The sequence below is a fragment of the Natator depressus genome, chromosome 7, assembly GCF_965152275.1.
Source record: "Natator depressus isolate rNatDep1 chromosome 7, rNatDep2.hap1, whole genome shotgun sequence".
NCBI classification, from domain to species: Eukaryota; Metazoa; Chordata; order Testudines; family Cheloniidae; genus Natator; species Natator depressus.
In genome coordinates, this window is record NC_134240.1 from 112848096 (window position 1) to 113091888 (window position 243793).

The window sequence follows — 243793 nt, forward strand, 5'->3', positions numbered from 1 at the left end:
GGTGATACATTTCCTCAGAGTTTTGTGCAGACCCCAAAGCATCCACACTAGGCTCCAAAGGTATCATTTGGCCCTCAGTTTTGAATAGACTTAAAACTTCGGTGGAAACTGTGAAGGACACAAGGGTTCAGCTTATTTCTCTCCCTTACAGTCTGTGTGAAATGCTGGGCGCAGTCACTGAACAAGAACTCACAAAGTTTGAGCTCTTGCCTAACCGAGGCTCACTGAATGTTAAGCACATTAATTCAGAAACTCTAGAGACCCAGCCAAAGACAATACAGCAGGCAACTTGGCTCAAGGATTCCCAAGGGAGGAGATGTGGTTGTAAACACTTGAGCAAGTTTAAACCCAGTGAATGTCCCAGTTATATTCGGTAGGTCTGACAGGACAAATGGCCCTAACAATCCGAATCACTCTGGAAGAAAACATTTGCCAAAGACAATGAAAGCCCCAAGGCTTTTTTCTCCTGTCATCTGCCAAAACGTTGAGTTATCAGAGTCTCTGTGCTCTTGTAGGTGTTCTCACCTTCCAACAGCTCTGACCCAAAAGACACAGCCTCAGTTCTCTACATTACAAGATCACCTGGTAGGTGGCCTCACACAGTTATGTGGAGAGAAAAATATTCTTTTCAATGAAAACCTGTTGAGCAGCTAGGGAGCAACCACCTATGTATCCAAGACACTCTGCTATGAGTTGTGAAAGATTTAGAGGAAAAACTTAGGGGAAAAGCCTTAGACAATGAGGTTCCAGAGTGTTGCTAAGGTAGAAACCACCTCAGATTCCTCAGAGGAAGTGTCAGGTAGTCTGAGTGACTGGGGCAGGCTACTCCTAAATCCTGAAAGTTATGTTCATGGCATACATACGGAGAGAAGTTAGAGTACTTTATGTTTTTATATCTCTATAAGGTTGTACTGTAACACTACTTTATTTCTTAGAATCCAGAACTCTAACACAACAGAACCAAAAACAGAGAGAGAGAAAGCAGGCTGCTCACTAAGGCTCAGTCCACCTCTCAGGTTGACTGTTTGCAGACTGACTGCTGAGGACACAGCTCACACATTTCCCGACAATGCCCCCTAGCATGCAAACAGGACCAGGAAACACCTTCAGATTTAAAGTGACAGCTTGTAATTTTAATACAGTGTTCAATACAACACACTGATACAAAGCCCACTGAAATCAATGCAAAGAGTTTCGCTGACTTCAGTGAGCTTTGGATAAGGCTCCTAAGCAGGATCTGGTTGAAATGGAATACTCTTGTCCCTCCAGGTAGAGAGTCCATCCAAGATGCCATTCCAGTGCAGAATTCCTGTTTGCAAAGGCAGTTGAAGCCACTCTAAGTGTGCTGCTGAGGATTGCCCTGGTGTGGGAAATCCTTGGCAGGTATAGCTGACCTAGCATAGCCAAAGCTATACCATCAACTAACTCATCTAGCATAGGAGGAAGAGGGAGCATGGTCAGATTATTCTGTGCTCCAGTTATTCCTTCCAGTATAATGGTCCCATTTTAAGCAATTAGGAACAAAATCAGTTCAGGCGAAAAGACATCGCCAGTAAGCATGAGCTAAGTGAAGGTAGCATGGTAAGAAATATCTCTGTAGACTGCAGGACTACTAAGGTATTAAATCTGGATCACAATAAAGTTGTACAATGTCACAACACTGAAATATATTTATAGTGAAAACCACTATACGTTTATTACCAAAAGTTCAAGAGCCAAGAGATAATGAGTATGGATAACAGAAACTACAGAGTTCCACATAAAGCAAAATCATAACATGACTTCTAGAGATGAAAGACGCTTGTCTCATCCCAGATGGCCTTTACAACCTTCCAGCCATGGAGGGTGTGATCCCATTTTCATTAATCTAATTGCACTGCCTGATTACTTCCTACATGCATGTCCTTACCTACACCTTATATTCCCCAAATTTCATTGCTTGTACCTCAGAGTCAGGATGACCCTGGTAGCTCATTCTCCAGTGTGCTCCATCCCTGTTGGTTTCACATTCCTTCCCCCCCTTAATTTTGTATATCCATCATGTCCATCGTGTTGGTTTACAATGCTTATTTTACATGGGGACAGAGAGGGACAGGTGAATAAACATCATCTGTCTGGCAGGAAGCTGTTTGTCAACTCTGCCTTGATACAGACTTTAGGAACATATTTTTAGTATATATACATAACATCTGCACACACATTTCACATGATATTAATGACTAGTGTGATCCTGGCTTTCATTTAAGACCTCATGTGATATTCTTTGGTCTACCAGAATGTCCATAGCAGGAAATTCTTGTAACCCCCTTACCAGCTGGCACTGGTGAGCTCATGGGTCACAATAGTACATAGGCCTTTGGACAGATTAGAAACATGGACAGAAAAATCAGAAAAAAATTCAGAGCTGGTCAGAAAATGAGAGACTATTTTGGTGAAAAATGTTTTCCTTCCCTTTTCTTATCCATTGAAATTTGAAATGTCAAAATTTGGATTTTTTTTTTTTTGCTAGTTCGAGAAATTAGATTGAAAGGAAAGAAACAATGTAGAGGAAAACCATCCAAAAGCACAGATATTTCATGGGAGAAAGAAAACAGTAGTGCTGAATGAGATCTAGTGGTAACAGGAAAGAGTAATTACTGGACATTCGTTTGCACAGACAGCAACAAAGGAGCATGAAATCTGGGCTACATATGAAATCTGATCCAAAGCCCATTGAAGTCAATGGAAAGACTCCCATTGACTTCTGTGGGCTTGGATCAGGCCCATACATAGGCATCTTATATCTGAACAAGGAGGTAATAGACCTTGTTTACACAGCTCTCTTAATCCACACCTAGAATATCTCATTCAGCTCTGGGCACCACATTACCAGAAATATATTGAGAGGGAGTTCAGAGAGGAGCAATTAGAATCATCAGGGATCTGGAGGGTCTGATTTAAGACCATAACTTAATACAGCTAAAAATAGGATTGCCAGGCATCTAGTTTTCAACTGGCACGCCCAGTGGAAAGGGACCCTTGTGGCTCCAGTCAACAGTGCCAACCGGGCCGTTAAAAGTCCAGTCGGCGGTGCAGCAGGGGACTGGGACTAAGGCAGGCTCTCTGCCTGCCCTAGCTCCGTGCAGTTCCTGGAAGTAGCCACTGGATCCCTGCGGCCCCAGCTACATGGGCAGGCAGGGAGGCTCCACGCACTGCCTCTGCCCCGAGTGCTGGCTAAGCAGCTCCCATTGGCCAGGAACCGCGACCAATGGAGCTGCAGGGGCGGCATCTGCAGACTCAAGGGTAGCCCACAGAGCCTCACTGGCCACCCAGGCACCTAGGGGATGCAGGGACCTGGCGGCCACTTCCTGGGAGCTGCAGTAAGCACTGCTGGGACCCCACACCCTCTCCTACACCTCAACCCTCTGCCCCAGCCCAGAGTCCCCTCCTGCACCCAAACTCCCTCCCAGAGCCCACACCCCCACAATCCCCCACACCCCAACCCCCTGCACCAACCCAGAGTCCTCTCCTGCACCCCAAAACCCTCATTCCCGGCCCCACCCCATAGCCCACACCCCAAGCCAGAGCCCTCCCGCACTCCAAACCCCCACTCCAGCCCTGTGAAAGTGAGTGAGGGTGGGGGAGAGTGAGCAACGGAGGGAGCGGGGATGGAGTGAGCAGGGGGTGGGGCCTCCAAGAAGCGGTGGGGAAGGAGCGGGCCCTCCAGGAAGGGGCGGGGCAGGGTGTTCGGTTTTGTGCAATCAGAAAGTTGGCAACCCTATCTAAAAATGGGCAGGCAGTGTCAAAAGCAGGCCCTGACCACTGCTATGGCCCAGGGTATTAGTAGCGGCTATGGACATGGTGCATTGGTGCTGTTCACCGTGCCATGAGAATGGGAATGAGGCAGGATTCCTTTCCTTGAAGCCCCATGTGGGTTCTTCACCCAACGCCCATTGTCTCAGGGAATGTGAATTTCATCCATAACACTCAGTCATAGATTTTTTTTTTGAGGTCAGAAGGGAGTTTGTCTATAAGATCAGCTAGTCTGACCTCTTTCAAAACACAGGGCATATAATTTCATCCGAAAAGGTAAGGGACTATCTGTGACAGATTAGACTGAATCTGAACCAGAGACCACTGCAACCATTTGATCCTGTGGCTTATTTTGGGCTTCCAGGTGATTTCTGACACTTCTTAGGCTATGTCTACACTACAGCTTTTGTCGGCAGAATTCATGTTGCTCAGGGATGTGAATAAACCACCCCCTGAGCGACATAAATTACACCAACATAAGAGCAGGTGTGCCCAGCACTATATCGGCAGGAGAGGTTCTCCTGCTTGCAGAGGTGATTTTATTATGCTGATGGGAGAGTTCTCTCTGGTCAGTCGAGAGCGTCTTCACCAGACAGGCTGCAGCAGCGTAGCACTGTATGTGTAGACATGCTCTCAAGAAGATTTTCGAGAGGCATGAGGAGATGGAAAAGCCTGCTTTATAAACAGTTACTTTCCCCCCAAACATTGTTACTTGGAGGGAAAAAAGATGTAAATCACCAATTTTTTCCATTTATATTTCCAAATTTTATCAGGCATTCGATTCTTGCTCTATCCTTTCTTGACTCTTGTCAAAATAACTTGAAGCAAGCATACGGGAAACTAAATGATGGTTTGGTCTCCACAAGAAAACTTACTGCAGTGTGTTTCTATAGTAGATGTTATGCTTTCACCTAGTTTGGTCTAATGTAAGTCAGGCTTGAACAAATATTTTTTTCCTCAACTTGGTTTCAGGATAAAATTGTAGAAGTTACCGAAAGGTTAAAAAACTCAATCTTTTCAACTTTTTTGAAAAGACATGTAAGGGGGGGGTCTAGCTGAAGTATACAAAAATCTTAGCCGAATGGATAATATCAATGCATGTTACTACTTTTGAAACTGCATAGATGACAGGATCAGGGGCATACATGGAAGTTCAAAAAAAACAAATTCAGAAGAGACGTAAGGAAGTGCTTTGTCACTCAGAGAATAATAAATGTTTGGAATGGCCCTACTGGGCAAGGTTGTTGAGGCAAAGACAGTGGGTTCGTTCAAGAAGCAATTAGATGCTATCCTGGGGGAACCGTTGTATTACAAGAGACAAGCATCAATGTGTTTGAATGGCCTTTTCTCATTCCTAACGTTTCCTATGTTCTTTTCTCCAGCTTGTACTCCTAAGGGTCTGCAGCCTCAGTGTATGATATCAAAACCAAAATCAGTCCCAGCAGTATTCTCCTCTAAACTGGGCCAAGAGACATCATAGAGATTTGGCCTTGCTATAAATGTTCCGTGCTGTTCTGCTACCCTGCTTATTCCATGCCAGCATCTCAGCTTCTGATAAACAGAAAGGAACTAGCAGTGGGCCAACGTGCATAGGGTCAAATATTTTTATTACACCCCTGAAAGGTTTAATATCACTGCGTAGAGTCTGGGGTGCACTGTTCAAATAGTTGTTGCTCTCTGGCCCACAGGTAGCACCACTTTAGAGCTGGGTGAAATTATTCCAGTTCATAAAGTGCTTTTGAATCTCTCAGGACAAAACATGCTAGATATATGAAATTATTAATTGCTCAAAACCTTTGAGGAGTTTTCCATCCTCCTCCCATGCCATTTCTCCTCCCCCTTCTCTCCTAATGTTTCTCCCTTTCCCTCCAAACTCCCCTCTGATCTATCCCTCACTTTTCACATATAACAAAATGGAGAGTTGCCAGGAAAGCAAAGTTTGCATTTTTTTTTCTTTTGTACAATGTGATGAAATGCTCTTGCACAATATAACTGCATGCATAGACTGAAGGGATCTTTGGCAATGTTCCCTCCAATTTTTGACAGGCCGTGTGCGCAAAAAATTGCTTCTGTGCAAATTTTTGTGAGCGCAGCGTTTCGCCATGTGCACGGGGTTCAGGATCTGTGTGCATGCGCACACGCTTAGAGGGAACAGTGGTCTTTGGATGGTAAATAACATACAGTGTGTGATAAAATGGGTGCTTTAAGAAAGAAATAGTCAGTCTGCAAGTGGAAAACATAGAATACCACCACTGGAATACAATGCAACAAATCTGTGACCATCTAGGACTTCACAGCCATCTTTATGCTGCATACCGATGCAACTCAAAACTTCCCAGCAGGAGTAAAGATAGAACCTACATCACCCTGCAAGAAAACCCTGGCCTCTAGAACCCTGAGCTCCATTTGATTAGCAGGATGGCGCCCGCGACACATGGATGAACAGGGTGGATTCCATCCAGAAGAGGGCAGTGGTACAGTATATACTGTAAACTAGCTAATTCATTACATGAATAATGATCCAATTATTATTGTTTACTTGTTATATGGGAAGCCCTAAGAGGCGCCAATCAGGGTCTGTGCTTCACATTGTAATAATGAAAAAGATGGCCGCTGCCCCAAAAAACTTATAATTAAACATATGAGAAGAGATGATAGGCAGATACACCTAACAGATTATACAAGTAAAGGTAACAGTGAGGCAATTAGTGTAATTAGCAGAGGTCAAAATGATCTAGCCATTGTCAAGTGTTTTATAGACAGAGGTGAGATTTAAGGAGGATAGGTTAGTGGCTTGCAGATTTTTATGAGGAACTCCTCCTAAGCATAAGGGAGAAAGTGTGAGGGTGTCTGATGGAAAGCATTATTAATGTGAATAAAAGGCTGTCATTGTTGGCAGAACAGAGGTGGGGGATCAAGGTGGCCTCCTGTAGCTCCACGTGCCAGGAGGGGGAGCCAAGATGGCCTCCTGCAGCCCCACCTGCCAGGTTGGGGAACCAAGATGGCAGCCTGTAGCTCCACCTGCCAGGATGGGGAACAAAGATGGCAGCCAAATTTGAGCAAATAGAAGTCTCATTAATAGGCATGGTTGAGGTACTCCCTTGCATGTCCCACCCTCCCACCAATAACTCTTATTTCAAGAAAGGTTTATATTGGGGAGGGGATCGGATTATTATTGTTCTACTCATGGTAATGGTTAAAGTCTCTTTTGGGCCTCAAGAACTCATGGGAAGGTGAAGATTCAAAAAGGCTTAGCCGGGGCTGCCTGGGTCATTTGATGTATGCAATACTAGTTAAATTATTTGCAAACAAATGTTGGGACTTGTTGCACTTCCAAAGAAATTGTTTTACATGGTGGTTTTTGGCTGGTGTTACAGTGGCACAGCAATATTAACTTATCCTAGTGAAGAGCATATTATTTTCAATGTCACTGCTGTTCTCCCATATGTTTCTCTGGATGATAACTGTTGGCACAAAAAGGAAGCAACTTTTTCAAACAATAAGTAATACACTGTGGAAGGCTGAGGTAAATATTTTTTCATGTCCCTAAACAATTCTGAGCACATTGTTACGGAGCATATTGACAGCAAAATGCCTTAAGAACGAGAAAATCTGTTGGAACAGGTTGTGGACCTTGTCTAGCTCATAATTTACAACATATTAAGAAAATTCCAAGCTATTTCTACCATGTCTGATTCTCTGGACACTGCAGGGAACAGCTTTAAGCAAAGGATTGAGAACTTCCACTACAGTAAGGAGTGATAACAATGAGATATTAATAAACAATAATAATAATTTGCAATATTATAGCACCTTCCATCTAAAGATCTCAACGCATTTTGCAAACACGAATGAATTTAGCCTCCCTACATACCAATGAGGTAAGTATTATTATTGCCATTTTACTGAAGTACAGAGCTGAAATGACTTGCCCAAGCTCAGGAAAATACACGTAGAAAGTGAATTCTGAATTCGTAAACACAAGTATTCACACTGCAAACCTGATTCTCAGCATAGATGCACCCAATCAATGAACAGAAACAATGTCGTGTGACCTGTGTGTCCAATCAAATTCAACAGACAGATCTCATTTAGAATGTTGGGTGCCAAATATTTGCAAGTGAACAATCTACAGACCAAAAATTACCAGCAGAAATTATTTGGCAAAACTTCAATTAATTAATACATTAGAGAAAACCACAATCTGCTTGAGGACAGTCTCTAAACAGAACAAGACAGCAAAATTCCAAGAAATTATTAATAACGAATTGTTCTCCCTGTTTCATTCCAAGTGCCTAATTTATTATGAAAATGATATTTTCATGACATTTTACCCCTGCAAGCACCTACAGAGCCAACACAGTTAAGGGGGGGGGGGGTTAGAATGAGCTAGTTCTTTCCTGACTCCACCATCAAAAGAATTGTAAACTTAAGCACCAGTCCTGTCCTGAGAACTGCATGGGTGCTGGGGTTTGTCTTAACATAGGTTGCTCTTTTGTTGGCCAATTTTTGGTCTCCCTTTCACCTGAGAGCACCTACTGAAGATAATCGAGGCACCACAAGAGTGAGTGAAAGCAGATCTAAACGACAATGGAGTTGCGTAGAGGCAACACAAGGCAGAATCTGTAGAGTTTTTATCACTGATGATGATGATGCATAAGCAGAAAGAACATACCTTAACACTCAGGTCCCAGGGCTCGGCCATTATGAATAACCTCTTTTAACTTGTAAACCAAACCAGTTTGATGTGAAAGTCATTGAGAGACAACCAATATGATACCATTTTTAAAGTCACTTTCCTAGTAGAACATCCCTTCCAGGTGATATAAACTGTAAAGAGATGGTATTTTTTACTATAAAATGGAGACAACAGTTCTTCCCTACCTCACAAGGTGTGGTGAGGGTAAATATATTAAAGGTTCTGAAGTGCTCAGATACTGCAAGAATGTGGGCCGTACAAGTACTTTCGAGACATCAAAATACAATAAATCATCCATAGCAACTACACCTATCTGATGGTTGCTCCTTACAACATGGAAAATTCATTTTCTTGAAAATAATTCAGAACTAATTCAGAACAATATCTTCAGTTCAAAATTCCTGTTTTAAAACTTGCAGCCCTATAACAAAAATTTGCAAGCTGAAAATTTATATCTGTGGGCTCTTAAGCATGTGCATAACTTTATTCACATGAGCAGTCCCACTGAGATCAATCTCTCATACCTTTGAATTACTGTCTTGGCTGATTCCTCAAAGGACCAGAATGAGACCTGGGAACCCATAGCCATCCTGGCAGCATTCACATACAAGGATATCTTTGACCATGGGATGGTGTTCCATGAAGGAGGAGTGCTGGGCAGAGACGGGCTCCACCTTACGAAGAGAGGGAAGAGCATCTTTGCGAGCAGACTGGCTAACCTAGTGAGGAGGGCTTTAAACTAGGTTCACCGGGGGAAGGAGACCAAAGCCCTGAGGTAAGTGGGAAAGTGGGATACCGGGAGGAAGCACAGGCAGGAACGTCTGTGAGGGGAGGGCTCCTGCCTCATACTGAGAATGAGGGGCAATCAGCAGGTTATCTCAAGTGCTTATATACAAATGCACAAAGCCTTGGAAACAAGCAGGGAGAACTGGAGGTCCTGGTGATGTCAAGGAATTATGACGTGATTGGAATAACAGAGACTTGGTGGGATAACTCACATGACTGGAGTACTGTCATGGATGGTTATAAACTGTTCAGGAAGGACAGACAGGGCAGAAAAGGTGGGGGAGTAGCACTGTATGTAAGGGAGCAGTATGACTGCTCAGAGCTCCGGTACGAAACTGCAGAAAAACCTGAGTGTCTCTGGATTAAGTTTAGAAGTGTGAGCAACAAGAGTGATGTAGTGGTGGGAGTCTGCTATAGACCACCGGACCAGGGGGATGAGGTGGATGAGGCTTTCTTCCAGCAACTCGCAGAAGCTACTAGATCGCACGCCCTGGTTCTCATGGGTGACTTTAATTTTCCTGACATCTGCTGGGAGAGCAATACAGCGGTGCATAGACAATCCAGGAAGTTTTTGGAAAATGTAGGGGACAATTTCCTGGTGCAAGTGCTAGAGGAGCCAACTGGGGGGGGAGCTTTTCTTGACCTGCTGCTCACAAACCGGGAAGAATTAGTGGGGGAAGCAAAAGTGGATGGGAATCTGGGAGGCAGTGACCATGAGTTGGTTGAGTTCAGGATCCTGACACAGGGAAGAAAGGTAAGCAGCAGGATACGGACCCTGGACTTCAGGAAAGCAGACTTCGACTCCCTCAGGGAACGGATGGGTAGGATCCCCTGGGGGACTAACATGAAGGGGAAAGGAGTCCAGGAGAGCTGGCTGTATTTCAAGGAATCCCTGTTGAGGTTACAGGGACAAACCATCCCGATGTGTCGAAAGAATAGTAAATATGGCAGGCGACCAGCTTGGCTTAACGGTGAAATCCTAGCGGATCTTAAACATAAAAAAGAAGCTTACAAGAAGTGGAAGGTTGGACATATGACCAGGGAAGAGTATAAAAATATTGCTCGGGCATGTAGGAATGAAATCAGGAGAGCCAAATCGCACCTGGAGCTGCAGCTAGCAAGAGATGTTAAGAGTAACAAGAAGGGTTTCTTCAGGTATGTTGGCAACAAGAAGAAAGCCAGGGAAAGTGTGGGCCCCTTACTGAATGACAGAGGCAACCTAGTGACAGAGGATGTGGAAAAAGCTAATGTACTCAATGCTTTTTTTGCCTCTGTCTTCACTAACAAGGTCAGCTCCCAGACTGCGGCACTGGGCATCACAGCATGGGGAATAGATGGCCAGCCCTCTGTGGAGAAAGAGGTGGTTAGGGACTATTTAGAAAAGCTGGACGTGCATAAGTCCATGGGGCCGGACGTGTTACGTCCGAGAGTGCTAAAGGAATTGGCGGCTGTGATTGCAGAGCCATTGGCCATTATCTTTGAAAACTCATGGCAAACGGGGGAAGTCCCAGATGACTGGAAAAAGACTAATGTAGTGCCAATCTTTAAAAAAGGGAAGAAGGAGGATCCTGGGAATTACAGGCCAGTCAGCCTCACCTCAGTCCCCGGAAAAATCATGGAGCAGGTCCTCAAGGAATCAATCCTGAAGCACTTACATGGGAGGAAAGTGATCAGGAACAGTCAGCATGGATTCACCAAGGGAAGGTCATGCCTGACTAATCTAATCGCCTTCTATGATGAGATTACTGGTTCTGTGGATGAAGGGACAGCAGTGGACGTGTTGTTTCTTGACTTTAGCAAAGCTTTTGACACGGTCTCCCACAGTATTCTTGTCAGCAAGTTAAAGAAGTATGGGCTGGATGAATGCACTTTAAGGTGGGTAGAAAGTTGGCTAGATTGTCAGGCTCAGTGGGTAGTGATCAATGGCTCCATATCTAGTTGGCAGCCGGTGTCAAGTAGAGTGCCCCAGGGGTCGGTCCTGGGGCCGGTTTTGTTCAATATCTTCATAAATGATCTGGAGGATGGTGTGGATTGCACTCTCAGCAAATTTGCGGATGATACTAAACTAGGAGGAGTGGTAGATACGCTGGAGGGCAGGGATAGGATACAGAGGGACCTAGAAAAATTGGAGGATTGGGCCAAAAGAAATCTGATGAGGTTCAATAAAGATAAGTGCAGGGTCCTGCACTTAGGACGGAAGAACCCAATGCACCGCTACAGACTAGGGACCGAATGGCTAGGCAGCAGTTCTGTGGAAAAGGACCTAGGGGTGACAGTGGACGAGAAGCTGGATATGAGTCAGCGGTGTGCCCTTGTTGCCAAGAAGGCCAATGGCATTTTGGGGTGTATAAGTAGGGGCATAGCCAGCAGATCGAGGGACATGATCGTCCCCCTCTATTCGACATTGGTGAGGCCTCATCTGGAGTACTGTGTCCAGTTTTGGGCCCCACACTACAAGAAGGATGTGGATAAATTGGAGAGAGTCCAGCGAAGGGCAACAAAAATGATTAGGGGTCTGGAACACATGACTTATGAGGAGAGGCTGAGGGAACTGGGATTGTTTAGTCTGCAGAAGAGAAGAATGAGGGGGGATTTGATAGCTGCTTTCAACTACCTGAGAGGTGGTTCCAGAGAGGATGGTTCTAGACTATTCTCAGTGGTAGAAGAGGACAGGACAAGGAGTAATGGTCTCAAGTTGCAGTGGGGGAGGTTTAGGTTGGATATTAGGAAAAAAATTTTCGCTAGGAGGGTGGTGAAACACTGGAATGCGTTACCTAGGGAGGTGGTAGAATCTCCTTCCTTAGAAGTTTTTAAGGTCAGGCTTGACAAAGCCGTGGCTGGGATGATTTAATTGGGGATTGGTCCTGCTCTGAGCAGGGGGTTGGACTAGATGACCTCCTGAGGTCCCTTCCAACCCTGATATTTTATGATTCTATGATATCTCTGTCCATCTATGTCCTTATATGGTCCCCATCACGATGGTCTCTGAGGTCCTCCTAAAATTATTAATGGTCAGATTTTGCAATCTCACTTACATGAGTCATACCTTAATCCACAAGCAGCTTTACTGAAGTCAATGGGACTAAGAGTAAGGTACTATTGAATATGAGTAAAATTGTCAGAATCTGGTCCTAAATATGCACACAACTATGAATATAGGCAGGCTTACCTGATTACATATATCTGACCAATTGCTGCACTGATTTAACATACCACTGACTTCGGTGGATTTGTACAATGTGTAAATAACTGCAGAATTTTTCTAGATTTCCAATTTTCTGTGCCAAAACTTAACTGTTTGAAAGGGAAAGGATTCATTCTCTACCCTTATAACCTGAAGAAACACCCAGTATATATACTCTATACCTGAGACATAAATAATAAAATATAATTTAAAGCGAAAAAAGAGCAGACTTTCCATTAAACAGCTGATCCCTGTTGGATGGTCATGGCTTTTTATATCTAGCAGAGGGCTGTAGCTCAGATATGTAGACATCATGTAGAGATGGGATGTTTTGTAAGAACATTAATAATGATGTTCATACATTGCTCATGCTGTGGAAATGCTTCCTATTCATCTCATTATCTTCTGGTCCCACAATGGCATCATGACAAGTGCAGAGAAATGAGTGCAAACCTAGAAACCTTCTGTGTCTTTGTGTGCTGGGTACAAAATGGTTGCAAACCAGATGAATGCTTAAATACATTATCAGTTTGACATCCTCTGCTACCACTCTGGAAAGACCCCATCTTTAATATCAGAAGGGCAGAGAGCACTTACCACAGGAGAAAAATAGAATGACTGCTTTGTCCCGCACACTATATACCTAGGAAGCAGATCACAGAGGTCCAAGATGGCTTCCTTAATCCATTGAAAGGCACTGGCGACGGCCACATAAGTGCCTAGGTAGATGTCGATTTCATTCACTTGTTTCAATGCTCAGGAGTTACTAGCCCCAGACTTGCTCTAAATCACTCTTTCCAGTCTCCTCCTCCAGGATTACAAAAGATGCTATGGTACAGAAGGTCAGAAATACGTTATGGCCACTGAATCACAAATTGATTTCCTCCGCCCAGCCACCGGAACAGTCTTTGCATGCCCGAGAAAGGCAATTTCCCTATCTTGCCGAGGACCCATCGGCTACCTTCACCTGGTTTAGCCCTCTCACTGAAGTGGTTTACTGGGGTGTGGCCGCTGTCACACACACACAGCTACTTAGAGCCACAGGTGAGACATGGATGTAAGTGGAGACCAAAGTGGATGAACTACTCCCTGAGGTGCATTAAGTGTTCTTCCAATAGAGGTGCTACCCCTCTCTAATACCCCCCCCATATACCTCCAAAAACATGATGATATACATACAAAATATTACTACTGCAAATAAGAGTTATCTATGTACAAAGAATGGCATGCCTAGAGATAATTTAGCTACAATTCCAAAAATTAGGCCCAAAATGTACATCTGGGGCCAGACCTAGAGCTGCTGTTAATCAGTGTAGCTTCACTAATTTCACTGGAGCGAGAACGCTTGTATAGCTTAATCTCTTGAAAAGCCCTCTTGCCTACGCTACCAACAGGAGTAAATATATTTTATTGGAAATATAAAATACGAATAAGCATTTTAAATAAAAGTGGATTGTGATAGACTGGCAAAGTGCCATGTTACTGTCTACTGTATATAGTGCTTCCTTCTTGTTTTAGGCTGGAGACTGTTAGTGTCTTTTTGATAGAATCAATTGGCCTTATTAGCCGGAATTCTTGGCCTATTATTTCTGATTTAATGATATGACAGTTTGGCTGAAAGTAGATGTTCTTCTGCCTGCCTGCCTCTTTTACCCTTAATATTCCTCTGTGGTGTGGGAGATTTTCTAAACTCTTCTTCTATAAGATCCTTTTAGGGCCAGTGAAGTTAATGTGCATCTTTCTATTGGCTTTCATGTGCAGCATTGGCTCAGACCCTTAAAGTTTTCCCATCACTGGAGCCCAATTTAGATGGCTGATTTTTTCTGTTTTGTTTGCAAAAAATATACCAAACATTTTCAAATAAAAAATGTCACTGATTTCAATTTCAAAAATTCCATTTTCTCCGAAATCTGTAAGCTGCCTTCACGTTACTCAAATCCTTGCATTGTGTGCACATCCTTTTCTTTGCAGATTGCGAACAGTATCTTTGACCTCCGCCCTGATTAAAGCGCTCAGTCTTGATATACCATTGCCACAGCTCCAATTCTGAAGACCACAAGAGCTTTGAATATGTAAACATATTGTATAATGCACCAATGTTCTTGGTTAACTAGTATCTTTTGCATTTTCATAGGGCTGGGTTCTTTTGTCACGATAAATTCTGTTTTCAAAAAAATGTTTTCAGAAAAAAGCAAAAAAACAAAACCAAACCAAACCAAACCAGAGAGATGATACGGAGAATGGTAGAGATGAAAAAGAAAATGAAAGGCCATATGGTACTGAAAGAGATAAAGTGGTGTGAAAGACTGAAATGCTCAGAGTCCCCTCCCCATGAACTGTTTCACAGCCACACAAGGGAAATCAGGCGCAATGGATAGACCAAAAGTAAAAACCCAACTTCAACTGTTCTCTGGTGACTGACTCATAACACAAGAGCTAGGGGGTCACCAAATGAAATTAATAGGCAGCATGTGTAAAACAAACAAAAGGAAGCATTTCTTCACACAACGCACAGTCAGCCTATGGAACTCCTTGCCAGAGGATGTTGTGAAGGCCAAGACTATAACAGGGTTCAAAAAAGAACTAGATAAATTCATGGAGGATAGGTCCATCAATGGCTATTAGCCAAGATGGGCAGGGATGGTGTCCCTAGCCTCTATTTGCCAGAGCCTGGGAGTGGGCAGCAGGGGATGGATCACTTGGTGATTGCCTGTTCTGCTTATTCCCTCTGAGGCATCTGGCATTGGCCACTGTCACTAGATGGAGCTTTGGTCTGACCCAGTATGGCCGTTCTTATGTTCTTACTCTTGCAGAGGCCATTCTCTCCAAAGCTGTCACCCTGTGAAGCTCAACGCATGATTCCTCTATAAAATGGAAGCTGCCTAGTTTGTGTTTAACACCACTGTCTACATTTTACACCTTGCCTCTACCTTTCTAATAGGCTCAACCAAAATGCTAATTCAAGCACCCTTAAACACAGGGAAATTTGTAAAATTTGTAAAAGGGACAAGCCTTTACAGAGCTAGCTTCACCTCTGACCCCTTCTCTAGGCTCTAAGTACATTTCTCTCAGGTATGAGACCTTGTGCCTTTATAGCCCTGCCATGGAATCCAGCAATGCTCCCACTGCTAGCCTGGGTCCTAGGCTACAGACCCCTGTGGGTCCACCGGGATTACTCCAACAGGGTTTGTATACATGTAGTTCTTCCCTTGTGGCCAGCAATGAACACAGTGATCCAAGTCAGCTTTCTTAAAACAAAGTGTTGTTTATTCCTAACAGTAGGAACAAAGCACAGCACAAGGGGAAAGGATTTTAACACAAGGCTGATAGGCATGTCTATCTTACCTAGAGTCTAACCATCCTCAGTCCTCCTCTTGGGGCCCAGTAGGTCTAATTTGTTCTACCACTGAGGTCCTGGGGTGTCAGTCTGTTCCCCAACAGTCACTTTCCCTCCTGTCCTTGAGGGTCTCTTGAAATCCAGCCAAAGGTCTTTGTTCTCTCATCCCACAGGCTTGGACTGGCTGCCTAAAACCAGTTTGGTGAGCTCCAGAGGTTGGCAAGCCAAACAAAGCAAGTGGCTCTCGCATTGTCTCAAGTGTTTGTAGAGAAGTGTATGTCACAGTCTACCTCCTCCCTTTCTGGGTGCATTTCCTGACAATCCTGCTTATTGAATTAACTCAATATGTGCAGACAGTAGACATCCTTACAACTATAAGGATAAACAGACAACCAGATAAACCATAAAGCTCCAAATCCGTCACACCCAGCACATCATAAGGCGACGTGTATGTTGTAGGTCTGTGTGCATGGAGGGAAGATCTGATCCTACATTCCATGCACACTCAAAACTCCCAGTGAAAATAATGTGCCTTGGGGTAAGAGACTGCCACAAATTCTACGGAGAAAATTAATATCAATTCAGAATTAAGCAGTAATAATTCAGTGCAGAGCAGTTAATCACATTCACGAAATCGGCCCACAAGCACCACCTATACTTTACTAAAGTGGAGGTGGGGAAGTGGGATGGGAGAAAAATTAGGACAACAAACAACCTGTGAAAAAAGTTAGACAAATTTATATTACTTTATTTTATTTTATTTTTTGGGAGAACTCAACTAAAAGCGCTCTTTATTCAAACTCCTGGGCTTCGTTTCATAATAGCTGCAGTTCATTGTTCCTTATTATCAGAGCAGACTATGTTCAAGCGAAGGCAGATCTTGTTCCTAAATTTATGGCTCTGTGTGTGACCACTACAATATGTGTTTTGTGTGCTTTTCCCTGAAAGCCTAATATACTGACACTGGTGACACGGCTTGGGCTTCCCCTTTCATGTCTATTACCAACTCAAACTGCAACCTGCTGGCAGATTTTTCTTAAACTCTAAAATGAGGGTCTAACCTTCTCTTCTTTTCCTTTTTCTTCTCTGTTACCTATAATCTTGATTTGACTCACACAAAAGTGACACAGTGGGAAATCCACTCAAGAAGACTTTGACGAATAACAATGGAAACCTACCTACACGAAAGCTGACTGGTGGCGTTTTCTAGTGAGAAAATGTATTAAAGTTTAAAGATGTCCTCTATGGTAACTGCTCGGTGTTGGGTTTGGGCATTTTTGTCAGAGAAAACGTGCTGCAGAATCGTATCGATTAAGGGGGAAAAAAATAGCCAGGACAACAGCATGAACAAAGAAAGAGAAAGAACAGGCTTTTGGGGAAATATTATTAACAACAACAACATTATTAAGAGTTAGGAGGACATATACACCGTCTGGCTAAGCCTGGTTCAAGGGATAAGCAAGGGGAAAGACAGGAAATAGCGAGACCTGAGTATATTCAAATGGAAAGGCTGCATACAGTGATTTATACTGAAGTATTTTCTCCTCTTTCTAACATGACTGTTATTTATGCAACACCAGCGGAATGCGAGGTTGGGAGGCATACAGTGGGAAGGTAAGCATAATGTCACTGTTCCAAAGAGGCTGCCGTCCAGATTTGTGGGTCACGAATTTAACGTCCCTGCCTCTTTTCCCTCCCCCGGTGGCAGCCCTCCCAGTAGGGTCTGTACCGGCAGGGCTGCTGATGGGGAAGGGGCAGTGCGGCAGCGCTTTAAGGACGGTCCTTTGCCGAGGCAGTGCTTTAACGTTGCTGTGCCTTCCCCCTCCTGTCAGCAGCCCTGCCGGTTCGGACCCTACCGGCAGGCTGCCGACAGGGGAGGCAAAAGGGGCAGGGACGTTAAAGCGCTGCTGCGGCAAAGGGCCGTCCTTAATGTGGGCTGTGGACGGGCCGGTACCGGCATCTTACCGGTGTGCTGTACTCGCCCGTACCGGCTCACTTTCACCCCTGAGGAGGAGCGAAAGGAGATATAAGTAGGGACCTACTAAATTCACAGGTTTCAGAGTAACAGCCGTGTTAGTCTGTATTCACAAAAAGAAAAGGAGTACTAGTGGCACCTTAGAGACTAACCAATTTATTTGAGCATAAGCTTTCGTGAGCTACAGCTCACTTCATCGGATGCATCGGATGAAGTGAGCTGTAGCTCACGAAAGCTTATGCTCAAATAAATTGGTTAGTCTCTAAGGTGCCACTAGTACTCCTTTTCTTTTTACTAAATTCACAGTCCATTTTGGTCAATTTCACGGTCATAGGATTTCAAAAATCATCAATTTCATGATTTCAGATATTTAAATCTGAAATTTTACGGTGCTGTAATTGTAGAGATCCTGACCCAAAAAGGAGTTGGGGAAGGGGGGGGTTGCCAGGTTATTGTAGGGGGGGGTTGTGGCACTGCTACCCTTACTTCCGCGCTGCTGCTGCCTTCAGAGCTGGGCAGCTGGAGAGTGATGGCTGCTGGTTGGGAGCCCAGCTCTGAAAGCAGCAGCAGCGCAGAAGTAAGGAGGGCAGGGTACGGTATTGCCACCCTTACTTCTGCGCTGCTGTCTGCAGAGCTGGGCCCTCAGTCAGCAGCCGCCGCTCTCGGGCCACCCAGCTCTGAAGGTCAGCAGCACAGAAGTTAGGGTGGCGTGGTACAGTATTGCCACCCTTCTGCACTGCTGCTGGCAGGGCACCGCCTTCAGAACTGGGCACCTGGCCAACAGCTGCCGCTCTCCAGCTGCCCAGCTCTGAAGGCAGCGCAGAATTATAGGGTAAAAACACACAGAAGACCAGATTTCATGGGGGGATGCCAGATTTCATGGGTCGTGATGCATTTTTCATGGCTGAATTTGGCAGGGCTCTAATGATGAGTCATGGGAAGGGTTCTGGGCATATGGAAGGAGAGACAGAGCTTGACAAGCATAGGAGAACACACCCACCCTATTTAGTAAAAGTAAGATCTCCATCTGCATTGACAGCCTCAGCTCATTGGCACTCTTCTCGGCCAAGTACTGCATAGGCCTGGAGACTGAACTCTACAGATAGTTCTTTGAGTCAAGATTATGGCCCTTTGGGGATGGAGTTGTGTGATAAAACTCATGCTAGTCCCAATTGGGCCATATCTCTTCTGTGGCTAAATGGAGGGCTTTAGTTTCCAGGCCTGGTAACAGGGCTAGTCACAAATTTTCCATTTAAACTGTTTATCAACAGACAATTCAGATTTTGACTCAATGAAATTTTCATGAAAAGTGTCCAATTTCTGAGGAAAATTTTGATTTTTGATGAAAAATCTGAAAGTCCAAAACCCCCAGAAGTTTTCCAGAAAACAAAAAAAGTTGGGTTTTGGCCATAAAGTTTCAGTATTTGAATTTCTGACAAAAAATTGAAATTTTCTGTGGGAAACCCTCCCATTTTTTGACCAGCTCTACCTGCTAACCTGGCATTTTCATGAGCACTAAGTTCACTCTAATAGTGTTATTATAAAACGTGTCTTTCCCAGGAATCCAAATTTTACTTTACATTGATAGATATTTTCCCCATTCATTGTTTTGATTTTCTGATACTAAACTAATAATGATTTATTTGAAAGTCAACTACCTACATCTAATCTGTGCAAGTACAGGCGAGCTCAAGGGCGAGATGGAAGTCTTTAGTTTTTGGGTCACAGATTTGGATCCTGCCTTGATCAGGGGTAACAAAGTTATTTGTCAATGCTTGGTTTGTGATCTGGTTGCTAGGGGAAGACACAAAACATAGGACAATAGGTAAACTTGTTGGCAATCTTAGCGGAGTATCCCTGGTGCAGAAATACCATGGTGAGGAACGTGGTATAAAAACCTGAACGGAATAGAAGAGGACTGAATGAATGGTTTTCTCATACCCAGAAATGGTTCCCTCAGATCAGAGTTGTCCTGAAACAGTGACCATGTGGTGGGGAAGGTTGCATCCTGTTGTCCATATTATGCTAAATAGAAGACTTTAGTCTTCAGGGATGTTAGCCAAACATTAATGAATGAATAGCAAATCTTTCTTAGCTATGGATTTTCTATACACCCTATCACTGTGGTATCTACACAGTAATATAAATTCTCATGCAAACTTTTTTTAAAAAGATCGGCTTCTAAAGTGGAGCATTGTAATGTCTTTCAGCTTCACCACACCATGTTGTTTTGTCATCCCTCATGTTGGAAAGGAGGAGCTGTTTACAAGAGTGAGCTTTTCAGTTGCAGCGCTAAAAACTGATACAACAGTAGCAAGTGAAATAAAGTGAGTGGCTGGTTCAAAAAGAAGTGGCCTAGAAAATGCAATTGAAAATCAGCACATTCATATGAGTCATCAGAAATAGAGAATTACCATTTGGTCATTACTGTTGTAATCTTGGATTTGGTATCTAGCTTATTGATATTTTTATTATTAATAGTACTGTGCGTGTCTGTAAACTGTAGTGCAACTCATCCAAAAATCTCAAAACACTTTATAACAGTTAAGCAAGTATCACAACTGCCCTGTTGTCATACCCATTTTACAAATAGGTAAACTAAGGGACAGATTTGCCTGCAATCTTAGACTGTTTCAGTCATAGGTGCTGGAACTAAAGGTGCGGGGGGGGGGGGGAGGGGGTGCTGCAGCACCCCCTGACTTGAAGTGGTTTCTATTATATACAGGGTTTACAGTTCGGTTCAATGACTCAGTACCCCCACCATAAAAATTGTTCCAGCCTCTCTGGTTTCAGTAACAGAATCCAGGTTGCTGACTCGACTCCTCGTCAGGAGGATGGAGACAATGTCTGTGCTTTTTAGCTCCAATGTCTGTTGTTTAAAAACCAAAAGTCCTGACTCACCATCAGACTCCCCATTATATATTGGTTTAGAAACCAATATAGTGAAACTGACAATCCCCACCACCCACCTTAACCATCACAAAACATTTTCCTTTACACCATAGCATACTTGTTACGTGATACGCAGATGTTGGTCCTGACCCTATATCCAGCCCAGTCAAGCCAATGGGCACTTCGGATGCACAGGGAATGCAAGCTCAGGACCAAACCCAGAACTGGGGAGCTGCAGACATTTCCTCAACAGCCTTTGTGCCAGCGGCGTCTCTGAATGATTTCCACAAAATTAAAGCAAGCAGATTCCCCATTTAAAAAAAAGAGAGAGAGAAAGAGGTGTCAGATTAAAAAAGCAACAGCCTGCTTTAAAAGGATGAGTTAAAATGCAAATGGGAGCCATCGTGGCTCAGTAGCTGGTATCTAGCAGCCAGGGGACATGACCAAGTACTACCTGTGAAGAGATGACATATGAAATTCCTGTTTGAAACAATTAGGTACTTGACCTTAAAATGGGAGTTGTTGCTTTTCTTTTTTAGGAGTGGGGATAAAAGGATTACAGGCTCTTTGAAAGCCCTGTTTGTGCTGAATTGGTAATTGGTCTCTTTTAGAGCCCAGAGGAAGGGAGGCTAAGATAACTTTAAGCCACCTTTGCTCCACTCTGAGCCCTGGCTGCTCTGCAGCCAGTGGCATAAATTTAGACAGCCCTGAGGGGGCCTGTTTAAGGTACAGCAGCCTCCCCCCATTGCTTGCAATCTCTACAGAATGAGGTGCTGCAACCTGACCCCTACTCCCCGCCAGGATATCCCCTATGCCAGGGTTTGTGAGGGGGTCTCTGAAAGCAGCCGCATAGGTGCCCTCCCCGGTGCCTGTGCTGGGGAAATCCTTTCTGACCCACTCATCCTTTTACATTGTAAAAGGCCCAGAGTGGGGCCAAAGATCTTTCCCTTCTAACTCTTCTCCCATTTCAGGTCATATAAAGATTTTGCCCTGGGTAATGTATTTTGGGCGGAAGGCGCTGAGCTACTCCAGCGATGGGTGAGAGGACTCCACTGCTAAGACAGATAGAGAATATGGTGCTGGTTCTGAGGGCAGCGGTGCTGGAAACTGCAAGCTTCTTTCAAGCAGTGGCCCAAGAAAACATCAGTCAGAAACTGGAACACTAGTGGACCAGGCAGCACCAGAGCACAGACCCAGGAAGGATGAGTGAAGATTTTGGAAATTAATTTCTCCGCAGAGCCTGGTTTGTAGGGGCGATCAGCACAGCATCCAGGGAGTTCCAACTTTCACTGGAGTTGTGCACGTCACCTTTAACATTCAGGAGGCATGTGCCTAAAAAGGCAGGGCCTATGGCTTGGAGCTGGTAAAAGGAGGAGGCGGGGTTCTGAGCGGAAGGACACTGAAAGCAAGCAGCTTAGATATTCTGTAATGGTTCTTAGACCTGGTTGACACCAGTGGTGTTTATACTGCTAGAAACTACATTGGTTTAGAAGAAACTGATAGTGTTCAAGTGGTACAACCTCTAGTCTGGACAAAGTTGTTCCCATATAACTGCCTTTATACCAGTATAACAGCGTCCACACAAGGAGAAGTCTGATTTAACCATCTCTGTATAAAATTACACTCCTAAATCGACATAGTAAAAATTGGTTCAAAAACTGTTGTGACAAAGTTCCTGCTCTATCTTGGTGGGTCTTGCGCTTATTGGCGGATTTGCTCGCCTTGGAGCTTCACGGGAGCCCTCAGCTTGGCCATTTTCATGAACCCACAGTCCAGGTCAACTCCTCCTGTGTCTGACCAGGAGTTGGGAGGTTTGGGGGGAACCCGGGCCTGCCCTCTACTCCGGGTTCCAGCCCAGGGCCCTGTGGATTGCAGCTGTCTAGAGTGCCTCCTGGAACAGCAGTGCGACAGCTACAACTCCTTGGGCTACTTCCCCAGGGCCTCCTCCCAACACCTTCTTTATCCTCACCATAGGACCTTCCTCCTGGTGTCTGATAATGCTTGTACTCCTCAGTCCTCCAACAGTACGCATTCTTACTCTCAGCTTCTAGTGCCTCTTGCTCCCAGCTCCTCACATGCACATCACAAACTGAAGTGAGCTCCTTTTTAAAACCCAGGTGTCCTGATTAGCCTGCCTTAATTGATTCTAGCAGCTTCTTGATTGGCAGCAGGTGTTCTAATCAGCCTGTCTGTCTTAATAGTCTCCAGAAGGTTCCTGATTGTTCTGGAACCTTCCCTGTTACCTTACCCAGGGAAAAGGGACCTACTTAGCCTGGGGCTAATATATCTGCCTTCTATTACTCTCCTATAGCCATCTGGCCCAACCCTGTCACATATTCCTCCCCTCCCCCGCTCAACACTACAGGGTTGGGCAACTTGGGACATCAGGCAGTGTACTCGTGACAAGCCATCTGCATTGCCATGGTGGCTTCCAGCCTGGTGTTTTATGGTGAATTGGAAAGGTTGTAGGGACAGGAACCATATGGTCACCCTTGCGTTCTTCTCTTTATTTTGCTGCATCCACTGGAGGGGTGCATGTTTGGTCACAAGGTAAACCGTCATCCCAGAAGGTAATAACATAGCGTTTCCATGGCCCATTTCACAGCTAGGCACTCTCTTTCAACCACGGCATACTTCTGCTCTCTCGGGAGGAGTTTACTGCTGAGGTAGAGGATTGGCTGTTCTTCATCTCCGACCATCTGCGATAGGACAGCTCCCAATCCTACTTCAGATGCATCTGTTTGTAAAAAGAATTCTTTGTGGAAGTCTGGGGCTATAAGCACGGGATTACTGCAGAGGCCTGTCTGTAGATCCATGAATGCTTTCTCTGCAGCATCTGTCCACTTCACCATGTCTGGACCCAAAGCTTTTATCAGGTCTGTCAGGGGACTCGCTCTGGTAGCAAAATGGGGAATAAATCGTCGGTAGTACCCCACCACACCCAGGAATGCCCGGACTTGCTTTTTCTGATTCAGCTGTGGCCAATTTTGGATAGCCTCTAGTTTGTTTACTTGGGGCTTCACCATGCCCCTTCCTACAATGTAGCCAAGGTATTTAGCCTCGGATAGCCCTATAGCACACTTGGCTGGGTTGGCTGTGAGCCAGTCTGTCTTAGTGTGTCCAGAACCGCTTCCACCTTTCCTAAGTGGGTTTCCCAGTCGGGGGTGTGAATAATCACATCATCCAGGTATGCCGCTGCATAACTGGTATGGGACCGTAGGAGCTTGTCCATAAGACGCTGGAAGGTGGCAGGTGCCCCATGCAGTCAAAAGGAAGAACAGTATATTGAAACAGACCCTCTGGCGTAGAGAATGCTGTCTTTTCTTTTGCATCTTTGGCAAGGGAGACTGAAAGTATCCCTTTGTTAAATCAAGGGTGGTCAAAAATTGGGCATTGCCCAGGCAGTCAACTAACTCATCGATACGGGGTATGGGGTATGCATCGAATTTGGATATCTCATTCAGCCGGCGAAAGTCATTACAAAATCTAGTGGTGCCATCGGGTTTGGGCACCAACACAGTCGGGCTTGACCACTGACTGTGGGATTCTTCGATGACTCCCAGCTCCAACATCCTTTTTACCTCTGCCTTGATCTCCTCCCTTTTTGCTGCTGGGACCTGATAGAGCCTTAAAGTTACCTTTGCCCCAGGGTCTGTGATAATGTGGTGATATGCTTCAGTGGTCCGGCCTGGTTTGGTTGAAAACACGTCCTGGTATCGGTTGATCATCTCAGTTACCTCCTTCTTCTGGTTTGGTGTCAGATCAGTGGATATCCTGATCTGCTCCTGCATATTATTTCCCTGGATCGGGGTCTCTTGGGCCACTACACACGCCTCTCGTTGGTGCCAAGGCTTTAACAGGTTAATGTGATAAATTTGTTCTTGTTTCCGGCGTCCTGGCTGCCACACCTTGTAGGTTACTTCCCCCACGGGTTCAACCACCTCATAGGGCCCCTGCCATTGGGCCAAAAGCTTGCTTTCTGACATGGGTACCAACACCATCACCCGATCCCCTGGTTGGAACTGTCGGACTTTTGCCTGGCAATTGTAATGGGTTCGCTGGGCCTCCTGCACCTTTTCCAGATGTTCCCGTACAATAGGGGTGACCTGGGCTATCCATTCTCACATCTGCAACACATGGTCAATTATATTTCTCCCCGCATTGGGTTCCTCTTCCCAGATTTCTTTTGCAATATCTAGTATGCCATGGAGGTGGCATCCGTATAATAATTCAAAGGGGGAAAACCCAGTTGAGGCCTGAGGTACCTCCCAGATTGCAAACATAAGGTAGGGTAGTAGGGTGTCCCAATCATTCCCATCTCGACTTACCACTTTCCTTATCATTGCCTTGAGGGTTCGGTTAAACCTTTCTACCAGCCCATTGGTCTGCAGATGATAGACTGAAGTTCTCAGGTTATGTATATGGAGCAGCATACAGAGGCCCTTCATTAGCTTCAACATACATGGGGTACCTTGGTCTGTTAATACCTCCTTTGGTAGCCCCACTCGGGCAAAGATCCCCACCAACTCTTTAGCTATCATTTTAGAGGCCGTGTTCCACAGGGGGACGGCTTCTGGGTAGCGAGTAGCATAATCCAGAATGACAAATATATATTGGTGGCCCCAGGCTGTCTTCTCCAGAGGTCCCACTAGATCCATGGCTATTCACTCAAAGGGGACCTCTATGATGGGAAGGGGTACTAAAGGTGCCCTCAAGTGGGGACGGGGACTGTGCAGCTGACACTCCGGGCAGGATTCACAGTATCTCTGCACTTCTTCATATACTCCGGGCCAGAAGAATCGTTGCAGGACCCGTGCCAGGGTCTTCTCTACCCCCAAATGCCCCCCAAAAAGATGACTATGGGCCAGACTTAATACAGCATTCTGGTGTTTTTGAGGTACTAGGATCTGCTGTACCTTCTGCCCCTGTACTGGTGCAACCCGGTATAAGAGATTCTTCTTCATTATGAAGTAGGGTCCTGGTCCCTGGGTTTTCCTTTCCACGGGGACCCCATCTATTTCGGTCACCTCCTTCCTAATGTTGTCGTACCTTGGGTCTTCACCCTGGTCCCGTCCAAAATTTCCTCTCCCGGGGCTAATCTGCCCGAGATCTAGGGGGCCAGTCTCTGTTGCCTCTACTGGTTCAGAGGCGTTAGGGTGTGGGTCAGACTCGGGTGCTTCTCCCTCCTGGGTGGCCTCCTTTTCAGCTGCTCAGGTCGCCTACCTATGAGAGCGACCCTCTGGCTTTGGGCCAGTATTCAGGTTCCCGAGGCCTTAGCTGCCCTTCTTTCCCTTTTTGTCTTTCTATGCTGTCTGGGAGTGGAGAACAAATCTGGGGATATTTCAGAGAAGGTTGGGGGTTGACAGTCTACTGTGGATGCCTCACTACTTTCAGGGCTTCCCCCTTTCTCCCATTCCCCTACCAGGAGTAAGTCTTCAAACCCTGGGAAGTCCCTTCCTATGAGCACCGGGTATGGGAGTTTAGGGACTACACCTGCTGCTACCTCAGTAGTGTTCCCCTGAATCTCAATTTTTACTGGGATGGTGGGGTAATAACCAACTGTCCCATGGACGCATGTTATCCCCGTAAGCTTAGCCCACAGCAGCTGACTACGCTTCACAAGCTTTCCCGAGACAAGCGTGATAGCACTCCCCCAACCAACCAGTGCTGTGGTCTCTACCCCATTTAGCTTCACTGGTCTGGTGTACATATGTGGGGTTAGTGAGACCCCCACAAGGTGGATTAGGGAGCCTGTGTCTGCCCAGTTCCAGGTTACACTGCATAGGCTCCTCAGCATTGGGACACTGTGCAGCTATGTGTCCGCACTCCCCGCAGGCGTTACATCTGTATGGAGCCCTAGGCATTCCCCAGTCTCTTGATTTGGGTAGTCTAACATCAAGATCCTCTTCCCCCTCAGTGCTCCGACTCTTTGTGGCTTCTGGTGGGCCTTCAGCCCCTCTCTTTTTCCACCTGGGTTCTCCTGGTCGCCCAATCACCCGAGCTTTAGGGCTTGGTTCTGCTAGTTTAACCCGGGGTGCTTCTTCCTTAACTGGTCGGGTCAGCTCCCTCGCCGTCCTTCGCCTTTCTACCAGCGCGACAACCTCGTCGTAGGTGGAGGGTTCGTTCTGGCTTACCCAGGCGCGAAGGTCTGGCGGTAGTCCTCTCATGTACCAGTCGATGACCAGAACCAGACAATTTCCTGGCGCAAGTGCTAGGGGAGCCAACTAGGGGGGGCGCTTTTCTTGACCTGCTGCTCACAAACCGGGTAGAATTAGTGGAGGAAGCAAAAGTGGATGGGAATCTGGGAGGCAGTGACCATGAGTTGGTTGAGTTCAGGATCCTGACGCAGGGAAGAAAGGTAAGCAGCAGGATACGGACCCTGGACTTCAGGAAAGCAGACTTCGACTCCCTCAGGGAACAGATGGCCAGGATCCCCTGGGGGACTAACATGAAGGGGAAAGGAGTCCAGGAGAGCTGGCTGTATTTCAAGGAATCCCTGTTGAGGTTACAGGGACAAACCATCCCGATGAGTCGAAAGAATAGTAAACATGGCAGGCGACCAGCTTGGCTTAATGGTGAAATCCAAGCGGATCTTAAACATAAAAAAGAAGCTTACAAGAAGTGGAAGTTTGGACATATGACCAGGGAAGAGTATAAAAATATTGCTCGGAGATGTAGGAAAGATATCAGGAGGGCCAAATCGCACCTGGAGCTGCAGCTAGCAAGAGATGTCAAGAGTAACAAGAAGGGTTTCTTCAGGTATGTTGGCAACAAGAAGAAAGCCAAGGAAAGTGTGGGCCCCTTACTGAATGAGGGAGGCAACCTAGTGACAGAGGATGTGGAAAAAGCTAATGTACTCAATGCTTTTTTTGCTTCTGTTTTCACTAACAAGGTCAGCTCCCAGACTGCTGCGCTGGGCATCACAAAATGGGGAAGAGATGGCCAGCCCTCTGTGGAGAAAGAGGTGGTTAGGGACTATTTAGAAAAGCTGGACGTGCACAAGTCCATGGGGCCGGACGAGTTGCATCCGAGAGTGCTGAAGGAATTGGCGGCTGTGATTGCAGAGCCCTTGGCCATTATCTTTGAAAACTCGTGGCGAACGGGGGAAGTCCCGGATGACTGGAAAAAGGCTAATGTAGTGCCAATCTTTAAAAAAGGGAAGGAGGAGGATCCTGGGAACTACAGGCCAGTCAGCCTCACCTCAGTCCCTGGAAAAATCATGGAGCAGGTCCTCAAAGAATCAATCCTGAAGCACTTACATGGGAGGAAAGTGATCAGGAACAGTCAGCATGGATTCACCAAGGGAAGGTCATGCCTGACTAATCTAATCGCCTTCTATGATGAGATTACTGGTTCTGTGGATGAAGGGAAAGCAGTGGATGTATTGTTTCTTGACTTTAGCAAAGCTTTTGACACGGTCTCCCACAGTATTCTTGTCAGCAAGTTAAGGAAGTATGGGCTGGATGAATGCACTATAAGGTGGGTAGAAAGCTGGCTAGATTGTCGGGCTCAACGGGTAGTGATCAATGGCTCCATGTCTAGTTGGCAGCCGGTGTCAAGTGGAGTGCCCCAGGGGTCAGTCCTGGGGCCGGTTTTGTTCAATATCTTCATAAATGAACTGGAGGATGGTGTGGATTGCACTCTCAGCAAATTTGCGGATGATACTAAACTGGGAGGAGTGGTAGATACGCTGGAGGGGAGGGATAGGATACAGAAGGATCTAGACAAATTGGAGGATTGGGCCAAAAGAAATCTGATGAGGTTCAATAATGATAAGTGCAGGGTCCTACACTTAGGATGGAAGAATCCAATGCACCGCTACAGACTAGGGACCGAATGGCTAGGCAGCAGTTCTGCGGAAAAGGACCTAGGGGTGACAGTGGACGAGAAGCTGGATATGAGTCAGCGGTGTGCCCTTGTTGCCAAGAAGGCCAATGGCATTTTGGGATGTATAAGTAGGGGCATAGCGAGCAGATCGAGGGACGTGATCGTTCCCCTCTATTCGACACTGGTGAGGCCTCATCTGGAGTACTGTGTCCAGTTTTGGGCCCCACACTACAAGAAGGATGTGGATAAATTGGAGAGAGTCCAGCGAAGGGCAACAAAAATGATTAGGGGTCTAGAGCACATGACTTATGAGGAGAGGCTGAGGGAGCTGGGATTGTTTAGTCTGCAGAAGAGAAGAATGAGGGGGGATTTGATAGCTGCTTTCAACTACCTGAAAGGGGGTTCCAAAGAGGATGGCTCTAGACTGTTCTCAATGGTAGCAGATGACAGAACGAGGAGTAATGGTCTCAAGTTGCAATGGGGGAGGTTTAGATTGGATATTAGGAAAAACTTTTTCACTAAGAGGGTGGTGAAACACTGGAATGCGTTACCTAGGGAGGTGGTAGAATCTCCTTCCTTAGAGGTTTTTAAGGTCAGGCTTGACAAAGCCCTGGCTGGGATGATTTAACTGGGAATTGGTCCTGCTTCGAGCAGGGGGTTGGACTAGATGACCTTCTGGGGTCCCTTCCAACCCTGATATTCTATGATTCTATGAACCTCTAGTATCTCCTCCAGACTCTGGGACTCAGTTCGTAACCACTTTCGTGCGAGATGGATGAGGTCATATAATTGGGACCGCGAGGCTCTGTTTTCCTGGTACCTCCACTCATGATATCGCCGGGCCCGCACTGCAGTCGTTACCCCAGATCTGGCCAGGATCTCTGCTTTCATCTGGGGGTAGTCTGCCGCAGCATCTTCAGGCAAATCATAGTAGGCCTTCTGGGCCTCCCCACACAGGAATGGAGTGAGGATGCCAGACCACTGTTCTCGGGGCCAAGCCTCCCGCAGGGCTGTCCTCTCAACGGCCAGGAGGTATGCTTCTACATCATCCTCCCGCCTCATTTTCTGCAGCCAATTGCTGGCCTGTATGATCTGCGTCCCATCATGGCCGCGGTTCAGCTCTGTAAGGGTCTTTACCTGGTTTACCAGTTCCCGCAACATAGCCCGGTCTTGAGCAGCCTGGTCCTTCAGCAGGTGATTAGTCTCTTGCTGCAGCCGCACTGCCTCCTGTTGGGAAGTTGCCTGGACATGAGTAGCCTCCTGCTGGGCAGCCGTGGCTTGTATCAGTGCCCGCATTACCTCCTCCATTGTGGTGAAAAAAAGAGAAAAATAGACCCTCTTCCCTTTTTTTTTTTTTTTCCCCTTCCAAACACCCTCCTTCTTCTGCAGCGCTGTGGACACCAGATCCCACTTCTCACACCAGTTGTGACGAAGTTCCTGCTCTACCTTGGTGGGTCTTGTGCTTATTGGCAGATTTGCTCGCCTTGGAGCTTCACGGCAGCTCTCAGCTTGGCCGTTTTTCTGAATTCACAGTCCAGGTCGACTCCTCCTGTGTCTGACCAGGAGTTGGGAGGATTTGGGGGGGAACCCGGGCCCGCCCTCTACTCCGGGTTCCAGCCCAGGGCCCTGTGGAATACAGCTGTCTAGAGTGCCTCCTGGAACAGCTGTGCAACAGCTACAACTCCCTGGGCTACTTCCCCATGGCCTCCTCCCAACACCTTCTTTATCCTCACCATAGGACCTTCCTCCTGGTGTCTGATAATGCTTGTAGACCTCAGTCCTCCAACAGTCCGTGTTCTCACTCTCAGCTCCTAGTGCCTCTTGCTCCCAACTCCTCACACGCACACCATAAACTGAAGTGAGCTTCTTTTTAAAACCTAGGTGCCCTGATTAGCTTGCCTTAATTGATTCTAGCAGCTTCTTGATTGGCTGCAGGTGTTCTAATCAGCCTGTCTTAATGGTCTCCAGAAGGTTCCTGATTGTTCTGGAACCTTCCCTGTTACCTTACCCAGGGAAAAGGGACCTACTTAGCCTGGGGCTAATATATCTGCCTTCTATTACTCTCCTATAGCCATCTGGCCTGACCCTGTCACACTGTGCATAGATCAGGCTTTAGCCTGCTCCCCTCCGTGGTCAGATGCTGGCTGCATGTGTGTTCATTCAGCATGCTGTCCCAGCTCTGCGCAGATAGCGGAGACAACAGACCTAAATTAAACTGCCCAAGAAATCCACAGACTCAGTTTTGAGCGAAGGCACCCCGCCAGGTTTATTGTCAATGAGGCACAGCCCTAGTATCCTGCAGACTCTACAGGACCACTAATACTTGTATGCCCGTTACAATGTACCAGCTCTGTGAATGGTGGGACTTTCTGTTCCCCCCAAGGCCAGAGAAAAACACCCCCTCTGAGATACATCTTCATACATCAATACAGAAAAGTCACGTATTGCCTCTCTGATGTGCCACCTATTACCTTGTACATGTTGGTTCAATCAAAACCTCTCTATCCATCATGCTGTCATCCTGGTATCCATTCAGACCCTCTTCCAACTACACCCTCCACCTTCTTCCCGCATACGCCAGACTGATTAGCAACAAACTAAAACCTCTTCAGCAACCACATCTGCACTACGCAAGCCGTCTCGTGAACCAACCGTGTTTTCCTGTTTTAATGGGACAGTTAGAAACTGCCTGATTCCTCCAGTCATCCTGCCCCCACTCGCCCCCCTCAGGAATGGAAAAGCTCTTTGTGAGCCTGAAAGTTGTACGCAGTATTGTAATCTAATTGGCTCCTGCTCTTGCTTCCCCTTGGGGACCATGAAAGAAGTCAATTACATAACACTAATGTGTATACATATGAATCTTTCAAAAGCAGACTGGCCCATGTCAAGGGAACAAGGAAGTTCAACCCTGTTGTTTCAGAGGAATTCAAACCATTAAAAACAAACAAACAAACAAACAAAAAACGAGCACCGATGTCTGTGCTTTAAAACCAAAACAACTAAAAGACCAGTCAGTTAATTACACTTAAGCAGAGAGAAATCTCTAAGAAGATGTAAATATATTTTCTTGAACATTAGAAGCAAACTCCTCTCTAAAGTGTTTTTCTTGCGCATGCAAGCAAGAAAATGCACTGGATAAAACAAACTTAGCTTATTTGAGTTTCTACTCAATTACCTGTTAATGGAAAAAATCTGGCACCACTAATAATGAGGCAGGAATGAGATCACTGTTCTTGAGGCCTGGCTTGTCAGGGAAGCTTGCAACAAGAAGTGCATTTATCTGCCTTTCTATAACCCTTTTCAAGCACTCTGTCAGGGAGCCCAAACTGAACAGCCAGTTTAGAAGGAACTTGGAACCTGCTCCAGGCCTCCTAGGCCCTCTGGGAAAAGGAAAATTATTGTTGGCAAGTCTGCCTGGCTCCAGAAGTTGATCCAGTGCCCCCCACTTGCCCATGCAGCAGCAGACAGAGCTAAGAATTTTGTTATAATTAAATAACAGAGTGCTGATTGGTTGCTGGAGGTGGTCTTGAAACTGGTGTTTAAGGCAGAGGAGAACAACGGTTACTATTCATAGGAAAAATGGAGTCTTAAATCCATCTGCTTCATTCCAAATTTAGGCCAAAAAAATGCTCACTCACTGTCTTTAAAAATACCACCTGCTTAGCTATTTTGTATAATGTGCCATTATATAAGTTTGACGGAGAGGCTGAAAAAATCAAGAAAAGAGAAGCAGATTAAAAAGGTATAGCTGGAGCCAAATAAAAAGCAGCCGCCTTGTCAAAAGGGAAGGTAAAAGAAGATAGAAATGGAGATGTTTTCTTAGGAGGCTAAAACAGGGTGCTTGCCAAAATCCAAGCACCAGCAGCTACAAATGAGCTTGTTGCAAATAAGATCGCAATCATTTTTTTAAAGCCTTTCTGCCATGCCTACCAGATAAATATATAGAACAGGGGTGCTCAAAGAGCAGCCAAGCAAGACATAACACACACAGCCATGTGTTGTAAAAGGCCACTGAGATGAATGGCCCTTGTACGCTACACAGAGGATCATGTGTATAACCCAGTTTGCTCTTGCTTCCCTGAATGTCACCAAAATGTGTTATTAACCACGTTACAGAATTGGGCAGCAGCCCTCGGTCTTTTCTCCTGCAGCACAATTCCATGGCATGGTTGGGTCTCTGCCAAAGGGGTAAGCCAAAGGGTATTGCAACACGCGACTCCAGCACAAATGAGGAGAAGAAGTCGGACAAGCAAGAGCCAAAGCTACTATTCCTTGTGTTGTTTTCATTTCTGGTGAACTCATCCAACAAGAAACTTTTATCTCTCAAGCAGGGAAGGCAGAAGCACATGAAAGCACGGGGGATTCATGGGTTTTATTGTGCAGTTAAAAAAAAAATCAAATGACATTAGGTGCCAACCTCAGGCAAATGGCAGATCTAGCCATGTGGGTGTAAATTAGTAATAAATGTTTGTGAGGTCGAGTCTTTGGGGTGAAATTGAACCCTGAGTTGAGGCCATCATAAGGCCTGCAAAACACTTAATCCTTCAGGGAATCTTTAAGTAGGAAGATAGTTAAAGCTGGACCAGTGACAGCTTCACCATCGTGTTGGTAAATCTGGGCTGTTTGCATGTGCATGTTCTAATGTATCTAATCTACATTTAAAACTGTGCAAGAACATCTTAAAATAACAGCCAACTACCTATCTAGGTTTTTTATAGTGTTGATCATCACTATTGTATTTCACAATATGTCTACACTGAGATAAAAAACCACAGCCCTGAGTGGCAGAGACCACGTCAGCTGACTTGGGCTCATGGGGGTCAGGCTGCCGGGCTCAAAATAGCAGTGTAGATGTTCATGCCCAGGATCTGAAACTCTCCCTGTGGCAGGGTCTCAGAGCCCAGACTTCGACCTGAGCCTTACTATCTACACTGCAATTTCAGAGCCATGCAGACCAAACCTCTCAATCCCAGATCAGCTGTTTTAGGTCATGGCCATGGCCTAAGTGGCCATGCTGCAGGTCTTTTATTGCAATGCAGACATACTCTAAGATTGTTTGAGTATTCATAGATTTTAAGACCAGAAGGAACCAAACATCTGACCGACCTCCTGCATAATATCTAGTTCAGGGGTTGGCAACCTTTCAGAAGTGGTGTGCCAAGTCTTCATTTATTCACTCTAATTTAAGGTTTCGCGTGCCAGTAATACATTTTAACGTTTTTAGAAGGTCTCTTTCTATAAGTCTATAATATATAACTAAACTATTGTTGTATGTAAAGTAAATAAGGCTTTTAAAATGTTTAAGAAGCTTTGTTTAAAATTAAATTAAAATGCAGAGCCCCCCAGACCGGTGGCCAGGACCCAGGCAGCGTGAGTGCCACTGGACAACAGCTCACGTGCCATAGGTTGCCAGCCCCTGATCTAGTTACTCCTCTATTGAGCCCAATAACTTGTGTTTTACTAAAGCACATCTTCATAGCTGTATGCAAATGATAGCTATGTTGCATCTTAGCTACAAACTGTTCTGTCACACACATGCACCAGATTTTTGTTTATTACTGTTTGTTTTCATGATTGTACAAATGGCCCATGCTGTTATTTTCACTGTGATTCCCCTTTTTACAGTCTAGTAAAACTAGTAGACCTCTGAAGAGTCTTTCTTTCATTCTCTTTCTTTCAATAAAGCTTAGAACCATGTGGCACTCGTTTACTGAGTCAGCAACTGCTTCAGCTTTAACTTCTTAAAATTCCATATACTCAGTGAAAAATGAGATTTACAAAGCTCATGGAAAATAAATGTCTCCTGACTTGAGAAATATTGACTAGCTTCTTTGCCTTACCCTATAAAAACAGATGGAAGGAATAGCTACGGTGAATTGCTTACTGTATGTAGGACTCCATGCTCTCACATGTAAGCCCCCCACACTATTAACTTCCCTGGTCATCTAAGGCCCCTTAATCAGCCCATCCCTTTGGTAAAGTCTTTGTCGTAACATAGGTTTGAAATTCACCCCTGTGCAGAGGGTGTGCAGTGGTCAGCAGCTCAGTCCCCAGATCAGGCTATGTTCTCAGATCCATCTTGGTTTATAATTAGATTGTAAGCTCTTTGGGGCAGGGACTTTTTGTGCTGGGTTTGTACAGCACTTAACACAATGGGGCCCTGCTCAATGACCGTGGCTCCTCGACGCCCTTGAAATCATCATCGTCACTATCATCATTGTCGTCGTCGTCGTCATCCTCAAGCCCTTGAACAGACTTTCGTCATAGAGGTGAATTTTAACCAGACGAAATATGGAGCCAACTCTATGACGTAAAACGACCGAGAGAAATATCAACAGTGCCTGCCTGAATTGTTTGAAGAGATTTCTCTCAGGGGCTGGGGGATGATACTCAATGATGACCTATGCTGTTTGTTTCCAAAGTCTATATGATGGTTTCCCTCAACACGTCAGAAATATACCCCAACACCAGTTAGCCCACCACACACGAGACCTCTGCAACACTGTTGTGCATGGTGCCTCTCTCACAGTGTGCACATGAGGAAAACCATTGTGTCCAGGATCAGATTTTGGGCTTAGCTTTTCAAAAAGTTGCTAATAAAACAGCAAGCAAAAAAACCCATTTGCTGAATACATGAATCATACCTTGATGGCTTCTCCTCTGAACCCTGGTTCTCAAAGACCTCCCTTGAGTGCCGTATTTCAAACTGGACGAGAGCAGCCATCCTCAACACTGATACAGCACATGTGTTTGTTCTGATGGATGGTTGTGTTCCAGGAAGAGTTTGAAACATAAAAAACCTCCCAAAAACCCTTATGTAGCTGGACAGTAATTCCAGCATCATGTTCAATTTCCTGGCTACCCACTGAAGTGAGGTTTGGCATTTTATGTGTTTCAGATGCATCAGATTCTTGCAGTCATGGGTGGTGACGTCTCTTTCACAAACATGGAAATAAATATAGTTTCACCAACACTGGAATGCAGCCTCAACGACTGAACCAGGCCGAAGGCAGATTGCACAGGAGGAAACGCCTTCAGCTTTATATACAAGTCTGGGAGGGGAAGGAAGGGAAAGAGTAGGGTCTGATCCTGCTCCCATGAAGTCAATGGGAGTTTTTCTATAGACCTCAATGAGAGCAGGATCAGGCCCTGGACCCACAGGAAAAAGGGAACTCATTAAATGTACATAACCACCAAAGGGGGTTTGCTGCTTTGCATTAATCCCTTTAGAAGGAAACATGCCAAAATTCAATACCCACTTTTTATGATCTATTATTAGCAATGTCAGCTTCAGAAACAATGCTGGCTGCTGCACGGCTTTATGGGATTAACCCCCTTTTTCCAACAGCAACAACAAAAGGAATTATAAACACTAAATACTTAGTTTAAATCTCTGGAGAGACTCTTATCAGCACCTCCCTGTTCAAGCCAGGCAACCTCATTCTCTAGCCGGCAGATCGAGTCTGTCTCCAATTTAGGCTTTATTCGGGGCGTGGGTCAGCATTCTTCAGAAAAGTTGCTCTTCCTTTCTTTCAGAGAGGGCACAGATATTTTCATTAGAGAACAAGTATCAGAGAAAGCAATTAAGCAATCAGAGACAGATTAAATTGTTGCCTTAATGGATTTTGGTTTTGCTCTTGGTAACACCCCAACACACTTCAGGCTGGGTCACACATGGTCGGCAGATAAATTACACCTGAAGGGATGCAGTATGGTCTAGGGCAGGGGTCAGCCCGCTGGGTGCTATTCCTGGCTCTGTGAGTGACGTTGGACAGGCTACTTCACCGATGTGCACCTCAGTTCCACCCACCTATAAAAGAATACTTCCCCTTCCTTTCAACGGTGCCCGGAGGTCAATAGAGGAAAAGCACTGAAGAAGAGCTCAGTACTATGCAATTGCACTGAAGGGTATGTTATGAGAGACTCACCTTCACAGTTCTCTTCAGGATAATATTCTAGCAATAATGGTGGAGATTTCAGATGACTAGGGGATTTAGCCACACAGTTCTCACTGGCATTTTAATGGGGAGTTGTGCAGTGTAATCTGCTGGTCAGCTTTGAAACCCTCAACAGCCATATTTAAATACACATTCAGCCAACGTATGCATATACACTTATTCTCTTATCTACAGAACATCTAAACGAGCAAGGGCAATATACTGCAAAGCCTTGCTTATATGGATAGCTGCATTGATAGCAGCGAGGGTGTATTTGTCTAAGAACTCCTTATGGGAGTAAAGGCTGGTAGCAATGGGCCCACGCTCTGTGCCTGAATTACTCAGCCCAACAAAGAAAGTTCAGAACCATTTCTCACAGGCCGCAATTCTCCCTTAGGCAGAGGGCCAGCAAAATGGCTATGTGACCATCTAAGTTCTACTCGAGCCCTATTTTGAGAGACTTACGTGGTGCACTGGCAGTAATTTCACTCTGGATAAACTTGCCGATTTAACTCATGGTGGTAAAAATGCCACAAGGAGTCCGGTGGCACCTTAAAGACTAACAGATTTATTTGGGCATAAGCTTTCGTGGGTAAAAAAACCCAACCCACAAAAGCTTATGCCCAAATAAATCTGTTAGTCTTTAAGGTGCCACCTGACTCCTTGTTTTTGTGGATACAGACTAACACGGCTACCCCCCGGTAAAAATGCCAGGATTCATAGCTAGTGCCAGTGCTGGCACTATCAACAATGGGAATATTTGGGGGTAAAATTATTACAAGAGATTGTAAAACAAGAGCATCAAAATCCCCCCTCCCCCCCAAAAAAATCTTGCTTTAGCACTGGACTATCATAGAAAATGGCCAGTATTTAAGACTTAGGGGTGAGATTTTCAAAAGCACCCAGGACCCAGCTTTGCTATTCTCAATGGGATCTGCTGGGTACCGAGCACTCATGAAAATATTCTTTAGTCCCTTTTGTTTTTTGATTGATAGAAACGAATGTCGGGGCAAGCTGGAAACTACCTTTTTTTCCCTTTTTTTAAGCAACAGTAGAACCTGGGAGTCACTCCCTCCAAATTGTAGTAATCAGCCAAAGTGCTCAAAATGCCCATTGTAACCAAAACCCTTTTTTCTTTCAAACACACAACATGTGTCAGTTCCTGTCAGCGTTGTGCAAAAGGGCAGAACACAGTCTTATGCATGTGTACCAGGTCAGGCTCAATTAGGGGAATTTCATCCCCTATGATGTGAAACTGACCTGATGAATCACTAGATTGCTGGGCTGAGCATATGGAGTTTGCTTTTAAAGTATAACCAATCAGACCTCTTTTCCCTCCAACTGTCAGAATCAAATGGGAGAATCATTATTTTCAGTTCATGTTATTATTTATTAATTGTATAATGCCAGCAATGAGCTAATTGCTTAACATAAAAGTGATTTCACTGCTGTTTCACACACACCCCCCCTCCACACATACCAGTTTGCTGAGCAAGGTAAAGGCTTTGTCCACTGAAAATGAACGATTACAGGAACTCAGCTAGAATGGCGTTATACAAATTGAAAATATTTCCCATGAGTGGAGGAGGCAGAAAATCGGAAAAATGTTCACGAATACCGGAATTTCTTTGTCATTTATTTGTTGAAATTTTGAAATCATTTCATCCAACTCTTCTTATCAGACGCATGCAAAGTGAGTCCACATTTTAAACCTGCTTGGCCACAATAAAATGCAACCAACACAGAAATGAGTTGACAAGTCGTTCTCTGCACATACTAAGTTGCTTTTATTAATCCAGAACTGCATGCTACAGATACTGTACAGCATGAACATTTATTCATTACAAAAATGGCTTCCAAACCATTAAAAATGAAAATCGGAATAAGAGCATAAAACGGAACAGTAACATCACAACTGTTAGGAAACATTCAAAGTATTCACAAAAAATGTTATAGTTAGCATCTTAATAAACCAGAGGAAAATCGGAGACAGTTTTACAATCGCTTCATGTCAACTACAATGGCACTGAATGAACAGATGAACAATTTTTCAGCTTTATACAGCGGGTTTTTTTTTTGTTTTTCTTTTTGCAACATCAACATGCCTAGGTTTTTTTTTTTTTTTTTTTGTTTAAGTTTGCTACCTACCTGTATGTAGTAAGTGTACATAGAAGTGGCAGTCTGATTTTCCCTTTATGAGAAATCTAATATACAGAATTTGGCCCTTAAGGGTTTATACCTCTTCATTTTAAATGCTTTCCGGACAATCTGCTACCAAACACGTCTGTTATAGGTGACATTAAAACTACATACATATCTACCTATGTAACATCACAGCAAAACATGATGAACAAAAAAATTACAGCATTTAAAAAAAATAGAGTTGTTGGGAGAAAGTTAAGTCACTGAGAATTTTGGCACATCAAAATTTTGCACACGGTCTACAGTTCTAATGTCGCAGGGAATTCAATTGCAGTTCTGAATGAGAGACACTTGGACGTTGCTATTTTTCAAACAGCGTTGCTACAAAGTCCCTTGCTAATTTTTCAAGTCTTTTTGTCTGTGTAATGGCTTTTAAAGCAATTTTTGTTTTTCATTTATTTACTTTTACACTATTGATCCTTTAAAATGCCCCTGCAAGTGTCCATTTGGTGGCAACTGTGTTTCATACAGGGAAAAAAAAAAAATCAAAACACCCCCCCCCGCCCCCGGAAAAATATATATATACACATTTATATATAAACTTAAAAACCTTGTACAAATGAGTTGTTATATATAAGATGCTTACACTAAGGAAAAAAAACTTTATACAATGTTTCAAGAAAAAAAAAGGGGAAAAAACATATTTAAAAATGGACAACATACAGATACAACAAGCAATCTCTAAAGCAATAAATACTACTGGTCCAATAGCGTTGTGATACTTTTTAATTGTTGAGTAGCATTCCCTCCCCCAAAAAGAACAACACCATGGAACGAGGTTTATTCACACATTTTAACCCTTTTGTTTCTGTACATTTAAACAATAACAAGTAACATCACAATAAAAGTTGCTTCACACGAGGAAGGGGGGAAAAGGTAGCGGCACTGCATTCGTTGTGCCCTTAAAGGTTTAAAAACCAGATGTACAATGATTGGTTCGCAAGCTCGTATTTAATACAAATAATAAAGAACCAACACCTTCTGCAAGGGCTGTTTCAAAATCGCTTCTTTTTTTTTTTTTTTTTTCCATTTTTAAAATCAGTCTTTAAAACTAAGCTATCAGAACTACATAACAGTTATGTATATATATATATATATATATTTTTAAACGCTACAAAGACTTTAAACAGCTGTTGATAAAAATTTTGGCAGAATCATGAGGCTTTCTCTCATCTACATATTTAAAAGGAGAAATTGAAATAACGATGGGTCAAATATTGACCAATGAACTCGATAAACAGCAACTAATGTAGCCATATGGCACAAATTAAAAAATAAAACAAAATTCAAAAAACCAACAAAAAGGACAAAAAAAAAAACAACCCAACACAATTTTAAAAAAAAGCAAGGGCTAAAGAGGCTAAAGCTATTCTAAAGACTTGGTTACAAGTGACAGTGGCTGGGGCTGTGTCCCAGCCAAAGAATTATGGGAATGCAAGGAGGATGTGGAAGGTTGGGCTAACGACGAGGATGGTGCTGCTGACAGCTGTAAAGTGGCAGGCGGATGATCCAATGGCCCGTTCTGACAATCAGTAGCAGACAGGGCGCTGGGCTTGCTAGCAGAGCTTTCGGTCAGGACTAAGGAGGACGGTGGCGGCATCATGGAGAGGTGTGCCAGCGGGTCGGGTTTCAATGTGAGCGAGAGGGGTTGTGTTTGTTCAGTCTGTGGTTTTGAGTCTCTTGTGGGGGAGGCTAGCATGTTAGGAGAAGAAGGAGGAGAGTCTAGTAAGCTTCCATCTGAAGAGGGTGGGCTGATGCAGCTGCCTTCACCTTGTATGTAGCGAACGCACTTTTTTTTTCTCCTAGAAACAGGGAGAGAGTTATCTGTGAATAAAGGGCAAAGACGCTAATGGAGAAAGGTATCTAAAGCAACAAGCCATCAATAAACTACCCTGAGCTCTGAACAGGTTACACCCAGAGCCTGCATGGTACTTAAAGGGTTGCTGGGTGTGTATAAGCCACTAAGTCCTCTAAGGAATTGGACTTTCTGCTACCGGACTTGGAGATGATACGGATTCTCTCTTTGTTCTCCTGTTCAGGCTATTTATTAACAAAGTTCAGATTCAATTTCTTGTAGCCCGATATACTACTTGTTTTCCTAAAAAGGTCAATTCTCCCTACAAAAATTTAACCCCGATAAACTAAAAACTTTAGAGAGCTAATAATTTATCATCATCGGCCTGTATCAAATTTTAAAAAGCTGACTGTAGCATCATGCACCCAAAGGCTGCTTTTAAGTGACTGACTTAAAGGCTTTGAGATACACCACCTTTCCGAGGCAGCAGAAGCTGTGGACTACCGCTCATATTTTTTTTTCTGTTAAAAACCACACCAAATCCAGAGTCAGACAGAAAGGAAATGTAATAGGAAGAACAAAAGGAAGGGAAATAAAAACAAAACAATAAAAAAAAAACCAGAAGAAGAACAAGATAAATGGAAAATGATTCAAAATAACAAGAATAACTGGTTGTATGGCCTGCAGGTTGTGGCTTGAAATTATTTTGTTTTGTTTTGTTTGTTTTGCCGGGAAGGAGTAGGTATTCTGGGTTGTTTTTTTCTGTATTTTAGGGACTATTCCTTTGAGAGGCCATTCGTGTAACTTCAAAGCAAGATTCAATCTCAGTAAGTGAACAGCACAACAACAGGTAAAAAGATGAGGAGCAACACAGAACTCAGTTCACACCAGGAATTATGGGAGTCTCACAAGAAATGCTGACTTAAAAAAACCCACCAAGCCAACAAAGATAATTTCTCCCTTTCTCTCTCCCCCCCTCCCTCCCCCCGCACCCCTCGCCACCCATTTTGGAGCAACAAAAGAAGACAGTTTCAGAATGCTTCTCTTGGCCGGATGTACGCAGAACAAAAATAATTAGGCACACCATTGAGGCATCTTGGCCAAAGTGGTGAAAGTCAAGCCACGCAAATACAGTTTTTCTACGGGAAGTGCTAAAACCAGTATCACACCATGTGATTCATTTGACAAAGTTCATTAAACTCGCAAGATAAAGTCAGCTGAGCTTTACAAGAAAAAAAAATGAAAGACTGCATTTCGAACTAATTCCACTGGATACGACAGAACAGTTAAGCGACTCGGCAATGAATGGCAAAAGGAGGTGAACGGAAATAAGGGTGTGTTTCCCAATTTATCATGCATGGAATATCAATGTCAGTGGGTGAATTCTCCCCCAGATCTAAGCAACTGCAACTCCATTCAAGTAAATGGATTTGCACCCTCTTGTATAGACGGTGGATTCGGCTCAATGGGTATTTTGTTGTGTTAATCCAGGTGGGAAAAATATGCCATCTCCCCTGCTTTGTCTTTGGTGCTAGTTTGTTTTTATTTTTTACTATGAGCTGGATCTGACCTTCTGGGTCATAGAAAAAGATATTGTCTGGTACTGTACCCCACCTCGCACCTGCTTCAAAGAGGGGGTTGGCAGATTTCCATGTCATAACACTCCCTTACCAGAGTCAGACAATAGACTGAGGTTCTGCTCAAAGTTCCACACAGAAAGGTAAATGGTTAGGGCTATGAGAGTTTTTTTAACCACGTTAGCCTGCAGATCAATACATGCTAAAAACTAAGACATTCATGCACTTAAAAATGTAAAAGAAAGACACACGCAAACACACACACAAAAAGGGGGGGAGAAGAGGGGAGAGAGAAAAAAAGAACAAGAGAAGAAAGAAAAGGTGAAGATGTCAGGCAGCAAACCATGCTTTATTAGGGCAAAGTTAAAAGATGGAAAAAGCAATTTGGTGGGCTCAAAACAGAACCTTGCTAAATTCCCCCATCAAATAACACTGGAAACCTGTGGTGTTAAGAGTAACTTTATTAACTGGTATGGATTAGTTCCACATTACTCGGTTTCTAAATTGAAATTGTGCAATGCTATCTTATCCACAGTTCAAACCCGGGCTTTTTTGTACCACAGCTGGACATTGGGCACGATGCCACGTTTCGGAACTGGCATGGCTAACGACCATGTGGAAAAGTAGGCATTAACGTTTAAGGAAGGTCCCAGGTAGTCAGAAATCTCAGTTTCTAGCACACAGAGGATTCAAATTCTGCTCACTTTACACACATCAGCTCTTATGAGGTGCTTATTATCAAATCATTGCTGACTTCGGTCCAATACTGTAATATTCTGTATGATCAACTCTGGGCTTTTCTTTCTTTCTTTCTTTTTTATTATTACTAGCTTGACTTTCGGCCTATGGTTGAGAGTAAGAGCCAGAGCATCTCATGGCAAAGCAGAATATGGTTAGGGCACCACAGATGTGAAAGGTCTTCTTGGCTTAAATGTTAATACCCTTTCTAAAGTCAAATTCTGCCCCAGAATAATTAAACCAATTGCCTTTCATTTTCATTTCAGCATGATGTTTCTCCATACTTCTATTAAATGTTCAATTCTTAATACTAAAGTGAAAGCTGGTAGTCTACAAACCCATTTACAAAAAACTTCCTGTTTAAAGGGAGGCCTTGCTCTAACTTCAGCTTCCCCTGGTATATTGTGTGTGGCTTCAACTAGTTTTTCCATGTTGAACTGGCTCTTTGTACACAGTGTATTTTTTGTGTATATTTGCGCAGCACAGAACACTCAATAACTAATTACAAACACAAGATAAAGTGCCAAATTCACCACAGGTGTAAATGGGCACAACTTTACTCAAGGGAGTAACTGTGGCTTGAGGGAAAGAACATAGAGCTAGGTCTTGAGTTCTAATCCCTTCTCTGATGCAAACTCGTGATGTGTCCTTGGTTTCCCTGTCTATAAATTGGGATAATAACACTATTTACCATCTCACAAGTATATTGTGAGGAATAGAGTACACGCAATGTTTTGAAAATGTTAAGAGCAATATAAATATTGTTACTGGAGTCAACATAGTGTGCCCTTTTATACCTGCAGTGAAATTGGCCCTAAAACAGCATCTTGAAAACTAATGACATTGCTGTTACCAGAAACGAAAGCCATGGATAATGACAAGGGTTTGCTGGGTTCCACCTATATGACTAAAGATGTCTCAGTTTCTGCCCCATTATCAAACTGCATATCTTATAGACTCTCTCTCTCAAAGATCCACTACAGAAAACTAACACTCTATAAACAAGAAGCTACAATGGTTGGCACCAGAACAAGAAATGCAGTGACCTATATTCTGCCTAATGAGAAAATGCCACAATACATGTAAAATAAGGGTCAATAAACATAAAGCTATGAGCTATGTCATTAAAAAGCGTTGTCCCAGTCAATGCTGATAATAAAGGTTGTCCCAACAAATAAAAAGACTCTGACCTGCAGCAACTATTTTTGAATAAAACTGAAATAATCTAAGGCAAAAAACAAAGACAAGAAAGGGCTTATTTCTCATCATACACAACTAATGCACTGCCAAAATGATAATCCTATAGCTCAAATGAAAAGCCCCTTTAATGATAAAATGTACCTTTAATAGTATGATGTTGACGTAAGTGGACAGAGAATGATAAATGACACAAACATGATGTAGAGCTAGTTCTTATAATCACTCAGCATACAAAGTTTGACACATATGAAATACATTATCTATAGACTACATAAGTATCTATTGACACTGTATACTAAATTAATCATGGTATAAGTTTAATTAAACACATTATAAGTGTCTTTAGCTACATAAGATTCAAGTATTCTACTTCTTCACAGTGTAAGTGGCTATCCAGTGCCTCTAGATTGGATTTCCTCCCCCTTTTTAAAGCATTTTAAATTGCTATTTTCAAAAGGTATTTAATGTATGTATTGACACTGACATTGAACATGATTGTCTTTGCACTTCACACACAACTCACAGTACTGAGCATGCTTCTAATGGAACTTATAATTCACCAAATGGGGAAGAATGCAATCTTTTAAAGACATTTTACAAGCCTTCGCTTAGCGTAATGGTTAGACACACAGTACATTGTCAATCCATGTTTGTGCTTGGCATCGAGGAAAACAAAAGGAGTGTGTGCATGCACATAATATATGAACATCTAGTCTATCTTCTAAATGAGATGAAGCACATGGCAAGGGCATGAATAAGCGGGAAAGGTGAGAGAGGAAACACTACATACAGAGTGTGGTTTTGGTTGAAATACCTACCATCATAATATTCCATATTCAAAGACTGCTTGTATTAGAACAAAGAAACAACAAATTTAACCAAATGTGGTTATTATGGGAAGGGAATGAGAAAAAGAAGTAGCTGGTATCCCTCCACCAAGAAACAAGTACCTTCTGAGTTATCCATGGAACTACAGATTTGGTATAAACCTGCAGTAGAACATGGGCTGCTGAAATTTGGGTTGTTAGGTGCCTTTTGCTTCCTGAAAACTGTCCTACCAAAGCTGCAGTTAGTTTTCTCTGGAGCTCATGTGTTTACAGCTCACTTTGCTGGGTTACACTTTTAAGAATTTCAGAAAAATGGTGTTAGAAAATGTAGATAAGTTGCATAGATATTTGCAGGATTGACATATACATTTTTAAATTTTGCAAATAGGCTAATGGCATGACTACAATATAAGCTGTAAACACTGGCTTGTATTTATATATATTTGTGATGAAAACACCAGTGCTGCAGATCACAGAATCTTTTAACCCTTTGGAGATAGTGGACACACACACATACAAATGCAGTGTGAATGTCCACCTAAGCATTCGTTTTGCTAACCGTCTGGACAGTGCCAGTTTTGTGTACCTCAGGGTTTGCTTGTTCCCAGTTCTACCACCAGGGAAAGGTTATTGGTAAAGAAAGAGAAGAAATGGCATTACATCAGCAAGAGAATTTAGCAATTAAATTTTGAGAATCAAAGATTATTAGCATTTGATGCTGTGGGAGAGAAAAGGTGGAGGGTGGGGGAAAAGGTTAAAAAAAAAATAAATCACACAAATGCACTGAGAGGACAGAATGCTTTTATTTCCCCAAAGGCCTAATTGGGTAATATACCTGCATGGTTTGCACCATAAACTCTGTCGGTCAAGCCCGAACAATGCCCGACACTTCTTTGGAGTATTTGCATCTGTTAGCACAAGGTAAACACAAAAAATACAAACACAATGGTGGATAGAGCTCATTTGGACGTGAAATCTTAGCTACAGCTACGTTTCTCTTTACTCGTGTCAGTTTTATTTGGTAATCTCCCCTCATACCAAGGGTATGAAAGAAAGAGGGCTTCCACACCGAGCCAAAGCAAACAAACAAACAAACCCTCAAATGGTTACGCTGTTGTGCATTTGCTTCACTTAGCCCACTGTCTGTAACACGTTCAATGCTCGCATTATCCAAGGGCCTTGGACATGTCTGGAGTATGCAACATTCCTTGAGAGAAGGCTGGGAGGGCGGGATTGTGTTTGCAGTCACGGATCAGATATGCTTAGGCTGATGCTGTTTTACAGTGGGTTTTTGGCTAGCAGCAGCAAGGAAAGAGGGGGGAAAAAAGGCAAAACCCTTTCAGAGAGATGATCATTCATGGCAGCGTCCCACTCCCTTGTGTCTTCTAGATCACAACACAGAGCTACAAAGCAACAAGGCAGGAAAAAAGGGGGAAAGTACCAAATAAACCAGCTGCAAATCAGCCATAGCGAGTCTGGGAAAACTATACACACCTGCAGGGGCCGCACCAGTTATTCTGTTGATCAAGGCCAAAGCGCGCTCGGCATTTCTTAGGAGCGCTCAGGTCTGAATGAGTTCAAGAAAGAAGCGAGCAGAAAAAGGAGAGAGAGAAAAGGGGAAGAAAAAAAAAAAGAGAAAGATAAAAATAAAAAAAATAAAAAAGGGAATAAAAATCAATGACCTCATTATTAATCGCAAAATATCGACGTTCGATTTAAAAGTTAAAAAAATAGTGATAATCACATTCTTATTCAACTCTTGAAATTAGCTGTTGCAATTAAAGCTGCAGTATCCCTTTGTAAAGGACTGTCTCTTCTCATTTAAACAACGGAGGGAAGTTACCGTGGTTTGTTTAAAATGATGGGTTTTTGGCATATTTTCTTCTCTTTTGGGGGGGGGGGGCAGGGGAAGGAAGAAAAAAGAAGCTAAGTATGGAGGTTAGCTCTTGAACATGCTTTTTTCTTCAACTCAGACAAACACACACAAAAGAGAAAAGGAAAAAAGGTATCTATTGGGATAATGCAGCTTTCAGAATAACATTCATTTTTTTTTATTTTAATTTTTTAATAATTTTTTCAACAACAACAAAAAAAAAAAGAAAAAGAAAAAGAATGGATAAGAAGCAGCAGACTGCAGAATGGGCATGTTAGCATCAGCCAGAAAATAAATGTAAAGCATGGGAAAATGCGCCGAGTTAGTCAAGCTAGTGAATTGTAATGGACAGTCTTGAACAGAAAGGCAAAATAAATAAACCAAAACCAAATGACATTAAAAAAACAAAAACAAAAAAAAAACCATACTGCGTAGACATGCTGATGTGAGAAGACTTAGTGGGAGCCGTGAAAAATGCCATTAGATTAAGGAGGTTCATTACTGATTTCCTTCTATTCTTTATCAGTCTCTTTAAAGAAATACTGCATATTCAATTTGCACAGTTAGTACAATTCTGAGATTTTTTTTTTACTGTATTATTATTTAATAGCAATGTAACAAAACAAAACAAAACAAAAAAGAACAAAAACAAAATTAAAAAAATACTACCAAACATATTATATAAATATATACTGTAAAAACGTGTGGATTTTTTCCCATTTAATGTCATAAGTGTTTAATGTTAAAATCTATCATGGCAGGAAAAAAATTAAAAAGCAGTTTATAAACTATTCAAAATGACTCAAAATGACATTAGCACCTGTAATCGGAGGAAGTGAAAGGCAAGGATTTAGGAAACATTCGCTGTGTTCTGAAAAAAAAGAACAAATTATACAAAGGCTTCAAAAAATTTTAATCAGGGCTTCTGCAAAATTGTCTATGAGATTGCCTATGCAGTATTTCTAATCGCCTACAGAGAATGGCAAACCTCCTTAATTTAAAATGGGCGCGATTTACCACTGTAAGGCATGCATCAGAACACACAGGTACAGCCCAAATTAATACCAAACACATACGCGCGCACGCATACACACACACACACGCACGCACAAAATAAGCGCACAACTTTATAACAATGGCATAGGCATTATAACTCTACTTCTGAAGTTAATGGCTTTGTAATTATTAAGAGCAAATTCAACTAATTTCACAAAATGCTTTACATGCAGTGATCTGGTTACTAGTTTTAGAAGGGCAGTAATAGGCAATTAATTAAAATGCATTAAACAAAAATAAAAGGCTGACTACAATAGGGATCAGATGCCAAAGAGGCCAGGAGAAGCCCATTCCTCCCTCCCTCCCTCCCCAAAACCTAGGAACAGAAGGTCAGATACTCCACTGTTCCACTAAGCAAGGTATATTGACTTATTTTACTTACCATTGGTCTCTCCTGGCTGCTTATCCCTTTTCCTCTTCTTTTTCTTTCCCTGCATGCAACATACACAAATAGAAAGGATTTGTAAGAACCCTTTTTGTAAGATGAGGCAGAGTGACACGAGGGAGGACTGTCCTGAAAGCTCACCCAACAGGGCTATGAATCACTGCATGGCAGACTGAGTGAAGGAGCGCACTTGTGGCTCTTGGTCATCTCAGGGAAGCTAGGGAAGTGACAGAGCCATGCGTCCAGGTCTGCCTGCTTACCTTGTTCTTAGCCCTTTATTCTAGTTGCAGAGCAGCTTCACCAGAGCCTGAAGTGTGAAGGCAGCGTCCACAAAGCGCTGTAAGTGGCCGAGAGAGGGTATGAGGGCTAGAAGGGGCAACTTATTATGTTAGCACGAGTTAATAAATCTGACACCTCTCTTCCCTCTGCCAGACGTAATGCTCCTTGGCACATTTCTATGTTGAGAACAATGGAGAGACAGAGAGAGAGCTCGACTTGGACACTGAGGGCTCCTCTACTGCAAAAAGTGACTATTAAAATAGACAAGGAAGCCATATTGACATGGAAAAGCTAACATGCAGGAGTGCCGGTTTTGGAATTGACAGAAAACCCAGCAACTGTAGTCGAGGGGAAAATAAAATCAAACATGTGCTTTATCTAAGACATTCCACAGATTCTGCCCCATGGAAAAACCAAGGAACAGTAGGGTTTTACTAACTGTAGGTCCTTTCCCAAACAGTACTTTCCAATAAGTAACTTGCTGTGTACTGTCAAAATCCAAGAGGATGAGATGGGTGGTGGTTGGGGTTTTTTGCTCTTCTTATACTCACCTCAAACAGCATGGGACAAGCCATGACCACAAAGCTACTGTGAATCTTGTGGAAACCTAATTACTATTTTGACAACGGGAGGGTTGTAAGGGCTGACTATGGTCCAGAAGAAGAAAAGGGGCTCTCTTCTCTAGTAAGTAACCTTTCCTTCCCTACTGTATCCCTCAGCATTGACCAATACAGCTTGCAGAGCAATACAAAGACTTCGAAGATTCTCAAGGCTGGAGCAAGGGGAATAGGATTCTTTCATTTTCATGGGCTCTCTGGATACCCAAGTGATGACTTCTAGGCCAGCAGAGTTGTCTAGAAGCAGCACAGTGATCTCTGCCTTTGGAAGAAGTGGGAGTAAGAGGAATTAGTGAAAAGGCACGAGGGAATCACTAAGGCCAGCAGTCTCTTGTGTCCAAGAGGAAACAAGCTTTATGTTCTCCAAGTAGGAACCCTGCAGCGCTTCTGAAGCCCTGACTACATCTGAGGGGAGGACAGAAAGTTCTCCTAGACATAGGACAGCTTCTCTTCAGTAACTTGGTCTGGCGCCCATCTAAGTGGTTAATTTTGGGCTTTAGCTCAGCATCTCCTTTAAGATGTTTATGCTCTACTAAGCAAAAATGTGAATGTTCTTTTGAAGCTGGAGTTTAAAAATCCTGTAGGGCTCCTGGCAAAGGGCCTCCGAACTTGTCTTTCCTTGCCTGTTCAGGTAGTAAACTGCCACCCTGCTGTCTTGGATGTGACAAGTGAAGTCTTGTTCGGGAGAACCTTTTGCTGATAGAAGGAAGGCTGTGTGTGCAGGCAGTTTTAATGGATATGCCCATAATTCTGTGGCCAAGCTACTGCTATTGGGGAATTATCTCAGCCACATCTCAGGTGATTTTCAGAGGGGGGTTGCTATCTTTGGCTATACTTTGATATAGTTTATGTAAAACTGCAGAGGCCATCTCTTTAACAGAGGACTGCTGGCGCCATTCCAGTCACTATACCTAAAGACTTTGGGAACAGAGAGGCGACACCTCGCTAAGCAGTCCGGAGGCAATACATCACACACACAAAACAGGGCTCAAAGTCCACTTTCATTTATACTGATGTAAATTCAGAGTAACTTCACTCAGTGGAGTAGCTCCACATTTACAACATTCTAACTGAAATCAGACTATTGACCCAGGCCTGTACATCTGTGGTTCTTATTTCAAGAGGTACTTGGATAGGTTAACAGACTGAAAAGGCCCCCAGAGTAGATTTATTTAATTTTTGCAGTATGTTTCAGAGAGAATTCAAGTATTTTTTTTTCCAGTTGGAGAAATCAGAGCAATATCAGACAAGGACCAGCTGGGACACAGACATGAGTCTGCTCCAGCAGCTCCTTTGCTAGTAAACACAATAAAAAGAGGGAGTGGATTCTGAGCCTCCTGACCACTGTACCAAGCCTTCAAGCCAGGTATCAAAGAGCTATAATTAAAAATGGCTGATGAGCATGTTTTTGCCAAGGATATTTTTGGTCCCTTATCAACATGAGCTTGGGAAACTCTGTTCCAAACTAATAAACACTGGAGAAAGATGCCAACAGAGTCCCTTCACAGTCTCTTAAAGGAAGAGGAAAAATCATTTAATTTCAAATTTCTGTACAATGGAGAAGATATTTGATTATACATTTAAATCACAAAGATAGCAGCTCTTACGGTGCCTCGCAGACAACACATTTCTCTTCTTTGCCTCATTACTCTACTCAGATGGAGATGGCAAGGTCCAAGGATTTTTCCATCCCTACACTATGCAAGTGCTCTGGCTATAAGATATCTAGATCTGGATATAAAACACTTACTGTCTATTTTGGTGTGTTCTCTTTCTGTCTCCAGAACTAAGTCCACCTGCCTATTAGACCTTCTTATACTGATTCTCCTGTTAATAGCAAAGGTAATGTTGCTGGACCCATTCAGCATCCAAAGGAGTAGCATAGGAACTTGCTTTCAAAGGGAGGCATAAATTCACACCACTTCCCACAAGAGTTTTGTGATAAGTCACACCCCTTTGCTGGAAGTTTACCCATAAGCGCCCTTGTTTACCAAGTTACGCTAGATCAGCACCTCTAGCCCTGATGGTTCAAAATCCACTTAAAAACAGGCTTTGTCTGACAAGGATCTGCAGAAACTTCCCCTGCATCTTTCCGGGTGCAGGAGAAACAAAGGAGTCCTGCTAATATCGAGGCCTATGGGAGGTACAGTTTCTCAGATCAGTACGTGGAAGACTGAATGTGCCTTCTGACACCAGTGAGACCCTGACAAGGCATTCCCTAAATCCGCCTGAACTGAAGAGGAGGCTGAAATCTGCAGTTGCTAGAATGTGCTGCTTGCATCTCTGAAGAGATGGGCTATGTGTATCTAAGCCTCAATGCTTGATGTGAAATTGCTGACGATGGGGTACGATTTAACAAGCTTTGGCACCCCCATCATGCCTCTCTTCTAGATCTCTGGAAGGTCTGTTGTCCAAAGAAAGCCGGGGGGGGGGGGGGAGGAAAACTCCAAGAACTCTGAATGGAATGAAGGAGAGAGAGACAGAGAGAAAAAAACCAAACTCTGTAGATGATGTGTCTGTGTGATGCAAGGCTATTGAGCTCTCCTACTGAAGCAAGGTTCCCCCTGAAGGTCAGGGGGGGACACAGCATCAAGCCGCTGGGAAAGCATCAGCTTTCTCATCCTGTCCTTTTTAGCTTGAGAAGAAAGGGTTTCTCAGTGCTCACATGCTGAGGACAAATGTAAAGGTCCTAAACATTTAAGACACTGTACATGCCCATCTGTCAGCGACAGTCACTAAAGCAGAATGAACGTTCCTTGAAACCTCTTTTAAGCATACAGCAGGTCCTACCTCTACTCCTTATTGAACTCCCAAGAGGAAATCAGACTGCACAGTACCAAGAACTACTCAGCCCTATGGTCTGATGGTCTCAGTCCAGTCCATACCAAAGAGAATGTGTTTTTGGTGGAGGAGCTGAAATAAACTACCTCTGGATCCTAAGAAAACACCTCTCCTATGCCTCTGCCGCTAAAGAGGATGCACAAGTATTGTTTTATGCCCAGGGAGCACAGAAAGATAAGGAAGAAAGGAGAGGAAGAGCTGGAGAATAAAGGCAGCTGCGAGGGAGGAGATGAGAGGATTTTGATACCACAAATGGCAAATATAGTTATTTAAATGGTAATATAACATTATTCCAGCACAGAGATATTTGGCATTCTATAACAAAGACTGCTACCTTTTAGTGTGTTGCAGACTGTGAAGTGTCTATCCTGTTCTGTACACATCTGAGTGCACCTGCACATACAGGTATATGTAGCTATACACAAAGTGAACAGTTTAAATGATTCATGGCAGAGCAATGTTTTTGGCTATCCTAGGAACCGATTAGACACAAAGGAGACAGCAGCAAAAAAAGCAAACAAAAGTTTACTAAATGCAATTGACATCAGTTTTACAGGCTTGGCCCCCAAATCTTCAGTGAGTTCTGCAAGGAAATACTCCACTGATGGCAATGGGACTCCACCAGAGAGTTTTCAAAAATCATAATAACTATATTATTGGGTAAGATTTTAAAGCTTCTTCCAAGCCACATGGTTGTGACAGCTACAAATCTCTTAAGAATTCTGGGAGGAGGGAATATCTTTTATACACGCGGATCTGAAGAAGAACTTGGTGTGTCTCGAAAGCTTGTCTCTCTCACCAACAGAAGTTGGTCCAATGAAAGATATTCCTTCCCCGCTTTGTCTCTCTAATATCCTGGGACCAACATGGCTACAATTATACTGCATACAAGAATTTTTGGGCTCAATCCTGTAAACACTACTACCAGATGTAGAGGAAAGCGTGACATTCAACAGTGAGTGAGTGTTTTCAGGATTTGGCCTTAAGTTTGAAAGAGGAGATTTTATGCATATATGGTGGACATATCAATCATTAGGGAGAACTGGGATTGTACTATCACAAAGCGTATTACCAAATGAGCCTTTGGTAATCCCACTGGGGCTCCCCAGAGGAAATGGCCACACAAAAGAAAATGAGGAATTAATCTCTCATCTGCTAGTAGATGCTAGGCTACTGATAGCCTTTCACAGGGAAAAGAAAAAAATAGTCGAACCGCAGCAGAATGGTTCAAAAGAAAAATATGGGAGGTGACTGCTACACACCACTTATGTATCCAGCAAACTAGACAGAGAAATTTGGTTACCATTTATTTGATACTCAGACAAAGTACATTCACCTGCAAAAATACCAGCCCACCTGTCAATTTTTTTTTTATTATTAACATGTGATTGACATGCCTGGTCTGTTAAATATATTGTAATCAGAGATTTCAGTCAATTTAATCAAATCACTAGAAACGACATCATAGGTGTTGTAATGATGCTTACTCTGTACTATGGTAAAACCACGTTAAAACAGAGAGCTCTGGTAACTATATTCCTATGTAACATCTCCTGAAACAAAAACTCGTTGCTGTAATGATTATCGTTTTGCTTCTGATATTTACATGCAAGTATCTGTAAACCTGTTAATACTTCCCAAATATAGGAAGAAGGGGCATTACTACATTATTGTGTTAGGAGGTTTTAAAGCTTCTACCAAGCCCCAGGATTATAACAGCTATCAATCTGTTAAGAATTTATGGACTCAATTCTGTAAACACTTACTACCAGATATAGTGCTTAATTCTCATGGAGGAGCGCACTACACTCAATAGTAAGAGTGTTCGCAGGACTGGGGACTAAGTTGGGAACCAGACAGCTAACAGTAGCATATGCTATGAACAGACTTTCTCAAGTGGGAAAATAAATAAAAATCAACCTGAATACATCCCACCAGTTGGTTGCAAATTGCAGTCTCAAGATATTTGTGTAAAAAGACCAAACAATAGAAGCATATTAAAACATGGCCACAGTAAGGCATAACATACGTGAAATATACAACAGTAGAGCGTGGAATAATTTATGTTAACCCCACTTGAGAGCAAGACTTTCAAACACAACACGCGTTGCCAGTCCTTCTCTGAAGCTAGGATAAGTCTTTCTTCCACTTTCCACTATACTCTCACACAGGTAAGCACAAGACACTAATGATTCATTTTTGGTGGGGAAGAAGAGGAGGAATCATGGGGAGATTTTTTTTTTTTTTTTTTTAAAGGAACACATGCCTAATAGCATCTTCCAGAGATTGGCATACGGAAGGCAGACACCCTGCAAGATGTCTTCACAGAGCTTTAATCACATGCCTCACTTCTAACCGTTTACATTCTTTGCTATCCCAGGGAAGGAGCCTCTTCCAAGTGGAGGGCTGTTAATTGTACCCAATTGTTTTGGCAATGCGGGTGGAGCATCCGCTGTTTCCGCACTGGGGTCCTGAGATGCCCTTTCAAAGTAGTGCTTGTGCACAGTGTGTGGACGTAGGTCAGCAGGTTACAGAAAAACAATACATTTCTACAAACTCTACTACTGAAAAAAATATCCACCTACATAGCCACCTACATAGTTATCCCGTGCGGACCAGCCTGGGTAAAGCTGCATATGGAGCTGTCGTTCCTTTCTCGCTAGCTCATAGTATTTAGCTTGTTCTTCTCTGGATAATGCGTGCCACTGAGGTAGGGGAAGAGAAAAGAGAATCAAAAGCACAACTTTTTAAAATACAGTACATCAATAACACTCTGTGTGTGTGTTATATATATATATATATATATATATATATATATATATATATATATATATATTCCATTTTCATAAAAACACCAGATAAAAATAGATTATCTGGCACACAGCCAGTTAATATTTTATTTATGACTCTGGTTTACCCAGCTGGGACTGAATTCATCATTTATATTCATTCAGTCCTTTTGTTTTTCTGAAGATGGGCCAAAACCACAATCATTTGTTAACGGGACCAAGATCTGAACCACCTCTGGTTTTGGAAAAGCATCCCTTCCTCATTATTCCCACACTCATTCCCATATTCCGTTTTTTCCCCTAGTCTGTGAGAGTGCTAGTCCTTGTATTTACATTCTTCACAGCCACCCCACTTCCCCCAAAAAACCACAGTGAGCCATTTCTCAGGCCAAAATAACATGAAATCTGGGATTTCAAGTCCTTAGACCTGGAAATAGCATAAGAAGAATAGATCTCATTATTATTTCAGTCCCACAAGTGGCGCCACATAGCAAAATATGCTCATGAAAACAAAACACAAATACAAGCAGGAAGATATTCTGGTTTATTTTGATTTCTGTTGAAATAGAAGTTTCAACCCTATACACTTATCAAAATAATCTAGCAAAACATACCCAAAATAAGGACAACACACTCTATCTTTGCAATAGATTTTTTTTCCTGAGGACTTTCACCATATGGTTTTCTCTCTCTCATTTTGGTTACATTAGTTACCTACCCTTCGACCAAGGATTTGATTGATGGCTGCACTCTCTTTCAACGTGCATTCTGCTACGACTTTTGCTCTCATTTCCTTCATATACAACATGAACGCATTAAGAGGTTTCTTTATGTGTGGCTTCTTTTTCTCTTCTTCTTTTTTGGAGTCCTGATGTTTTCTGGATGATGAAGACAAAACAGACAGAGAATCTCAAGTGAGAACTCTCGCAAGTTCATCATACTCATCCCCCCCAATCTCTATACATAAACCCTATTAAACAGCTCTACAGCAAAACTACCTTCATTTTATACTTGCAACTTTTGCAACTGTCCACTGAAAACTAAAGGCTTCAGGGTTCTTTAGAGTCAGCGGGCTGCTACATGAGAACCATTTCCACAGTCTTACAAGAAACCCACTTGCTGTATAGGTAACCTAGCCAGATATATTTTTATCCCTTTGGGAAACAGAAGTAAGGATAATAGGCCCAGATCCTCACACTGGAATCAATGGGAATTAGGAGACTAAAATACCTTTGAGGATCTGGGCCATCATGCCTAGCAAAATGGGATCATGGTCCATGACTGGGTTTGCTAGGCACTAACACAATGCAAATAATAATAAAACACACTCCCGTGCCCCCAAATATCACTTATATTATTAAATGGGGAAAAAATACTCAGTCCAGAGTAGGGAGTACCAGGCATGTTCTGAGTACAGGGCAGGAAAAACAAGATTCTCCTTAATTCTAATCCCAGAGCTAACACCAAATCCCTCTGTGGCTTTTGGCACGTCACTTATGCCCATTTCCCCCTCGCAAAAGTAGCCTCTAATTTTGGGTACCCTCATCTCTGAGTGCTCAGTTGGATGCTCTTATGTATCTCAAGCTGGGCATTTAAAAGAGAGGCAGACAAAATTATTGGACACCTTAATTATTGGACATCTTAACTAACACACTACATTTTCCCCAGCTGTGCAATATTAATAGCTACTCACCTACTTCTCGGGAGTGTTACAAGGAATTAAGTTATTTATTATTATTATTATTATTATTATCATTATTTTGATACACAGGGCCAATGAAATTATGGTCAAATACGTTTAGCAAAACCAATCAAACCTGTTCACATATATTTTACAATAAAATCACAGCAAAGTAAAACCCGAATTTTAAAAACAGTGCGTGAAAACCCCCCTTGCACTTAGATTGTTCTAAAAATAAAACGATGAATGTAAAACTTACGAGCTGTGGAGTGAGCCAACATCACTCTGGGAAGATTCCTGTTTGACTGTTGGTGTGACTATGGCCGGATGAGGGATTCCAGTCGTATGTAAACTATGATGTGGCGGGACCATATGTGGAGGAAACCTAGAGGAGAGAAAGCTGTGTAAATCGTCAGAATAAAAATGAATGAATGGGGAGGGATGTATACACACATAAAAAAAGGCACATAACAAGCACAGAACAGCTAGACAAAGCATATGAAAGCAGCAGCATTAATTAGTGATAAATTAAACATAATGATTCTTCTAATGTCATTAAAGCCAATCTTCCCCTTCATTATCATTACTGACATGAGACATTATGATTTTTAATATCTTTAACAAAAGGCAAGTTCAACTGACGAACTTGGTTGGAAAAGTGGAATTTCAGCTACTTGCAGGGAAAGCAGCGGTGGATCCACTGCTTTATTGTAAAATTACCAGTGGCAACCAGTGAACCAATTTTTATAGTTCTAATCAGGTTGAGAATTAAGGATGACATCTTTTGTTGCATATTGACAGCAAAATAAAATATTAATGCTGCCACAATTTATATGCATTTTCGACAATCCTTGTGAGTGCCTCATTAGCCACATTTTATGGATGGAGCCAAATAATATATTTATTTGTCTTTGGTGAACCTCTGTGATATACTGTTTTACCAGAGGGTGGGAAGATCAGGGAATGAAGTGAATTTTGAACCATTAGGTTTACATACGAAGGCTTAATCCCATTTAAAAAACAAACAAACAAAACCTCAAAAAAATACTTCAGATTTTTTTTAAATGACAAAAATGTAGAGAAACTCCATCTATGCTAATTCACATAGTCAAATACATAGACATAGGCCTCGATCCTACAGATGGATCCAAAAGGAAATGTGGTCCATTTTTGCGAATCTAACTGCAGCATCAGGGCCATAAAATATACACACTAAAGCTGTTTTAAGCATATTCACAGATAACTTCTATTAAAAACAGCAACAAATAAACAAGCTTTCAAAAGAGCAATTAGCTTCGTTATTACTCAGTGGTTTTAAAAGGTTTAAAAGTAAATAAGAAAAAGCATGACCACAACTTTCTCTCAGGCAACCTCACTGAAGTCAATGGGATTTCATAGGCTGTAATCTGGCCTAGACCTTTGGCCCAAGGGGGATTTTACACTCTACAAAAACTCCAACCCCAAAATGGGCTGGAAAACAAAGTTGTGTGTTCTCTACACAATGTTTGCTATTTGTAAATGCCTGGATTCTGAGAGCAGTGAAAGTTGGCCCAGTGAAAGTTCCATATGTATGTCATATGTGTACAGCTGTAATCTGTAGCTATACTGTATTGGCTAAGGATAGGATTTTTCTTCTCCCGCGTGCATACAATGACTTTTCCTGCTAAATATCTATGTTGACAGATCTATAGATTGATCTATGCTGCAATCTATACAACTCACTGCTATATTAAGTATGAATCTGTGCAAAGATCAGAGATGTGACAACGGCATTTAATGATATTAAATCATTTCTACCCTATATTAATACATTCTTTAAGAATGTACTGTCTAAATACTTTATACTGCATTTACGCAAGGACATGGAGTAACCCTTTGGTAGATAACCTTCCAGTACAGCTTTGCAGACTTTTTTCTACTACCTGGTGGAGCTCAGGATTATTAGGAAGAAGGGGTGTTTTGGGTCTGATGGCAGAGGTGGGAAGAGATCTGACTGACAGGGGTGGAGAATTCAAAGGTGGTCAAAGCTTTGGAGAGGGAATTCACGCCTCTGGCAGAAAGAGGTGGAGAAAAGGAAGGTGGTTTGGCCTTGATGGTAGGGGAAGAGGAGGACAGGGAGTAGACTGGGCTTATTATTTTTGACTTTTACAGTTGGTACCAAAGAGCCCTCATTGGCATGGGTCTCCAAGGAGGCTGTTCAACCACTCTCGTGTCAGAAGGTCTCTCCCTCCCCGCCCCCGAAAAGACAGGTGGATGGGAGCAAGGAGACAGAACATTTGAGCAGGGAAAGGAACTTTCTCTCTGCACAGGTTAGCACAGTAGACAACACACTGGTGTTGGAGTCAGGAGACCTTAGTTCTCTTTCCATTTCTACCACTCAGCTGCTGTATGATCACGGGCAAGTCACTTCATCTCTCTGTGTCATTCTTCCCCCTCCTATCTCTTGTCTGAGTACTCTATCTAGAGTGCAAGGGACTGTCTGTCACTGTGTGTCTATACCATGTATGGCACTGTAGGGGCCCAATCTTGGGCCTCTAGGCTCTAACAGGGTACAAATAATTAAAATAATCAATAGTGGGAACTCACTGTGAAGGGATGTAAGGAGATGAGGAGTAAATACAGGGTAAAATCCTGAACCCACTGAAGTCAATAGGAGTTTTGACACTGAGTTCAATAGGGTCAGAATTTCAATCCCAATCTCCTCCCCACTCAAAGCAACCCCACGGAAAACTCTATATAAACAGATTCTATACATAAATTCTATATCTTTAAAAAAAAAAAAATCTAAACTCTAACTAAGGCTAAGCCTTTGCAAAAAAAACCCAACAGACACTCCTTGTCAGAGAAAATGAGGATCGCACTGGCATCAAGAATCTGTTTTTAAAATAACCTGTCTATAGATAGATAGATAGATAATACATATACACACACACAAATGACACATACCACATATGCCATATATTACATCTGGTCATAAAATCTCAGTTGAAACAAATTTTCAACAAAAAATATTGGTTTAATTATTTTTTTGGCAGAATGTTTAACTGGAGTGGGTCAAAAAATGAAAAAAAAAATCTATTTAAAAAGTAACCATTGTCTTAATTTGTACAGAAATTTCAAAGTTTTCTAAATTTTGGAACCAGCCCTTTTAACTGTGTGTGTATATATGCACGCATTAATTATATGTATGCAGGTGTATGTACATACAACACACACATATTGGGAGAAATCCTGGTCCCACTGTAGTCAATGGCAAAATCTTCCACTGACTTCAGTGGAGCCAGGATATCATCCATCATATTTTACATTTCAAAGACGTGGCAACCTCTATCAACAGGCAACTATCACTGAATAATCACTTGCTGATAGGTAAACTTCAGTAGTGGCATCTGTCCAAGGGAGGTTTTGTGTTTGCCAGGAACTTCTATTTATTGTTTAATAGTGAGAATGGCTTCCTTCTGAGTTAATAAACTGCAGATACAAAGTTTAGCTGCATTATGGAAAAGAGAGTAAGCTGAAGCTTGGTATTGCAAGTTTTTAGTTATGTTTTTGGCTTTCAAAGTACGATTCAAGGGTCTAATTCAAACCCAAAAGGTCAACAGAACCTTCCCATTGACTTCAATGAGCTTTGGGTGAGATCCCAAGTCTGTTCAGTTATTTATTTATTTATAATCGCATGGAAGTCAGAGCTGGGGAGTGCTAACTATGGAGTTGGCTTAATTCCAGCTTGGGTCATTACATTCTGCAAAACTAAATTTCCCCTGAAATTTCCATTACAAAAGGTATTCTTCACTGCCACTGCATAACTGCTGTATAGTGTTACAGTGCACTTTCAGATTATTGCCAGGTTTCACTTCAGAGGTGGCTGCTTTTCAGTGGTGGGTGTAGTGTTTACCCATCAGTTTGTTAAGTTAGTTACACTTTGCATTAAGGATAAATTTATAAATAGTTTATAATGGGGTAATAAAGGATCAATAGATAATCACGCTGCAGTTATTAATAGTGTTTCCAGTGTCTGGTTGGTGTTATAAGGACATTATTAGAAAGTTATAAACAACCCCTGGACACTAACAATTGATTAAACAATTATTAATAATTTATTAACCCTTCATAAACTATTTATAGTTGTGTCCTTAATTATTAAGTGTGACTATTAAGATGGTAAAGACCCTTGGGAATATTCTGGGCAGAAAAGCACGAAAAACATGCAAGGTCAATACCACAGTGCAGGTAATTATGGGTACACTTTTTAAAACTGTTTTTAAAGAATGTGGACTAGGGCCTTCGGAGGGGTGGGTATGTGAGCCTGGGTGTGAGAGACTGAGTATGCATGTGTGTGTGTGTGTCTGAGAGAGAAACTGGAATATGCCACTGTTTTTACAGCCACAGAGCGAGCACATAGTACATTTCAGAGCTACTTCCATTACACATTCAAAACTCCTCTCCAGCATTGTGCCTACGTACTGCAGGGTTTCCAGAACCGAGCAGAGTCATGACAGGACATGCTTCTTGAAGAGCCTGGGCACATGTGGGGGAGTTCATGATGGAGTAGCAGCCTTTTGTCTGAACTACCTAGCTTCTGAGGGTAAACTTTAGACTTGTTCACATTGCTCACCTACGGATGTGTGCAGGTGTGTTTCATATGTGCACTCACAGATGACATGACATGTGAGAAAACATGCGCATAACTACACATTTTAAGGTGGTCTGTCCATAGGAATTGCCCATACTTGGTAAAATACAAAAGGAGTTTTTGGGCAGCAACAAAGAATAAATGTGTCTAAACATACCGCTCGGTATCCATATGTGTGTCTGTGCACGTGTGTGTAATATAAATACAGATAAAAAGGAAGATGGTGTGCGTGCGTGCACGCATATGCAAACACCAGCCGTGCCCCCAGCCCAGTACACACACCTTTGCCTGAGAAATTCCTTTCTTCAGACAAGATTCCCATGAATTGCAATAAACATCCTAACAATTCTAAGCAGCTCATTATATACCCCTGTCTGCTTTTATGGCTCCAAGCCAGAATATAATGATGAGCCTTAACTTGTTAAGGACAACTAATTTTTTGTTCCTAGCTGTCTCAGGGGCTTCTCCCTTACTCACTCTCACTTTACTTCACTGTTGACATGTTTCTGTTAACTGGATGTCATCTGCCTGCCTTGATTTTATGCACAAGCAGTGGGATGCATTTTTCTGTGCAACAATTCTGCTTTGAGTTGCATTAGATTTGTCATTATTCTCTCATTTCCCCCTTGCACTTGTAACATTTCATCTATTCCTGCCTTATTTTTTGAGCCACGGTGCACCCACATTATGGTTTATACATGATCTTGCTCCCTTTGAAGCCGGCAGATTTCAGAGCCAGCCCTCGTCAGGAGAAGTGCCTGCTACCAATTTAGCAGGCTGAGGGCCCCGAGCTCCAACATCTCAATCTAAAGGGGGTCACAGGGTGGCACAAGCGAGTGTCAGCAAGTGCTGTTTAATTGCCAATCTAGGCTTCTCCACGGTGTTTAAAGTATAATGACCCATCACTTAATTCTGAGAAGTCCTGGCCCTGCTGCTGAATGGAATGAATATCAAAGGGTGTGCTAGAACAGGGCAAGGATCCTACATTCCCTATAACTGCCGTAAGTATAATAGACCTGTACTTCTGTAGTCCCATTACCACAATAATGTATTTAATTTGCTGTATACTTTTTTTAACTAGCTACCTTTCATAAGGCCTGTCTTGGGAATACAGCATCCCCCCAAAAGAAAGAAAGAAAGAAAGAAAGAAAGAAAGAAAGAAAGAAAGAAACTACCCTCACTAATAATAATTAAACTAAACCAAGTTCTACTTTGCCTCACCTCACACCTTCAAATCTTTTGTACATATTTTAAAGACTAAACAGGAATTGTCACTTAATTTGCAGCTTTTCCTCAGCCCTGGATCTCTGTCTGCACTGGGCCCTTTTATACAAATTTAGGTTTTCAGGCATCTCTTTTCATTCACTGTATCAACAAGTGAACGTTCTGTTATCAAGTTTATTCTTTATTCTCTAACACATACAGAGTGTTTCCCCACTCACTCTCCAGCCCTGGCTACAGGTTTCTGTTACTCAAGGTAGGAGTTACCATTCTCTACTCAAATCTTCCTCTGTACTCTAACCTGCATGTATTAACCACAGAGATGTAGGCGAGCGGGAAGCGGGGGAAAGAGACGTGGAACCTTGCTATGTAATGCATGCTAATTTAATTATGTGCCATCATCAAAATGGATTAGCTGTTTCAGCCCATCAGGAAAGTCTAAACCTCCACCGATTTAATTAACCAGACTGAAAATCAGATGAACAGAAAATAAAACTATCATTAGGAGCAATTAGTGATTACTTAAACATAGTGCTGCCAACCAGTTTGTAAATAAAACTAGCAGCCCCTGGAAAATTAGCTGGAATTAATTGGAGATAGGGAGGAGGACAAATATATACTTCTAAAGCTTTAGAGGGTCAGGGAGGTACTTTTATGTTGACTACTAGTGTTTTGAGCTCCGGAAAGGGAAAAAAGCACAATAACCTTCCTTCCAACTCAGCCTGAATAACAATAATACACCCACACCCTCCCCTTTCTTACACAGAGCACTGCTCTGGATGATAGCCACTGAGAAAGCAGAACGTGTCAGGACTTCTTGCTTTTTCAATGTCATGGACTACCATATTTTTCAATTAGTCGGCTTTAAAAAACACAGCCCCCACCTGCCAAACCTTGATGTTCAATGGCTGTGCTATAACTCCCTTTCTCATCAGATGGGACAATTCTGTTTTTTGAAAACTGGAAATGACTGCAAATCCAGAAATGCATTTTCTAGATGAAAAACGCTTCTCTACAGAGAATGTTAAGAGGAGTTACATTTGCCCTTGATTCAGGACCTCAGTACTTTGAACTCACCTTGACATGGAAGCATTGACAGTCAGAGCTGTTGGGTAGGGATGCCGGAATCCCCCTGTTGTGATTGGGTAAACTGGTTGACCTTGCCTGGAAAGAAGAAGGGAAAAAATAGTGAGAGAAAGAAAAAAGGGCTTAAAAAAAAACCCCAACTTCTCTCTGCACAGTAAGCTTTATTCTCATTTGATCAGAACAAAAATCTTGGGGATTGTACAGCAAGGATCAAAGGAAAGAAACACAGAACAATTTGAATGCCATAAATCTGATAGGAATGGCTAATTAAATTTTATAACCTCTGCTTATGTCAATAGAGACCCTCTCCCCAAGCTGAAACTAGGTGTTTTGTTGTAATAATTAAAGGCGAAGTCTCGCTTGCTTTAATGGAGCCATCACACTAATTGAGGGCTACACATCCAAAGGAAAACAATAATGAATGTAAATTTATACCAAAATAAAGTACAGTGAATCAAAGGACTTCAGTTGCGCTTTGGGCCTCTTTCGGTATTTAGATCTCGGTGAGAAAACATTAAATTAACAGAGCTTAATTTGTAGCCTTTTGTCAGATTAACAAGTGTTGACAAGAGTTACCGGGGGAGAGTCCCCAAGAAGTATTGTGGGTAACCAATAGACAATCACACCTCATTACAATAATTAAAAAATACAGCAACATGCAAAACAGCATACTCATGAAAGACACACAACTTTTTCTGATTGAGATTTGTCTGTGCTGGCTAGTTCTTTTTATCTGTCCTTCAAATATATATCAGCTGTGCTGGTAGGATACTTATTATGTTTTGTTTTTTAAGCATAACCCATTTGAGATAACCAGGCCAGTTTAGGATAGGTGTGTCCACTAGCTAATTGTGACCACAAAAAAGGTAGAGAATTTAAAAATAAAAACCCTTATCTACCTTTGCTGGATGTTTGTATTATTGTTTAAACTAAAAAAAGGATTCGTTTTTTTAATGATGGGATTATTGGTATCAACCCATAAAAAAGGTCCCACAAAAAGAATGTAAAAATTGTGAGTAGATAAATAAATACAGCAGGGTAAATTGATGGTTTGGGTTGTAAGCCTCCTACCTGATATGCAGGTGAGTGTTTCCACATGCATTAGGAAACTGGCCACCAAATCCTGTGGTTATATGTACCTGCATATGGCAGACATGATCTAATGCCCAAAGGTGACACGTATGCCCACAAAATGCCAAGACACAATAAGGCTGCACTAGAAAGGAGAAAAAAAAGGGACACCTGGCCATGGCTAAGAGATGAGGGCACTTTTATCCATTACTCCCTCACTTTAACTTTACAGTTTTTGGTCACAAGCTGAGTTTATTTATTTTATATGTCAGGAGTCCAAAAGACTCAGGTGATGCCTGAGAACTATACAGGTTGGATGCGAGGAAAAAAAAAAAAAAAAAGCCAGTGCATACAAGTGTGGGTCCTGCATCCTAAAGGTAAGCTGGTTTACCGAGCAAGAGAGAAATTGCCACATACGTACAGGGATTCGGTTTAGATAGAACAATGTCTTGGGCTTCTGTTTCTGCTAGAGCTGTGCATTTCTGGTGAAATTCACCCCTTTGGACAGGGCCAGCACAAGGGTGAGCTTCAAACCCCTTCTCTTCCTAGTGTGAAGACCCCTTCATGCCCTGTAAGCACCAAGCACCATAACCCTGTGAGGAGGGGAAGTGTGTGAAACAACCTCTCATGTGGGCTTCTGAGGAGGGATCACTGAGGCCAGGTCATGTCAAGGTCTCCCTGAATTCACATATGCATATCCAGTGAATAGGGACTCCACATAGCTGGAATAGAGACCATGGGAGGACTGCACTCCTCCCCCAATTCACATCCTCGGGTCTAGGTATATGTATGAATTTTATGGTCTCCTACTCAGTTCCTTATATATATATATATATATATATATATATATATTCCATTTCCTCAAGGACAGGTGAACTTCATCCTATGTGGCTAGAGCAAATAACCTAGAGCATAATGCAGTACTCATGCCCTTGGGCAACTTAGCCTGAGCTTCCCAATATCAATGAGGCCTGAAATATCTTTTATATGTGAATAAAACATCTTATGGTAATAAAGAATTATACTGTAATGCAGAGACCCCTTTCTTCCAGGACCTCAGTGCACTTTACAAACAATAATCAATTAAACTGCATAGAAGCCCTGTGGGGCAAGGAGGTATTATAAACCCATTTCAGAGATGGCAACAGGTACCAATGACTCACAGCATTTCATTTGAGGGACTCCCATTCCCTACAAGTTCTACGTGTGCAAAAAATAATCAAACGGACATTCCCGATGGGGTGTTTTGTGGTGGGTTTTTTTGGCCACCTTTAATCTGAACTAATTCACTTTTCTTGTCTTTAATAAAAGTTCACTCCTAAGTTGCTGCCTTTTCAACCAGGTGTCACCCATTTCGCCAGCCAACGTAAACTCTGCCCATCCCCACATGGAAAACAGGGACTCATAGCATAGAAGAGCAATGCAGTTGTAATTACAGAGTTACATTAATGGTGACATGATTTAAACAAAAAACAAAAAACGCACACCCCTGAAACCATCATCAGCCACCACAAAATCAAACTCAGGGGACTGTGAAAAATGAGACATCCAGCAAAAATGTATTTATAAAAGTGTTTTCATGGGGGGTGGGGTGAGGGGGGGGGCTATGAATTTATGCCTCACAGGCCATCGGTTGGTTAAAGACCACATGTATAGCGATGACCTAGTGCCCATGTTTGCTTAATAGCATATGACTTGGTATCAGAGCCCCAGGTTTATTTAATCTTTATTGAGTAGTTATCAGTTCACCCACATCATAAAGTGGCAGCTGGCAAATACACTTATCTCAACACATATACACACTTATTTTTACATTAAAAATTATACATGTCAAAAAACCAAAATGGAAATAAAAAAATGGAACTCCTTACTGTGGTACTAACCATCCTAGCGGATGGGGGATTTGCCCTACAGTGCCCGGTGATAACGGATAATAAGGAGATATATCCGGAGGATGCGGAGGCCTTGGAATTCCTAGGGAAGAGGAAAGTGAAATGGCATAAATACTGGGTCAGGAAAGGAAATAAAAGGGGGTAGAAAAATCAAATAGGTTTCTATGCCGTGGTTATGCTAGTGACTTTGGTTACTAGTTCCAAGAGTTGGCCCACTGCCTCAACCTCCACTTGCCAGAATGGGCCACTTTGTATTGTAAGTAAATGAGATTCATCAAAAGACAGGGGAGGTTTGATCCTTCCTACCCTGACACCAATCAAAGACCATTATTAATTATTTGTATTGCAACAGACCTTACAGTTCCATCTGGACCTGGACCCCACAGTGCTCGGCGCTGTACAAATAGAACAAAAAGATGGTCCCCTCCCACAATCACTCTGGATTTTTCTCTGGATGGAGGCCTCAGCCACTCCCCTCCATTCCGAGTAAACCTCCAAAATAAACCATATATTTCCAAGCGGTTCCCCCCTTTTGGGTGCGCATGAGGCATTTGGTTTTGTGTCTCCACTCTATCCTAAAATCTTGAAGGCGAGAAGACAGAGTCCTGACAGTGTTTGGTAAAAAGAAGAGGCGTGGGGATATTTTAGTCCTGTTGCGGTACATATTCAGAGCTAAAGGAATTCAGCTCCAAATATAAGATCTGATCTTGCAACCCTTACCTTTGGAGTCAATGGGACTTCTTCAGGTAAGGGTTATAGGACTGGGACCTTCAAATAGTATGGCAGAAGCAGAATTAAAACAGAGAGCATTAAAAGGAAGGGGCACTGCATTCATGGCTGAAAAAGTATTTTTTTTAAATCACTCAGGAAGCTTTTAATCTCTAAATTAAATCTCCTTGTGTGACATTTTCATGCAGACACTGTTTTTTCTCCATTACAAAAACCAAACAGATTAACTGAGCTTTAACCATACAGTGAGCTATTTGCACACTTGAAAGAATGTTCACAGAAGAAAAGTAAACAGTCTACAGACGTTAATCATATGTTTTACGATAACCATTTAAAAGCTATTCCCTGTACTGCCATTATTTAAATGAGTGGTTGACTATGCCATTCACTTTACAGGGATGGCTAGATGGCTCCTTTTAAGCCATGCAAAGTTAGCACTAAATACAATTAAAAGAAAGCCCCAGCTGCGGTGTGTAAAGTGAACAACAGCTAATAGTGTACCAGTTCATTCACAGACTGGGGTTTAGATAATTTATCTGCATATGATAGGCACGGCATAGAGCAATTCTTTCAACAAACTCTGACATGTATTCACTGTTTCAAATTTGCCTTCTAATTAACTAGCAGGGATTTGGATTAACAAAAACAAAACACTGCCACTGAGAATTCTGTGGAACTTGAAAAAAGGAAGACTGACCCTATCGGTATCAGGACACGCAGTAAAACACCCATGGCTGGCCAGGGTCAGCTGACTCCAGCTCGTGGGGCTCAGGCTCTGCGGCTATAAAATTGCAGTGTAGATGTTTGGGTTGAGGCTGGAGCCTGGGCTCTGAGAACCCACAAGGCTGGAAGGTCCCAGAGCCCAGGCTCCAGCCCAAGCCCGAACGTCTACACTACAGTTTTATAGACCCACGGCCTACGCTCCCTGGGCCCAAGTCAGCTGACATGGGCCAGCCGTGGGTGTTTAACTGGAGTATAGACATATCCTATATGACTTCTCTGGGGCCTCATGTTAAACAGAGACCCCTTTTTAAAGTTAAAACAACATGTAAATTCTATTCTGCTAAGACCAATAAATCTAGGCAGGGTTTTACATTGCTCTATATTCAAGAAGATTGCTCTTCAGGGTGAACTGAGACTTGGGTAGACCTACATTTTGGGGGGAAAAGCTGCAAGCGTGCAGATGGAACTAAAGCAGCACGGGTGGATGGAAATTCAACACTATAAGAGAAAAATGGCCGAAACCCTGACACAGAAACAATGGGTATGGGGGAATCAGAGAGATTCATTTTGAAACTGTCTGCGACCTACCACCTTTAAAATTCCAGCTGCAATTTTGTAAGTGCAGATCACAGAATGAACATGTTTAACTCCTTGGGTTGCTCCTGCAAATCAGGCGGAGATCTAACTGTATATTCTTTGCTCCAACTCTGCTGCACAGAAATACAGGCACAGATGACTGCAGGCCCAGTGCTCCATGTGCAGCTTCCTGGGCCTTTCATGAAAACTCAGCCCGATAGGTTTATATCTAAAGTTTCACTAATTTAGGAGAGTGATTCAAAAGCAAATTGGATTCTCTCAGGGTATTTCACAACCGTTTGCCACTGCAGCATGGGAAATCCACCCCTCAAAACAAACAACATAGACGACTTCCTCCAACCCCCTCCCAACGAGACTCCCCACCTACCTGTTTTTGGATCTACGTCGGCTGGTAAATGGGGAGGAGGGTTTCCTGGCGTGAAATGCTCATTGCTGTACGTGATAAGCGGCGTGAGAGGGTGTACGTGGTGCGGGTGCTGCACAACCGGCACTTTGTTAGACTGTCAAAAGAAAAAGGGGATGTGGGGGGACACCCTTCGTTAGCAATGCTGCACACTCATCCCCCCTAACGCCTTGGGGATTATCTAAAGAAACGTACGTTGCCACAAGGTTGTAACATGATTCTTATGTTTTCCCTCGTGTTTCTGCAGCAATTTCCTTCCCCCTCCCCCCATTCCTGTTCACAAGTAAGTGGGTAAGAATCTTTCTTTATTCTCTTTGACCCTTCGTGCTCCCTAATGGGGCAGTAGATTTTTTTTTCTTACGACTTCTCACGCTTCACCTCTGTGATGCATGCAAGCTCTTCAGTGAGATGCTGATGGAGTCCCCCAGTTTAATTAGCAAGAGTCCCAAATGCTTAGTGACCTGAAGGTCTTTCCCTTCTCTCCCAGCTACCAGTCTACATTTTACAATTCTTTTACAAAGAGCCTGCATAAAAAGTCCTCGTAATTTTGAAGTATTCCCTTCATCTGGCAGCACTAAACTGCCAGATGATCACCTGCATATTTTATGCATATTATAAGAGACCTGATTCATTATCAATTCAACAGATAGCACTAATAAGATGCTGGATACTAATAAGTGGATACTGACGAATTGTGCTACCCAAACATGCAGATTTTCAAATAATGGCAAGAATGTAGATACAGACACTGAAATGAAAACTCATTGGGCCAAAACAAAACAAAAACCCCACCCCAAAAAGTCACGCAGATATCAGAGGGTTTTTTTGTTATGTTTTCATAACTGGCAAAATTATTCTCTTTCTTTCTTTCTTTCGAAAGAAATACAGACCGAAAGAAAGAGCAGGTTGAACTGTAACTTACCCTTACAAGATCACAAAGAAAAAAATTAAGCTGAAACAAGTGAACTGCTGGACCATTTACTGCAAGTAATCCAATTGCAAAAAACCCTATTCCCCACAGAGGATTTTCACTAAAATCCTACAACAGGGACATTTAACCAGATTAGGTACCAGCAAAGATAAAGAGGCTAGTATTAGATGATGAATGGATTAGAGTCAAGTTTCATTTTAGAATGTGTCTTCATTTCCTTTTATTACTTTAAGTAAGGAACAACTTGCATTAACATCAAGTAAAAGGAATCACATTAAAAGAAAGAAGGGATACTTCAGCAGCGCCCGCGAGCGCCACTACAGTTCAGGGTCTGTCAGCGTTTTCATTCTACGCCCCATTCCTAAAGGGCACGAGCATTCAGAGGGCTGAAACTTGCCAGGACAAGCTGTCAAGCAGATATTTTTTTCCCAGTGCTGTATTAAACAAAATATCACTTGAGCTCAGTCTGAATATTTTGGGCCTCTCTTAAAAGCACATTTAATTTTTATTTCCAACTTTTGTTAAAGGGTGATCATTTCTACAGCAGGAAGGGAAAAAAGCATACTGAATTTTGAAAGATACCACACATCTCAAATGCAGGTTAATGTCTGACCTATCTTCTATTGGGGGCAGATTCAAATAATAGTTTGTGAGCTATTTTCCATAACTTTTGCTTTGTTTTTATTTTATTTTTTAATCTCTTCACACAGTGGCACAGGCCAAATAGTAGCTGTGTGACATAGATCATGGCTAGTATGTGAAATCCAATGCTGCCAATTACAGTGTATTGTGCTCACAGGATCATCGGTCGTGTCATACAGACTTCAACACTTGACCACAACAGTTACTCTGGATTTACGCCAGGGTGTCCGAGGGCTGGATTTGGCCCCTTATGAGAAAAAAGTCAATTGAACTATCCTAACAAAGTTCTGTGTTCTTAAGAGTGAACTATCCTAGGAAAGTTTGGCAATACTGAAAACTTTGGTAAGGGTTTCAAATAAGTCATATTAGGTATTGTTCAAAGAGACACACATTGTCCAAACTACCAAGCTTCTCCATGCAGCACCATGTGACATTCTGTGCAAAGCAACTGTCTAAAAACTACGGATCACCAAGAATTATAATTCCTGACAAGACGGAATCACTGGCCAAGAGATTTGTGAATCTTTATTGTTGGGTAACACATGGTGTGACTGGTAAGAGAGGCACAGAGAAGCAACTGGGAGGGCACTGCTAGACATCAGGTTGGAAAAGCATTCAGCCAACCCCAGTATGCTAACAAAATAAGGTATGGCTTTTACAGAAGGTTAATTTTTTGATAGAAACCATTAAACAACCCAAGCTGATTACCGGAAAATTAAAAAAAAAATACCGAGGGAACAACTTTGGAGGGTCAGACAAACTGACAAAAACAACAACATTTAGAATAACGCTGGCTTTGCATACTTATCAGCCCCTGTGGTGGCCTGGCTCTGACAGTGCACGTAAACTGTGTGAAACCACCACCCACTGGTCTGATGTTCCAAGAGCCCCTGCAACACCACTGCAAAATGGCGTGAGTCAAGCATGAAGAGACAAATCATCATTTTACTTAACACCTTGCCAACAAAGAAACGGAAGTCTGAGCCTGACCCTGCAAACCTTTCCTCAGGTGAATAGATTTCATTCATGCAATTGGGTCCCTCTGAAGTCAAAGGGACGACTCATGCGAGTATGGGTTTATAGGATCTGGGCCTTCGGCTCTTCCCAGCCCTGTGATCATGCTGGAGGAGGCGGGGAGGAGCGGATTTGGGGAGGTTGGGGAAATTACAGTTGCATTTTAAACACGGCAAAAAAAAAACCCAAAAACCAATCAAGTCGGATCGGAACTGTATCACCACACTACAGCCAACCTAGATTTCTCTGCATTTGTATTATATTTAATATTCTGTATTTAGCAGATCAAAAAAGAAGGGGGGGGGGTCTTGCCTCAGTGTGAAGAGAGCCAATAATTTACAAGAGGAAGAGATGAATGGTTTAGAAGAACTGCCAATTATTCATAAACCAAATAAACAAGCTAGTCTTTAAAGCAGCATTACTGAACTATATTAAATAAGCGTCCTTGAAAAACAGCACAAGACAGGATTACGTTGTGGGCAAGGGCAGGCTTAATGCTGAACTTGCTTCTCACGCTGAAGTCAATGGGAGCTTTGCCTGAGTCACAAGTGCCGTCCCTAACACTCCGCAATGGCTATAACAAGGTGTATCATAAAAGTTACAGATAGTAAAGACCTATTAGATCATTTTAGCCCATCCCCCTTGTCAATGCATCATGGCTCTCTGTAGTATATTTTCTAGTACTTTGCCCAGGATAGTTTAAGATATAAGATAAAAGCCATTCTGAGAAAATGGAATTTCTTTTCTGGAAACAGCAACTTTAAACATCCCATTCATGGTATGACATGTGAAAAGTGGAGCCGTACCACTACATATAGATTAGCAACAATGTATGCAACAGCAGAAAGAGAATCCCCCAAAATACACATCTACAGCATACCAAGGAACCTGATAGGAAGCCCCTCCTCCTAAAGCTCCTAAAGCAAGGTATTTAGTGCTTTGGATTGAAGGGGGGAAGAGGACAAAAAATACAAATTACAACAAAAAGTTTATTTTTCTTTATTGGCTATGTCTGATACAGGAAAGATGAAAAATTGGACCCATGTGGAATCAAATCTCGACACAGAAATTTGATACTGCTTTGGAAATGCATAACCAAAGATGACTCAAACCATAACTGAACCTTCAGTATTAAAAAGCAAAGCTGAATTGTGGACTGATACAGAGTGGGGAGACATGCAGGGTGTTGGGATGTTAAAATGAGTGTGCATTAAATGCTGACAGGTGCCCCCCAAAAGAATCCAAATAATTTGGTTGAGACTTGCTGGCAATTGCGTGTGAAATCACTGTGCATTAGTTTTTGCTGCATGGTAATGACATTAAAATGAAAGAGCTATATGTGTGTAGAACCGTCTGCTATGAAGGTAACGCATCCCTCCAATTAATATTTTCAATCTACTGAAGAAGGGAATATAAGCTGTATAATGATTAATAGCTCCTCAATCACTAAAAGCACCCAACCCTCTAATCCTTGCCTGCCTGAGTGATAATGTAATAATCACACTTTGTTCATTTCACTGGAGATGCAAAAATAAAAACTTTTAATAGGAAGTTTCTGTTACTGCAATTCCTGTATATCAAGGCACAGTGTGACTCAGGTGAAAAAAACCTCTGTATATATTCAAAGTAATGTTACCAAGAACACAGGGTAAAGTATAGCACAGGAAATAGAAAATCTATTGTGCCAGCTTAATATGGCATCTGAAAAAACGGATACACAAAAAATACAAAAACACAGAAAATTCCTTAAGACACTAAGGAACTTGGAATGTAGCTATTACATTGTTGATGCAGAAGCCTTTCTTGGCCTAACTAGCAAGCCAGGCACCCTAACCTTGAATCTCCCTTGTTTTCTTAGTCAATACCCATAATTATACACTGAATAGCTAACGGTGAAGGGCAAAAGGGGCTTTTTGCAAGAAGCAAAGCTTAAAACCTTCCCGTTCTATACACACAGTTCCTGTGACTACAGTGTGGGGAAAGACCCCCTTGGCTGACCCCTAACCTTTCAAGTGTTCTTAAAGCATCAAGTTCTGCTAACCTGCAGGAGATGTTCTGCCACCATCCTAGACACTGCTACCCACCTCCCAAACTGTTCATAATTTGGAACGTGGCAAGTGAAAGATTGATTAGGCACTTGTATCCAAGACCCCCCACCCTTCCTCCACTATGGGTAACCTAAGAGGAATGAAAGCTTGCCATTCACCTCTAAACCTATTAATCAACAGATAGTGAAAACAAATGGAGCTATAGCTCCGCCTGTCTTTTTTTGCCATGTCCTCCTCTTCAATACTCCCCTATTGCTTTTCCTTTCTGCAGAAGAAAGATGGGGTCTGAAAGTGCCTTTATGAGCCTAGTACAATAAAACAAAAGCAGCACAGAAGAGGGTTTGTCAGTCTTCTCCCCTCCTCCAGGGTGGATGTAGAAGATCTACAGTGGTCTTGAATTACGAGGCCCTCCCAGGGACTGCTCTCTCTCTCCGCCAGCTAAGGGTACTTATTCGGGACCAGTTTACAAGAAAAATAAGTGTATACCTTGTCTCCGTGTGTTTTACAGGTGCTGTTGTTATAGTTATGCTGATTGCAACCAGTAAAATATTAACAGAAGTTAACAGCTGCAGAGAGCCAGTTAAAGAGTAAAGAACTGTCTTTTTTAAAGGTTGATCTCTGATTGGTCTTACACATTGGTGAATCTTTTTATCAGGAAACTAGGTCAACAGAAAAGTCTTAACAAACAGAAATATTCTCCCAGGATTTCAGTGTGCCCAGCAAGTCAGACCACCTGTAGACAACTGCTACTGCCTTCTTCACCATCTTATTCAAAATGATCAAGTAACAGCTCTTGCTGGGCACTGTTAACTTTCACAAGGTAACACCAAACCCAAAGTGCCTTAACATCAATAATTCAGACTGATTTCAAACAAAAAACAAAACAAAACACTAAACTAAGATTAAAAAAACACAGATGGAGAATTTCCTTTAGGAATAAAGATTTAAGTCAATTCTGCTTAAGGTACTAACTGGACTTGGAATGTGTGTGGTTTTTTTTTTTTTTTTTTTAAAGAATGCTTAGTCAGGTGTGAAAACATTTGCTCCTGAAATCTACTTCCCCTTGCCCCATTATAGCAAATACAGTGGCCTGAGCCCTTTCGCAGTTTTACGTAGCTCATTTCTGCCTAAGGTCCTGCCCTAAGCTAACTGCCTATTGTAACAGAGGACAAGGCCTCTATTGATAACCAGAACTCTCCCCACTAAAAAAGTCTCATTTTCTTCCTTCACACAAATGATGACAGAAGCACAGACAACCATGTGTAGGGACAATATCCCCCACAGACAGCGCTTGACAACCCCCCTCCCCCCCCCGCCCCAAACCACAAACACTCTTGCACTTCTAACCGCTTCCTCGCTCTCTTTATTTCAATGGCTTCTTCGTGGCTGCAGAATTGTTCTAACAAGGACCTACCTGTTATAGAACAAACCAGCCAGCTTTCCAAAATCTGTCCTACCCTGAATTTCTCAAACAAACACAAAGACAGTTTCCTGGCTTGTAATGCTCTGCAATTCACTTAAGAAAGTGAATCCTTTTTTCCTTTTGAAGTCCTCTCTGAGTTTTGAAGCATCACACGTTCGCGCACCGCTCCGCACTCAACATTTTCTGCATTCTTCCTATAGGAAGATGCACTGAAGGGAAGGGGGGCGGGGGGGGGGAGAATCTTTAAGATGCGCAGGAAATTTCCACTTAAATTCACAAAAAGGAAACTGAACTGGTGACAATTACAAACTAGCTAGTTTAAAAGAAAGGGAACCAGATCTTGCATGCCTACCTACTGCTTGTTACGTATTATGCAGAACAATTAAAAATATTAGTAAAGCCTTATTATTTATTATTAATTGTTATTATTTATTAATAATAATAATTATTATTATTATAAGAAGAAGAAGAACTGTAGAGCTGGTTATCAATTAAAGCTGGCCAGGATGCTAATTTTGCAGCAGTTAAAAAAAAAAAGAGAGTGAAAAAATGATACTTGGTATCAATGATACTAGGTAAACAGTGCTAGAGTTCTTGGGCCATGTGGAGTTACAGTAATGCTGGGTCTGAAGAGAAAAGTGCCCGTTCAGACAGAGTAGAACCTTTAGAGTTCTTTCAAAACCTGCTTCCCGTTAAGTTTATGAAAGTCAATTTTTGCCTCGCTCATTCCCAATTTTTTATCAATAAAAGAGAACGCTCTCGGTTGCATTTCTTCTACCAAATCTTTCCAACACTTCAACGAATCAGCCATCCCCCATGTACGTGAGTTGTGGCCTACACAAATCCAGACTTCTTTCTCTTACCATTATTTTACCGCATCACAAAATTATAATCAGTTAGGTGAACAAGAAGATTTCCAATATGAGCGCCACTGGGTAGATGCTTGGTTTCCTGAAGTTTGAGACACCTGAAAGGACCTTTAAACCACAGACCATTTTTCCCTCTCTTAGCATGAAAGAAAGAGGGTACATTGTTCCTTTCCCAACTTGGCAAATATCCTTCACCCGCTTCAAACGCCATCGTTGATTCCCGAACAGACAGGATCCACTTTAACAGTGAGCAAAGAAAAGGAACAGCATAAGGGCCAGAACAGGAGGACATGTGAATCACAGAGACTAATGAAATTGAAACAGGCATAAGAGAAGAAAAACACAGATCCTAATTTAAGGATGAGAAGGGGAGAGAAAACAAAACTCTGGATTAGAATTCAGAAAAGATGGGGAGGAGGTAGACGTGACTGAAAAAATGGGTGATCATGCAACTACCTTATCTCAATTTACTTAGCACGAATAACTTTTTACATAACAGTTCCAACAGTGCAGTGATTAAGCTTTTACCCACTGCATAGTACTGTGTCCCTGTAAATGCCACATCATACAGAGTTTCCCCTCTTACATATAAATCACACATATTTCAGCACTAAGCATATGCTGCAGGAGAAATAACTACATTGATTTTGTACAGAGATCAGTTATGTGATCTAAAGCGACAGCCAGAATATAGGTTTTATTTAAAAAGCCCAGTAACTTTCTTAAAATAAAAGGAAGGACTTGTGTATGTATCCTTATGCATTTTTGACTATTTCAGTAATACCAAAATGATTAAAGCATTAATGCTGATAAACATGGATTAAATAAACTGTGACACCATATTTCTATTACATTTTTCAAAATACAGAATTCTCAGATTGTGATGTACTGCACTGTGGACAGCATTATTTAATGATAATATCTGACTGTACCAAAGTGACAAAACTTCATCTTCAAAACACTTCCATTTTTAACTGTGATCATTGCTCATGTGCTAAAAATTGTATGCAATGCAAGAAAACAATGGAGCCATAAAAATGGCCTGAAATTAAGCTCCAATCAATTATTTTTAAGACCCTAAACCTTTACATAAATGTGTGTTGGGCCACGTATGTTAGAATTTGAACACACTCTAAAATATCGTAGCGGGAAAGAAATTAATTTACACAGAACTGTCAGGCCTTTCGCCCAAACCTCAATGAGAGCTTTCCCTAAAAATACAAGTCAAAAGGCTTTTTCACTCGTCTCACAGAAATTGTGTTGTGAAAGAAGAAAGATATGAATAACTATCATTTTCACCACTGGAAGAGAATATACACCTTTACAACACTTCACCACATCAAGACTTTGTAGAAGAAAAGGCAGTAAATCCACTATCAAGGGAAAGTCATCAGCGCCTCTATTCTAAGGGCATAAAATAACTCCCTCTTCCTAAAGATAATGACAATACAGCAGACAGGAAAAGAAAACTTCCTGTCAAACTGGGCTGCTTTCTAAAAACATTAGCTGTATAATTTCTCTCTCTCATATGTATAATTAAGGAGAATGTACAACTGGTTAAATTGGCTGGTGTACTTTTTATAATATATACTAATATGAGAAAACAACCGATGGAGTTCTTTTGGTTATGAATATAGAAACACTGCAGCAAGGCACATTCTACTCTGTATTGATTATAGTTCAATTAAAAAAAAAGTTTTTTCTTTCGTCACTGAGCAAAGAATCATTTCTATACGGACTCCCTAAAATGTGCATCTTACATGCCTTGGCTATGTTTTTGAAGAATCCTTTCCTATAAAATTTAAATGCTTTTTACAAAGTACAACAAAAACAAGGGATTAAAAACCACTAGACAAATATTTGTAATGATTTCCAAAGAAACTTAGGCTCGTTCTTATACTTCAAGTGTTGAATCATGTCATTTCCAAAAATCCTAATTGTTATACACCTGCCAGGCTTCAAATAACCTTTTCCCTTAAAAACAAAGAATTTTCACGTTCAGGGTTCTCAGTAAAAGAAATAACAGAACTGAATTCTTGAAAGCTTTGAACTAAAAATACACAAAAAGATTTAAATGAAAGATATAGGGTTATATTACCCGTGTGAATATGTTACTGCGTGTATAATATACACATAATACACTCATACTTTCCCCTTGTTGTTAAACATTGTTCAATAACTATAACATACACACACACCCCAAAAAAGAGAAAAGGAATTTTCTCCCTTTCCAAAACTCAAAACAAAAATGGGGGGGGGGGGGGAAACAACCCTCAAACCATCTTTGGATTATTGCACAGCTTTGTATGTGGACAGAGTCTTGCTTCACATTGTTTTGCAACTATTACAGCATTAAGAAGCGTCACTGAAAAATCATGCCACCACCACCCCTTTAAAAAATGCTCACTGTAAAAAAAGTATCTAAAAAAGGTCACAGCTTGAGATGCCTGCTTTATCTTTTTTTTCCCCTTGCACGGACCAGAATAAAAAAAAAAAGAGTCACATAAGAAGTTCAGTGGTCAAGACTGAAAAGCGCGCACACGCGAAAAAGTGCTACTCACCCAACAATTCAAATTGAGATGCCAGCAGCCGAACTGCTGGAATAGAGAGAACCCAGAGGCAAGCGCTCCTCCTTTACCACTCAAATCTTCCATTCCCACTAAAATTGCATCCCGTGGGTACATAACAGCTTTGTCTTTCCTTCTCTTAACCTCAAAAACTTTTTTCTTCAATGTCTAGATGCCAATTGTGCTGGCTTTGTATTATTTTCCTTGCAGCTTTTCTCTCTCTCTTTTTCTTTCCCTCCCCCACACCCTTTCACTTAAAGTACTGGAAAAGCTGTCTTAAAAGATCAAGATGTCTCCAGTTTTTTGGCCTGGTGCTTTCTGAATGCTCAAAATCCACTGTCATGTTGGCTGCAAAAAGTGTCTTATTTCTAAATTGTCAGCTGTGAATAACAAAATTTAGAAAAACCTCCTCTATTTTCTAATATACCACTTCACCATCCTGTCAGGGAGGGGGGTTGTGGAGGGGAAGACTCATTTTCCTGCTCAGGTATGCCTGCTAAGGACAGCTAAAAAAGCAGTTACCTTGGAAATCAATGACAATACTACTACAGCTCAGGTTGTACAGGTACCACTAAGTGAAGCGAGGAAACAACGGCCAGTTGTGAGGGAGCATGATCAGCTAAGTGTAGCAAGCAGTCACTTTATCTGCAAGATTGTCATCTCCCTCAAAACAAACTTCTTAGGGAGAGAGCTATGAAATAAAAAAGTATAGTTTCTTGTCACTGTAACACAGAAGTGACACTTTATAGGTCCTTGCCATTAGCTCTGGTTCCCCTCCCCCCCCCCCCCTTCACCCCCGGCTCCTTCCTTCCAGCGTTAGAGATTTTTTTTTAAACTGACCCCCACTATAGAAGACAAATGCAAGAAGAGCCTTCCGTATCGCTGGAATTTCAGTGTCTAAAGAAGTTCACCACAGCTATTGTATTTTCACAAGCTGTGAAACTACAGCTTCAGTGAAACTACTGAACAAGGACCAAAAGGATTCCCATATATCATCAATGAAATGAACAACGGTGACAGTCTCCTTACATCTTAAATTCGCCACGTAGACTATTATTGCCCGATACATAGTCACCTAAGATGGATAGCTGCAAGGACTGTATTCTAAATTTGAGCTGAGTAGCAAGTGCAATCCACAGTGGCTAGTTCACCAACAGTAATTTCTGACCATTTCATTTTTTTTTTAAGTTGTATTGAAGTTTAACCACTCTGCAAGCAAATGCCATAAAGGAGATATAACCACCAGCAATTACAAAACCATCACCCACCATCCTTAGTGAATGAGTTTGTTAATGCAGAAAGACACTGCACATATTGAACGCTACCATCATCATGAGGGATTTACACCTTTGGAGTGGAGATGAAAAAAGAAGAATTGAAAACATTTATTTCCCTATATATAGTAGGATGACTCACACAAAGTTTACTTTTCATTTTTTTAAATTAAGACACTGTTTCATGCAGCGACACCTTGAATAGCTCCAGGTTTATTTTTGTGATGTATATTTTTAAGCGGTGGCTTAATGAATATGGATTTAAAAAAAAACACCACTAAAAAATCCAACACAGAGAATTTGGAAAGATTTAAGGGAATATAATCAACAGAGAGAGAATTCTAACAATTTTCTTTTCTTACTACCACCCATTCCTCCTCTTCTAGACTTATCTGGCCTTCCCGTGCAAAGTGTCAGCCAGCAATCTTTAAGGGCCTTAATACCAAAACAAAACCCCGCGATTTCCCTTTACATGGTAATAACAAAAGCAACGAGACTCCAGTTTGACAAGTAAAAGCCCCAACAACACGGCAACTAATTGCCTTCCCTCCCTCTATTCACAGCGGCCACCACACTCCAGCGGCTGCCTTTGTCACACATGCAATTTCTTAAGTAAACTGAAAGTTCTCTTGCTGGTGATGGACAGTTCCCAATCATTTAGTAACAATAACTTATAAAATGCAGCACATGGGATGGGCTTTAAACCAGAAATTTGCTTTCTGGTTCTTCCAAAAGACAGGAGGAAAATGGAAACAACATGATGAGCCAACACATCCCAGACCTCTTGTTTCCACCCCCTCCCCTTAAACAGCTCATGAATCTAGGAAGTTTCTTCAAAATAGCTCCTGCCTGAACTTACTAATGACTCAACTGGCTCAGTGCTCTGGTTGTGATGTCCTGCAACTACGTTTTCCAAAATGTTAGGGAGTGACGCCCTAAGTGAAAAGGAAATATAACTAAATTAATGAAATGATCAAATGTTAGAAAAAGTAGAAGAATGAGGCAGAAGCCAGACCCTCCTCTATGAAAGTATGAAACTCTCTCCTTAGCATGAAATTGCAATCACACAGGGGAAGGAAAGACCAAACAGAGCTGTGGGTCACATCACACATTCCTAGATCCAGAACACAGATGCTAAAATGAAGTTTGATTTTATGGGAAGAAATCATTTTAGGGGAAAACGCATGCCATGGCATTTTTCTAAAAAGTACAAAACAAACCAAAAACCTCTTGCTTGCTCACACAATGTTTTGGCAGGGGGAAATTGCTCTGCTAGTTTAACCTTGAGGGGGAGAAAAACAAAACATAAATGCCACAAACATCGTGCATTTCTAAGTTAAAATAATACAGCAAGTTTCAACCTACACAGGAGAAAGTTGGAAAAACACAAAGGCATTTTTATCTCCTAAAACTCCAAATGTAATATCATTAGCTACAAGTACATCAATCTTAAGTTATTTCAAACTGGCAGAGAACATTCTGGAGGTTAAAGAAATAAAACATGCAACAGAAATTAAAAATATAGATCCACATTAACAAATCAAAGTCATTGTCCTCCTAGCACTCATGTGAAAGAAGTAAAAGGTATAGCTTACCATTTACAACAGTTTTAATCAGGGTGCTTCACGCTGCCTGGTTTCAAGCATGCTGCCGTTTGGTATATTAACGTACCTACATGATGTGCAATAATACTGCAGTTGGTTGATCCACTGGAGGGCAGCACCCTACCTAAACCATTCACAACTGAGCTGCACTGAACAGATAAACACACACAGGAGCCAGCTCTACAACGCCAGCTCTTCAGAAAAGATGCTCAAGTTCAGTCCCATTCATAGAATTATCTCGCTTGGTAGGGAAGGACACAATAACTTGCATCACCCCCCGATTCAATAACAATCCACCAAAAAAGGAGGGGGAAAAGGGGGGAAGCTCTTTTTTCCCCCCAACCCCGTACTCCGTCAAAAGAACAAAAGCTGATATTTTGTTTGCCGACTTGGCAAATATAAAGGCAATCTCGATCCTCCAAAGAAGTTCACCTAACTTGGTGAAAGCAGGGCTTTGCAGTTCTCCGGTGAAATTAAGCTTTAATGGCTATTTGATTCCACTCAATGGGGGAAAAAAATCTATTTAAATTTGGGTAAAGTTAGAAGACCGTTCTGCTGTATATATTTTTTGCCAACTAAAATTTCCCCAAAATTTCTGACAATATCCATAACTGAATTATCTTGCTGAAACCATTTTTAAAGAAAAAAAATAAACCCTGAAACCCTAAAATAAAAAAGCAAATATTAAAAATTTCAGAACCATTTAGTGTATAAATTTTTTCCCATGGCTTAAGTAAAAACCACAGAAACTTGCGGATGTCTTCCTTTAAAGCAAATGGTCCTAACACATATTAAACCACCGCTGCGCGTCTTCTAAGCTTAGTAGGAAAAAATGACTATTGATCTTCAAATAGCGATAATTGAAAAGATCAAAAAGATTAAACAAAATCACGAATGTGCTGACTTACCATGCTATGCTTTTTGTTGCAACTTTGTAGAAATTTCACTCAAAGAAACTGCATCAGAGGTGTCAAATTTTTTAGCGGACTGTGATCGTATTATTTCCGCAGCCCTGCCTTCCAATGCTTCAGAACTTTTTTCCCTTTCTCTTTTTTGTTTGTGGTACCTAGCTTTTTGCTATAGACTTTAAAAGCCTTCAGCTCAGCAAACCAGCACAAATTATCTTGCCACCTTGCACAGCTCTGATGCTTTGGCCGCTAACTTTGGAAGGCCCTTTACTACTGCATCAAAATTAGCATTGTCAAAGCAGTTAATGAATATTAATATTGTATTTGTCATTGGAGCTGGCCCGTTGCTGAACTCCGAGTCATCCATCAGGGACAAGATTAAGAACACAATTATTTCTGACTGACAGGGACCAAATCTGCTAGAATTTTTTTTTAAACAATTCGGGGGGAAAAAAAACCCCACAATATCATCTTAAGGTGTCTCCCAAGAGACCGGGAACCAGATTAATACGCTTTTAATGAAGTAGAGATCATTATGTATGAAGAAAAAAAAGATGTACTATTCAAGCTATTTAGTTATGGTGGCTGTTAGAAATTTTAAAAAAATGCAGACGGCATATCTCTTTCAACAGCTGTCCAGATTTTTATTCAGACTGTTCTAAGGAAAAGAAGACTTTTTCTGAAATCTTTCTTTTTTTAAAAAAGAACAGAGAAGCAGAGATTCATCCCATCTGGGATAATTTTCCATGTCTTCACTTTTACCATAGCAGCTGAGAAAAGATAGCACAGTAAATAATTCCTACACAAATTTGACAAGAAACACCTTCATCAGCTACAACTCCTTCCACCCGTATTCCCCAGTTTCCAAGTACTGTCTCACTCACTTTATCCTGGATGAACCATTACGTTTACAGAAACTCTTAAATTCCCTTTTAACAGTGACATCTTTCTGTAATAAACACACTGGAAACAACACTCTCTTGAAGAACCCAGGAGCCGCCAACTAACCAGCGAACAGAGAGGTGTCTCCTTGTGCTCTGAAGAGCTCAAATTTGCTAATTTAGAATTCAACCAGGTCTGAACTTTTGAACATGAAAAGTTTTCTCTTATGCTTAACACAACATTTAAAGCCATTGTTGAGTCAAACGGGGTGGGGAAGAGAACTAATAAGTGCAGTTTGAAGAAATTACAGTACAGTATTTTGTTACTGAAACAGGTTAAAACTAATTTTAAGTGCAATTAAAGTTAAAAACTTGCCGCTTACCTGATTTAACCCATTTATCTGAATTCACCTTGTTCATTTCAAATCAATAACTTAAAACTGATACACCTTGTCATATAATTTCATAGACCTTTTTCAGACATACCTTCAGTGGCTTGTTGCGTATAAATTGTTCCCAGGATGATATTTTTTTCCCCACTCATGCTTTTTTTAAAAAAAATCTTTCTTATTTTAAATGTGGTAAAAGAGGAGAACTAAGGGGGATAAAATGACAGATGTGACTGTTAATCTGTCCAGTGAATCGCGGGGGTCTAGGTAAAGCTGCTCTGGATACTGCGCTAATCTACAACTCCCACTGACCCCCTAATACCATTATCAACCCTTAGATGAACATTCTAAATTAGAGTTTTGTTTGAAAAGGGTGTGAATTTGACCTCTGGTGCCAGGGACCTCTCCCGTACATACAGATGGCAAAGTTCTTATAAAAATAAAAAGGGGATTTTGTGTGTGTGTGTGTGTCTGTGAACGCAATTTGCATGGTTTACATCAACTGTGCCTTCCCCCCACCCACAGCCCCATTACGCCATCATGAGAAAAAACACTAAAAACCCCTGCACTGCCCTGGTGTAATTTTGTTGTTCTTTAAATAGCTATTTGACACCATTCTATTGTTTTGTTTACAGCTTTCAAAAAAAAAATTCACTCTACGGAGTGGTCCAATACCCTAACAAATTGAATAAATAATCACTGGCTTTTTAATGTACCAGAATAGAAGAGGCGGTGAGGTAAATCCAGGAACAGAAGAGGTTTACAACAAGGCCAAATTACCTCCCACCCTCCCTTTATTTGCACACATACTACTAAATTTTGCTTTGGGAATAAAAGAAAGTGCGCATGGAGGCTACTGAAAAAGACTCTATGAGTTTGATCATCACAGGACGCGAGAGGTTGTCTTAGAGAATAACAGTTAAGATATAGATTTATATACCCCTACTGGGTATATTTAATAAAATGTCACAGGTCCCACTTCATCTAAAAATACAGCATTTTCTTGTGAGCTATGAGAAAGCAAGATAGCAAAGGATAAAGAAACGAGCAACTACTACCCGTATTTTAGGACTTCAGGGGTATGGGGTGGGAGAGGAGATGATGGGGGAAATATCACCAAGGGATGTTATGCTTTTAGAAGGGAGGGTTGCATGTATTTATTCTACCTTCTAAGGTGAACTTTTGTACAACTTTGCATCACTTGGCCAGAGAACGGTTATAGCACAAAGCCTCTTGTCTACAATCCTCCTCGACAAAGCAAACACCGTGGCTTCTTAATACACTGAGCTTTCAAATTTAAGGTCAATATTTACGGTTTTGTTTTTATGGATACCCATCAACACCACTGTGTACCTCTCCGTAACAGCTGTTAATAGGCAGCTCGCTCGCTCTCTCTGTCTCTGCTTCCCCAGCACGACCGCATCAGCACTAGTATCAAATTAACTCTCCGACTTTGAAACTTATTGATCTGCTATTAAGACACCAGTGAACCTGATGAAATGAGTGCTGTAGGTGCAGTCAAGACTTCAAAGTCTCACACAGCCACATAAAACAAGCGCCTTTGATCCTAACTCCGATCTGCTCAGGGTTTAAAGCCCAATTCTCCCTAAGCTGCCCTTCTCACTCATCATGTCTGATGTATTACCAACCAGCGACTTGATAATGTTAATAATGTAAATTTTAGCAAATGATTTTTACAATGGCAAAATTAATTATAGGAATGTATGCTTCTTTCCATCTGGGTGTCTGATCTACAAAACAATAATAATAACAGTAGCAATTACAGTTGCAAAAGATACTGTGTGCATATTCAGCTTTTAAAACTCTAACTGCATTTTCCTCTGAGCTTTTCATGTCTCATTTTGCTCCTAAACCTATAATTATTTATTATCAATTAAGCTCAACGCTAGTTTAAAAGTGCTGCGAGGGAAGTCTATCCAAAATCCACTATTGCTAGATATGCATTTTTAAAGAAAAGCTATCTCCATGCTTTATATTTCTCTTTTCTTCATTTTACCATTTGTTCTATCACTGATATCCTATTTCTTGTTTATATTCTGTGATGCACTGCACCTCAAACTAGTACTCTGTAAGTCCCATATTTATCATATTCATTCTACATGTATTCACAAAACATCATGTTTATTGTTAATGTAGATTTAAAACACCTATATTTCTGGATCTGCATCTATTATCAATTATGAAAGCTTTTGCTAAATTTATGAATGGGAAAAAGAAGCAGGTTTAATGGTCAGTGACAAATATACATCAACTCTTCTGTATGCAAAACTTAACTACAAATTATAATTACAATATTATGTAACTAAAATCCAAATTTTAGGTAAGTTTACGGGCTAATATTGTTTCCTTACTAAGAAGAGAGTCCCTTTTTCTTACATATAGATTTTCTGAATATTCACATATAATTCTTGAACACAATGTAATCGCTAAAGTACATCATATTATTTTTGATAACATTTTTTTTGAAAACACTTACAATGATTCCATTTTCAATTGGGAGAGTTTTATCCTAACGCCTGCTGCAAGTTTGTATATTTCACTTCTGATTTTAAAAAACACAAGTCACTAAAGTTAACTCATTCATGGTTTGTGCAAGTGTATGGGTACAATATTCCTGGATATTTTACTTCCTTTTTTTTTTTTTTTTTTTTGAATAGTGCATAATTAAAGGGTTAGAAAAGTTCCTACTCAAAGATTTTTTTTTTGTTTGGCAGAAGACAATGGTTTGCAATACCTTAAATGAACTGAAAAAAAAAACCTTTGTATTGTATGTGAAAATAAATTTGCAACCACTGAAAAGCTGTTACATACATTCATGTTGATTTAAGTTCAGAGATATGGCATTATTGCTGTAGTTCAGTGTTTCTTACTATGCAAAAAAGGAAACAAGAACTCCAGAATACGTCTCTTCCTTTCACTATTCTTTTGAAACAGAAATATGGTAGAATACTTTGACAAAAAGAAGTTGAAAAGAAAGATTATTTTTAATTGAATCATTCATATCAAAATATTCTTTTTGATAACTCCAAATTCTATTTTAATAAAATTTAGATAGTAATAGCTTGTTTTTTTATGTTGATACTCACTTAACCTACTTGCAATTCTAAAGAAGTCAACACTTGATTGTGACAATGTTCAAAAGAATTTCCTATGCCACAAGCACAGTAAAAACTTTCACCAATTAGTGCAGGAAAAAAGGAGGGAAAAGCCACAGCGCTGGTGCTCAAAGAGCCAGGCCTTGCGGCAAAGCTGTCATGTCGAGTGGATTGATCAACAGGACCGCAATTTCTAATGGCATGTTGTCATGAAAAGTCAGCCACAGGGAGCCACCTGCTTTACTCCTCATAGACAGCTAGGAAAAGGAAGGGGGGAAAAAAAACCTCCATACCTAGCTCTGCCAGTCCCTTCTGCTAACAATTTTGGTAAGGGTTTCATGATTTTTATGCAGAAGGAATATGTCAAGTCTCAAACTGTAGCCTCCTGCCTCTAAGATTACAAGAGTACGAAGGCTGACGCTGTCTTTCTTTTTCGGGGAGAGACGGGAAAAATTCCATCTTTAGCCCCCAAATACTACTTAGATCAGAAAACACGCCTATTACATCTTTAAACCAACAAAGTTGGTCAACGACTTACAACGTACCTGTGAAGCTTTCTTCAAATAAAAAACAAAATAAATAGAAGACCCCGTAAATGGATTTATTTCTATGCCACCTTTCTTTGCTCTCAGCAGTCATAATAGACTTTAATTGACAAATATATTATGGGCTTGGTTTCAATGTAGATTACATCTATATTTCAGATTAGTTAGTTAATTCTGAGTCCATGGCAACATTATATTCTGGATTCCAATCTTCAGCTGACATGGTCCATAGTATACTTTGAATTGCAGAGACAATTGTACAGATTACTGTGTTGAAGGAAAAGATAACAAGTTTCCCTGTTTTGCTTTTGTAATATTTTCTTGTGCTTGATGGAACATAATTAATACTTAAGAACTTCCACAAACTTACCATTAAAAACAGCGCCAAACAGTCTGTCTTAATCACTGTTACAGGAATGTGTTAGTCTCATTTTAACCCATGGTTCTGATTATCATCACTCAAAAGGCATGGATATTTCCCTCTTATAACACACAAAAGCCAAATATATTACTTTCATTTGTTATGTCTCACATAATGTAATACAATTGCTGAAGTAATTCCTGCTTAGCTAAAAATAAACTGCAACGTTATGCCACAGTATAACAGTAAAATGTAAATCTCGGACTTGGGTAGATCTGTATGGTAGCCCCTTAAAATCTTCAACCATTTTTTTAACAGAAGCTTTTGTTGTCTGGACCAGAGAGACTCAATTTTGTTTTGGTTCATTTGTACAAAATATTTTACATGTTTAATACCTGTATAAAAGGGTCCAAAATAAAACAGAAATGTGCAGTGTCTGCTAATTTGATTTTTTTATTTTATTTTTTTAAAAAACATCCCTCATCTATGTACAAAAGAAAAAAAGTCAAATAAAAGTTAAAGAACTTTTAAGTTCATGAAACCAAACCCAACTTGGCATGCAAATCACGTACTGTAACCTTTTATCGGCGCAGCCTCTGGTCTCATCAGTCGATGAAATTCTCAGCCCGCGGCAACAGCTTAGCCGAGGGATGCAGACCAATGAGAAAATATTCATTGTGTTAGCATTTCAAATGGCGAGAAAGGAAGAAGAAGCGCTAACTGATCACTGCCCGTGGAATTAATTGGATATTCCAAGAATAATGTCTCTCACTGAAGATCCTTGGAGGCCGAACGCTAGTAGAGACCACATTTTGTGCGGCGCCTTCAAAAAGAGACCGCTTGGGGGTAGTGGACATATTAGGGTTTTAGCGCATTTCCCTAAAGGCGAGAAAATAATCAGATGCACTGAACCAAACTCAGCTAATCCATTCCATAATTATACACACAAATCCAATAAACTATGCCACATTACTGGAAAATTAAACTATTACAGCGAAGGCTTTTGCCACTTAAAAAAAGTTTGGATTTTGTTTTGTTAAAAAGAAACCTTGGTGAAACCTTCAAGTTTTGTGCATGTAGATGGAAATACACGCTACACACACACGCATTCAATAGTATTTTAAAACCTAGTATAAGAGTAATGTCTAGCTGTAGTCTTCTGTTATGTTTAAAGCTCTTGTAGGTGCCCCACAGCTTCCTTCCTTTATATGGAGGGGATTTACGTTTCAGCTTTATTGCGCATAGCCCAGGCATATGCAATGACCCTGTCTGATATTAGTACATCTTTCCTTAAGACTCATCTTAATCTAACCTTTTCAAGACTCTTTTGCTTTCAAACTCAAAACAGCATAAAAAATGAGCATTGTTGTTGTGGGGGGCGCTAAGAGACTGAACTAAGACTTTGGCTTGGTCCAAAGTAGTAGCCCTCTGGATAAACAGCTGCTTGTGCAACTAAATAAGCTCCACAGACCAAAAGGTAAAAAAAAGAAAAAGGAAAAAAAAAGAAGAAAAAAAAAAAAGAGAGCGAGATTAGGAACCTTCCCAAATGTTCCATCTTTCCTATCGACCGCTGGCCTAGCGTGAGGTGTCAATTTTGACTCCAAAGAGAGCACACGAATTCGCAGCGGTCCCATTATGCGGTCTCTGCGCTCATTGTAAATTCTGTCAACGAAGTCAATCTTATTAACTTCCGCGCTGGTTCACACATGACATTTTCTTCAATTTTCTTGCTGACATCAAAAACATCAATTAGCAGACCGAAAATAGGAAGGAACGAATGACAGAGCCTGATAACGTCAACTATTTGAAGCCAAGGGTAAATCTATTCTCCAGTTCTGAATGCGTTCATTACAATTGCATTTTCAAAGAAGACCTCCAAATAGCAAAGAAAATTAAATTTATCATCTAGAAATGCCTAGAAATTGTTTTTTTAATCCTATGTCTATCTCTCAATCCCAGAGTGTAATACAAAGTATCGCAATTCAGTTTTATGATAACATGCCGCAACTTTAATAGAAAGTTTATAAAATATGCAGCCCCTGCCATACTTCCTATCACATAACAACTACAAGGATTGAGAAAATTTGTCCAACAGATTGCAGCATTGCCTTGTCTATTCCATCAATTCTCATAGGCTGGCATAGCACTTAACACACACACACACACACACACACCCCATCCCTTCACAGCTATGAAGAACTTGTGGACTAGACAGCTGTGTACTAACTAGTGTCATTAAGATAGTAGCAGGCACTACAATACTTTAGGAAAGAAGTCCCTCATTTGCATTTTTCCAACTCTTTTTACATATCAGATAAAACAAACCCAACTCCCCGCCCATTAAAGTGAAGGGAAAGTCCACACAAAGACGTTTCACTTAACTGTCAAGCCTAAAAGCACATGTATTCATTCAGTTGCTTGAACTTCCGTTAACTGGACTATTACCCCCCTTTCGTTTTATTGACATTTTCAAAAATAAATACTTGAAAATATCCTCCTCTTAACACAGAAATATGACGCCAAAAATCAGTAACATGGTCCATTTGCAGTGCTTAGCAATATGTTTATAAGGAAGATAAGCAGATTTAATATAACTCCAAAAATGTAACGTCATAAACCTGGTTTTTATAGTCTTTAAAGACCCCCCTCCTCTTTTTTTTTTTTCCTGCTGATGTGTCCGCTTTGTGAGACATCGTTTCATGCTTGTATTACATCTCCTAGGGAGTGAATAAAGCAACTTGCTTGGCTACCAAAGACACTCACTCGGACTTAATGCAAACAGAAAGAGCAGCTACACCCTGATAAACAGATCACATTCCTTCAGCCCATTGATTTTTTGATCTTGTGACATTTTTTAGTTGCTTCCATTCCCTTCCTTGTCTTTTCCTCAATGTCACAAAAGACAAAAATGTCTAAACAATTGATGGCAGGGATATCTATTAGCTGTCAACCCGCTTTTTTCCCGGTACTAAGAAAGTACAAAATAGAATGCTGAGAACTGGTAAGGTGACAAATTACAGATTTTTTAAAATAAATTGGCTAATCATATTCTATTATTTTATCTTTCGAAACCGAACCTTGCTGAGAAGTAATTCGTGGAGGGGGGTTGGGATGGAGGAGGAGGGGAAAAGTTCAATTATATGGGTTTCTGTAACTTCGGGTACATGGAAGCAACCTGGGGGTGGTAGGGAAGAGGTCAGGGTGAGACAGCCCTTAGAGTCAAGCACTCCTGAAAACTTCAGTAAGATGCTTGAATTTCTGTCATACATGACATTGTTTTGGTTTTCCAGAAAAAATGATTATGCAACAAAAATACTGTACTAAGACAAGCAACATTAAGAGATGCTTGGGAATAAAATGAGCATGGCTGACCTTTGAAAAGTTGTAAAATTATTTCACGTTGCTCAAGAACAACAGCAAAATACACGAAGACTTGTTGCCACTATGATACCTGCTTTTTCAAAAGTACATTTGAGCATCATACCATTTCCAACAATCCACACCACGAACAATTATAATCAAGCAGATTCATGATTAAATTTTGTGTCCTATAATTCAGTGCAGATGATCGTGACTTGAAATTAGCAGAACTTGGTTGTAAACCAAAAATATCATCATAAACATGTAACGTTATATGGCTCCTCAAAATTATAAGAAATGGGGATTAACTCAAAAATCAAGACATATGAACAAGTTAAGTTTAGCTTTATTTAATCATGCAATGCATAAAATACAATGAACTTCCCAAGTAAACAACAAGCATTCACTAGATAATTATGGTGAAATCTGACAGTAGATATATGGATATTTCATTGTAAACACAGCCTGGAAAATAATAATAAAAAAACCCTGCTTCTTCTAACTTTACAGGGTCTGACTCTTTTTTAAATAAAGTACAGAAGTGAGTGGAACAGGAAAGAAGAAATATATTCTAGAAGAAAATATCAGTGCCGTCTCAAAAGCAGCTCCTTTAACTCTACATATTGCTCTCATCACGGAAAGGAAAATAGAATTGATCAATTTGTTCTCTCTTCCAGCTTATGTTAGAAATTTTTAAGAGTCTAGCCTTTCACTACTAGGGGCCCAATCCTGCCATTCTTACTCAGTCAAAACCCCTTCAACTACACAATAGGAGTTTTGCCTGAGAAAAGATTGCAGTGATCAGCGCTTGTTTGCTTTCAAATAACTTGCCGGATTGTGGCCGGAAAACCAGATTTTGCAAACAGTCTGGAGTTTTTTAATGCATATTTCTAAACGGAAACATAATAGAAATAGAAACGTTTCATTATTTCTTACTTTGATTTTACTATGTTCCACCCTCTGATGCCAAAACTATACAACTTTTATTCAAGAAAAAGATCCTTGGCATGCAAAATATGTTATTGCTAATCACCTGTAACAATCTTTACGCTAAAAGCTTTCTCCTAAAAATTCCATTGCCTGGCAGAACTGCTAGTTCGAGTTTACATTAAATGAACAAACCAATACTCTTGCTTTTGCTTATTAGACTGAAATATTAAGCTGAAGAAATCTGGACAGCTTCCTCAATAGTAGGTTTACTTTACTTTACTTTTTTTTTTTTTTTAAGGCAAGTTTGTTGCTCTCCCAGTAATCTTTTCTTCTTGAAGAGAATTTTTTAAAACATATTTGTTTTAAATATTTTTTTCCTGTCAATTAGCATTGGGTATCCCTGAAACCATTTCAGCTATTGATGTGTTGATGATATTTGGGTTTACAAAAAACATGTCCAATGAATTAAACCTGTGACTGACTGACAGCAGCAAAAAAACTGACCACAGGTTACTGATGGGATGAACTGTGGTTATGGTTTCTTAAACCACGCGCTGTCCTTGAAACGGAGGCCGCATACGGCTCCATTAGATACAGCTCCGGTGCTCTTGATCTATTATTTACAAAGAAAAACCCTTCACTGGTTAAGTGGCCCCTTCTACTTCAGCCTTCAATTTCAGCTGCATGAAGCATCTTGGTGGGGAGGTAACAAGGGGGGGGGGGGAGGGGGAGATTAAAACGTGAGTCCACAATATAATTCTATGCAAGTGAAAATTATACTGAAGTAAGAAAATTCAGACTGTCTGGAAAGAGGGTTTCCACTCAATTTGTAAACAGATTCAAAAAAATCTGAAACTGATGATCATCCCAGTTTTTGGTCAAACTGTGTGAGGTTTTAAAAATAAAAAAAACATACACTTCCTATTTAATAAAAGTAAAATGAAGGCGTCAGCTAGAATTATGAGGCTTTCTATTGTAAAAACGAGCACTTTTCCTGAGAATATAATTTTGCATTATAGACTGTAATTATCAAGACTATTCTTTAAATCACACTGCATTCAATCTAATTAGAAAGCTCAGATCTCACCTTTGTACTGAACTTTCACTCTGTGATGCCAATTAGAAACTATTTTAAATGAATTTCCCAATTAAACGGATTCCTGTGATCATTTCTGACATAAGATAAAAACAGGCTTTTTCAGCAAAACAAAGTGATGCGGCTGTGCAGTCTGCCTACATTTCACAAAATATTTGAACTGGGTTTTTGTCTCCTTATAACGAAGGACAGCTCCTTTCCCCTGCTTTTAACCCCCCATCTTCTAGCACATTTGATGTCAAAACTGTTTTAACTGCAGTTGGTATTGTTTCATTATTCAAAGCACTTCCATTTTCAATAACCTATCCTGTTTTACCATCATTACATTTGGGTTTCATGTTAGAAGCTATGCCATTAGATGAATTATAAACATAAACTCTTAACAGTTAAGATTCTTTTAAGTTAGTATCTATTTCAGGCTTTTGACAACTGAAAGAAAATTCAGTAAATTTTCCTTTCCTTCTCTACAAATCTATTTCTAGAAAGCCAATCCCGGTTTAACAAATGACTGTATTTGCTTATTGTGGAGAACAAAATTAGTTGAAGTCTCCCAAACAAAAGACCTTATAATTAACATTAGCAAATGTGTTAAGATACACTTAAGAAATCCTGACAGTCTAATTATATCAATGAGTCATTTAACTCACATTTATATCAATTCAATTTATCTTCATTTCAATCACTGTGGATTGATGGATAGTTATCATTAGAAGTGACAAAACAACACGCTGCAGAAAAATGAGGACAATGCAATATTATGGATAGGTCTGCTGGAGACCTGCTAATGCTATGTAGCTGAAGATGACTTCTTGTGTACACATCATTGCCTTCACTAAGGGTGTCTACAAGTTATCATTAGACACATTCATTGTTAAAGACTAAGCAGGTCAGTGTTTCTGATCAGGTTGCAAATTAGACCAACTGAAGTGTTCTTAACCTACACACTTGTGTCAGCCAGGACCTAACAGTACTGAAGCTACATAGTAATATGCTCTCTGTACACAACCATTATTGCATATTTCATGCTGAACACAAACAGATATAAGCAAAAATGTTTCTTGGGAAGAGGGGGTGGGGGGGTGAGAGAAACAATGTATAAAGACTATAAATTAAGCAGACAATACAATGTTGTTATATTACTACAATTTGGAAGCAAAACAAAGGTTCTGTGGCAAACATAGAAACCAAAAGTGCAGACTTGGGAGAGGAGAACATTACAGGTGCAGATACACGTGTCATTATAAAGCCAAACAACTGACATGAATTTCCATTACAAATTATAATCCTGCTGGTTTTCTGTATTATTGTTAATAATAGTTTGCAGAATTACAAAAGTGTATTATGAATGAGGGGTTAAAGGTTGATCTAGCAGGAGCACTATGCTTGGTTCTGAAAGTTGATGTTTGGAGGGAGTTGGAATAAAATGTTTTCCACTTTTATCCTTTTATTGTTTCCCCTTCTATTTTCATAAATAGCTGTAAGGTCCAATCCCTGAATCGTCTCTATGATCATCAACAGAGAATGGCATGCAAGACAAATCACTCAATGGAACATTAGGATATAAAAAATATCATTGCTGAAAATTGTTGATCAGTTAATGAAGGAGAAAAAAACCAACTTCATGGGTAAAGTGATGTGATTTATAGGACATTGTGAAGTATTATTTAAGGAAGAAAGGCTGACAGGATGGAGAATGTGGAGCACTTGATAACCAGATGGAGGAACTGAAGTCAGTTGATGTTTAAATTGTAGAAAATATCTGGCCTGGGTCATAATTTTCAGTACAGACCATAACGAATCAATAACCCTGTTAAGTTATCAAAGGTAATAAAAGTTGCCCTACATATTGCCATAAATGTATTGGTCTTTATCCAATAGTTAATGACCAGGATAGTAACTAATAGGAAAGTTTAACTTCCTTCTCAGTTTTCTGCTAGGTTTACATTTCCTTTTTGCAGAGATTTTCCCTTTTTACTTAATGACCTTGTTAAACAAGAAAGCAGTGTTTCCATGACCAGTTTGTTAACCACTAATAGTGGGCAAACCAGTTTGGAACCATTCAGAATTCCGCCAGTATTTAACCCAAACTCTATATGAACCAAAATACTTCTGGAGACATCAAGATGATCTAGTAGAAGAATCAGCATTATAGCTCAGGAGTTCCTGGTTTAAAAACCAGGAGTTTAAAAACCAGGAAGTCCTGAGCTATAATCCTGATTCTTCTACTGATGCAATCTTCTCTGCTTGGTTTAGTTTTCTCAGATGGAGATAACAAGATTTATTAGAAAGGTGACTATGAGGATTAATTAGTATAATGTTTAGAAAAGAGTAAATTATCATCATCATTTTGGTGTTTGAAAAAGTTTAGTTATCCCAGGTTTTCACAAACCTCTTCACCTTTCTTGTTTCAAATGGGACCACAAATACTATATGAAAAGGTCTTGACACAGTATATCTAATCCTGATGCAACCAGGAAGTCCTGGAAATCTTGTGAGATTTCCAGGACAAGGAGTTTGCGACAAAAACGATGAGTTTTTAATGTCCTAATGCACTAGATGTGGGTTAAAAAGATAGCGATCTACAAAAAACTTACCGAATGAAACCCCAAACCAAAGGAAGATAAACACGTCTCTGGTTCCATTATTCCATGAGCCTTTCTAACAAAATGGGCCACATTTTGAATGTGCCTCTGCCAAATTTTGAAGAAATCTGGGCCAAATTATGGTTACAGGTAGAAACCATACAGTTTCTTGTGGTGTTAACTTGTGGGCCACATCAAACCACTGAATTTGACACGTTAAAAGTTGGAACCTGATCCCAATTTCACAGCTTGATCTCATCTTTAGTTTAACCCCAACCCAGGCAAACAGCGGTGCCTTCAACTGCAATTTGCTTTGTCGGGTTCAAAGTGAAAACCTGGGGTGTGAATGGTGGAAAAACAAACTAATATGCCAGTGTAGTATATATCAACTATCGGCGGCTTTTTTACAAATGTGAGTTAAGGTCATTTCAGCCTTCCTGCTACCGTCTCATTGCTCATGTGCTTACAATCTGGCCACTAACATTTACTCTCGGCTGAAATTTAACAGTGCAGTGTTTCAGCCCAGGGGTATTAATTTAATATTAAAAATATTTTAAACAAAATTAAAATGTATATGTTCTTAGCTTTCCCGAGAAACGGATGCTCTCCAGGGAAAGACGGTATTATTTATTAAAGAGAAGTCCAAGGATGCCAGCTTAACAGCTGCAGTGAATAAAACCGACATCCATGGGGCGACAGCAACAATGCCAGTTTCTCCCACACTGCCCTCCCTGAGATGAAGAGGCCATCAGAAGATTCAACCCACAGGCTTCTCAGTCTGTGACCCATGTGCTGAGGCTGCATATAGAAGTTCTAAATGCGGAGGCACTCTAGCTTTAGATCCCATCTGCAAACAAGAGTTTAAATATGGGTGTCGCTGACCATGGTGCATACATGGTATTCCAAAAGATAAATGCAGGCTTTAACCATGTTTATATACCAAGTTTCATCCCACCTAGATAAGGTAAGCCAGGGTTCCACCTGGAAAAGTGTGGGTACTTATATGGCCTCCATCATATTTGTGATCTCATAATCTTTAATGCATTTATCCTCTCAACACCCACTGGAGAAAGGGAAGTGTTATCATCCCCATGGCACAGAATAGGAACTGAGGCACAGAGAGACTATGACTTGCTCATCAGTCTGCAGCAGAATAGAGAACTGAACCTGGGTTTTCCATGGCCCAGATAGCTTTCCCAACCACCACACCAACCTTCTTCTTGGAAATAAGCTGGTATAACTAGGTTTATAAAAACATAAGAACAGCCATACAGGGAGACCAAAGGTCCATCTAGCCCAGTATCCTGTATTCCGACAGTGGCCAATGCCAGGTGCCCCAGAGGGAATGAACAGAACATTATCAAGTGATCCATCCCCTGTCGCCCATTCTCAGCTTCTGGCAAACAGAGGCTAGGGACATCATCCCTGCCCATCCTGGCCAATAGCTATTGATGGACCTATCCTCCATGACTTTATCTAGCTCTTTTTTTAACCCTGTTATAGTCTTGGCCTTCACAACATCCTCTGGCAAGGAGTTCCACAGGTTGACTGTGTGTTGTGTGAAAAAATACTTCCTTTTGTTTGTTTTAAACCTGCTGCCTATTATCCCCAACCATGTTAAATATGGTTATTTCTGTAGGGCAGACAAGGCCTTTGCTGCAAGGCAGTAGTTTGTGCCTGAATAAGTGATACCATTTATTCATTTAAATTTGGCACACAGGCCAACTCCACTACAAAAAAAATCACTCCACAAAATTTGGGTGCTTGGGCAATTTTGAAAACAAATAAAAGGAAAAGATATTCATCTTTGAATAGTGGGTACCGGGAGAAAGGGAGAGAAAAGGTTAGGGTTCCTCAATTACAAATAATAACTAATATCAAGACAGATAGCACTGTGCTGTAGGAATATAAACAAATTAATCCTCACTTCTGTTTTTTTCTTCTGCAAGAATTAGGCACCGTTTGCAGCTGACCCTACACAAGTGTGTAAGATGATAGAGGACAGGAGCACATTGGCACCCATTGCACACCTATGCAAAGGGGTGGGGGTATTCACAGGCCTTCTCAATCAATTACACATTTTATCCTTTCAAAGGGTGTACTAGAGGGAACTCTGCTTTACACATTGAGACTACCAGATTGCTCTCAGGAGCTCTAGCTGCAGTGAATTCCCTCCATATTCCGTCTGCTCTGCAGGCTGTCTTTCAAAGCCATTACAGAGGCCTTGTTTTCTAATTTAGCTTTGGGCTTAAGGAAGAGTTGCCATCCATCCTCAAATTTTCTAGAATTGTTCTGAATTTCATGGGTGAAACCATGTTCTGCATGCACAGCTTGCAGGATGCTCACGGTTACTGCAAAATATCATTCTGGTTTTGTATGACGACTTCTTTGAAACACTATGATGTTGTACCCCACAGCTGGAGGAAGTTGTGCCCAAATGCCATTGCTTGTCTGTGTGGCATGCCAAAGTACTTACAGCTTCATAACATCATGACAGACAATGCGTCCCATCGGTGGGTCAAAGTCACAAAGATAGCAACTCTAGCAAGTTACAGAGTTTGGTAGCCCCATCGTATCCCACATTGTGCTGCACCATTCTCCACATTTCAGAGCCACACGTTTGATACATCAAGAGGCCTCTGCTTAAGAGAAGTGTGACAGGGTACTGGGCAACAGCAGCTAAGCCAGCACTCTGGTCACTGGAGTGCTCATTAATTACTCCAGAGCAGACCTCATTAAGAAGAGCTGTGCCTAACTAATGGGCTGAGAAGAACTAAGAGGTTAATTAGGCCATTCGGCAGATGATACAAAAGGCACAGGAAGGAACTGGGATGGGGGAAAAGCAGAAAGAGCGAGAGAAATAGAGATGGCTCTTCCCTGTTTGCCTCAGGGGCTGAGGGCTCCCTAGGATCACAGGGGTGAGGTCATAGTGTATAAGGGTGTTGAAAACGAATAATGTAAATAAACTGCACCAGCAAAAAAAAAGTGTCTGAGCTGTTTGTGGACTTGAGCAGAGGCAGAAATCAGTTCGTGGGCCTTGCCACAGCAGGCTAGATGGGAGCAGTCAAGGTGCTGCAGGCCAGGACCAACTCAATTAGTGAAACGAGGGGAACAGCAGAGCTCAACTTTTTTTTTTTTAAGAAAAAAAAATCAATGAGATGCACATACCAATGCATGGTTCACACAGGGCCTCAATGAGCATTTACTTTTTGAGCTCTACTGGCTCAGAAGGAACTCTTTCCATCCCCAAATAAATAACTACCAATTTTCAGGAAGTCCCCAAGTAAGTATTTACGCAACACCCCCCCCCCTTTTTTTTTTTTTAAGGTCAGTAAACCTGTTTTAACATGATAGCTGAGCATGGCTCAGGAGATGATCTATTGTGTCAATTTCACATGCTTATGAAGGATTAATTCTATTCACTGCGGAAAAACACACCAACGTGTCCTATTATGCCCAACATCTACACAGATCTGCATAAATGAATGATACACTTACTGTGTGCGGTGAATCATGTAGACACAAGAGTACTTTTAAATCACTAACTTCACTGTCTGAGTTACTTAAAGCCTAGTGCTGCAATTCTTACTCCTGAAAGTAGTCATTAGATCCTTTGGGACGACTCACATAAACAAACATTGCAGGACCATCTACTGTTGGCCCTCCCTGGCCGTGTGGTATCCCTGGCAAAGTTCCTTTGCTTTCACACAGAACTGCTGTTGACCCCATTGCCTGCATCCACTGTACAATCTGTTTGTAGATGTCCACAGTTCTATGGCTGGTCCATGGCCGTGTTTACACAGCATCTACTCTACACAGGCCCAAGGGATCCAATACCTCCTGTCTACTCCAGTCAGGAGCGCATCTAGTGTGGAGAGCTGCTGTGGTCAGTTTGGCAGTAGCACAGAATGAAGGTGAGCTGCTAGGTGTGCTCACCAAAGTGGGTAATGGATGAAAAGGCATTTCAAAAACATGCACAGGAGTTTTAAAGGGGGCATGGCTTCTGGTCTCTGTAACCCCCAGGCGGTGGAGTTTAAAATTGTGACCAGAGTGGTTACTGTTGCAGGGAATAGGGCATTGTGGGTCAGCTGCTGGAGAGTCATTTGGGTCAACACAGATCAGACAGCGTCTACACTCACACTGAGTCAACCTCAGCAAGTAAAACCAGGGGTCCACGCTGTTCCGGGAGGTGGTTTTACTGTGTCACTGTAATGGGGTGCTTATGTTGATCGGAGAAAAATTTGAGTCTGAATATATGCACAAATAGGTTGATGCACGCGACTTACATCAATCTAACTTTGTAACATAGACCAGGCACTGATTTACATGACAGTCCTAGTATTACTTATGGCCCATTTTTTGGTTTGTTTATACATGGGGTGCAACCTTGGCACCACTGAATTCAACAGGAGTTTTGCCACTGATTTCCATGAGGGCAGAATTTCACCCTTTGCTTTTCAACAGTGGCATAAAATATAAGTTTAGAATTGCTCTTCATACTTCATAAAAATGTGTGTTCAAAACTCAAGGCTATCAAAGAAAACAAACAAAGGAGAGTTTCACCTCCTGTTATCTTCACTGGCAGACTGAATTTAGAAAAATTAAAGCCCCCTGGTAAGTAAGTAAGTAAATCAATCAATCAAAACCACTGGATAAAGAGAATACATAATAGTAGATGGAGAGACGATCATGCCCTAATGTAGGTTTGCCACTTCGGAACAATGACAATCTTTTGATGTAGCAATAAGGCCTTCACCTTCTATTCTATTCTAGAATCTAGAGATTCTATTATCTCTGTTTTGGTCATAATAAAATTCACCCTTTAAAAAAAAAAAAAGGTGGATTTCAAGAGACATTGTCAGCTTAAAAAAAGTCTTAGACCTTCATTCAACAATGTCCTTGTTTCAGAGCCCCGTGCCCTTGTATATGGGACTCCTTGCCACAGGACCAGATGGAAGGATCAGGGAATTCTATCTCAAACAAACAAAACATTCTCTACCTGTGGCCAGGTCTACACTAGAGACTTCTGTTAGCACAGCTGTAGGCTTGTCTACACTTACAGCACTGGCGCAGATGCACCATTGTAGCGCTTAGTGAAGACACTACCTATGCTGATGGGAGAGCTGCTCCTATTGGTGTAGGTACTCCACCTCCCTGAGAGGCGGTAGCTGTGTTGTTGGGAGAAGCTCTCTCATCAACATAGAGCTGTCTACACCAGGAGTTCAGTTGGTATAACTGTGTTGCTCAGGAGTGTGGATATTCCACACCCCGGAGCAATGTAGTTATGCCGACATAAGTTTGTAGTGTAGATCAAGGCTGTGTCTCTCAGGGATCACATCTCTTCTCAACCCAATCAACACAGGAATGCCAGCTAAAACTTATAGTGTGGACTGGGACTATGCCTATGACCACTTTAGACCAGAAAGTAAAAGATTCTTCTACTTTTCACTAGCTCCGCTCTTTGTTTTCTTTTAAGCTTCGCAAGTCAATGACACTAGTTTCACTTCTCTTTGTGGTCAACTTCCTCTTTCAGATTCCAACCTCTATAATGTCTGGATTTCAAATGCTATGGGACAAAGTTTAAAAAAACTAAGATCCAAACAAAATGCATTCTGAAGATGTAGTTTTTTAGTAGAAAGAAGGAGAAGGGAAATTCTGGCCACCAAAAATTAAAATGGAAATTCTTCCTCTAAGAACGTACAATTGGCAGTATTTAGATACTATTAGCTATCATCAGGCAACTGTGTAATGGCAGCCACAGATCTGAGTGCCCTGAGGTTAGCTATTATAATTAGTGCCCTCTAGCTTCCAATTGATAGTGACTGGTAGGAACCTATTAGAGCTATAAAAATAACATAAAAAAAATTAGAGAGATATTCCCTCCAGGCTTTCTTAAGTAAGCTACGCTGGGAATATATGCTAACTACTCATGCTAAACTACCTGTTTGACCTTGTATTTAGCTGTGACACTCTGAGTAGCTTTCCCAGACCTGAGGAAGAGCTCTATAGATCTCCAAAAATTGTCTCTCTTTCACCAACAGAAGTTGGTCCAATAAAAGATGTTACTTCACACCGCCCCCTTTGTCACTCTGGGAGAGATACAAGTCACACCTTCTGGGCTGCTCTATCTTTGTAAACAGGCTGGGAATTAACAAAATTAACTGGGTGGAAATGATACATTTCACAGGAGAAAACACAGATATGTCCGACTACCCGGCCGCATACAGAACCACCACATTTGTCACCTGAGTGGGCATTTTCACCAAACTTTTCTCTCTCATGTTGAATGGGACTTTGCTACACACTCCCCATAAGGTTTAAAGAAACAAGAAAATTCCAGCAGGTTCCTGGTTTTACATTTTTATAGCAGTCACTGCAGAAATGGAATACCTTTTCAGGGGATACACTTTAAGCCTTTACTTACTGAGGTTTTACGCGCCCTTAATACTGGAAAACAATGGAATCTGTGTGCCAACAATGACTTCAGCACAATCCCCTCCCCTTCACAATGGCTGTATTCATACCACCATTATGAGCAATTGCCCCAACTTTAACGGCCTACATTAGGAGTGCATAAGACACAAAAGGAGGTGTTTCCAGGTTCACTGAGCACTTTGCAGCCATTCATCACAGAGGAAAAAAAGAGCTCTGTGGATTACCCAGGCTAAGGCAGATGCACCAGCCCGGGCAACCCTTTCACACACCACCATGGTCCCAATACCACCAACCCTAACCACAGTGCCAACTGAAAAACAGCCCATTCAGAAACAATTGTGCTGTTACCGCTCGCCTATGTTTTATGTGTTTCTTTGTCGTAGTTACCATGGGAATTCACTTGAAAACAGGTTTCAGAGTAGCAGCCGTGTTAGTCTGTATCCGTAAAAAGAACAGGAGGACTTGTGGCACCTTAGAGACTAACCAATGTATTAGAGCATAAGCTTTCTTGAGCTACAGCCCACTACGAAAGCTTATGCGCTAATAAATTTGTGAGTCTCTATGGTGCCACAAGTGTGCCTTTTCTTTTTACTTGAAAACAGGATCTTTGTTTCTTAAAGGTGAAATGAATGCTTTTTAAAAAATGGTTTAACAACCGAAACAGCAACAGAATATGGGTGCAGATTAACTTGTGTACATTTTAAAACACAAAGCTCTAAGGAAAAGCTCCTCTGCCATTGGGTAGCTGCCAAATCCTAGTTAAGGGTAACACGGCTGGATGCAGTTACACCATCAGTTGCTGTAAGGGAAACCCAGGAAACTGAACTCCAGGATTTGCAGGTATGTGTCGGAGGAACTGATTCCAGTGCTGCTGTTTTCAAAACCTCTGGACTTCTCTAGTGCCATTACAAAGAGCTCCAACATAAATTAATAAACTACACACCCAGGAGTTTGAAATGAAGTTGGGGATAAATCATGTGTTCCAATTCTGAATACTATATACAAACCCCAAGGCTACCTTTCCTCCTGGTTTGGAAACCTCAAAGGTTTTTCATAGGTAGTCCACCAGACCATTAAGCACATCCCTCAGAGTTATCTCTGAAACTGTCTAACAAATTGGTAATGAGAGCAACTGTAGCAGGTAATGCAGACAATTGACTATAACATACTTTTTAAACTGTAACTTCCTCAGAGCAGGGAATCTATTTTATTTCTTTAAAATATATGATAGTGGCATAGACACAATCAAAAATAATATTAACTGACTCTGAATGACCACTTAGGTACTAATTTACAACCTGTTCACCTAGCATACCGGCCATGTTTAATCTTGCAATACTTTATAATAGCCATCTCGGGGCATGCCTACACATCAGCAGCTACAGAAGCATAGCTACAGTGTGGCAACCATAGACACTTCCCTCACTGACGACAAGGGTTTTTCAGTCAATGTCGGTAATCTACCTCTGTTAGCTAGGTCAGCAGAATAATTCTTCCATCAACCTAGCTGCATCTACAGGTGATGTTAGGTCAACCTAATTACATTAAAGAGGACATGATATTTTTCACAGCTCTAACCACTAGCTAATATAATCATGTAAAAACAAAACATTTCTGAACATTAAGCGGAGGTATTAACGTTCCCAAATTTCAGGTTGTGTCAGTGCTTGCTTTTAGAATACCATTTCTCTGGGTCATTACGCGGGCAGCTAAAGTTTACTCTGAGCAAATTTGACACAGCCGGGTTGATCTAATTTTTAGGCATAGCCCAGGACTTAGATGTCTTACCATGCTGGTAGAGGCACTGGGGAAAGGTCTTTAGGGCCTTCACTTCACCAAGCGTTTTAGGTAAATCTCCCACCTTTGCTCCAGCACTGAATGTCATTCCATCAATGGTAGTCATGATAGGAGCACTAATGTAAACAGGCCACAAGTGTTTTAACCACTGTGTCATCTAAGCCTGCCCAGTGCAGGTCTACACTGGTGGTTCTCAGAGATCAAGCCCCACTTTTAACAAAGGCAATGAGCTCAGGCCCCATCTCTCCATGTACAATTTTCATGTAAGTCAGCTATTGATGAACTATTCGACTATGAAGGTATGTAGGGCTAGGGCAGATTTACCATTACACGTTCCATTGGGATAGATGAGCTTGTGTCTGTGCACAGAACAAATCTAGATGTGACTCACACTGGAGCTGAAGAATGGCTTGTAAGTCCCTAATCCCACCCAGAGTTCAATGGGAGGCTGGCTGTGGGAACAGGATGTAAGCACAGAATAGGGGGAGAGTGCTCAAGGGGGAGGGGCTCCCATTCTCCCCATCCCCTCCTCCCCCAGACACTTCCCCCATTCTGTCACTCCCGGATGGCTAGGCCCTGAGACAGCCAGGTGCTGCTTCGTCTTCCTCTCTCTCCTCTGACATTTCCATGCTGGCTGGGCTCCAGCCAGGAGCAGGCATTGAGAGCTAAGGAACAGGCATGTGTCTTAGTGGCAGTATCCCAGCAGCTCTTGGGGGCCTGGGGGAGCCACTGCAGGAGACACCCTGGCTCAGTCCTGGGAGCCCAGTTGGATGCATGAGAGTCTTAATGATGGTGTTAATGCAGATACATGGGGAACTGAACAGGAATTCCTAGGCACCCATTTGCACTCTGCTATTTTCAAGATTAGAGCTGACCCCTTTTCCCACTCCACTTTTGGTTTCTTTACCCTTGTGGCATGAGCTGCAGTTTCCAGCAAACGGCCGGAAAGTGGTTACCAATCTGATGGTGTCTATAAACTCCAGCATTAGCTATTTATTTTCACATCACCTCTCCCTCCAGGAATACCAGACAATCCTAATCACAGGACCATTGCTCAGGCTAAGTTATAGGAGAAATTAGTAAGAAGACATGGTCAAATGCAGCTCTTCTCCCAAATCAAATCTTCAGGGCATAAGCTCACCTTCAGAGGTCAAGAAAGAATGACCTGTCGCCTACTGAACCTCACAGCAGGCTAGGTGCACAAAAGTGGGGAGGTGAATGTTTTACTTTCCTGTGAAACTCAGATATTTGCTACTGCTAGAATTGATTAACCAAATGGTCCAAAATGTTATATTCAAACCATACTCTCATTGGGCCTTCTCCTGCCGTTCTTAGCGACACAGAACTCCCACAGAAGTCAACAGGCATTTTCTCAATGTATAAATATTTCTATATTGGGTGCTTACACAGAAAGAGGCCTGTTGTGTTACATAACTTCCATCAGCCTTAAACAAGTTACTTAAACAAGTATGGTGCAGTCTGTTCCCACTTACGCTAATGAATGTTTAGCATTGATTTCAATGGGAGCACAATTGGGAAAGTAGACACTGAAGTATTTACTAGATTTCAGTTTAAAATAAATAAATAGTAAACCAAACCAAACTCCCCTCATGATAAAGCATGATCCGGAGATTATAAAACAGTGGTGGGCAACCTGCGGCTTCCCACAGCTCTCATTGGCTGGGAACGGCGAACTGCAGCCACTGTGAGCTGCGGGCAGCTATGCAAATGTAAACAAACGGTCTGACGGCCCAACAGCGGATTACCCTGACAGGCTACATGCGGGCCCTCAGGTTGCCCACCACTATTATAAAAGAATGGGGGGACTAGGAAATCTAATCTCCCACTCTACCACTGACTTTCCTTGTGACTATGAACAGAGAAATCACTTTCCTGACCATCTGTAAAAGAGAAATACATCTCCTCTTTTACAATCTGGTTTCAGATCCTTAGCAGAAAAGTGTTTTTTCCTGATGAGCTTGTAAACACATTTCCATGATAATACTTTACACCTGTACAGCACTTGAACTGAAGTTTTGTTCCCAACTCTAACAGAGGCTTAGATGTGTGACAGGGCCTTTAATATCTAGAAGGGCAAAGTATTAATATTTAATGCAAGGTTCTCAAAATATTAATTACCCTTAATATCACATACCTAGTGAGCTCAGTATTACTAAACCCATTTACAGGTGGGAAGGTTGAGACTTGTCCAAATGACATGTAGCCAGATTCTGTCTCCTTCACTCATGTTGGATAGTGTCTTCCTTTGGAAACTGCCCCACTGATTGCAGTGGAGATACTCAAGGAAGAAAATACAAAATATTGCAAATAAGGTTGATAGAGTGGGAACCAAGCAAATAAGTCCTAATACTTGGAATTGAATCCAGGTGCCCTGGCCCCCAGCCTCCTGTTCTGACCATGTAAAAACAAAACATTTCTGAAAATTAAGTTGGTAGCAATAACTGTTCCATTAACATTCCCAATTTAAGGTTGTGTGAGTGCTTGCTTTTACAACACCATTTCTCTGGGTCATTAGACTGGCAGTTAAAATTTACTATGATCAAACATTTATCTGAGGAATGGTTTTGCTTTTTCCAACATGGAATCTGCCATTTAAAAAAAATATAGTACACAATGGCAAAAAACATTAACTAGTTACCAGATTTTTATGGTATACTCTCCCTCCCCCGTCTTCCCAAAAAGACAAAATTTGAGAAAATATTTAGTCATTGGGTGGGGGGGAGAATAATACCAGAAAACATGTATGCTGAGCAGATGCAGTAACAACTTTCCATGATGTTTTTTGTAATTCATAACCTACAAATTGATAACCTATAAATTCATAACCTACCAGATTGGTAACCACTACAAATGTATGTTAGATAATAGTTTAAGAAAGGTAATACGAGTGCTGCATAGAATAACTATTATACCTTAGGAAGTAAACACACACACACACACTTTATTTTAAACATATATATGAGCAGAACATGCATTCATTAAAGTTTTGCCACATAAGTATAACACCAGGTTCCTACTTATTTTAGATGCGGGTGCGAGTGTCTGCTAACGACTCTGAATTACTGGGAATATCAGGCACACAGTGAATGGAACACGCAGGGAGCAGCGGAAGATTCTTCTTACATCAGTAAATTGAGTTTCATTTTTATTGTTGCTCATCAGACTCATGACCCTCTAGTTCAGAAGAGTGTGTGTGTGTGCGTTTGATGGAATTAGAAGGACACTCGCCCTGCATAATCAATAATTGTCACCTAAATTTGTGGTAAAGCTGGAATGGCATAATCACCAGGCCAATTATATGCAGGCTGATCATCCAAAGCTAAAGGAGAGGAAGTGTGTACTTAAGGTTTGGCTCCTACAAGGAGCTGAGGCTCTCAGTTCTTACTCAAGTCAAATGTAGTTGGGAGCAGTCAGCAGAGTGCTCAGCATCTTGCAGGTTGAGGCCCTATATTCATGCAGCAAGAAGTTAACAGGGAGATGAACAACTTTTAGGCACTGAATCACTCCTAATATTAAATTACTGATCAAATTGTATATCTGGTGTGTACACACACGCACACTTTACACTTACGTATGTGTGTACCCATTTGAAAATTTTGACGTGCTTTGCAAGCATTAATAAAGCCTCACCACCTCTTGGAGATACTGGGGCAGATCCTCAGCAGATGTAAATACTCATAACTTCACTAAAGTCAATGGGGCTACAGCAATTTACTTCTGTTGGGGGTCTGCGCCATTGTAGGTGAATGTTATTTCCATTTCACAGATGGTAAACTGAGGCACTGAGCAATAAAGGGTGCTTGTCCAAGGTCCTACAGTGAGTCAGTATTCCATATATCATTAAATAATATCTCTCACTTATGTAATTCAGTCCCTTGGTATTATTAGCTGTGGGCTTGGAAAGGGGATTCCAACTGCACTTGGCTTGTGTTCTACTGAGGATACTCATTCCACAATATTAAGAGGAATTCAAACATAAGTCACCACTGTCCTACATTAGCTTCTCACTGCCCCTCCTCCCCCTGGAAAAAAAAAAGCATCTTAATGATGCCCACAGGGTGCCAATAAGTTTAACTACAGAGACTCATTTTTGTTAATGGAATTCTAGCTGATTCATTTTGAGTTGGGAGGATGAGAGAATCTTTCACTGTGTTTTTCTAAGGCAAATATTTGACGCTTTCATCTTCCAGTGCTTTAACATGCAATCTGTCACCAAAAAAAAAAAACAAACAAAAAAAACAAAAAACCATTTATGTGGGAGTTCATGGAAAATACATCATGTTTCAGATGGAAATCGGGGGAGGGCAGAATCTATTGTATTGCTCAGAACTGTACTTCACAGAAATTGTGTTGCAAACCACATAGGTAGATTAATTCCACGGTCAGGAAGGATAATGCCACAGTTTCTTCCTAATACTTTATTCCCTTTCCCCTACACTTACATTTAATTGGGGGGGGGGGGGTTACAAGACCAGGAAACAGTCTCTGTTGTCATTCCTCAATCTACACAGCCTCAGCTGCCACCCACCCATTGTACTAAAAGAGAGACCAGAAGTTCTAAGACCTCTGAGTTGCTCAGCGTGATTTGCAAGCTCCTAGGGACAGGGGCCCCTGCTGTCATCTATGTTTTGTACAGTACCAAGCACATAGTTGATGATTAACATATCATTAATAAAAACAGACACAACTATTATACAGCCAAGTCCACTTATTCCAGGTTTAAGCTATTTTTCTGGTTCAGAAAACTAAGGGCATACTTGCATTGCTCCATCTAATCACCCCCCTGGGAGAAGGAGACAGCCACACTCTTGGTATGTGGGCCACACAACCGTTATAAATAAAGGCTCTTGGCAAAGCTGCCCAGAACCTGTTGCTATTCTCAACCGACTCGTCATCCGCTAGCAAATTGCTTGACCACCCCTCTTGTAGTTCTCATTCTACTTTCCTCTTTTGGCATAACAGCCTAGACCATTATTTTTGCTTTGTGCTTGGCCAAACTCTTGTCTCCCTCTCTCCCTATTAACAAGGAGCACCAACGGGAGCGAACGGAAGCAGGTCATTGAGCGTTTGGCGGCCGCACCGCAGAGTAGCTACTGTGCAGAGGGACCACATATAAACTTTTCAAATGCAGAGCAGGGTAATGTGCCAGGGCAGCATTAGGGGTAAAAAAGGGCTGGCTGCACTTTGGTCATCACTGATCTACTCTTGTAGCATGAAAATTCACTAGAGATGTTCAGGCAGTGGTACACAAAAGAAATACTATGGATGGAGAATACTTTTTCTCTCCCCTTTTTAAAATAGTGGTTGCACATTATCATTCATTAACCTCACACAAGGCAACCTCCTTACTGATTCTACTAACTAATGTTAAACTGCCTTTTCTTTTGTAGCAGTTTAACATCTGACCAGAGCTAGCTGTGTATGGAAAATTGTTTTTAAACTGCCACTAATGCCAAATGAATTTTTGCGACAATACTTTGTGCTTCTAACTAAGGATCTCAAAGTGCAAACATTTAATTAATTCGGCTTCAAGATACCTGTCATACATAGGTGCTGATTCTGTGGGTGTCCCGGGGCTGGAGCACCCACCAGTAGCCAAGCTCCCCGCCCCAGCTCACCTCACCTCCGCCTCCACCTCCTCCCCTGAGCGCGCTGCGTCCCCGCTTCTCCTCCCACTGCTTGCCATCACAAAACAGCTGTTTCGTGGCGTAACAAGCTGTGGGAGGGAGGAGGAGCGGGAACGTGGCACACTCAGGGGAAGAGGCAGGGAAGAGGCGGGGTCAGGGCGGGGATTGGGGAAGGAGTCCAATAGGGGCAGAGAGGGAGCAGAGTTGGGGTGGGGACTTTGGGGAAGGGGATGGGGTGGGGCAGGCGGGGCAGTCGGGGTGGGGGAAGGTAAAGCACTCACCGGCGCCAGGAGAAGTTGCCACCTATGCTGTCATATAGAGATTTATTATCTCTATGGGCACAGATGGGGAAACTGAAGCAAAGAGAGGGGTTACGTGAGTTGCCTAAGGTCAAAGAAGAAGTTTGTAGCAAAGATCTTGATTTTTCATCCTGTACTTCAAAGCACAAAACCATCCTTTCTGCCTTAAAGCATCTTTCATTATTGTTCTTTTATTAAATATTGGTACTTTCCAGCCAGATTTTATCTGAACACACAGTCAGCTGGTGATATTAGTGCCTTTGTTTTACTCTATACCTTTCTTCCTCCCCTCCTCTCCACTGGCTTGTACGTTGGATCAGTTCGCCAACTTCTTAGTCATCTAAAATGGCATGTCTCCAAGTAATTACAAAGAAAGGAATTAGATTACACAAGAATTTACACGTTGGAGAGGGCTATTACCTTTCTGAGCAAAGCTTACAGCAGAAGCTTTGTACACCAATCACTCAAGTGTGACCAGCATGCGGCAGTGATCCTGGTAGATCACTGCTCCTGTTTCCTAACCGTATTTCCACACCACCACTAAAAACAACAAATTCCACAAACCATAAAGCGCATTTCAACCCATTGATTTTGCATCAAAGGGACACAACCGCCCCATAAAGTTTGTTTGGTTTTGGGGGGTTTTTACATCTAGTCAATGGAAATGAGTATTTGTTTAAAGAAAATATGAAAAACAGAGAACTGTGAACTTGCCACAGATAAGCACCGCAGTATTTGTGCCTGTCTGAAAACTCAATGGGGCACCCACACTGTGGCCCATTCCACCCTATCCCTGTACCTAGAAATCGAAACAGCAATAGTGATTTCAGTTCATCCGCCATACTTAAGAACAAGCAAGCATTTCACTGCAGTGCTGTTATTACAAATTTTTAAAAGAAGGGCAAGAGTTGCCAGGGTGGAAGGGAACGAGAGGTCAGTTTCCTTATATTCTCTTCCTCCTCCACATCATGGGGCTCGTACTGATCACTCCTGACAGCAACAATGGCTCTCAACCTTCCACCCTCCTACAGATAAGAAAAAAGCTTTCTTGCCACAATTCCCAGCCTCAGCATGTTGGCTGTTAATGGGGTGCCACATGGGCCTGCAGCATTTACACACTAGTCTGCGTGCATTTATACGAACATATGCAAAGGGTACTAAGTGACACCAACTTTCAAGGGGATAGAGGAGAATCCAAAGCACGCCACCGAGGGAGCTCAGTTTGGAGGAGTGAGCCCTTGGGGTGGCCCTGACAAGTTTCCATCCCCCTGCTGAGTCATTAATTTTACAACCATGCAGTGCAACATCACCACTGGCTTTCTTGTCATCCATTAACTTTTTTTTATTGAATTGAAAAGAATTTTTTTTTTAAAAGGCAGCATTGCAGCTTCTCCAAATGGCCATATCTAACAATCGTTAATACCGAGGCAAAATTTTGCCTCCGCTTTCTCATTTTCTTTGTGTGCGTTAATAATGACAACTGATTTACCATGTACTTTGAGTGGTGTTTATTTTTCTCTCGCAGCTCCTAGCCAACAGGTTTTCAGCCTGCCGTTAAAAGTGTGCTTCTCAGCTGCCATTTCAGCTTGTTGTAAATGTAAACCTGATCTGGTACCAATGACACACTAAAATGAATGTCTACTGATTGAAGGCCCTCACGATCACCCTTGACCCCAGTCCTGTAGATCACTTTAAACCCAACATTATCTCCCTGCCAACTTTGTTTTTCCTAAGAGGTAAAAGATTGATGCTGGAGCCTAGGCTTGCGGGCTTGAGACTAGAGGTGACTAGAGATTGGGAAATGGGAAGAATAGGGCAGAGATATGCCACTCATATCCCCTCCCCCCCCTTTCATCCCTCCTCTTCCTCTTTACAAGAAAGAATTTAAAATAAATAAATGAACACCGTTTTAGGTGAAAAACTAAGCCTAGAGAGAGCTTAGAGTCCTTTGTTCTTCCCCCAGGGTTTGTTTCTTGATGGGAAGTAGAAATGAACACTGGGCTCGAGCTTGATAAAGAGTATTTTTTTAATTACAAATTATTCTTCTTTTGTGGGAGGGTGCAGGCGCACGCTTAAATGCAGCTTTTTCTTTCCTTTAATAAGGCACAGCAGGAATCTGGGTACAGGAACACTGAAGTTGCAGACTCATGCTTCAGGACTTAAACCAGCTACTAACTAACAGGGGTGAGACATCCTTTCCCTTTAGGCAGAATATTCTATAACTGCCTTCTGCTGGGCTGAGCTGGTATTGGCTACTGTCAGTGAAAGGGTACAGGACTGGACAAACCATTGGTCTCATGTTTCTAATGGTGCTGTGGGTCACCCTCAACCAACCCACTCCAGCTGACCTATGGGTGGCACTGGTGGGCCCAAAGAAAGTCACAGTTCAAGCACCGGCGCGTTCTCCAAAGAAAAATGGGAAAATATAATGTGTTGTCTCTTCTGCTTTCCCAAGGAAGAGAGGCATTTTCATTGCTTTTGGATTGGAATAAAATTTTTTAAAAGATGCCCTTTTATAATGGACCCAAAATCCTTACCAGATGAATGTAGATGATGCGTTAGGAACAGGCACATGGAAAGGTTAAGAGAAAGACATACTTGCAAGACACACTCACCTCAGGACAAAATGCAGAGACAAAATTTCTCGATACTTTAAATGACTGCTTCTTGGAGCAGCTGGTACAGGAACCCACAACGGGAGAGGCAACTCTCGATCTAGTCCTGAGTGGAGTGCAGGATCTGGTCCAAGAGGTAACTATAACAGGACCGCTTGGAAATAGTGACCATAATATAACAACATTTAACATTCCTGTGGTAGGAAGAAGACCTCAAAGGCCCAACACTGTGGCATTTAATTTCAGAAAGGGGAACTATGCAAAAATGAGGAAGTTACTTAAACAGAAATTAAAAGGTACAGTGACTAGAGTGAAATCCCTGCAAGCTGCATGGACACTTTTCAAAAGACACCATAAGAGAGGCTCAACTTAAATGTACACCCCAAATGAAAAAACACAGTAAAAGAACTAAAAAAGAGCCACCATGGCTTAACAACCATGTAAAAGAAGCAGTGAGAGATAAAAAGGCATCTTTTAAAAAGTGGAAGTCATATCCTAGTGAGGTAAATAGAAAGGAAATGTAAAAGTGTAATGTAAAAGTGTAATAAGAAAGGTCAAAAAGGAGTTTGAAGAACAGCTAGCCAAAAACTCAAAAGGTAATAACAAAATGTTTTTTAAGTACATCAGAAGCAGGAAGCCAGCTAAACAACCAGTGGGGGCCCCTGGACGATCGAGATACAAAAGGAGCACTTAAAGATGATGAAGTCATTGCAGAGAAACTAAATGACTTCTTTGCTTCAGTCTTCATGGCTGAGGATGTTAGGGAGATTCCCAAACCTGAGCCGTCCTTTGTAGGTGACAAATCTGAGGAATTGTCACAGATTGAAGTGACACTAGGGGAGGTTTTGGAATTAATTGAGAAACTTACCAGCAACAAGTCACCGGGACCAGATGGCATTCACCCAAGAGTTCTGAAAGAACTCAAATGTGAAATTGCGGAACTATTAACTATGGTTTGTAACCTGTCCTTTAAATCAGCTTCTGTACCCAGTGACTGGAAGATAGCTAATGTAACGCCAATATTTAAAAAGGGCTCTAGAGGTGATCCTGGCAATTACAGACCGGTAAGTCTAACGTCAGTACTGGGCAAATTAGTTGAAACAATAGTAAAGAATAAAATTGTAAGACAGATAGAAGAGCATAAATTGTTCCGCAAAAGTCAACATGGTTTCTGTAAAGGGAGATCATGTTTTACTAATCTATTAGAGTTCTTTGAGAGGGTCAACAAACTTGTGGACAAGGGGGGATCCAGTGGACATAGTGTACTTAGATTTCCATAAAGCCTTTGACAAGGTCCCTCATCAAAGGCTCTTACGAAAATTAAGTTGTCATGGAATAAGAGGGAAGATCCTTTCACGGATTGAGAACTGGTTAAAAGACAGGGAACAAAGGGTAGGAATAAATGGTAAATTTTCAGAATGGAGAGGGGTAATTAGTGGTGTTCACCAAGGGTCAGTCCTAGGACCAATCCTATTCAACTTATTCATAAATGATCTGGACAAAGCAGGAAACAGTGAGGTGGCAAAGTTTGCAGATGAAACTAAACTGCTCAAGATAGTTAAGACCAAACCAGACTGTGAAGAACTTCAAAAAGATCTCACAAAACTAAGTGATTGGGCAACAAAACGGAAAATGAAATTTAATGTGGATAAATGTAAAGTAATGCACATTGGAAAAAATAACCCCAACTATACATACGATACGATGGGGGCTAATTTAGCTACAACTAATCAGGAGAAAGATCTTGGAGTCATCGTGGATAGTTCTCTGAAGACGTCCATGTAGTGTGCAGCGGCAGTCAAAAAAGCAAACGGGATGTTAGGAATCATTAAAAAAGGGATAGAGAATAAGATGGAGAATACCTTATTGCCCTTATACAACTCCATAGTACGCCCACATCTTGAATACTGCATACAGATGTGGTCCCCTCATCTCAAAAAAGATATACTGGCATTAAAAAGGTTCAGAAAAGGGCAACTAAAATGATTAGGGGTTTGGAACAGGTCCCAAGGAGGAGAGATTAACGAGGCTAGGACTTTTCAGCTTGGAAAAGAGGAGAGTAAGGTATATAAAGGTATATATATGATAGAGGTCTATAAAATCATGAGTGGTGTGGAGAAAGTGAATAAGGAAAAGTTATTTACTTGTTCCCATAATATAAGAACTAGGGGCCACCAAATGAAATTAATGGGTAGCAGGTTTAAAACAAATAAAAGGAAGTTCCTCTTCACTCAGCGCACGGTCAACCTGTGGAACTCCTTGCCTGAGGAGGTTATGAAGGCTAGGACTATAACAGGGTTTAAAAGAGAACTGGATAAATTCATGGAGGTTAAGTCCATTAACGGCTATTAGCCAGGATGCGTAAGGAATGGCGTCCCAATCCTCTGTTTGTCAGAGGGTGGAGATGGATGGCAGGAGAGAGATCACTACATCGTTACCTGTTAGGTTCACTCCCTCTGGGGTACCCGGCATTGGCCGCTGTCGGTAGACAGGATACTGGGCTGGGTGGACCTTTGGTCTGACCCAGTCTGGCCGTTCTTATGTTCTTATGTCATGTTCTTATGTACAAAATAATGTTCTTAAACTTAGACTAAGTCTACACTTCAACTGCTACCGCAGCACAGCCGCAGCTGTAGCACTTCACTGTAGACCAGGGATAATCAACAGGCGGACTACGGGCCAAATCCAGACAGCCAGATGCTTTTGAACAGACCCCGAAATCTTTTTATTTACTTATTATTGTCATTACTGGGATTTTCTTTTTTTAATTACTTTCTCTGGAGTCTGGACCTTGACCAAGGAATTTGGACCTTGACAAATAATTGACTCCCCTGCTACAGGCAGTACCTACGCCGACGGGAGGGGTTATTCTCTCGGTGTAGATAATCCTCCTCCCTGAGAGGTGGTAGCTAGGTCAACAGAAGAATTCTTCTGCTGACCTGTCTACACCACTGGTTGAATCAGCACAGGCATACCCCTCTGGGGGTATGGATTTTTCACATATAAATACAGCCCTTTTAAAAAAAAAAAACTAGATATTTTAAAAACAAAAAAAACCAGAACATTTAGGCTGTGTTTTACAATTCCACCACTACACATAAGCATATTACTGGACCAGAGAGATGGGAAGAAAAAGCAATTGTATGAATAAAGGATTAGGACTGGACCCACTAATTCATTTGTAACTCTTGAACTTTGTATCCTAGATTATAAAGAAGATCTTCAACTCACAAAGCTGGAGTGGCAGGGGAGGAGGATTGTGGACTTAGCCCTTTCAGCAGCAAAGCTAATAATGATAAAGTGTAATTGGAAAGAATTGCCATCCCCCTTTATGGTGATCCACGAATGATGGCCTCTCTTTATGGAATATTTCGTGCCTTACAAGTAATAAACATCTGCTTAAATATTTATCAGATTTCAAAGATATGAATTTACGAGAACTGAATTGGATTTGTAAACTTTTTACAGGTTCCTTTCTTAAAGAAATAGTTGGCATGTAAGCTGCGTGCTCTGTCCCTGTCAATTATATCTAGCAATATTTCAATTTTTATACTTATTTAAAACAAAATACCACCACCCGCCCATAAAAACTCAACACCACAGAACACCTTTGATGGGCATGCTGTAGAAAAATCAAATGATTTATATAATTTCCCAATAAAAATTCCTATGCACACATATCCTATACCCATTCATATTATATAATATACACATACATACACACACTCACAATGAAGAGGATAATTGGGCAATAAATTGTGGAAACATGATAAATTGCATTTATCATGCACCTTTGATTGCCTCCTCTGCTCTCTCTCCACTAATCCATCTCTGCTGGGACTATTTTGAAGATTAAAAGAGAAGTTGTCAAATAGCCTTTTTTCCCCTCATTAACCTACCATAAAAAATGTCTATTTCCGCCTTTAAATTTGCTGTTTTTCTCCAAAATAAGTGCAAAATAAGCAATACTCCACCCTGGTTTAGAAAGAAATTAAAATCCATTAGCTTGGGAACTAACACGATGAAAAATGGGTACTTTATATCATGAGATTGCTGGGAATCCCTTTTTCCAATGCTATGTTGTGCATATTTGCTCCAGCCCATGGTAGCAAAAGTAGAAAGATTGTGTTCAGCATGACGACTGGGGAGCAGTGCTGAAAGAATCTTTACCATTGGGTTGAGAATTATAGATGGATGGACAATGAGAATATGCAGTCCCACCCCGCCCTTCTAAAAAAAGGGTTTTCATTAAACTACCCTCCTCTCAACTAATCCCAGCAAGACAGAACAAACTTTTGTTATCAGTAATAACCTTGCCCTTCGGGCAATTCTAGGTGCACGGCTTTGGCTTTGCCTCTTGCCTTAGTACCCACCCTAGTATTGTCATTATTAAAACATGCTGAATGACCTAAATACAATTACTTAGGCAGGGCTGCTTTTAAATCTGTACCGATAACTAAACAAAAAGAAGTGAATGATCCATTTTCTACTATATTTACTTACTTAGCAATATTTACACAAATGATTTACAACCCGTAATGCAAGGTGGAGAGATGTTTTTACTATCTAAATGGGGGAGGGTGGCAAGAACAGTGTGTGAATGGAAGCCACACACACACGCACACTCTATATTGCAACATCAGTGCCATATGGCAGAAACAGATCCTCTTTGGATGGAATGGGATTCCTGCTAAACATAACGCTATTTTACACAAACTAGGTTTGTTTGTTAGTGGCAACCATAAAGTCAACACCTTCTAAAAGGCTGTTCACTAGCCTATGAGAAATGAATTGGTGGTTCCAGTCTACTTCTTGGTATCCTCATCAAACACAACCTAATTATAAAGGGAGGGTGAAATCCTAGCCTGATGAAGACAACAGCAAAATTCACACTAACTTCAATGGGTCCAGGACTTCACCAGGTGTCGCTGCTGAGAAACAGCCAGAAGTGATCAAAGGGTATGAATGGGTGTGGAGACTGAACTACCTCCTTGTCTAAAAAGGTGGGCCCATTAAGGCATGGAGTGATGCAGAGGAAGCTTCAATGACTTCTGCCTGTAGTGCACCGGTTCAAAGTCATCTGTTTTATTCACAGGTTTTCCAGTCAGCACCTTTCACAACATATCAATTACCTTCATTGCTCCAGTAACATCACCAAAAAATATCCCCATGGGGCTGTTAAGAAGCAAAATCTGTTCATACTGGATCTGTTGGAGCGAGGGGAGAGAAAGATACACGCTAGGACCTATGAATTCTATGTAGGGGCTAAAATGATAAGGATGAGGATCCCTTCTTTCAATACAACGGATTAAGACAACACAACAGAAGATCACTACACTCTATACTGCAGACCACACTGAGGACTTAATTCCAAAGACTAAACCTGGAATATTTCATAGGCAATAAATTCACACAATAAATCAATCAAAGGAGCCAACAAATAACCTAGAGGCTAGGTTTGGGGACTGTAATAAGTCTGAACCATTGAAGTGGATGACAGAAAATTTTAAAAGGCATCAGATTTGTAAGCAGATCTGTTGCATCCAACTAGTTCTGGGCCATGTTTTCCAAACCAGTTTGCCCAACTGACAAGACATTCCCCATTTTCATTTGGATAGGGAATGCTGTGTTTGGAGCAGTAGTAATTAGGAGTCCAGAGTTGGATTAGAAATATAACAACTTGATTCATTATAGGACTTTAATGGAGCTGAACACTAGATGAGAATGTTTCTGGCTTCACTGAGCTCAACCTCCAAAATCTATAGCAAGATCTCAAGTGACAACTCACTCAACCAATGAAAAGCAAGTTAGAAACATGGTATCACTGGAACCACTGAATGATTACTCATAAGATATAGGGCTGTTTCTAGCAGCTTCAGAAAGCTGCCTTCGTTAACCCTTCAGAGTGGTCAAATAAGTCATAGGGAACTTCTTTCACAGGTAAAGATGATAGATTTGGTTTTGTCAACAGCATTTGGCCACTCTGCTTTTATGCCTGGTCATGAGTATTCAGGAGAAATCTTGGACAGACCTCTAACAGACAATGTTCTATTTGTTTTTCCTTCTCGGGAACAATTATAACCATTAAAATCTGGCAAAGTTCTTGGATTACAGATAAACAAAAATAAATCAACTTGATTGCAGAGACAGTGTTCACAGTTGCTGGGATTCTAACAGATTCCATATATCAACTGCTCTGAATTCCACTGGGAAAGAAGAACACTCCATTTCAGAAAAAGCAAGAAAATATTACTGTTCAAACAAATGTCCTATTGGGACTCCCCTCCCCCCACCACACCAAAGCTGGGAGGGAAGATTGGAGAGAGAGAGACAGCCTGGGATGACTCTTTTCAGGGCCAATTGTATTGTGGTTTAGCATAACACCTAGCTGGAACATGAACAAATTAGGACTGTTAGGATAAGGAGGACTTGTCAATTTCGTCAGCATTGGCCTTCACAGGGTCAACATGTCCATATTCAATCACACAGCAGGGCCACAGTTTATCTAAATGACAAAGGAGGGGTCAAAAAGTCCATTCTTTTAAAAATATGGTTAAGAAATAAATAACGCCATACTATTAGCAGATCCAAAATATCACTATTACTCTGTCCAGGAGTTTATATGCAAGAGAGAGAGAGAGAGAGCTCTTCCCTCATATGATCCAGGCATGAGTAGCCCCTCAGTGTACTGATCTTGCAGGAAGAGAATCCAGATCTCCTAATTCTTAGTTTCAGAGTAACAGCCATGTTAGTCTGTATTCGCAAAAAGAAAAGGAGCACTTGTGGCACCTTAGAGACTAACCAATTTATTTGGTTAGTCTCTAAGGTGCCACAAGTCCTCCTTTTCTTTTTGCTAATTCTTAGTGTATATCTTCACTGCAGAATTAGCCTGGGCTCCCTGGCACCTTGGCTGAGCACCCTGGTTGGCCTAGTGTAGGTGTGAGCAGGCACACTGAAAAGCCATACCCCTGTTACTGGGCCCCTCACTGGAGGTACACTACTTTGTTTGTGACTCTAGGACTTCTCTGGGCATATCCCATGGTTCTTTCCACTGCAGTAAGCTGAGACACCCTATGATTCTACCCCAGGGCACTGTGGGAGAACTCATCGGTCCTCCTAGGACATGAGGGGAATTGTGGAAAGGCACTGTAAAACTATCAGCACTTGAGTGAATCAGCCTACTTCCTTACTTTAAAGTGGGAGGGTTACCAGTCCCAGTGAAAGGAGCACCTGGGACACAATCCACACCCCCAGCCGGGCCAGCTAGCCCAGCTGAAAGCACAACTGATCTTGGGAGAAAGGACTTTATCTGTGGACGGGAGGGTGGGGTTAGGGGCAACCTGATTAAGAGAACAAGCTATCTCTGCAGTGCAGACATACCCTTAGTTCTGAGCTTTAAACAGGACAATCCTCCTTTCCTTCCTCTTTCCAAATTGATCAAAGCATCACTGCAAATATCAGACAGCTATAAACACCTGAATGCAGAGGAGTTACTTATGATGATGCAAGAGGGCATGATAGCACAGTCACAGATTTAAATTGAGCAAAGATATATTTAATTGAAGTATCAGGAAAAAATCCTAGAATAGTCTCCCAAGGGAGCTCATAAATATCCCATCACTTGAAACATTTAAAAACAGACTAGATAATGCATATGAGAATATACTATAGCAACCAGTCTTGAATTGATGAAGTGAGCTGTAGCTCACGAAAGCTTATGCTCAAATAAATTTGTTAGTCTCTGAGGTGCCACAAGTCCTCCTTCTCTTTTTGCGGATACAGACTAACACGGCTGCTACTCTGAAACCTGAATAATTTAGTCTTTCCCATCTTTAACTTTTTGATAGTTTAGTTACTAAGTTTCATGGAAGTTTAGAACATGGTATCGGGACTCTCTTGACCAATGAACAGATCTCTCAGTTCTCACAGGGAAAACATCTCAAGTGATAAGTGACCTCTCCTAAAAAAAAAATCCTCTGATTTTTCACAGAATATTGTTAAATTAGTATTCAAACATGGAAAAGCATTTCCACAACGTTCCATCTCTCTCTCTCTCTCACACACACACACATACACGATATATAATTTACAGAGTATATTCTACATATGGAGAATTTGTGTTGACTTTACTAATTAGGTACAAACTGAAGATACTGTTCCCTTTCCAAATGCTACAGTATTTGAGCTTGAATCATTTGTCATCCCAGTTTAAGTCTGGTCCTTCAAACTGCTATTTTAAAAACTTCCACATCTGCACTGAATTCTGTCTTTCCTGAGATAAAAGCATGTCCTGAATATTCTTTATTCTTCAGGGCCACTAATTTGAACAGACCTGTCACTCCAAGCACTGAGAGTTTGGAATATTGACATTCTATTGAATTATTTAAGAAAAATTAACAATGTTTCACATCCTAGGAGATTGCTATTTGCAGAGAAAGCCTGGCATAGTTGTTGCACTTAGGCCTGCTAGACTGTTACAAGAGTTAAAATTTATAAGCATCCAGGATGAAAAAAAGATACTGGCTGATTGTGTCAGACTTTGTTGGATGCTAATACTCCTATTTTTTTATTCTGCTTTCTTAGAGATGCTTTGGACACAAGGCCTGTATACATTATTCCTGTCTGTTGGAAATTTAAGGCTAAATCAGCCCCTTCTGCACCAATATATGTAAATGAAAAAAAGTTAAGACAAAATAGCCAAAGATTTGAACCTCTGGAACCCACTCTTGTTCCTTGCCAACAGGAGGGGTTTCCAGACCACAGGAGGGTAGGGGCACACTGTTCTCCAACTCTGCAACACCCAAGGAACTGAAGGGAATACAGTGTATCTGTAGGGGTCCAGGCTTCCACACCACACCCTGAGCAGGAACTGCAACCCACTGACTCTAAAGTCCTTTGTACATTCACATCACCCCCATCTCCGAAGGAAGCAGAAGTTATTAAGCAGGAATTCTTGATAAAATAAGCATTAACTTTTATGGCCTGTGTAATGCGGGAGTACAAGACTAGATATTCATGATGGAATTTCTTGCGCTGAAGGGGCAGGAAATGCTTCATAAAGCACCTGCTCATGACTCCTTCCAGCTGACTCCTAAAGCTTCCTCTCGCCCCCTCCCAACCTGATCCAATTTTGTGGGGTTAATATGGAATAGAATTTGCGAGCCCAGCAAAATTTGAGATCTGCTCTCAACACCAGATAAGACTTTCACCATCTCTGCACCCAAAATAGAGGTAATGGTCTGGTCCCAAGACAGAAAAAATGACCTTTCAGAAAGGATTTCACAAAATGGTAAAATTATGGCCCCATTCACTCAAGTATGATCAGATTAATACTGTCAGGATCTGGATTACCATTGTGTTGCAAACCTTTTCAGGCAGACTACACCAGACTAGGTGAGCCAGCCGGTGCCTGCCACTAACCCACAATGGAATTTGGGCTACTTTCTATTCCTGGTTAGAGTCCATCTAACTGAATGAGAGGATGATAAAGATGGCCATGAACAGAGGCCTTTTACTAAAGTAACCTATGGTTCCAGAATACCGTGCATAACAGCCAAGTATTAGAACTGAGCTAGACAGAACAACTGTCCTAAGAAGAACTGTAACCCATGCAGATCAATTTGGTACTTACAGCTGCCAAATAGTAAAAAGGAAATTCTTTTCTGAAGCCTTATTGGAGTTTTTCAAATGCTGAGAAGTGCAATTTAGCACTTAAGTCAAACTGGCACTGTGGGGTGTAATACCTCATTGGTAAATATAATGATGAGTCAACAACCATGCACGGGAGGCTGAGAACTAGAGATTACTATGAATTTATGGCTAACATATCCCTACTTTTCTTTACCAAAGCAATGACTCATTTTCCACCCATAGGGAGGAGGGGGGCAGCTATCAATCCTCCCCTGGTTTATCCAACCTACTTGGTAAGAATGGGATTCAACATGCACTTGTTCGTGGTCAATGTTTCTAGAGAAAATACACAGGAGGAGATTGGGGAAAGATTTTTCAAGGCCAAGAGGGCTAGGACAATAAGGCCTACACTGGGGGTGGGAGTAGGGGGGACAAATTGATCTAAGTTACGCAACTTCAGCTACATGAATAATGTAGCTGAAGTCAATGTACTTAGATCTACTCACCATGGTATCTTCACTGCAGTGAGTCGACTCCTGACGCCCCCCATCAACTCCACCTGCGCCTCTCGCTCCAGTGGAGTACAGGAGTTGACGGGAGAGCGCGCGCGGGTCGATTTATTGTGTCAAGACTAGAAGCGATAAATTGACCCCCACTGGATCGATCGCTGCCCACCAATCCGGAGGGTAGTACAGACATACCATAAGGCTCTGGGAAAACGCTTAAAATGGACTTACTCCTCAATTTAGCACCACACATTATCTGTATTTGTTACTTTTAGTTTTTCAATACAATATATAAACACACACTCACTCACCTACATAACACCTCCACCAGGACTACTTCCAATATGCCAAGTCTCTGAACAGCTCTAAGCAACTAGCAAGGAAACCCCTCCTTCCTGCCCCCCAAAGGTGTGATTTCCTTTTAAAAATGCTCATCCAAAGTTCAGGACAGATGATAATCAGCTACGGATGAGTGACATGTTTAAGGTCCATTATCTCTAAGCCCAGCAGAGCTACAAAAACAAGCTTTATATCACCGGGAGAGATTCTTAGCTTTCCAATAAGAGCATGTGCTTATATTGTTGGAAGAGCCCAAGCTATCAGACCTTCAAACCCTGTAATTATTGCACGGAAAACCTATTTTACATTATTTTTGGAGGTTTCTAAAATGTTATTACTTATATAAATTCTCTCCCCTCATGACCAATATAAAATAGATTCATGCCAATACAGAAACCTCCTTTTACAGGACAGTGGCAAAGAAAACTATCACCCAATACATTTTATGAACCTTTTCTAAAATGTTTATAATACAGCTTTACTGTCACTTATAGCTTCATTACTCATGTAATGTATTCATCCCAAAATCATGCTAATGAAACGTTTATAGTACACTATACACCACACCGTCATGTATCCTCTTTTGCTCATATCTTTTACGATGTAAAAGTGATATAGATATATGTTTGAAAACACACAGAAGACTTAAGCACTGCATTGGCTCCTTTGCGATGAAAAATACAACTATAGTGTTTTAAAAGTTTACATTAAAAGTTTACTGTGGGATATGTATTATTATTATCATCCTCACTGTACACATGGGGAAACTGAGGCACGGAGAGATTTTTTTTTTTTTTTTTAAATGATTTGCCTTTGGTTATACAGTGAGTAAGAAATAGTTGGGAATAGAATCCGAGAGTCCCCACTCACAGGTCCCTGTTCTAAATACGAGAGAACACTGAGCCACACTCATTACTACAGGCCCCCACTAGTTCTCTATCATGTTATTTTAAAGGTGAAAAGAAAAGCTTTTTAAAATAAAAAGAAAAGGAATACTAGTGGCACCTTAGAGACTAACCCATTTATTTGAGCATAAACTTTCGTGAGCTACAGCTCACTTCATCGGTGAAGTTCCGATGAAGTGAGCTGTAGCTCACGAAAGTTTATGCTCAAATAAATGGGTTAGTCTCTAAGGTGCCACTAGTATTCCTTTTCTTTTTGCGAATACAGACTAACACGGCTGCTACTCTGAAACCTTTTTAAAATAAAGCTTCCTATCTAGAACTGTAGCTAGTGTTCTGCATTCCTCCTGTGTAAATCTTTACCCACGTGTGAATGGCTGGCATGTTAAAGTAGCAGCACAGTCAGAAAAGTAACTTTAAAAATGGCACTTTCTTTCCCAATAGAACTGGTTCCTGTGTGTATTCAAGTCTTAGCAGTTCACTCTACGGGCAAAAGCTAAGGCCAAAATTCTCAAAAGTGACTAGTGCTTCTGGGTGTCTGACCTGAGACACATTAAAGGGTCCTTTCAGAGAGTGCTGCACATCCTCTTTTTGCACATCAGGTTTCTTTAAAATGTCTAAAGTTTGGCATCCAAAATCAAGAGTCACTTTTGAAAATACTGGTCTAAAAATGTTTACTTCTTTTTATTCTTGTTGGCACTACAGCACCCACTAGGTTATGGGGGAAGCCGGACTATGGGATTCTGTTCTGCTTCACATGTTATCAACAAAACTGCTGATTAAGGACATGTATACACTAGGAATTTTTCTTATAATTTCCCACCATTACAGACACTGATTCAGTTCTGTGCAGAATCAGTTACACTGTGTGGCTGTGGGGTCCTGTTTATACTAGTGGCACTGAATTGGTAGGAGGAATCGTAAGAACTTTTAGAGGGGAAAAACCCTTCCCCTTTTGTTTCAAGTGCAGAATCTTTGTCATTGGTGGTGCTGGGTGAACGCTCAGATCTCCGGCTGAGTTTTCAGGTCTAGCAGAGACTTTTTGTTGGCGGGGAACCTCGCAAAATCTTAATTTAGCTTGACAACTAAGCAAATATGATCCGGAAGTCACAATGAGTATGATATGGAAATGCACCATTATGCCATGTTTACAGAGTTATCTTCCAGAGTAGAAACATGCTTTAAAGATTTAAATCTTTTACCATCACATTTAAAGTGATATTTCTTTGGGGACATTGTTCAGCTGTCGGACTATTTTGGAAGTATGACAGGAACAAGGAGGGTAAAGAGCTTGTAATATGGAACCACTGGAAGAGCTTTTAAAAACTATTAAAGAAATTAAATAAGAAAAATTTCCCCTGCCAGAATAGATGAGTGGATTTTTTTATTTCTTTCTTTTCTCTTTTAAATAACATGTAATAACACTAAAACATCCCAGTGTAAGACCTTCAGTCAGGTCATGCTGATCTGACTATCTTTAGTTCTCATCAATGTTACCCACCATTGAAGGTGGTGTACCTTTGATGTGAACTAATTACATTCGAAACATTTTGTCACACAGCTTAATGTGGATGCCAAATAAGCTCTGTCTGTCTAAACAGGGCTTTAGACAACTTATCACTTTCATTGTTAACTAAGAGCTAAGTTCCACTTCAAATAGAATATTATGCTGAACCAAAGGAGATCTACATATAAAACTTTCTTTTGACAAAAAAAAAAAGGGGGGGGGGGTGTTTAAAATACCCACTTCACTGATTTTTATCTGAATACTTTTGGTTTTCCATTATATTGAACAGGCAGGGATTGTGTGTGTGTGTGATATATAAGAATAAAATACACAATGCCAAAAGCAAGGTTTCTTTTATCAGATAAAACTATCTACATGACAAGAGAAAGTGTTTTAGGACAAGACATTCTGTCTGCGGCATCATTTCAATATTCCCTCAAAAGAATCTTGTTTATTAAAAATGTATTAAAAAGAATGTTTATTACAAAACAAAGAACAACAATGAACCTGCCCCCGTGACACACACATACACACAAACGCAGAGCATTAAAACCTGGAGGTGAGGAAATGCTTTTCTCACAGTCTTGTGAGTGAAAAATGTTCTTGTTTGGAGAAATTTGGCAAAAGCAAGTCATTTTCGTTTGTTTTTTCCCCCTAGGGGGATGGAACTAGGATGTTGAAATGGACACATAAAATGGAAACTTGTTAGCTGGCTATTGGGATTTTGACTAAACAAATTTCTCGGGAGTGGGGGGGCGGAGAGGAGAGGGGTCTAAACAAATGTGATATCTGTGAAAGGAATAAAGTGACTCTGCTATACACACACACTTATGTATGTATGTATGCATGTATGTAGTGCCTAAAAGTAGCTAAAGAGGACGGTTCTTCCAGCATATCCGTTTTCTATTCCAATCCCCCCTCACTTTTGATGCATTGGAACAAAATTGATGGACAAATAAAATTTCTTTATTATGAAGTATTGATCAAAATGCTTTCTCGGTTTAAGTCAAAAAAGCTGTTGTTTTTTTTTCAAAACAGGAGATAACTGTTTAAGTAAGTTTCACTACATTTCATATACGGTACCTATGCAACTATGGTAACTCAACATATGAGAACATTTTAACATTTTTGAAAGCTCATATGCTTTGGCGGAATTTTGCTCAAAAATGTCCTAAATGGAACTTCTTTGGATGAAGAATTTTGTTTGTTTTTTAAATGGTGATTATCTGCAGCTTTTTAAAAGGCAGGAATAGCTTGCTGTAGCAATGAAAAGCTAGGTGTACCTCAATTTAAATGCTGCAATAAATCTGTGATCAGTCTACTCAGCCAGTTAGATCACTTCCCCGCTTTTGAGAAAGCTACTCTCTCTAAAGTTAATTTAAGTTATTGATAATAATTGAGTAATGAATCTTAATTACAGCTTGATTATACTTTTTTTGTGCCTCGGAATTTAGTTAGGTTTTTTAAAATTGTTGAGTGCAGGAGTTCATGTGGTGCTTGCAAATTGAAAAACTTTGGATCCTGCTCCTCCACTAACCACTGATCTCCCACCTTTCCATGTGGCTTCCTCTGACCCTTAGACCTGAGCTGGTGTGAGTTCCTGCATTCTTCCCTCTCTTTCATGAGAGAGATGACATGTAGTGGACTGATAAAAGGAGCTGTCAGTAGACTAGTGGATATGTCCTCCTTTTCACTCCTATGCAGCTCTATGTTTCCCCAACTGGTTCTCTCTTACTTGCTTCTCCACACCCCTTAAACTCCATGTGGGCCTCTCCAGCTTCCGGCCCTCATGTTGTTCCCTGCCTGCTAGTCCTCCAGTCATCACCACAAGGAGCCCATAATGTTCACAGAAACTACTTTTAAACAACTAAATTTCTCCAACCACCTCCCCAACCCAAATGCACCAGTCCTTGCCAAGTGCAACAGATTAAAACAAATTTTGGAATATGTAAAATGTTTCTGAGTTTGGTTGAGCCAACACACATTAGGAAAGTGAGATCATCCAATTGACATGAATTTTTAAACTCTAATATGTCCCTAAGCCTTGTCCCATTTGTCTAAAACACTGAAGAAAAGTTCTAATTGCCTGGCATAAGATCACACTTACCAAGTTTCAGAAAAATTGGTTTCGGTTTGGCAAAATTGAGGCGGTCAAAACTGAGCTAATAATGTGGGGCTTCATTCAAATTTAACTATGGTGAGACACCCTGTCTCTCCTGGATGTTAGTGTAAATGGCAAATAATCAACCTGTGGAATTCACTGATGCAGGGAATCAAAGACAAATACCGTGAGCGGAGGTTATAAAGAGCTGGATAATTTTATGACCATTAAACAACATTTACAGTAATGCGTGTTAAGATAGTAAAAGGCAATCAAAGGCCACACTTCCAGGATGTAAGCTATTTGCAAAAGGCTCAAGGATAAGACACACCCCAGCTGGTCTCCCTACACACACATCCTGTACAGCACCACCCTAGTGGGTTCTGATCGGCAAACACTTGTGCTCATGAATAAAGTTATCCATGTCCTTAAATGTTTGGGGGTATGTTAGCAAGTTATGTTATTGGGATGGGTCAGGGAACAGGGGTCATATCATAATCTGAAACATTGTGTCTTGGCCACTGCCAAAGTCAAGGATATGAATGGCCTGAAGTACTACAATAACTCCTAGTCTCCTGAACAAATGTTTTCTGACACCAACTTAAGACAGCTATAGTAAAAAGGGAAACACTGCAGAACAACAAATGGTGGAATAAAAGTGCAGAAATAATATGGCTCCGGTATCAGAGTGCTATTCAGCAATTTACAATACGGACCTTGTTGATATTTTAAGCAAATCAATCTGATCACCTCATTATATCGTCTAATGTTTTTTAAATGCAAACCGCAGTTTCTTATAATACCGCCTAGATCCTCTCCTGGAAGATATCTTTATAATTCACCTCTTATTAACCACAGGAGTTCCAATTACATGTCCTCAATTCTAATTCCTACCAACCGATTATTAGAATTAGATAATAGTAGAGTATTGTCTGCTAATATATTTCCTGATAACATCAAACTACAGAATGCCTTTGTGGCAAAATAATTGTAGCAAAAAGGGTACTAAATTACAGGAAAATGTTCTACTTTCTAAGTCTTTAACACTTTTAAAAAATTTTTTAAAACACTCAAAATTTAACTACAGACATTAGGCAAATTATATTTGCAGTCAAAGGATAATGAAATTGAAACTGGTAAAAGACAAACACACACTTCAACATACTGTATAGGTCTGAAAGAAATACACACACACACTGAAGTTTACCAATTAGTAAAAATCCATACAGTTATACTTCCATGGGATGTTTTAAAGTTTAGTTAAAGTTAGTGAAGGGTTTTGAGATCAACTCAAAGGTGGCAAGTTTTACTGTTATTAACTTATTATCAACTACAAGACTGTAAGATCCTACACCTAGATATTCTGCCAGTCAGCAATGTTAGTTGACATTAACTGCTAAATCATATGACATTTATCTTCAGTTATGAGGACCATTAGTAAGTAACAGTAAGACAGTTATCAGAAGGGGTACAACATGGAGTGGACTAGTGGAGACTGAAGTTGACCATGGTCCCAAATTAAATGAATGTGTAGGCTTTTTCTCTATTGTTAAGTGACCATTTAAAAAGAGCAGCATGACAAATAGGTACTGCAATGTGGGACCCCTATTCTCATATCGCAGGACACAGTAAGTCACAGGGGGAGAAGAGTGTCCCCGGCGTTGGGATAGATAGTGAAGGTCACAATTAAGGCACAGTAACAGAGCTGCATGGGGCAGCTTGGAACTTCACCTTTTATTCCTGGCTCCAAGCAGCATCAAATCAGTTTCCCCCTTTCAAAAGTTCGACAGATGAACACAGTCACTTAAGACAAACTTCCGTGGAAAATAAAAATGAATGAATAGTAGTGGGGAGTGAGAAGGACATGTCCATTTGTCTACAGGTATGCACTGCTAGATAGGTAAACAGTAGCTTGACTTGGAAGAGTTCAAGTTGAACAATACAGCTCCAGAAGAAAACAAGAGAGAGAGGCTGAGACAGAATTCACCTCTTTAGTTGGTATCCTGTGTGGTGCAAATATACCCAATTAGATGTGTCCACATAATTTTCACATCAAACATGATGAGCTCCATATCCAGCTCCCAAGGCAACTAATTGCATGGCTCACAGTGGATTTTTCCAAGTTTTTGAGAACACTGACGGCACTCTTCAATAAAACCATTTAGCATAACAGAAGGTTAAAGCAAGACACACAAACACTTGCTTTTTTTAATTTACACCTTTCATTTACTTCCACCGCAATGTCAGGAAAGGGCCAAAACACTGTGTGATGTACTGTCATGTATGTTTCCTTTTAAGAACTGGGTTTAAAGAAAAGGACTGGAGTAACAGGATGTAATCAAGATCTTTACCTTTAAAAAATTTTAGGCAGTCAGAAGGGGTGTGCATGTCTGAGAGAGCAGATCATTCTTTGTTCTGAAGGCACATTAAGAGGTCCTGTCTAATGTATTTACAAACGTAAAATAGGTGATAAGAAAATCTGCAAATGTTATGACTTTAGATGATGTTTTCTAACAAATCAGGTAGAGCCTGACTTCATTGCCAGGATCAGGCTAGTAAAATACAGCTCATAGGGACTACTTTAGTTGATTTAGTTGGGGACTGGTCCTGCTTCGAGCAGGGGGTTGGACTAGATGACCTCCTGAGGTCCCTTCCAGCCCTGGAATTCTATGATTCTATGATACTTTATACATTACTAACTCTCCTCAGCATGAGCAGCTATTAGCTTTTATATCATTATGTTTGTGCAGCTTTAATCTTTCTTTTTTTTTTTTATGAATGCCTACGGTGAACCACTAAACTATATAAGATGTATTTTTAAAGCAGATGTAATACATCTGCAGCCTTGGGGGGGGGGGGGAGTGGAGGGGAGTGTAATGAGTTGATTTAACTTAACACTTCTGTTTTTAAACCTGCAAGGCTTTAGAAATGGTGACATTTACATCCTGATTCAGCAATGTGCTTAAGAACATGCGTAACTTTAAGCACATAAGTAGTCACACTAAGTTAGACAATTGTTTAAGCACCTTGCTCTACTGGAGTCTTAACCACAGCTTTTCCAATCTGGCATTAGGTATCCACTCTTTCTCTCGACACTTTATCTTCCTGCCTTCTGTGACAGTTATTTGATTCTCAGTGTGAAAACCAGATACTCTGTCTTCATGGCAACAATGGAATAATTAGTACGATCCTGCTCACCACCCCCAAAACCATGTTAACAAAACTACCCCATGTGTCTATCCAGTAAGGCTGGCGGAGGGTTCCTGTTACAAAACTTGCCCGCAAGAAATCCTGGAAGCCCAACGGACAACGTAGATGTTTTAACCATGCAATAAAGACCCTAGTGAATCACACACAGCCTCGAGCATTTCTCCCAAGGCCCCAGGTCTGCAATGTACTGTATTTTAACACACCAATCACTGTAACTTGCAGCATGGCTAAATTAGCGCACACGCAGTGGGGGAACTTGTGGCTATTATAAAATCATATCGAGATTTTATCATTAATTTTTTCAATGGGGGGGGTAAAATGTGAGACTACTACTTTAATGAGGAAAAAAAGACGTTTTCTGATTTTTCTGAACAGTTTCAGAGGAGGGAAAGAATGGAAATCACACAGGGGCTCAGCATAAAACCTCTATCTTTCTCTCTTTTTTATTCTCCTAATGGCAAAAACACAATATTCCAAATCAAGGCTATTCCAAAAAGAGAATGGACCTTTCATTGCTAGCCGAAAGAGACACAAAATAAGTTATGGCAATGAAAACTACTGAGTCTCCAGATCTTTTTTCCTTACAAGGCAGAATTCCAAGGAAGAAGTATGCTGAGGTGTCTTCTTACTGCTCCTTATCCAATAACATTCCAGGTCCCCCATTTCACCGTCTGCAATTCTGCCAACACAAGCTCCTCAGAGGAGGAGGGGGAGAGCCAAAGATGACATTGGCACCAGTTCGTAGAAAAGCGGAAGCTTCCAATGTTCTCAATCTCAAATAAGCAAGATCGGATAGTATGGTATTTTAAGTTACAAAAGTAAGATCAGACTGAATTGAATGTCAACCCGTTTGAAATCTCTTGCACATGCAGAGAGCTTGGTTAAATAACCCATGCTTTTGTCAGTGGAATGGGATTCTCCTGCTTGGGTTGGAAAATAAAAAACAGAAACAAAGAAAGGGTGGAAGGAAAAATAGGCAATTGAGAGGAAAATTCCTGCTCCAAATAAACTCCTGACACTAGCCTTGTCAACATCACTTTTAACATCATATCACTGAAAACAAAGGAACAAATATCAAAGGGTGGGAGGAAATCACTAAATATCTAGGATGAAAGTAGCCTCTGGGAAATGAATGGCTGGGGTAAGACACACTCCACCACTTAAACCCTCTGGGCTATGTAAGGGTACCCTGAGCAGATCAGCCATGTCTCTTTGCTTTGCCAAGGAAGGATCTGCACTGACCCCAGACAGGTCAGTTCAGAAAGAGAATTTCAGGATAAGTAGAAGAAGGGCCATGGGATTCAGGAGTTTGCAGATCCAGCATTCCAAATAGCCAATAGCCAATAGACTGGACAGATTGAAGCCACTATGTCTGCTTATGGGCTAGAGTATTACAGACTGGAGGGACAGTACTACAGTCCACACAACCTCCCCCAGGTTTGGGGATAAATTTAATCTCTCCTTCTCATAATACTTAGTGCCATACACAAGGCTTGATTACTTGCTCTGAGCTGGGGATAGTGGTGTTTCAGAGAGTAGCAGGACTATGAGTAATGACCCTTATAGGTGTACAAAGCATAAAATATGACAAAGGCAATTACATTTGTGGGTGGTGTTGCTGTCCAAGGAACTGCCAAATTTATGGAGAAGGAATGATGTGACAGAGGAAACATGTTTGGAATTCAGTAAAGCTTTTGACATAATGTCTCAGGAAATCTTAACTGAAAAATTAACACAATTGAATTTAACATTTTCAATAATGATCAGCAAGAGGGAGTAAACAGCACTTTAGAAAGATGCACAGACAATTGTGAAGCATTTCTTATGTCAATCAGGACATCAAAATAACACTGGGGGACCTAAAAAAAAAAATACAGATGTGGGCTGAGAATAAAGTCAGACTCAACTTAGAGAAATGCAAGTCAATACATCCAGTGGAAAATCATCCAAAATACAGTAGCAGTCTGTACTTCTAAAAAAGGCCTAGAGGTGATAGCAGTCTTCAGGTTGGACATGAGATTGGTAGGCTATGTAGGCTGCTGCTGTAAAGTAAAATGCACTTTTGGAATGCACCTGCAGAGGGACACGACAGGACAGAGAGGTAACAAGATATCTGCAGGCCAAGAGAACAGAACGACTTCTAAAGCTATCAGAATCCATCACTATGGAAGTGATACTGATGGTGAAAAATCATTAAATAGTAAAATTTCTAAATGAGTTGGGGAGGACGGGGAGAATGACCAGTTAACAGAAATGTTCCACTGGCCTCAGACACATCATGGAAAACCACAATGGAGAGAGAGGAAATGCATTAAAAAAAACTGATAGTTTGAATGAATGAATGATACATAGATCAAATATTCTGGGCCTGATCCCCTCCTGTCTTTCACCTTGTGTAGCCATTTTACACCTGTGCAATGTGGGCATAAAATCACTTTGCATTGGTGGAAATAGTCACCCAAGGGAAATGGAAAAATCAGGCCTTAGATTTTTAAAGGATGCTTGAGTCAAGATCCTTGATTCTTTTAAGGTCTATGGTGCTAACCTGAAGCTATACAAGCACATTTGAAAATTAGAAGTGTCACAGCAGTTTGAGCAAGGATGTATGTTTTAGGTGCAGACTAAATATTAGCAGGAAATGCACTCCAGATTTTAAGACTGGACTCACAGGAAAACATACAGGCAACATTCCTTCTGCACCGAAATGCCATGCTCATGGACATCAGCTTGATCAACATCACCCTGCAGGGAAGCACAGAGCCTGAGAGGGGAACAACTGCAATCAAAAAATGCTCAAGTTGATCATACCCACACTCCAAATTTTTGTTGTTCTTTTCTGAACTCCCTGACAGCTGTAGGTCTAATAGCCCCTATAGACTCTACAGAAAAACATGGTTGCCTCACAGTCCTGTGGCATGATGCCTTTGCACATGCAGTCCAAAAAGGGCATTGTACGCTTGCCTGAGAGTAGCAGGGCACTTAGCCACGATCTTCAGTGTCACTCTGTAAATACAGTGGGAAACAGATGAGGCATTTTCGCTTGAAATCAAGGACTGATATTTTTGCTAAACAGACAAAATGTAGGCTTTCAAAGAGTAACTTCTAATAATTATTCCATCATTGGTAGAATTAGGTGACGTACATTTAAGCTTTAACTGCTAACTCCAAGAGCCAAACATTTAACACTGTAAGTGGCATTCCACCCTTTACGGCTGTACTGGTAGTGAATTATAGATCCTAATTTTCCTAGGGTAGACAAGGCCCAAGAGACTACTTAAGTGCCTCTGAAATGAGCGCATAACTCATTTGATTTCCCCTTGGCTGTGACTACTATCTGACTGAGTAGCAGTGCCAAAAGTAGTCAGGAATACCCAGAAGAGAACAGACAAACCAGAGGGGCTTCAATCAAGTCACCCCATAGAAAAGACACAAGAGACAGCATGGAAAAGAAACAGGGAACAGGAAAAGTTTCCTTTGAGAAGATTCTTTTGTTTAATTAAACATCTTAAAGGGGGGGGGGGGGGATTAAATGATTTTTTTAAAAATACTTCAAGCTTTCACAATATAAGGTCACTTGGGTTGCGCTAATGTGTTTTTATTCCTTTTTTTTTTTTCCTCTGCTACCCAGCTCCTACCCACCTCTGTGTAGCTACCAGTGAAGAGAAACTTGGTGAGGAACAGAGCATGTCCTGGGCCAGGATCCTGAAGCAAGAGGACAGGGTTGGAAGGGAATGGTTCTGGGAGTGGAGGTAACAGTAGGCTCAATGGGTGGAGGCAGAGATATCTCTAAGGGCAGGAGGGAAGAAGAATCCAGAGTGGGTAACTGAAGTGGACACAAAAGACAAGATAGAAAACAGCAGGAGAAAAGAAGACTTTTTAATTCTGGAGACCATCACTTTTTGATGACAGAGTAGGATCGACCTTTGAGGTAGATTTTGTACACATTTACATAAAACCCTGTGATCCCTTTTACTCTGGGTGCAGTTTCCTTCCTCCCTCACATCTGCCCAGCTATAAGGGGAGGGCAGAGCCAAAGTTCCACTCACCGCTCCCGCCCCCTCCCCCCCGGCCTTCTCCACCCACTTGATCAGCAAAGAGGGGAAACTTTGGGATTTGCACTGGACCTGAACCCAAGATCCAGGTAGGTCAAACTCATAAGAGAAAAGAGGTAGGTGGTGGAGGACTTTACTTTTCCCCTCCTTTGCCAATAAAGGCAAGGACACAGTCTAATAATCCTCAGAGACTGGATCAGCTGAGACTAATGGAATCCTGTGTTAGATTTTTCATACATTTGCTCCTACTCATGACAAGGACGTGGAGAATTGTCTGAACTATTACCTGCCAAATGCACTGTATGCAAGCAAAACTATTCCATATCATCCAGGTAGGAGGAATAATGCACTGTTATGAAATGTAACAGAGTAACATGCATTCGATGAAGTGAGCTGTAGCTCACGAAAGCTTATGCTCAGATAAATTGGTTAGTCTCTAAGGTGCCACAAGTACTCCTTTTCTTTTTGCGGATACAAACTAACACGGCTGCTACTCCGTAACAGAGTTTGTGAGTGTGACTGCAGGAGCAGCGATGCGCAGTGGGGAAACAGGAACAACTAACCCTTAACTTAAGAAACTTGTGCAATGATGTCAACACAGAAGATTCCTCCAGATTATAGCAAACAGCAATATGACTGGATAAAGCACAGCAGAGATGCTGACTGAGCTGTGAATTCCTGCCAGTGGATCTCTGTGGACCTGTGCTTACGATGACATAGCAAGTAAACAGATATACACATGGTTTGATTGATACGTCATCACTTCTCACCAACTTTATCTGAATGGGATCGTTTTTGTTTATTCATCAAGCAATGACCCAAAACGGATACAAAATGCAGCTGGCTGGTTTGAAAAACAGCCAGGATCTCAGATCTATGCCTCTGTAAAGCATGCATTTGTATGGGGAACCTCACCCAGCCACTGCACAATCCTGGATCTCCTACTGGCCAAAAGTTGCACTAAAACTATCAAAAAATTATTTGCCAAAGATTCTCCCAGAGTCTAGATTTCATGGTCCGTGATGCATTTTTCATGGCCGTGAATTTGGTAAGGCCTTATTCATTATCTAGAATATTAACATCATAGAATACTCAGAGTTACAGCAGGAACAAGACTATAAGGACTAGACGACTACAGAATAGTACATGCACGTCTTGGCCACTAAAAGGTACATGGGTCTTTGATTCAAAGTCTCACAGCTAGAGACAGGAGAACCCTGAAGTTAATCTAAAAAGTTCTAGAACACACAGATCAGGCATGTTGGATGTTGAGTGCAAGACTGGATTACCACTTGCCACAATTCTGGACGTTTACAAATCCATCTATTATTACCTGCACATAAATATAACAAACCTAAGTTATGTTTTAAGTACTGTGCAACAGCCCCTTACAAGCATGATCTTACTATATCAACATTGGCAAAAAAAAAAAAAAACCTCCTATTGACTTTAACATACAGGCAGGCACAGCATGATCAGCCCCTAATATCGTTAAGTTCTCTTAACACTAAATCCACCATGCGGCTCTGCTGCACATTTGTATCAGCGTGGAAAGCATCTCTGGGAAGAGTTCATTTCATACTTACTGAAGTTCCATGAAGACAGAAATAGAAAACACTGTCCCTACGAACCACTGACACACTCGTTTCCAACACAAAGAAATTTTAGTTCCAACTTGTTTTATTCAAGTTTATTCATGAACTTCAAGAATTTTTTTTTTAAATTTTACTCTAATTTAAACTCTTTTTAAAATAACAACAATCCTTTAAACACAAGGGTGATCGAGGTCCTATTTTACTACTTTAGCTCCTTGGAATATCCATGGAGATTCCTAATGAGGACTTTAGAACAGAAATGAGAGTTCTCCCACAGAACCCATCCTACAGTTTCTTACACTGAGCTCCAGGCCTGCTGGGAAAGGACTTTGGGAGTTTAGGGGGTGTTGTGTGAAGGATCAATATGGCTCACTGTAACTATGGCTACTGGTGCATACTTTATCAGGATTGGGCCCTTTGATTTTAAACTCTTCAGGGCAGGGATCATATCTCCTTTCCTTTTTGTACAGTGCAATTTGTATGTCAATAGCTATATAAATAATGGGCAACCTTAGCTATAGACTCCTATAAAAATCAAGAGACCCAAATAGAACTGTGGGACCAATTGTCTATAGAGCTCACTGGAAAACTGGATGATGATGACTGGGGGAAAAACAGTTTCAAACATTCATCAACATTTTGAATTTTTTCCAACCAGCTCTAGTTATCAGTTACACCTTCCAGTATATTTCTCTTTCACAAAAGTCACAAAACTGCTCCCAGCTGATTCCCAGTGTTCATATGGGTGGGTGGTGTTCATGGAAAGTGTAAAGAAGTTAGAGAACCAGGAAAGGTTGGTTGCAATTTAAAGCCACGCAGTGCAGTGGTTCCCCATCTTTTTACCACCCCACACTCATCAAAGCAAACAAACTCAGGTCCGACAGCCACCTGTTCTAGAGACCTGTTAATGAAATGTCAGGGTATTAAAGTCTATGAAATTACAAGACACATTACCTCCACACATCTCCATGCACAGCGCTTAGCCAGATGTGGAGATACAGACCCATACTGGATTTGGAGAGAGATGTGGAAATCTCTCCGGGGCAAGGGAGACTCAAGGGGGAACAGAACTAGGGAATATTCTTGCCCTCTCCCCTCCCCTGAAAGTCTAAGTGCATTGGAGTTTATGGGGGACCCTTGCTCCCAACCTGGGCCCCTACCCTTATCCTGCCCCCATCCCTGTGTCCTGCAGCTGCCAGCTGCTTCTGCTACCTCCCACCCACCGGCCCCACACTGGGCTAGCTCAGTCCTGGCAGCACAGTGGCCTCCTGGTGGCCAGAGGGAGTCACTGCAGGGGAATCTCAGCTCAATCCCTGCAGCCCTTCAGATCCGGTCTACATTTGTGGTGGTGTGTGGTGTCTGGGTAGCTACACACCACAATGAAAGGCAGGCTGCATCCACACCCAGCGCCCTGTGTAGCTATATGTGGCAATGACCAGCTCCGACCGGGGAGAGTGGGGGGTGGGGATGTCAATTACCCTACACGCCTCCAACAGCACAGACAAGGCCTAAGACGGACCCTGTTCTGACACTGTCCAGTGCCACCAGTGTGGCCTTGCCCACCGCCTTAGAAAGACTGATGTATTGTATCAAAGAGACGAGCTTCCAAAGCTACCTGGGAAGCTATCATGACCAAACTATTAATACCCCACAGACACTGTCAAACCAACATTGGATATAATTCTGCACCAAGGCGTAGTGAGCGCTTTTCAGAAATCAAACCAAACCACACCCCAAAGAACTGTGAAATAAATGAAACGGGAGACATTTTGACTCTTTTGGAAGAGGTGTGCTGGGCAGGGGAGATTAGGACAGCCACACAAGAATTCATGGAGAATTGCTGCAAAATACTTATTTCCAAAACCAAGACATGAGACCCGTTTCATTTCAGATTATATAATTTTGTATACAGACAACCACCCAGAGAGAGAGAGAGAGATATCCAATAGACAGACAGACAAACGAACAACAGATCTCCTTCCTCCTCCTCTGTCCCGGGCAGTCCCCACAGTGCTTTGGCCTCCTCTCCCTGCTATACCTTCCCTGCCTGGGTCATCAGAATCACACACACACAGCTTCAGTAACCATCCTTACATCAATGACTCACAAATTCATCCTTCCAGTTCAAACCCATCCTCCATCCATCCATTGTCTGTGTCTCTGACTTCTCCTGGAGGTCTCCTGTCCTATGGCCAAATTGAGCATCTTATCTTTTTCACGCAGCCTCTCCCTGCTCACCCCATCCTCCACTGCATATCACTCAGGCCTTTAATCGGATTCCTCTTCTCCACTCACCCACACATCCAGATTGGTCACCCCCCCCCCCGCCTCTAAATTTCTATTCTCTGTCCACACAGCTAAAATCCTCATCCAAGCCCTTATTATTCACTGTCTTGATCACTGCATCTTCCTCTCTGACACCCAAATTCCCTTCAGGCCACAGAAATGCAACTGTTAAGATTAAAAGAAAAGGAGTACTTGTGGCACCTTAGAGACTAACAAATTTATTTGAGCATAAGCTTTCGTGAGCTACAACTCACTTCACTGGATGCATTCAGTGGAAAATACAGTGGGGAGATTTATATACACAGAGAACATGAAACAATGGGTGTTATACACACTGTAATGACAGTGATCAGGTAAGGTGAGCTATTACCAGCAAGGGGGTAGGGGGGAGGAAACCTTTTGTAGTTATAATCATGCTGGGCCATTTCCAGCAGTTGACAACACTGGCTGAGGAAAAGGGGGGGGGGGGGGAGAGAAATAGTTTTACTTTGTGTAATGACCCATCCACTCCCAGTCTTTATACACAAAGTAAAACTATTTTCCCATGTTTATTCTCCCCGCCCCCCACTGTTCCTCAAACATTCTTGTCAACTGCTGGAAATGGCCCACCTTGATTATCACTACAAAAGGTCTCCCCCCCCCCCCCCACTGGTAATAGCTCACCTTACCTGATCACTCTCGTTACAGTGTGTATAATAACACCCATTGTTTCATGTTCTCTGTGTATATAAATCTCCCCATTGTATTTTCCACTGCATGCATCCGATGAAGTGGGCTGTAGCTCATGAAAGCTTATGCTCAAATAAATTGGTTAGTCTCTAAGGTGCCACAAGTACTCCTTTTCTTTTTGTGGATACAGACTAACACGGCTGCTACTCTGAAAACTGTTAAGATTATCTTCCTTACTTTTTCTTGACTATGCTACCCAGTTTACAAATTCCTCCTTTGACTGCCTGTTTCTTGTCATCACCTTCAAAGCTGTTCACAACTCTTCCTCTCAATATTTACCAGCTACTGGTCATTCCCAAACCGCTCTGAATCCAAAGTGGTGAGCTACAACCACCCATTTCTTCACCTCTCCCAGGAGTAACTATGCCTTCTTACACACCGCTCCTCCACATGTGTGATGGGTGCAAACCCCACACAGGCTCTGAAAGGGATAATGTGAGCCTGAGAGGCCAATTAGGCTACCTGCATGAACCTAAAGGTGATGCTTAACTGATGAAGCCCGGGTGGGGAAGGGCTGGGACAAGAAGTTGACAATAGAAGCAGGCGGCAAGGAGGAGGGAAAGGAACTCAGCAGTTACTCTCTTGGACGAGGGAGTGGAGAGACCAGACAGGGCAAGGAGGAAGCCCAGGGTGGAGAACTGGCCCTGGAATCTTCTCCTAGGTAGAGAAGTCTGGCAGGAGGCCAGGAAAAAGACAAAGCAGCCACTGGGAGTCAGGGCACTGGTTATCCCTGATAAAAGGACAGGAACTGGACTTCCAAGGGAAAGCCTTGGGAATCACTTAAACAGAGAATAAAGAAGAGAAAACTACAGAGGGACAAAGCTTCAAGACCAAGAAGGGAGGAATTGGATTTCAGTTTATACCTGCTGGTTTGGGAGTTTGTTAGAGGACTCCAGGGATGGGCCCTGAGAGTCCTGAGCCTGACAGAAGGGTTAACCAACAGAGACTGCCAGGGAGAAGGCCTGTGAGAGGCTGGGCAGGCAGAAGTCCAGGGTGGCAGCAGCAAAGATTTGGACAGAGCAGTCCTTGGCTGTCAAGTTTTAGGAACCTGATGTAGTGGCAGGGCCTGGTTTCCCCTACCAACCACTGGTGAGATGGCATGAGGCCAGAGAAGGGGACAAGGACAACAGCGAGCCCTGAGAGAAGGGTCTGACAACTACCGGGCCCAGAGTTAGGGCCAAAGACCGGTTTGTAAGGACACTGGATTGTTTTCTGTTGGACTTTGTTGCCCCAGAAGGGGAGGACTTATGTGACTTGTCCGGAGGACTGGAAAACTGCAGGGCTGGAGCAACTGTTGGCTGGGGAGTGCTTGAAAGGAGACAACTTGCTATGCCACACCCAGCCACGAGAGGGTGCTCCAGTGATAAGTCCACTCTTTCTCAGTGGTCTAGTCTGCAAGGCCGCTATCCTCAAGACCCAGTTCTGCTGTCTCATGCTTACAGGAAGTCAGCGTACTAATGATGGCTAGGCTTAGGGGCAATTGGTGTTATCTAATATTTATTTATATACCCCCTCAAAAAAAAAAAAACCTAAACCCTTTTCAATTATTTGGTGCCACCAAGTGGTGCATATACCAGGCCTGTGTAAATACATTAATTCATCACTGTCACCCTGTTCTGTTCACGTATCTGAATCCCACTTTTCCTCCCTATTGTTTTTCCACTTTTCCCCCCCATGTAGTTTTTAAGACCACAAAGAACCATTATGATCATCTATTCTGACCTCCTGCATTACATAGTACTTTCTGCATATGCCAGTCTTGTTTTTAGTGCTTTAGGATGGGGAATATATCATCATGCCTAGCACAATGACACCCAATCCTGGCTGAGAACTAACACAGTAAAAATTACATCTATAATAACCTTTCTATGGATATCACCTTATACATGGAGAGAGAGAGAGAGAGAGAGAGAGACACACACACACATAAAGTAACATACATATCCATATATATTAACACATCAGTAAAAACCACGGGCTATCTGACCTCTGTCAGACTGTCAGCAATTCAGGATAAATGGAAGAATTAAATTTTGTTTGAACGTCAAAGAATTCTTTTTGCCAGCATTCTACAGTTCACCACATTGTCTGACAAGTGAATGAAGCTAATTCTAAGCAGATTCTATCTAAGAGTTCTCAACTGGTAGAAACAGTTCAAGGTCTTCAAAATACACTGCGTTGTGCAGCCCCTGATTCACGCACTCTGTTATTAACTGACACACAATTGTACTGAATTTATTTAAAAAATATTAGCTGTAGACATTCATATTCTTAGGTTCTGTCTTCTTATATTACACTTATATTAAGGTTAATGCGCATTGCCAATTCTTTCACAATGGAATACACAAGAATGGTAACATACTGGAAGCTACAATCTCTCTTTCCAAGGTGAGAAATTTCAGGTTTCAGAGTAGCAGCCATCTTAGTCTGTATTCGCAAAAAGAAAAGGAGTACTTGTGGCACCTTAGAGACTAACCAATTTATTTGAGCATAAGCTTTTGTGAGCTACAGCTCACTTCATCGGATGCATCACGAAAAGCTTATGCTCAAATAAATTGGTTAGTCTCTAAGGTGCCACAAGTACTCCTTTTCTTTTTAAGGTGAGAAATGTCTTTCAAGTTCATTGTTTCTCTCCCACAAGCTCTCCTTTCATTCACCCCAGCTCACCCCGGCCAGGACGGCTGATTTGAAAAAAAAAAAAAAAAAGGTAAAAATGTTATAGTAAACACACACACATATTAAGGAAAGCATTTGAGAGATTCTTTGTTCAACACATTCATGCTGCCACCGTTACAAGGATTTTTCTTTCACCTGCTCCTTCACATATAAGGCTCCAAAATACTTTTAAACCACTTTATAAATATCCTTCTAAAAATCATCATCACATCTTAGAATGCTGTTGTGCTAAATTCCTACCACTGAAGAATGAGGTTAGAATCAGGGAGAAGCTAGAAGTGGAGGCTGAGGAACAGTAGTAGCCTCACATGCAAAATGTTTGAACAAGGGAGTCTTAGTGTAAGGCTGGGGTATGTAGGTGCTTTTCTAGAGAAATAACACACATGTACTATTTACGCTATAAAAATGTTACAGGTAGGCAGACTTATGTAATGTATCTAAAATTTTTTTATATTCATGCTTCCTTAGGTTTCATGCAATTTATTAAGTTTTCAGCCTTGCCCGCAGCAAAGGGATAAACAAAAGCAGATGTGAGACTCCCCTATTTAAGTGCCTGCCAACCTCCTGCAAAGCAAAGCTGGAGAAGACTGATTTAGATCAACTTTGCGTTTACCATTCAAATGACTCTCTCCTCCTGTAATGAGCCCTGGGTTCCAAAGGGTAATTTGGCATGCTGCTGTGTGGATGTTGCTTCCTTTAGAAGGGCCCATTGTATTCCCGCCCAAGAGTTTGCTAGAAGACATTCTTTGCTGGCCAAAGGCTAAACAGCCCAAAAGGAAAGTATCCTGAAGAACGAGGGTGACAGAAGTCTTTGGTGCATCAAAGAGGGTAGAGGAATGGGAACAAGTCCCGGCTGTGCTAACTTCACCCAAGCTGGCTTGGACAAAAGGAAGAACCAAGGGGATTGTTATCCTAGCCAACAGGTTACACATTCATTGACACTTCCATCCAAGGACATCTTTTAGACATGATTTAAATCTTCACAAGATCAGCGAGAAGGATACTCTCACAACCCCCATTTTACAGATCAGGAAACGGGGGCAGAGAGCTGTGTGAAATGAGTCGATGGCCACAGTCTGCTTTCCATCAGACTGGGGCCCTCACCCCAAGCCACCCTCACAACAGACACTAAATTAGCACCCTTGGTAGAGTTCTAGCAGATGCCAAGAATGGAATGGGAATCTGAAAACAGCAACACCTTCCCAGCTCCGACACTGATCCCTCTAATGCTCAGTGCTGCTGCACGCTTCTTTGAGATGGAAGCCACCAGATAAATATGCTGTTATTCTGCAATTCCAATTTCAAAATAGGAGGCTGAATTCTCAGCCTTTGCCTCGACTCTCCAGTACTCTTCATGAGCACTAAGTTCACTTTGTCAAATAAAATGCTGTAGCATCTCTCTTTCCCATCCACCATTTTTCAACAAGATTCAGCCATTTCCTAGTTTGCACAAATCAAAAAGGCCTCAGAAATCACTTAAAGCCTCCCGATATAGCAGCTGTTTCTCAAATATTAACAGCTTCCAGATTAAAGTCTCTTAAGGCAAAGAAGAAGAAAAAAACCCAGCTCATAAGGTGCACAGTTGAAAAATAAAAGACAATTCATAACTGAAAGGGCAACTCAGCCTTAACTACAGTGGCGCTAGTGAGCGCAGACATAATGAATTGGGGATTCCCTGTGCCTTGACAGGATCAGAATGAGAACTGTGAAGTCCCAGAGAGGATCAATAACTGTCAGAACAAGAAGAAAGTGAGCCCTAAATTCACTCTCCTTTCATCTTCAACAAATGGAACAGAAAATCTGATGGATGACAGAACCCTTCGTTTCTATAGCGTTCTTGTTGAACTAAAGACTGGTGACATTGAGATGATTTCCGACATATGCCTCTGTAGATCCAAAAGCAACAGCCTTAAAAATAGTCTTAAAACTAACAATAATAATACAGGCAGGGAGAGTAAATAAAAAAATATTAATGGAAACCCGTGCCAGCAGTCAGCCCTTAGGATACAAGAGTACACGATTTTGGAAGCATGGACCACATTAAACACAACACACACCCGTGCCTCCCCCATAATTAAGTTAGAGATGCAAGAGGAAAAGCAACAGAGGCTGTCTGCTTAGTTTCTCTGCTTGGCAGGCCACCCCACACACACACACACACACACACACACGCACTCATGCTTTCTCCCATCTTGGGAACTATCATTATATTTTTCCCGTTTGCAGAAGAAAAAACAAGTGAACAATCAGACAAAAAATAACCCCACATATTCAAGGAATGAAGATGCTGCTACTCGAAGAAATGTTAAATCTCTTCCTTGGTTGCATTTTATACACACATCTGACCACCAGGACAATTATTTTATTTTTTTAAATGAGACAGAACCTTTTGACAATCCAGCTGGCTTCTGGCACCTTGGCTTTCACATCAGACATTTATCTTGGCACAAGAGAAGTGGGGGAGGGGAAGGCTTCTCTGCACACCTTACTCTTCATTACATACTTCATTATGCCATAAGAGTTCAGAGCGGAGATACATCCCCTCAACTGTTGACCTAGAATGCTAAACATGTAACTGGATACTTTGCAGTGCCTTTACCTTGCCATGCTTTCATAGTGCAGTATCCTGCAAATAAGCACATGGCACAAAAAGGAAAGCCCTGAAGCCAGGCCTCGCAAAGAACAAGTAGTTGCTGTTCAACCCTACTGACTGGATACCGGGACTCAGACACAAAAGGTGGCACCTCTCCAAACTATCATTTGCCTTTACATAGACCCACTCAAAGCGTGCTATGGGTCAACTCATTCCCTGCTTGGTGGAAATGAAGGGTCCTGGATGCAGTGTGGTTCTGCTGCACAGGATGTTGAAAGCTCTTGCCCAGGGTGCATGCCACGGAGACCAGCTCTGAAGGGGCTCCTTTTCTGCCACTGTAACTGGAGAGTCAAGGGAAGGGATCTGTGTTGAGCTCCCCTACAACTAAGCCTGTGTATTTGGCCATGGCATCAGGCCCCGAAATTGGCCCATAAACATTAATTCAGCCTTACCATATCTTTGAGGAGAGAGTCTTATCCCCATTTTTCAGAAGAAACAGACAAACAGGGAGGATAAGTGACTAGTTCAAGTTCAGATAGAGAGTCAGTGGCAGAGGTTAGAATAAGAACCAGTCTCTTGTATTCTAATCCAGTTAGGCTACTCATTATGTCAGATCCCCAGAATAATTTTAAATCAATATTTGAAGCCTACCAAAGTTTCATTTTCCTAATAACTACTTCACTGCTGGGTTCTGCTAAACCCTGTGCTTTCCTTCTGATGAACTGGCATTCCAGGAGAACCCCAGTCCTGCACTGTGATACTATCCAGTACATAAAGCAGCACTCAAGTCGTGTCTTGTGGCTCTGATTTTCAAAGGAGACTAAGAGAGTTAGGAGCCCAAAGACCTCACTCGCTTTAGGCTGAAAATCCCAACCAAAATTTCCATGATATATTTTTAAGGCCCATGGTTAATTATCCTCTGCTAAAAATGTAAGCCTTATTTCCAGTCTGGTTTGTCTAGCTTCAACTCCAGCCATTGGATCGTATTATACCTTTCTCTGGTAGACTGAAGAGCCCATTATTAAATATTTATTTCCTGCATACGTTCTTACAGACTATAATCTAAGTCACTCCTGAACCTTCTCTTTGTTAAGCTAAATAGACTGAGCTCCTTGAGTCTATCACTATAAGCCATGTTTTTCTAATCCACTAATCATTCTTGTGATTCTTCTCTGAACCCTCTCCAATTTCTTAACATCCATCTTGAATTGTGGACACCAGAACTGGACATAGTATTTCAGCAGCGGTCTCGCCAGTGCCAAATACAGAGGTAAAATAACATCTACTCCCACTTAAGATACCCCTATTTATGGATCCAAGGATTGCATTATCCCTTTTCACTCTGATCAACTGATTATCCACCACAATATCTTTTTCCAGAGTGTCTGCTTCCCAAGATAGAGTCCATAATGTGTGGTCTGCATTCTTTGTTCGTAGACGTATATGTTTACATTTAACCATATGAAAATGCACAGTTTGCTTGTGTCCATAGTACCAAGCGATCTAGTCAGTTGAATCAGTCAGTCTAGCCCCTGTGCATTTTGGAAAAATATTTTCTTCAAGCATTCCCTCTACAATTGAATCTGCATGTCCCAGGAATGTCTACATTAGCAGTGGTCTGCTTGTGATTCTGCATCCCAGAATGAGTTTGGGTTCTTCTGGTATCCTGGTCCAATTCCACCTTCAGAAGTTACATTTTGCATATCTAAAACTAGTGCTGAGCCTTGAACTTGAGAAGGTGCTTTCCCCCAAACAAGCTGCTGTTTAGTGTTGCTGGTGCAGAAGGGCTACTCTATTCCATTCTGGAGAGGACTAATTTTTGGTGCTGGGTGAGTGTGATGTTTACACTGAGCCTCTGAAGTGCTTTGAGATTCTTTGTGGCAGACACTATTGTATGTGCATTATTTTGCAGACTTGAGTTTTCTATGTGTGAGATTATTCTAGCATATAGGAGGGTTTTGTAAACTATTTCACATACACACATGAAAAATAAGCTCATCTAGGTACACTTAATCCTGCCTCAATAGAAGTCCCTAGGATTTCTAGGATTCTTTCCTAAATTCCTTCCTAGATTTTTTCCCAAATATGTCGTTCATGGCACAACTATAAGGGCTGGATTCTAATTTCCAATGCACAGGGCCTCTCTCCAAGGGACACTGCAGTCTAGCTGATTGCACAATGGCACAGGGTACCACAAAAACCCAAGTTCTAATCTAAAAGCCACCACTGACTTATTGTGTGAGCTTGGATAAAAAACTACACTTCTGAGGGCTCAGCTTTTTCCACCCGTTAAGATAAGGATAATACCCAGTTCCCTCTTCTCCTGGGGACTGGTATGAAACTTTGGTTTTGCACAGAATGTTGAAAACATGAAGTGCTGTATAAGAGATAATAGCACTTATCTAGAACACCTTTGTGTACTTGTGCAGTAGTAGACTTGGAGAGGAGCACGATGCAATGGAGACCCAAATAAAATCCAACATGGGCATTCTACCTTGAGGACGAAGAACGTACACTAGGAGCAAAAGGAGACCACCAGTTTTCCTCTATGCATATGTGTGAGATTTCCAGTACAACACTCGCCTATTGAAACTCTCCTATGCACTCTAGTAAGAGTCTATTCTCTTCTGAATATTCATACAGAACTCCCATTGACACTAATGGGGGAGAGGAGCATACATCACCTAAGAGACCATTTCAGAAAGCTATCGTAACATTTAATTAAGTCTCCAAGAGCCTATCCAGGAGAATAGCAGCTAGAGACTCTCGCCAGTAGAAACAGAAGCTGCCAAAGCAGGAACGGCTGCCCTGGTTTGGAGAGGAGGGGACTTAAACTGGGCCCTGCAGGGGCTACCTCCATCCCAAGGACCCCAGGGATCCAGAGCTGTGCATGGGAGACCTCACACACACATTGTGGGCTTCAGGACCACATGATACCTCCTCTCCCACTTCCACGTGGCCTTCGGGGAAAACTCCAGAGAAGAGCCGGTCACAGACTCCAGCCAGGAGAAGCAAAAGCAGCCAAAGCAGATACCTCTGGATGCTCGGAGAACTTCCTGCACTTTTGTCTGACTTTCTCAGCCTTGAATTAATTGGCTGTTTGCTCCAACGCTCTCCCACTTTTTCCTCCTCACACAATCTCTTCACTTCAGCTTTGCTTCACACCTGCCCTGTTCTCTTACAGTCTTCCCACCCCTCCGCCCTGTTCCCCTGACTCCTCTTCCCTTACCTTTCCATTTAGCTGATCCCCTCCTAACTAACACCCTCCCCCTCCAAAAACTGTGAACTAACATGCCATTTGCTGGTATCGCATTGTTCACTCTGCTTCTGTGTTCTACCCTTGCCCCCACCCTGTGTCTGTCTTTTCTAGACAATAAGCTCGTTGGGCAGGAACCATCTGCTGCTCTCTGTTTCTACAGTGCCTACCACAATGGGGCCCTGCTAGTGGTTGGCGTTTAGGCACTATAACACAATTAATAATTATTATTAGGTTGTTTTTTCAGTTCCTGTTCTCTATGGGATGCCATCAGATCCCACCACCTCCTCCTGTGTCACATCAATATTCAGAGTGCCACAGGCCCGTAACAGCTAGACCCATAAAACCTCGCACTACAAAGTAAATTCACAGGACAAAAGGAATCCAATTCACTTGTCCACCTATTGGAATAAGAATATAGTTTATAACACTGTATATTAATCCAGTGGGCTGCCAAATTCCAGTAGCCCGCTACACAGTTAGTTAGTTAGTCTGTCAACTGGATTCACGCAGGCAGCCCCGTGTACCATAAAATCCAATTATAAGAGAGATCCATGGCCTTCTCTAAGTACAGCACTGTAGGCCAATTTGTTTACTATTTAGAAGAAATACTTTGAGTGGCAACTCTTGCTTACGCAGAAAATTTCAAACGCTCTTCATCTTGGTCAGCTGAGCTAGAGTACTGGTTTGCATGCAGACGCTAAGGCCGCCTATTTGGACTACAAAACCGACCAACCAACAATGATCACCAGCAACAGGTCTCCATGGTGTTGATAACAGTTTAGCTGCTGGGGTAGATTGAGGGTGTCTCAATAACACTTTCTGTAACGGTGCTGTAAATGGTTTTGTCTTGTCTATACCCGCAGTTAAACCATTTTCAAAGACTAGTGGGAGGGAGGGGAGAATCTCTTGCTGCCAACTAGTACTGGTAATGGGTCTATTGTCGAGTGTAAAGAGTATTCACTACTAGAACTGGGTGAATATTGTAAAAGAGACTTCAGCAAATATTCTTTAAAATATTAAAGTCTTTGGGGCATGGACCATTCTTTAAATTTGTCTAGTGCACAGCACGTCACCCTAAGTCTTGCTGGAACCTCTATGTCAGGGGTCGGCAACCTTCGGCACGCAGCACATCAGGGAAATCTGCTGGCGGGCCGTGAGACATTTGGTGTACGTTGACTGTCCGGCGGCATGGCCCCCCACAGCTCCCAGTGGCCGTGGTTCGCCATTCCCAGCCAACGGGAACTGCGGGAAGAGGCGTGGGCCGCAGGGACGTACTTGCCGCTGCTTCCTGCAGCTCCCATTGGCCGGGAACGGCAAACCGCTGCCACTGGGAGCTGCGGGGGGCCATGCCTGCAGACAGTCAACGTAAATGAAATGGCTCGCAGCCCGCCAGAGGATTACCCTGATGGGCCACGTGCTGAAGAATGCCGACCCCTGCTCTACGTGCTACCGTAATACAAATAGTAATTAATAATTTAATTCTATTGGAAAATCTGTTCATTTTCCACAAATATACCAGCAAATGAGTTTAGTGGCAGGGATGTTTGCCAAACCAGTGCATTTTAAATTAGTACTGGAGACTGTTTATGGAAGATAAATCACAGTGGGAAGCAGATTCTAAAAGTTATGCTTGTCCAATCAAGGAACAGAAACATATCATGTGTCCTTCATGAGGACGCCAAAGAGCTCAAATATCAAATGATTGCAAAGAACTACTGGTGGATGATCTCCAGAGCAAAAACTATCCATTGAAAAACTATTTCATTCAATGAAAACCACACTAATTTAGAGAAAGTCACGATCTGTTCACTGACAATTAACCAACATGAAGAGAGACTAAATTCACTGCACAAATTATTAATTGCAAACTATTTAATCCACCTCTTTGCCGGGCACTTAACCAGGAAATCAACTGCTTCCATGTCATCCATTCATTTGTAATCCAAAAATGGTGCTATTTCTGAAACACACATGGTGTGAGATTGTCAAAAGAGTGCAGCACCAACAAGTGTTTAGCAGCCACAACTGGTGCCAGATTTTCAAAAGTGCTCAGCATCCAGCAGTCCACACTGGGATACTTATGGCCAGATTCTCCAAAGAACCAAGAACCTCAAGTGTAAAGTTAATTCGGGCTTGGTGTTATTTTTGACTAATTTTTCCCTGCCCTGTTAGCTAGCAGCTCCCAAGCTCCCTGTGAATTTTGAACCATGAAAATAGCAACATTTTATTTTTTGTCATAGAGAAGAGCACCTGTAATTTATTAGTCTTTGTTAACATTTCAGAAGACACCTTATTTCTGAGAGAACTGAAGAGTTTTGCTATTGTACAAGTTTGTAATTTTCACTTAGGAAGTTATTTCCTGTCTGACAGGAAGGAGGAGACAAAGCAGACTGCAGCTGGCTACAGAATTCAAGCAACAGTTAAAAGCAGGAGGAAAGGCAGGCTGCAGGAAAGAGGGCTGTGGGGGAGAGTGAGAGAGAGAGAGAACACACACACAGAGCAGTCAGGGAATGCAGGGATACAGAAGCGGATCCATTACTAAGTTAAAACACCCTCACAGCACATCCCAGATCTCTAATGCCAATCTAGGCATTCATCAGAAAGTTGGCTTCTAGCCCGAGGAGTATTTAAACTTCACTCCACTGAGGCAAGATCCACATCTATTAAAACAGGTTTATCTACTTGCAAATAAACCTCCCACCTTCTTGCTTGGAAGAAGCAACTTTGGTCTGCTCCATTCCCTGTCACCCGCACCCCCCAACAAAACACACATTGAAAAGCTGATGACTAAAGAGTTACCAGTTACGTCTTTTGAACCTTGCCCAGATAGAGCTGGTATGCAATAGATTTTTGTTTGTTTTTGTAATGAATAAAGCACAAATATGAAGAGAAGACTGAGTCATCTCTTTTGCCCTCTTCTAAGATAATCTTTTAAACATTTAAACAAAATAGTGACGTGGTTAATTAAGGAAGAAAGGACATTCCAATTCTCAAATTTCAGCCTGTTCCAAACAATCTAGTCAACGTTAAAATGTCCAGCTAAAGAGCAAAGACCTGAAGGCTTGAAAATTACCTTCAGTGAACAAATCTAAAAACAAAACAAGAAAAGACAACCTTTCCCTTCTTCCCTTGTTCCTTTTTTAAAGGCTACCTGACTGCCTCATTATTGGGTCCTTCCAGATTGAAAGCAACAGTTTGCAAGGAGAGAAACAAAACTAAACTACTTTTTTTTTTAAATGTAAGGGCTGATTTGAATGGCAGACAACACACAGAGAACAGTGTGACCTTTTCCTATCACCCACTGACATCCCCTTAATCGTTTTTTAAAAAAAAATGCTATTTTCTGCCACTTCTTCATTCTCCAAGCACCGCCAGAGCTTGCTTGGATGGTAAACAGTTAATCTCCCAATATCCCCTGCTGCCTGCGAAAATCAAAGAAACAATTGAGACATTGTCCAGTGAACAAGACTCCCAGGGACTCACATTTTCCTTATGTCCCAGTTCTCAGCCTGTCATTTTTCGCTAGCAACGTTAAAGCCTGGCTTGCACCAATACAGTTTGCCCTCCACTTCATTTATTTTATTAAAGCTACGATGTCTGCTTATCATCTGACGTCCTCGCCATCCACGGCACCGTAGTTCCCCTCTACCTTCCCCTGCCTACTTACTTCCTAACTCCAGGGCGGTGTTGCAATGCCTTCTTCACACAGATTGCAAAAAAAAAAAAAAAAAAACCAACATACGTATATGTATAAAAATACCAATGTGTGTAGAATTTTGGCAAAGACGGGGAGGAAAGTGTTCTTGCTTTTTATAAATATGCCTTCACAACAGACTTTGGATTTTTATTTATTTATTTATTTGGCATGCTAACCAAAAGGAGAGTGAACTTAAAAAAGATATTCTAATCCCCAACAGTAACGCTGATACCGCACTTAACGCAGCAAAAATAAAACCAAGAAGCTAAGCAGCACTTTTCTCTATTGCTCCCTGTTCAACTGGCTGCATTTCCTGTCTGCCTTTTCACAACCACTGGCCCTTTAGGCCGGCAATATCTCCCTCTCTCTTCCCGCCCTCTCCTCCCCCACCCGCCCCTGCTTCCAGCATTTGAGTGCTTTTTTTTTTTCCTTTTCTTTTTTGTTACGCTCCCAATACTTTATCTACATGAAAAGCACACACAGCGGTCACCAGCGTTTCCTGTTTGCAGAGTGTGCTTTAACTATATCACACCCTACACTGCTGCGATGGAATGTGCGGCATATGGCATTGTGAAAGGGTTTACTGTTGGATAAAGGCAGCAATGCAGTCCTGCTGGTTTATATCAAACCCTGTCATTCTCTTCATGGAGGTCTCTCGGCTCTCTAAGCAGTGAGGTACAACACACACACACACACACACGCACACAAGTGTTTTAGCTGGAGCGAGGCCTGCAGGACTGCATCAACAAAGACGCTCCACATTTTCCAATGTCTTGAATCACAGACAGAAAGACACATCAAAAAATTAGAAACCTTATGACTGAAATGCTTATACTGGTCTCTCCTCCTCAAGTATTTCAGAATTCACTGATTAATATGACCAGTTTCTGACTTACATGTTAAAATCATCCATGATTTGTTTTAAATTTTGCCAAGTCCTGGTAGGCTGTGTAGGATACCTGCTATCGTGTGCCTGGTAGGATCCCTTTCCAGGTATCTGAGGAACCGTTAAGTTTTTCTGCAGGACGATATTTCGGCAGAAATGTTCCAAGAGGGGTTAACTGGACAAAGAAATATCACAGCAGGAACTGGACATACATGATAGTGGATCGCTGCTCCTGGGCAGAACCGCTACAGATCTCAATTGGACTCCACATAGGTGTAAGCCTCTACCTGCCCAGATCAGACTAAAGAACCCAGGGGTTGCAACCATAACTATCAAAAGACAGGGCCTCAGATTTTCCCCCTTTCTGAGTCAGTTGTTGCTTTTTCTCTTTATTCCCCCACACACACCCCACCCGCCTCCAGGAACATTTTAGGAATTGCACTTTTGATCACATCATTTATATTTTGAACAAACAAAAACTCCTCCTGAGATTGCAGCCTGGCTTTTCACTAAACACTCACAAAGTGCCTTTTTGTGTACATCTTTTGATTGCCTTCCCATGCCCGGGTGCATCCGGCCAGCAGACGCTGCAGTAAGTGGCAATACTTTTAAAGCCCATTGAAATGCATCTGTCCACCCTCTCTTTGTAAAAGGGAAGCCTTACTTAACAGGCATTTATTATTGCTGAACCCGGGTTGAAAGTTCACTGTCCCTATAGTCCAAAGTTACCAAGATTTCTGAGCTTGCAGCCCACATTTAAGGCCTAATGAGCTATTGTACCAAACTTGCTGCTATTAACCCTTTGATGTCACGAAGCTCCATTTTTCCTTTGTGCGTCTCTGTGCTGGCCACTGGCAAGTACAATGACCACCAATGCTGAAGGACAGATGATTTGCACATTTATTACATTCCATTCTTCCATCTTTAGTTCCACCAAAGATTGCATATTACAATAGAATACAGGGGCAGCATGGTCTAGTGGATAGGACACTGAACTGGAAGTCAGGAGACCAGAGTTCTATTTCAAGCTTCACCGCTGATCTGATGCGTGATCCTAGGCAAGTCACTGCACAGCTCTGCATCTCAGTTTCCCTCCCACCTTTTATCTCTCTTTTCTATTTAAACGGTAAACTCTTTGGGGTAGGGTGATTTGCTTATTTAAGCCAATTCCTTAATACATTCACAGGATTACATGTAATGATGACTAGACAAGAAGCCAAAATTTATTTTCAATCACTTAACAATCAACTCAACTTATTGATATCATAATCAAAACTTAATGATACACCATTCTAATGAAACATACCTGAGTCGCTTGAAATACACTTGCTTCAAAAATGTTTTCCTGGCAAACCCCTAACTGATACTATGGTCTCAATTTTCAACCCGAGGTAGGGCATCTAATGTTGAAATATGCTCAGATAGTCATTAGGCACATAAAACGAAGTATTTGGTTGCCTAAGTATCAGTTCAAGCACCCAGATGTAGAACTAGGTGGCCTAATTCAGGCAGCAAAAACTGAACATGGGGCTATAAATATGCCATTAAGTACTTCACTGCTTCCTCCTCCACCAACATACAGGTCAAGTCCTCGGGTCAATTACTCACAGCCCCCTCTCTCATCATTTACTCATCCCATGCATGCCTCGCTATGACCATCCCAAATCTCCAAGTGAGTAGCAGCAAAGCTCTTCCAAATCCTAACAACGGAAGAAGGTCCTTCAAAATCTTATGCTTTGTGACTTTTTATTTTTCAAATATATGGGTTTTGGGATAGACTTCTTGGCTGCTGGATCATATTCAAAATTACATGGACTTTTGTGGTCCTCACACCTCTCGCATTTGCTCTGGCCTTAATCCCTTGGTCAAACAGCTTTATAGCATTCTGCAGGAATGGTCCGAAGCATCACTGCTTACAGTACTGATATGGAAGTGATGAGCGCTACTAGCTGTTATGGACCAGGATGTAGGCAGCCTGGCCCAGTAGTCAGAGCAGGAATCATGCCTAGTGGGCAGAGCAGACATCCAGGTTGAGGAACGAAGTCAAGGGTCAGCACCAGAGTCAACTGCCTATTACCAGAGCTAGAAGTCAAGCCAGCGTCAGAACTGGGAATCAAAGCTGAGGGTCAGAGCAGAGGTCAGATACCAAATGCTAGAGCCAGGATGAGAAGTCGGAGGTCAGAGTGGGAGCCAGGACTGGTAGCTGGAGGCAAGGTGTAAGGAGGAGGCAAGGTATAATTGGAGGAGAAGCAAGGATCAAGCAGGGAGCTGGAGCACGGTGAGAACTGGAGCAAAGACAGGAGCCAGAAGTGGAGCAGAGCAGGAATCAGGAGCAGAGTTGGGTGCAGGAGACAGGCACAAGCAGGATCCAATGCAGGCACAGCAGGAAACCACCGTGTTGTTCAGATACACTTCCTATGCCTTCTTCCGGCTTAAATGCCATGATTGGACCAATCAGTGGAGCCAGATCATCATCCAATCAGGGTGCCTGTGGGTGAGCCTTGGCTGAGGCTATCGTCGTACTAGCTCCTTGGCTCAACAGATTTCAGAAGACAGTGGGTGGAGGCCAGGCTGCAGTTCAAGACCTGGGACATTACACTAGTGTAGGGGGTTGGCTTTCTTTTTTACAATAAAGATCACAAGCAAAAAGCCATGGTGTATCTTCCACCATACATCTTATCCTTTCAGTTAGGGGAGGAGAAGATTGATCTTTCATCCATTTCTTAGTTATGGATGAGTGATGTAAGAATGTAATTCCCCGAATACACAATAAGAGCTTGTACATGAGCTCTAAATGGCTTGGGAAATAAGATGCCATCACTGCAATGAATTCCAGCCGAAGGAACTTAAGACACGTTCTTCTCTCCCACCCCTTCCTATTCCCTTCCCAATCCTCAATATACCTAGAGATAAGGAGATTCCATAACCAACTTCCCAGGAAATGGGTTTAATTTTACATGATTATCAAGTCAGATGGCCCCTGCTTAAATGCTTTCCTGAATAGTGTGGCACTTAACCATGTCAACGCTTTCTTGAATCAAGGACATAACAAGAGGAAAAGGCAAGTTTCCACAGTACCAGTTGTGAAAAAGGAAGGACCGAATACGTTATAAGTGTCTTGCCAACTTGAGATGTTCACATTACAGAGGTACATTACTCCCTAGGAATTTCCTGCAGATTGATTTACAGTGCTGGATTGCAGAGGAACAAAGTTACGAAGCCAGGAAAACCTAAACTGTACTGAAGGTAGGTGGGAGGGAGAAGGTTGGAAAGAATCAAATTCCAGCCATCTCCAAGATCCCATCAGGTTGAGACCAGGCCTAAATAACATTGCAAAAATTCATCCACCTTGTCTGTCACTGCAAAAGTCCCTCTCTCTTTCCCCGCCCTCTGAATGACTTTATGATATTATATATCACATGATCAGAAAATAATGCATCCAAATGGGATATTTGTGACTGCTATTGTTTGCACTATGCTAGGTTCAGGAAGCATGGTAGGTAAAAGCATGAATATCAAATTATACATCCCAGAAACTCCTTTACTCAGTGTGATATAACAGAGCATACACACCCTGTGCCAGGGTGTCTTGCTGTGGCGCAACCGTTTTGTCTTAGTAAAGTAGGGGTGACGGGAATCCAAAACGATTTCCCACACAACATATTCAAAAAACCAAAGATAACATTCAAACAGAACTTGAAACATCTCTTTTAGGTCTGAAAAGCATCTTGTTTTGTTTTGTTGTGAAAAAAGTTTTGTTTTTTCCCGCCGCTAACATACATGACTGGTGGTCAGGAAATCTGGGTTTCATTCCCAATGCAGGGGTTTCTTGTATAATCTTGCCCAAGTAACTTAATCTTTCTGTGCCTCTATTTTCCCATCTGTATACTGGGGGTTGTAATACTTCCCTGTCTCACAGTGCTGTTGAAAGACTTCATTCATCAGTACTTGCAAAGTGCATTGAGATCATCCAATGGAAAGCCATATGGAAGATTATGCTCAGTGGTTTGAGCATTGGCCTGCTAAACCCAGGGTTGTGAGTTCAATCCTTGAAGGGGCCATTTAGGGATCTGGGGCAAAAATTGGGGATTGGTCCTGCTTTGAGTAGGGGGTTGGACTAGATGACCTCCTGAGGTCCCTTCCAACCCTGATATTCTATTATTATTTATTCCCCCCTTCTCCCCTTACTTCTCGGTTCCAGCTGCTAGTGAATGCAGAAGTGCTTCAATACTGCAAGCAAGTCTGTTCCCGTGAGATTTCCAGTCCAGTTTTGCAAACTTGGGTGAATTGGATCGTTTAGATAAGCACCCAGCTCTTGGGTGTTTGTTATGAATGGATCACCTCAGCAGCATCTTCTTCTATGTCTCTGATCAGCGACTGGCTTTCCCAAAGAGGTATTTTCTGGAGGATATTTGCTTGATGCCCATGACGCAGGTGGGGAAGTATCTCTGATTTTGGCTGAAGTTTGCTTGCATACCCATTCAGCAGTACAAGTTTCTTCCTCAGAAGAGTACACAGATGCACCTGTGGAGTGGCTAGGGAGGAGGGAGGGAGTGAAAAGGGAAGTGTCTGATGAACAACATGGATAATCCAAGCCATACTGTCTGAATTGGTCACCACAGCAACCCTCTTGGTCTCCAGCACCACAAGGAATGAGTGGTCCTGCGTCCAGTGATGCTGACTTCCTTCCTAAAGGTAAGTACTCGCTGTTTTTTTTACCACAGCACCTGAACAGTGTAGGCAAAGTTTATTTAAATTGAAAACAGAAGGCTTAGGACACTCAAAGCTATGTGGGAAACAGAGGCCTCTGCTGCTAGCTCTTATAAACATGGTGACCCTGCCTTATCCTAATCCATTACATCTTCTAGTACACACTGTAATCATTGCTCGTGTTCAAACAACATGAAGACTTTGGCTCAAAATCAGACTGCATTATTTAATGCCTAATTCTGTAAACTTCAGACTGACTTCAGCTGCAACTCGTCTGTGAGAGGAGGAGCCTTACAGTGAGCAGCCTTGCTAAGTCTCCCACCCTGCCTACACAACATCTGCATCTGACAGGCTCACCCCTCTGAGTAGCCAATATCCCCCACTCCTGCAATAGCTCTTCACCTTGGGCCAATGCACTGCCATTGGATCGCCAGGAGGCTGTACTGGCCTTACAACTGGGCCCCAGGGACAGAGGCTTCCCGGTGTCTCCCACAAGATCCCTTTTCAATGTGAGAACTCTGCTGTCCAAGAGCAGATGAATCGCCAAAGCTTTGTCTTAGGCCCAAACCTTTTCAACTGGATTTAACATGCATACTAGAGCATAGTATAAACTTGGCTCTACGTGAAGCCATTTTTAACATAGCTTGGCTACCTAGTGTGGAAGAGGCCAACCCATGTTAGAACAGAGGGTTTCAAAACCACATTCTAACCTGGGCCTCTGCCTGGGCTAGGAAATGGTTACTCCAACATGATTTTGCTGAATCCATGTTAGCCAGTCAAATGGTAACAGAATCTGATTATTATTATTATTAGCGTTCAGAGCATGATGGGCAGTTTATTGACAAGGTACAAAGAGAAGCTTGATATCTAAATAACCTTGTTTCAGCCTCCACCCAAAGTTTAAGCACACAATGTATTAAAAGGCCTGTAAAGTTTCACTAATAGGATATACAAGGACATGAATACTAAAATGCCAAGTCTCTGAAATACTCCAACGCACAGTGTAAGCCGCAACACTGTAATTCACCAGGAATGACGCTCAACAGTGGGCATGGCGTGTGCATCCACAGCTCCACTTCAGTACCTTCTCAAAGAACAACTGCACCCAGGGTTGCCAATTCTCACCGTTTTATTAGGCATTTGCGATATTTGCTAGTTTTCTTGAAGCCCAGCTTCAGGAGTCAAGTGATAAGGTGAGAACCTCAGCTTTCATTTAAATATATATATATATTAGTTTCTAGCCCTAATGGTCTGGAGGAAAGCTTGAAAAATTGCAATCTGAGTATATCCTAAAGGGTCAGAAACCAGAAGACAAATTTAAAAAAACCAGCTTGTATTTTTTTTTTTTTTTTTTTAAATCTCATGATCTTTTGACACTGCCTGACTCATGATTTTTGAACAACTGAGGTTGGCAATACTATACATCTTGCATGCCAATATCTATTCACTGCTAAAATATCACAACACCCAAAAGAATTTAAAACTCTAAAGGAAAAGAGCCACATCTGGTATAAAATCCCATAACTCCCATGACTGCAATGTAGCTGTGACACCACCAGCTGAGGATTGCACCATTGTCTCCAAGAGCCAGGTTTTTGAAGGGATTTAGGCACCTACAGAGGCACAGATTGCCTAGGCACCTAAGTCCCTACTCAAGGCTAAAGATGCAGTCATTACAAAGATTGCCAGCTTTCAATATCTCAGCCTTCAAGTACAGGCTTGCTCAATGAAAAATGGAAAGAGCCCATCATCAACTCAGGTTTTGTATGGTATCGGGATCGTGTAACATCATGGTGCAATGGAATTAAGTGATTCTAAAAATCCCAACTACCTCTCAACTGTACCAAATGATAAAGATAAAATCGTTTATTAAAAGACCCTAATCTACTCTAAACTATTGAGCATATATAAAATCATTACACTGAGCCCACAGTCAATAATATCGGTGTTCAGTAGGAGTTTATCCCATACCATTTCATGCTTCCTGTGCTGCTATTCTTGGGTTTTTCACTGAGCGCTAAATTTTCAGATTCAAACAGGGATTTAAGACAACTTGTCCCCTCTAAAAATCAAAGGAATTAGCAGTGAATGATTTAGCCACACTATTCCCACAGAGCAGAGTCAGTTTCGTGGCTAGATCTCAGTCAACAATGACTAGTCAGGGTAGAGCGATTTTGCACACATTTGAGGCATGTACTTACTTAAACATCATTTTGTGTGTTCCATAATTGCCAGAGCAGTTAGACAAAAGGGGTGAAAAGTGTTTAGCAAGAGATTCACTAAAACTTTCTAAATAGTTTGTATAAGGTCTTAAGAGTACTGCAGTACCACTGAAAAAGACTGCATGCTTGGACTCAACACCAAACTGTACCCTGCTATCTTGGAATACAGGCAACCCCCTGTTAACACACAAAACCTATTCTTCCCCCCCGCAGCCTACACCCAAAAGCGCCATTCTTGTCAATAAGCAATGAAATGAAACCCACACAAATCCTTCCCTCTAAAGTGCCACAGGATTCTAGACAATTTCAACATGCAGCCTGCATACCAAGAAGATCAGTTTGAAGGAAAAGTCCCATCACGTGCACACCTGTTGCCTCAAATCCAAAAACAACTTGGGAAGCTGTAGCAGAGAAAACGCAGCTACTCTACAACAAACTATTATGCAAAATATTAAAAACAAATAAATCTGAGAGCTTTAAAACCCATAGCTAGGGACTTCTGGCCCACACACACTAAGCTACGATTGCAAAATGTTTTGCTTACAAATAGCTGCATGTGCAAAGATACATACCTGTGCATGCAAAATGGTGATACATTTGTCCTCTCTACTGTTTGTTTGGACATGAATATTTTGGGGATGCATGTAGGTGCTTGAGTTTTAAAACCTAACTTAAGACAAACTCACAATCCCTTTTAAAAAGAAAAAAAGGGGGGAAAAGGCCTTTGCAAATGGAAACCACTTAAAAAAACAAAGGATTTTATTGTATTTATTTGTTTTTCTCCTATGGCTCCTACTCCAAATAATATGGTAAATGGTTTAATTCCCTCAAAAATGACCAAGTTACAAATAATGACTGTTCTCTATGCATGATTAATACATGGAGAACAGAAAGAATTTCAGATGCCTGAAGTTTCACTTGTCATATTACTTTTTCAAAACACTATTTTCCCCTCCTTAAGCTAAATTTCAGATAGCTAGAAAGATACTACAGCATTGTGGTTCTTTGTTCTTAGGGATTCAGACTACTCTATGGATGTGCTCGTTACACAATAGAAAAGCCAGACCAAATAGTCCCACCCCCAAGGTAAAATTTACATTGACTTCAAAAGTGTACCCTGCAGAAGAAAACGTGGGAATTTTTTGAAGACTTTTACCGTTTTGTAAGATAAACACTATACCAAAAACACCGTTTTTGGTACAGCATGTTTTTGCCTGGTACAAAGCAAGCTAAATGTAAGCTTTTGTATAACTAAAATACCAGAGGTAGTATCCAGTCAAAGGCCACTAACCCACAATGTTACCCTATCATCTGCAGTAGTTATAGCTTAGTCAGAATACTTACTCAGAAAACAGGGAATGAGAACTACACAACTTACATTATTAATGAAAGAAGGAAAATATAATTTTTAAAAAGTTAATTAAATTACCATATAGAGGGAATTATTCAAGACCTAGAAGGCCTAAAGTTCAGATCTTTTATTTCCTCCCTACAAGAACTGTGAGCAACCCTTGTCTCCACTCCACTTTCCTGCCCTATTGCATCTTAGACATAGACAAGAATCCTACTTCTGGACAGTGGCAGTTTTGTCAATTACACCACGCCGAGGGCACACAGGGACAGAGCATCATGGACACATATGATTCCAGGACAACAAACACCCCCTGTAAGTTGGGGATCATCCAAACTGCCCATCTGGATTTGATAGATGTTGAAACCTTTGTTCTTGGAAGACTGAATGTTTCCAAGGGGAAAAACAAAACAAAAAAACAAAACAAAAGCCCAGTATTGTACCCCAAAACCAAAAATGTTATTTGTAGGCTGAATTCAAAATTTTGGCCTGCCAGCCTTAATAGTGTATTCTTAAAAGAACTTCTCCCCGCCTCCAGTTTTCTTTTCACCCCTGGACACAGACATGCAGCTGGACCAAAACAAGATGCCATGCCTTAGTAGACAACTGAGGCACTGAAATGCAAATAAATGCACTGATTTTAAATGGATCCTCTTGCTGTACCTTCTAAAGTGTACTAAATACATAAAGAGAGTATCTAGCTCAGCATTTGTCACATGCAGCCACCGGTGCTTTTCTTGTGGCCACAGCCTGCTGGGCTGTAATGGGGTGGGGATGGGTGGCAAAATAGTGGTCCCTCCTCTTTCCTGTTGCTCCTGGATGCACCACCTCAGTGTTCATTGCTGGGACCACCAGCAGGGGTTGGGCTCTGCCCCCCTCTGGAGACACCTAGGGTTCAACGCTGGAGGAGAAGGCAGCCAGTGAATTCCCCACCTTCCTGGGGCAGTGGGGCTCAGGCTTTAGGCCTCAGCTCTGGGGTGGCGGAGCAGCAGGTTCTGGCTGAGGGGCTGAGGGCTCCAACTCCAGGCTCTGGCCGTGGGGCTTTAGGCTCCAGCCCCCCGCTGCCTCCCCCAGCCTCCCACCCACCATTGCCCCTGGCCCCTGCTGCCACCCCCGACTCCCCCATTCGGGACTTAATTTGTCCTCTGGGTTGACAGGGCTGAGTCAGTCTGCTGTGAAAAGTGATACTTGCATGTTTGTTAATATCACTTTTCACAACAGACTTACTAGCTAACAATAAATAAATTACAATGATTTGGATGTGTCTATGTGCATAATTATTTGTTTTTCCTAAAGCTAATTAAGTATTTTAGGGGAAAGTGTGAGAGCGGCCACCAGCAAGCGTTGGTGGCCACACTCTGAGGCCACCAAAAAATTTGTCCTGAGAACCCCTGTTCTAGCTGACATTCTCAGAGGTTTTGGAGACCCCCTCAAGCACCATGAAAAGCAGTATTAACCCAGCCCTTAGCGCTGGAGGTAATCCGACCAAATTATTCATGCTGGTCTTTTGCTTCAATTTTTGTAGCCTTAACTTCATGTTCTTAAACTAACCTGAAACAGAGACCAGAAGACAAATAAGTACAGCCCTGGTAATCATTAGAATACAGCCCTGTTCTGCAGTCCTGAGTCATTAAGCAAAACTCCCAATGAAGCCAATGGGTGTTTCACCTAAGCAGGGTGTAAAGCACGTAGCCCTAATTAGGAGTTGTGTTACGTGTGGCCAAGCATTCATAAGAAAGCATGCTTAAACAGTCCTTTCCTCCCTTTGTAATCCAGCTATAAGATTAGCCCCAAATCCTGATTTCAGAAATACATGAAACAAAGGAAGTGATTTGCCGGTGTCAGTCCTTTCATTACACATCTTTGAGGCAGCACGACAGATTTCAAGAGAAAAATCAGCACATGTACAAGATAGCAGTATGTGTGAGGGAAGAAAACTCTTTAGATACATCTTTATTTTGCATGTGTGTGCGCACAAACCCTGAGAGGTAAATATCTTTTCTTGTCCATATAAAGACTAATCACATTTTCGTAGCACAACTCAGTGCGGATCATTATTAGAGAAACTAGCAACACTTCCCTGGTGTGCTGTACATCAACAGCATCAACAAATGGTGGCACTGAAGAAATCTGACACATCCCAATCCAGCTGGCATCTGCATCTACTTAGCCCTCTTTCCGCCATCACCACCTCCCCCGGTATGTCACCAGTCACAAGGCCTTCATTTACAAAAAACTACATTCTTTATCTATTGGCATGACCAGGAATTGGAGTGAGGAAGGAAAGTGCGGGGGTGTGCACATGGGAAGGGAAACAGCATTTTTACATAACAAGGCAGAGCTTTCTTTTGGGGTGGTGGGGGGGGGAGGGCGTTTAAAAACGAACAAGATTAAACCTTGCACAAACTTTGTTCCATCAAAACACATTTCTTCTCCCCCCGCCTTTCCCCCAGAACATTGTAAGTAACACAAAAGATCACATTACAAATGACAGCTGTGGCTCTTTTGGAAGGTGGTCTCCATCTCAGAGGTAGTATATGTTCCTCACGGCCTAAGTGGTTGCTATGGTAAGTACACTTTTTATTGAATCGCAGAGTGAAACAGCTCTTAAAAATCCCCATAAACAGTCAAAATCCACAGAAGAGTCCACCTCAGGCTTCCTGGAAAAAGGTTTCCAAAATGGATAAGAGAATTTAGAATCTATCAGTTTTTTTGAGGGGGTGTCAACTCATCTATCCCTCATCTGCACATGCGTCAGGAATATGGTGAAGCAGCATTTAAATGGGTAGGGGTGCTGCAGGAAGGGAGACACCAGCAAATCGCTTGTGAGCTCTCCCGAAAGGGGCACACTGTGTCTGAAGGGAGGGAAATTGTTATTTATAAAGGACAGAGCCTATTCTTCTGAAGAGTAACAGACTTCAGTGAAACCTGAAATTCAATTACACCTCCCATCTTCATCTGCATTTTTAGATTCAGCATTTAAATTGCAATCAATTTAATATAAAAATAGGTGACAACTTATTTACAAGCAACACTTGACCTACCTTCAACGCGTATAATCCAATAGCAAAAATCATCCACCAGAATCTATTAAAATCTTTCTTTCCTCCTCCGATAAACAAGTCTGTCACAGCGAAATTTAAAATGAAAGACTAGCGATGTGCATGTTGCCCTGTAGTTTGCTTTGCTGTGGCAAAGGACGATAACCAGCCAGCCAGCAGAGGGCACATGAGTTATCAAACCCAGTTCCCAGAGGAATGTTTTCATCTCTGATGACCTCATTGACGATGGATTGATAAACAACTAAATAAAAGGCAGATTCTTGTTGGCTTATTCACCATTAGAAAATAGGTGATAGGCTGGCGTGAGGGAGGGGGGAAGAAGGCGAGGAATTTTGTTTGTAGACCAGATAAAAGAGGTAGTGAGGTAAACGTCTTTCTTTGAGCTCGTAGTACAGCAATAGCACAAACAACAGGAAGGAAAAATAAAATCTTTTAAAAAGTGAATAACCAGAATTTGGCATTGACCATTTAAATATCAGCACAGTCTACATTTCACTCTGCCTTATTCAGGTCGGTTTTTAAAACTATTAATTCAAAGAGTTATTAAAACATTTTATCAAAACTATTTAAGACGCTCATAACAAAGGCTCTGGGACTTTTCAGGTTTAAGAGACAAATATTTTTTTAAAAAAGACATTTCTAAGTTATTTTCATTTTTTAAAAAAAGTAAATTAATATCTTTCAAGTGTCTGATGTGATCTCTCAACTATATCAGCTTTAGATCCTATATCAAAAATACATGAGCAGTTTCCTTTTTGCATAATTTCACCTACGTAGCCATTAATTATAAAAAAAATAAAGTCAAAAACATGAGATCTGATGATAAAATATATTGAAAGAAATATTCTAACAAGCTGTGAGCCATCTTCTCAAGAGGTTAATTTATCAGCTCAACATTCAGAACTGATGGGCTCATTAGCTAAAAATTTCATAAAAACCAGATATAGGTGAATGTGAAAGAGTTTGGGCAGTCATAGTTGCATAGTGCAGTATACAAATAACAATTTTTTTCTTTTGGACATTATTTAAACACATACTCACATGCGGCTTTAACACTGTAACATTACCATCACTTTTACTGTATGGGAAGAAATTTGACTCCAGTAGCAGAATTCAACAATGGAACTGGATTTTTCTTGAGATGAATTGTAAACATACCATTTGCTGACATTCAGTGTTTATACTAAGTGAAAATGCACCAGAAACCAAAAGATTTTTGCTGTTGTTCGTTTTAAAATATTTTTAGCTTGATCCTAACAAGCCTGTATTCGGGTAAGACTCTGCCTGACTAACTCCCCCACAAGATTTGTCTGAGTAAGGACTACAGATCAGGCCCAGAATTCACAATGCTTCTTGGAGGTGGTTTATTTTTCAATATTCTCCCAAACCCAGTGTTCATTTCAACAGCTGGAAAGTTAGAATTGTAAATCAACTGGATTGGACTTACATAAAATCAAAATAATTTTGGAGAGTGTAAATTTCAGGGGCACTTAACTTCTTCACTTTTCCAAAAAGCAAGAGCTTATACGCCATGGATAATATTTTGAAGTGCTGCCCAGCAACAGAAAACTCATTCCCCACCCTTTACCCTGGGTTTGGCTTGCCCTTTTCTGTGTGTTGAGTAAAAGAAAAAGGATGACAAGCAAATGCTGTTAATGTCAAATGTCTTTTTTTTTCAACCAAGGAAGAATGTCTTCTGAGTTTACTTACAACGATGTGTGCTGGAGATGGAGACCTAGCATCCTTGAGGGCTTGTCTACTCTGAAGGCTCCCTGCCTGAACATCAAGCAGTGGCCATTTCATCTGGAGATACTGGATGGGAGAAAACAAAAATGGGAAAAGAAAAAATGAGTTCAGAAAAGAAAGACCAAATAAAACAACAAATCCTAGCTAACATGGGCAAAAAGATATAACTTAAAACACATGCAAGGAACTGAAACGAAAAACAGAGACGGCAGGTACCTTTGTATGGTTATGTGAAACAAAAATGGCCCAGAACACTAACATTTTCATTCATTTCATTTCATACAGCAGCATTTTCAAACAGCATAATAAGGAAATAAAGCAAATTGAAAAGACAATGTTATCTTGAATGAGTTTATTAACAAATCAGATCTGGAAGAAGAAAAAACACACAGAGAAATAAAATAGCTGAGAAACTGAGAGGGGCGGGGGAAGGGAAGGAGGGTGGACAGTCAAGTCTTTTAAAAAAAAAAAACAACCCAAAATAAACACAACTCCTGAATCCCAGCATATTATCATCTCACAGTAAGAATTTATTCAGCAAATGCCAATAATAGTAATAATCAACTTCTATAGCTCTATGTGTCTTCAAAGCACCATACAAACCTCACCGTGCAGTTCTACTCTGAAAGGCAACTCTGTATTGACCACTGTGAGGTGCCATGTTTATTTTCTCTCAGTGGCTTCCAGATCAAATGTTCTCAGTTTACAAGTTTATTTTGTGCTACCTTTGCAAACTCAACCCGGGGTCTGTAAGTCAAAATGGATTATTTCCTTCTTGGGCATCAAACAACCCAATTCTTGATGGGGGCCCCATCCTGAAAGAAAGCTTTTCTGATCCCCCTCTTCTGGCCTTCAAACAACCCCCCAACTCAAAGCAAGCGCCATACCAACTCAAAGCGGCACCAGACCCTGCCAAACCAATGCAAACATCTGTAGACATATTTCCACTGCTGCAACGATCCACACCCTCCATAGCACACCTTTCAAAATCCATGATTCCTACACATTCCTATCACAACATCTGGTGTACATCATCCAGTGCAGTGAATGCCCCAATTGCAACTAAGTGGTTGAAACCAGACAATCACTATGCTCTCGACTGAACTCACACAGGAAAATGATAAAAGACAAGAACACCACATCTCCTGTGAGTGAAGACTTTTCACAAAGTGATCACTCTACACCTGATCTATCAATCCTCATTGGAAACCTGCACAACACTTTTAAAAGGTGAGCCTGGGAGATCAAATTCATAACTTTGCTAGACACTAAAAATCATGGTTTTAATAAAGATACTGGATTTATGGCTTATTACATCCATTGTAACTCACTAACCTCACTTTTCTGTCCTATGATTTACAGTGTTGTTAACGGGCCATTTCACCTTGAATGGTCCCATAGTACATGTGCTAACTACTTATGCTGAATTATCTGTTGGATCTTGTATTTAGCTGTGAAACTCTGAGCACCTTTCCCAGAGCTGAAGAGCAGCTTTGTATAGCTCAAAAGCATGTCTCTCTCACCAACAGATGTTGGTCCAATAAAAGATATTACCTCACCCACCTTGTCTCTCTAATAGCGTTCCATGACACCTCTGCAACCTTGCTTCCTTCAATGGGTTTGCATAGGTGTAACTGATTGGCACTCTAAGTGAAACTTAAAGCTCATGCTCAAATAAATTGGTTAGTCTCTAAGGTGCCACAAGTACTCCTTTTTTTTTTTTTAAACTATCTGGTTGATCATACACAAGAAGAAATAAGTACAGCTCACTCTGTCCTCTGCCTTGATTCTGTGGGTCACTGAAGTCAGCAGATAGGACTCTGAACATACAGAAGAGTAGATAAGCTCAGTAAGAATGTGCTGTTTTTACTTAGTTCTTTTTCAGAATTGAACCAAACTTCAAGAAGCAACGGAGTTTTGGCACTGACTTCACTGGGAGCAGATATGGACTTCAAGTTCTGCACTAGGGCATGCATGTCTTCCCATTAAAGTCACCAGAATCACTGACATGCACCTGAGTGAGAGCAGAAATTGGCCCCACAAAAACTAGCAGAAGAAGTATACCCACAGTTCTCTGAGATACGCAGACGGAGCAAGCTGTGGAATAGTTTTCTCAAGGGATGTGGTGAAAGCCACATCGCTTGGAGACGTTTAAAAACAAACAGAACAAAGTTCTGGAGGACATACTGTAGTGGGACTTTCCTGGACTGAACCCCCATTGATTTAACAGGTGACATCTATTCCTATTTCTGTGCTGCACCTGTTATATCCAGTGTCTGCATCTATTTCATTCCATGTATTTAGCAGGATAGTAATGCCTTCATTTATGTGCATACAACATTTACTAGCGTGAAAGACCTGGTAGGTGCAAGGCTGTATGCACTGTGGTGACGGTCAACACGAGATGCACTATCATTTCCCATCACTTCAGCTATGTCTACACTGCAGTACAAGACTTGGCCCGAGTCAGCTGACTTAGGCTCGTGGGGCTCGGGATGCAGGGCTAAAAAATAGCAGCGTAGATGTTCAGGTGCAGGCTGGAGCCCAGGCTCTGAGACCCTGTGAGCAGGTAGGGTCTCAAAGCCTGGGCTCCAGCCCAAGAAACTCAAAGAGTCAGAGACTCAGTGCTGCAGGTTTTTTTAGTCAGTGTAGATATACTTTTGGAGAGTCTCATATTTTCAAGCTTTGGAATTCAAAGAAATAAACATGTGGTTTGTGCCCCTTTGAGTTCTTAAAGTTCCAAGAAAAATTTGTTTTTATTAATCTTCACATTTGGGATTTCGGCAAATTGGAGTAGAACCTTCCAGAATTTCTTTTACCAAAAAAAAACCAACAACACTAACAAAAACTATAATTATTTTGGAGAAGCAATGTTGCCAACTCACCATTTTAATCACAAGTTTCCCAGTGTTCGAAGTTTAAGCGAAGGCCCAGCTCTCGGAGACAAGTGATTATGAGAGAATCTCAGCTTTTATGATTGTTATTGTTATTTTAAGAGTAAGAATCTACCCATCCTGGTTTTGGACAAAAGCTTGAAAATGTGCCCTGATTGTACCCTCGACCATGGGTTCTCAAACTGGGGGTAGGGACTCCTCAGGGGGTCGCAAGGTTATAACATAGGGAGTCGCAAGCTGTCAGCCTCCACCTCAAACCCCACTTTGCCTCCAACATTTATAATAGTGTTAAATATATAAACAAGTGTTTTTAATTTATAGGGGGGGGGGTCGCACTCAGAGGCTTGCTACGTGAAAGGGGTCACCAGTACAATAGTTTGAGAACCACTGCCCTAGACTAGAGATTCAAAAAGCAGAAGGCAAATGAAAAGAACCTAAAACGTATCATTTAAAAAAAAAAAGAATCTTAGGATTTTTTTTAAAGACCAATCTCATTGTTTTTTGGGGAGTTTGAGTCATGATTTTAAACATCTGAGGTCGGCAATACCAGGCAAATCAATTACTAAGGCTTGAAAACTATCAGGTACTGTACACATGGTGATGGTAACATCACCATATAAACGTGTCTAAGAAAAAGTAAGTACAAGGCACTAAAGGTCTGCATGATCAGTTCCTTCATAAGGGGTTACACTGAAGGTCACAAACCCACTCCAACTAAAAGAAATAATGATACATGGATTGACAGACCACAACAAGTAATAGCTCCCCAAAATTTTCAGCAGCATTTTTAAACATTTAGAGCTGGTGAAAGATGTTGTTTCGTCACCCTACAGTCTGAAGTTTGCTGGATATCCACAGAACAGGCACAAGCACAAGGTAAAAGCCCCCACAGCACCCCTCGATGTGCCTCAGATCTGACCTGGATGACCATCTGCAAGGCAGGGATTAGTTCTACCACTGCTAACAACCAATAAAGGCAGTAAGTGCCAGGTATCCTGATGGTTTGTGGGAAATGGGCACTAGACCATTAGAAATTGGAATGAGGCATTTTTCCTAGCCCACCAGACAGCCATCAGATGGTCATGAGTGATTTAAAATATTGCTACAAGAGTGACAAAGCCACAAAGAAACTCAGTTTGTCAGCAGTTTTAGCAGATAGGTCAAGGACTGAGCAGGCCTGGACACTGTAGTACTTTTTTGTCACTAGGCAGCACTCCTCCAGGGCACGTTCAGATGCCCTGAACATGCAGCGTGGGGAAGTTCACATTAGACTCTTTCTACTCGCTAACTATTATGTGGCTAAACAAAAGGCTGTGGTCTCCAGTGATCAATTCAGAACCTTTTAGTGGCACTAAGTTCCCTCAGAAAGAAACTCCATGTGAAAGTAGGGTTCCTAAGTGTCCGGTTTTGGAACGGACCCTGGCAGCTCCGGTCAGCACCGTCGACCGGGCTGTTAAAAGCCTGGTTGTCGGTGCTGCGAAGCTCAGGCAGGCTAGTCCCTACCTGTCCTGGCTCTGCGCTGCGCCCCAGAAAGGGCCAGCAGGCTCGGCTCCTAGGTTGGGGGGCCACGAGACTCCACGCGCTGCCCCCATCCCAAGCACCAGGTCCGCACTCCCATTGGCTGGGAACCAGGCAGTGTCTGCAGGCGAGAACAGCACACGCAGAGCCACCTGCCATGCCTCCACCTAGGACCCAGACCTGATGTCCGCTTCCGGAACGCAGTGCGGTCTGTGGTGCCAGGACAGGAAGGAAGCCTGCCTTAGCCAAAAATAAGCCTGCATCCCAAACCCGAGACCCAACCTCCTGCCCCAGCCTAGAACCCCCTCCCACACCTTGAATCCCTCTGCCACACACCCCAGCCTGGAGCCCCACCCCCACCCCAAATCCCTCATCCCCATAGTCCCAGAGAACCCTAACCCCCCTGCACCCCAACCCCTGCCTCAACCCGCAGCCCCCTCCCGCACCCTGAACCCCTCATCCCCAGCCTCACCCAAGAACGCACACTCCCAGCCACAGCCCTCACCCCCTCCCACACTCCAACCCCCTGCCCAGAGTCCCCTTCTGCACCCTGAACCCCTCATTTCTGGCCACACCCACACCCCCAGTTAGAGCCCTCACTCCCTCCTGCACCCCAAACCCCTGCTCCAGCCCAGTGCAAGTGAGTGAAGGTGGGGAAGAGCGAGCAACTGAGGGAGGGGGAATGTAGTAAGCGGGAGACAGGGCCTCAGGGAAGGGGCAGGGCAGAGGGCATAGCCTCAGGGAAGGGGCCGTGCTAGGGTGTTCGGTTTTCTGGGATTAGAAAATTGGCAACCCTATGTGAAAGGTTCAATTTTTCCTGCTTCATCTTCAGTTTCTAGAAGAGAGTCAGTAATTTCACAGTGACTGCTACAATGTCCAGGTAGAACAAGCTAAGTGAAAGAAAGAGCCAAGAAGGAATTTACAACTGCTTTGCTCTTATATGTTTAAATCCCAGTAAAACCCTTCTACAAGCCACCCCAACAAAGAAGATGCCAAGAAATCTCATGTTACAAAGTCTAGGAGATAGCCAAACCTGCCTCTTTTCCTGGACACAGTTGGATGCGAATTCCAAGTGGAGTCCAAAAAGAAAATTCCAAACTTAAGGGTCTCACACGTGCAGCTTCCATTAAAACCAGTGGGAGTTACATGCATATCAAAGGGGAAAATAAACAGACCTCATAGACACCAGCAGTGTGCAGTGGTCAATAAAGTAACTTCCATCAGCTCTAGCCAGTGGCAAGCCTCCAGTTTTACATTCCAGCCCCATCAAGGGCAAGATGTTCTGTCCCTAGGATAAACACAAAGGGCCTCAGCAAGTCACTGTGTCAAGCTAACTAACTGACAGTTTCAATGTTGGGACACTCGCAAAAGTGTAATTGGCTGGCTTTAGAACGCCAGCCCCGTTGATAAAGTATGAAATATTAGTTTTGTTTAAGGTGACAAGCCTGGCTCGAGGACTCCACGTCCAAGAACTGCCATGCCTATAATACGACATTAATGCAGTGGCTTATAATTCTTACTTTGCATAAAAGCTTCATTGTGTGCCATATCCAATCTCCACAGGCTACCTGAGCCATAGCTTTTTACGAGTCTACAATACACATAATTTTCAATTATGTTAGGGCAGAACAGAATCACTGCCTATATAATATTACTGGTTGGAGGAAATGAGACTCAGCCCTACTGCCGAGAGAGCTAACTGAATCCAGATGGTTGTAGGGGGGAGTACAAGCAGTCCTATGGAGTTACGTAGCAGCAACCACCCCTCAGCAACTCTCTCTTTCACAATGGAACGAGATGCCAAGTAATTGCCGTGGCCCCCACCGCCCGCGCACCATACATTAGGTATTAGGTTGGAAACTGTAGAAGGGAGGACTCTTTTGGCAGAGGAAGAGTTACAACACAGCTCTTACATGCAAACTTTGGGGGGAGGGGGGGCAGAGACTGATTGCTTTCACAGGTTTACTACTGCTGCAGTGTGCAGTTATTCTTATTAAAAGAAGAAAATTAGATCTTATTACAGTCAGGAGGTAAATCCTTTCCTTCCTTGAGCAACTAAATAGCAGGAAATCCTTTTCTTTCGGCCCTAAATGCAAATTTCAGTCAGGCAGTTCCTCTAATTTGCACGGGGACTACAAAAATTCAAGCCTGACTTTCCCAGCATTCTGACAGTGGTTTTACATTCCTCGGAGGGGGGCAAAGAGAAGGAAATTCCCACCATCAGTAGTCCAGAATTAACACTCTCGCCTTCCCTGTACTTCACTAGACACACAATACACACTCCCCTCCTGCTTGTCTGCCTCAGTGTGGAAATTATGAATTGCCTATACAAACACTCAACTTCTCAGCCAATTAACTCAAACAAACCTGTGCAAATTATTTCCAAGCAAACTGCTGAAACAGGCTCCCCTGCCACCTTCTTAGATTTTTCAAAACACGCAATCCTGGCATAAGTATGTTACTCTCTGTTTAATAATATGATCTAATTGTGGATCAGCAGTGTGTATTTTTTTTAAATAACATTTTAAGCAAGAGAACTTATGCAAAATAATTGTTATGCTGCAGGCCTCTGCACAAAGATTAAAATACATGTGAGGCTAGCATACCTGAGAGAAACCAAAGCTGTCAAATTGTTAGCACAAGGGGAAAGGCAAATATCTCAAACGGCCCAGATTTGTTTTTGTAAAAGGGGTGCAAAAAACAAAAATCTTGAGTCTTATAGAAGCAAGATTTTACAAGTCACCTTGCTACTTCAGCTGGCATTCTGAAGGTCTGGTACACCATGGAACCCAACAAAAGCCACCGGCCTAGGGTCTCCAGTGGCAGTATTAACAACCTCTAAATGGGGCTGCTCTTCCAGGACTTTGTTTTGAAAAATAAAATGCTATCTGGTTACTATACGCCCAGGTTTCCCCAGACATGACCTCTTTTTTGGTCCTCCGATCTCTGTCTGGGCAGATTTTGAAATCTGAACAAACGTCTGTGATTTTGAGCCGGGCGGCTGGAGAGCAGCGGCTGCTGGCTGGCCACCCAGCTCTGAAGGCAGCTCTACCACCAGCAGCAGAGCAGAAGTAAGGCTGGCATGGTAGGGTATTGCCACCCTTACTTCTGCGCTGCTGCTGGCAGGGGGCTGCCTTCAGAGCTGGGCAGCCGAAGAGCTGTATCTTCCCCCCCAGCCCCAGAGCCATCCCTAGGGTACGGCAAACCAGGCACCATGCTTTGGGGAACCCCACACTTTGTAAGGGGGGGGGGGGGAGGGGGAGGAGAAGCCCCCCTCCAAACCTCCTCCTCCCCACAGTGCCTCCTGCCTACCGGCGGGCCGCACCAATCAGCGCCTCCCCCTCCCTCCCGGCATCTACCGCCAATCAGCTGTTTCACGACATCTGGAGGCGCAGATGGGGAGGGGAGAGGAGCAAGGGCGCAGCGCGCTGGGGGGCAGGGGGCAGAACTGGGTGGCGAAGAGGTGGGGCGGGGTGGAGCACCTCCTGGCAGATAGAAACTTGGTGCCCCGCACTCCCCTAGGCCCGGGCCCTGCACTCCTTAGGGGTGGCAGTGGCCCTGCCCCCCATTCCCAACTTCCCTTCCCCCCAGCAATGTCCTCTTTTGGGAACGTGAAATAGGGTATCTATTGGTAACTGCCTTCTAACACCCCTCACCCCCAATACTCAAACTTAGAAATGTTCATTAGAAACCATTACTCAAAGCACCCATCCGACACTGTGATCATATGACAGGTTTCAAAGTAACAGCCGTATTAGTCTGTATTCGCAAAAAGAAAAGGAGTACTTGTGGCACCTTAGAGACTAACCAATTTATTTGAGCATAAGCTTTCGTGAGCTACATCACGATGAGCTTCATCCGATGAAGTGAGCTGTAGCTCACGAAAGCTTATGTTCAAATAAATTGGTTAGTCTCTAAGGTGCCACAAGTACTCCTTTTCTTTTTGTGATCATATGTTTTTCTGCAGCAGTACACTTCCACTGGAGGAAGCTAGACGAGCTGTAGCTCACGAAAGCTCATGCTCAAATAAATTGGTTAGTCTCTAAGGTGCCACAAGTACTCCTTTTCTTTTTGTGATCATATGTTTTTCTGCAGCAGTACACTTCCACTGGAGGAAGCTAGATTGCAGAGTACACGTGTGTTTTTATCACACATCTGCAGTACTGTTTCCACCACTGGTAGGCACTAGAGTGGGTCTGCCCCAGAGCAAAAAAAAAAAACCCACTGTGTGAAGAAAACCAAGAAGAAATAAGACAACAAAGAAAGCCAAAGAGCTCAGCCAGATAATTGCTGCATTGTGTGGAAATGCAGTCAGATGCCAAAAAGAGATTGCTTCTTGTGTGTAAAGTACCTAAGTTTGCAGCCAATTCCTGGCCCCATTTAAGTCAGCAGCAAAATCCCCTTCAGTTTCTGCTCCAATAGTTAATCAGTTCTTCTTCTTCTGGCTCTCTCTCCACCCAGGCACCAATAAGACAATTTTTAATCTATTACAAAATAACTAAATTGATGGGGGAATCAATGGAAAGTTTTAGGTTTCCCAAAAAATGCCTCTCCCTTCACAATATTATGACAAATCATCTTTACCAAACAATATACAATTTACTGTAAAATTCATTGGAAATCTAGTAAATAATAATAATTGATCATAAAGAACCTGATCCTGCTTCCCACAGGGCCTGCTTCTTTCCACACCAAAAATTCTCACTGCAGTCAAGGGATGAAGGATTGAGTTCCAAATGCAAAAATACGTTTCTCTGTCCTCCACATCCCTCTTCTCTAGTTAGGAACCTTCTACTAACTACCATAACCATTTTGAAATACAATAATTTTAAAGTAATAATGATACTTGAGTAATAATCCCATAGTAATAAATAGCCTAGAATAAATTTTACAATAGAACCAGGAATAAAATAAAAACCTCCTTTGTAAAGCAAGTATATCAGAGAGCGAGACGGTACTAAGATAAACAAGGCACTGCAATATTCAATGAAGATGTAAACTCAAGGCTAATTCAACATACAAAAAGGTGTTCAGATAATATAATGATATTGCTGAACTGACAAATAATGCATGCTCACGTACACACACCAAGCAAAAATTTCTGTCCTTAATTCCCAAATAGTCATTTGTAGTGGTAGCAGAGCAGTGCATCATAGGACAGATACTGAAGCTACACCTAAATAAAAACACCTGTGGGTCTGAATTTCCCTGCTCTTTTCCGTTTAAGTTACCCCTCCTCCTTTTTCCTTTCCAATACTATAAGAGATCCCAAAGAAGGGGACCAAAGTAGCCCGTTTCAGTATTTCTTGCCAGTGCTAACTCCACTGAAATGATAATACAGCTCTTCCAGGGTCCCGTGTAACTCGGAGCATGAAAACTTACCCATTCAATAGCTCAGTCTGGTCTGAAACAGAGATGCCTGAAAACAGGATTAAATAATAACTGGGCACATGCAGCAAGTACTTATCAAAGGATCTCACTCAAAACCTCCAATAATCTTGTGAGACATTGGAGTAAATATTGTTTCAATTTTAGAGTGAAATAAGGCAGACGAAACTGCCCCGATTTCCAGAGGAGCCTAGTCCTGGCAGCACCTACTGGGGTCAACCCAACCTCTGAAAGTCAAACTTGAGCAAAAGTGACCTGAGCAAAGTCACAGAGCCAGTGTCAGAGATGGGAATAAAACCTGACTCCCTTTCTCCTGCCATAACCACTAGACGCAACCACCTCCCAGCTGGTGTTCAGTCTGCTATTATCTGTGCTTTGTATGTGGCTTTTCTTACACACATCTGTGAAAAAGCACACTCCAGCTTGGTATCACTGCATCTTATTGATTCCCATGATATCTAGTCACAGGCAAACTCACACTGCAATGCATACGGCAGAAACAGTCTGAAAAAACTCTGCACTTCTATAGCAAAGTAGCCTAGTTTTAAACGCTAATAACAATCCTAAAGAGATCCTGGGATACATAAAAAACAGGGGAATCCTGAGCAAGAGTAGGGAGGTCATTTTACCTCTGTATTTGGCACTGGTGTGACCACTGCTGAAATACTGTGTCCAGTTCTGGAGTCCATATTCAAGAAGGATGTTGATAAATTGGAGAGGGTTCAGAGAAGAGCCATGAGAATGATTAAAGGGTTAGAAAACATGTCTGATAGTGATAGACTCAAGGAGCTCAGTGTGTAACTACCTACATGGGGCTTCTCAAATCTAGCAGAGAAGTGTATAACTTGAATGGCTGGAAGCTAAATCTAGACAACTTCAGACTGAAAATGAGCTATATATTTTGAGCAATGAGGGTAATTAATCACTGGAACAATTTACCAAGGGTTATGATGTATATTGCATCCCTGAATTTTTTTTTAAATTGATATTGGATTTTTTTTAAAAAAAGATATGCTCTAGTCTAGTAAGAACCGTTATGGGGAAGTTCTATGGCCTATGTTATACAGGAGATCAGACGCGGTGACCACAATGGTTCTTTCTGGCCTTGGAATCTATAAAACCTAAAGAATTAGCTCGTACAAAAATTAGAATGAGAGGTGCTGTTATAAAGCAGTGGTTTTGAACCCGAGGGTCCACAGACTATGCCTAGGGGGGTGGTCTGTGAAAGGTTGCCATTACCATAGAAGAGTGGTTTTCAATGCGTGGTCCGCAGACCCCTGGAGGACCACAGACTATGTCTAAGATTTCCAAAGGGGCCGCACCTCTATTCGAAATTTTTTTTAGCAAATGAAGAAAGGTTGAAAACCACTATTATAAAGCAATGATTTATATTATTGAAATAAAGCATCCATGAACAAAATTAACCATTTAAAAACATTACGTGAACGTAATGCTCGGAGAAGGTGCTGAATTAACAACCATGGAGACAGAATGTGTCCACAGAACAGATACTTCATGGGCAGCACCTGTGAAGGGGTAGGATCTTGCACAAACTGCCACAGTGTCTTAACCCTGACCTAGGGAGTCACCTCTCTGGCCTTGTCTACAGTGTCAAGAACTAGACCTGTAACTCAGAGGTGCAGCTCCAACAATGGTAACACTGCTAGTAACGCTAGTGTGGAAAGGACTCAAATGCTTACCCCCCGTCTAGTGTAGAGCGCCAATAAACATTTGTGCCAGTGAAGTTACATCATGGAGAGGAGGAGGGGGGGCACGGTAGGTGGGCAGATTACAGGACCAATTTTTGCTAGTGTACGAAAGGTCTTGGGTGAATGGGTAATTCAACATGCCCAATCACTGTCTGCAGAGAGCGACATGGTTGTCATTTAGCAAGGTAGGATTTCTGATGTAAATACTTGGCCTCCAGAAACAAGAGTGAGACCAACCAGACCCTGCAAGAACTAATTTAATAGAAAAGTCGTAAAAGGAATAACATTCATGTGATGTGGAAGTACAGTAACAGTTTCTGCAGTTCATTCAACCTCTCAGAGCAACTCTAGAGAGCAGTTCAATTCTACATATATTCCCGATGCTGTGAAATAGTCTGTCAGTCTGTCCGTCCACAGATGTTTTCAAAGCACCTTATTATCAAAGAATCTAGGCACTGAGAAACGATTGGATTATGAAGATTTGTACAGTCTCTCTTCTGCTTAGCAAGCAAGCGGGGCTTGATTTGTAGGTGGATCTTGGGAGAGTGCCACTAATTTTATTTCTTGTATGCAGTGTATTGTAGCCATGTCGGTCCCAGTATTTTAGAGACACAAGGTAGGTGTGGTAATATCTTTTACTGAACCAACTTCTGCTGGTGAGAGAGACAAGCTTTCAAGCCACCCAGAGCTCTTGTCTCTCTCACCAACAGAAGCTGGTCCAATAAAAGATATTAACTCACCCACCTTGTTCCACTACTTTTATTTTTAATTTGAAACCTGCCACAGGTCATGTTGTAGAACATAGTAGTGCATTTTGGATATCAGTGACTTACTGAGCTATAAAATAATCATGGAGGACAGAAGAAATTCAGTGACTGTAAAACATCAAGCTTTCTACTTATTTTAAAACAAAAAAAAAAGGTAGTCATATACATATTATTTTAGAAGAATTTCTCTGCACCATGATGTGTTCCAAAGAAGCATGGAGTGTTCATTACAGAAAGAACAGAGTGGAAGGGGTGAAATTTCAGCACACTCGCTCTATTTGTAGATAGGGATGTTCTGAATGAGCAAAACAATCAACATGAGATTTAGTGAACAATGTAATGCACAGACCCAAAATTCATTTCTCTCTCTGGCAATCTCCCAAGAGAAAGAAATAAAAAAGCGACAGAGGTTTTGTTACTAATGTTTGCATGAAAACCAAGAATTGGTTTTATGGTCCATAAAATCTACATTCCTTCCTCCCCATTTAAAAAAGGGTGCTGAAAGTCTTGATGTAAGGTTAGTGGGACTGACCACATCGATGATCTGAACTACCTTTGATGAAGGAGAAGCTCTGACCACATTATTAGAACTTTCCAACTATAGTAAGGAGCTGACAGCTGTTTAAAAATAGGTAGCCCAATTTCAGGCTTTGCAACCACCATTTTTAGAACTATGTTCAAATCCCTCCACTAGAAGGTCAATCCAGTGTGCTTCTGCTTTAACTCTGTAGAACACATCTGCCCCCTGGCACCACAGGGTGGACCATCCAAACACGCATTAGAAAAACTGCTTTTGCTTTCTATTACTGAAGACATTGCAAGAGATCTTTGCAATGATCAGGATGCCCATGGAGGGCTTGGCTGCAGGAGAGTTATTTCCCATGATGTTTATATACCAACACTAATCTTTGTCTACACCAGTTTATTCCAGCCCTAATATCCCCACTTGGAACCATAACCAGAAATAGGCATTTGCCCAACCTACTCTCCCACGTGTTGCCTATTTGTGGGGAAATCTTAGCTTTGCCTGCTCTGGTGGGGGAGAAGCAGAAGGGGTTGATCAATATAGGGAACCTCTTGCCTCAGGTTCGCTTTGCAATGTGCTTCCAAGCACGGCATGTCATAACTTTAATCAGTATGGCCATGGTGCAACTCCTAAGCTCTATTCCTGGCTCTGCAAAGGACTCATTGTGTGGCCTTATGCAATCACATACACCAACATCTTCCAAGGTGGCCACTTGATTTTAGAAGCCTGGATTTTTGAGGGACCAGTTTGAACCCCTTGGTCTAATTTCTGAAATGCTAAGCACCTATAACTTTACCTGAAGGCAATGAGAGTAGTGACTGTAAGACATCCAGGACAAGGAATACTTCTTTACGTGGGTTTATACAATGCCCACGCAAGAGGGCTTCAATCCTGATTGGGACTTTTGGAATTTGAGCCATAGTTTCATCTCAGTTTTGCTATCTGTAAACTAGGTGTTAATACTTACATCTTAATTCTGTGCATCTTAATTCTATGATTGCATTGAACTCTTGGGATACTTCAATAAAGGTGCTGTAGAAGAGGTGTTTTTGTTTGCATGTTATTGTAAATATCATGTATGGGAGTTTTTACTGAAAAAGTCTCATTTTCTCCTACTGTTGGGTAAGTGAAACTCATGATGACTTGTATCACTACCACAAAAATTCCTGTTGATGTAGCAATTCTGGGTGAACTGCCGGGAGCCACTCTGTAGTAAACCCAGCAAATTTCATACTGAATTTCCTGTCGCCTCCCTTGTGGTTTCTATATGTGATTGGGTCTTCACTGCGACAAGGGGTTACTTCAGAATACGTGGCTCCACGGATTTCAGACTGTCATGAAAACCAAGAACTTGCAAAATTCTCTCCTTCCCCAGGGTCAGAAACTTGTCGTCTTCGCCAAAAGAAAAAAGTTTTAACACAGAAAATGTAATCATAAGACTGCAAAAAACATCCCCAAGGTAATACTGAAACCAAAAACATTCTGATCTCACAGGAGAGGTTAGGAAGAGTGTTGGGGGCGTTTTTTAAACATCATTGGAGACCTTTCCACTGCATTCCCATCCTTCTGCATATGCCTCATTGTAATGATTTAAGTCAAATTGATTCAAGTAGATTGTGTAGAAGTCTTAGAAAAACACAAAAAGGGTCAAGAGTCCCCTTGGTTAATTTTGCTGGTTGAGTAACAAACTTGTGGGGTGGGGGGAATTTTTTTGTCAGAATGACCTTCTAGGAGAGGAGCTACTCCTCTGATTAAAACTCTTGCTGCCTCAGCCAGAATCCTCCTGCCACTCAAGTATCATCTTGCTGTAACAAATTACTCCTAACCCTGGATTACAGCGCTTTCCAAATCCCTCCTAGAGAGCAGGGAAATAAACATTCCCTCCCAGGATTCAGTACAAGTTGTTTCCCCTATCAATAATCCTTCCCTCTATTTGCTCCTTCCACAGCATTAGCCCATGAGGCCAGCAAGACCACTCGCACCCACTTTCCTTTCAAACATAAGCTGAATGTCTCAATTGTCCATTAGGAAAGTAAAAGATGAAGGCTTTGCTTCCCCTGAAATCCTCACACAATGGTTAACTATCTCCACACACTTGTTATTTGACAGCAGACTACAAATGTCTAATCCAAATCACTCAGGGGAAGCCCATACCCTTCCCTCCCCCTCCACCACCACCACCACCACCACCACAAATTCCTTCATAATATACAAGCAAAAAAACCACACAAAAACCTATCATTCAAAGGAAGGATGAGGAACCTCAGAGAAAAAGAAAAGTATGAAGACAAAGCAGCAGATAAATCACCGTAGTTATGGAAGAAATAACCAACATTATCATTATCATCACATATGTCCAATGCCCTCATAAAAGGGATAATATATTTACACAGAGGGAGAGATGCACCATTTGCGATTATGACAAAAGAAACAAATTATTTGAAAAAAAGAAGTGACACCTTCCAACCCTCCTTCCCACTCCCTACCCCACAACCCACCCAATATATTACTTTAAATATAATTCTTTGGTTTCCTCTTTGTGACTCCGAAATGTTTCTCCAGAAATACTGCAATACACTTTTCTGGAATTTAAATAAGGGATTTTTAAAAAATATTTTTCCTTATTACAGATTATTCAAGTAGACTCTTTCTCAGCATGTTTTTTAAAAAAAGTAGCCATGGCCAGAAGTGAGTTATTCTCTATACAAAAGCACTGAGTTCATGAACTTTCTGGAAAATTCTAATTAATCACATTGCACGACTCAAAAGGGTTGTTTCCAGGTAGCAGTAAATTATGCACCAAATTTAGATTTTTTTTGTAAAAGGTTCATACATAATATTATATATAATAGAAATATTTAATGCAATTTTGGGGTGATTCAAGCACTCCTCTGCTGGGTTTGCAACCCAATGAGAGATTGTGCTAGTGCACAGAAACCGAAAAGTAAAACCAACTAGAAAAGGCTCAGTCAAAGGTTTGTAATCCCAACTGGTTGAAAGCAAAACAGCACAACTGGTGAAACGTATTGTTAATTTTTTTCCAGTTTTAACTAAACACAAGGCAGAGGAAAAAATACTTCTTTGAAATATTATTTAAAAACAAAACCACCACCCCCCACAACACCCCACTTCCTTTAGAAACAGAAGAGTTGATTTTCCTTTGCAGGTTGAAGGGCAACATGTGTTGTCCTACATTTCCCCCAAAGGAAGGGGGGGAAAAAAATCAATCATCAAAAATGCTGACTGGGAAGAGACCCTTTTTCAAGCAGTCAGGGTATCAGTTACCCTCCACAATAGCTCATGTCCTGTGGGGACTTTGCCTCATGTGCCAAATTTTTGTGGTTCTGGAAGAGGTTTATTTTGGAAAGGTGAGGAATGCTTTTTCTCTAGCAAGCATGCTGAGAACACCCAACTCATTGCCCCTGGGGACTAGACCACATTCTCCCCAAACATGCAGCATTCCTCCCTCCCCCTACCCTTGACATCTCAACCACTCAGCCACCCACCTCATCCAACGTCTCAAGATTTGCATTTTATTACACTAACACCAGGGACCCAAAGGTTAAAAACAAAGGAGTTATCAGAGCAGCCTTGAGCCTGCAAAGTCTTTAAATAGCCTAAATGTGGCTCTCATTGCTATATTTAGTGCAGAGATTTAAACTAGTTGGCCCACAAGACAACTTTTTTATTTTTATTTAAAGGGACAGTGGTTTTGGGTCACCAAGTACATGTGAAGTCTTTTTATGTTTATTATCACACACACACACGGAAACATAATAGTCGCACGATTTGAAAAACAAATTCAACTTAAAATAACCAGAAAGCATAAAGGGAAGAAAGGGATATTTGACCATACTGGTATCAAAGCTTTACGGAAATGAGTTAGCAAATCAAGTTCATGCTGAGTTAAATGCAGAAGTTCCAATAATACAGATGCTACCTGGGGTACAGCCCTCTCATACAATTGGTAGACTCCTCACTTTGCAATGCAAGTTTTGACTAATATTTAGCAGCTACAGTACTTTGTATTTGGGGTGGGGGGGGGAGAGAAGAGAGGCATTGAAAACAGTGGAGCCCATGATAGTACCTAAAAACCATGTATTCTGGAAGCAAGTGTTTGTAACAGTTAAAACAAGTACATGGAAATCAAGACATGGGTTCTATGCACAGCTCCACCACTGACTTTGTGAGCAATATACTAGTGCCTCAGTTTACCAATCCATAAAATGAGTTTAGCCAATCAGGGTGTTCTGAAGTTTAATTGTTTATAAAGCATGCAAAGATCCCCACAAAAACAGTGCTCTACACTGCAAAGTATTAAGACTACTGTTTCAAAAAAATGGCAACACTGAATTATGCACCGGCATGGCCTTTCCTACGAAGAAAACTAAACTGTACAGTTCACATACCACACAGTGCGTTTCTTTAAAATGGTTACATAACACAGCACTTCCTGCCACATTAAAAAGGAAAGCAAAAGCCTACACAATATAACAAAACTACACACGATGAAAGCGTTTAAATCTTCACAAAGCCCTTCCAAGAAAACTGCAATGAAACCTGTATTCTGCGACCACCCAAGAGAGAGATCCTGCAAAAGATCGCTCACCTAGAGATGCTTTTTAAGGAAAAGGTCATACCAAATTGCACTGCAAACTGCACGGAGATTAAGGAGATTGCTTAAACCAGACGGTTGCCCCAGGTGTTCAGGGCTGGTCTTGTTTTATTTACTTGGCCCAGTTCTGGCTAAGTTGATATTTCACCATAAAGAAGTTCTGTTCTCATGCAGAGCACTCTTAGAGTCTGTCTACACTGTGATTAAAAAAAACCCACAGCACGGAGTCTCAGAGCCCAGGTCAGCTGGCTCAGGCTCACGGGGCTCAGGCTGCAGGGCTCAAAATTTCAGTGTACATGTTTGGGCTCAGGTTGGAGCCCAGCCTGTCAGACCCACCCTCCTCGCAGTGTCTCAGAGCCCGAACTCCAAACATCTACACCACGGGTGGGCAAACTTTTTGGCCCGAGGGCCACATCTGGGTGGGGAAATTGCATGCAGGGCCATGAATGTAGGGCTGGGGCAGGGGGTTGGGGTGCGGGAGGACGTGCAGGGTGTGGGTGGGGTGCGGTGTGCAGGAAGGGGCTCAGGGCAGGGGGTTGGGGTGCAGGACAGGCACGGGGTATGGCATGGAGCTCAAGGCAGGGGGCTGGGGTGCATCAGGGGGCTCAGGGCAGGGGGTGGGGTGCGGGGGGGTGCAGGAGGGGTTTGGGGTGTGGGCTCCGGGATGGCAGCAGTGCACAGCAGGGCTAAGATAGGCTCCCTGCCTGTCCTGGCCCCACGCCGCTCCGCTCCCAGAAGCGGCCAGCACCACATCCCTGTGGCCCCTGGGGGACGGGGGGCAGAGGGCTGGCCTCGCCTGCGGGTACCTCCCCCAAAGCTCCCATTGGCTGCGGTTCCCCATTCCTGGCCAATGGGAGCTGCGGGGGTCAGTGCTGGATCCGGCCTGCAGGCCGTAGTTTGCCCGCCCCGATCTACACTGAAATGTTATAGCCCTCAGCCTGAGTCAGCTGACGCGGGCATGCCGTGGGTCTTTCATTGCAGTGTAGACTCTTAAAGTATGTCTACACTGCCATTAAAAACCCGTGGCTGGCCCATGTCAGCTGAAAGGGCTGTTTAATTGCAGTTGTAAATGTTCAGGCAACCCAGGATCCTCCCACTTTGCAGGGTCCTAGAGCCCGGACTGCAGGCCGAGTCTGAATGCCTACACTGCAATTAAGTAGCCCCTTCACCCAAGCCTTGCGAGCCTGGGTCAGGGGCCAACCACTGCGCTTTTAACTGCAGTGTAGACATGCTCATTGTGTTCTCATGTCATGTTCCAATAGATCATGGGCTTCTTCCAGATTGATACATGGAACCAAGCCATGTCCGTGGCAGGTCTGGAAAAGAGTTTAAAATATATATCCACACAAAATGTCCTAGTTCTCTAAGTCTTAGGTGTCAGCTACATATTTGAAGCTCGAGCCTTATCTGAAACTCATAAAACTTGGCTACTTGAGGTGTGTTACAGCTGTTCAGCCTTTTAAGAAAAAATATACATCTTTTTATTAGGAGAGAGGGGGCAGGGGGGAAAATCGACAGCTCTGCTAGCCAGAGGCACTTTGCAAGCAGGAAAGAAGAACTCAAGATGTGGGCAGGCCTCAGGTTTCATTGCCTGAGGGCACATCCAAGAGACACCGATGTATTTACTGAACAGCCGGTAAAGCAAAGACGCCAATCTTATAACATATAAGATGTTATAAGAATCCACAGTACGTTTTCCAGGTTAAAATAGGGAATACACTCCAGGGAAAAGGAGAGCGCAAGAGGTTCTCTATTTTAAAACAGGGGCGGAAATAATTACATATGGGTAATTGCAAATGGAGGAGGTAAAGATCAATGGGTTTCCCTTTTCATAGCAATAATTTGAACATATATGCAAACAAACCCCCATTCTATTTCCAAGCCAAACTCCTAGGTGAATGGAGAGCAGAAAATGAGTTCATGTGCATATTTTTGATCATTTGACTAGATTGCACAGTATCTGTAAAAGGACAATAAATTAAAGTCAACGTGGTGGTTGACAGGGAAGGGTGGTAGGAGAAAAGATCATTACAGTGCAGCCTGCTTCCATGTAAGCAGCTTACCACTCACACGTAATACCAGGCTTATTAGGCAACATGCAATGATACAATAGTTCCTAATGTACTGAAAATTAGCATCACCCCTCCTCATCCTCCCCCTCCCCCAGCAACAGCCTGCAGTTTGCAACATAATGTTTACAGGATGTTACCTGAATGGTAGCGTGAAGGGAGATTGCCCTGCCTACCCAAAATATCACTGCAGGGCAAGTTTTGCTGGGGTGACTATTCTAGGGAAGGTGATTATTCGACAAATGTTTGGTTTCCTTTCATCTACAGATTTAATCAGAACGGCTTATTAATTTTACTCTTCATTAAAAATCAAGTAGGCATGAAACAAATAGGAAAGGAATTCAATAGTTTAGAAATTCATGGCATTTTTCCATCAAAGCCCAGGACAAGAATGCCAGGCAATTCTGGGCCTGATCCAGGCTGAAGTACACTGAAGTTTAACAGGTTTTTTGCCATAGATTTCATAAGGGTAAGAACGGACTATAGATATAAACCCCACCCCAAGGTCATCCATCCATGGTCCTGATCCTCCAGGGTGTTAAATGAGAACTGCTGAGGGCCAGACACTTAAAAGGTATTTAAAGCACGTAATTTCCACAGAAATCAATGAGAATTAGGCCTGTAAATACTGTACCTTTAATAACTTGGCCCTGAATTCTCTCAACTTACACTGACTTCAGATCACTGACTTCTTTTAGGGGGCTGGCTTACAAGAAGAGGCTGAGGGAACAGGTTATTTAGTCAGCAGAAGAGAAGCGTGAGGGGGGATTTGATAGCAGCCTTCAACCACCTGAAGGGGGGTTCCAAAGAGGATGGAGCTAGGCTGTTCTCCATGGTGGCAGATGACAGAACAAGGAGCAATGGTCTCAAGTTGCAGTGGCGGAGGTCTAGGTTGGATATTAGGAAACACTATTTCACTAGGAGGGGGGTGAATCACTGCAATGAGTTACCTAGGGAGGTGGTAACTTAGAGATTTTTAAAGCCCGGCTTGACAAAGCCCTGACTGGGATGATTTAGTTGGGGATTGGTCCTGCTTTGAGCAGGGGGTTGGAGCAGATGACCTCCTGAGGTCTCTTCCAACCCTGATAGTCTATGATTCTATGACTTCAGGCTGGGGATTGTCAAAATGAGTTTGGCGCCCAACTCCCTTAGGTCCTTTGTAAATCCCAGTCCTTGGACCGCTGACCCATTTAGTGCCCAAACTGAACTTTTCTTGAAAGAATAAGAGTCTCATTCAGACTCACTTGAGCAAATAAAGTGACTAACAGTTTTGAAAAAAACCTGCAACAAAACTATTACTTCTCAGGAAGGTAAATTTGGGGCTGTACCTACAGATTGAAGAGTTCTTTAAGTCAAGTCTTCCCTTGCCAATAGTTGAAGAAGGCCACTAAAATGCTCTGATGGGAGTTCAACTAACACATGATCTTCTCCTGCCACCCTTCCCCAACCACCACCACCACCACTCTATTTTAGCACTTAGAAGAATGTTATCTTTGGGAACCATTGTGTAGCTCTCGGTATAAGTGATGTATCCCTCCTGTACAGATTTGCTTGAAGCTAAATGGAATCATTTAGCTGTCTGATACTCTGCTATAGAAAGTAAATATCACATCAGTCATGAAATGTGTATGTACATGTTCATACATACCCATGTACACTATACACAGTAAATGTCATCTCAGTCATGTGTGTGTACATATGTTTTAAATCTTTAAATGCAATATGCCAGGAGCCTGATTGGACAGAAATGCCGACCACTCCATTGCAATCAGTTGGAGTTGTGAATGCTCAGCACCTGTGAAAATCAGGCCCACAAGATTATTAACAGTACAACTATTTAGGCATTATAAGGACAGTCTCCTGCTTGTCTCAATAATGTCAGCCTATGATACCACGCCAAAGAAGCAAAAGCCTGATTTTGCATCTCTTGCACATCCAAAATTCCCAGCAAATTCCATGGGAGTTTTGAGTTTGCAAAGAAAAGAAAAAAGAAAAGGGGACAGGGGCTAAGCTAACAGGATGGGGCCCAAAAGTAGCAAACGTTGGCAATGGAAAATGGGCAGAGCAGCCAGCCAGTCACCCACAGAAATGTCAAGAACTCTCAAAACCTTTTAAAATAAGGTTGGAAAGGGAATGGAAAAAAAATCTAGCAGGGGAAGTCCACACCTTACACTGTATAAATTGGACGGGGAGTCGCTGGGGTTTTTTATTATTAACAGAAAGGGGGAAGGGATGCTTTGCTGATATATTGAGACTAATTATTTTAGAAACAGAGTAAAACTAGAAATGACAAATAGTAAACGTAAAGCACAAGACATGGCTATAAAGATGAATATCTGGACATAGCCAACGGCTAGGAGCACTGAATGGAATCACTTTGAATACCTCATCCATCGAAATGATCATCTGAATTCTTTATGTCATGCTGCTCACATTGGGGGTATTTAAAAAAAAATCTGTCCTTCACGAGGGTCCGGATTAATTCCTAATGCAAATGAAGGCTTTTTACAATATTAAGGTTAATTTCCAGGGGAATGTGACTGAATTGCCTCTGTTTATTTCGGCTCCAGCAATGCAGCACAACCTTCAGTCAAGCTATTAACTTGAACGTTGAACTTCACAATGCTGGCTGTCTTTCTCAGCCATCCTTTTGATGTTACCTCCAAAGCAAAAGATCAAAGACTTTGAGTGTGGTGAGGGGAAGTCCCAGGCTCTTAGTCTACCAGCCTGTGATGTATGTTAAAATCCTGGCCAAAAGAGAGGGCGAGGGGAAAAAGAAAGAAAAAGCAACAAAGAAAAACATCCAAACAGGGCAGTGACATGAGGAACTGGTACAGTAAAATCCATGTGGCCATATCTACCCAGGTTCAACACAGACACCAGGGTATAAAAGTTTCCTCGTCAGCTTTATTTTCAGGGCATGAAAATGCACTTCCTATATTTTGCACATACAGCCCCATCCTCCTCCTGGCTCTGGGTGAATCGCAGTCCTCCGTTAAACAGTCATTCAGACAATGTCAATAGACACTACAGATGTGGGCTAAAAGCGGGTTTATTATGCAAAGTTATTCAAGTCAATACAAAATTCAAACCTTCAGGATTTCCAGGGTTGGAAGGACAGCTTGGTGCTTAGGGCACCGGACTGAGACAGAGGGTGGGATCTGGACTCAACTCCCAGTTTAGCCTCAGATTTCCTGTGTCATCTTGGGCACGCCACTTAATTTACCATGTTCCTCAGTTCCCCATCTATAAAATGGGATCACAATTCCCTACCTCGGAGAAGTGTCATGCAGAATAAACCTATTACTTATTGTGAGGTGCTTGGACACCAAGGAGATGATGTAAGTATCTAGGCAGATCTAAGTTTATATACCTCACTTTTCACCACAAGGCAGTTCAGGAGCGGAGGCACAAAGGTGGCTCAAAGTTCCCTGATCCTTAAGCCATCCTGCACTGGCCTCATTCCCCAGCTTAAAAGTAAAGCAGCCTCAGGGTTCATGGTGAAGTGCTTTGAGATCCCTGGATGAAAAGCACTATGTATATATTATGATGGCATCCAACCAGTGTACTGTTCTCCCACCGCATTTCAGTAGTGGTGAATTATGAAGTGCTGTTTACGCCTTTGGGAAGAAACGCACAACAGAAATGAAAATATTTAGAAATCAACATATCTCCCTCCCCCCTCCCTCCCCCACCACTCCCTTTCATTGTTAGCTATGGGTTTGGGTTTGTTTTTTTAACATTATTTTTCAGATTCTTTGCTGCCATTGCCCCCTTCCTGATCTTTTTCGTGGTTTATTTATATTCCCATAATACTCAACAGCATTCCAGATTTAGACACTGACACTGGGGTTGATACGGTCAAAAGTGGATCCAACAGAGTATGTCTGCCAAACCAAGCCCCTCATCCATCAGCTGAAGTCCTTGTAACTACAGGGTCACGAAGGAATCAGAGACTGTTTTTCATTTCTTTCTGCTGCAGGCAACGAATGGCCGACTCATTGTGGAAACCAAAACCTCTTTTGCCTGTCAACTCATCTTCCCCTTTCCCCATCCCCATTAATTCAGCTCTTGGCATCCACCAGCAGAAGAAAAGCCATGGGATTCAAACAGAAATTCTTCACAACAAAATGCAGAGCATTAAGCAATAAGTAGGATATTCTGATTTTACTGTACTGTACTTACTCTTACTTAACTCTAATCCTGCCTCTCTAGACATGGGGCCCGATCTCACTCAGAAAACTCAGTGGGAATTTCACTATTGAATTCACTGGAAGCAGGAACAGCTCCCCACATCTGTATTACAGGGTAAATAATACTCGGAAAGCAAAACTAAACAGAGAGAACACCCTTGAAATGCACAGTGATACTCCAGACATGAGGCGTTTTTAGCCAACATCATATCTGAATGATAACTGTGAATAACCGATAAAGGGAGTTCCGTTTCCACAGAGACTGTGTTATTTACCATCTGGTAGAAATGGAACAAAGGCTTAAGACTGTTTCTACCTTTTTTAACATGGTCAGCAACAAAAAGATACACTTTAGAAGCTATGATGGAAGTTAAGAGCTGGTGGCCTTCTCAGTACGATTTTCACATGCTAACTCTGCTTTCTCTTCTCCTGATCATTCTTGGATAAAATGGGAGGAAAAGCAGAAGAGGCAAACTTTGGCACACTACCTGCTAAGAGGAGGAGGGATCTCAAGCCATAGAACATGGAGCCGAAGAGGAGAGAGAGAAAAGTCAAGAACTAGCTGTTGCTCCACAGCACAGAAAGGATCCAAGATAAACAAGACCTAGGCCTGGAACATGATCCTGCACTGCATCACGGGCCCCGCGATAATGCACAAGGAGTCAGGATTTCTTGGCACAGAACACGTTATCAAGTAAACACACTGATGACCTGGGTTTGCAAGGGACACAAAGGAAGGTGGACAAGAAATGCAGAGTGAGATTTACCCACGCAATCAGCCAAAAATTGACATTCTCGGGGGGGGAAGAACCTACAGAGCAATACTTGGAGAAAACCCAATGTGGAAACAAATCTTGCTGTATTTGTGGCACCTTAGAGACTAACCAATTTATTTGAGCATAAGCTTTCGTGAGCTACAGCTCACTTCATCGGAATACAGACTTCATTGCAAATACAGACCAACATGGCTGTTACTCTGAAATCTTGCTGTATATCTCCTACAAGGGGAGATGATATTCAAAAACTATTCTTCCTTACATAATAATTGCAACCTCTGGTAAGCAGAGGATCACGTGCAGCTTAAAAGGGACACTGTCAGGATAAAAATTATATACTTAGAAATACGCACTGGTGCTAGTAACAACATATATTACTAAGACTTCTTTAAAAATCTAGCTGATTTGTCAACATTCATGCCGTTTGCTTATTTTATCCACTTCATATAGCTAGAATGCCCATTTTCCCTGTCTATGTTTAGTACATTTTACTTCCTAGTTCTCAAACACTAAGCACAGTACTACCCAACGGTGCCCGGGAATCTTTCCAGCCAAGAAGTTTGTTCAAACCTGAAGAAAACAAAATAATTCAGACAGAAGCTAACAAAATTAAATTTTGTTCCTATAGGCTCCAATCCAGCAACGCCCTTAAGTACCTAGGTATCTTTAAGTATATGAGTGGTCCCATCGATTTCAATATGCTTAAAATTACAAAGGTACTTAAGGTTTCAGAGTAACAGCCATGTTAGTCTGTATTCGCAAAAAGACAATGTATACCTTCAAATCAGCGGCACTGCTATGGGTACCCGCATGGCCCCACAGTATGCCAACATTTTTATGGCTGACTTAGAACAACGCTTCCTCAGCTCTCGTGCCCTAATGCCTCTACTCTACTTGCGCTATATTGACGACATCTTCATCATCTGGACCCATGGAAAAGAAGCCCTTGAGGAATTCCACCATCATTTCAACAATTTCCATCCCACCATCAACCTCAGCCTGGTCCAGTCCACACAAGAGATCCACTTCCTGGACACTACAGTGCTAATAAGCGATGGTCACATAAACACCACCCTATACTGGAAACCTACTGACTTCTATGCCTACCTACATGCCTCCAGAGACCACACCACACGATCCATCGTCTACATCCAAGCTCTACGATACAACCGCATTTGCTCCAATCCCTCAGACAGAGACAAACACCTACAAGATCTCTATCAAGCATTCTTACAACTACAATACCCACCTGCGGAAGTGAAGAAACAGATTGATAGAGCCAGAAGAGTTCCCAGAAGTTACTTACTACAGGATAGGCCCAACAAAGAAAATAACAGAACGCACTAGCCGTCACCTTCAGCCCCCAACTAAAACCCCTCCAACGCATTTTCAAGGATCTACAACCTATCCTGAAGGATGACCCAACACTCTCACAAATCTTGGGAGACAGGCCAGTCCTTGCCTACAGTCAGCCCCCCAACCTGAAGCGAATACTCACCAGCAACCACATACCACACAACAGAACCACTAACCCCCAGGAACCTATCCTTGCAACAAAGCCCGTTGCCAACTGTGCCCACATATCTATTCAGGGGACACCATCATAGGACCTAATAACATCAGCCACACTATCAAAGGCTCGTTCACCTGCACATCCACCAATGTGATATATGCCATCATGTGCCAGCAATGCCCCTCTACCATGTACATTGGGCAAACTGGACGGTCTCTACGTAAAAGAATAAATGGACACAAATCAGATGTCAAGAATTACAACATTCAAAAACCAGTCGGAGAACACTTCAATCTCTCTGGTCACTCGATTTCTGATCTCAAAGTGACTATCCTTCGACAAAAAAACTTCGAAAACAGACTCCAACGAGAGACTGCTGAATTGGAATTAATTTGCAAATTGGATACAATTAACTTAGGCTTGAATAGAGACTGGGAATGGTTGAGTCATTATAAAAAATAACCTATTTCCCCATGTTTATTCCTTCCCCCCCACTGTTCCTCAGACGTTCTTGTTAAACCCTGGATTTGTGCTGGAAATGGCCCACCTTGATTATCATACACATTGTAAGGAGAGTGATCACTTTAGATAAGCTATTACCAGCAGGAGAGTAGGGTGGGGGGAGAGAAAACCTTTTGTAGTGATAAACACCCATTTTTTCATGGTTTGTGTGTATAAAAACCATCTTCTGTATTTTCCACAGTATGCATCTGATGAAGTGAGCTGTAGCTCACGAAAGCTTATGCTCAAATAAATTGGTTAGTCTCTAAGGTGCCACAAGTACTCCTTTTCTTTTTGCGAAAGGTATTTAAGTGTTTTGCTGGACTGGTGCCCAAATGATATTGACAGTGTCCCTTAAGTTTATTAAAGTGCACATGTGGCAAGAAGAGCATTAAAGCCACAAAGCAAGCAGCTTTCAATATTGTTGGTTCTGTATAGAGGAATCAATACAATTTGCTTATAAATGCCCAATCTTCCATTTGGATTTTTTACTCCTAACCCAATCTCTCCCTCCCCTCTTCTAGCCAATCCAAGATGCTGGAGAAGCATTTGTTACACACAGAGGGGAAATCCAGGTCAAAACGGAGAGATCTGGTGGGAGTTAGAGGAGAATGTCACGTTCCACCCACTTTCCCCATCTAGAAACAAAGTGAAAAGTCACCGCCTTCAACATGTAAAAATTCTCACAGCATTAAATCCCTCATAATCCCATTTAGCAGAAACAAGGTAGAACACTGTGCTAGTGCTTAAGACGTTTTAGTCTTTTAAGAAGGTGCATTTTCTTTTTAAAAAACTGCTACTCTTATATAGGACATGGGATCAGATTAAAACGGTCTTCGTTTCACCTCTGCTGTGGAGCTACTGCTTTGGGGGTGGGCAAGGGCAGACAGACAAATGCCCCAGCTCCTCTGCATCCTTAAATTTAATTATCCTTTATAGCAGCATATATGCATACAAATCTATTCTGAGCCAATCCCCTGATAAATGCACTTGGTTAGTCTTAAAACAGCTACCCAGTAGAGTAAGAACTATAAGCATTTTCCATGGGAAGATATACACATTGGGGTGCATATGCTCCTCCCTAAGTGAAGAGTTATAGACCCAATTAGTGACTCAGCTCCCAGCGGAAGTGCTACCAGTGAAACCAGTCCATCCAGCTCCCCCTCGACGAATGACCTATCAACTCAAGTACAAGCTATATGCTCAAGTCAGTCACTGAGTTTCTGCTTAGCCCATGGGCATTTTTCCTGTTTTAAAGTTTCTATTAACTCCCTACTGATGTACCTTAAAAGAATTTTTAAGGGCTTGGAAACACATAAATAAAATAGACTTTGTTGGACCAGCACAGCATATGAAAGCCTTTCACCTGCAGTGGTGGTGATAAAAGTTTTAAATGCAGCTGCATATACAGCCCCTCCATAGATTTACGATAGCTGGGATGTCTGACCAGTCAGTAATCTGCTGCAAGTGAGCCAGTACAGTGGACGCTAAGATAGATGTCAGGATAGGACTGGGTTTTTTGGCTGTGGCAAAGCCCACTTTAGCTGCAAGGCTCAAAGAAGCTGCTGGCCTGAGTGATGATGATAAGAAACCTGGAAGAGGAAAGGGAGATGGCAAGGGGGAAAAAAATGCGGGAGGAGGGAGTGCAACTTTGTGCAAAACCCTGAAGTAGAAAAATAAAGGTTTGCTTCAAAGCTAACACCATGCACTAAACCTTCTGCCCTGCTTGCTCTGCAATGAGCACACATGAGACTTCAGATAACCAGCACTTCCAGGCGAAGTTGCGAGTCAAGTCTCCAGTGGAAGTGACCCGATATTGTTTGTTCCTCTCCCTGAAAAGTTCAAACCGCTGAAAAACGTAGGTGTACAGAGCTGTGATGTGTCCGAGGTGTAATATTTAGGGTGACCAGACAGCAAATGTGAAAAACTGGGAAGGGGGGTGGGGGGTAATAGGAGCCTATATAAGAAAAAGACCGCAAAATCGGGACTGTCCCTATAAAATCGGGACATCTGGTCACCCTAGTAATATTCCACAGTAAATACCATACACTTAATGACATCAGAAGCCCTATTAAAATAATACTAAATGACACACATTATTATTTGGGAATGATAACTTTTCATCTCCATGGTGTATTACAATATAAGTTAACTCTCACTACACCCATTCTTTGGAAGGGGTCATTTCAAGAGGGATGGTCTCCATTTAAAATGCATTTCTACCAAGATCCAGCCACAACCTCTTGGGAGAATCCAGCAATCAAATCCTTCACCTGAGTTCTTCTGGAAGAGATCAACCCCGTTCTTTCCCAGCACCAACTTTCCCACCCAGCCCCACCGGAAAACTGAGTTTAGAAGATGTTGTACGCCATCCACTCTATTATAGAGCATATCTAGGGACTGGCTGGATTCCCAGGGTTCATGAAGGAGAGGAAGATCTGCCTACACTTAAAATTTAGCCTCAGGAACTTAAGAAGGTCATGCTGCTTAATGCCAAATGATTTCTAAAGCCTTACGCTTCATAACCAAGTAAAGGGATAAAACACCCCAAACATTAGCCATTTAGCACAATAAGCTAACAAACACAACACATCTAACTCATAAACTGTTTTTTATATCTACGACCCAAAAGTCACAGATGAGATCTTTCCTCAGCCCTTAACTAATGAGCTGAGATAACTCAGCACAACTTTGGTAACCTAGTTAATTTTGAACCCAGGTTCTCTTGTGTCTCCCCTATGGCTGTGTCTACGCTAGACTTCTTTTCTTAAAAACTCCCACCGTGGCCATCACGAGTGCAGACCCAACCGTAGACCTGCTCAGAGCAGTGGCTGGCTTACTCTACAGCTCCCACCATGATCACCGCTGGTTTTCATAGATTCCAAGGCCAGAAGGGATTATTGTGATCATCTAGTCTGACCTCCTGTATAACCCAGACCACAGAACTTCCCCAAAATAAATCCCAGAGCAGATCTTTTAGAAAAACATCCAAACCTGATTAAAAAATTGGCAGGGATGGAAAATCCATCAGTAAACTGTTCCAATGGTTAGTTATTCTCACTGTTAAAAATTTACATCTTTTTTTCAGGTTCAATTTGTCTAGCTTCAACTTCCAACCACGGGATCATGTTCTACTTTTCTCTGCTAAACTGAAGAGCCCATTATTAAATATTTGTTCCCCATGTAGGAACTTCTAGATTGCCATCAGGTCACCCCTTAACTTTCTCCTGGTTAAAGCGACCTAGATTCAGCACTTTGAGTCTATCACACCAAGGCAGGTTTTCTAATCCTTTAATCATTCTCATGGCTCTTCTCCGAACCCTCTCCAATTTATCAACTTCCTTCTTGAATTGTGGACACCAGGACTGGATACAGTATTTCAGCAGCAATCGCATCCCTGCTAAATAGGTCAGTAGTAGCAGCCATGGGAAATTAAGAAAAAAGTCCAGTGCAGAGAAGGTCTCCAGTTCCCCATCATAAATATCAACCTTTCTGTTTAGCATGCTCCAAAGCAAACTCCAGCCTATTGGGAAACACGCGTTTCGTGTAGCTAAAGGGAAGTTGACCCACATGGCTTTAAAAAAAAAAAAATAGGCAGATATTAGCTCTGCCTGTATCCCTTGCATTCTTTACCCCACTCTCCCCCTGCATCCGAATATAATTCGATGCAGACATTTAGATACTATGGGTCACATGCTTTCACAGGCAGAAGTCCGAGTGAAGTTATGAATTAATTACGCATAAAAAACCTGAAGCCACAAGAAGAGCAGAAAACCAGAGGAGACATACTGAATGCTGTGCTGCTCAAGATGATCAACTTCAACAGAACACTTTGAATAATCTTACCATACCGACCCCCCACCCTTCCATAAGAGGCAAAATTCCAGGGTTCCAAAACATACATAGACCACCACAGAGACCCACAGTAACACAATAGGGACCTTACTGATCAAATATGGCCTATCTTAATAATATATACAGTATAAAAACTGTTTGTTTAACATGTGCACGTTTTCGGGAGGCAAATTAAACAACTCAGACCATTATCAGGGGATAAATCAACCCCTCTGGACAGCAACACAAAGTTGTTTGCAGCAACCTTGAAAAAGAAGAAACCCTTTATGTACTCCCTGAGACCCTGGCCCTCACTCTAAGTTTTAACATGCTTCTCTAACTAAGCCACTCAGGCCCTGGACTCGCATAACTGTCTACAGCTGCTGTCGATTGATTTAATTCCCCCCGATAATGGTCAGAGCTGCCGGCAGGAACAGTGGCGATAATAAAACCACCCAAAACCCTTGCCTAATTTACAGCGATGATTGCATTTTGACAGTGATCTCACATTTATATAGCACCTTTCATCCAGACAGGAATCCCAAAGTGATTTACGAACTTTGTTAACTGGCTGTGAAAGCGTATGCATCGGAATTACCAGATGCAGCCATATATAAGGCAAGAGACAGAGATACGGTGGGTACCAATCACCACTCAAGCAGTCTCCTTTTTTGGTGACTCCTTGGCCCCCTACTAGACCTACCCAAGTGCACATATGTTCTCCTAGAGGATTTTTTTTCCCAGCATGCCTTTCTGGGGCTGGTCCTTTATATCTGGCAGAGTCAAAACAGCTGCAGCCCTGAAGTGGCCATTTTATAAACTGGCAACTGCTGGCCACATCTCTCTCTCCTCCGGCTGCTAAACACCTCTTATGCTTTCCACCGTTTTTCCCATTCTAACTGATGTGATAGCCCATTCTCACACAGCACGAACATCAATACACCAAGTGTGATAGAAACACTTATTCCAGTAAGTTAAAATCCATACCCAACAGTTTAGGACAGAAAGTGAAGAACTCCATAGCCAGTTGAAAATGCAGAGTGAATTAGCATTTCATTAACTGTCCAAATTGGAATTTGGCCAGGTCAGAGGATTTTTACTTGGTGGTGCTTTACCAAGACCTTTTTCCAATACATTCAGCAAGCAACCCGCTTCCAAAAGCAGACAAGCAGCTATGTGCAGAGCTACAGTTACCCAGACATACAGCACTGTACCGGGGAAGGCAGGTACGCTGGGAATGAAGAAAGTGGTCACAAACTTCAAGTTTTAACAGGACAGACACAAATTAAGTTTCACCAACAGAAACTTGCAGAATTTAGAGAAGGGAAAAGCTCCTCTTTGGGCAGTGCGCATCCGAGTGCTTTATCCAGTCTAGTTTTAAATGTCGGGGCTAAATCTCCTCTTGCACCAACATGAGTCAGGCGTAAGTAGGTCAACGGAGTTACCAGTGGCAAGGGTGATGCCCAAAATCAGGTCGTACGTGTGCAATTCCACTTCAGGATGTGCAATCAGCCCCAGCCAAGCTGGTCCTCACTCACAGAACTCTGCAACAGAATAATCAAAAATACTCCTCCCCATAATCTGACTATAACCCTGGAGCTCTATGTCCAGTAGTGCATGCAGCTGGTGGATCCACAATGGTTGCAATCATTCCGGGTTGTGAGAAGCGTGGGTCGATATTATATGGGAGCTATGTAGAGTAACTGAAGCTCAGACCCGCTTAAAAACAGGCCCAGGTTCGAAATTGTTGTAAGCCTCATTCTGGAAGTTCAGCAAGTTTGTTCACACAGCTGGGGAAGCCAGCAAGACTCCCACCTACCAGCTAACCTCCCTCGCTTCCATCCCCAAACTGCCGGCCCCTGCTAACCCAAACTGCTGATTCCCCTCTTAAAGCCAACTGAGGTACAACTTCCCTTCCAGGCCCGAAGAGGGTTTGAACAGTCCTGCCACATCTGACAATTCCTTCATCTGATAATGAACGGCATAGTGCTGTGTAAACATACAGGAGGCTTGCAAACATTTCACAATTAAAAGCAAATTAATGTAAATATTATGTTTAAACAGACTGCAAGGAACTTTTTCTATTGTCTCCTGTGCTGCCCCTCCGGTAGTCCTACATCCATACTGTAATCTCTCACATTTAGTAACACTCTGCTCTTTATAGCACTTTGCATCCAAAGATCCCCCAGGGCTTTAGTAACTTTGGGACACCATTGTGAAAATAAACTAGTATTATCAGACCCATTTTACAGCTGAGAAAAGTAAAGGGGAAAGGTTAAGATCAAACATGAAGCCTGTGGCACAGCTGGGAATAGAACCCACATCCCGAAGGACTCACGAAGATTTTGGTCTTGAGAGGGGCTGTGCAGCCATAACTCACTGATCAATTCACCCACTGTAGAAATGCACCTGCCTCTGGGGAACCATGCAGGAGTTCATTAATATTTACACAGCAACTCTACACCGCAGTTTCAGACAGGAAGCAAAGACGGCCGTAACTAATTGAAGCTGCAGGGGGAAACATCGGTGTGGCAGAATTGACTCAAGGGAGAATTTTGGCTAGAATATTGATGCTAACACCCAAGTGTCTTGGGATCTCTAATGACCACTGATTAGGATCTTGGTTTTACATCTCATCTGAAGGACAGCACTTCCGGCAACACAGCAAACAGCACCCTGTCCCTCCTCCACCCCCACACCCCTACTATACTGGGATGTGGCTTTGTTTAGATCCACGAGGGAAAAAATAGTATCACGTATGCCAGGCACTGCTTCCCATCTCCACTACACTGAGTCATAACTCAGACGCCAGATTGCACAAGATTCTCCTCCAGCAATATGACCTGGCCCTTTCCAAGCTTCTCAGTTAAGAGGTTGTTTGGGGTTTGGATATTTTTTAGTTCATCCTAGATTTCTCCTTTATTGCCATCCCAGCGATCCATATCTGATAGGCCAGCACCTTGGGCCGGGGCCAACCAACACCCTATCTGAGGGTGTCGCAGGTAGGGGTGAAAGTGGATTGTTTTGCTTGCTCCTCTCAACCACCAGCCCATTCCCTCCACCAAGAGTCTGACAGTGCCACCATCCATAGCATTCCCAGAGATGACGGCTGTTCGGACGCCTCTTTATCCAGGAATTAAGACAGGGGGCCTTTTGCAGCATCTGATCTATACCCACGGCCTCCTCGACTCCTCTCTGACTCCTGAATACAGTTCTGACTGCCAGGCATTTGAGGATTTGTATCCCTGCAACTGAAGCAAGCTGCTCGCAAACAACAGCGCCCTTGTTCAGACACGCTTTTTAGCCCAATGAGGTTGCCCTCCAGAAATATTGCAAAATAAATACTGACGCCTACCCATTGTGAGGTCTATATGCAACATGCCACTGCACCATTGCATCTGTCAGCTGCCCTTACAACCACCTCTACTCTAGTACACATTCCACCTGCACTGGGAGATTTCTTGAGGAATCAAAAGCAAAATCCATAAGCTCTCTGAGTGTGTGGGGAGAGAAAGGGAGAGCAGGGAAGAGAAGACTTGCCCCCCACTCCCAAATAAGCAAGAAAAAGAAGCCTCTGAAGGAACTAACAGAAGTGGGCGAGGGAAGGTTTGCAAAATAAATTGAGCATTTAAAGGGACACGGTCAAGATAAAAAAACAAAAAAAACCCCACATGGTTAAAAAATCTTCATTACCAGAGATTTATTAAAGATGCAGGAATTCTTTAAATCTAAGTATACTTTTTACCCTCCACAGTGTGTGTTTACTTTTTTTTGCACTTCATTCAGCTTTAACAGCGAACACTGACTGGTCAAGTTTTGCCCTCTGGTTTCTGGGCTCAGTCCTGCATTTCTTGCACTTCAATCCTCTTCGTGGATCACACCCATGTGGAAATTCTGGGTGCACAAAGAATGCAGAATCCAACCTCTTTTGCAAAAGGCAGTCGGATTTGGGTTGCTAATGCTATTGGGAAAATTACTTTGGAGGGAGCAACGGGGAGGGAAAACAAAGGAGATTTTCCCATTAAAATTAAAAAAGAATTTCACAACGAAGCTTGTAATTCTAGGGTTGGGTTGTTTTGTTGTTGTTTTGTTTTTTAAAGTAAATTAAATCAGAATCTGAGCTAAAGCATTTTAAAGATCTATTATCCTCACTGAAAATATTAACGCAGACGATGATGAAGAAAACTGACTTGAATGAAGTGCAGTTTTCCCTTCCAGTACGTCAGAGTGGTTAGGAAAAATACATTTCAAATTAGAAACAGATTCATTCCTGGGTGGTAAAAGAAGGTGGATGGTGTGGGGAATAGGATTATTTCGATCGCCAGAGGAAATCCTTAGCAGAAAGCCACAAGCTACAGAGAGCGCCAAGTGTGGCTTACAAGAGGGTGGGGCCGGTTTTTGGCCTAGCCATAGCCCCAAATCCTAACCTCCAATGCATTCACAGATTGGCAAGGAATGGGAACGCTGGGGAGCCAGAGCAAGTATTGCAGAGGGTAGGCCACAAAGGACACAACGCTTTGTGTGGCTCAGCAGCAATCCCTCTTGAAGGATTATGGAGCAAGTGTTTTATAGGCTCCCCAGAGAGGCCTGTTTAGTGGAAAAGTGAGCACCTCTGCCATAGAGGATATGTGCATGGAGGCGGGTGTTTACTGTACTGAAGGAGCCAACTACTACTCCCTAGACCACTCACTCCCAAACTCAATTGGCTCCTGTGCCACCTGCTTAATTATATGAAGTAAATGGTTGGAACATCAAGCTCAGGTACCTCAATTTGGGAACCCTTAGCCCAAAATGGAGAGCAACACCCCTTTTATTTTACTGGGCTTGATACACTGCCATGACCTTAATCGCACTTGAATTTCCAGTTGCCCTTGAAAAAAAGTGCAGCACATCCATAAAATAAAAAAGGGAGGCACACAAAAATGGGTTCTGGACTAATGGGCAGGCATAGCAGTTTCCCACATTTATAACAAACATCACTGAAAAGCACTCCCTTCCAGCAAAGCCTTAACAAACAAAATAAACCTCAAGCAATCCTTGGAATTTGCAGAGAGCAACTGATAAAGATGCTAATCTTCCCTACTAAACTGTATTGAGAAGATTCGTCTTCTGGACATGCGCAAGCTTGGGATGTAGTCAACTTTTATCATTATTCTTAGTAAAGTTTTTACTGTCATACCAACCCGAATCCTCAGTCTGATGTGACGACCTTGTGAAAACAAAAGGTTAGAATCACTGGTTGGGGTGGGAAGGGAGAGCACAACCAGTTTTCTGTCCCTGAAGAGACAGAAAAATCCACATTCTCCTCAGCAATGTGAGTCATCACAGAAGGGATTTCCAATCTACAAATACTTCTCAAAGACACCTATGAGGTGCCATCCGCCAGCCAAATTACCACTTGAAATCCCATCTCCCCCAAAAGTAGAGATTCTGTTCCATTCTAGCACTGTGTATTAAAAAACAAAAACAAAAACAAACAAAAAAAACCACTGTCCAGAAAGGTAAGAAAGGTTATGCACAGCAGACAAGGACTCCAATTTTCACCATAGCAACGAGCCTATTTATAATATGGCCTACCTGAATCAAAGAGCTGCAACAAAGAAGCTAAATGCAAAGCTAGTGGTACATTCAAGCACTAAGATGAAGAAGAAGCTTACACAAGCATGGCAATGAAACACTTCCAATTACATTACATGCACAATTATTAGCATTTACTCTGAATCTCCTTTTTTCTTTTTATCCCAGGTAAGAGTAACAGGGGGAAAGGAATTATTAAAGGTTCAAGTACACAGCGGAATCAAAGACGGTGACCTCCTTAGTGCACTGGCTTTTAAAGGAGTGACTTTAGTTACAGGTTATGGTGGATAAGCAGTAGAGAAGTGGGTGGGTGCGTGTGAATTGCTGACATGCTCTCAGGTATATTGCAAAACATGCATGGGTAAGAGTCTGAGAAGCAGGACTTGCCTCTGTAGCTGCTCCCAGCATTTTAAAGAGAGACTCGGCAACTAGTAAAAAGGATTCCCAATCTAATATCAAACTCTTAAGAATAATGTTTGTCTTGAAGATTTAAACCTTCATCATCCAGATGTAGCAGAGAAGATATAAAGGGAGGAATTTAAAATTACAGTAAGTCTCAATGCAGCCATTGTTCTTCAGAGTTCGATACTACAATCGTCTGAAAGAATGCTACTCCATCTCACACAGTTTGAAAACCCTGAGTGTGGCTGAATGATATACACGTCTTAGTGAGAAAAATACATGTGCTAAACAGTATGTGTTGAGCCATGTTCACCAGTCTTCAAAATGTAGTCAGCCTGTCTCGCCCCTTTTTTTTTTCTTTTTTTTTTTTTTAAATATCTGCAATGAAATGGCCAAGCGGTTGCAGAGAGATTCTGTTACACAAGTTTCAAGTCCCTTTTTCTAAAACAGGCTATTTATTAAAAGGAACAAGGGGAGTCACTCCATAGTAGCTTCCCCACTAGAAATCCTACTTTCCCGCATATATTTTTGCAGATGTTATTAGGAACCAACATTTATTTTGTGTAGAAGGCATAACTCAGGTGGGCCAAAAGAAACGGATAAGCATTGTATGGTGGCGAGAAACTGGATTTTAACAGTTTGTTCCAAAATTTCTACCATTTTGGTTTTGACAGAGATTTAAGACATTAGTAAAGTAAGTGGCATATTGTTTAATAAAACAAGTGTCTAATAAAACCCCTTTATCTGCAAGGCACTCCGGAGGATCTTTCCCGTGTACACACGCTGCATTTTTTTAATCTGGCACTTTTAAAAAAAAAGGAACAAAACACATTTTAAAGCTTCTGTTAATGATACAAGAACACAGAACATGGGGGATGGCTTCAAGGGTACTACCACGTGGTAGAGGGGGAGGGGTGAGCTCAGAGGCTAGAATGGAACCAGCAAGGTGCCTTACCTTACAGCCAACTGCACTGCAAAGTCATGGGCCAAATTCTCTACTTATTTAAATGGGCAGAACTCCATTAGGCCCAATGATGCTAGGCCTGTTTACACAGCAATGCCATGTCTACAGCATATGATGGCACAGAGAATATGAGGTGCAATGATAAGGCTGAATCTGTAATAAATGTATAGGTCTGCCGCCTCTTTAAGAAAGATTTTAACTGTTTTTTGGGGTTTTTTTGTTTTTTAAAGTGAACCAGGTGAAGGTGAAAATGTTAATAAGAGCCAAAGACAGGGGGTGAAGGGGAGTGACATCTCAGAAGTTAGCAAGAACTGGAAAAGACCTATCGCATCAAGGAATCTATCATCTTGCAAGGGCAGGATACAATCCTGCTTGATAGACGACATAACACAAATGTTAAAAAGGATACTTTGTTGTGCAGATCAAGATTCCTTATTGTTGATAAAAAGCAGTGAACATTATGTGAGACACAGAACATATTGCAAGATTTTGTTTTTTAAAAGCCTTCATTTGGGCATGGAAGCTGGTGGCTCCCACTCTCTTAAGAATGAGAATTTGTGGGTATTAGGTTCCGCAAACAGTCTGAACTAACCAGCCTAACACTGGCTAATTGTGTATTCACCCTTCCCAACCCAACGCCCAATGGTCCTGAATTCACCTGTATCAGTTCATCGGATTCAAATCAGATTTAATGCCTACAATCTGGTGAACCACTTCAGCAGAATACTCTAGTGCAACAAAGAAAGAAACTCTGGGTAGGTGAGCAACTTCTTAGTAGCAATATAACACCATTCATCAAAGGACTTTACCAACTTTAAATAAGCCATGTTAAAGGCTTGTCTACACATAGAAGCTGCACCAGCTTAGCTTAAATAGGTTTTAAAACGTATTTAAAATGGTACAAACCCTTGTGTGGGCACATTAATTTAAAACAGGATAGACAGTTTAGTTTGCACCTGTAAATTTAGAAGTTCAGGCTACACTGATATAAGCCAGGTTAACTCAATCTCAAAGCACAGTATGCACATACAAAGTTGCACTGGGTTAAGTAAACTGGTTTTAAAAAAAAAAAAATCACAGCTCTACTTAGTCTGGTACAACTCTGTGCGCAGATCAGTCCTGAGTATTTTTATTCCAGTTTTACAGATGGGGAAAGTCAGACACACAGCCATTAAGTGAGTTGCCCACGGTCACGTATCGAGTCATGGCAATCTGGAGTCTATTCCTGATTGCTGACTCCTACTTCTGTTCTTGAACCACTACACCACACTTCTTCCTAGTTCAAGTATAGTTTCATTTTCAGATAATCACAAGAGGAGATTTGCTTAGAAGTGTACATGGACTAACCAGTCTCAAAAACACAAGTAAGCTTTCAAAAATCTACGTGTGTGTGAAATGAAAAAGAAAAATCACTACAGTACATCCTCTTCGCTTCAGTCTGAACATTTTTCCACTGGAGAGGTAAGGCAACTGCAACAACAGTGACATCTAAGTACACAGGCCGATTACAGCTTTACTTTCAAAAGAGCTTTGATTGAGCTTTTTTGATAGACCTGAAATAAATTAAACTAGATTGACTCACTTGACAATGGACCGTAATCCCTTAGTCAGATCCCGGAGAACTCAAACCAAACCAGCTGTTAATTTAGGCTTTATGAGATAAAGCATGAGAAATCCAACCTGATGTACCCCAGAGCAACGGCTTACATCATCTCTGTGAGCAATCAACTTACTGCTTCTTTTAGGAACTAATCAGGGCTTTTTAGCATGTGGGTGCCAAACTTGCTCTTTGAGCTGGAAAGGCTGCACGGACAATGGGGGAGAAAAAGTGGAGGACAAGAGGGTGTAGTTTTACAGTTTTGGCTACAAAACTGTTGACCTATTTCCTTAAGAAACATATTGCACAGTGTACACACACACACACACACACACACACACACACACAACCTTTGGGGGGTGAGGGAAACCACTTACAATAACTAACAATTGCTGGATCTAAATCAGAAATAAACTGCCAAATCAACATGTGAAATAAAAGGAGTGTCCATCAATATAAGAGAGAGCAGATACCTGTACGCAAAAAGAGAAAATAAGGTGGGGGGAAAACAGCCACCCAACCAGATGTTAGTGGGGTGGTGTCACTGTAGAAATGGAGGAAAAATTGAAGTTAATGTTATTGGGGTTTCGAAGACAGCACGGTCATTTCCTCCTGGCTGTCATTTACTATAGCGATCCCTTGTCTTGTAATGCAGCCTCACATCCTCAATCACGGAGTTGTCCTAGCACTAACAGAGTTTAGTACAAACTACAGATTAATTTTAAAATGACCCCAGCTAAAAAAGAAGCTGGCAGCATAAATCACAAAAACTGCTCTCCCAACCTAACAATAACCTAACTTCTCCTTTCAGATGAGTATTTTCTGGTTAATTCTACACCAACACCACCCTGATGGATTTTTAAAACACTTTCAGACCTATCTTCTGCCCTTAAAAATGAAACTCCACTGACATGTTAGTCCAAAACAATGATGTTTAATAGAACACACTGTTTACTGAACATAAGGAGATCAGAACTGAAATCCAATTTAAGGAATAACGGGGCTTTCAGACTGTTTGCTCAACGATGAAAAAAGACAGGGTTGTTGTCTCTGGAATGAGGCCAGCAGAAACTGATCCTTGTAATAATATTTTATTTTATATATAAATAAAATATAAAACTGGCAAAGGGCAAGGGAGAAGGAAGACCACTATACGAAACATGAGTTAAAAATCTGATTAGCAAGTGTGCTGTGATCATGCGTTAGAATTGGTCCGAAGGGGATTTTGGTGCGTGTTTGTTTTTTAAAAATCTGTCAATATCAAAATGACAGAGCAGAACAAAGTTCATTTCATAGTCATGTGTACTTCACATCTTTGCATAGTTGCATAAGAGACTGTTCAATAAGAGAAAAGGCTTAATGGAGAAATCAACTAGAGCAAAGGGTTTATGACTAGCAGTTGCGTGGTATCGGAAGCTAATGCATCCAGGCAACTGTTACAATCAATGTTCCCTCTAATTTTTGACAGGCCGTGTGCGCCAAAAATTTCTTCTGTGCAAATTTTTGTGCACGTGGTGTTTCGCCGTGTGTGCGGGGTTTAGGATCTGTGTGCGCACGCGCACACCTTAGAGGGAACAGTGGTTACAATAGGTCCCCACAAAACCAAATGCTCACTAAACCCCTTTTAATAATGCCCCCACGAATGACACAGCAAATTTACTCCCAAGAGATGACGGATTGTCCTGCCAAGTATTGATGGAAGGGAGGACAATGAAATTGCTAGATTAAATAAATAAAAGTGATTCTCATGGAGAGCCCACATCCCTGACAACTCTTTCGGTAGGGAATACTTCAAGTCTTCTTTGTGGCATTTGAAGCTTTGGTGTCTTATGGCAGCTTTGGAGAGCACTGACAAATGTTGTAAATACTTTGGTTCTTCAACAAATAAAGCCAGCTGAAAGACTGTTGGATATTATTCTTTGTTGAAAAAAAACACTAAAGATGTAATCCCACACTAATCTATTGTTTACACCAGTAAAAGCAAAATGTGTATTTACCAAAGTCCCGCAGAGCTAGAGTCCATTGATTATGACTGTTTTCCAGCTGCTCAGATTACAAGAGAGGTCTTTTCATTTAGGCTTCTGGGTACACAAGTGAAGACAAGCAAGAGTTTTCTTAAGAGCTGTAATGGCGCTTAAATTTACATTTCTGCAAATAGAGAAGGTCTTGCCTCAGTTTACCGTTACAAACAGGTTACATACTGCAAGACTACAATAAGCTTATAGACCATGTTACCAAACACAACTTCCAAGGAAACTGTCTCATCCCATGTAACATATTCCTTGAGGGTTTTATTTATTATTATTTATTTAATAGAAGACAATACACTTGTTGTAGACGACTACCCAAAAAGACGGACAAAAAACCCAGAGGTGACCTATCAAGGAAGGGCAGAATTTAAGTTAGCAGGCCCAATTTTCCTCTCATATCAATGTAAATAAAGGGTGATTTCAATGTAGTCAATGGACTTACACCAATGTAAAACAGGTGTAAAGGAAAGGAGAAATCAGGCCCCATATATTTAAAGGCACTTTGGGTCCATTTCCAAAATAATAAGGGTGGTCTCTGCTGCACGTTTTTACCACATAGCTATTTCACCTAGTCAAATGAGTTCAGCCGAGTGTTTGGAAGTCAATATACAATTAAATGGTATTGCCTTATGATTACCGATGTGCTACACACTGCAAATTTATGTACACTCTGTTAACTTCTTATTCATTGAATCTTGTCAAAAAGTTCCACTTTCAGCAAATTCTCTTCTAGTTCTTTCCATCTGAAAGGATCAGAGCCCTTTACATGCATTAATGCATTAAGTCTCATAACATCCAGAAGTATTATCATCCCTATTTTATTGATAGGGAAAATGAGACCAAAAAGAGTTAAGTGACTTGGCCAATAAAACACAGGAAGACAGTAGCAGAATTACATACCAAAACCAGGTCTTCTGTCTCCCAAGCCTGTGTTTAACCCCTAATTCTTCCTCCATTCTTTTATAATAAATCTTATTATTAATTTAAACTCATAGCCCAATTTAAATAGGTTAGACAGCCAGTGAATTTGAAGTATTAGAATAAGGATGGTTCAGCCAGATACAAAATAAAGCAAATCAAGCTTCGGAGGGCAACAAAAATGATTAGGGGGCTGGGGCACATGACCTACGAGGAGAGGCTGAGAGAACTGGGGTTATTTAATCTGCAGAAGAGAAGAGTGAGGGGGGATTTGATAGCAGCCTTCAACCACCGGAAGGGAGGTTCCAAAGAGGATGGAGCTAGACTGTTCTCAGTGGTGGCAGATGACAGAACAAGAAGCAATGGTCTCAAATTGCAGTGGGGGAGATCGAGGTTGGATATTCGGAAACACTATTTCACAAGGAGGGTGGTGAAGCACTGGAATGGGTTACCTAGGGAGGTGGTGGAATCTCCGTCCTTAGAGGTTTTTAAGGTCTGGCTTGACAAAGCCTTGGCTGGGATGATTTAGTTGGTGTTGGTCCTGCTTTGATCAGGGGATTGGACTAGATGACCTCCTGAGGTCTCTTCCAACCCTAATATTCTATGATTCTAAGCCAATAAAGCAAATCATGCATTGTAGCTTCCCACACAGTGAAATAAAACACAGTGAATGAAGCAAACGCTTAATGCGAAACAATAACTGACAACCCAGATAGCAGAGAGCGTCAGAGATGGTGCTGCATTCTACTTCCAAAAAATCATATAAATCCTCTCTCTCCCTCCATCCACAAAGATATTCCCTCCAGCACCTGTGAGCCTCATACATCAGTATAGCCACCATGAAGACTCAAGAGACTTTACAACATTGCTACAGATATAAACAATGCCCTCTGCATGCTGACTAAAGTGGTGTAGAAAATGTTCATAACGAAGTCCAAACCTTGGGCCAGACTCACGAACTGAGTCTGGCTTTGAGCAAGCCTCGGCCAGTTTTTGACTATGGACAGAAACCGTATTAATTTCTCTGGTTTCATCCCAAAATGGGGCAGATTTGCCTGAATTTGGTGATTTAAAGTGAAACACAGGACATAAGAGTTCACGGCTCTACTCGTCACATCCTAGAAATCAGAGCTGGAAGAAGACTCAGTCATCTCCTTGCCCCATACCAGCTGGTACACACAATGTATTTTACAGCACTTTGTCCAGTTTAGTTTTATTTTATCTAAGTGTAGCGAAGAGGCGTGACCTCCCGTGGATGCGGAGGGAATGCCGCAAGCTGCTTGGTGGGTGTACGCCCTGCATGAGAGAAGCAGAGGGACAGGACAGGAAGCGGAAGTATAAAAGGCCGGCCCAGTACCTTAGTTGGGAGGGAGCTGCCGAAGAAGACAGCTGCTCCTTGAGTGGGACACGCCAAGGAGAACCGCTGCTGCCCCGGCGACCAGCCTGAGCTTCCAGAGAGCTCTGACACTGCCAACCTGAGGACCTGCTACCACTACCCTTGGCGGTGTATCCAGGGAAACTGAGGATGACCCCTGGACACATGTACACCCGAGAGGGAGAGTGGGAAGCAGCCCAGGGAAACCAGACAACAGTCTGGTTGAGCACGAGCCTGAAACAAGGTCAGCATGTTGCGGGCGGATCCCCGCTGAGCCGGGGCGGACCACTCCGCTACTGTTAGGGCCATGGCCTGGGACAGGGTGGAGTTGGGCGGGCCTGTGTTCCCCCTGCCATCCCACCCCTGGGGTGACAGTACTCCCCCTCCTTTGGCCAGGAGGTCTGCGCTCCTCAGTCACCCCCACCTGAGCCCCAGAGACTGCGCGTGGCGCTCACCCCCACCTGAGCCCCAGAGACTGAGAACCACTAACTCCCCAGCTTTTCCCTTTGCTTGGAGAAGGCTCCAAACTGTAAGCAGGCATGGACTCCCTCAGACGAGGACGCGGAGGGAGAGCCCCACCAGCCTACACCAAGCAATGGGGCTGAGCCACTTGCGTTGAGAGAATAACATTTGTCAAAAATGCTTAGAGATTCAAAGATGGAAGGGGCTATATGCAAGTATTATATTTTCTACAGAGAATTTTGTGTTATATCTACAAATGTGGTAGGTGATAAAATATTTATACTATACTATCAAGAGTTTAAGATGGTCACACTACTAGCCACTGGCAAAGGCAGAGCAAGATATGTCAGTGATTCTAAAAACAATGTTGGTAAAACCTTTACACGTCTCCTCACATTCATTATTAGTGGTACTGCAGCAGAGCCTAGAGGCGCCAACCAGGATCAGAGTCCCATTGTGCAAGGTGCTGTACAAAACACAGAATGAGACAGCCCTGCTCTGAAGACCTAAATAGACAAGACAGAGGAAGGGCATAATCTGGCCAAGATCAGTGGAAGACCCAGAAACAGAACTCTCAGTCCAGTGCCACTCTCAGTCCAATGGTACGCTGCCTCTCTGATCATGTATTTTGTTTTTGCTACATGTTGCAGAAAAAGCATTTTAAGATTATTTTGGCAAGTTATTAAAGTTTCCAGTGGGACTTCTTCCAATCCCTCTTAATACAAGCCACGTTCCAGTTACCATGCATCCCACTGGGCAAGGATCAAAGGTGTTACAAAAACATTAACAACATAAAATAGCTCTTCTGCACATTAATGCCAGGGCATTTTAGAATCTGATATCTCAAGACCTTCCAAAGCTAGAATTCAGTGAAGTGTGTTCCTTTGGAATGGTGGGTATCTCCCTTCCCAGTGGAATAAAGCTCCTATTTCTAGCCCTCCATAGCTATGAAACATCAGGCTTTCAAAGCTGAGACATTTTAAGCTATAGAAAAGACATAACTGGCCCAGGAGTGAAACTTGCTCATCCTGGACTCGTGGCAGGGGCAACATTTGGGGACACTGCCACACTTGATGGGAGAGATAGCAGCAGTATTTCCCCAGCAGATTTATTTTTAAAATGGTGGTTGTCTGAAGCAGCTGAGAGATTTGGAATGCTAGCATAAATCCCAAGAGGGTGGATTAGTGAGCCGATGACGTGGGTCATGGGTCTGTGATTAATTAATATATCACATAGGTCTGCAATTTATAACATGCATATTTATAGATAAAGCAAAACATCTCACCACTAATCACAAAGTAGCATTAAGTGAACCACCTTCTGTGGCAAACTAGAGAAGTAGGGTGGATGTTATACACTTAATAATTGGGATAAACCATTTAAGGTGTTTATTATGCCTATACACTATGCTCCCACATTACTGAAAGCAACACTACAACCCAAGCAGCCTTGTTCCCCAAGTGTGGGGAGAGCTGTGAAATGAAACTAAAAAGTCTTCAAGTAACAGAATTTCTTGCTAACAAAAGAAACAGGCATGTAGCAAAATAGTGTAACTGGCAACACATTCCTCTTCTCGCTGCCACTAATTTCATGCCCACCAATACATTGAATGATTCTATGGCTCGTTTTCTCGTAGTCTTGTTTTCCCTCCCCAGGGAGATAAATTATGTCATATTATAGCCTCTTCCACTCCAACCCCTGAACACAGGCCACCTGGATCATACCAGCTTGTTGCAAGGCAGAATTTGGTCCATTTCTGGAAACAAGACTAAATTTAATTTCATGCTGAAATTTAAAAAAAAAAAAAAAAAAAAAAACTTTCCAAGTTCAAGATGTTTAATGAGAATATTAACGTTTCAAGAAGTTGTGTCAATAAAATAAAGCGAACAATGAATGGCAGAAATAAGGAAACATTTAAGGTGACATTTTTTGTTTATATGGAGGTTAAAATGGTATAGAGTAAACATGAGTAGCGCTTCACCAAAGCTCATCAGCAACGCAATAATAGCTTTAGTTTTAATTAATACAACAATAGTGATGAGGTCTGAAGAAACTAAAAAGTGATGCAGCTGAAGCAACGTCTTTCAAACATGACAGTCTGCTAAGGAGAAAGAGAGCCCAAATTGCAGAAAGGAAGACAAGGGTGAATGAATGAATAAATACAGTAAATAATAAATATTTAAGGGCCAAATTCTGTCACCTTTTAGGTGGAGTAGTGCCTGACTTCAATGGGGCTACTCAGAGATTAGAATGTTGCTATCTCTCACAAATTTTATCATAAGTTTCACAATATTTGGTGCATTTCTTAGAGCCCCAGCTCCTGAAGTCACATTATGACATGAGAATTTTAGCTTTAATATAAAACAAAAAAGTTAGTCTCTAGTCCTCATGGTTGCAGAGAAAAGCTTGAAAATGTGAGCCCTAAAGGCTCTAACACCAGATACAAGGAACTCCAAATTTATTTTTAAAGCCATATAATTTTTTAAACCAATATCATAGATTGTGGGGTCATGACTCATTTTTTAATGCTTAGAGTTGTCAATACAGAGTCAGGTATTACTCCAGTAACTGAGTAATGGTGGCAGAATCTGGCCTCCAGGAAATTAAAGAATAAATCCTTGTGTTTCATTAGCCAAACAGGAGTTAGTTTCAAAATCACAAAAATTACGCCCTGATTGAGCAAGGTATTTAAGTACAAGCCTAACTTTTAATGCTAGAGCAGTCCCATTGACTTCAATGAGAATACTCACATGCTTAAAGTTAGCCAAGTGTTTAAATACTAGGGCCTTACAGAGATCTGTTGGGACATTCCATCCATACTATTGTCAAGGATAGGGTTTTTTACCCTACAGTTATTCTCAGATGCTTCTGTCCTAGAATAAATTTAACATTTTACGAGTGATGGGCTTCCATTATTTTCCTTGAGAGATTATTGCATTTAAATGTTGAACTCACTTTACAAAGAGGCATGAGGCACAAATAAGCAACAAAATTAAGAGCTGTAACCGCCTGTATTTGGTTTTGCCACTAAACCACAAACCAAGAACACAACCGGAAACTAGACTAAAGAGCACAAATGCTGAGATAAAAAGCCACTCTCGCTGTAAATAACAATGATAACTGAACCACTAAAGGAGAAATCAAAATCATACATACTTTGCATGTGGTTTTTGACAGCAAACCAATTTCGTTGGTTCCCCTCCACACACACAAACCATAGCATTTTGCATAATTCTTGAAGGAAAAACAATACAACAGATACGTTAATCACTACATCTAACCACAAAGAAGTGCTTTAACATACAATTAAATGCAAAAAATATCTATGCAATATTAAATGCTGCACAGTTTACAATTGCCAAAAAAGAAAGAGAAAAGTTCCCAACACAATCCTAACTTGGCAGCGTTACACATCTGATACATTTTGATACACGTTTTTACAGCAAACGGATTCATTTCTCTGGAAAAAACAGAGAGAAAATACCACGCATGAACCACTTTTGCATTTTTTAAATTAAGATGAAAGAAAAAGATACCATTAAAATTCCCCCACTTAAGCTTTGAAGTTAGCACCTCCCTGAGGTGAATTCCCACTCTTCTTTTTGCAATGGTTTGGCAATAGACAGTGCTATGCGAGGCAGTTTAACAGGGCATCAGCACGTCTGTTTACAGTGAGACGCCTTTAAATAAAAACAAAATACTGAAACTATACTGCCTGGGCAGATCCCTGGAATAACTTGTAGGATCATGGCCTACGGAATTAAGATTTGACTAGGCTCTGGTAAAAATTTGAGCAAATGCCTATGGTACATGCTCAGAAACGATTTTCCAGTTCAAAATTTCAAATTTCTTTTATTTTTTTTCCCTGCAAATCAAGCAACACCACAAAATCTCAATTGCAAAAAATCCTTGAATTCCCCCCCTCCTTAAGAATGAGGAAAATATATGTTCTATCCACTACCCTAGCCTTTGTGAGAAAATACCCTCCAGACTTTATAAAAAAAAAATAATAATTTTATATATATATATATATATATATATATATATGACCGTTTGAACAAAATTGTATAATTGCACCCAGGAAGAAACACAGCATGGACAATTTCAGCCTAAATGGTGGATATTCCAGAAGGTTAGGAGGATGTGAAAAGAAGACATCATGATTAAAACTGTGTTATAATCTTAACTATAGCAGATATCATCATCATTTGCTGGGACAGAAAAGAAAAATTAAAAATCAAATCTGAAGTTGCCATATAGTCAGACAGATGATATAATCTGAAACACAGGAAGTTACCTGTCAGATTCTGCATTTGTAAGGAAAGTAGAATGGTTTTAAGTAAGAGGAATATTGCTTTTAGGAAAATCCTCCTTATTTAATTAATCCAATATAACTTTGTAATTCTAACTCTGGGATGTCAACACACTTTACAGATGTTTAAGGAGTTTAGCTACACACACTCACTTGAAGAAGGGTAAGTATCGTTTTCCCCCATTTTATTGATGGGCAAATTGAAGTTCAGAGAAGTTAAGTAACTTGCCCAAAGATCACACAGTAAGTCTGTGGCAACTAGTTGGCAGTAGGCCAACCAGTTGGCAGTTTTGACTCAGGCCTGATGACTTGACCCTCCTTCCTCCCATTTTAAGTCAGTATATTCTGTCTAAGCAACTTCTCAACTAAAGGTTTTTCTAAAGGGGCAATCACTGGATGTACTACATTCTTGTAACACACATACTTGAGAGCATCCATATCCTCCAGCTTAATAAGATGGAGTCCTTTGTCAACATCTGGAGTCCAGTAGATAGTTACCTTATTAAATAAACAGTGACTTTTTAATTAAGTATAAACACGTGTCCCAATGTAGCACATGAACACATTTGTACATTGGAGGGCCTTTTCTTTATTACTTTTTTGCATTTTTATTGTTAAAAACTTTTTTTTAATAAGGCATTATTAAGCAATTCCAAAAGCATAGCAGCTGGCAGGCCTATTTTATGAGAAAGTGAAAGGGAAAATTAAAAAAAAAAAAAAAAAAAAGCAATCCAAACACATTCTGAAAGGCAGACATTGTAGGAGATGAAGTTACCAGCAGGAAACGCAGTTGCTAAGTCTGACTATTTCGTTATTCTCAGAACAGGTTTTAGAAGAGGAAGTGTTGACAAAGTAAAAGTAGCTACCATGGAGTCCTAAGAGTTTTAGTTGCCACTCCTGATCCCAAATGGAAGAGGCAGGGGGAATTTTGACGGGAAAATGCATGTTGGGGAAAATCACCTGGGTCTTTAACATTTTAATTTTATTTTTTATTCTATTTTAAGTTTTGCTATAAGGCTCACTGCCCTACTATTTACAACAACACATAAAATGTGCTCATTTGAAGATCAATGCATTTTATATATCATTTTAAGATATATATCTATATATAATGTACCTGTATATTCACACCCGCCCCCAGTGTAAGGGTTTGACTATACACAAAAGTTGTCTCTCTTTTAATTCTACTAATACAGTTCAGTGGAATAACGCCCTTCATGTGGAACACAGTTATATCATTATAAAAGCTGTAGAGCGTATTCATGTACAGTATGGGAAATAAGATATGCCAGTATAAAGCTTCTTTATGCTGGTATAACTCTGTCCCTACTAGGGTTGCACCGGTATAACGACATTGGTTTAAAAAAAAAAACCACACCCCTAACTGAAGTCGTTATATATGTACAAATTGTGTGTATAGACCAGGCCTTCCCAAATACCCGAAGCAAGATCTCCTTGTACCAGTTCAAGCTCCCAACCAGAACCTCACCCCAGATAAGCCTTGCAACATGCCCTGAAGGTCTACGTGGCCTCACTGGGTACATCTACCTCAGTAAAAAAGCCCGAGTCCCAAGTCTCAGAGCCCAGGTCAACTGACTTGGGCTCCTTCGGCTTTGGCTGCAAGGCTAAAAATTGCAGTGTAGACCTTTGGGCTCGGGCTGGAGGCCAAGCTCTAAGGCCCCGAGTGGGGAGGACTTCAGGGCCTGGGCGCCAGCCCAAGCCCCAACATCTACAGTGCAACTTTTAGCCCCACGGGCCAAGACAGTTGACTCCGGCCTGCCACAGTTCTTTTATTGCAGCGAGGATGTACCTACTCAGACCAGGATGAGAGAGGAAGCACTATTTGCCTTCTTGAAATGTGAACTGTTTTCTTTTTGACTGTAACAGACACTAAAGCCCTATCCATACTGGGTCTCAAGCGCAGTTAAGGAACTGTGTTTCAACTGTGTTTACGAACATAGATTAGAACACAGGTTTTTAAAATCCTGGGTCGGACATGGTTTGACTTGATTAACACCAGCCCAAAATTAGTATGAACCCATGCTGTGGATGGGACCCAAATGCAAGTGCTGACCACCTCTTCTCCCACTAAAATAAACCAATTTACCATTCTTTGCATTCCTATTACCACTGACATACAGATTTATGAGCACGGGAAATCACTATACTGATGTTACAGCCATGTACACAGCGCATTAGATCATACCCAGGAACTCAGCAAACCCAGCTTTACAGAGAAACTGCTTGCTACTCATTATCTCCAGCTCGAGTGGCATCCATAAACATGAAAAACTACAGGGACTTCCTGACCACAAAATGGTGCATCCAGTCTTGATGAGTCTTGTGGGCCAAACCCCCAAAATTGTGATGAGATTGTGGTAGCATACATGTAGGCAGACAAAGGAATCCTTTCCGTCTGTGGCCAACATGCTAACAGGAGACAGATGACTAGAACGGGGGCCACGATGGTGAAGATTTTGGTGTGTGTCCATGAATGTGCGCACAAGAAAGGAGAACCAATTACAAAAGGATAAAAATGAATCAACCTTAATTTTTTTTTTTTTTTTTTTTTAAAAGGCTGATAGGAAAGCCTCAAACTTTTGGACAGACGAAAAGATAGTTTTGTAAAAACTGTAACGACAGGTGTATTTGGGCTAATTTTATCCAAAGTTCAGGCATGTTAGAATTTTGCTGGTTCATATCAACTATTCCAGTTCTGGCCCATCACTTGCCCCAACACGTCTATCTTGCCATAGCAATTTCTTTTTGAGATTGTAGGCTTGTCTGGGCAAGGACTGAGTCTTCATTTGTATTTGTCCATTGCCTAGCACATTTGGGGCATTTTACCAGTAAATAACAAACAGCAGCATGGAAGGCCATTACTGTACAATAACAGTGTTCTCTGGAGTTCGTCAGCCCCTTGCCATAGAACGCTGCATTCTGGTTTTGTATTGAATAAGGGCAGCCTAAATGGAGAGGTTCTGGCTGAACAATTTAACACATACTAACACAGTCCATGGACTGAGTGTTTCCTTAGAGCTACATTCCATTCGGGGGAAAAAAATCAGTGCTGAAGATCTCAAAGTTCCTAGGTTCTGTTCTGCCCCCCCGCCCCCAAATCCCTTGGCAACATTTTTTTCTCCCAAACTGACTGCAGAGTCAGTGAACACCATAACAAATAGTGGTTAAAAAAATATTTCCTTCTCCATTTGAGAGATCAGTAGTTTTAAGAAAAGCACTACACCCCTCTTTCTGCTCCATATGTTTCTCTTATTGGTTCATTTACACTGTGCTGTTCTCATAATAGCAGTTAGTACATCTTTTTGTCATTTTACCCTTCCACAGCCATTAGTGTTAGCCAGTGAGACGGTACAGCACTCCTCTGCCATCCTGGCTGAGCACTACATCTCTTTCCCCGGCTGTTCCCCTTTTGACTAATGTTTGCCAACACTCATACATCATTCCCAAATTGGTCCAAATGAATTAAACACAGCTCTGCTTAACATTACGAGATTTAAATGGATTTTCTCTCTACAGGTCTGCCCCATAATTGGGTTTATCCATCTTGTTGAAGTACAGTTTACACTTGCTAACATCACGCCAATTCAAGCTACATTTTCTGCTCCAGTGGCAGGAGCGAAGCAGATTTGTCATCGGATCATAACAGGTAATTCAAACAACAATTAGTTTGATGACGGCCCGTATGTCAATGTCTGGTCCCAGTCAGCACGGCTCACACCCGGTGCTCTCTGTTCACTAAGATGAATTGTGCTTACAATTCTTCAATTTCAGTCATCAGCAATACTTTCTGAAAAAGCTTAAATTCTACTGACACAAAACTGTCCTGTCCTCTAGCAAGATGCCAGCAAATACTCCTGTAAAAGGAGCCGATAGGCAGACACACGCATAGCATAAAACATTCTTGCATCTGGTTGCATTGACACGAACAACAAATAGTTCAAGGATTGTGTCTGCTCTTCTTTACCTCAGTTCAATAAAAACTACTTAGTACTTACATAGCACAATTCATCCAAGAAGCTCAAAGTGAAACTTGAAAGACTACTCACAAAGCCCAACAGCCCTGCCAGGTAGGTAAGAATTATCCCCATTTCGCAGATGTAAACACTCAAGCAGAGAGAGATTTTAAGTCTTAAGAGTTCTAAAGTTGCCCCTGATATTAGGTGCAAGAGGAGACACGGTAAGCCTGACTTTTCAGACTTGCTCACCTCCTCCAGGCCTGCTGAGTTCAGAGCTGCAAGTGGTTCGTACCTCCGATAATGAGGCCCATCGTTTATAATATCTTTCTTTCCATTGGTCCATCAGCTCACCAGTAGTTTGTTTGTGCCTCCTTCCCACCTTCCTTTTTTTTTTTTTTTGAACAGGGGATATCCTGTATGTTGGTATATGTGTCACTTGAAGAATTAAAAAAAAAAAATCTTCATCCCTTTCCAGAGCCAGAGTGACCCTGCCTGATAAGGTTTTTATAGTGTTGTCTACTTGGCTCTGAGAAATCTTGCTTATACCGTATTATCAAGATCAAGCAAATTTCAGTTTTAAACCAGATTTCTGCCTTAATTGTATTTTTTACATGGTTAACTTGCAGAAGCAGTATGAAAAAGTGCCCTTTATTTTAAGCCAGCAAGCTGGATTTTCCTGATAGAGTGACAGTAACTGATGTACATCCCTTTGCTGGATGGTGAAAAAATGTGTGATTTGGGGGACTCCAGGTTAGAAAATATTTTTCCTCCTCTTTTCTTAAAAAAGAAAAGAATTTAAAAAAATCAAGTATATGACAGCCAAAAGGATGCAATCTTTATTATTAACCAAGGTTTATGACTCTTGTCAAACACCACTAAATGCCTCATCAGTAGATAAACTTGTGGCTGCGAGTGGAGGAAGGGAAACGAACAATACAAATTTCTGGGTGTGGGAGTAGAATCCCCTTGCTTATGACGGGTAACTGTTGTTGCTGGCACCCAGATATTACACCCATCAGTTTAATTTCCTTTGAAAATTCCTATACATTTGCTTAATTTCTGCTAATATGGTGAGAGAATGAGGGTCAGGATTCATAAATGGGCTGGGGCGAAAGGGCATGGGTCACCGTTTGAAAGTGTAATAATGACTTTTTGGTTTGGTAATATCTTTTATTGGTCCTGACACCTAACCGCATGAGGATTTTAACTCTTCCAGCCAGTCACGGACAGCCAGGAAATGCCCTCCCTCTCAGTCACCATTTAAAGTAATAAATATTTATTTATAAGTTGCATGAAGCCTGGTTGCCTAACAACATGAGGCTGAACACTGGAGAAAAATAATGGCAACAAAGCCTAATAATCATAACGCAACATAAGGAAGAAACAGCACCAGCATTCCATAAAATCTGAAAAAACAGTGGGAAAGTTTTTCAGTCTGGCAAAAAAGAAAGCCTCAGATCTGCTTTGCTTTATAGGCAACTCCCTCAACAGAGGCGTCCCCTGCTCTTGAAATTATATCCTGGTATGGGCACAGCTCCAGGGATGGGATATAGGTGTCAAGCTGACATTCTGGCACACACAGGAAGCCAGTGTTGATGATGGTTTGCCACAGGCTGGGTAGAACACAGCAGAGTTTATGCAATGAGCAGGAGCTGATATAGGAGACTGATAAGTGTGGACTTGCCCTCCTTCCCCCCCGCCATTTAATAAGTCTCAGATGTCCCCAATAACCAATGTAAAGCCTTGAGGCCAAGTAGAACAACACATCCTTGTAACTGAGTGCGTCCTGGGAGCTCCATTGCAAATCAGATGTCATATCTATAGATCAGACCCTAGAAGCCAATTAAGCAAAGGTTGTTCTAGTCCAGTCTGTTGCAGTGCTCCCTCTCCCTGCTCTTCATTAACAGACTATATGGATAGACATCTGGCTCCTAACTTCCTTGGCTTATAAAACTCCCTGCTTAGGGTATATGCCATGGTAGATCATGCAAATGCTTTGGCTCTGAAAATAGACAAGGTGAGACCTATCACAAAGCTGTGGACTACTACCGTGCAGACATCAGCATCAGACACAGAGTTTTGGTCTGGCTACACTCAGAGGGTATGGAAAGGAAGTTTTCTTCAAAGGGGTACAAGGAAGAATCTACCACATCACTCTCAAGAGACCCAAAAGTTTCCAGACCATCCTATCCACGTCCATAAAACAACTTTCCTTCTTGATACAGAAGGCCAAACAGGGCTCCCATTGGAGACTATCAAATGTTACTCATAAAATATCTGGTAGAGGGATTGCTACAAAGCCACACATAGTACCTCCTCACCAACATGGTCAAGCTAACCGCCTCTGTCCAAAGAATTGAACAATCGGATTTGGGAATCTCATCTAGATCTCTTCCAGTGGAGTGAAGAACGTAAGAGGTGACATCTTGGCCCCATTTAAGTCAATAGCAAAACTCCCACTGGCTTCAATAAGACCAGGATTTCACCCAGGGCCACACCAAAATTGCCCTGGGAGAAGACAATTTGTCTCACTGCTTTGCTATGCATCCGATGAAGTGAGCTGTAGCTCACGAAAGCTCATGCTCAAATAAACTGGTTAGTCTCTAAGGTGCCACAAGTACTCCTTTTCTTTTTTCTTTTTACTGCTTAAATGAGATGCCAAAAATTTAGCAGAGCATCCATAATCACTCTTAAATGTCCTTCTTTATTACCTAAGCACAATGGGTTTATCATTTATTTCTCAAGTAAATGGTGCTTAAGTTGAGCAGGCAAGTGGATTGTTACTGTATGTTGATTAGTCAATATAAATACATTTAAAAGGCTGTCAGGCTACAAACAAGTACTACCAAGCTGTACAGCCTCCTTTCTCATCTGCCAAATGAAGTGTTCATTTGGACAGAAAGCTGAACTTTCTTTCCACATGCTCTAGGACAGCAATTCAGCATATCTATAAACCACTCCAAGATACTTTTACACAATGGAATTTCTAAGGCTACTTATAAAATTAATAGGAACAGTCTTATTAAACCTTCTTATTTGGATTCAGGAAATAAATAAATTAAACAAAAAAGGAGGCGAGGACTAAAGTACATTGCAACAATATGAGCTGTACAGAATATTCCAAAGGTGACTTATTTTCTCCTTCCCACACATACACACCCACATAAAGTCTCTGCTGAAATCAACGGCAAGACTCACAGATTACAACTGGAAGAGGATCACACCCTGTCCAACCAGGTGGAGAGAGAGACTCAATACAGGACATGAAATATTTAATGGCACTGTTAAATGACGGTATTTATGCCACATAGTCATAATAACAATGGAATAAAGTTCATTTATTTCTGAAATAAACTAAAACTATATTTAGGCTGCACTTTTGGCCCACTAGCTTGAACTCTTCTCAATAATTCATTTTCTATCATCATCAAACCACCCAAGCAGGTTTCAAACAGCCATCATTTGCTGTCCTTTTTTTTTGTTTGTTTAAATCTTCTACAAAAGGTGTTTCCTTCTCCCCCACAACTGTGGGTCACGTAAAAGCAAGGATTTAAAATTACATTAGTTATAGTCATTCCTGGAGCAGTGAGAATTTTAATGTCTGATGAGCTAAGTGGGCTAGAGAAACAAGCTGTATTCTATCAGACAGCTGGGATTCCGGACTTTCCAGTGATATGTACAGTACTGGTATCTAGCTGTAGGGTTTTGCAATATGTCGCATCTTCAAAGTGCAATGCCCTGATATCTGGGAAAGCTAAGTTTAAAATATATATTCTCATATGGCTCTCACACTCTCCTCTACATGGTACCAAAGGCAGCTTAGTTTTATAGACGGCAAGCAACAAAAAAATATTGCCAGTACCAATAAAAGTTTTGGGTGGTTTTTTTTTTTAAACTTACTAAGTGTGGTATAAAACTAGTTCACAGTCTGAAGGTGCTAAAAAAATCTTACTGGCTCTTATTTAGTATGGTCTGCACAGACTCACTGGTGGATTCGTCTCTTGTAAATAACATGGCCAGCCGAAACTCATGCCAGTAAAACCTTTATACCACCGGATGGTCTATATTTATCTGTGGATGGATCCATTAAAATCCTTTCTTGGTTTGTTATTCTTCTGAATCATCTGTAGGTTAAAGCAACAAAAGGAAGAGGAAGGGAAAAAGAAAAAGGGGAGAAAAACACTACTACCAATCATATGTTTTTCAACAGGACATTTAGACTGTTTATAAAATGTGGAGAGTGGAAATTCATGCTTACTTTAACAAGATTTGGCACATCCACACTGCTTTTTATCATTTCCAAATTGAAAGTAAGGCAGCAAGGACATCAGAGAGACAAATACAGAAAGCGATGTTGTGTCACACTTTTATAGAAGGCTCGAATACATCTATAGAATCTTTCTGACGACATTCACATAAACATTAGACTCGGGCTGCATACAGAAGATTATAAAACATAGAAGGGAAGCTTCACATGTGATGTTCAGTGTCATGCTACCAAGAGTTATTTTGGGATACAGCTTAGGAGGACAGCAGGGGGTAAAGACTGATTAGATTACCTCAGATCATATTTAAAATAGCATAGGCCCTCAAAAAGAAAAGGAGTACTTGTGGCACCTTAGAGGCTAACAAATTTATTTAAGCATAAGCTTTCGTGAGCTACAGCTCACTCCCTCACACTCCCCAAGATCCTTGTACAGAAAGTCCCTTTGACAACTGGATTGGACTCAGCCTGCATTAAAAAAGGGGGGAAGAAGGGAGGAAGGAGCTGCCACTTCTGTAGTGCTGTCCCCATCTTGCTAAGAGCAGGATCCAGAATCTGTTCTTGGGGTGGAGTCACAGAGCATGGACATCACCTCATTTGCGCAAGGGATATAATGAGCATTAGGGGCAGCATACCGTTAGCATGGAGCCTCTTCGTGCTTGGCATCTGTATGGACAGTTGTGCTCTCCCGTAGCACCCTGAGATCCACACTGTTCCCCAGTGGCTGAACCTAATGCTTCTTTTAAGAGGGGTGGAGGATGGTGGGAAACTACGCTATGGGAGAACATTCTCTGCCCTCAAGCAGGATTTTCCCTGTGTTGTTCCCTTCCTCCCGGCACACACTACTGCCAAGCGTGGTGACCAGAAATCTGAGCACACAAAATGCTTAGGGAAAGACGGCATACAGGTATTCCACAGGTGGTTTTATACAGGCAAGCCATAAATCGTCCTCTATCAAAGCAGGACTAAAGCCAGCAAGCACCAAGCCACAATTAGCTACCTATGTGCATCACACAACATACAAGTTTTAGGAGAATATTATAATCTTTAAAAAATGTTCCACCTTATTTTTGTCACCCTTTGATGATAAAGCTAGGTTACAGGTGGAGGACATTCAGCTTTGCTGGACTACACTCTAACATATCAGGGATTCAGATGGAATCAATAATGAAAACATTCTGGTTTTGTGTATCTAACAAAAGTCTCTGTTTGCCCACATGGGCACCAAGCCTTAGCAAACAATAGCTGAGAGAACAATGCTACCTGTTCATGGAGGAATATTAATGGTTTTTAATTTCTGAGCACTGTGCTTTGTAAAAAGAAAAGGAGGACTTGTGGCACCTTAGAGACTAACCAATTTATTTGAGCATAAGCTTTCGTGAGCTACAGCTCACTTCATCGGATGCATTCAGTGGAAAATACAGTGGGGAGATTTATATACATAGAGAACATGAAACAATGGGTGTTACCATACACACTGTAACGAGAGTGATCAGGTAAGATGAGCTATTACCAGCGGGGGGGGACGGGGGGGGACGACAGACCTTTTGTAGTGATAATCAAGGTGGGCCATTTCCAGCAGTTGACAAGAACGTCTGAGAAACAGTGGGGGGGGGAGGGGGAATAAACATGGGGAAAACAGTTTTACCTTGTGTAATGACACATCCATTCCCAGTCTTTATTCAAGCCCAAATTAATTGTATACAGTTTGCAAATTAATTCCAATTCAGCAGCCTCTCGTTGGAGTCTGTTTTTGAGGGTTTTTTGTTGAAGAATTGCCACTTTTTAGGTCTGTAATCGAGTGACCAAAGAGATTGAAGTGTTCGCCAACTGGTTTTTGAATGTTATAATTCTTGACGTCTGATTTGTGTCCATTTATTCTTTTACGTAGAAACTGTCCAGTTTGGCCAATGTACATGGCAGAGGGGCATTGCTGGCACATGATGGCATCTATGACATTTACCCCCCGCTTGTTAGTCTCTAAGATACCACAAGTCCTCCTTTTCTTTCTGCGGATACAGACTAACACAGCTGCTACTCTGAAACCTGTGCTTTGTAATGCACTCCACCCTCCTGCAAGAACCATCTTCAAATGGCCTGTTTAGTACCAGGTGGTTCAATGGAAACCACTGAGTGTTGTCTATAAAAGGGGGTTCTATAAAGTAGGTTCTTTTGGGACATATTTTTCCATTAGCCTGAATCCCATTCCTTGTATATAAGTCCCTTTTGATTTGAGGCAATGGAAAAATGCCTTAGGTAGGAGCCAAAGGACTTGATTTTGTCCCCACCAGAACCGATGGGAGTTGCACTACTGATTTCCATGAGAACAGTTCATGGCCAAATTCAGCAGAGAATCTAAGACAGAGGCAGACAAGTTCCCCAAAAGTACCTGAGTGAGCCATAATGAAATGATTATTCAGACACTGAATTGCATGAGTGTCTTCTGTCACCAGTTCCACTGTAAAAATCAGTATTAGGGTTTCCCCTTAAACCTCTTCCAGCCTTTGCATCAGAACTCCAAGCCCTTCAAGCTCTGATAGGATCCACACTGGTGAACCCTTGGGGTCTACAGTGAGGTTTGAAATACAAGGACTTTATTTTAATTTTTGCGTGAACAAAATTTGCAAAACATTTTCTGAAGCACCTTTAAGGAGGCTTACTGTGAAAAATCTAAAGAACACCTTGAAAAATTGCGAGCCAGACTATTAAACCAGAAAATATTTTATGTACTTGTGACCATTTATGAGGTTTGCCTTTTGCTTTCTTTTCCAGCAAACTCAATAAAGATCAGCTTCACTTCAGTTTAAATTCAACTCCCCTTTCCGGCTCTCAGTGCCACAAGATTTGGGTCACACATACTACAATGGGAGGGTTGCTTGTTTAAAGACACCTATTTCCATCACAACTTTTTTTTTTAAAAAAAAAAAAAGCCATTTATGGAAACACTTCCATTGGTCTTAAAGTTTGGGGGGAAAATTAAACAAAATTTAAATTTTGGACCAAATTTGAGTTTGCAGAATCCCTTCATGTTGTAAAGGTCTTTAAATGTTCTTTTCCCTTTTTAAGATGCAATTTTGCATTTAATTCCAAATTCCTACCTCCTTCCCCACCACCTCCTAGGGCCTAAATTTTGGATTTTTCTACACTTCAGCACTACTAAAACACAGCTGCACTACACCCTTTTCGGTCCTGGTCCTGAACTGGTATTAGCTAGCATGCAGGCAAGGCCATGGAAGATGGTATTCCATGCACTGGTTACCTGGCCCACTCAAGCAGCCCCACTGAAAATCAACCAGACTTCTCACACGCATAGTTATTTAACTGCTTGTTTGTGTGACTGGAGCCTAATCAGGATTTTGGGAAGGTTTACCAAGCATGCCAACAGCCATCTAAAAATATTAACTATGGATTGCTATATTAAACAAATGTGCGCTCGTGCTCTATTGCACCATATGGCTATAGTGCAAACACCACACTGCACCAGTGCAAAATGGGGATTGAAACCAGTGGGATTTACGGCAGTAATTTACCAATGTAAATCATGGTGCGGCAAGCCCAGTCTCAGTGTGGGTGTACTGCACCAGTGTATTAGTGTCAAGTAATAAATAAATAATAATAAATCCAAGTATAGACAGGACCTCAAGGTTGTAGCATAATGCAGTCCTTTCACCCACAAACCTGCCATTGGCTATAGAGGGAGATACACAGGAAAAGACAACAGTCGGACTGGGAAACAATACAGTAATTTACTCAACCAACTGCATGTGCTAGAAACAAAACCATCCCAACAGTTTGCAATTTACTGTGGCAATCAATTCTGTTTAAAAGTGCTATTAAACATTTCTGCTTTCCAACATGTCCCTACTATCTTCGGGGAGCTCTGGTTTTGGTGGCTAGTATAGTTCTTAAAACACTCGGTGGAGAAATATGCCCACAGTGCACCAAATTACTAGAGCTACTTAAATATTGAGGGTGGTTTAAAAAAAAAATGAACATTTTTTCCAATTCCTTGGATTGAAGAATGCTCCAACCTTTATTATTCACTATTAGCATTTAGGCAGATGGGTTTCACGCAAATGTTTGGAGGATGGTTATTCTTCATGTGAATACCCATATTCACATGCAAACAAGCGTATCTGTGCAAAAACAAGAGGGGTCACTATTCATTATTCTTTTGTTTAAAAAGTTTCAGTCACCTGACCAATACCATGCTACTTAGGAGAGCAATCACTTATCACAAAGAAGAGCAAATTGTCAGCAAACAACCCACAGGCTGAAATTTTGTTGCATAAAGTATTCAGCAAATACTGTATCCATTCGTAACCATCAACATTCGTTCTTGAACACGGAGGAGGAGGAGGGGCTGAACAGACTAAACTGATCTGATAGTTTGTTTGCAAAGATTAATTTGACCAGGTATTTATTTTTTAAATATAGCTCTTCACACTTCAGATGTCACAGACATTTTACGTAATAGGTAAATATGATGTCTCTGACTTAAAGAGCTTACAGCCTAGCACAACAACAGAAGATGACAGCAGAGAAAGGGGTTTTTAGAAGAGACTGTATGAAGACCAAATGATGACTTGGAAGATTGGCAATTAATTATTTTTTTAAATAAAATTCACGCAAATGTAATTCCTTTGGACTTTAATAGTGTTACCCCTAGAATGAGTATGACCACTGAACACTGCAATACATACATGAATGAAGTTATGTAAACAAGATGATGCTATACAATCAGCACAACAAAATCAAAGTAAAGTTATGAGGTTCAGATTTGAATTTTCTTGCCTTTTATGGTGTGCTCTTATACACCTAATGTAAGAGGGAGGGGTTTGTTACACAGACATCTGTCTTGTTTAATGGAAGTTTCACTTCTGAGGTAGCACGGAACACCAGGACACACACCGAACCTACTTAACCACCTAAAGTAGGTTCTTTTGGGACATATTTTTCCATTAGCCTGAATCCATTCCGTGTATATAAGTCCCTTTTGATTTGAGGCAATGGAAAAATGCCTTAGGTAGGAGCCAAAGGACTTGATTTTGTCCCCACCAGAACCGATGGGAGTTGCACTATTGATTTCCATGAGAACAGTTCATGGCCAAATTCTCATCTTAGTTACTCCAGTTTAAATCTGGTGTTCATGCCACTGACTTTTGTTGAGGTCAGACTAGACTGCCGTTCTGTTCCAATACTTTAGGTTCATACAAAAATGAGTCATAATTAAACTAGAACACTAAGACAATCAAGTCACAAATGTTTAACACCATTTCTGTGTGGTTTTGCTCTGAAGAGTGACTCTGGGGGGGAAAAAATGGCACATGGAGAAGTTATCTAATGCTTATGTGTTTTCTGTTTCCATTTCAAATGTACTTAAAATGAATTTCTCCTTTTCCTCCTTCCCCCAATTTTAACCTGGGATCTAAAAATCAAGCTGGATTCTTTCCTTCTCACACACACCCAGTAATAGGAGACCCTGAAATACAAATTTTGGCCTCAGTTAGACCTGTGCAACCCCAGAGTCTTCAGACTATGCCCTTAATTATGCCTGTGGGTTTGCACGGGTGTAACTGACACACCCTGCAATTGAAATTTAACAAACCATTCAGCTAATTGACAAAGAAGGAACAGAATCCAATTCACTCTCTTCAGCAGTGCTGGCTCTGAAGAGTTACTGGAGCAAGCAACACTAAAAATAGATTTTACAAGGTATTTAGGTACCTGAAGATGGAGACAAGCGCCTAGTGGGATTTTCAAAAGCACCTGGGCTCCTAATTCCCATTGAAATCAGGGCCACTGCAGGGGACTCAAGCATTGGTCTCTCTTGCTCTCTGCCTGTGGTAGTTTCATTTCCTGAGGACTGAAATGTTTTAGTCCAAACAAATATATTTTGGCTTAATATAGGGGTATCTGGGTGAAATTTAATGGCCTATGACATACAGGAAGGTCAGACCAGATTTGATGGTCCTTTCTGGTCTTCAGCTCTGTGCAACCTTTAAAAATCTGACCCAAGTTAGCAGACGCTGAATGGCACAGAGAACAGACGTGTCGTGTAATAAGGTTTCATTTTTACAGTGCTGTTCTTCAGATAGGACTGTACTTTAACATGACTGCAGGAAGTCAAGATGACAAACATTTGCCCCTTGTTCTCAGCATCTCTTTTGTATACCTTTGGTCCTTCTTCCCCCTCACTCTCACTTCTCTGAAGAAAAAAAAAAAAAAGGCAGCCTCCATTCTTACCCCCACGATTACATACTTAGGACGTGATCCTGCTAACATCTATACTTGTGCTTAACCTTACCCACGTGAGCAATCCCACTGGGTATGCAGGTGAGTAAAGTTAAACACATCTGTGAGTCTTTGCAGGATTGGGACCACACATGAGAGATGAATTCCCCTGAAGAGAAGCATCTTATTTATCTTAAAACTACTTATTGTCACACATTAAAAAAAAAAAAAATCTCCAAAACAGGCAGGAAAGCAAGACTGTGAAAAAACACTGATCATGCTAGTTGATGTAGTAGGGGCTCTGCTGGACTGAATCACCATCTGAATTGCAACCAATGGCTGCTTTTACAGGATGCGTAACATGTGCTTTGCAACTGAATGATGAACCGTAAAAAAATCAAATAAAAGCTTTTTGCTGTCGTCACAAACTACAGGACCACATCTCAAGCAGTTTATGAATAAAAGACGTCCGCTTTCTCCTTCCATATCTAACTGGAGCCATGGCATTGATTGCAGATGCACATATTGTGATTTGTTACTAGGTTTTAAATGACCATAGTAATCCAAAGCAAAGGGAAGGCTATTCAATAACCAAATATAAGATATCAAGTTACCCTGAGTGATGCAGAATTACTACAGTACACATGTAATTGAAGAAGACATCCATTACAGAGAAATTATCAGATTAAAAAATACGAGAGATTGGGTGCAGGAAAGCAGCATTAATAGAGGCCAGTAAATTGCAACAGGTATATCCAAATAAATGCCATATTTTTGATAATTGGACCCATGCATATTGAGGACTTTCAGGCTGGCAGGCACATCAAAACTGGCTTATGGACAAGCACAAGTTTTAGACTAAATTATATCATCCATCTTCTGTATAAGTAAGTATAAATTCTACTACTTGTCATGACAACGAGTGAGCAAATGAACATGATTACCAGGATCACCTATTCCCTGCATGGAATTCCAAAGGAAATTCCCCTTGTGCGTACTTCACTTTGGAAATGTTAAAATCTCTAGATTCATATTACCAAAGGCATAGACAAGCAGAGCGCTACAAAAGTGAAGGAAAAAACCATCTGCTTTGAGATGAACTGCATTCAGAAAACCAGGCACGATCCTTTCCCAGGGGACGGAGCAGCTGGTTTTGCACTGAGAAGTTGCACATGAGCAAGTTTTCACAACTTTTTGATGCAAAAAAGCTGCCTTTGCTCAAAATAACAAATCTGATTTTGCTAAGAAATGGGTCCAGGTCTACCTAAAAACTGGTCCATTTCCAATGGAAAATGGCCAGATTTTGCTTAATAAAACCCCTGAATATATATATTAGTCAGTTTCTTTTCGGGGAAATTGGCCTATTTTCGGGTTTCCAATGAAATGTGACAAGTGTCTTATTTCAAGAAATTCTGGACTTAATTACCAGTATTCTGCTCTCCTCTACTTGAAGGTGTATTTAGGCCCTGATCTGATCTAGGTCCTGGAATGTAGTAATCAAATACTTTAGCAGCCCAACCTTTATTCATGTGAATAATTCCACTGACTTTATCTCACATGAGAAATCCCATTAAAGTAAGAGAGGCAAGATTGGACCCTTTGTTCCCCAACTTCCTTGGGGATGCCCCCAAATCTCCCACAGCTCCCAAAAAAAATGCACCATGGAAAAGGCTGTATTATCTCTTCCTGGGAAGCTCTGAAGAGCTGGGAGGGGGAGGGAAAGTGTGTGCCCACTCCATTCCCACCCAGCCTGGCTAGCCTCCATTCCCCCTCTCCTGGAAGTGGGATTTAAAGTTGGGGGAACAGGGTTACAGAGCAAGAGAGAGGACAAAGGTTTTTTTCTATATAGGTTCACCTATGTATTTGGGGACAATGATGGAAGAAGGAGGCAAGATTGGGTTATTTGAGTTACACAGCGCCCAAAAGCAGTATCACACACATAATTAGAAAAAGGTCTCTACCCTAGAGAGATTACGAACTACAATGGCAGATCCCTACATGATTTTTAAAAAGGCTCTGTGGAAGCTCAAGCTAAAGCAGTAACAACAGATGAAATGCGAACGGGGGATACATCTGTATAACTTATGCATTTAGGGTAGAATTTTCAAAAGTCACTAAGCGAGTTAGGGTATGCCAACAGTCCAGCAGCTACAGCCGTAGCGCATAGACACGTCCTACATCAACAGAAGGGTTTTCCCCCCATACATGTCATTAAGCCACCTCTCTGAGAGGCAGTAGATAGGTCGATGGAAGAATTCCATTGAACAAAGAATTCTTCCGCCGTCCTAGACACATTTACAGTGGGGATTAGGTCAACCCAACTACGTCGCACAGGGTGTGAAATTTTTCACAGCCCTAAGCAACCATTGCTAGGTCAATTAAATCTTAGGTGCAGGCCTAACTTAACTTCCACTGACTTTTAATCTTTTCTTCCTATTACTAACATTCACACTGCTGAATAAGCTATCCATTCTCCATATGTGTCTGTACAGTGCCTGACACAATGGAGCCCGGATTGAGGCCTCGGTACTACAGTAATACAAACAATGATTAAAAAACAATCTGTAACAAATTATATGACTTGTTCCCAAGACCCAACCTCATGCAGCCTATGGACCTTCTCCCAATGAGCTCAATAGCAAAACTCCAGACTGACTAGATGAAAAACTTTAAGGGACTAGCCCCACCACTAGCGTCATTCATGCAAACAGTCCTTGCTCCTACAAGCAAGCCGTCCTATTAAAGCTAATGGGACTGTTTGCAAGAGTCAGAAATTGCAGCATTGGGTCTAAAATGATGCATATTGATGAAGAAATGTGTTTGTTGCTAAAGCAAAGCAGAGACAAATTTCAGTCAGTATCACCCTAGTATGGTATATCAGTCCAATTAGAATACCAATGCAAGATAAAGCATAATGCCTGGAATTGTCACTAGAGAAAAAAAAAAAATCAACTCTTGGGTTCATATAAAACAAGGACAATTTAATGATGAGTAGTCGAAAATGTGGCCACACACGCACACACTCCTTCACATACACAGAAGCAGTTCATCAAAAGTGAATCACAGAGAGAAAGATGAATTTGACCCCTTTATCCCCTGTCCTTTATAAAAGCTGCCACTCAGTAAATGGAGATTGCTCTAATTACTGTGACAATTCTGCACCCCGTTCAAACAACTTTTGTGTTCTGGACAGGTTTCTCTGCGAGTTTGAAATTCTTGGCCTGAGAACCACTCTTGTCTAAAAGAGGTTTCTCGTTCCAAGCACAGAATGCAACATTAACAAGTTGTTCCTCTTTTCAGCTCATTTCATTCTCCTCTTTTCCAATTGCCCGATTCAGAGCTTAATGGAAACTTGTCGAATCTTTTCTTCCCACAAACCGTGTAGAGCCCCAAAGCAATCTGTGCACAGGGTAACCACAGGAATCTCATATTGTCAATTAAAATGGAATAGACACCTGATAACAAAGTATACATTCTAGAATAATATATATTACATACATAAACACAGACATGCACATGTAACCAGGCAGATAATCACATTACGAATATATTAACAAAGCTATAATGATTCCAAATTCCATTTTCGTTCATCCAATTCCACTTTTGGTCTAGTTTTCATAGACATTCACATTTTTTAAAAATGAGTTGAAGTTAAACACAAAATACACTCAACTGCCACGAGTAAGCAACAGTTAATGTCAAGGCAAAAGATACAGTAACCCCCAAAAATGAATAAATAAGACTATCAAATATGGGATGCCTATGGATTATGAAGATATATTGTCCTTATGCAGATAAACATCCTTTAGGGGGCAATGTATTTTTCTTTATATAGTTATATTTTTGGCTACTACAAAAGTTATGTGCTTGGCTAACTCCCATAAAAAACATGACTTCTCTGTCTAACACCCCTCTTTTTCTTGTATAGATACAAAAATCTCTTAGCTCTATTTTGGAGGGAAATATAGGGAGGGCTTGAGCAAAGGGGAGAAGTAAACTAAAATCCTCAGTTTAAAACAAAAACCACACACAACAACTTGGCATCCAGACATGGAACAATAATTCATACCTCTAGGCAGACACATATGGAGAAAAGAATCTCTCCTCTACTTCTCAACGCAAACAAAAAGGTAGCCACTCTGGCTACCAACTTATTCTTCTATGTTCGTTCAAGGTTAAATCTTCTCATGGGATTCTTTATACCAGTAAATATTTAAACATACAAACCACCCACAACCTTTCAATAGTCCTTTGTTGAGTCTGGGAGCTCACCAATGCAGCTATCTATATGTAATGCTGCACATAAACCCTATCCCATGCATTCTCAAACTGGGGGTTGTGGTCACAAGGTGGTTCCATGTGGGTCCCGAGCTGTCAGCTCTGTGGGTCTGACAGCCCCGACCCCCCATTAATTATATCCCTCCCGGGTTATAATGTATAAGGGGGGAATCACACTCAGAGGCTTGCTGCGTGAAAGGGGACACCAATACAAAAAGTTTGAAAACCATTGCCCTATCTATATACCTGTAATGTGGCACTGGTTTAACTACATCAATTTTAAATTGGTCTAATTCAGCCAAAGCAAGCCTGTAATGTAGATGCTCTTAAGCCAGTTTAACCCTTGCTTATCTATATAAGTTATTGACCCAAGCTAAACCAATTTAAGCAAGAGTTAAACTAGTTCAATAACAACTTCATTAGGGATTTGCACCAGTTCAACTAGACAGGCTTTTAAAACAGATTTAGTTACTTGTCCCTAGTATAGACATGGCCATATCCTAGAACAACTGATCTGAGATAAACTGGGGGAGCTGTCGACTCACATGGGTGCTGGACCCTTTCTTTTGTGGCTGTGAAGAATCTCTTAAAAGTTGGAGGTGTTTTGTTTCTACTGTTTGTTTCTAAAATTCAAACTCACACATGCCAAAACATTGTACTCTGCAGTATTTTCAATTTGGTATTTTTCTAAGGAGCCCTCTATTTTTGGGAGTTCAACTGCAGCACCACAGTGGAACTGAAAGACAGACCAGGATTTTGTTTTTTATAGCACCTTTCACACCCTAGGCACTCTAGAGAGCTTTACAAAGCAGTAAGTTAGACACTGGTAAGCAAAGACTGTGTAGTCAAACATGGCAGCCATTATGCACTCAACAGTACTTCCCACAGAGCCTTGGGCATTAAAATCATCTGTTTTACTGAGTAGAGGAAACTGTTAGCCAGGACACAAGGATTATCTCCTACCCATTTAAAAAAAAATGCCATGGGATCTTTAACATCCACATGGACAGGCATCTAAGAATTTGATTTAAATGTCTGACCATATGCATGAAAGAATTCAGCACCCTAAGCATCTGACAACAAAGAGAAACTATCCACAGATCTTCTCTTGACCTTGCACTTCCTTCAGCAAGAAGCAAAAACATTTTAACAACGCAAATCTATTTTTCCTCTCACCAAGGCCTACTTGTCTCCTATAATTTCCATCATTTACTGTCATTAATTTTTTTTCCTCAAACTAAAACCAGCAGCTTGTGAGTCAGAGAACAATCATTAACTTTTACAACTTCCATACAAATCCACCTACTCACACCGGAAAGGCAGTATTGACTGGCAAGGTGGCCTCAAAGCAGGCCCTGCAATCACTGGGAGCCTTCCATGGGGTGAGAGGACCACGGGTCTCGATGTACCATGATTGCAGAATCACACCCCATTAGTTGTTTTATACCTGTAGGAATCTAAAATATTAAAAATCAATGACCAGACACTATAGGAAGGGTCATTCGTTTAAAAAAAAAAAAAATCCTTTTCCCGCTTTTCGCAAAACTTTCAAGTCAGGTCAGGACATACAGGGCATGATCCAAAGCCTGTTGAAATCAATGGGAGACTTTCCACTGATCTCAGTGGTCTCTGAATCAGGCAGAGGGAAGACAGTCTTCCTGAAACCAGTCTTCCATTAATAACTGCAAGAGGGATAAGTGTTTTTTGTAACAGAAAGCTGTTCAAGATGAACTGTACTGTACAGATTATGGGTTTCATGCTACATTGCTCCTTAAGCCAGGAAGTCCCACTGAAGTTGATGGGGCTTCTAGGTGGATAAGAAATGCAGAACTCACTACAGCTTTCCCAGCATACTCCGAACTAGAATGCAAAGACATTCTCTACCACTACATTTCTCATTAAAAAGTGGCTTCAGCGTCATTTTAAAGTGTCCAATCATTACCAATTCATTTACGAACAACTCTAAGACTACCCATAATGAATTAATTGGAATTAATCTGGCTGTCATGTGTGAATCCCATTGTTATTCAGTATTTCTAAAACACCTCAAGTGAAGTCACACAGTACCCCTGCATTTGGTTTAAGGAAACTTTAAATTGATTAGAACAAAATTACTGATGTTTTTAGTGCATCATAATTGGCACAGCAAGCCGAAACCCAGTTATCCTCTCAGTCAGTATTTACAGCGTTACTCTTGCCCATTCATTCTGCATTTTCTTTGGGAATCTGGCTGTACCCTACATCTGCAATTCATTGACTTTACAATTTACCACATGTTGAGATGGAGAGGTCTCAGCTCCATTTGAATCACTGCACAAATATGCAAGTGATTTATCGTTTTAAAACCGAAGACTGCAAAAGAACGACTCCACTTTTCCTGAACATTACTCCTTCTGGCAGCCCATGAACAATTACAGTTCGTACTAATTAAGCTCTGTAAATGTGCTGTGCCCTGCTAATGCCTACCAGGCCTCAAATTTACTTTCATGAAGCCAAACTTTAGCTAGCAACTTAACTCATTCAGCACTGGCCCAACCGGCTGCCTGTGTATGACCCCAAGAAGAATAAGGGTCAAGGCTTTAGCCTGCCTAAAACAAAAGAATAAACTAGAATGGATTAAATTGCCAGCATGGAATTAGATGAGGAGGGAGGGGTGAAGTATCCTGCGAAATGAAAAAACATCACTGTTGATAACCTGTTAAAAAGGTACTACCAGACCATCTTTGTAATGTGGTGTTAAGGGATCCATATTTATCCCCAGAGGCTAATAAGTTACAGCATTCCATTGACTAGGAAAATGCATAAAGCCTTCAACTAAACTACCTGTACATTTATTTGTGGAAAGTACAATGACAGCCCCCCCCTTTTTTTTTTAATAAGAGTCAGGATTTACATGATTTGTAGAAGAAACCCATATGGAGAACAAGAGTCAATTTCTCAGTCTTTTTCTCCCCCACTCTCCCAGCTTGTCCCCTGCTATCTGGTATCTGGATGTGACAGTAATCTATGGTGATGCTGAAATCAAGAAACTGCTAGAGAAATTAAAATTAGATTAATACCTAAGCACAGTTTATTAATCATGTTGTCTAGTTTAAAACACACACAGCACACAGGCAAGAGAGAAGCACTTAAATTTTAACTGCCCACTCCAGGAAAGCATGTTTAATCAAGAGTGAGCTGTGAACAACAAGCTTTACTGAGTGAAGAAAATGTTTTTCCCTGTCCCCCAAGACTTTCTTGACACTTAAGAATCAGTCCCTAGCTCCCCAACTTCCCTTTCAGTCATTCACCCAAATATGTTTTTTCAAGTCTGTAATATTTCTCTCTGCACTTTAGCATTCTTTCTTAGTCATCTAATAACCCTCCCCTGGTCTCTGGATTCTCTACACTTCCTCAGACACAGTTTTCTTCTCCCAAACACTACTTCCAGCCTCCTCACCCCCCCGCCCCTCCCCGACACTTTCCTCCCTGCAAACTCAGATTTTTCCTTCTGGAAGCACATAAAACCTTTTTCATCCAACTATTGTTTCGAAGCTGACAATGTTAACTGCTGTACTCTGTGTGTGTTTTCACAGAATCTAGCTTTTTACTGAAGTCCTATCCAAACATCTTTTAAAAAAAAACAGGCTAATAATACACATTTCCAAGATGCATTTAACTTGTGCATTAATCCTGGCATGCGATTTTTCTTTTTCCAGCTCGTTGGTACATCAATAAATTAAAGGGCAGTTCCAGGTATCAAGTTTCTTTAAGTATTCTGGGAAATATTTTGTTGGGTTGGTATCTAGATACACTACACAATACTGTCAGTGTGTTCGTAAAGGATGCAAGCTGTAGTAACTTTTAATTTGGCTGTCTGCATTGTTTAGAATTGCTCTTGAATTTTTCTGCACTACAAGTGTTAATTATAAACTTAACTATATCCTATGTAAACAGCAAAAACACAAACCTGCAGTTAGGAGGAGGAGTGCAATATTCTTAGCTTTTTGGGGTTTTCATGATTTCCACCCCCACCCCCCAATCTCTCATTGCTTATAATTAGTGAAAGAAATTTGACCCACTGCCAGTGTCTGTGGACCTTGGATATTATAAGGCCAGCGTGGCGTCAAATATCTTAACATTCATAAGTGTTATAGGCTGTAAATAAACCCTGTGGATTTATGACCCTGTGCTGCTTGCCAGCAAATGACTGTGGCACATTTCTTTCAGCAGACCTGTCGAGGTGCAAGTTTGCCTTTGGTTGTAAAATTAACCATTTCCTTCACAAACGTGCCCAATTATGAACCCAAGTTTAAGGCTTACTTGCATATTTACAGTAATTAGTACCTGAAGAAAAACACACACACACACCTCTAAACTTCTCTCTAACCCTACAAACAACACCACGAAACAAAAGTTCTCACAACAGTTACAGTGAAGCGGTGATAATATCCTATTCATGTACAAACCATGGGGGAAAAAAATGTGTACATACACAAGCAAACACTTGTTTTGAAGTTGAGAGGGGCGAGGAGATGGGGGGAAGAACCATATTATTTCTTGCCTGCTTCTGTCTGCACAAGAATCTCCTCCCTTCCCCCACTATAATGTCATCTACTTCCTGTGTAGGAGAGCATTTGCTAAATCCAGGTTGTCTCATGCTTAACTGCCAATAATCCAACTTCCACATAACTCCAAGACAGCTGGGAAAAGGTCCTCAGAGTTTTAGTCATGGCATAGAAACTCACATCCACCCAAAAAATCTGCAGCTGTCCTTTCTCTACAAGGCATTTTTAATCTGATTTTGAAACCCAGTCATGAAAATCTGACAAATGTAAAACACTTTTTCACCTGAACTCTGGTTTACAATCTTCACTAAAGCTGCACCATATTGTTTAACTGACTAACCGACATATTTTTGTGTTTGCAGAAAACAAAAAGCAAAATAAAAAACAGAGAGAAAAGAATAGAAAAAAAAATCTAACACCAGTAATATATGCATACATTCAAAACCTGGAAAGGCATCTACTGTAATTTTTCAAGTACAGATCAGCCACCGGTGCACCTATTAAAAGGTTCAATTTCTAAAGCAAATATTATTTTTAATGAAGTGCAGTACTGCAATTATCCAGTACACTCAAGTAACAGTACTGCATTATATTGTTTTGCAAGCTCCCAGAAACATGAAACTTTGCTATAACTGTTTTTCATAGCCCCTTCAGAGAGAAGCTGGCTGACCAACCAATGCTGAATTTTCCCTAAAATGAAATCACATCAGGGACATTCAGATTCTTTATGGAAAAAAAATTAACAGAATCCAAACTATTTACCATTGTATACCTCCACCAATGATTCACTCTGCTGCAGAATTAGCAATCTATCTACTTAAGCATTCAGAAGTTTCATATTGTACGTTCCAACCAATTTATACCACAGGACCATCAATTCTTATATAATAGCATGTTCCTACACAATTCCAGAAACTTTATTAAAAACATGTCCATTAAAAAAAGGGAGAGTGAATAATGCACATCACTGAATGCTAAGTACCATAGAGCACTAAAGTGCTGACATATTAAGTTATATCTACATTATTAAACTAGTTGGTGGATGTTAATACCATAATCCATATTGCAGACATTAAACCGCAACCATTAAGATTAGTACAGAATTAATACTGTCATATCGAAACTGAAATCTTAACATGCCTAGCCATAAATATTTCTGAAGGAGATGAAAAACAATTAGCATAAATACCAAAAGAAGAGCAAGAACACCTGTTCTTTTTCAGTACCAATAAGCATTTTATTGTTCTCTATTTAAAATGTAATGACCTGTGTAATTACAGTAATATTACATTGTATTGCAGGGGGCTTGGAATGTCACACTTTGAAAAGTGTTGTCAAAACAATTCAAGGAGGGGAAAAAGGACCACCATTAACCCTTCACACTTCAGTGTCTACCTCTTTTGTATTAAAAAGGATTATGTTTGATTCAGTAGATAAAGGAAAACATCCATTTTTCAAGTCTGTTTTTTTTTTTTAAAGTTTCCTTTACTGAACGTAAAACCTTAGTGAATGGGCTGCTCTCATATTTTGCTGTGCCAAGCATTCAAAATTCACAAATGAACACAAGATGCTGCCTTATGTGCAATCTAGTAACAAATCTCTCACTTGGAAAGCAAACAATTTAGGGCAAAGGAAGATACAACAGCACTGATAAAAATATGAAAAATCTGCTGGTAAATATTCTTAACAAAATACTTCTATTTGCTGGTTGAAAACATTAACTAAAACACTAAATGCAGGATTCAAATTAAATACAACTTCTCTGTTTTTAAACTTTGAAATGAAAACAATTTCTTTTATTATTCCTAATAGCCAGCTACCACAGTCCCTCTTCAAGTATACGAGACAGAGATTCTCAGATAAATTACTTCATTCCTATTTGACTAGATCTCTCCTTAATGCGTATCTGTATTCTTAAAAGCCATCCACATTACTCTATCAAAGACAAAATTAACATTATACAGACAAATCTTTGTCATTTTAAAATAAAATTATTACTCTCAAGCTTTATGGAGTCTTCAACAATTAAAGCATTATTCTTGAGATAATGTATTATTCATCATAAGCAGATTTAATGATACTTCATAATTCTTTACGTTCTTAAAACAGAAAAGAAGAAATCAGTGTTCCTAGGAGTTTGCTTTTGAACAACAGACAGCTGCAGATACATTTACAATTAACAAAAATTCTGCTAAACCAAAGTTAACAAACAAACCACAGCAGCAGCAGCAACAAAAAAGAAAAAAAAAATATGTTCCACAACTACACCTTTTTACCTTATACTCTCGGAAAATTTAAAGGCTAGGGTATTAGAAGTCTACACAATATGTATTTTTTTATATACTAAATAATAACTATGCAGAATTTTCTATACATTTCCAACTTGCATTTAAAACTAAAATCTAGCAGGTTTGGGATTGAAAGCTGGTTTAGTAGATGTCAAGAATACACCTAGAACATACAGTATGTCAGACAACATCTATCCTTCCTAATCTTTAAATTATTCTGCTTTCAGGCCTAAATGAACAACTTTAATTTTTTCAGCCCATAATTAAGTGGTAAGCAAACACGGAGACATACAGAATGTGAAAGAAAAAAGGTTAAGGTATGAAAAGGTTTGTGGTTCCTGATGTGCAAATAATAAAATTGCCTATTGAGAATGGAAATATCCCTTTTAGAATCCATCTGATAACACACTACAAGGCCACCTGCTATGTCAACAATAAAATAACATGTAATCTTTTCTACAATACCTTTAATTCATACAAACAGAACATTCTTATGAAGGCCTTTTTTAAATGTAGGGAGAAGGGGAGGAATATATCCTTTAAAGGTAACTACTAAATGAGCCATATCTTTAGGTTCTAATGAGAAAAAAGAAGGTGGCAAATAAATGTAATAAGGAATTATGTCTGTTGTCACAAAAATATTTTTGGAAAAAGATCAGAAGACAAAAACCAAATGTGAGACCTCAATTAAGCTAACTATTCTTGGAATACTGAAATGCATTTTAAGTTTTTAAAAAACTACAATAGAAAACTATTTGGAACAAAGTAATTTTGGGGGAATACTCTGAGATCTTGAACTGAATTTGATTTAAAAAAAAAAAAAAAAAAAAAAAGCCATGCACACACAAAACACATACATAACCATATTTGAAGCAAAATATAATGCATTCTGCCCATGCTTTTCCCCTCCCCATCATTAAAATTACAAACCCCAATCATTAAAACTACAAACTGCAGTCACCCTCTTCCACTGTCTTAGAAATCATGGCGCTTGAAAAGCAGCCTTACAAGATAATAACCATAATAAAATAACTAAAACGCTATCACATCCTTAAATACCTGCAAAACTAGGAAAATATTTTTTTCATATTTCTATTCCTCTATATTTACTAATCTAGGTTGCTAGTGCCACTTTACTGAGTGAAAACAAGCCTGACCTGACGTTTAATATTTTAACACTTTGAAACACTTGTAGATCCGATAAACTGGAATCGTCCAAGACTTAAGCCATTAGCACAGATTCAACATCTACTGAACAGTAGATCTGTTATTTCAAATTGCTCTCTCACGTTACAAAAAATGTGTAAACAGATACATGGTGATGGTGGGGGACCCTGCAGATTTAAAAGCACCTAAAGAATGCAAAATGACAACCTGGCAAGTGTAAACAAACACTTCTTAGCATTTTGTACTCCCCATAGGGTTACCATTCATAATTAAAAAACTCTCCTTTAAAAAAAAAATTGGCCTTGATGTGTGTTACAAAGGGGTATACAGCAGTTAGTGATACTACAAGCCATCAAAGGAGAAACAGCAGCAAGAGACAAACCGACCGCCATCAAACCCCAAAGTTTAATAGACCATCATTATGTGAACTACAATTACTTCCCTCCTTCTTCTCCTCCACACACACACACACACACTTTTACCCAGAAAATCTAACCCTTTATCCACACACTCACATATATTTTCAGGAAGGTTATTATTTTTAGAATGCACTTCCAAGTGGGGGGTTGTTTAATTTATTCATTTTTTTTTTTTTTAGAAGGCAGTTTCTGTTTATTGTATCAGTCCTGGTCTGTGCTCTGCTCTAACTCCTTTCAGGACTCAGCTTAGCCACACACAAATAAAGAAAGAACTCCTTCAGGTCTTTCTCCCATTGCAAAATAAGGGCTGTGTGTTTAGCTCGGGGTAAGGATGGGCTTTTTCTGTGAGTGTTCAAGAGATGGATTCATCTCCCTGATCAAGGTTTGTTCAGTTTAAAAGACTCAAGCCTGTGAGTTTGCAATTAAACGTCAATAACACCCCCCCCCCGCAAAAAAAAGTGGAAAAGAACTTGCCATAAACACAAAGAGAGAGAAATTGCTGAACCAAAGTGAAAAGGCCAGACAACTTGCAATGGATTTTTTTTTAAAGTTTCTAGTCTTTACAAAACAGGATAAGAGAGAAACTATATAACTTGGTGACTGCTAATACAGTACATCAGTATTTGAGGGAGCTTCTGCAGCAAGGAAAGGGTTAAGGGGGAGGTTAAAAAAAGGAGGGGGAAGAGACCAAGACGCCACTGAAGAGGGCAGAAGAAAACAGATCATTCACCATGGAAAATGAAGAGTTTTGTAGAAATCAGATTTGAGATTCAGCTGATGAGAAAAGAAACCAAAACACAGCCTGGGATTTATTTTAATTTTATTTTATTTTGAGGAAGGAAGAATCGAGAGGTGAAAAGACCTCCACACGAAACTGAAAGTTTTTTTTAAAAAAGCAAAAAGAAAAAATATGGCGAAGTGTAAACAAATCCCATTCTGCAAAAGCCATAAAAGTTTGGAAAGTTTCTGACTGGCGGGAGGGGGGCGGGGAGGACATGCAGGAGGCATCGGGGGCTTCGCGATGGGGGTGGGGGGGGAGAGGAAGGAAATGTACAATGCTAGCAGTGAACGATGGTTTAATAAACAGAGAGAGAGAGAGGTATATGCGCCACTTACTGTTCTTGCAGTTGGAGAGAGCGATCCATTGGGGAGGTACGGGCTGGTCAGGTCGGGGATCATTATAAAAGGATAACCAGGGTATGGTGGGCCCTTAAACAACCCTCCATCTTGCCTTTTCGCAGCTAACATGGCGGGGCAGAAAGAGAGAGAGGGGGGGTGAAAAGGGGGGATAAAAAGAGGGGGGGGGAACTTTGTTAGGAAAGTGTCTCTGCCCCCCCCCCCTCCGCCCCGCCAGGCAAAGTTGGGCGACCAGCACAGCAGCGCGCAGCTGGGGCCGCCCTGGGCTGGCTTCGGCAGGTCGCCCCTCGGAGCTGGGGGGCTCCTCGCTTGGGGGGCAGGGTGGGGGGGGCGAGGTACTCACCTTCTTCTAAACTTTCCCTCGATTTATCTCTGAAAGTTTCGGACCTAGGCGGAGGCCGTCTCTCCGCCTGGGAGCACGGGGGGGGGGGGGGAGGAAAGATGGGGACACACACACACACACAAAAAGGTGGATGGGGGGGGAGAGAGAGAAACAGAGTTACAAGTTTGTGCAATGGAGGAAACTTAAAGCCAAACATTGTAGCGACATCGCAACACTCCCCCCCCACCCCAAGTTGTGTTTTAGGATTAGCCCCATAACACAGTTGCAAAGCAAAGCCCCCCACCTCCGCCTGCCCCCTAAGCCAAGGCCGGGGGGGGGGGATTTTGGGGTTCCCCTCCTTACCTCCGAGTCTGAGGAGCTGTTTTGATTCGTTTCCGATTCATTGACCAGGGAGGACTTGACATCCGCTAAATCCCGCTCTGCCGAGGAGTTGTCGGAGATCTTCTCCTCCTGCTCCCCTTCGTCTTTGAAAGAGATCAGCTCATCGTTGGCCCCCAAGTCGTCTCCTCCACCGCCGTTCAGCTGCGGCATTTTCCTGCCGGCTCACCCCACCGGCAGCAATTTTGCAAAAAGGGAAAGGGGAGGGGGGGGGAAGAAAGGAAAAAGTTTTGCACCGGGGGGGAAAAAAAAGTCCAAGGTGAAGGGGTTGTTTTCTTCTTCTTCTCTCTTTCCTCCTGGGGAGGGGAAAAAGAAGGAGGAGGAGGGGAGGGAAATGTCTTTCCTTTCCTCTCTGCACCAGTGACTTTGGGTTTCTTCTTCTCCTTCTTCTGGATTTTTTCCCCCCCTCTCTCTCTCTCTTTCTTCCTTCCTTCCAGGGAGCTGATCAACGTGCCAAGGGCGCACAACCCCCTCACGCCCAATGTGAGAATAATAATAATAATTAAACAAAAAATAGATGGGGGGGGAGTTATTGTTTTTAAAAAAAATACAAACAAACCAAAGGAGAAGTCAGCTGAAGAGGGGGGGAGACGCCGCAGACATAGGGAGCCCGTGCCGCTCGGGTTTGAGTGAGTTGAAGTTAGACTGAGAGCTTTTCAGTTCAAAGGCGGCGCTGATTGACAGATAGAAAAAGGGGGATCGAAATCCGGAGGAACGGAGAAGTCTGGGATCCGGGATTATTGACAGGGAGAGAGAAACACACTAGGCACTTAATGAGATGCAGGAGGGGGCGGGGGCTCCCCCGGTGACGTGTGCATAAATAAACAGGTTTGGGGAATGAGCGAGGAGAGAGAGAGAGAGAGGGGTGAAGAAACTAACAATGATCCTTTTTGGCAAGAGCCAGAGAGAGTTTAGTGAGTGTTAGGGGGGGAAAAAGGGAATGGATTTAAGGGAGACAATGGACGGGGAGGAGGGAATGCAAGGGAATGACCCAGAGAAAAACAAAACACATGCGGGGGGGGGGGGGGGGGGGGGAGAAGAGAAAATTGCACCGTACTTCAGAAGTGCATTTGCACAAGAAGGAAAAAAGATAAATAGATATAGGAGTTAAGAAGAGAGGAAAAGACGCCTGCCCTTGTGTCTGCTGTTTGCAAAGCAGTAACTTTTACAGACCAGAGACTATTAAATATATACATTTGTATGCATGGGGGAAAGTGCCATTTCTCAAAGGTTTTCTGTGGCATTATTTTTATTGTGCGTGGTTAGGTTTTTTGCTTTGTGGTTTTGTTTTGGTTTTTCTTTTGGTTTTTTTGTTTGTTTGTTTGTTTGTTTTGGTTTGCTCTTTTAAACAGTTAAGATTTTTTTTTATTGCCAATCGTTGTAAGTAAGAAACTAAAATGATAATGTTATAAACCCTTTTTCTTACCCAGCGTTTTCTTCTTGCATGTATTCTTATTAATTATTATTATTATTGTCCTACTGGATTAAAATGTGCAAAATAACTCTTCAGTGAGCAGATATCGCCAAAAGAATTTTTGGAGTAAAGCATAGGATTATTTTTACCTTTTAATGGAGGGGGGGAACTGGAGGAAAAGGAATGTGATTGATACCTTAATTATCAAGAGAAGAGGGAGATCAAGGACTCTGTGACTTTAGAGGTGAAAAGTTTTTTGTGTTGGCGTTGTAAGCATCACAACAAGAAAATTAAACTGAAAGTAACATAGCCACTGGAATAAATAGGACCAGCTGAATAGTCCCAAAACCAGCCAGCGAATAAGTTACCA

At 41.7% G+C, this 243793-nt stretch overlaps 1 protein-coding gene across 39 annotated transcripts; it reads right to left on the reverse strand.

The window, feature by feature from the left end:
• Positions 1 to 38075: 38075 nt before the first annotated feature.
• TCF7L2 (transcription factor 7 like 2) lies at positions 38076 to 242193 on the reverse strand. Of its 39 annotated transcripts, none has more exons than XM_074959325.1 (15): positions 241974 to 242186; positions 241632 to 241698; positions 241268 to 241392; positions 165002 to 165103; positions 68609 to 68741; positions 66172 to 66274; positions 63221 to 63307; positions 56549 to 56689; positions 55327 to 55486; positions 54405 to 54524; positions 48080 to 48128; positions 47462 to 47512; positions 46263 to 46335; positions 44760 to 44784; positions 40293 to 40433 (listed from the first exon to the last, which is right to left on the reverse strand). In XM_074959325.1, exons 1-14 carry the CDS (start codon positions 242160 to 242162, stop codon positions 44778 to 44780), a joined length of 1407 nt encoding a protein of 468 aa, XP_074815426.1. In that variant the 5' UTR covers positions 242163 to 242186; the 3' UTR covers positions 40293 to 40433; positions 44760 to 44777. The 39 variants fall into 39 exon arrangements, with proteins under 39 accessions (XP_074815417.1, XP_074815408.1, XP_074815416.1 ...); XM_074959322.1 differs by lacking the exon at positions 44760 to 44784 and adding an exon at positions 45604 to 45676 and having other exon boundaries at positions 40295 to 40433; positions 241974 to 242187; XM_074959321.1 differs by lacking the exon at positions 40293 to 40433 and adding an exon at positions 45604 to 45676 and having other exon boundaries at positions 44760 to 44787; positions 241974 to 242187.
• Positions 242194 to 243793: the final 1600 nt, after the last annotated feature.

What these genes read in the sequence shown, in the direction of transcription:
- TCF7L2 (XM_074959305.1), bottom strand. Translation starts at nt 242,162, where the DNA reads ATGCCGCAGCTGAACGGCGGTGGAGGAGACGACTTGGGGGCCAACGAT. An exon ending in CATCTCCAGCACACATCGTT is followed by an intron (nt 68,742 to 165,001) that starts GTAAGTAAACTC and finishes TTCTTTTGACAG; the next exon opens with TCTAACAAAGTGCCGGTTGT. An exon ending in CTAGGATGGTTAGTACCACA is followed by an intron (nt 63,308 to 66,171) that starts GTAAGGAGTTCC and finishes TCTTCTTTCCAG; the next exon opens with GCAAGGTCAACCAGTTTACC.